Source organism: Mesoplodon bidens, assembly GCF_964165515.1.
Source record: "Mesoplodon bidens genome assembly, chromosome: 14".
Taxonomy (NCBI): Eukaryota; Metazoa; Chordata; class Mammalia; order Artiodactyla; family Ziphiidae; genus Mesoplodon; species Mesoplodon bidens.
In genome coordinates this window covers 40,688,560-40,976,917 of record NC_138170.1, presented here as the reverse complement: position 1 = coordinate 40,976,917, position 288,358 = coordinate 40,688,560, and the positions used below count along the sequence as shown (strand labels likewise).

Here is a 288,358-nt window from a genome sequence, read left to right as displayed (position 1 = left end):
AAGTAACTGTGTTCTATAGACTAAAAGAACACTGGGTAAGGTAACAGCAACAAGTTTATTCTAAGTCTGATAAAAAGACATAGAAGGATATTATATTTATTTAAACTATATTTTCTGCTCTGAAGAAAATGTGATCAGAGAAAGGACTGATAGAGCTTTAATCATGAAGAAATATTTTATAATACCTTTCTCTCAGAAATTATCAGATCAAATAGATATATAAATTTAATTAATCATAAATGACTACCTCGATTAATATATTGATAATTCTGTAAGCAACTAACATAGAATACATGTGCTTCTCAAATTTCCATGGGATATTTTTAATCAACTTTCTATAAATTAAGACCTATAGCAAAATCCCATTAAATTGGGGCTTCCCTGGTGGCACAGTTGTTGAGAGTCCGCCTGCCGATGCAGGGGAACACGGGTTCGTTCCCTGGTCCGGGAAGATCCCACATGCCGCGGAGCAGCTGGGCCCGTGAGCCATGGCCGCTGAGCCTGCACGTCTGGAGCCTGTGCTCCGCAACAGGAGAGGCCAAAACAGTGGGAGGCCCACGTACTGCAAAACAAAAACAAAAACAAAATCCCATTAAATTGAAAAAACAGATGCGTCATATTTTCTTACTACATTTCAAAGGACAAGGAATTTAATAAAAAGTACAAATCAGATCTCTTAGAAATAGAAAAGAATTTCTTATAAAAATCAGCTAAAAGCACAGACTCTGTAGAATTCAAGGAAAAATGAGCATATCATATTAACTTGTGGGATAAAGGCAAAATCACCTTAGAGAAAATTCATGGCTCTATATTCTTTATTATTAAATAATAATAATGAAAGTTTTTAAGTAAACAGTCATCTATGAAACGTACACTGCTACCAAGAAATTAATAACAAAGTTATATATTTTTAAACCAAGGCATTCTACATAAGATCAGTAGCTGAGCTGAATCTTTGACTCATTCCCAAAATTAACCATGCTCCAAACACATAAAAGCGGTAAACAAAATCAGAATGACAGTAAACTTCTTAGGAGCAATTGTAAGTGCAGGAAGATAATGAAGTAATGCCTTTTGTGCTAAGATTAAAAAAAAAAAAGGTCAAGTTAGGTTTTTATATACTCTGTATACTAGTTTTCTATTGTTGCCATAACACGTTGCCACAACAAGTTGCCACAAACTTTGAGTCTTAAACCAATACAGATTTATTATTTTGGCTCGTGATGCCCTTCCTGCATCTTTAAAGCCAGCAATATTGCACCTCTTTAACCTTTCTGTCATGGTTACTTCTTCGTTTAACCACATTGTAAGGACTCGTTTGATTAGATTGAGTCCACCTGGATAATCCAGGACACGTTTCCTATCTCAAGATCTTGAGCCTTAATCACATCTGCAAAGTCCGTTTTTCCACATAATATATTCATAAATTTCAGGGATTGGGACATTGACATCTTTGGAAAGCCATTATGCTGACCACCACACATGTTGCCAAACTATCATATAAGTATAAAGAAAATAAAAAAAATAGAAGAAAACTATTAATAACATAGGATTCTAAATTGACAGTATTTGTCTCCTTTTAATACTTTCTGTCTTGGCATTTCTTGCTGCTACTGAAAAGTTTACTGTCAAGAGGGAAGTAGACACAACAAGGTCCTACCGTATAGCACAGGGAACTATATTCAATATCCTGTGATAAACCATAATAGAAAAGAATATGAAAAAGAATGTATATATGTATAACTGAGTCACTTTTCTGTACATCAGTAATTAACACAACATTGTAATTCAGTTATACTTCAATAAAAATTAAATTAAATAAAAAAGAGGGAAGTAGAACCTGGAAAGGAGGGTATATGCATTGCTATACGAAAACATGTTGGTCATTCAAAAAAGTCTTGACTGAACTAATAATTATTATGATAATAACCATCATAATGAAAATTTGGAAGCTTAAACACAGTGACACTAACTGTGATAATAATATTAAAGAAGAAAAAATTTGTAGAAAAAGTTAGTGTTCTAAAGTTCTGGTTGTCTGGAATATGTTAAATCCTATCTTCCTCCACTAGATGGTAGTCGAGGTAATAATCATTAGCCCCTTACTTCTCTGATCATAAGGTAATATAAAATCAGCCAAGCAAAGATAAAGTCATCTAATATAACAGCATGGATGGAGCTGGATTAATTAGGAGATGGGGAACTGAAGGGTGTTAAAAATAAACTAAAGTCTATTTAAAACTTTAAGAGTTTATTGGAGCAAAACTCTATTCAAATGGGGCAGCACCAAGTGGGAAGTTGGTTTGGAGCATTCCGCTGACAGGAGCTATAGGGGAAAGAGTATAGAGAAGGTGTGGAAACAGACAGAGGAAATTATTTGATTGACTGCGGCTTAAAGCCTAAGTGGCTGTTTGTGATTGGTCGTCCTTAGCGTTTAGATTTCTTCTGGAACCTTGAGGCATTTACAGCCTTAGATTTTGGTTTGCTTACAAAGGCCTCCATAGGATTAGAGCCACCTCCGTCTAATAGCCTCCTTGTTTAATTAATTTAACAGGGAACATCAGAAGAGATCGCTGGGTGGCCACGGGACTCCTGCTTGGATGGTCCTCTAAGGTAGGAGCTAGCAAACTTTTTCTTTAAAGGGCCAGGTTGTAAATATTATCCACACTGTCCATACTGTCTCGGGCACAACTATTCATTCTGTTGCTGTAGCACTAAAGCAACTAGAGACCAGGTGCCAGTGTATTATCTAAATGTGTTTTTCAGACCCTAATACTGTTGCAGGAAGGGGGACCCCTTCCAGGGCCCAAAGTGGGCTCTTGTTTAAAACTCAGAAATGAATTGTCTGAGGAGACACACGTGCTGACAAAACAAGAGACCTTATTGGGAAGGGGCACCTGGGTAGAGAGCAGGAGGGTAAGGGAACCCAGAAGAACTACTCTGCCTCATGGCTCACAGTCTTAGGTTTTGTGGTAATGGGGTTAGTTTCTGGGTTTCTCTGGCCAATCATTCTGACTCAAGGTCCTTCCTGGTGGCATACGCATCGCTCAGCCAAGATGGATTTCAGCAAGAATGATTCTGGGAGGTCGTTAGGACATATGGACTGGCATCTCCTCTCTCCTTTTGACCTTTCCCAAATTCTTCCGGTTGGTGGTAGCTTGTTAGTTCTGCATTCCTTACCAAGACCTCCTGTTGTAAGTTAACTCATATAGGTAGTTACTATCGGGCCTGGCCAGGGTGAGAGGTTTTGGTCAGTGGTTCCCCTAACAATGCTAAAAGTGCAAATGAACGTAATTGTTCCATATGTACAGTTGAAGAGTAGGGAGGACTCTCTAGGCTACATACCTATATACATAAAAGCAAGAACAACTTGATATCACAACCTAACAAAAAGAACATTAAACAAATCTACAGTACAGCCCTATATATCATTGTAAATGCAAAACAAAACAAAGCTTTCCTAAATAAAATGCTAACAAAGTGTTTTAAGTGTATTATGAGAAAAATACTCAGTGACCAAGTAGGTCATTTCTAGAATACAAGAATGGGAAATATGGCAATATAATTTATCTCTGCTAAGAGGATGAGAATCATATAATTTTGTTGTTAAGCGCTAAAAGGCATTATGTTAATAGTTAACTATGCCAAGCATTTTTTAAAGTTTGGTAAAACCTTCTTACTAAACTAGAAAAGGAAGGAAAGGATCCTTGTTTAACATAATAAAACTATCTCGACCCAATATACCCCATGAGAGACACACTGAATTAAATCCCTTTAATGTCAGGGAGAAAACAGATGGCTCAGGACAATATTTAACACTGTCCTTGAAGTTACAATCAATCCAACTAGAGGAGGACAATAATGACACATACATTTTGAAAAGAAGGAAATAATTTTATTTTTTTAGTTAATATAACTATTTGTCATAAAAACCCCAAGAAAAGCAATTAAAAAGTATTAATATTATTAAAAGGGATCATTATAAAATAAACATCTAAAATTCAATAGCTATTTTACCTATCAACAAAAGCAAGCTGGAAGATATATTTGAAAGATTGCATTTTATTAAAAAATTTATTTATTTTATTTATTTTTGGTTGTGTTGAGTCTTTGTTGCTGTGCACGGGCTTTCTCTGGTGTGGTGAGCAGTGGCTACTCTTCTGTGCGGTGTATAGGCTTTCTCTGGTTGCGGTGCGCGGGCTTCCCATTGTGGTGGCTTCTCTTGTTGCAGAGCATGGGCTCTAGGCACTCGGGCTTTAGTAGTTGTGGCTTCAGGGCTCTAGAGTGCAGGCTCAGTCATTGTGGCGCACGGGCTTAGTTGCTCCGCCGCATGTGGGATCTTCCTGGACCAGGGCTCGAACCCGTGTCCCCTGCATTGGCAGGTGTATTTTTAACCACTGCGCCACCAGGGAAGCCCCGAAAGTTTGCATTTTAAAAGCAGCAAAACGACATAGCATTTAGGAACAAACATTTTTAAAAGATAAAAATATATGGAACATACATAAAGAAAACTAAAACATTAAATATTTCACAAAATTAAAGTAATCAAAAAGTCATTAAAAAGTCATCAAGTCATATGTCTGTTTGTTATCTTATGTTCTAATTTTCTGTACATTTGAAGCACATCATTAAAAAATCTCTTGCTGTATAGCTAGCTAGCTAGGCAAGACTGGGCAAAACTATACCTCTATAGAACACTTAATAACATAGAAATAGTATGGAAAAATATAGTAATATCTCCTTTATTACTTACATAATCAGGAAAAAAACCCAATAAATTTTCATTAGAAAATGTGTTAATGAAAAAAAGGTGATTTAGTCAGCCAGTAGTATTGGATCAATTGCTTGACTATTTTCAAAAAATCAATTTAAAAATTTCACTTTATATCTCACTTTAAGATAAATTGTATATTCAACAAATTATAAAATCTAGGGAGTGAAACTATAATGAAAGTTTTGAAAATATGTAAATACTTATTAGAAAGGAAAGGACTGTATAAGCTTGAAGATGACAAAATAATCACAGAAAAAAAAAGAACAAATTTGACTATGTAAAATATTTTAACTATAACATAACAAAAATAAAAACTGGAAAAACCATGCAGTACACATAACAAAGGATTAATGACTTTGTTATATAAAGAAATTATACAATTGTTAATTAACTGTATAATTAATTAACTGCTTAACCCTTTATTAAAGGATTAATTAATTGATTAATCCTGCTTAATCCTTTATTAAAGGCAACAAGTAGAAAATTCACAAAAATTGAGTCAACTAATAAATATATGAAAATGATCAACTCATTTTCAATTAAGCAAATGAAAATTTAAATAGTAAAAATATAGTTTATTAAATTATCAAAGATAGTTCTCAAATACTAATATACTGTGTCAGCAATTGTATAATGAAGTTCATAATATCAATCATTTGAGAAAGACACATAAATTAGATATTTTCAGTTAGAAAGCTATTTGGATGTACAAATACAGTTTTAAGACTATTCAAACCTTAGAGCCAATAAATCCACTTTTGAGACGTAACTGAGGCAGTACTCCTGAATGCAGAAAACACATAAAAAAACATATATGTTTATTTCAGAGTTAGTTACAAAACACTAGAAGGAGCCCAAATATCAACTAAAATCACAGTACCAGACAATCTGGCAGGACTTGAAATGTAGGCCTGATTTTTAAAAAGAAAAAAAAAAGTTGAAATTATGTATCAAAACACAGTGTTGCCTCTTATCTAAATTCCAGTGTAGTAAAGAAGCATGTAATGACAGTGATTTATGCTGCAGTGATAGCAAATAGACATAGCAAATAAAAAAGGGGGACTTAATTACTCTTGTATTCCCCATCTTAATCCTGGAAGAATTGGTGGAAAGAGAAATTTAATTGATGCGTGACAGACCCCCAAATTGTCACATTTAAGAGTTAAATTTTGATTTGTATTTAAAAAGTTGGATTTCTGCAATTCAATTATGTAACCCAGAAGGTTTGGGGTTAATGGAATTTTTATTAAGATAGCCATACATTGCAGCCAGAATTTCTTTCTTTATGATATATTTCAAATATCCAGAAAAGGAGAGAGAGTAATATTACAAACATATAAACTCAGCACCTGGAATGAATAAACATATTTTGACACATTTTCTACTGATATTTTTAAAAGAAAATATTATAGGCACAGTTGGAATCCCATAATATTCTTCAATTTCGTTCCCCCTCCCCAGAGTCAACTACTATCCCGGTGTTGTTTTCTTTCCAAACATGTTGTGATACTTTCCTATATATCTAGTATATCATATAACCATGAACTTTGAAAAGATTTTTAGATTTGGCTAATTAAGTTCCACAAAATAGGGTTTTAGAGGTCTTATTTAAATTATGTTGAATTTATTACTTACTTGGAGAAAAGCTAGTATTTTTCCATTTTTAATCTTTCCATTCATAGACATGTTCTACTTATTCATTAATCTGTCTCCTTTTATGTACTTTAAAATAATTTGGTATCCTTTTATAATTTTCACCATAATAATAATAGATATTTTTATTACATTTAGTGTTAGGTCACTTTTGGGTTTCCTCTTATTATGAAACTGCTTTTTCTTAGTAACATTTTCCAGTTGCCTTGTTACTGGTTCATGGTATAATTTTAATGTTTTCATAATTGGTCTTGTAAACAGTTACCTGGCTGATCTTTCTCACTAGTTTAACTGGTTTGTCTGTAGATCCTCTTAGATTTTGTCTTACTAGAAGTAATACCACATTTCTTTTTCTTCTATTTCAATGCTCAAAACCTCCAGTAAAACAGTGAATAGAAGAGGTAAAAATAGGTACATTAGTGAGAATTTAAGTTCAACAGCTATTACAGTGATTTTTTTTTTTTAAATCAGTGGTTTGAATAAAATAGAATACTTCCCAGGACTGGTAAAGTGACTTCATGGTGTCAGAGACCAAAGTGGCTGTATCTGGTTGCTCTGCCATTTTTAGGATGTTGTCCTCATCCACATGTTCCAGGATGATTCATAGCTGTGTGTCCAGCTGAGTAGGCAAGAAAGCCGAGGTGTTAAAAATGGGATGTGCTCCCTTCCTTTAAAGATGCATCCTAAAATTTATACACATTGCTTCCAAAACACTTCCAAAATGACAAAGTTATATCCAATTATCAGAGAGGCTGGGCCATATAGGCAGCTATGGGCCCACTTTAAAAATCAGTGTTATATTACTGCAGAAGGAGAGAACAGATATTGGAAGCATCCTTGTTCTGTGGGTTTCAAAGAGACTGCTTCTAATATTTTACCTTCTTAATTATGTTTGAAGACATTATCTCCTACAACTAGTTATTTTAGTCTTCTTATCATGAGTAAATGCTCTGCTGTATCTGTTGAGATATCACATTTTTTACAACTTGCTAATGTGGGATATTTCATTAATAAATATAATGTTAATTATTACTTGCATTCCTATAATACACCATACTTAGCCAAAGTGAATTATTTAAAAATATTCCTCGATTTGATTTGCAAGCATTTTGTTTATGATTTAGCTTCCATTTTGTATTAATCTTTAATTTTATTTTTGTGTATTGCCCATATCTGGTTTTGGTGTCAAGCTAATACTAATATCAAACTAGGTTGGATAGCTTTGTCTCTTTTAATTTGTTTTCTGAAACTCTATGAGATAAGCATTACAGGTTCCTTGAAAGTTTAACAAAATTCATAGAACAATTTCAGCTTGGTTCCTTTGGACCTAGGTGGTAGGAGGTGAGGACTTTTTTTTACCAATTCAATTTCTTGTTTTCTGTTGTTCCTTAAGAAAAATTGGAATTTATATTTTTTTCTAAAGCATTCTCTATTTATTTTAGATTTTAAAATTTATTGGGCGTAAAGTTGTTCTAGTATTTCCGTATGCTTTTCTTCAATTCTATAAAACCTGTTTATGCTGCTTTTTCATTCTGTGCAATTTATTTGTACCTTCTCTCTTTTTTTTGATCAATTTTGTCAGTATTTTTCTATTTTATTATTGTTTTAAGAAACCAATGATTTGTTTTTATTGCTAATTTATGTTGTTTGTTTTTTGCATAATTAATTTCTGGTTGTTTCTATTATTTCCACTTTTTATTTGGAAAGAAGGGAAATGTAATTGTAGTCTAGCTTCTTGAAATAAACACAACTCAATCTTCCTTATTTTCTAAAATATCTATTTAACATGATAAATTACCCTCCAGGTACATCATGCAAGTATAATACAGGGTGATTTTATTGTTGTTTGCTTCTAAGTATTTATAAGGTAAATTATAATAAGATGTTTAGCTTATGAATTATTTAGAAGTACATTTTTTGGTTTGTTTTCAATCATAAGCTTTTGGATATCTCTTTATATTTGACTTGTAATTACATTGCATTAAGATTAGGCCGGGGCTTCCCTGGTGGCGCAGTGGTTGAGAGTCCGCCTGCCGATGCAGGGGACGCGGGTTCGTGCCCCGGGCCAGGAAGATCCCACATGCAGCGGAGCGGCTAGGCCCGTGAGCCATGGCCGCTGAGCCTGCGGGTCTGGAGCCTGCGCTCCGCAGCGGGAGAAGCCACAACAGTGAGAGGCCCGCGTACCGCAAAAAAACAAAACAAAAAACAAACAAACAAGCAAAAAAGATTAAGCCATGTGATTCATATGGTATCATGTCTGTGGAAGTTACTGAGGCTTTTTAGTAGCCTAATATATTGCCAATATTTGTACTTTTTAATGTGCATTTGAATAGAGTGTACCTCCTTTTAGGGGGCAGTATCTATATACGTCTACCAGCTTGAAATTTTAATATTTTAAAATTCTTCTATACTTAAATTTTTTTAGATTTCTGTTCTCTAACAGTTTCTTAGATAGGAGTGTCAAAAATATCCTCTGTAATAGTGAAGAATCTTAGCAGACTTCTCAAAGTCAACATCATTTGTGACTAAACATATCATGTATCTCCTGATATGATGCACTGAGAAGAACACAAGATCATTTCTGTGGTGTTCTTGCCAAAAATGTATAACCTCAATCTAATCATGAGAAAACATCAGACAAACCCAAATTGAGAGATATTCTACATATCAGTATTCTTCAAAAATGTCAAGCTAATGAAAGACAAAGAAAGACTGAAGAACTATCTTAGACTGGAGGAGACCAAGACAGAAAACTGAACATACCATGGGATCTTTGATTGGATCCTGGACCAGAAAATGGACATTAGTGGGATAACTGAAAAAATTTGAATAAGATCTATATATTAATTAATAGTATTTATCATTGCTAATTACCAGTTTGATCATCGTACTATGGTTAGGTAATGTGTAAACATTTGACGAAAACAGAGTATGTGGGAACTCTGTGAAATATTTTTGCAACTTTTTAAAAATCTAGAATTACTTCAACATAAAAAGTTTACAATCTTTTCACTACAATTATGGATTTTTGCTTCTTACCTCATGACTATTTAGGGCTTTTCTTTATGTATCTTCAGATAGTATTGTTAACTAAATACAGAATATTGACATATCTTTCAGGTGGATAATCACTGCATAAGTCTGTTTATTTTTATTCTATTCTGATCTGTATAGTCAGGATGCCATCAGGAAGGAAAAATCACACTATACAGAAAATTTTTTGCACAAATGTTGGAGGGTTGAAAGAATTTGAGGTCACTCAGAGATAATAACTGTGAGAAGCAGTTACTATCTCTAGAACTGAGGATGAGAAAGGGAAGGAGTGGACTTCCTAGAACCTATAAGCTATGTACATGTTTACCAAAACAAAAATGCTCACTCTTCTTTCATACTGTCTTACCCAAGCTTTATGTTTTTCTTCTTTCTGTTGTGTCTTTTACATTTTTGACATATTTATATTAAAATCTCTTCATGTTGTTTATGATTTCTACCTCGAGATATTTTATTTCAGCAATGGCTCAACATTTTTCTTAATAATTTAACCTGTGGTTCTACCTCCTAATGTAGTCAATGTGAATATGGACCCCAGAGTTATTCAAAGCACAGGTTGGGATTGTATATTCTAGCTCTTGACTTTTCCTACCTATGGCACTAGAAAATGCTGGTTTCTTATTGCTTCCAAGCCAGCAGATAGTTTGTTCCTATTCTCAGTTTCCTGAACATAGCAACTCTCTCTAGCTCAGTTTCAGCATCCCGATTTGAACAGATTTAATTTCTTATCACATGTCCACATAGATATTAAAACCCAGGCATCAAGGTCCTGAGATTCCCCCACGAGACATTCAAGTTCAGTAACAGCTCACTATGCTACCTAATTTCAGTCTTTGTTTCTGGCAGCTAAGTTTTCCATTTCTTGGATTCACATTCAAATATGCTTTTAAATTATTTTTTTTCCCCTAACATACTCTGTGCTTGGATCCAGAAAGTGATTGGGTGGAATTTTGCATCACTTAAGGCTGCCATCTTGACTGAAAGTCTCTCAGCAATATTCCCTAACTTACAATTCTGACATCACTTGTTTTTTTTTTTTTTATATACACAAAAAGTGAGTTGGAACATTAAGTTAATTGTGCATTTTGGAAAAGAAATGTTCACCTTGATTTTAGATATTTTATATTTTAACTACCTGTTATATGACCTGAATTTTCTACTAAATATTTCATGTTTTAGTAAAAGTTTTGTTGTTGTTTACATAGTGAGCGTATATTATCTTTAATATATTAGTAATTCATTTAGGTAGATTCATGATTAAACCAATTAGGCAGCACTGACTTAATCAACAAACAACTCAGACTTCCTTGTAACACAGCCTCAGAGTTCAAGAAAACCTGAAAGTTGAGATGTATGAAGTATCCACATAATGAATACATTCTTATTTCTTTCAGAGAATTCAGATTTGTAAATAAAATTATTCAATTTTAAATAGAAAGTAGTTTAAAAGAGTAGTTCTATCCCGTTTGTTTTTCTGTTTTAAGAAAAATATATTTCTGAAATAATTTATAAAGCTGCCAAAGGATAGATAAGTTAATAATACTGTGTAATGGATCACTAGATTTAGAACATCTAACTGGAAAAGCTGGAAATGAGAAGTTTAAAGTTCAAGGAGGTCTGAAATCTAACAAGCTTAATCAAAGGAAAAGATGTGAAATGTTCACAAAAAGGAGTCTGCAAAGCCACACACACAGAAAGACTCTGCCAGTGTGGGAAAAGAATGGCAACTTTTTCCTATTAAGAAAAAATAAAAATAGGTCACATTGTTGACCTTGGCCATCCTCTGGCATAGTCATGTCACAGTCATAACACAGAGCATCACATAAATGGCCAAGGGGCTCACAACATGTGAGAACAATTTCTGAAAAGGGGGTAGGGAAATCAATTCATACTAATTTTAACTTCCTCTTGTTTCTGCCAAAGCCTCATCTTGATTTCTTGGTGAACTTTAACACTCTCAGACTCCTTGACCCAGTTCAGTTTTCATACAGTTCCCTTTAGACTACAAAAGAGATCACTGGACCATAGACAGTGCAACAGATAAACACGACCTATCTTGTACTAAAAATGAGTATGTCATACTGAGCTGAAAGAAGAGAATTAGACAGGTAAACGTGGTCCAGATGATAGGACCAGATCACAGGCAGAAGTGCATTCAGATTTACCTTTCAAAATGGCACAGCAATTTTTATATACTCATCATCAAAAACTTCATTAGAAGACAGCACTAAGTCTAAAATTAAACTTCACTCCAATATCACTGTCCAGTGTTGCTCACACATCAACCAACCACTCAATCAAAGAAAAACACTCATTACATATAAACTTTTATCCATATTTTACTGAGCATTATTGTGAAGATAAGAGATGTCTAAGAATAGCTTACATTTCAATACTACTTTGTTATTTATAAAATACTTTGCTGTTAGCATGGGAAAAGGGTCACAATATCTAATACATTCCTCTCATTTTCTGATTATAACAAATACGCAAACACACGCACACACACACACGACAAATTAAATAAAAGAGAAGTTGAGAACACAAACCATATGTTAAGTGTATGAAGAGGGGAGAGTTGGAAAGAGGAATTTTATGAATTTTCCTGTCCATAGGGATGGGTGGAAAAAAATACATGCTTGAATATCCCTAAATCCACTCCCCTAAACAGAATGACACAGATCACTTCCAAAAAGACGTTAATCTACTCCTATTCTCAGGCTCTAACATATAGATTCAGAGTCTGTATTTAACAGTAAACTGGTGAGCATTTGTCAACTGCAAGAAGCATACCTTCTGAGTTCGACAAATTTCACCCGTGCCTCTGTTTACACACACATTTAGGTACTAAAGTTTTTAAATACTCACCATGGTTCTGTATTTTGATTGTAGCGGTAATTACATGACTATATGCATTTGCCAAACATAGAACTACTCTTTTTTAAAAGGGTGAATTTTAATCTATGTAAATTATATCTCAGCAAAAAAAAAAAAAAAAGTTAAAATAGGTACAATATGATACAAAGTGATGGGAGGTCGGGGCGCTGTTTTGTAGAACTTGGATATACTTACCTAAGAAGAAGGAAGCATTGCAAGTAAGTGTCATGCCGGATTGAGGCTAGCAGGCCCACAAAGTCTACAGGAAGCAGACTTTATTTATTCCATAGCATTTACCAAAGTAGCATCCAGAGATGGTGAATAGACATAAATATAACATTTTCTTTGAAAATAACTTTAACAAAATTTTTTAAAGAATGATTAATGAGCTTCTTCTTTTAAATTGAAGTATAGTTGATTTACAATGTTGTGTTGATTTCTGCTGTACAGCAAAGTGATTCGGTTATACATACATACATTATTTTTTTAATATTCTTTTCTATTATGGTTTATCATAGGATATTGAATATAGTTCCCTGTGCTGTACAGTAGGACCTTGTTGTTTATCCATTCTATATATAATAGCTTACATCTGCTAACTCCAACCTCCCACTCCATCCCTTCCTCAATCCTCTCCCCCTTGGCAACCACAAGTCTGTTCTCTATGTCTGTGAGTCTGTTTCTGATTCATAGATAAGTTCATTTGTGTCATATTTTAAATTCCACACATAAGTGATATCATATGGTATTTGTCTTTCTCTTTCTGACTTACTTCATTTAGTATGGTAATCTGTATTGCATCCATGTTGCTGCAAATGCCATTATGTCATTCTTTTTTATGGCTGAGTAGTATTCCATTGTATATATGTACCACATCTTCTTTATCCATTTATCTGTTGATGGACATTTAGGTTGTTTCCATGTCTTGGCTATTGTGAATAGTGTTGCTATGAACATAGGGGTGCATGTAACTTTTTGAATTATAGTGTTGTTGGATATATGCCCAGGAATGGGATTGCTGGATCATATGGTTCTATTTTTGAGTTTTCTGAGGAACCTTCATACTGTTTTCCATAGTAGCTGTATCAACTCACATTCCCACCAACAGTGTAGGAGGGTTCCCTTTTCTTCACACCCTCCCCAACCTTTTGTTATTTGTAGAGTTTTTAACGATGGCCATTCTGACCGGTGTGAGGTGGTACCTCGTTGTAGTTTTTAACAAGCTTCTTTGGTACAGGACTTCTCCAGGTGCTTCATAGTGCATTTCCAAAAGTGGGAAGTAGCACATTGTATTTCCCAAATTTATTTGACCGTTGAACACTTTTCTCCTAACACATAATATGAAATTTTCTGGCAATCTAATGGCAACCAGAGATTAATCTGATCCTCCAGAATGGTTAAGGCCCTGAAATTAAAACTGCTGTGCAGCACAGACTGGTCTGGAGACCATAAAATACTGACTTTCGAATCATGGACATATCTAGGTGCAAATTTTCTCAGAGCTAAAATATACAGTTAAGAGGACTAAAGATATAGCTGTGTGTAGGCATGTAGCACCTGTCCAGATGTCCCTGAGTGCAAGGATAGATAAACAAATACATATATAAATACATGTTACATTAAAACACATAAATATGTAATATAAATATGTAAAAATTTCTGAAAGAAAAAAACTTGGAATAAAAGCATATTACTGAAACTGCTTCCTATGCAAAACATAAAAATACCATGTTAAACATTTATTTGGTGTAGCAAAAATATCTAAAAGATAAGTTCTATGAAGCAGAAGCAGGGAGTCATGAGAGGGCCATATTATGAGAGGGAACAGTACAAAGAAATGAAGCTGGCTACAAAATAGTCAAAGAAACAAGTAACTTTTAAAAGTAACAACAGAATAAAAATTAATAATTGCACCTGGAGAACCCAAAATTGTCATTAGAGAAAACCAAACCAGTAAAATGAGGACAAACTCAAAAGGTTCTCCTAGAGTTAGAAGAAATGGATAATGAGAATACAATCCAAATGCATTGGCGTAGCTTCCAAAATTCATTACCAGCTGGCCTCTGCCTGACTCTTCATTTTATCACCATCTCAACCCTTCACTTAGCACAGCCCACACTTTAGCCTTAAGTAATTACTTACAACTCCTTGAATATGATGCTACTCTTTCATTACTCTAATTTAAAAGCATCAACTATGGAGTGAAAATGCCAATTCAAATTTCAATTCTTCCAATAACTAGCCTTACGATCTTGAAAAATTACTTTACTTTTCTATGCCTCGGGTACTCCAACTGTAAAATAGGGATCATTCCTCAGCTTTTAATGTTTTTCCTCCTCTTTTCAAAATACCTAAATCCTACTCTCTCTTTAAATCTCATCTCAGGGTTTACTGTCATTCCCTGGTCTTCTAGTCTACATTAGACATCTTAAAAGCATCTGTTTTTTTAAAACAAGGTCTGTGTCTTTTTTATTTTATCTTCTAGCATCTATGAGAGTTTACATTAAAAAACTCCAATAAATATTGATTCAAAGTGCAAATATACGAATAAATGATAGAGTTAATGAAAACAGCTGAACAATGCTAAATTTCATTCAAAGAATAAGATATTAATTAGTCTAGCTTAAGACGGTAAGAATTACTAGCTAAATAGAAGTTTATGAAGAGAAGATACTGGGTGTCCTGTAAAAGCATGTTTTTAATCAAAAGCTAATGGTCTTAGAGTTGTTCAGTAATTTCTAGGTTTGGATAGAAATTGTACTAGAAATCCCCTATATTCCATTGCAACTCTTAAATTTTGGGAGCCTCTGGTTTTTAACAGATGTAGTTTTATGGAGAAAATGAAATTTGAAATGAGCTTTAAAGAATGTGTTGCATTTGACTAGTAAAAAGAGGAAGGGCATTCCATATTAGGGAATAACATGTACCAAGGCAGGAATATTTCAGTGTCTTACAGTGAAAGGGAAATGAATCAGTAAAGTTAAATACAAGAAATAATGAAAATTCCATAAGCTGCTAACAGAATTCACTACTGTTTATTTTCAATCACACTATATTTTGACTACCTGGAGAGGAATCATAGCGTGAGAGTTAAATTCATGTTCTCTGAAGCCAGTCTGCCTGCTTTCTGATCTCATTTCTGACACATAAATACTCTTGGACAAAGTTTTAAGACTCTCAGTTCCTCGATTTACTCATCTATAAAAAGGCTTCAGTACAATAAAAGTACTGCCCTCACAAAGTGGTTCTAGTGGTTAAATAATTTAATACATGCAAGTCACTAAGTGACTAGCACATTTAAATGCTCAATAAATATTATCATTTAATTTAAGACACCAGACATTCCCATGAAGGTTAGATATACGTCTTTCAACATTTAGAATAATTAAACTCAGTCTTTTCTAACTCGGAATTATAGTGACTCACTGCCACTTTAAGACAGGTTCCAGTACTAACAACACAATCCTATTTAGGGTAGCATGTTACTTAACATCATGAAGGTCAAAGGAGACTAATTCCTCTGAGAACACCCCATTCATTCTCATTGATGGCATTCAAAAATCCCAAATACAGTTGCATTAGAATGAGATTGTGTTAATCAATGGGTTATTCTTGAAAGCAATAAATCCCTAGAAAAAATTAGAAGGAAGGAAGGAAGGGAGGGAGGGAGGGAGGGATGCAAGGAAGGGTGGATGAGGAAAAAGAAAACAAAAAGAAAGAGGAGGAGTTTACACTTTGTCCCTACTCAGCCTGGAAAAAAAATGTAGCAGAAACTGTTTCAACACTCTAAAAACTTCTTTCTAAATCACACTGCACATGAGCCATTGGTTTTGTTTGTTGCCCTGCACCAGACTCATTCAAAGAAGTTACTGAAATATTAATCTGATCTGTGATTTGGAAAATGTCTCTCAATAAAAATATTCAAAAGCCTGACTGCTTCTCAGCTCTCAGATGAATTAAGATTTAACTCTGACATGAATTGAACCTCTCTCTGGGGATGCTTCTCTTTACGGGGGCTGAGATCACAGAGTTCATCCTTCTGGCACTAGCAGCTCTTTGATTTTTGTCAGGGAGGCCTGCCACTAGAGCGCAATGCATAGCAACGTGAGGGTTTGTCTCCCATGTTCCCTAATGAAAAGCTAGCCTGGAGAGTGGGGGTAGGTTGGAGGGTAAATTTCAAAGAGGGGAAAGGTCAGTTCTTGGTCAAAGTATGAAGAGCTTATGGAAGAAAGAAAACTTCGAAAATAAAGCATTAACATAAATTACTGCGCACAGGCTTTCAAGTTCTATAGAAAGAGATGAAGCAATGCTACCACGATAAAGGCTCCCCTTTTTAAAGGATGTGTCCATCTTTGTCCTCTTCTTATTGCTTCAGAAAATTATCAGAAATGTCGGTAGATGATTCTACTTGAGTTTCTTAAAGAAAACTTTACAGGCATTGAAATTTAAAGAGATCCCACCTCTTTAAATCAGAAAGGTGTTAAGGTCATGGTTAGCTTTCTGGGAAGAAAATAAAATCTAACTTTCCCAGGAGAACAGCCTTTATTAATTGAGGGGGAAATGGTTAAGCTGACATAACATAACATAAACTGCATCAGTTCAAAGACATAGGGACATGAGTCAGTGTCAATAATATGGTAAATTTAATAATCTATAAGTAAACTAGGTAATTATTTTCCCAAAGTATAGATTGGAGTGGGTGGGCTGTTTGAAGCAATAAAATAACTGGCCAGTTTTCTACTACTGTCCCACTAGGATGAGTGATAGAAGGACAGCAATACTCAAAAGGAACCAGAAACAAAAACTCAGCAGAAAGACTATGTATGGCAAATACTTCAGTTCTTTGCAGGCAAGAAGTCAAGAGTAGTGGCTTTTGGCTCAGGACCCCTTTTGAAGACCCCCCCAAAGACCATTTGTATATGGATTATATATTTCAATATTTGCTCTTTTAGAAATTAAACCTGAAAAAGGTTTATATATTCATTTTAAAATAATAACAATAAAGTTATTCTCTGTTAACATAAATAAAATGTATTTTTACCAAAAATCTCTATGTTTTCCCAAACAAAGAAAATTATTGAGAAGAGTGACATTATCTTACACTTTTGCAAATCTCTTTTAATATCTGGCTTAATAAAGACAGCTGAATTTTCTCTGCTTCTGTATTCCATCTGTTGTGAAGTCTTAATTTTAATTAAAAATATCAAGAAAATCTGGTCTCACACAGAAACATAGTAGGAAAAGGAAGAAACTTTTTTTTTTTTTTTTTTTTTTTTTTTTGCGGTACACGGCCCTCTCACTGCCGTGGCCTCTCCCGTTGCAGAGCACAGGCTCCGGACGCGCAGGCTCAGCGGCCATGGCTCACGGGCCCAGCCGCTCCGCGGCATGTGGGATCTTCCCAGACCGGGGCACGAACCCGTGTTGCCTGCATCGGCAGGAGGACTCTCAACCACTGCGCCACCAGGGAGGACCCGGAAGAAACATTTTAACAGCCTTTTCAGATAAATTTGGGTACTCTTCTCTGATACTACACTAATATCTGACAAGTGATAGCTTCTCAAAGGTTAGTTGCAGTATAGAATCTGAAACCACACCAATGGTCTTTCCATACTCTGTTACAGTGAAATGCATTGGTCAATAGGATATCTTGAATTGATCTTTCATCTATGCATGATTTGTAACATTATGTATTTGTCATTTGCAAAAAATAATAGTTTGCTGAGTTACATAGATGTTCTATTACAAAATATATTTTAAAAATCACATTCATTGGGCTTCCCTGGTGGCACAGTGGTTGAGAATCTGCCTGCTAATGCAGGAGACATGGGTTCGAGCCCTGGTCTGGGAGGATCCCACATGCCGCGGAGCAACTAGGCCCCCACAACTACTGAGCCTGCGCATCTGGAGCCTGTGCTCCTCAACAAGAGAGGCCGCGATAGTGAGAGGCCCACGCACCGCGATGAAGAGTGGCCCCCGCTTGCCACAACTAGAGAAAGCCCTCGCACAGAAACGAAGACCCAACACAGCAAATAAATAAATTAATAAATTAATAAACTCCTATCCCCAACATCTTCTTTAAAAAAAAATTCACATTCATTAATAACATCACTAATCTCAGCAAGAAAAACATTTTAATTATTGAGAAGCTCTCAAGCTCACGGTAGTGGATAGAGATTTTACAAAAACTTAATTTTTGCCTGAAAGCTTAAATTTTATTCTTGGTGATAAATACTGTAAGTGGTTTCCTTAAAGTGATTGTTTCACTCCATTCATTATCAAGAAAATATTATCAATCTACATAATCATAGTTCTTCTGTCAGTCATCCTTTCAAATAAAAATGTTTCATGGAAAAAAAGTGTCTAGTTCAGCTCACTTCTCAGATAATCACATAAGTTCTTTTGCCCAAGACAGTTACTGTGTTCCAGTATGCAGCAAAAATGTTTTATGCATACTTCCTGCCTTGTCACACAGTATTAAAAAGACATGTACTCAAGGGTCAAGATTTAATACAGTTATAAGTTTTATTTTTCATCAAGAACATTATCTGTGAAATTAGCTTTTTTAAAAAACTGTGAGTCCAGTTTGGTACTACTGACTGGATTCATGCTAAGGCACCAGCAGTTTTATCCACCACCTTTGCTTTTGCATCAACAGTGCAAATGCCAATACAGAGAAACAATGTCTTAATGTTATCATAAAATATTTTCTTTCATTATAGAAGTTTCAGGTATAGAGCATTGTAATTCGATATCCGTATACACTACACAATGATCACCAGCACAAGTCTAGTTGCCGTCCATCACCTTACAGCTGACCCCCTTCACGAATCTTGTCCACCCCCCTGACCCCCTCCTCTCTGGCAACCATTAAACTTGTTCTGTGTATCTATGAGTTTGTTTTTGTTTTATTTGCTTGTTTGGTTGGTTTTTTAGGTGCCACATATGGGTGAAATCATAAGATATTTGTCATTCTCTGCTGACTCATTTCACTTAGCATAATGACCATCAAGGTCCATGTATGTTGTCCCAAATGAAAGATTTCATTATTTTTTATGGCTGAGTAGTATTTGTGTGTGTGTGTGTGTGTGTGTGTGTATACAGATGGACACTTAGGTTTCTTCCATGTCTTGGCTATTATCTCACAAACCACCTAAAATGTCTTGTGGACTCTCAAAGGTCTATAAATCATACCTTGAAAACTGATGAAATAGAGAAAAGTTGGCTAAAGCCCAAGGAATAAACAAGTACTATGAGAGGCTGTAATAAGAGCAGAGGGAAAAGCTCCTGACTTTTTGATTTTTATACTGATCAATTAGGGAGGGAATTTGGGGGACAATAGGTGTTCGTCATATCCTGAAAGAAGGCAAACATGCACAACTAACCTTTTTCAAAACATATGTCTTGAGTGGGAAGAAGGAGAACTGGCTACAGTTGATTGGATATAACTGTATCCACAAGGCCTAGGAAGAATTTCAGCCCAAATTAGAATAGGAAATCTCTGAACTCTAGGAAGAATGTCTTCCAAAAAAGAGAAATGCTAAGCAACAGACAGAATGAGGAACAGGCTAGTGATATGATAAAGATGGCTAACATGTTCCCTGTCTCAATAAGAAAGATGACTCCAGGTCTAAAAGAAAACCAAAAACTATACAAGAAAGCTTGATCCAAATAAGATGCAAACAAAGTATGGTACGATTTGAGCAATCGATGGAAGGAAAGATGAGAGAATCCTTTTTATTGATGCCAGGAAAATTTTCTTTTGAGTTGCTCAGAGATTTTGACTTTGGATTGGTAGAGAAGGAAATATTTGCATAGCTTATAATAATATAAATACTATTTACTCTCTCTATATATAACTATATACAATTTTAGGTTAACTATATATATTTCAGTTAAATATATATGTTATTTACATATATATTTAGTCATATATATAACCAAAAGATAAATTACAGATTTCAGTATGGTTGTAGAACATGTAAATGTTATCAGTATTATAGATGGAGGGCAGAAGAGATGTAGAGGGAATGGTAGAAGCCCTAAGAATATCCTCAGTAATGGAGAGTCAAGGGATGCAATTGACAGTTGACAGAATAAGAAAGTATTATTCAACATTATAAAGTTAAAGCTAAGAGATTTAGAAAACCATACAACTATCGCAAATAGGGAAAAGTAGGGGAGATAGGTTTTGTAAATGAACTAAATTTTCTTTGACAGTGCTGACTCAAGAGATAATGTTTAACTATGATAAATCCAAAAAGTAGGATATAAATTATATTATTTAGACAGCCTTAATATTAAAAATATTTGATAACTATTATGGCACTGACACATAATGATCAGACCAGAAGTCTATATATTCAGAATGGAGGTGTCTCAGTCAACCTCTGGGAGACACTGGGACACACTGGCTATATATCAACTCTGTTTTTAAAACAGAATTAGGGATGTAACAACTACAAGAAATAAAGATAAGAGCAGGCCAAAAGGTAGTCAGGGCTGAGGTAAGAAACTATTGCTTTTTATTAAAAGCCTTTCTGTGTTATTTTAATGTTTACTATATGTATGTATTACTTTGAAGAGAAATAATATTAATATATAAGAGGGATTTTTCATGCTATTAGTTGTTAGGACTATTTAAATATTGTGCTATCATTCTCTTTAAAGTCTATAAGCAATTGATGTCCAGTAGAAATAAATTTAATAAAATATTTCTTTGGTAAATATTTCCTTGGTTTAGTAGCAGACCTTTTAATGTGTCCTCATATATATTCTCAAGGATATATAATGGAATTACTTCAAGTTTTAATTTAGGAGATAATTCATAATTTTATTTCTTTCTCATGATGACAGGGAAGCAATGGAAAGTATCCTAAAGCATATAGCTTATCTCTAGGGAACATTCCTTTAAAAGTTATCAATGCTTTTAAATAGTAGGAGATTCTCCTTACCAAAATTAAAGATGATGTTGGAGATTTTATTTTACTTTAATGAATAGGCCCCAAAGACCCATAACTTATATCTATATGGCACAGTTAACTATCCTTTCTGTTCTTTAGATCACCACAGAGAACAGGAGGCCTACAATAATTACTAGAAGATGTATTTCGAGGACATTGCTTTACTTTAATTTATGAGTAGTACAATTAGTCACAGATATTGTTGGCTACAAGAAATAAGTCCACGAAAAATAGTCTCGCAAATAACATAGAGCCTGTGCTAAGAATTATTTGCATGTTGGACTAATTCATTCTGAATGTATATGAAGTCAGTAAAGGAAATTATATTAGCAACAGTTATCAAAACATAAAACTTACTTGCGACTTTCATATATGTTTCAAAACCTAGAATTTTGTAAACTTTTGTGTACATTTATAGATAGGAAAAAATTGTTTATATTGTTGGATAGTTGTTATTTTAGAGAGTATAGAGGTATGGGAAGTAGCAAGTCAAGGTACCAGAATGCTTGGGTTCATTTGGAGGAGGACTTGACACAGAACAGATTTGAAGTTACAGTCCATTTAAACCAACACCTCCATCTTGAGTCAGCTTCCTCACTGTGTTATATAACAGTTTCTTTGTGTAGTATTTTGGCTCTCCAGGGTCAAATAAAATAGCATTTCAGGCCACATGGCATTCTTCTTTTGTATGTTTCACCATTCAAGTTGTAGTTCCTTCTTTACTTATGTTTATTAATTTTTATAGGTTGGATGCAATATAAATATAATATTTATACATAGTTTAGTAATACATATCAAAAAAGAGTGGAATTTCTACATGTAGGCACATAATACAACTATTAGAAATGGAAATGAAGTCTTATTATAGTGAGCAATATTGAATTATTCAAATCGAATAGCTTTCTGCCTGTACACGTAAGTCTGCAACAGCCTAATCAACAACAAAGTAGAAAGTTAATAATTCAAAGCTTTGGTTATCTTTAATCAAATAGGTGGACTTTTGAGGCTATAGAAATCATGTATACATAAATAAATAAAGTATATAAATATATAAAAAGTCTGAAAGAATATTACTAGAGGCCTGTATGTTCTTTAAAGTACTGATTAAGGCTTGTGTCATATGTTAAAACCATGAGTTCTAGCAAACATCTGTAGGAAGATACCAAAATTAGTCTTAGAGTTAGTATACGTTTATCAGCTAAAGCAACAAGGTTACATATGTTGTATGTACTAAAGCGTTTTTGTCCTGTAGTATAAAGTATTTGAAGCAGAGTTCTTAAGGGTCTTAGGACATAATAAATGAACGTGTATTAAAAACTGTTTTAAAACACATTATTTCTACCTAAGAAAGCAAATTTAATGCACCAGCTTCTTCCTCATTCATTCAATTATTTATTCATCATTCATCTCATAAATATTTATTGAGCTCCCAGCTCTTGCACTACTGTAAGAAAGGCAGAGGCATAAAGCATACAGCCATAATACTGTGTGATAAGTGCACTGGGTTATATACCAAGTTAGGCCACTCATGAGAACAAATAAGTTAATTACAAAAAGTCCCTCAAAAATGTTACTTCCAAAGTAACTGGGTTTAAAAATAAAAAGTTGCCTACATTAGGCTTCATTATACTATAAAAGAACTGGCAAGTGGAAAACTCTAGAATTATTATATTTACATTAAGGAAAATTAGGCAAGATGCCTATCTTCTTAACTCTATATTCATTTAATGGACACCCATTCTTCATCTTTTCTCTTCAGTTATAGAAATACATAAAAGGCATTATAACAGGTTCATTTTAATAAGAGAGAGGATAATCATACAGAAAATGACTAAATTATTCTCAGTTTAGGGTTTCACTGTTTATTTATTTATTTATTTATTTTTGCCTCAGGCTTTTGGGACATTAAGGCCATGTTATAAATCCTGGTCACTGCTTTTTCTAAAGAGCAAAAATGAGAGTTTATTAGCATCTCAGTGGTTGCCTCAATAATGACAAAACAGTTGCTCATTACTGCTCATTAGTTTCATATTAGATTCATTTGCAATAGCAATACATCTTCTATTCATACTCGATTGCAAAACACCCAATATGATTTGACACCTGCTGTACAATAGAATTCATTAGATAGTAATAATACAAATAGACAATCAGGAGCTAGACTTCTATTTGCCTCTCTGATGACTCTGTACAGGAAAAGGCCTCTGAAATCATCTAGGCTAGAAAAAGATAAATATACACAGCAGATAATCAAGGTTTTCAAATACTGAATTCTCTGTTTTTCTGTCTACAACAATATTCTATACACACAATGCAATATTTTAATGAGTGGCATAATTTCCAAAATAATAAAGCACTTCCTACTACACAGATGAAATGAAATGTTCATCTAAATAACCATATTGAATAAAAAACAAGTCTGAGGTCTTTTTTTAACCTCAAGATAGACTAAATTTGTTTTCATACATTTCATATTTTTCATACATTTATGCCTTAATCCATGGGGAGGACTCAGATTTCAAAATGTACCTAATCATTTCTTCTGATATTCAATTATGTTTGTTTACTTGAACTCCTTGTGGCTATTGCTACATGTCACTGCATATAATAAAAGAAGAGACTTTCAAATGTTATTCTTTTGTTTAGATTCATGTCACCTAAATCACCTAAATGCAATGCGCAAATTCAAAATGAAATGACTGCTCCTGCTTACCAGAAATGTTTTAGGGAAATCTAAAGTGCTTTGCTTCAGGTAAGAAATTCAATTGTTAACTTCTGCTATACTTCCATAGAAAATAAAGAAAAAGCTACATTAATCAATTCCTAAAATATATGACTCACGAGAGACCTTATTCTGTTCCGTTTCACAACCAGTTTCTAGGTATTCACAGTATCCCAGGGTAAGTTATGAGGCCATGATATTCATACTTTTTGCAACTAGTATTTAACAACGCTTTGCCATTTCCATCAGATTATAAACTCCAAAGAACCTCAATAGTTATTGAATTCCTACCACATGGCGTAAGCATAGGACATGGTGGGAACCCAATAATATTTGTTGAATGAATTAATAAATGAATACTGTGAGAAATATAACAGAGGACAACAATATCTGTCCCTTAATTGCCTATAATTCTGGTGGAAAAGTGAGTCTTAAGAGATAATTTTAAAGTAAAATAAATCAGTAATTTATAAGGTGTGAGAATGGGTAATGGAGACCACACCTACTTTGAGAATACAGAAAAATGAGAAATCAACATAAGTTGATATTGCAGGGGAATTTTTTTGTTAGTTGGTTTTATCTTCCAAGCTCTGAAGGAGGAGCTGAATTTGGATAGGTGGAAGCTGGGAAGCAAATATTTTAGGCAGGGAAAAGAACTGGCCTAAGTTTAGAGGTAAAAATGAGTATACAAAATATTGATGATGTCTTCAATAGCTATTTTACAATATATTTAAAGTTTGTAAGTAAGGTATTTTCACATCTACACTACCTATTTTCAGACATCAGAATACAGTGGTCCCCCTTATTCAAGGTTTTGCTTTCCACAATATTAGTTACCTGTTGTCAACCATGGTCTGAAAATATTAAATGGAAAATTTCAAAATAAACAATTCATAAGTCTTAAATTGCATGCCATTCTGAGGAGCATGATGAAATCTCACACTGTCCCACTCCATCCAGCCCAGGCTGTGAATCATACCTTTGTCCAGCCCAGCGTATTCCACCAGTTAGTCACTTAGTAGCTGCCTGGAATATCAGATCAACTGTCAAAGTATTGCAGTGTTTGTATTCAAGTCACCCGTATTTTACTAAATAATGGCCACAAAGTGCAAGAGTAGTAATACTGGCAATTCGGATATGCCAAAGAGAAGCCAGAAAGTGCTTCCTTTAAGTGAAAAGGTGAAGGTTCTTGACTTAATAAGGAAAGAAGAAATTGTATGCTGAGATGGCTAAGAACTACAGTTAAAAATGAATCTTCTAGGGAGGGTGGGAGGGAGATGCAAGAGGGAGGCGACATGGGGATAAATGTATATGTATAGCTGATTCACTTTATTATACAGCATAAACTAACACAACATTATAAAGCAACTATACTCCAATAAAGATGTTAAAAAAAAAACCCCAAAAACACAAAAAAACGAATCTTCTGTCAATGAAATTGTAAGAAGGAAAAAGAAATTTGTGTTAGTTTTGCTATAGCATCTCAAAATGCAAAAGTTATAGCCACAGTGTATGATAAATGTCAAAGGCATTGAATTTGTAAAAGAAGATATTTTGAGAGAGAGAGAGACCACATTCACATAACTCTTATCACAGTATATTGTCATAATTGTTCTATTTTATTGTTAGTTATTGTGTTAATCTCTTACTGTGCCTAATTTATAAATTAAACTTTATCATAGGTATGTATGTATAGAAAAAATATAGTATATTTTGGGTTCAGTACTATCTGTGGTTTCAGGAATCCACAGGGGTTCTTGGAATGTACCCCCTGTGGATAAGGGGTTCTACTGTAATGTTGTTTCAGTTGTTGAAACATGATTTACTTTGTACCCTGAAATAAATCTAGTAGAATCACAAAATAGGTGTTTTTCAAGCAGACCTGTAGGAAGAAAGCCAAGTCTAAGATGATGCAAGTAAACTCATGCCACTGAAATACAACCGCATTAGAGATTAAGTAAATTAGAATATAGAAAATGAGTTAATAATCATGGTATTAGTATGTACAACACAATTTAGGTAAATGAACTCAAATTCCAACAAGTATATTCTCCAAGACTAATAGTTCTCATAACATTTTTACAATTTTACATAACAAATATATGTAAAATGAGTTTTACAATAATTAAAGCCTTGAGTAAATGTTACTTCCTGTAAGAGATAATATAATTGTTTTATAATAAAAAGCAGTAGATCACAGAAAAGCTCAGTAAAAAACAAAATCTACACAGAAATTCAACTTTATCATGACAAAATACAGACTGTGTATAAATACTAGTTATAAAACCTGACTGTCTAATACTATTTATATCTTGGGTCTTAATAATTACTGATTAGAAACTATATTTCAACATTTTTTCTTATCTGGCCTTTATACCACCTTTTTATTTTTTTAAAATTCATACATATCTTTCAATATACTCTATTATTCTTTATAATACTAGTTAATGCCTAATATAGGATTTTGAGATTTAGCAAATAAAAATATAGGATGCCCACTTGAATTTGAATATCAGATAAACAACAAATAATTTTTAACATAACTACAATTTGGTGTAAGTACAACAACAATTTTATAGTGTAAGTATGTCCCAAATATTGCATGGGACATTCTTTTGCTAAAAATTATTTGTTGGTGGTCTGAAATTCAAATTTAGCTGAATGGCGTGTATTTTACCTAGTGATGCTAGTCTAAAACAGTGCATCACGGGGACTTCCCTGGCAGTCCAGTGGTTAAGACTCTGCACTCCCAATGCCGGGGTTGGGGTGGGGTGGGGTGGGGTGGGGGGGTTGGGGGGGTTGGGGGGAATGGGTTCAATCCTTGGTCAGGGAACTAAGATCCTACATGCTGCACGGCACATCCAGAAAAACCAAAACAAACAAACAAAAAAACCAGTGCCTCACATTATCAAAATCGATTGTTTCAGCAACCTTTTTTTCTTCTCATCAAATGTTGTCTTGTGGTCTATGATTTCAGCTATAATTCTAATCTAGGCTAAATCAATGCAAGTGAGATTTATACATTTCTATTTGCTCAAAGTTATGCTACATAATAAATTGTTCACTTTAACTTGTTAGATCATATTACTAAGGCCTTCTTGTAGATTAGATTTTTAGAGCTACCTTTATCTTTGCCCTATATAGACCAGATATACAACATTCCTAATTGTATACTGCCATCTTTTACTCATGTGAAAAGACATTTTCTCTCCATATTACTTTAAAGATTAAAAGCTTTTGTAATTTAGTCAGAAGTGTATGTTTAATAGTCATAGAATCGTCTCTCTTTTCTTCCTGTTCATTTTCAATCTCTCTTTCTTTCTCTTTGTCTCTCTCTCTCTCTTTTTCTTTCACACACACACACACACACACACACACACACACACACACACATATATCTCCTGACCCACCACATACCTATGGGATTATAATAAACTTGAAATTATTTCACCTGTGATAGTGTTTGAAACCATAGAAGTATTAAGTTTCTCTGTATATTATCTGAAGATGTGATATGATTTTTATAAATTGTATGATTTAAAATGTTTTTTATTACTCAGTGGATCAATGGAAAAATGAGTTAATCTATTTCTTTTAAGATTTGCAAATGAACCCTTTACCAAGGACTTTTTTATTTGAATGGCAATTGACTATTTTCTAACTTGGAATTATAAAGATTTTAGCCTGTGAAACAAATCTGAAATAGTGAGTGACATTTGAAATAAGGAAGTTTGAACATGAGCTTCATAAACAACCAGAGAAATATATCCTTGGATAGCCATGTGTCATTTGTTTTGGATTTTATTAATAAAAGGACATTTTATTCCTTTATTATTCCTCAGTAATGACAACATAGGTACGTACTAACTTTTTTTTTCCTAAGTTGAGTAGTATTTAGATATGCTTTGCCCATTGTGTTTAGGTCCATGTTGACTTATACTATATGAGATAATATTTTCATTGATTCCTCATGTTGATTTTTTTTCTGGATTACTCATTCTTTAATGAGGAGCAACCAGTATATCCAGGCCTACACGTTGTAAGTTGACAATGTGAACACAGATTCCAAACTTTCTCCTACTCAGTGTCCACCAGGATGCTACCAAAATTCTCCTCTCATACCTGAATCTGGAGAACAATAGATGTGTACTCCCAAATTTGTGGTTTCTAGCAAATGCTTATTTGGTGCAACTGAGACAGGGCTATTTTATTTAACTCCACTACCTGGTTCCTTTACAATGAGAGGCAGTCTGGTATATTGTTTCAAAGCATACTATCTCAAATCATATTGCGTGGGTTCAAACCCAGCTCTACAACCTATTAGAGGTGTGATCTTGGGCAAATCACTTAACTTGTCTCTACCTTAGTTAGCATATCTCTAAAATAGAGATGATAATCTTTACCTCACAGTGTTGTTATAATTCTATGGCAAATAGTGTGACTGCTTATTAACTTATGTTTGGATCTACTTTTTGCTAAAAATGCCAGATGAAAACAAAAATCTCTAGACAGTACTAATTCCCTATGTTTTTCCTATTTCTTCTCTCACTTACAGCTGATTTAATATCCAGGCATTATGGGGTCTACCTGTCCCTATTCACCTCTGGTTAGTTTATATACTGTGACTTTTGGACACTCAATGGATAAAGGAATTTAGTGTGTTGGTCAATTTTGCTTGCCCCAACAGGGGAATAATCACCGCTCTTTGGTTGAACACTGGCCTCCATTTCTGCTATAGGGATAGGGAATAGAGGTACGCAGGGACTCTCTCCCATCTCCTACCTGCCTGTCCGTGCAATACTCTCAGAGGCCCAGACATGAGTGGCATCCTTTCTCAATCTGATACTTTTACAAAATTAATACTTTCAGAGTTTGGCAATTCCGTGTATCCCTCCCACTCCAGAACTCCTTATCTTCTAATGTATTATGTGTATACTGTCTGCCTCTACCCTACCTAGAATGATATCTCTAAAAAGACAGGGAATTGTCTCTGTATGTTTACCTAAAACAGTGCCTGGCCCAGAATAGGCCCTCAAATAATATTTAACACATTATTCACTTTACCTTATAGTACAATTGTAACTCTACAAGTGTTCCTGTGTTTTCAGAGGCTTTTCAGTGGGAAACTCTATCAGCAAAGCTTAGCTGACCACCATAACTTGGAAGTCAAGTGCATTATTTTAAGAGCCAATCATCTGGACTTTCTCCAATGCATATCAGTTTTTTAAAAATATATATTTAACAGCCCAGGGCATCTTTTCTTTGGTAATGTCAGAGAAGACAATTGAAGTCACTGAATTTGCATTAAGAGCAGCAACTTTCCCTCAAACAATAGCTGCCTTAGGGCAAGGGCAAACCTTCAGCACTGTTGGCTAGACAGGGATGAAAAACCTGATTGGTCACAGGCACTGCTCTACATATATCATCCAATGAAATTGGTTTTGGTTAGTAATACTCATGGCATTCCTTTTTTGGGTTTCTTCCAATTCTTTTCAGTTCTAAAGTTCTGCCTCTATTTATGATGATTCCAACTGCCAGTCAAAAAGCTTCTATCCAAAGCTGCTAGCTGAGAAGATACTTGAACTGGAATTTCTATTAATAAGTATTGTAAACACTGATTTAGTGTCCTTTATCTAATAAGTCATATTAAATCATGGAAGAAATACACAAGTTCTGTCTGGTGTGCTTTTCCTCTTGATGGATTCTTTTCTTCCAAATAATAGTCCTTAAATTGCTAAGATGGTTAAGAGGTGTAATCATGGTATTTACTCCTACTGACATTGCATTTTTGGGTCCTGTTAATATACTGGGAGATTAAAACCAGTTCAACAAAATGAAATTGTAATAGTTGAAATTCTGAGGTTCTCATTGTTACACCACAGATTCAAATTCATAATGTCATTTGCTATTACATAAATGCTATTATCTGAACTAAATATCACTTACTCTATGCAGAGCAATATCTGCATAGGTCATTTTCCAACAATTCTCTAACTCTCTGATACCAGCTGGGTGTCCTACAATTCATTTATATTCTGACACTAACTATCCAGAGCTAGCATCAGACTTCATAGATTGAAGGGCTCAGTCACATAAGACTGCACTCACTTCAGACACCAGTCACAATTCCTGGGTCCTGCACTCTGTCAGACTTGACTAAAAGTCAGGAGCTCCCACAACCCACCCTCACCCTCAGCTTCAATAATTATTAGAACGATTCATTATTAGAACTCAGGAAATCACTGTTCTTGGATTACTAGCTTATTATAAAGGGTACAAATCAGCCAAATGGATAAGATGCTCAGGGCATGGTCTTAGGAGGAAGAAGCAGAGCTTTCATGCCTTCTCTAGGAGTATCACACTCCCAGCACGTTGATGCATTTACCAACACAAAGCTCCCTGAATCTTGTTTGTGAGTTTTTTAAGGTCTTATTCTTTAGACCCGTGTGATTAAATCATTGGTCACTGGCGATTAAACTCTATTTCCAGCCACTCTTCCCTCCAGTGAGTGTGGCCAGTCTCTCCCTTCAAACTATCTAAGGGGCCACCTTGAGTCACTTCATTAGCATAAACTCATAGTGAAAAAAAGCTCATTATTATGAATAACAAAAGACACTCCAGTCAGGAAATTCCAAGGGTTTTAGGAGCTCTGTGCCAGGAACCACAAATAAAAACCAATTTTTTTTCATTATACAGCACTGGGTAAATCATATTTACTGACAAAGATATTTTGCATATTATATCTAAATAATACTAAATATTTTAACTACTATTATGTAACCAGGTACTTTGAATTTTTTTTGAGTGAAAAAAATAAGATGTAAATCTTCCAGTGTGTTTTTTTTTTTTTTTTTTTCTTTTTTTTTTGCGGTATGCGGGCCTCTCACTCCTGTGGCCTCTCCCGTTGCGGAGCACAGGCTCCGGATGCGCAGGCCCAGCGGCCATGGCTCACGGGCCCAGCCGCTCCGCGGCATATGGGATCCTCCCAGACCGGGGCACGAACCCGTATCCCCTGCATCGGCAGGCGGACTCTCAACCACTGCGCCACCAGGGAGGCCCTTCCAGTGTGTTTTAAAGTGGCAAAAACTTTGTTAAACATTCCGGTATCTGAAAATTCAAACTATGCAAGGTTTTTAAATCATTACTACGAGGAAGTAGGCTTATGGAGAAGAATAATATTTCAAAAAAAAAGCAAAATTTTAACTTTAAATGTATTCCATTTTGTATTTTTAAAAATAAATGATTTTAATTCCAGTTTTAGATGAATAAAATTAAACCAAAAAAAATCAAGAAGCAAAAAAATAAAATTAGAGTCTCTGTTCTTTAAATGCCAACGCATTTTAATGGTGAAATATGAAAATAGACATAGTATAAAAACATCTTTAAATATTATCAAAGTTTGATCATCACCAAAAGATAACCTGTATAAGTGTACTTGCAGAAGGCATTTATGTAACTTCCAGCCACATTTACTTGTATCTGTTCTTTACACATTTACTAAGGCCATCAAAAATGCATACTGAGAGAGCAGTGGCAGAATATTTGCTCTAGATAATATATTTACATATTCTGGTTGCTAATACACTATGTGATGCTGAAAGAAATAAATAAATTAAAATGTTCTTCCAGTGGTAACCTTGTAAAGAATTTAATTTCAATTATCTAAAAACTTTTGAATATGTAATTACCTTCCTATATTTTTAAAATAAGTAATAGTTGCTAAAGAGTTTTGTAAAAAGAGACAGGTATAGTAACTTGCTTAATACAAACTGATTAAATTTCTCATATTATTTTTATATTGAACTGCAGTATTTTCTCAATTTACTCAAATTTTGCACATGTCATAGGTTAATCCTTTAATAATACTTTCGGAAGAAATATCACCTAAACAATAATGATATCACAATGTTTCTACTTTCTCATAGCAGGGATTTAATAACAGCTATTCTTAGCAGAGATAATTCTTTGCTAATTGGTTCATTTCATCAGTTTTTCAATTGATACATGTACTAAAAAATTTATGCACAAACTTGGGAATGTACTATGTTGTAATTTGCTCTATCTAGTGTCCTTTTCTGTCTTCCCAAAGAGATAAATCATCAAATCTATACAATGTACACTGGACAACAGCAGTGTAAATCATCAGTACTATATGGTCAAGGGTAATTCCAATTAATACAATGTCCTTTCTGCTACATTTAAGTACCTACTTCAATTCCTTTTATGAGGTTTTCTTCAATTATTGGTTTTCTGTTTACTCCTTTTTCTTTTTCTGGAATCAAGTCTGTGGGCTCTTGAGTTACATTGCCTAGGTCTACCACTTAACAAATCTTCGATCTTTGTGCAAGTTACTTAAATGTTCTGTGCCTCAGTTTCCTCATCTGTAAAATGGAGAGCATATTAGTATTCACCTTGTAATGTTGTTGTTGTGACGATAACATCTCTTATTGCATGTAAAGGATAAAAAAACTCTGGCACATAATAAGAGTTTAACAAACATTAATTATTATTGATAGTATTTTAATCATCATATTCCTATAAATCTTCTAATTTACAGATTCTCCACAAAATTAAAATTGTGTTTTAATTTTGAATAGAGTTTGCATCTAAATGCAATCTTTTTAAGACTTCTAAATTCCTGCATTTGTATAGATGCCACCTTTTCTAGACTCTTGTGGGGAACATGAACTAGAGAGTTTTGAAAATTTGCTCCTGTTTCTTGGAATGAACCTGTTTTATTTCCCCCAGAGTACATTTGCTTTATCTCTTCACAATAGTTTTCCTTCCCTGAACTACTAAATTTTCCATTTGCCTGGTTATTTTGTGTTTGTTCAGCTTTACAGAGTGAGACACTTGCTCAGTTGGGGAAGTTGTTGCTGAATCAGTCAGCAGTTACGTAGGTTTCATTTCTGCTTTAGTTACAGTTAAAGGAGAAAAGAAAATATCTTCATTTTCTATAGCTTTATTTTGCTGGATCTGAGAGTCGCAAGTGCTGGCAGTGAGCAGTGCAGGAGTTTCCAGGGGCAGGACTCACATGACGGAACGTTCTCTGCTTTGGTAAGTGGGTTTTCTTTCACAGTTGAACAACCCCAAGTTAGCTGATCTCCTGCCCCTGCCTTCTCCAATTAATATTATTAATCTCACTGTTGGTCTGTTGTGACACTGCTCACTCAGCCAGTAGTTCTATTGGTGCCGTCTCTTTGCCCTCCATTCACTACTGGAGCGGAGTCAATCCTCAGCCTCTGCTCAGAGATTGGATTATGTACAAGAGGTGTTAGGCAATCTTGTTTTCTTATTTCACAGGTGGACTTTTTTTTGTTGTAAGTGCCTTATCACAGTCTAATTTTTATGGCTCTCCATCTGCTCCCATCTGCAATAGTTTTGTAGGAACAATCCTCTACTATGGGCCTCTTAATGGCCTTTTTTCCTGTTATGCAACATTTTTCTAAAATTTCTCCCATTATTTATATTTCTTTGATCAATTTCTTGGAACAGTGTTAAATATATGAGCACACATTACTATCCTGAAATGCAAATCTCCTATTTTCTTTTTTTGGGGGGGAGATCCTTACTTTTCCAAAGCACTGATATTCGTGTATAACGAACCCATATTTCAAGTATGGGATTAAATATGTAATACAGCTCCTTGAAAAAGTCAGTTACCTTATTTCTTGTTAATTATAATAAAGGCACTTTTTTGGATTTGTTGTTGAATTTCTGTTAAACAAATAAATGAGCACAATAATGTGAATTTTTAAACAGCTACTTGATAACTATATGAAAATATTCATAGAATGTGTTGCAACATAATAGAGACAACAAATATGTAGAAGATAATCTCCCTTGAATATTAGAAAATATATTTTTAAAAACAAAAGCTTTAAATCCATTAAATTAAGTCTAGTTCTTTAATGAGAGAAAATTTTAACTTGGTTCATCTTACCTGTTAATTTTAAAAGATCTTTATTTTATGACTCATGTACATGAGTGTTTTCCTCCTTTCTAAAATTCATGTTCATTTGCAGCAATTATTTATTAAAGCCTTACATTCCTAAAATTTATGTTTCGAAAGGTATTTTTTCGTTTATAAACATAGTGTAATATTGTAATGTTGAATTATACTTTTTCAAATTACAGCACCCCTGAAGAAATTCTGATATGCCCTCCAGTCTACTTAATTATACATCTGACTTCTCCCTAATTCCTCTGAATAAAAATACTGGTCTAAAAAAAGATACTGATCTATGTGGAGAAACCACATTGAAATCTATGTTTGGTTTATTTATTTATTTATTTATTTATTTATTTATTTATTAGCATCTTTATTGGAGTATAATTGCTTTACCATGGTATGTTAGTTTCTTTTTTTTTTTGAATTTTATTTAATTTATTTTTTTCTACAGCAGGTCCTTATTAGTCATCAACTTTATACACATCACTGTATACATGTCAATCCCAATCGCCCAATTCATCACACACACACCCACCCCCTGCCGCTTTCCCCCCTTGGTGTCCATACGTTTGTTCTCTACACCTGTGTCTCCATTTCTGCCCTGCACACTGGTTCACCTGTACCATTTTTCTAGGTTCCAATTATATGCGTTAATATACGATATTTGTTTTTTCTCTTTCTGACTTACTTCACTCTGTATGACAGTCTCTAGATCCATCCACATCTCTACAAATGACCCAATTTCATTCCTTTTTATGTCTGGGTAATATTCCATTGTACATATGTACCACATCTTCTTTATCCATTCGTCTGTCGATGGGCATTTAGGTTGCTTCCATGACCTGGCTATTGTAAATAGTGCTGCAATGAACATTGGGGCGCATGTGTCTTTCTGAATTATGGTTTTCTCTGGGTATATGCCCAATAGTGGGATTGCTAGATCATATGGTAATTCTATTTTTAGTTTTTTACGAAACCTCCATACTGTTCTCCATAGTGGCTGTATCAGTTTACATTCCCACCAACAGTGCAAGAGGGTTCCGTTTTCTCCACACCCTCTCCAGCATTTGTTGTTTGTAGATTTTCTGATGATGGCCATTCTAACTGGTGTGAGGTGATACCTCATTGTAGTTTTGATTTGCATTTCTCTAATAACTAGTGATGTTGAGCAGCTTTTCATGTGCTTCTTAGCCATCTGTATGTCTTCTTTGGAGAAATGTCTATTTAGGTCTTCTGCCCATTTTTGGATTGGGTTGTTTGTTTTTTTAATATTGAGCTGCATGAGCTGTTTATATATTTTGGAGATTAATCCTTTGTCCATTGATTCATTTGAAAATATTTCCTCCCATTCTGAGGGTTGTCTTTTCATCTTGTTTATGGTTTCCTTTGCTGTGCAAAAAGCTTTGAAGTTTCATTAGTTCCCATTTGTTTATTTTTGTTTTTATTTCCATTACTCTAGGAGATGGATCAAAAAAGATCTTGCTGTGATTTATGTCAAAGAGTGCTCTTCCTATGTTTTCCTCTACGAGTTTTATAATGTCCGGTCTTACATTTAGGTCTCTAATCCATTTTGGGTTTATTTTTGTGTACAATATTAGGAAGTTTTCTAATTTCATTATTTTACATGTAGTTGTCCAGTTTTTCCAGCACTAATAATTGAAGAGACTCTCTTTTCTCCATTGTATATCCTTGCCTCCTTTGTCATAGATTAGTTGACCATAGGTGTGTGGGTTTATCTCCGGGCTTTCTATCTTGTTCCATCAATCTATGTTTCTATTTTTGTGCCAGTACAATATTGTCTTGATTACTGTAGCTTTGTAGTATAGTCTGAAGTCAGGGAGTCTGATTCCTCCAGCTCCGTTTTTTTCCCTCAAGACTGCTTGGGCTATTCAGGGTCTTTTGTGCCTCCATACAAATTTTAAGATTTTTTGTTCTAGTTCCGTAAAACGCCATTGCTAATTTGATAGGGATTGCATTGAATCTGTAGATTGCTTTGGGTAGTATAGTCATTTTCACAATATTGATTCTTCCAATCCAAGAACATGGTATATCTCTCCATCTCTTTGTATCATCTTTAATTTCTTTCATCAGTGTCTTATAGTTTTCTGCATACAGGTCTTTTGTCTCCCTAGGTAGATTTATTCCTAGGTATTTTATTCTTCTGGTTGCAGTCGTAAATGGGAGTGTTTCCTTAATTTCTCTTTCAGATTTTTCATCATTAGTGTATAGGAATGCAAGAGATTTCTGTGCATTAATTTTGTATCCTCAACTTCACCAAATTAATTGATTAGCTTTAGTAGTTTTCTGGTGGCATCTTTAGGATTCTCTATGTATAGTATCATGTCATCTGCAAACAGTAACAGTTTTACTTCTTCCTTTACAATTTGTATTCCTTTTATTTCTTTTTCTTCTCTGATTGCCGTGGCTAGGACTTTCAAAACTATGTTGAATAATAGTGGTGAGAGTGGACATCCTTGTCTTGTTCCTGATCTTAGAGGAAATGCTTTCAGTTTTTCACCATTGGGAATGATGTTTGCTGTGGGTTTGTCGTATATGGCCTTTATTATGTTGAGGTAGGTTCCCTCTATGCCCACTTTCTGGAGGGTTTTTATCATAAATGGGTGTTGAATTTTGTCAGTAGCTTTTTCTGCATCTATTGAAATGATCATATGGTTTTTATTCTTCAATTTGTTAATATGGTTTATCACATTGATTGATTTATGTATTTTGAAGAATCCTTGCATCCCTGGGATAAATCCCATGTGATCATGGTGTATGATCCTTTTAATGTGCTGTTGGATTCTGTTTGCTAGTATTTTGTTGAGGATTTTTGCATCTATATTCATCAGTAATATTGGTCTGTATTTTCTTTTTTTTTGTAGTATCTTTGTCTAGTTTTAGTATCAGGGTGATGTTGGCCTCATAGAATGAGTTTGGGAGTGTTCCTTCCTCTGCAATTTTTGGGAAGAGTTTGAGAAGGATGGGTGTTAGCTCTTCTCTAAATGTTTGATAGAATTCACCTGTGAAGCCATCTGGTCCTGGAGTTTTGTTTGTTGGACAATTTTTAATCACAGTTTCAATTTCATTACTTGTGTTTGGTCTGTTCATATTTTCTACTTCTTCCTGTTTCAGTCTTGGAAGGTTATACCTTTCTAAGAATTTGTTCATTTCTTCCAGGTTATCCATTTTATTGGCATAGAGTTGCTTGTAGTAGTGTATTCGGATGCTTTGTATTTCTGCGGTGTCTGTGGTTACTTCTCCTTTTTCATTTCTAATTTTAGTGATTTGACTCCTCTCCCTCTTTTTCTTGATGAATCTGGCTAATAGTTTATCAATTTTGTTTATCTTCTCAAAGAACCAGCTTTTAGTTTTATTGATCTTTGCTATTGTTTCTTTGTTTCTATTTCATTTATTTCTGCTCTGATCTTTATGATGTCTTTCCTTCTGCTAACTTTGGGTTTTGTTTGTTCTTCTTTCTCTAGTTCCTTTAGGTGTAAGGTTAGAGTGTTGAGATTTTTCTTGTTTCTTGAGGTAGGCTTTTATACCTATAAACTTCCCTCTTAGAACTGCTTTTGCTGCATTCCATAGGTTTTGGATTGTTGTGTTTTCACTGTCATTTGTCTCTAGGTATTTTTTGATTTCCTCTTTGATTTCTTCAGTGATCTCTTGGTTATTTAGTGTCGTATTGTTTAGCCTCCATGTGTTTGTGTTTTTTACTTTTTTTGCCTTGTAATTCATTTATAATCTCATAGCGTTGTGGTCAAAAAAGATGCTTGATGTGATTTCAATTTACTTAAATTTACTGAGGTTTGATTTGTGACCCAAAATGTGATCTATCCTGGAGAATGTTCCATCCGCACTTAAGTAGAAAGTGTAATCTGCTGTTTTTGGATGGAATGTCCTATAAATATCAATTAAATCAATCTGGTCTGTTGTTTCACTTAAAGCTTCTGCTTCCTTATTTATTTTCATTTTGGATGATCTGTCCATTGGTGTAAGTGAGGTGTTAAAGTTCCCCACTATTATTGTGTTACTGTCGATTTCCTCTTTTATAGGTGTGAGCAGTTGCCTTATGTATTGGGCTGCTCCTATGTTGGGTGCATATGTATTTATAATTGTTATATCTTCTTGGATTGATCCCTTGATCATTATGTAGTGTCCTTCCTTGTCTCTGGTAACATTTTTTATTTTAAAGTCTATTTTATCTGATATGAGTATTGCTACTCCAACTTTCTTTTGATTGCTTTTTGCATGGAATATATTTTTCCATCCCCTCACTTTCAGTCTGTATGTGTCCCTAGGTCTGAAATGGGTCTCTTGTAGACAGCATATAGATGGTCTTGTTTTTGTATCCATTCAGCAAACCTGTGTCTTTTGGTTGGAGCATTTAATCCATTCATGTTTAAGGTAATTATTGATCTGTATGTTCCTCTGACCATTTTCTTAATTGTTTTGGGTTTGTTTTTGTAGGTGCTTTCCTTGTCTTGTGTTTCTCACTTAGAGAAGTTCTTTTAGCATTTGTTGTAGAGCTGGTTTGGTGGTGCTGAATTCTCTTAGCTTTTGCTTATTTGTAAAGCTTTTGATTTCTCCATGGAATCTGAATGAGATCCTGCCAGATAGAGTAATCTTGGCTGTAGATTCTTCCCTTTCATCACTTTAAGTATATCATGCCACTCCCTTCTGGCTTGTAGAGTTTCTGCTGAGAAATCAGCTGTTAACCTTATGGGAGTTCCCTTGTATGTTATTTGTCATTTTTCCCTTGCTGCTTTCAATAATTTTTCTTTGTCTTTAATTTTTGCCAATTTGATTACTGTGTGTCTCGGCATGTTTCTCCTTGGGTTTATCCTGTATGGGACTCTCTGTGCTTCCTGGACTTGGGTCACTATTTCCTTTCCAATGTTAGGGAAGTTTTCAACTATAATCTCTTCAAATATTTTCTCGGGTCCTTTCTCTGTCTTCTCCTTCTGGCACCCCTATAATGCGAATGTTGTTGCGTTTAATGTTGTCCCAGAGGTCTCTTAGGCTGTTTTCATTTCTTTTCCTTCTTTTTTCTTTATTCTGTTCCGCAGCAGTGAATTCCACCATTCTGTCTTCCAGGTCACTTATCCATTCTTCTGCCTCAGTTATTCTGCTATTGATTCCTTCTAGTGCAGTTTTCATTTCAATTATTGTATTGTTAATCTCTGTTTGTTCTTTAATTCTTCTAGGTCTTTGTTAAACATTTCTTGCATCTTCTCGATATTTGCCTCCATTCTTTTTCTGGAGTTCCCAGATCATCTTCATTATCATTATTCTGCATTCTTCTTCTGCAAGGTTGCGTATCTCCACTTCATTTAGTTGTTTTTCTGGGGTTTCATCTTGTTCCTTCATCTGGCAGATAGCCCTCTGCCTTTTCATCTTGTCTACCTTTCTGTGAATGTGGTTTTTGTTCCACAGGCTGCAGGATTGTAGTTCTTCTTGCTCCTGCTGTCTGCCCTCTTGTGGATGAGTCTATCTAAGAGGATTGCACAGGTTTCCTGATGGGAGGGACTGGCGGTGGGTAGAGCTGACTGTTGCTCTGGTGCTCAGAGCTCAGTAAAACTTTAATCCGCTTGACTGCTGATGGGTGGGGCTGGGTTCCCTCCCTGTTGGTTGTTTGGCCTGAGGCGACCCAACACTGGAGCCTACCTGGGCTCTTTGGTGGGGCTAATGGCAGACTCTGGGTGGGCTCACACCAAGGAGGACTTCTCAGAACTTCTGCTGCCAGTGTCCTTGTCCCCATGGTGAGCCACAGCCACTGCCCGCCTCTGCAAGAGACCCTCCAACACTAGCAGGTAGGTCTGGTTCATTCTCCCCTGGGGTCACTGCTCCTTCCCCTGGGTCCCGATGCACACATTACTTTGTGTGTGCCCTCCAAGAGTGGACTCTCTGTTTTCCCCAGTCCTGTCGAAGTCCTGCAATCAAATCCCACTAGCCTTCAAAGTCTGATTCTCTAGGAATTCCTCCTCCTGTTGCCGGACCCCCAGGTTGGGAACCTGACATGGGGCTCAGAACCTGTAATCCAGTGGGTGGACTTCTGCGGTATAAGTGTTCTCCAGTCTATGAGTCACCCAACCAACAGTTATGGAATCTGATTTTACTGTGATTGTGGCCCTCCTACCATCTCACTGTGGCTTCTCCTTTGTCTTTGCATGTGGGATATCCTTTTTGGTGAGTTCCAGTGTCTTCATGTCAATGATTGTCCAGCAGCTAGTTGTGATTCTAGTGTTCTCACAAGAGGGAGTAAGAGCACGTCCTTCTACTCTGCCATCTTGGTTCCTAATCTGGTTTATTTATTTTTATAGTAGAGGTATGGTCTGACTAAGAACCAGACTCTGATTTTTCTTTTTAACTCTCCTCTGTATGATCAATGTATAGCTGACCACTTCCAAATATGAAGGTACAAATAACAGGTTCTCTCCATTCTGCTGGTTTTTTTCCATCTGCCTGAAACGCTTCTCCGGCCCCAGGGCTTCAACACTACCTAGTCTACACCCTCATCTCATCCAAATAACCTCTGCGTAACCATGGGTTATGTGCCCCCTTCTCTGGGAGTTTTCCTGAACAACCAAGCTTGGCTTATACTACCTGCATATGCTCATCAGTATTATAGTTCTTTTCACACAGTATTGAAAATACCACTCTAAATGCCTTTCCTCCCAAATAATTAAGCTTAGCAGGCAAGAACTATGCCTTCCTCAAATTTCTATTTACAGTACCAAGCATAGCATCCGCTCTCAAAAATATTTGTGGAACTAATTACTAAATAATGTTACCATGTTAAACATTAGAATGATAAAGAAAAAATTTGAACACTGCTATCACAGAGCTGGCAGCACTAAGAATATCAGTACTAGTACTTTAAGTGGGGGTACTATATGCTTGAAGACTAATTAATAAGTATCTCTGAGTTTATTTTGTGAAAATTTGGCAGTCATCATGTAAATGACAACATTATGTAATGTTGGCATAAGCTAAAATTTAGCCATGACTCATATTCATACCAGGTTTTCATAGCAAATGTGACAGAGAGAAATGAGACAATTATCCAGGAAATTGGGGTGTGTGATGGGAGTCGAAAGCTTTGACCTAAATGATGGTGAGTGTATAATTTAATTCAGCTTTGATTTTCAATTATGACAGAAAAGGGGGTAGCCTTCCAGTTAATTCAGGATCTTTCAGGCTTCTTAGCCTCCTGTTTCTAGTGCAGTCTTTCCTTCTAAACAAGTGCTTTTCATCAACATGACCTTGGGATTCTGTTCATAAAGCTACATTTCTGAGGAGGACGAGGGCTTCTAATGACTGCTCAGAAGTATACTAATCCCTTTAATGCTTAAAGAGTAAATATATATTATTTCAAAAAGAGAAAATTGAGTATATTATACAAAATTATAGTTATAGAGACATAACTAGAGGAAGTAGAAAAACTATACACTTCAACTCTTTAAACAATTCAAACATTTAGAAGGAAAATACAAATATACATGCAAGACAAAGAAACACAGGCCATTAGGGATGAATTAAAAAGAAGTATTAAAAATAAACCAAAAAAGATGTTTTAAAAAAAAACGAAAGAATATGAATGAAATGGTTAACACAGAACCTGGCATATAAGCTCTCAACATATAGTAAATATTAAAAATAAATAAATAAACAAAAAAAGCATAAAGCAAGGTAACATCACCAAGAGTAAACATATCAAAACATGTGGAAGATCTATACACAGAAAATATTAAACTGTACTTAGGGATATTGTTTGAAATAGTAAAATACTGAGTGCTAATTAAGTAGCAATCAACAAAGATCTGGTCAAATAAAGTGGGAGTACTTAGAATCAAATACTACCTAGCCACTAAAAATTAAAAATGTTCTTTTTTCTTTGTACAGATATGGAGCAATAGCCAAGATATACTGTTAAGTGACAAAGCTAAGGTATAGATTATTGTGTAAAGTATACTACTATTTGGGTAAAATGCAGACAAATTAATGTCCTATGTAAACATATGCATATACAATAGAATACAAATATATTACATATATGCTTAAATTTGAATCAAAAGCCTCATAGGAAATATTAGTTGCTTCTGGGGAGTAGTATTTGGGGTAAGAAAGAAACTTGCTTTTCATTGTATAATTTGTTGTACAACTGAAAGATGTGCATGAATTATCTTTTAAGTTTTTTTAAATAATAAGTAAAATCTCTGAAGTAATTCTAATACTTAGAGTTAAAAGCCACTGGTCTAGTATAAACCATTTAGACCTTAATAAAGCCACTGTGTAGCAGAGGTTCGTAAACTTACCTGTGCCATAGACCCCTTTGACAGTCCAGGAAAGCTTTTAGACTCACTCCTCATAAATCTTTGATGTTTTTTAAGTGGGTGAAATAAAATAAAATACTTAGGGTCATAAAGGAAATAAAATCTATTAAAATTAGTTATCAAAATATTTTTAAAACCTAGATCTGACAGTGGGTCAGATTTTTGTAATAGTGATGAACATAAATGATATTTTGAGCTCTATTATGATATGAAAACATATTCAATTTCTTTTGGTGGAAAAGTCATAAATAATGCTAATACTACATAGTTTGTTATATAATTACAGTATATGTTAATTTCCAGTTAAAATTAGTGAAAATAAAGATGTGATTTTTTTTCCCTCCCTTCCAAGTTCACAGGCCACTCCTAAGGTCTATCCAGGGATTCACTGAGTGTCTATGGGCTCCAAATTAAGAACATTTTCTTTATAAGAATTCTCCTGGCTTAAATTCTTTCAGATTAAAAAAAAATACAGATCTTTGTCATGAGGGTTTCAGATGAGTAGCTAATATGTTAACTAGAATTTTTCTTAATTCCCTCTTATAAATATGCTTGGGATATTAATTTTTTTTAAGATACCACAGTCAACAACTCAGTCAGATATATTGTGACAATTTTGAGTTTATACTAACCTATGAAATTAAAAATACATCAATCAGTTACCCAGTGACTCCTTTCTGTGTAGACAGCTGTTATTACTGATTCTAGCCCTTTTTTTTTTTTTTTGGTAATTAAACTTCCTCACTTTTCTCGAGCCCTAAAGTCAGTGAATTACAGCTTTTTACATTTTCTTTACTTTTTGCACAGGACTCAGCCTGTAACAACTCCCATACCTCTCCACACCATGACAGATTGCTACTAAAACCTACATCTTCATTTGATTTTATATAGCATCGTATTTTTTAGCCTCGGGTATATGATTGAAAGAAATTGCTCAAATTCCAATGCCCCTGCCTTTTAAACAATGCTTGCTTCTTCTTTTGTCTCAACAGTCAAAGCTGTTAATACTTTGAACCCTCTTTAAGTTGCAAAATGGCCACTTGAAAACCTTAATCAGTCAGAAAGTTGGTAAATTATACCTTCATGCTATCCATATTGAGTACCCATTACTCCTGGACATAGCACATTAACTGACTCATTAGCTATTGCAAACCATATGGAGTTGGGTTTGGGTGGGTCATTTTGATAATATCCTGAGGTGAGTTTCCTAATTATTGCAATTATGTGATCTCAATCATGAGGCCAAGCTCACAAAATAGTGTCAGTGCCTTTAGAATGAGTGTCAATGCACCCAGACAATGACTGAGATGAGCAACATGCTCTTTGGTTGTTATAAGTCCCTTGATACCCAAAAAGTAATTAGTTGAAAACTTCTGAGAAATGCCAGAAACAGTCTTGAGAATCAAGTAAGCATGGAGTGTTACAGTGCTTGACAATCATGAATAGATGGGCCAGAGCTGAAAGTGGGAAAACTTGAATATCTTACTGTTGATGCTTTTTAGACTTTATGTTTCTAATATAAATTTTGAATAGTATTTTAAGCAACAGGCAGATTTTTAAAAAAAAAAAAAAGGAGTGAGAAAAGAGCAAATGTAAAAATAATGTTGTCTATGAGAAATTCTGTGATAATATCACAAAACAAATGTGGGAGTTTAGAAGTTCACATATTTGGGGGGATGGGGAGCAAGAGTTGTTTTTTAAATAACTGAAAGTTTCATATTGTAAAATATACATGAAAGTTATCATTTTAAAGTGTACAGCTTTGTGGCATTAAGGGCATTCACAGTGTTGTTCAACCATCACCACCATCCATCTTCAGAACTTTTCATCTTGCAAAACTGAAACTGTACCCATTAAACAAGAAGTCCCCAGTCCCTCCTTCTCCTGGCCCCTGGTAACTACCAATCTACTTTCTGTTTCTATGAATTTGACTGCTCCGGGTACTTCATATAAGTTTAATCATACAATATTTATCCTTTTGTAACTGGCCTATGTCACTTAGCATATCTTTAATCGGTTCATCTCTGTTATAGCATGTATCAGAATTTCCCTCCTTTTTTAAGGATTAATAATATTCCTATATGTATATATGCATACATACACATACCATGTTGTTTATCCATTCATCTGTTCATGGACACTTGAGTTACTTCCACCTTTTAGCTATTGAAAATGAAACAGAGGAATTCCCTAAAGCTTACCAGTTCCTTTCATTTTTCTGGTTTCTTTACCTAACAGCCAAAGATAAACATTAGAAATCAAAAATTTCTGTTCTTAGGGCTCTAAGATATATATGAAAGGGTTAGCACAATCAGAGCTGCTGAAGTGGGTCATCCGGGGACAACACCTAAACACTATTGCAAGATCAATATGGAAGCTTTGGAGGGGAGTGGTCATGTTCAGGTTGATGTAAACAACCAAACTGTTGACATATGGAGGTTTTCTGGAAAAAGGAAAGAAGTCTGTAATCCCACAGTTGAATGATGAACAGATAACTAGCTAGGAAGAAATAGTTTAAATATTTAAAATCTAGAGATGGGGAGACACAGGAACAGCTTCTGAAATGAACGTATATTTAGGCTAGAAGTGTGGTCAGTGTGAGTAGGTCTCAGATTTGAAAAGCACCATTCACACTTGTGAATAGCTTTAGAGTTCTGGACAGATATTTCCAATTTAAAGGTTGAAATAACAGGCTTAGAAGTCAGAATAAATCAGGAATTAGTAGCAGTTTGTGTGTGTGTGCGTGTTTTATTTTTTCATTCTGTTAGAAGTATTAAAACACTTGATAGTGATATCACTTGTTAGTTGTAATATAAATTCAGTGGATGTATGATGTTCAACAGTTGGTCCATGGAGAAGACACTCCCATTGGCTTTAACAGTTCTAAGGTTATTTTTGGTCAGAAAGAGAATCATGGCCTTCTTGATATTTTATTTTGGAATTGTTTGTTCTTCTAAAATTGAACCTGTCCAAATTTATTCCTAGCTAGCCTATCCACTGATCCTGTTGAAGCAAATCTATTACCTAAATAAGGGCCAAATACCTTAAAGACATTTTATTTCAAGGTTTTCATGCTCTCATAAAGACCTGACTCATAAAATACTAAGCTCTTGGGCTTCCCTGGTGGCGCAGTGGTTGAGAGTCCGCCTGCCGATGCAGGGGACAGGGGTTCGTGCCCCGGTCCGGGAAGATCCCACATGCCGCAGAGCGGCTGGGCCCATGAGCCATGGCCGCTGAGCCTGCGCGCCCGGAGCCTGTGCTCCGCAATGGGAGAGGCCACAACAGTGGGAGGCCCGCGTACCGCAAAAAAAAAATAAAAAAATACTAAGCTCTTAAAGTGTTATGTAATATTTGAGTAACAGTGCATGCTGAGGGTGCTGAATTTAGTTGCTTAATGTGACAGCAACTTCATGAGAAGGATCAATAATTTTGGAAATAAGGTTATCTATAGAGCCTCAAAAATAAAGGAAAAAAACCTTCTCTAGAAACTAAATGAAAATGTGGGTGATGGACCTTGTTTTATCTGCTTAAGGGTTACTTTGTGGAATAAAGGCAGAAGGACTGAGTGGTAAGGCTTCTCTTCTGGGCAAAGGACACCTCATTTGGCCACTATTTAATTGAGTCATTCTGTCCTTAATCCCATGTTACACTGAACATTGTATGAAGTATAGCAGAGCGGTTAAGAGTACAGGTTCTGCAACTAGACTGTCCGGACTCATATTCTGTCTCTGCTTCTTCCCTGCTGTGTGATTGTAAGCAAGTAACTAAACTGCTCAGATCCTCAGGTTTATCTGCTATAAAATAGGGACAATAATATACATATTTCATTTTTCTTCTTTTTTTAACTGTTAAATGAGTTAATACCTAGAAAGCAATTAGAACAGGACCTGGGACATATTAATAGTTTAATATGTGGTAAGCCATTACCGTTGCTCTCACTGTGGTTTCCTTCTTTCATTTGGCTTTCTAACAAGAATTCAAAAACCAATTTTAGGGAAAGCCCAAATTGAGGAATCAGACAAAAGAAGAAAATCATAGGCTAATTTTTAAATTAAAATGTTTGCTATATCTTGACCATTTCTAAGTCTTTTATCTACCTCTATGTTCATTGCTCAGGGCTGTTAAGTGAATTCTGCTCATGCATACATCATGGTTTATCTTCTTACCTGTCTCAGAGCTGAGGGACAGCCAGGAATGTGGGCATGAACTTTTTTTTCAGGGACAGAATGATCTCTCTAGCTGGATTATGATCTCTCTAGCTGGATTAAAGATGCCCTTCTATTTTGGAATGCTTTAACCTGGTGTTTTTCAAGGCTGGTTCTGTTTACCAGAGAAAGGATGCCAGTTGGGTGGCTTTTCTAGAAAAGGTAAGCTTCTGTTAGAGATACTCAAAAACCTTTCACCTGACCTTTGCAGATCACTGGTTTCTGTATTAGCTTTTCCAAGTAGTGCCTCCTTTATCTAATTTTTGCTCCCGTACTTCTAGTCCCTTATCATCTAATTTACAAGGTGTGCAAAACATTCATCAGTTTGTAATGCTCCCTGTGATTTCAGCATAGATGACTACTCTTCATGCATTAAACAGTGTTCTGTAAAACTATGTGTAAATGAAATAAAATGTGACTCTGCTGGAGGATTTTAATACTTCAACTATTGCAAGTCTTCCCTCTTCCAGTGTACTCTGTCTTGCTTCTTCCATTACATCATGGAGATGTGCCTAGCACATTTTCCCTTCTGAGAGAATAATGGAAAATCTTTCCATTGCTGAGAATTATTGGAGAGTCTATTACCTAAGAGTGGGTGTTGCCAGTGAGACCAATGGCATGTGTGTGAAAGAGAAAAGGGTGGGAAGCGAGGGAGGGGGACAGTTTAATACGTAATTTATGTAATTAATTTCTGTAGCATGAAAACATTTTATATATTTAGCTAAGGGAAGTTGATATGACTCCTGAAGACAACAGATCCACAACACTCTTCCTATAAATATGAAACCATGAAAAGTAGGTTTTCAAATAATTTGGAGGTCATGAATTAAGCCTGTCAGTATTGACATGTGTAGCGTTTTAGCAGAGTGAATATGGTTCTGCATAATTTTTAGAATATATTGACCTTAATGGACTAAAAGACCATTTAATAATTTTTCTTATAGGCTGGTGGCAAAAGGGAAATCTTTCTTTGTTGACTGCTGAAGAAATATGAATCTACAAATTTTAGTGAGGTTTCTTTTGTTGTTGTTTTTTTTTTTTTGCAGTACGCGGGCCTCTCACTGTTGTGGCCTCTCCCGTTGCGGAGCACAGGCTCCGGACGTGCAGGCTCAGTGGCCATGGCTCCGGGCCCAGCCGCTCCACGGCATGTGGGATCCTCCCGGACCGGGGCACGAACCCGTGTCCCCTGCATCGGCAGGCGGACTCTCAACCACTGCACCACCAGGGAAGCCCTTTAGTGACTTTTAGCTAACCTACGGCTATATAGTTTTAAACTTCTATATAAAAAAGTAGCAATAAGTTAAATAATAGTACCATTTAATGCAAATTAAGGGTGCCCTTCCCTTTTTAATCTTTTCCCTTCCTAATCTTCTAGAACCTCTGTCCCATTATATTCCAAATTTAAGGACATCAATTCAGGATGCCCAGTGAGGCAGCAGAATGAGAAAAACCTCACTGGAGGCCAGTGAGAATCCAGGGTATCATGTAAAGACAAAACACCTCTCCATCCAAATCCGTGAACACAAATAAAATCCCACAGTATTCAAATTACATCCAGGGAAAGGCAACAGGAATGGGTAGTGGTGAGACAACTTTTATAGAGTGAGAACAACAGCTATGATGGATAGTATAACCTCTAAGATGACAGAGTATAAATCCAAAGGAGTCGCTTAAACAACAGGAGACATGGTTTCCCCTACTTAACAAAATTATGATTTTTGTTTGGATCACATGTTTGTGGTAGTGATGGAGGGAGTGGTGGAAAGAGTCTGAAAGGGATTGGTGGATTTGGTAGCCGCCTGTGTAAATGGGGGCTCAGAGTTTAAGAAAATAGTCAATTGTAGAGTTAGTCAACTGTATAAATAAAAATTACTTTTTGTATATCCAATTCAATATATATAAATAAATACTGAGTCTAATACAGATAGAATTATTGACAGAATATTTGTAAGTGTTTTAGACTAGAAAAATAATACTGGCTCCATCTACGAAATTTATAGAAGTATAAGTATCCAACATGGGAGGTCAGAGAGGATAATAGGAATGGTTACATAAATAAAGAGAAAAAGAATGCTGCCCTCTGAACAGAAATGTGCTTGTATTTCCATGATTTAAATATTTTAAAACAGAAGTCTTAAAAGAAGAATTTGATTTGGTTAAATGACATAGTTCTAGTAAAATGTAACAACACTGCAATATTCTTCTATCTGGTGGAGGAGCGAAATACCATGGCTGGGGCTTGCTTCAAATGAAGAATTGCCTGGTAAGGAAGACAGTGACTGTCTGTTGTTAAATAGAGTTCAAACAAGCTCTTAATCTACATCTTTAATCTAGATGGAGAATGTCTGACTACTGCACCTGGGCTCACCAGCTATTTTTAGGATTCAGGAAATTGTTTTCATCTTGGGACTTCTATTGATCCCAATTTAGTTCTTTGTACACCGAGAGAGAGGTGACACTTTAAGAGTGACAACCAGTAACATCATTTCCTGGTTTTGTCCATAGTTCCTGTTTACTATAGCTCTATAACAAGGGTTAGGAATATACAAAAAAGGAAGCAGTTTTTTCCAAAAAGTAATCCAATAGAATCGTTTCTGGGTTCTTGAAACTCTTGACAGTTACATTAAAACACTTAGCAATTTGATCTCTCTTGAAAAATACCTGTAGACATTCTGGAAGATGAAACATCTAATTGCAGTTTAGTCATCCAGTAACTCTAAAAAAGCTAGCTGAGAAGGCTATTTATAAATTCCTTTAAAGGCCTAAAGAGCTCTATGGAAGCTGATTAACTGTTTTCTATTTCTATTACAAACCAAATTGAGGGGAAAAAATAAAAGACAAACCTCCGGGCATGAAGTCATCTACATAATTTGCATCTCCAATTTTCTTCCACCTTCAATATCTTTTACCTGTTTGGCCAACTTCCACCATTATTTTGTCTTAGACCAATTTCCTCACAGGCACCATTGGACTTAAACTCTCAGAGGTCTGATTTCCCTCTCCAATGTTGTTTAGATGGGAACTTTTTGCTTTGCATCAATTCAAGTAGAAACTGACATTTACAAAAGAAACTTTTACTAACATTTAAGGTGAAAGTTAAGTGATTCTATACTAACCAAATGTAGACTTAACCAAGAGCTAGTAGTATGGCTGGCATAGTTTGCAAGATCTTCCCCTATTTTCTTTTCTTAGCCACAATCTTTTCTCATGACCAGATTAAATTATTCAGGTTGATAGGCTAAGGTATGCATAGGCTGCTTTCCTTGTCATATCGAGGTCCTTAGGAGTTTTTGTTTGTTTTTGTTTTTGTATCAGAATGGCCACTTTGGTCCCGGGCTCTGTTGAGCTTCTGGTCTACAGTTATCTTTGACTGTTGACTCTTATCTTTCATAGTCAATTGACTTTTCTTGAGTATCTGGATGAAGAAGGCACATTCCCATCTGGCTGCTAACAATGCTTTCTGTTGTTGTGAAAAAAACATCCCACACAGTACTTATCATTGTTGTTTGCCCTTTTTGAACATTATTTGAGCTCTAGAGTCATTGGTCTTGTTTTCTAGTCTAAACACCTGAGTGATCAAACCTTCAGATGGTGCTAGCCCTCAGGCTGCGAGTCACCCCCAGCCTGCAAATCATCCCAACAGGGGCAAGCCATCCTCTCTGTAACCTCTCTAAGCTCCTGACCCACAGAGTATGTGAGCTTAGTAAGATAGCCGTTGTTTTATGCCACTAAGTTTGGAGTGTTTGTCACTTCAAATGGTAATTGAAACAATTGAAAATATAAATTTTGGAGTCCACAACACATACATTGCATTAAAACTTTGGGACTAGATGGAATGAAAGATGATCAGTGTCTGTGCCCTGAATAGAGCCTGAGCTGAGACAGATTAAGCAAAGTAGATTTAGAAGGAATAGCCAGTGGGCTAGAAAGAGCACCGGGAGAATGTTGGAAGAGACCTGAGATTGGAAGGGATGCATTTTTTGGTGATGGGACCAAGGGCATGATTGCCAGTTTCCTCCCTTCCTTCAGAGTAACTGACTTCAGCAATTGACTTCAGTAGGAGTGGAGAAAAAAAATCATTGAAGTTAAGGGGTCAAATAAAGAAAACTTTAAAATAGATTTTAAAATGATATTTAAAATACTTATTTAGACTGCAGTTCATCAATGTTTACCACCAGTATCTTCCAACGGTAATTTCCATAATTTACATGCAATCCAGATGATAAATGGGTGCTTTCCAGTCTTTCAAGAGCTAGACAAAATGAACTCAAGGTTGTTTCCTAAAATTTCTATGGATTTTTAGGGGCTTGCATTCTCATGGCTACCTCTGGTCTATTGCTTCTTCATGTGCCATTTCAGATTTGAGTTACATTTGCTCAGATATGTACGTGGACTCTTCAATTTACACACTCAAACGCACTGAAGAAAAAATGGGGGGAAGGTAGAAGAGGAGTTGAAACCATAGCAACCAAAACAACTTTTGGGTGAAACAGTAGACATCATTCTTGAATGATCTTTTGTCAATCCTACAACCAGTGTCTCCACAGTGATCTCTTACCTCATCCAACATCCAGCTTCATACCATCTCTCTGGTTTTTATGTTCTGTCTTGCTTCCTTCTCTCTTACTCTTGGAAAAGTAAGAACTTCACATTTTTCTAAATTCTATAGAGCAATTTTCCCTTCAAGTTGTCCAGCAAATGAAATTCTCTTCCATTAGTGGTGGTATGTTTATGAATAGATAGAAAAGAAGCTCTCTTCTTACTTTTGACTTATTTTAATGTTTTATTTCCTCCAGGATTTTAGGCACTTTATTCAAGTAGGTTTGCTAGTATATGTTCTGACTTTTACATGTTTGAAGATATCTCTATTTTTGTCATCATGCATAAGAATAACTTGATTGTGTTTAGCATTCTTTTTTTTTTTTTTTTGCGGTACGCGGGCCTCTCACTGTTGTGGCCTCTCCTGTTGCAGAGCACAGGCTCCGGACGCGCAGGCTCAGCGGCCATGGCTCACGGGCCTAGCCGCTCCACGGCATGTGGGATCTTCCCAGACCGGGGCACGAACCCGTGTCCCCTGCATCGGCAGGCGGACTCTCAACCACTGCACCACCAGGGAAGCCCATGTTTAGCATTCTTAAGTCACAGTCATTTTATTTACAGCTCTGTGGTCGATTCTTTTTCTTCTTTTATTTAGTGTCTTAGAGAAGAATCTTTGAGACCCATTTAATTTTGCTGGTAAGTAGATTTTTGTCCTGCTATATTATGGATATTTTCCCTTATCTCTGAAGCTTATTATCCTTTCTTTTGAATTCTAAGAGATTTTTATAAGTTTATCTTCTACATAACTAATGTTGCCTTTTCAGATGTAACAAATTGGGTTACTTTCATCTTTTAATGAAAATAATTATGTTATTTGTTTTTTTCTCTTTGATCCAAGAGAATTTTTTTCTAGCATGCTTTGTGGTAGTCAGAATAATGACACACCACCGCTGAACACCCACCAAAGATGTCCATGTTCTGATCCCTGGAAACTATGAATGCTACTTTACGTGACAAAAGATACTTTGCAGATGTGATTATGTTAAGGATCTTGAGAAGGGAGCATCATCCTGGATTATCTGGGTGAGCTCAGATAATATATTATCAAGGGTCCTTATAAGAGAGATCAGGAGAGTAAGAGCCAGAGAGAAATACTGGAAGATGCTATACTGCTGGCTTTGAAGATAGAGCATGGGACCACAAGCCAAAGTGTGTAGGCAGCCTGTAGAAGCTAAAATGTCAAGGAAATGGATTCTCCCTTACAGTGTCCAGAGGAACACACCCTACTGTTGTCTTGATTTTAGAATTTCTAACCTCCAGCTCTGTGAGAGAATAAATTTATATGGTTTAAGTCATAATTTTGTGGTAATGTATTAAACGGTAAAAGAAAACTAATGCATACTCTCATTAGTTTCATAGTAAAAAAGTCTTCTTTAATTTTATTGCACATATGAATCAAAAAATGTTAGAATGCTTTTCTGTTTATTGTAGGAATTTTATTTTTTATAAAAGGTATTTTTGATTTTTTTAAAAAAAGAATGTAGTGTAAATTATAGGATTTTTCCTTGAGCATGGTAATTTTTCTCAGTTTGGTCATCCACAGAGGGCTATCTGTTCTTTCCTAGTCTTGTCTTATGGCTAAATCGAAATGGATATGATTTTCTCACTAGTATCTCTCCAGTCTAGATCAAGTGATAAATGGAAAAAGTTACAATCTAATAGTGTAACTCTGATGTCTTCCCAAATCTCAAGGTTTTTGAAATAACTCTTTCCTCTATCATAGAAATAAAGTAACTCAGGCTCCCATCTAATGCGAGTGAAGATAACGTAGTTGTTTCCCAAATAAGTTCTGAAGTCTAAGTAAGTGCTTACGAATTTTAACAACCACTTGCCATTTCCCACTATGAATCATTTAGAGAATGATTACTCAGTAGCAAGAGTAATCTTAAAATGTAGATAGTATCATGTCACTCCGTTGTTTAAATTCTTCAGTGGTTCCTCATTTCACTGCGGGAAAGACAAAAATCTTTAAGCTCACAAACTTCAGTGTTATCTGCCCTGTGCCTACCTCGCCAGGACATCTGCTGCTGTCATCTCTCACCATCATCCTTTTGAGGCCTTAAATACATCAAGTTTCTTCCTACCTCAGGACTTTGCATAAATCCTTTCCTCCACGAAATGTTTTTCCTCCCCACCCCTTCTGCCCCCTAACAGCTCTTCATCCTTCAGATTTCATTTTAAGTGTCATTCCCTCAAAGGTTTCCCATGACCTTGCCTGCCAGTTAAAATTAGTTCCTCCTGTTACAGCTTCTAATAGAATCCTATAAATTTTCTCAGTGATTATTTAATGTCTGTCCCCTCTAAAAAGCTATAAGTTTTAAGAAGGCAAAGACTATGTCTTTCGTTACAGTCTATCTCCAGAGCCAAGCTCAAGTAACATTTGAGTAAGTGAATGAACCTGAATTGCTGTTTCTGGCTTCTCCATGGTGATTTCTGGCCATTGCATTTCATCCTCTGTTCTATTTCATTAATCTGTCTTAGCTTCAGAGCATGACCATCACCTCTCATCTTTGTTTTTCAGTCCCCAAGTCTGTGTTAAATGAAGGCTCATGCCAGGTTGCAGGTTTAATTTTTAAACTTCATTTATTCATTCAAAATATTTGCACTGGGCACTATTCTAAACATTTAGTGATCCTTTCTTGGTGTGGGGAACAAGATGCAATGTTGCCAGCTCATTGCTCTATGAGGCCTTGTGGTGCCCTTGATATGGTCCAAATGTTTTGGTCCGTATATGTGAGGTTATGCTCCTAAGGATACAATGCCTGGATTTCAAGTTTAACCCTAATACTTCTGAATTTCAGAGGGTGGTGGTATTAATTCGCCAGTGTTTTCTCTACTGCATTATGAATATATTACCCTTTTAAAAGAGGATGTTTGACATTGGCACTGCATGCCTTCCTTCAAAACAATTCTATGTATATCTATATTATTGATACTTTTAAAAGAAATGCATCAAGGTTTCTTGCATATGGCCAGTATTCATCTTTACTTTCTGGTGCTAATGTGGAAATTTTTCCTCTTTCCCATTTAAAAAATATTTTATTAGGCATTGCAATCAGAATATGAAAGCAGGGAGATAAAAGTCTGCCCTTTTTATTATCTTGCCCAAAAGCTGCCAGTGATTTCTTCACCAAACTATGATCTCCTTACCCTCTATCTTGTCTGTTGTCTACTTATCAGTTTATTTTTGTTATGGGTAGGAACTGCATTCTAGGAAATTATTATGTATATTAAAAACTTACGAGTATCCATATAGCGTGAAATATCCTGTAATAGATTGTCCCGATAGCCTCAGAGGAAGAATTTCATGACTCTAGTAACATTTGCATTTCATAGTTGATTGAGTACCTTGTGAAATGAATGAGCACTATCATGAATACTTCACTCTGTTGGATCACTCCAGTATATTGGCATTTGAATGTTCATCACCACTATCAAATCAATTCAGCATTACTAACTTCACTTCTAGGGAATGGATTTTTGTAGCCTTCTTCTCCATAATTTGGAAGAAGAGAAAAGAGAAAGCTCCACGAGGTATGAAAGAGTGCTAGAATTCCTCCATTTTATAAGTGAATTCAAGTGGCATCAGATGAAACCCAACCACATATATGTGCGAATATGAAACACTAAGGTGTGGATAACATTCAGACATAAAATGAGATCATTATTCTCAAATAGAGTTGTTATTTTGAACGGTATTATTGGAGGATTATCTTGGAAAGAAGAACTTGTAAAACTAGTTGTGGCTGTAATCCATTAGAATGACTTCATAAGAGTGGCTTGTAAATATCCTCTTAAACATACTTGAATGAGAATAATTGTTCTCTTACGTGCTTGAGACAGCTAAATACAGCATGGTCTTTCCAGAAATGACACCAACACAATATATCATTAATTTTATCCAATTGCTTCCTGAAGTGGCCCCAATTATATGATTTTTTTTCATCTAATATAGTTCATTTACAGAAAGTGGAATATAAGCAACATTGTATTTTATTTTCCACTAAGAAAGGGAGTCTATTTGATATAATAATATTATTTTGGACCCTTTATATTGAGAAAAAGAATATACATCTTGTTAAACTACAAAGTATCCACATTCAACTGGGTACCTAATTATCTTCCCTGAGGACTTTTTTTTCAAGAACAAAGGTGATGAGGCAATGAGTATATCATTAGTTTCATTTTATAGAGATAATACTCATGCATTGTTCTTTGTCATAGTAAGTAAAACATTTCAGAGGTCTAAAATAAAATATTAATCTACTCCCACCTTTCCTATTCCACATCCTGAGAGAACCCAGTGTAATCAGTATCAGGATGATGTCTATCTTCCACATCATTTTCTATGTTTATACAAATAATACAATAATACAAAATATGTATTTTATACAATTAATACAAAATATGTATATATGATGTGAAAATATCCAAGACAATATACAAATAAATTCTATTTATTTAATTCTATTTATTTAATTCTATTCTATACTTCTATTATAAAACTACTATAATCAAAAGAATATGGTATTGGCTGAGGAGTAGACCTTTCACATACACACCCCTCTATGTTCTGTGTAGCTCTCACACATGAGCAGTTAGTGTCAGCCTCCTGCTCAAGCTTCCAGTGATCCTCCATTGTTTATAGTAGTTCTGTCCAACAAAACTTTCTATGGTCATGGAAATATTCTATAACCTGTTTTATCCATAGCTACATGTGGCTATTGGGCATTTGAAACATGGCTCATGGAACTAAGGTACTGAATTTTTAATTGGGCTTAATTTCAATTAATTGAAATGTAAATGGTCACAAGTGGTTTGTAGCTACTGTACTGGACAGCACAGATCTGTAATGTCAAACCCAAACTCCTTATCAAGCATTTAAGATCCTTCATAATTTTATCTCAGATGACCTGAGATCAAGGCCTATAGGACCTTAGAATAAAAACTGAAAGATAGTGGTGCTGCAAACACAGGGAAAAAAAGCCTAAAAGCATGGCCTACAGGACACATGGGAATACTGTTCTTACCTCTGCTTTGAATATATCATCAATTTTATTATTGAAAGCACAGCTTCTGCTTAAAAATCATTCAGCAAGTTTCCTTCCTCCTTTTCCAGTTCATAGTTTTGATTATTGCAGGCATGTTAGTTGGGGAGAAAGAGGATGTAAAGGGTGAATATAGTCTTATGATTAATTAACCTTTTATGATGCATGTATTAGGGGAATGGATACAGTAGGACTAGCACCACTTTTGACTAACCAATTTTAGGTTTTACCACATTCAATTGTTTGAGAGATAATTCAATACATATTTACTTACAGTTGTTTAGCAGCGGGGCTCTACTGAATAATATCTCTGGAAAATATTTTATGGAGTCGTTGACATACTGACAAATGACAAAGAAAGTTTTTTGTATTGTCTTTCATTTATATGGACAATCAAGAATTATGTCTTTTGGACAAACAAGTTCACACCTTGTAATGGTCTTGTACGTGAAGAATGCAAAGAGCATAGCTATTTGGTCTGATTGTTTATCTGATAGCTTTGAGATTCCATTTATCTGAATAATATTATTTTCAAAATTTCTGTGTCAGTAACTGCTTAGCTCTCCAGGGATTGCACATTTATGAGTGCAAATGGCCTCCCGATTTTTATAAAACAAAACTAGCTTCTTTGGCAGGCAAAATGTTTCCAGTGAAGTGATCTCCTTTTCTCACATTAAATAACAAAGATTGGATTTTTCTAAATGTTTTGTCTATGCAACATCTTTAACACTTTAATTGATTTGAAATGATCTTTGCCTTGTAAAGTATGTTCTCTAAATGGTTAGGTTTTTCTTCTTTCTTTGAACCAGTGTAAGCATTTCTACAGCACCTGGTTCTTTGAAAAGCAGAACCCATGCCATACCTACAAGTTGGAACACCTCCAAGAAAGTCCTTTTGTTTGTGTGTGTTTGTGGTGAATCATTCATAGTCTGTGAGATCTATCAAAATAGCGTTGTCTGAAAACCTTGTTTTCCTATTTTTTTCCTTCAGATGACTCATACTTCAGTGCTTTCATGCCTAGATTCTTTTTTCTTTCTTGTTTCTCATCATGTTCATTCAGAAGATGTTCTTTCACTAGTTCCAAAATTTGTATTTCTATATTCTGTCAGTTTTCATCTTGAAACATACACACAGCAATATGCTCAGAATTATAAAATTCTGCATTAAATCCCAACACTTAAAAAACCCCTCATCTTCTCAATACAGGTTTACCTGCACTTCTGTTCTCATTTTTATTTAGTACAAATTTATTAACATTTTAATTTCATTAGTGCTTGAAACTGTATTTTATCTGTTAGGAAGATTTTGGCTATGAGAAACATAAAAACCAATGCTAAGTGGCTTAAACAACAAGGGTACTTGATAACTCATGCATGAATATGAAAGGTATGGTGGCTTCAAGGTTAGCTGAATGAGTAATAATGGTCTCAAGGACTCAGGTTCTTTCTATCTTTCTCTTCAGTCATTCTTTTAAGTCAGTTTTATTGAAGCATAACTTACAAAAAAAATTCATGAATTTTAAGTGTACAATTAAATGAATTTTGGCAAATGTATAATCATATAATCACTACCACAATCAAGAAATTAAACGCCTCTATCATTCCAAAAAGTTCCGTTAGCCCCTTTGCAGTCAATCCCATCCTCCCAACCTAAGCCCTGCCAATTTCAATGGAATTATACAGCATGTACTCTTTTGCATCTTCTCTCCTTCACAAAGCATCATGTTTTTGAGATCCATCCAGGTTGTTGCTTATATCAATAGTTTGTTCCTTTTTATTGCTGAGTGATAGTCCATTGTGTAGGAGATATATTGCATACCACAATTTGTATACCCATTCACTAGTTGATGGGAATTTGAATTGTTTCCAGTTGTTGACTATTACATAGGAAGTTGTTATAAATGTTCACATACAAGTTGTTGTGTAGATAGAGGTTTACATTTCTCTTGAGTAAACACTTAGGAACATGAATGCTGGGTCATACGCTAATTATATGTTTAACATTACAAAAAACTGACAAACTGTTTTCCAAAATAGCTGTACTATTTTGGATCCCTACTACCAGTGTAAGAGAGTTCCAGTTACTCCACATACTTACTAAAACTGGGTATCTTAGTGCTTTGTGAAGAGCAAAATTTTTAATTTTTATTAAGTTAATTTATCAGTTTCTTCATATAGGTTTTCAGCTTCCCCCCCCCCCCGGGTACATTCTAATTACACAAATTCAAAGATTACAAAGATTTACCAAATCCAAGGTCATAAAATCTTTCTCCCAGGTTTTCTTCCAAAAGTTTTATAGTTTTAACTTTTGTATTTAGATTTAGGTTTATGATCAATTTCAAGTTAATTTTTATGTGGGGTATAAATTATGGGTTGAGGTTCTTTTCTTTTTTCCTCTCTTTCTTTCTATAATAGATGTGATAGATAAATAGATAGATAATAGATAGATGTTCTAAGTGTTCTAACCTCATTTGTTGAATGTTCTGCAATTTCTAGTGTGTTAGATTTGTACTTTGTTCTAAACTCATGGTCACAGATGACTGCAAAAATTCCAGGCATCACATTTGGAATGACATGCAGGAGAGACCATCTCTTCATAGAAGTGTACAGGAAACTTTTATTCATCTCTTATTACCTACACTTCATACATGCTTCCTGTCTAAATCAATCAGTGGAAAGAGGAATGGGACCACCATCACTCATTTATTCTTTTAACAAGAAAATGGCACGTTTTCTATATGCATTCTAGGGGCTAGGAGTACAGTAGTGATGAGAAGAGTAAAAATTGTTGCCTGCTTTTATGGAGCATACAATTTACTGAAGAATACTATTTGCCTATTTTCAAAATAAATAAGTAACCGGTATAATATGTTGTTGTACAGTATTAAGCACTGGGAGGGAAAAAGGAAAAGGGACTATGAAGTATTGTGGGTAGGTTGAAAGTTTAGATAGGTTAGTTAGGAAAGGGCTCACGGAGTTGACTTTTGTATAGGAGACCTGAAGAAGGTGATAAAGTAGGCCATACAGATATCAGATTGAAGAGTGGTCCAGACAGAATGAAAAGTGCAATAGTCCTGAGAACAGCAAGGAGGCCACAGTGGTTGCAGAAAGTAACAGGAAATGGGGGAGGTACAGAAACATGTAGATCATTGTAGGTAAGTCATTCTCAACCAGCAGCAATTTTGGCAAAATTTACAAATTTTTGTAATGTCTGGGGGACATTTTTGGTTGTCACAACCTGTAGTACTACAGAGGCCCAGGGTGTTGATAAGTAACCTACAATGCACAGGAGAATCCACTTTTGACTATCCTCCCCTTTGTCAACAAGGAATTATCTGGCCCAAATGTCAGTAGTACCAAGGTTGAAAAACACTGTTTTAGGTCATAGTGAGGACTGGCTGACAGTGACTGAATTAGAATGTCACTGAAGAGTTTTGAGCAGAGAAATGGTCTAAGCTTTTAAAAAGATCATGCGGCTGTTTGTTGTGAATAGACTGAGGGGTAGAAGGGTAAGAAATATGATAGCTTTTAGGAGGGTACTACCAGTATCCAGGAAGGACATGATGGTTTGGACCAGAAAGATAGAAATAGGAGTGGTAGGAAGTGATGGATTCTGGATATATTTTGAAGGCTGAGCTAACAGGATTTACGAACTGCTATGAACTAAATGTTTGTGTTCTCCTAAAATTTGTATGTTGAGACGTAATCCCCGAGGTGATGGTATTTGGAGGCAGGAGCCTTTGGGAGGTAACTGAGTCATGAACTTGGCCAGACTCAGGACTGTGAGGAATCATCTCTGTTGTTTACAAACCACCTAGTCTGTGGTATTCTATTATAGCAGTGGGAAAGGGCTATGAAACTAACATACTAGGTATATATAGGTATGAAACAGAGGAGCCATGTATGACCCCTTAAGAGTAATCTGTTGTGCCTGGTGCTGTTGTTGCATCTTCCCAAAGATCGTAACCTGGGCAGTGGGTAGAAACCTGAACAAATTTGGAATGGCAGATTTAATGCCCATATAAACGTTTGGGCAGGCAAACAATAGCATCTGTTACATATATATCTTATAGAAATAAGAATGGATGTTGTTAGACTAGTGAGTGACTATCTTAAAGGGCATGATTATTCTATGTATAGACTATTGAGTTTCTTTAAAAATGCTTTTTTATCCACATCAGAGATTTTTAAAAAGAGTCTTCTCATGCCATCTTTCATTTGGTGACAGTTTGATAGACGTAGGAAGTCTTAAAACCCTATTCCATCAAAGTCATTAAAGGATTTTGACTTCCAGTATTTGCATCCCAAGCAATTACTGACTTCCCATATAAGATGTTGATGTATTGTTTAAGAATTGCTTTCTGCGCATTTATTTTGCCTAACCTAAAATATTATAAGCTAACTATGAGTCCTTATTATATGTTAGAAAACTACTTATTTCTTTCACTTAATTATCATCATAATCTTATAACCGATAACCTGACAAACTCTACTTAGGCTTCTTGACCAAACTCTACTTAGGCTCCCCTGAACTCTTACTCAAATAGGCCTTGACTTTTGGACTTCCATTTTCTCTCTATACTGTCCAATTTTAGCAAACATCCTGCTAAGTTTAGCCAGAACCTCTCCATTCTCCATATCTAATCCAGTTCCTCATCCTCCACCACCCGCCCCCGATGATGTCTGATCACCTTGGCCTGTCTTCAGCAGGAATTCTGTTAGCACTATCTAACCAGAATCCTCTCCTCTCCCCTGATATTTCCTCTTAGTAATTTTCCATCCACTGACCCCCACCCAGGTCCTCGGCTATGAATTCCCGCTTTTCTTTGCTGTATTTGGAATTTAGCATAGCTCTTTCTCCTATTTCAAGAGTTTTGAATAGTCTTCCTTACCATTTTAAGAAATGTCGGAATAAGTTTTTCTTTAACAAACCTTCTTAACCTGAATAACTAGGGTTATTTCCATTTCACAGACCAAAAAAAAGAAAAAGAAAGTTTTGTAAAGTAATTACGTTTAGTCAAGATTATCCAACTAGTAAATGGATGTTGAGCCAATATGCCTCTGAGAACTTAAACACAGTGTTATAGACCTTCCTGCTCACACAGGCTTCTTGCTCTAGAGGCCTGGCCAGTGTGAGTGGCTGCCCGGGTAAATGCTCAGTAAGCACCGGCCCGTTGACTTGAAAACTCTAGGTACCGAGATCATGGTACAAGAGACCTGAAATTCCTTCTACACAAATGCACACCAAACTGATGTGATGGTGTAGACCCGCCGCCGCCTCTTCGTCTCTGCGTCCCCGAGCGCTGACAGGCCTCCTGAACGAGAACGCTGGCTGCGGCCTAAGCGAGGCTCCGTGGGCCCCGGGCCGGAGTCTCCGCCCAGAAGCGAGCTGTGTCGGGCGCGCGCTTCGCCGCGGGCCCAGGTGCAAGAAGTTAGTTTGGCCCCTTCCGCGGGCCGCGCCGGCTCCGGGCCCGCCTCCCCGCGGGATTGGAGGCCCGCGGCCCCGCCCGGCCCTGCTAGGCCGGCGGGAGGCGTCGCGCGGTTTGGCGGCGGGGACGCGGAGGGCCTGGTTAACCTCTTCTCGTCCCCGGTTCCTGGGGGTCGCGTCGGGACCCCACACTTCCGCGCCCCGCTCTCCGCCTGCCCGTCCCGCGTGGCGCCCCAGCCTGGGGAGGAGCTGCGGTCGGAGAGAGACGCCGGGGCCTCCGGGCCGCGCCCCAGCCCCGGACGGGCAGCGGTACCTGCTTTCGCGGTTGGTCCTGACTTTTTTCTAACTCAGTGCGTGAACCTGGCGCCCCTTCAACTCCCGTTCGCCCAGAGGGTGGGGCGGAGGAGTGAGGCGGGCAAGGAGATTGGGTTTCTCTTTTCGTCGGTCTAGAGGGAGGTTGAGTCGGGAAGTGAGTCTCCAGACGCCGGCGAGCTTCGGGTGGTTCGGGCAGGCCGGGCGTGGGGGTGTCCTGGGCCGACGAGCGGGCACAGGCGGGCGGTGGGCCGCGCTGCCCCGCCCCTGCCTCCGCTCTCACGGTCCTCCGCCATGGCCGCCCCAAGCCCAGTCTTGGCTCGGGTTCAGGCCTCTGGGTAGCGGTTTCTCCCCGGAAACTCGTGTTGAGCACTTTTCATCGCAGCCCTGGGAGGGGACCCCAAAGCAGCAGGGATGTCTGTGTCGGTACTGGCCTTGAGAGGAGGCTGGCACTTCCTCCTGTGAACTTGGACTCCGCATCCATGCCCAGAATGCGCATTGTATAGTCAGTCACCTTTCAGGTCTCAAGTTCTGATGCCACAGAGTTGCCCCCAAACTGTGTTTGTCTTCTTTATACTGATTGAGAATTTATGCCCTGCTGAAAAGTTGTTCTCTGTAGACTTTAGGTTTTAAATCAGCAAATAAATGTTGGGCCCCAGTACATAAAGTACTGGTCAGTATATATAAAGTACTGGTTAAAACTTTTCCTGTTTTGGGCATCGTTCATTTAAATTCCTGGCTTCCCTTGTGTTCGCGCTAGGAAGAGGACAGGTGAATATTGTTAAAGATTTCTGCTGTGTTCCTTTGCTCTACCTGGGGTGTTGCTGCTGAGTAAAAGATAGGGCGTTGATTAAAGTAAGTGAAGCAGGGAAAACCTACTAAAAGGAACAGAAACCTTCTCATTCCGAAGATGGATAGCGTATACAATGAAAACTTTACTTTTATTTCAAAAGCACTCACCAGTTTTAAAAAATTCTTTGGAAATACTTAGAGGATGGCAGTTACTTTCACAGTTAGTTTCAGGCCTGTATGCTGTGTGTGTGTGTTTTTCCCGAAGAACTTTTCTCTTCCGACTCAAAAATCTCTGGTGCAATTCACTAACCTGTGTACAATTAAAATTAATTGGGTAAAGTTGTATGGCTATACTATGGAGTCCATACTTTTGTTGTTGGCAGTACTGTATTAATTTCTAAGACAGGGCAGTTTTCACTGGTGAGGGTGGGGAAGGGACAGGATATAGAGGAACAGAAAGAAGCTGAAAGAGTAGTGTGCCAACCCTGAAACTGCACAGTGGCCTCGTGCTCTGCTTAGTTATACATCCATGAAAACCCAGTGCTTCGCTCATTTAACAGATATTTACTGAGTACCTACTCTGTGTCAGTTGCTGGGCTTGGTAATGATGTACATTACCGTCGTCCATGTTCTCCCGGTCAAAAGCTGTATTTTCTTTCCTAGTGACTGAAAACCTCATCTTTGACATTTAGCATTCTCAATGAAAGGACTATTTTCATATATATGAAATTTATTTTCTTTTTGTAATTGGAGATTGTTAACTCATTTCTTGAGGTGTATTCTGCACTGTTAATAGGTTTTTTTTGTTTTTTTTTTTTGCGGTACGTGGGCCTCTCACTGTTGTGGCCTCTCCCATTGCGGAGCACAGGCTCCGGACGTGCAGGCTCAGCGGCCATGGCTCACGGGCCCAGCCGCTCCACGGCATGTGGGATCTTCCCGGACCGGGGCACGAACCCGTGTCCCCTGCATCCGCAGGCGGACTCTCAACCACTGCGCCACCAGGGAAGCCCCTGTTAATAGATATTTTGACTGCCTAACTGAATTTCGGAAATGTTAAGTGAGGTTCAGCAGGTTTGTTTGTTTTTTAACATCAGTGCCTCTTAGATTTCAATATTGTAATGTTGGTGAATCTCCAATTTGAATAAAATGTGTGGGCTTTCCTAAGCCCAGTTGACTTCAGAATCCTAATTTCTGGGAACCTGGGAAAGTGCCCCATAGAAGACATTTTAAGAAATGTATTTTATCTGGAGTTTTCTTTGTTGTTGTTTTTATTTTTAATCACTATTTCACCCCTTCTGCCAACAGAAGTGATGCCACCAAGAAGAAAAGAGAAATACAGACTTCCTGTTCCACTTCCAGAAGGCAAGGTCCTGGATGATATGGAAGGAAAACAGTGGGTGCTGGGCAAGATGATTGGCTCTGGAGGATTTGGTTTGATATATTTAGGTAAAGTATAAATCACCAAATATTCTTATATATGTGACTATAACTGTGATTTCTTAATAGTATTTTGAAAATTGAAACTTTGAAATAAGATATAATCCATAAATGTACTTTTCTAAGTAGTATGAAGATAATGTTTAGTAAAATGTCTAGGTTCAAGACATGACTGACCCCAGTCCTTGTTGTCCATGTTTTTCTGAATGACTCTTAGAAGTCTTTTCAGAGCATAGTTACACAGTCTGCCAGACAAAATGTTAATGTTCTTTTTTGAGAGTGTTTTCCTGGAAACATTGCTTTTTACAGCTCAGAGAATACAACTGTATGAATACAAACACTTTCCATTTGTGAATCTTAATCATTAATATTTAAGTAGTACAGGGTTCTGGTCATTTCTTAACTAGGCCTCACTGGAGAACTGGGCCTTCATACCTCAAGGCATCTATTGCGTGGAATGAATTAACTTCTGTACATCTAGAATGGTACTAGTTACATGCCATCTTGGGATAATTGTTTTTTTTAATTAATTTATTTTTTATTTACTGTTTTTTATTTTTGGTTGCATTGGGTCTTTGTTGCTGTGCGCGGGCTTTCTCTAGTTGTGGCGAAGGGGGGCCACTCTTCGTTGCGGTGTGCAGGGTTCTCATTGCTGTGGCTTCTCGTTGTGGAGCATGGGCTCTAGGAGCGCGGGCTTCAGTAGTTGTGGCACTCGGGCTAATAGTTGTGGCTCGCGGGCTCTAGAGTGCAGGCTCAGTAGTTGTGGCGCACGGGCTTAGTTCCTCCGCGGCATGTGGGATCTTCCCAGACCAGGGCTTGAACCCATGTCCCCTGCATTGGCAGGCAGATTCTTAACCACTGTGCCTCCAGGGAAGCCCCTATCTTGGGATAATTAAGAAAATAGACACTCATTTAGTTTTTGTGTTCTTTGGTACAGGTAAGGAACCTGAGTTGAGTATACTTTTACACTACGTTTAAAAATTTAAAAATTACACTGACTTTAAAAGGATTATTCAGGGCTACCTTGTATCTGTAGTTTAATGATCAAGAAATATCCATTACAAGATGAGATTTAATGAATAAAATAAGATAAATATTAGTGATTAAAAATATGCTCTCAAGGAGCAGTTCTTCTAAATATATTGACTCATTATATGTGTGTCTGTAAGAATTTAAGAAGTTGGTAAAAAACCTTCTTTGGAGGAATCTTGGGTTCCTCATTAAACATTTCAAAGTGTAGGGAAGGAAGGACTTTCCCTCTACCCTCTTAAGCTTGATACCTGGGTTTATGAAATAAACTGACAACAGGCAGATTAACAGGAGAAAAGGTATACAAATTTATTAATTTTTTTAATGTTACTTGCACAGTAATATCAGGAAAAAAAGTGAATAAATACCCTAAAACACGGTGAGATTTGAGAGCTTACATACTGTCTTAATAAGGGAAGGGGAGATACAGGCCACTTAAGGAACAGTAAATGATTTTTAGGAAAGATTAATAGCCCTTAGAAGAGTAGATGGGGGCTATGATAGTTTATAACAAAGTTTGGGAGTGGTGTCAACTTCTCATCTCTTCTGTGATGAGTCAGTCTTTCCTGGTTGATGAAGCGCTCCTGGAGGGAATTTAAAACAGTGGAGTTTTTTTTTTTTTTTTTTTAGAGGCTCTGTCTTTAGGCAAATAAAGGGAGTTCAGAGGAAGCCTCTCCCTACATTTGCTATTTTTCAAATGCCTTTAGTTCAAAATAATCCTTATGCCAAAGAGGCATATTTTAGGGTGGCATATTCTGCCACCCTTCTCACACAAACATGTTTCATGGATCATGAAGGATAAAGCTTCTCTTCTGATAAAATTAAGATTGTAGTTTTGAACAAATGGATGAAATTCAGTCAGTAAGTAACTTAGTAATCACCTGAGTGTCTAATCTAGTTGGAAAGATAAGACCAACACAAAATTATTGCATGGGTTAAATAAAGAACAGCTTCCCCATTTAAAGGATTTGAACTTTCTTGAAAAATGCTATGATTCTAAGTACTAGATTGAGTGACATAGACAGCACTGTTCAACAGAAATGTAATACAAGCCATGTATGTAAAGTAAAATTTTCTAGGAGCCACATTAAAAAAAAAGTAAAAAGAAACAAGTGAAATTTAATTAAATAATATGTATTATTAAATACAATATATCTAAAGTATTATAATTCCAACATGTTATCAATATTAAAAAAAGGAAATATTTCACTTTTTTAGTTAAAGTCTTTAAAATCCAGGATGTGTCTAGTCATATTTCAGGTGGTCAATAGCTACGTATAGGTAGTGGCTACCACATTGGATGGTGCAGATAAAGACCCTGAGAGTACTTGGGTCTACACAGAATAGAATTCTTTGTAGAATAAGTGTTGGTTGAGACTCTGAACTAGTGAATGCTCTCGTATGTCAGAGAGTAAGGATCTCTAGTACATTGTCTTGACTCAAGGTCAGAGAAATGGAGTTGAATAAATTATTTCTGATGTGGCTGAGCTATAGCCTTGGATCGCACAGCTTATCAGTTACACTTTCAGTTTTCTAATGTTTGGATTATTTGAGTAATTTCAAAGAACTACAGAAAAGCATTGATTGTGATGGTCTTATTTCTTTTCTCTTTTTTTTTTTTTTTTTTTTTTTTTTTTGCGGTAGGCGGGCCTCTCACTGTTGTGGCCTCTCCCCTTGCAGAGCACAGGCTCCAGATGCGCAGGCCCAGCAGCCATGGCTCACGGGCCCAGCCGCTCTGCGGCATGTGGGATCTTCCCAGACCGGGGCACGAACCCGTGTCCCCTGCATCGGCAGGCGGACTCTCAACCACTGCGCCACCAGGGAAGCCCATCTCTTTTTTAGATGTACACATTATATGTGTTAATATGTATTTAAATTTAAGTGCATGTTTAAAGTTAAATTATATGTCTATACACATAATACATATATGTATGTGTACATATATGTGTATACATACTCACTACTTGTGTGGTTCCTGTTGTGAAAAAGGAATTTATTTGCTTAGGCATATGATTTATTTGTCCCTATTTAAATACAGAAAAATCTTTGCTTCTTTCAGTCCAAGTACTGCACATATTTTTTTACTTATTTTTTTCTCAGTAAGATTTACTTTGCAACAATTTTCAAGGTTTCATATGTTATGAAATACCCCCTACTATCTGAATTTCAGAACCTGGATCCTGGAAATATAAGCAAGTGCACACGTTGGGGGAAGGACTTTAAAGAAATGTTTAGCTGTTTTGAGGAAAAGTCTCCATACTTCAGAATATATAATAAAGCTGTGTGTTCCAAGTGTTGTTATTGTTCTATCAAAAGTGGCATTCATAAATCATAAGATCAGCTCTTCAGTGAGATGCCATCAGCAACAACTTCATTAAAATTAGCTTTTACTTATTTTCAAAGCTAAGCAAATCCATATGAAATTATATCATGTTTTTGCATTTTACCATGGTTCTCATCACTTCCTGTATATATAAATGAAGAAGTAGGTAAATTCAGGTTTCCTTAGTACCTTTGTGTCCAGTTTCTTTTTAAGCATCATATTTGCCAGATATACTCTTTCAGCAGACACTTCATCAGCATTTGTCACCAAAGGCTGAGAAGAAGCTAACCGCTGTGTCTAACCCATTGTGTGTGTACAGCTGTCCTCGAGCTTTGAGATCAATCTCCAAGGCCTTTTCAGTAGTCAGAAAGAAGGAAAGGGGAAGGGGCAGAAATATTTTATATTTACTCTTGACTTGGAGAAATAATGTGCCTGTAGCATTAATAGAAATAGTAATAAGAAGGAAAAGAAAAGTCTGAATACAAGACAAAGTTCTTTCTTTGTATATGAAAAGAGAGGAGGGGAAACGGGAGAATGGAAACTGGTTTAGGGGGTGGAAAAAATTGCTGTTATTTTGGGATCAAATAAGTGAAAAAAATTTCTAAAACTTCAGGAGAGAGAACTAAGAGTTTGAATTCTACTTTAGTGCTAGGTATAACATAGAACCAAGCAAACTAAGGGAGAATTGCACGAATAAAAGCATGGGCTTTGGTGTTAGGCAAATTTGGGTTGAATTTGACTGAGCCTTTTGCAAACTTGAGTGACTTTCACCTATTCACGAGTCTTTGTTTCTATTCTGTATGATAAGGGTAATAATAATAGTGATGATTAAATAGGATACGGTTTTTAAAGAACTTGGAACTCGATAAGCAATTCAATGTAATTTATTTATTTATTTAGAATTTCCCATTCTCAGTGATAGTTGAACTCTAAATTCAGTGTCTGTTACCGCAGGAGATTAGGATGGTGACAAAGACATCTACTGGAGAGTTTTTCCATTTGTCCTGCCATGGACTGTGATGGATTTAGCTACTGAATGTGGTAAAACTAAGAACATAAGAGAATGTCAGTAGAATGACATTTTACTTACCAACCTCTATCTATTTTTCCCACTAAAATTTACAATAGTAGCCATGATGACATAGTGAAAAGTTCTCATTTAAGCTGTTATCTTATGTTTCAGATATGAAAGATACCGTGTTTCAGAAATTAGTCAAAAATCTAGAAAAACAGAATTACAGGTAATAAACTTCAGCCAAATTCTTCAAGTACTCATGAAGTCTTCTTATATTAGTACAAATAGAAATGATTTATCTGTGTAAGTTTTAGTTTTTTGAATTTGAGCATAACCATGACAATTTAACATCTTTGGAACATCAAGCACAGACTAGATGTTCAACAGTTATTTGCCTGAGAGATGGAGATAGATTGGGCTGCTTAATCCACACAAGCCAGTTGCTTTATTCTCTTCCATAATTATAGATGTTACCCTTAACTCCAGCCTGTAATCTTAGAGATGTACTCTTAGTCACAAGAAAAACTGAGACAAATTAACTCTCATGATGTCATCTAAAAAAATCTCTATATAAAAATCTCTATATGTTTTATTGACAATAAATCAATAGCATTATCTTTTCTAAATAATATGTTATTATAACTAAAATTAGCTCTCTTGAAGCATTAAGATCAATCATTTATTTATGGATAAATGTTTAGACTTCAAGTGACTGCCATGCATTTTTTGGGTAATCCTCTCAGATCAGCTCAATTTTGCTCTTTAGAAACAGAAGAAATCTTTTTTTTTGGTGGGGGGGTGGTAGGACAGGGAGAAGAGGATAGGATGACTAGGAGTTTTAGAAATTATCAAAGTTTAACTCACGTATTTTATTGATGAAGAAACAGACTTCTTTTTATGAAGAAATAGAAAAGATTATTTATACATGTATGGTTTTTACTTATTGTACTTTCTAGTAAGCTGGAATGGATTGATTTTTAAGGTATGCAGAGTAGTGTTCAGAAGAGCCTAATGATAATGCTAGCAACAAAGTAGAGTTACTGAAACATATACTGCTTCATTATATATTGCTGTGTTAAATGTTATTTTGGCAGTGTTTTATAGAGAAGGCTTTGAGATAAGCAGTTACTCTTATCTGTTACAGTGCTTACTAGGAACCACAATTGTTACTAGGAAATTTTGCAGATGATACTGTGTGGGTGAAAAGAAGAAGGAAATAAATATGAAATAAGGATAACTTGTACTAGAAACTGTAGTATATAAGATAAATTAGTTCTCAGATGAAGGTGTAAGAGGTAATAGGTGATATAATCTCAACAGAAGAAGAGATCACTTGGGATTTTGTGAGTTTAATAAACTTGATATACCTTTCACAAGAATACTTAAAGTCCTTCGAAGTTGTATTTTAATTTTGTATGTGCTGTCCATCGGCTATTAATTTTGAATTTTAAAAGAGTGTTCATTTACTTATCAGTTAAGAAATCTAAGTATCTGCAAAAGTTTGGATTCTTTGTATAAAAAGAGAGTGTTCTTCTAAGGCTTACTTAGCCTTTTCTTATCTCTTTCATTTTTGTAAGTGTCTGATCTTCTTTTTAACATATTTTATATTGTGGGTCTTCAGTTTCAACATTTCTACTCTCAAACTCTTTTGCCTTAAGGGAAGATTTACAAACTGCTCTGTTCTTCAATGATTTATATATTATGTCTCTTCCACTGCACCTGTTACTATCTTATAACTTTACAATGGTCAAGGTTTTTAAATTTGAAACCTGTTTGCTATAGGGAAATGTCTTCTTCGTGAAATGAGTTCACCTCTATTGCCACACAATAAAAAAACTCCCAGCTTTCGGGAGCTTCTGGCTTCCTTATGAAATAAGGATAGACTTTTGCTTCTGAAGTGTTTTAGGGTTTTTTTTTTCCCTTTAGATATGGAAGAAGAGTAGGAAGTATGGTCCTTCTTTTAAGAAACAGGAATATCTATGTTTATAAAATAAATGAAAAGAAAATTAAGAAACTCTAAAGCTCTAAATGGGAGAATTCATTAGAAATTAGCTATTTGGATGATGAAAATTTGTCCACCATCCACATTTAACAATGATTCAACGTGTTTGTGGATCTTACACTGCTTACATAGTTTTGCAGTTAGTGGTCCTTCAGAAAGTTTGTCCCTTATAACTCCATTATGTGAACTGAGTACGCTATGCAGTATTCTATGTGAAAGTGTATTTTAGGAGGAAAGACACAAAACGCAGCAATTATTTCAAGAAAACTGTTGAAGATTTCCATTGTTTCTTTTAAAGAGGTGGACTTCATTTAGTCAGGTAGACTTTTCTTTAACATCTCCAATCAAGTAATACTTGAGGAAAAAGGTTCCGTAGAAAGACATCCATTGAAGGCCAGAAACATCTACAGATGCAATGTGATCTCAGGCAATGAAGCATGTGGCCCTTCATTGGCATTATATGATAACAGGAGGATCTTCTGGCAGAAGAGCTGACTTTTGCTGAGTTCTGCATGCTGCCCCTCCAAACCCATCTTTGATTGGCACCTATGCCCTATTGAAACTGGCATCACACCTTCTGAATGGGCACAGTGCCAGCCTAGCAGATGGGTATGGGCAAAAGCATGCCAGAAACCCAGTATGTGCATCAAGTTTAAGTATCAGGGGCCCAAACTCCCATCCAGGGATATAAAAACTGCAGTCTGTTGAGAGCTTTTTGTGCTTAAGGTTAAAGGACATGCCATTTCTACTCCAGCTTCGAGGTTGATTAATTTCGAAAGTCAAACAGGAGCTCCTGTGGCTGTGTCAGGCAAAATTCTGTCTTTGGTGAATGAGAATTACTACTTCATGTAGGGAAGAGAAAGTATTGTAATGAAGTGTCCAATGAGAGTTAGTCTCCCGCAAGGGCCTCCAGCACTTAAGCAGCATGCATTCAGTGGAGATGAATATTTCTGTTCTCCAGCAGAGCCAGGTGCATTCAAAGCCAGATCTTCAACCTGCTGCAGTAAAGAACCCTAAATTTAGAAAGGGCAGGTAAAGTTTGGAACTCCTTGGTGGCAGCTCTCACCCTGAGCTGATGAGGCTTCACAAAAGTGTATAAAGGAGATGAAGGAAAAACTAAATAAAAAACCTTCAGATTACTTCAGCCTGAAACAGACAGATCTTTAACAAACCAAGGGGAAAAGTTTAGTCCCTTCTCCTCAATGCAGAAATTCTTCTGAATTTTATATCAATAAAAAGTTAGTTTACCAAAATGTTAGAACCAACTTAATGCATAAGTAACAAAGCTTCCTATTCTAACATTTATTTCATTGCATGTCTATCATGTATATAAACTTCACTTCTTGAATAATGGATTTTGCATAAAATTGAGTTCTAAATATCATATTCCTTATGATCGTCTCACACCAGCTACAGAACTGGGCAAAAAAAAAAAAAAAAGGGCATCATTCCTGTGATCACTTTAATCGTATCCCCTAAATGCTCTTAAATTTACAAGAATGCCTGTAAGACCAGCTGTGGCCAAGAGAAGCTTTTTCATAATCACCTTATAGCCATTGCTTTTTCTTTTCCACTGTGTAAACTTTATCTATGGAGCAGATTCCATGAGACCATTGTGAATACTTCAACGTATTCAAAACATATAACTGCCACAAATTAAACTACTAAAACTAAAGCTGGTGCATTGTAACTGCCAAGTAAAACTGGCACGTCCCTCTGTCAGACTGCGGGAGAGTATGCCATACAGTCCTCAGAAAACACAATTCATCCAGAAGCACTCTTGTCACTTGCTCTGATATTAAACCAGAGAAAGTGACATTAATTAAAGAAGTGACGTGAGCCAACAAAGGCAATGAAATTCTAAGCTTTGGCTCATGTGCAGACCTTACTCCGACTTGCTCTGCTTAGGTATCGTGGCCATTTCTGAAGAGGAGTGTGGCTACTTCCCTTCTCCTCCTCCTTTCATCTTTCCATTCTGAAGCATCATTTTCAAGCAACTAAAATTTCATACCCAGGGTTGCACTAGCCAGTTGGTACACTGGTAGTCATTGCAGGGTTTCCCAGAATAGTCATGTGGTGGCATGTGATGCATTTACTGCACTTGGTAACTGCAGGAGATGAACAACAACTAGAGACAGAAGAGAGTTGGTCTTACAAAAAGGCAAGCAGCAGCCTAATCGAGTAGGGTACCTAGATTCGGTAGACCGGGAGCTAGGGGAGTCTGTTGCTAGTATCGCTGGTGGAAACGAATGATGGCTGGTAGGCCTTATGAAAATTCTAACGTGCTAACGAGCCGAGCAGGGGAGTAGCCACAACTTTTCTCATTCTCTCTTTGTTCCTTCCTGTAGTGTGCTCTTTCTCAGTGCTTATCTTGTTTCATATGATTGCCATTTGTATGCTGTTTACCGTCCATCAACACTAGATTATAAACTCCTTGCAGGTATTCTCTCAGAGTGTTTAGACCTTGCATACAATAGCTTAAAAAAATGATTGGTTAAATTAACTCTAAAACTAGTCTGTTCAGGAAAAACAATTTTCCCAACAATTAGGTGATCTGAGATGAAATTTTGTTCTCTATATACTATAACATGCAGCATGTGTGTAAGGCACTGTCCTTTTAGATTTAGAGACATTGTTTTGTATATTTTGGGGAATTCGAGGGGAAAGAAGTTTCTGTTCATTCTCTTTCCAAGTATGTTTTTTAAATACAAGAAGCCTTAATCCATAGATTATACGATTTATTGGGGAAAGTCTACTTTGCTAATGCCTAGTGCAGAGAGAGTTAAAAAAAAGAAAAGGACATTATATTAAGAGTAAATAGTTTTGTGTTTAGAATGAAACAATTTACTGAGTAGCACTTAATTGAAGTAGACCTAATAGCAAGTATAAACTTTTGTGGAGGAAATAGATGGGGTTTAATGTTAAATGGATTGACTTATAGGCATGTAACATGCATAAGAAATCCACTTTTCAAAGGATATAAAGACAACTTTAGCAGAAAATACATTATTGGAATTTCTTTTAATCCAAGTGAATGAAAGGTTTGATTAAGAGTTTTGTACATAGTCAGAAGCTTTTGTTACAGTTTCTGGGCATGGGTGTTTGAGATCAGGAATTTTCTATCTATGTAATTAGTCGCGAGGTTTAATGTACATTTTTCGTATCAGGCAGACAATGGCTTCAAAGAGACAGCAGCGCTGCAAAGGAGCAAGAAAAGAAGGCCAAGGTTGACATACACAGAGGCAAAACAGCGTAGGAAAAATCAACACGTTTTGCAAAATCAATCATTGAAAATGTGTCAGTGTTCAGGAGACTGTCTTTAATTTGCAATCCAAGTGAAAAAGAGTATTTAAATATGAGAGGCAGTATTATTGAGCCCAGCATGCCTGCTACCACTTGTTTGACTAGCTCAGAATAGAACACTGAGAGGCAAGGGCTCAAAGTTAAATGAACATTTATACATTTTAAAATCAAATGAAAGATGCAGAGTATATTCATGAATTAAATTTTGTTTCAGAACCCTAAATTTAATCAGCTGGAATTACTTTTAAAGTGTCATTCTATTCAACTTTTGGGAATGATGAATTTGCCTTTTAATAGGGATGCTGTATTTTATCATGAAGATGAAACAAACTGTCTTTTGTTAATTATTCCCCAGAGACACTGGCCATTTTTCTCTCCTATGCTTAGTGTGGAGTAAAGGCAGCTTCCCGCAAATTTATATCAAGCAAGAGCAATCAGAAGCTACAACATGTGTGAAAGAGGCTCATGGAGGGCATAGTGTCCATTGTAGGTGTTCTGAGTGCTACCTAACGAAGTTCTTAGAGGTAATGTTACCAAAGCCTCACTATGGAGGCTATGAACGTAGGACATCGAACAGTAAAAAGGAATGAAAGAAAGAATCTCTGGTAAAGTGTAGCAGATGAGTCAAGTGTGTCTGGGGCATACTGCTAGGGATGGTTCTTGAAATCTTTTTTAGACAATCATCATCATCATGATCAACTGCTGCTAAAATATTTTACTTAGTGTGTGCCATGCTCTGTGTTAAATGCTTTATATGCATTATTTCATTTAATCCTCTCAGCGGCTTGATAAGGGAGTTATTGAGGCCTAGGAATGGTAAGCAATTTGTCTCTATGCTATAGTTTTAATAATTGCCTCCATCTACATTTGAACTCAGGTTTCTTTGCTCTCCTGATTGATGTCCTTTGTCAAAGAACACTTTGAATTTATTACTAGCCAGAGAAAATAGTGGCAAATGACATGCTTGTGACATGCTCATTTCTAAAATAACAGTGAAATATCTAATTGATAGTATTGGCAGCTAATGTAAGAAATATGTTAGTGATGATGCTGATAATGGTGTCATTTTCATTCAGATTGACAACGTGAGGTGTAGATCATCCGTGATATGTTTTTAATATTAAGTTCACAAAATCTTTGAAAGACCATCTGATATTTATAGCAAATCTAATGTTAAGAACTAGAAAAAATACATACACCAAAAAATGTACTATACCTAGATCAAACAATATTTTTATGAAAAAGAAGTGAGAATAGTCAACAGTGCACACAAACTGATGATAAAGATTTGGTAGGTTTTTCTGCTTTTTAAAAAATGAGTAAATTTGTTTAGTTTATAGGGATTTTATGCATTTGTTTTAAGGCTAATAACCAACAGGAAGATCAGAAGAAGCCTCTAAATCCCTATGATACAGTTTTAATAAGCATCATGTAAAAATATTTTTACAGATATTGAATTATTTTTGACCATGTCTTTTTTCATTGGATAATAATTTTTTTAAATTAATTAATTAATTAATTAATTTTTTTGGCTGCATTGGGTCTTCATTGCTGCACGGGCTTTCTCTAGTCGTGGTGAGCGGGGACTACTCTGTTCCGGTGCGTGGGCTTCTCATTGCAGTGGCTTCTCTTGTTGCAGAGCATGGGCTCTAGGTGTGCGGGCTTCAGTAGTTGTGGCACACAGCCTCAGTAGTTGTGGCTCGCGGGCTCTAGAGCGCAGGCTCAGTAGCTGTGGTGCACGAGCTTAATTGCTCTGCGGCATGTGGGACCTTCCCGGACCAGGGTTCGAACCCATGTCCCCTGCCTTGGCAGGCGGATTCTTAGCCCCTGCGCCACCAGTGAAGTCCTGGATAATAATTTAAAGATACACTATTTAGAAAACTTGGTCTTTTTAAGAGTAAAATAAACAAAAATAAATACTTGGATAAGTGAAATCTTGATAAAGAATATGTTTCTTTATAGAATTTGTTCAGATGCCAAAATATTTTATATATAATAGAAGTTTAGTTTTTGAAAAAGTATTCAGTTTTGCCAAGATATTATTACACAATAGTAATTTATTATGTACCTATACATGATTTTATGAAAAAAAATTATAACATTTCATGAAAAGGCAAATCTTTAAGTGTTTTTAATGGAGATAGTTATTAGATATTGCAAAGCTAGTTTTTATGCTATGATACTTTTTTCTTGGGAGTATATACATAGCAAGGAAAAGAATGAACAAAATATATTACATTAGAATACATGTTATTGAGCACTTATGGTGATATACAGTTATTAATTTCAGTTTCTGGAGAATGTGAAGAAAAATGCTGTTCATTATACTTGATCTTGTTTCTATTAAAAGATCATGTGTTACAATTCTAACATATATCTCCAGTGTCATATGTGAGTATTACAATTGGGCCTGAAGTATTAGTTATGTAAACCTTCTGTCTTATAAAGTGTTAGGAGGGTGGTAGAAGGAAAAGTAGTAAAACCCACTAAAAAATCTCCACACAATACACTTCAAGACAAATGAAAAGAAAGCAAAACAAAGTGGCGTACCTAATAGACCATTTTTGCTGTGTGATGGAAAGGGGAAGAAAAACATTGTAAGACTTCTATAATATCAGAATTTCTACTTCAGCAGAAAGATTTTGACCAAGTACAGATGTTCTGAAGTTAACTAGTTTAATGTAAATGGAATGCATTATGGAATCTGTCTTAAAAATAAGAGGTTTTTATTCGGGGAAGGACTTTTAAGTCCTTTCTGACCCTGAAAATCTGTGAGATCCTGAAAGATGGTGAGAGATATTGAAACATGGATAGAGGCTTTAAGGACAGAATTGACCCAGCTAGCAAAGAATTAGCTATACTACTAATGAGCAAGCAAAATAAATCTAAGGCACAGAAAAATGATGTAAAGAGAACATCAAAAAGAAAAAGTAATGGTTCTGTTATCTTTTTATGTAGTATGTTTTTGGATAATAAGAACATTACATGAAAAGGTAAAGACTTTCAAAACAGAGACCATAATGAAAGATATAAGAAAGATTTCCCTTATTTGAAACCTAATTTCAGCATGAATATTAGGAAGTGTTTCAAAAAGAGTGAGTGTGGAGCCAAAGTTCTTACATAGTGGCTTTTTAAGCTTGAAATGCAGAATGTATAATATCATTTCAGGGAGGGAGTTCAGGAACTACTTCAGCCCTTAATTAATTCATAGACTAACAATAGGATAACTTCATAATAGCTAAGAGAAATATGGCTATCATTCCAGTACACTATCTGGCCAAACGGAATGCCTCTTAAGAGAGAAGGAAACATTTGAGGACTTAGGAAATCTGAAATCATTTTATAACAGATTACCACAAAGATAAAGTAGACTTGAAAATATATAAGTGAAAAAGACTTCCAAGAAATAAATGAATTACAAAAAGATTTGATGACACAAAGTAAAAAGTTTAGTAAAAACTGGACTTATGAATACAATTTTATAATGCAATTCACATTTCTAAAGTAGATTAAAGAACTGTGGTTAGGAAATATAGGGTTAAGAGTTAAACAGAAATGTTGGTACATATGAACTGTTTAAGCAAGCTCGAAATGTTTAGTTAATAATAATAATAATGAAAACATCTGAATTAGAGTATATCAGTGTGAAGAGTGTTTAAGAAATAGATAAATGGATTGAAAGATAGTCTATTATAAGATAAATATGTAATATGTACCACAACCAGTAAGTAATCGGTTAAGGAGAGCAAAAAAGAATAACAATAATATAAATTTACAGAGTGTTGTATTATAATTCAGTTGCCAATTACTACATTAGATAAAAACTGTCTGAAATCCCCTATTAAAGAATGTCATTGACAAAAACCCCATAATCACTTGCCAAAAGAGAAATACCTAATACAATAAAATATAAAGACACTAAAAGATCAAGTTTCTTCATGCATGTGTAAGCAAAGAGTAAGATAAGCATTTTTTAAATTGTTTTATATTCCATAGTAAAAATTATTAAGAGAACTAAACAAGGACATTATGTAATGGCAAAAGGTTAATAAAGCCAAGTGAAAATGTAATCATAGAATCCAATATGACCAGAATGCTACCGTTCGTTTTTCTTAGAGAAGAAAGAAAATCTAGCAGGTGTTCAATAAGAACATGTTACAAATATAACTAGAGGTATTATAAACAGTCGGGAAATGACAGATCAATCACCAGTAGGTCTTCATACTGGTCTTTATGGAACCCAGGTATACAGGTGAAAGGAGTAGGGGCTGTGGTTCACTCCACCCATGTTTCAACCTGAGCATTTCTGCTTTGATCTGTTCTGTGTATCAGGCTGCCAAGAAACATTCCATTACTAAAAAAGTGGAAGATAACTGATTATGCTACAATAATTAATAAGCTCCAGAGTTGAATATGCAGTTAATAAGAACTGATTTATACTTGGAGGGGACTTAACAGCATTATAGAGAATAAAATCTTTCTCCCCCAACTGTACAAGAACTCATTTTAAAAATTGTGCGTGGTGATTTATTAGTAGTAAATGTAAAGAAAAATCAGAATTTTTATATGTCATAGTCTTGGAACCCAAGGGTGGAAATAAATACCAATATTGTCTTGCTTGTTTTGTTTTTATGACCTGCATTCTATCTCAAGATTCTAGGTATTCAAATAGTGTTTAGTTTAAGTTCACCACCCCCTTGACGCCTACTGTTTTCCTTTTTGCATTTTCTGCCAAAGTTGTATATCGTGTGTTTGTTTTCAATAATATTTTTGCCTCTCTTTTGTCAGAGACAAAATTTTGGAGAATTGACATTTTTAATGTTGAGTCTTCAATCCGCAAGTAGAGTATCTCTCTCCATTTCTTTAGGTCCTTGATTTCTCTCATCAGCATTTTGGCTTCTGGCATATTGGTCCTGTACATGTACTTTTAGGTATATATGTAAGTTTTTCTCTTTTTCTTTTTAAAATTTTGATGCTATTAAAAATGGTGTTGCTTTTGTAATTTTGGTTTCCAATGGTACATTATTAGTATATAAAAATACAGTTGATTTTTGCTTGTTGACTATACGTCCCATCGTCTTGGTAAATTTACTTATTAGTCCTAGGATTTTTTTTTTCAGATTCTTTGGAATTTTCTATATAGATAATCTTGTCATCTGCAAGTAGGAATCACTTTATTTCTTCCTTTCGAATCTGTGTACTTTTTATTTGTTTCCTGACTCCTTGCACTGGCTAGGACTTCCAGCACTTTACCAGCACTTTATTGAGTAGAAATGGTGAGAGTGGACGTCCTTGACTGTTCCCAGTTTAAGGGAGAAAGCATTCAGCCTCTCATCACTTAGTATAATGTTAGCTATAGGTTGTTTGTAGTATTCTTTTTCAAATTGAGGAAGCACTCCTTACTATACTGAGAGTTTTTATCCTGAATGGGTGTCGAATTTTGTCAAATACTTTCTCTGTATCAATTGATAGGATCATTTGGTTTTTCTTTTTTAGATTCTTAATATGGTGGAGGACATTGATTTCTTTTTTTTTCTTTTGCATCAACATTATGAGGGGAGGATATTGGTCTATAGTTTTCTTTTTCTTGCTTTCTTTTTTTTCCCCCCTACCGTCTTTGTTTGGTTTTGGTTTTGGTTGTAGGGTAATGCTGGTTTCATAAAATGAGTTGTGAATTATTCCCTCCTTTTTTGCTTTCCGGAAGTGAATATATAGAATTGATGTTACTTGTTTTTCATGTGTTTTGTAGAATTCTACAGTGAAGCCATCTGGGATTAGAGATACCTTTTTCCAAAGGGTGTTTGTTTGTTTGTTTGTTTAGAACTTGATTTCACCTGGGACTTGTTTGGTTATTTGCTTCATATCAGGTAACTTTTAGTAGTTTGTGAATTTTAAGCAATTGTTCCATTCCATCTAAGTTGTCAAATTTCTATGTATAGAGTTGTTCATAGTATTAGTTTATTATACTTTTAATGTTAACAGTTTCTATAGTGATACTCCTTTTTCATTCCTGATATGGATCATTTGTCTCTTTTTTTGCTTTTCTTTTTTGTCAGTCTTGACATGGGTTTGTAAATTTTATTGATCATTTCAAAGAAACAGCTCTTGGTTTTGTGGATTTACTGTATTTTTCTGTTTTCAATCTCACCAATTTGTGTTTTTTTCTTTTTTGTCTCCTTCCTTCCATTTGTTTTGGGTTTAGTTTGCCCTTTTTTTCCCCTAATTCCCTTAGGTGGAAACTTACTTATTTGAATCTTTCTTCTTTTGTAGTATAAGTGTTCAATGCTAAATTTGTTTCTAAGTCCTCCTCTGACAGAATCCCACACATTCTGATATGTTTTAGTTGTCATATATTACATCTATATTAACTTAAATTCCCCCAGACCATATTATAATTTTTGCTTTAACCATCAAACACATTTTAACTGAAGGAAAGTGTAATCCATTACATTTTCCCAATATTTACCATTTTTTTCTCTTCTTTTATTCCTGATAGTTCACATTTCCTTGTATGATTTTCTTTTCTTTTCTGAATATCTTTCTTTAGCAATTCTTATATAGCAGATCTGCTGGCTATGGCTACTCTTAGTTATTCTTCACTTGAGAATGTCTTTATTTAGCTTTAATTCCAGAAGGATATTTTTGCTGGATATTGGATTGACTGTTCTTTTCAGCACTTCAAACATGTTGTGACTCTTCCCTCTGGTCTTCAGGGTTTCTGATGAGAAATCCACAGTGATTTGAGTCATTTTACCCTGTAGTTAATTTATTTTTTACTGTAGCGCCTTTCAAGATTTTTCTTTGTTTTCGCTTTCAGTAGTTTGATTATATGTGTCTGGGCATTGATTTCTTTGAGTTTATCCCCATGGGGATTCACTGAACTGTAGGTTCATGTATATATAAAATTTGGGACATTTCAGCCATTATTTATCAAATACTTTTTCAGCACCACACTCTTACCTCTCTACCTCTGGAACTCCAATATCATGAGTGTTAAATGTTTTGTTATTGCCTACAGGATCCTGAGACCCTGTTCAATTTTTCCATACTCTATCTTGCTGTTTTTCAGGTTGGATACATTTTTATTGATCCATCCTAAAGTTCAGTGACTCTTTCATGTATCATCTCTATAATCATATTGAGCCCAATCATGAATTAAAAAAATTTTTTTTTGTTCATTGTATTTTTCATTTCCAAAAGTGTCATTTAACTTTTTCTTTGTATATTCTATGTCTTTGATGCATTGTCTGTCTTTCCATTTGTTCCAAAAGTGTTTGCCTTTATTTGCTGGAACATTTTTATAATAGTTGCTTTGAAGTCTTTATCAGATAGTTCCAAAATCTGTATAATTTTGGCATTGATGTCTTGAATTAGTGTGGTGATTTTGTTACAATTTATTAACTAAAGTCCATAGTTTACATTAGGGTTCACTTATATAGTACAGTTTTATGGGTTTTGACCAATGCATGATGTCATGTATCCACCATTATAGTGTCATACAGAGTAGTTTCACTGCCCTAAGTTTCTCCTGTGTACCACCTATTTATCCCTCTGCCCCCTGTTCCAGAATGGCATACAGTTGGAATCATACATTATGGAGTCATTTCAAACAGGCTTTTGTTTCTTTTGGGTACACCCAGAAGTGGAATTGCTAGATCACATGGTAGTTCTAGTTTTAATTTCCTGAAGAACCTCCATATTGTTTTCCGTAGTGGTTATACCAGTTTATATTCCTACCAATAGTGTACAAAGCGTTTCCTTTTCTCCACATCCTCACCAGCATTTGTTACTTCTTGTCTATTTGATAATAGCCCTGCTAACAGGTGTGAGGTAATATTCACTGTGCTTTAATTTGCATTTCCCTGATGATTGGTGATGGTGAGCACTGTTTCATGCACCTGTTGGCCATTTGAACGTCTTCTTTGGAAAAAATCTGTAAGAGCCTTTGGCCATTTTAAAATTCGGTTATTTATTTATTTTTTGCTATTGAGTTGTATGATCCTAGTAAGTATATTTTGATATTGGATATGTGGTTTGCAAATATTTTCTCTCATTCCATAGGTTGCCTTCTCATTTTGTTGACGGTTTCCTTTGCTGTGCAGAAATTTTTAGTTTTTCAGTTAGTCCCACTTATGTATTTTTGCTTTTATTGCCTTTGTTTTTGGTGTTAAATCCAAAACAGTCATTACCAAGACAGATATGAAGGAGCCAACCCCCTGTATTTTCTTCTGGATCTTTTATGGTTTTAGGTCTTACACTCAAGTCTTCAAATCCATTCTGAGTTGATTTTTGTGTACAGTATAACATAAGGGTCCAGTTTAATTCTTTTGCATGTGGCTATCTAGTGTTCCCAGCACCATTTATTGAAGAGCCTGTCCTTTCTACATTGTATATTCTTGACTCCTTTGTCAAAAATTAATTGACCATGAATTATTTCTGGACTCTCTATACTGTACCATTGATTTACACTTCTGTTTTTATGCCAATACCATACTGTTTTGATTATTATAGCTTTGTAATACAGTTTGAAATCAGAGAGTGTGATGCCTCCAGCTTTGTTCTTCTTGCTCAGTATACTTTGCCTATTCAGGGTCTTTTGTAGTTCCATACAAATTTTAGGATTTTTAAGAAATTTCTGTGAAAAATGCCACTGGAATTTTGGTAGGAATTACATTGAATCTGTAGATTGCCCTGGGTAGTCTGAATGTTTTAACACTGTTGATTCTTCTGATCCATGAGCACATAATATCTTCCCATTTATTGTGTCCTCTGCATTTCTTTCATCAATGTTTTCAGGTCTCTGGTGTACAGATCTTTCTCATCCTTGGTTAAATTTATTCCTAAGTAATGGATTCTTTTTGATGGTACTATAAGTGGGATTGTTTTCTGAATTTTTCTTTCTGATACCTCATCGTTAGTGTATGGAAACACAGTTGATTCTTGTATATTGATTTTGTATCCTGGAGTCTTAAGGATTTTCTCTATAGAATGTCATCTACAAACAGAGATAATTTTACATTCTTTCTTCCCAATTCAGATGCCTTTTATTTCTTTTTATTGCCTGATTTCTCTGGCTAGGACTTCCAGTACTATGTTGAATAAAAGTGGTGAGAGTGGGCATCCTTGTCTTGTTCCTGATCTTAAAGGAAAAGCTTTCAGCTTTTCACTTTTGGGTGTGATGTTGGATGTGGGCTTTGCATAGTTAGCCTTTATTATGTTGAGGTATGTTCCTTCTATACCCAGTTTTTGAGAGTTTTTTGATCGTGACAGCATTTTGAATTTTGTCAAATGCTTTTTCCGTATCTATTGAGATGATCATATGATTTTTATCCTTCATTTTGTTAATGTAGTTTATCACGTTAATTGATTTGCATATGTTGAACCATCTTTGCATCCCAAAATAAATCCCACTTGATCGTGGTATATGATCCTTTAATGTACTGTTGAATTCAGTTTGCTAATTATTTGTTGAGTATTTTTGCATGTATCTTCATCAGGGATATTGGTCTGTAATTTTCTTTTCTAGTAGTGTCTTTGACTTGTTCTTTTCAATTGTCTTTCTAGTCTCTATTTATTTCCATTCTGATCTTTATTTCCTTTTTCTACTAATTTTGAGCCTCCTTTTTTCTTTTTCTAGTTCCTTGATATGTAAAGTTAGAATATATATTGGAGTTTTCTTTTTTCTTAGTGTAGATGTTTATTGTTATAAAATTCCTTCTTAAAACTGTTTTTGCTGTAACCCATAAGTAGTGATATGTTGTGTTTCCATTTTCATTTGTCTCAAGTTATTTCTTGATTTTTAAAAATTTCTTCTTTGATCCATTGGTTGTTCAAGAGTGTATTGTTCAATCTCCACAAATTTATGCATTTTCCAGGTTTTCTCTTGTAATTGATATCTAGTTTTGTACCATTGTGGTCAGAAAAGATACTTGATATGATTTCAGTTTCTTAAATTTGTTAGGACTTGCTTTGTCACCTAGTATGATTTATCCTAAAAAAACGTTCCATGTGTGCTTGGGAAGAATGTATTCTGCTGCTTTTGATGGACTATTCTATGTATATTAGGTCCCTCTTATGTAACGTGTAGTTTACATCCATTATTTCCTCACTGATTTTCTATCTGGATGGTCTGTCCATTGTTGAAAGCAGTGTATTGAAGCCCTGTACTATTATTCTATTGCAGACTATTTCCTCCTTCAGATCTATTAATATTTGCTTTATATATTTAGGTGCACCTATCTTGGGTCCATAGATATTTACAATTGTCATATCCTTTTGATGAACGGATCCCTTTATCATTATATAATGATCCTCATTGTCTTTTATTTATCTTTTTAAATGAATTTTTATTGTAGTAGAGTTGCTTTACAATGTTGCCTTAGTTTCTGCTGAACAGCAAAATGAATCGGCTATACGTATACATATATCCCCTCTTTTTTGGATTTCCTTCCATTTAGGTCACCACAGAGCATTGAGTAGAGTTCCCTGTGCCATACAGTAGGTTCTCATTAGTTATCTATTTTACACATAGTATCAATAGTGTATATATGTCAATCCCAGTCTCCCAATTCCTTCCACACCCTCCCTTTCCCCCTTGGTATCCATACATTTGTTCTCCATATGTCTGTGTCTCTATTTCTGCTTTGCAAATAAGATCATCTATACCATTTTTCTACATTCCAAATATATGCATTAATATACGATATTTTTCTCTTTCTGACTTACTTCACTCTGTGTGATAATCTCTAGGTCCATCCACCTCATTACAAATAACTCAATTTTGTTCCTTTTTATGGCTGAGTAATATTCCATTGTATATATGTGCCACATCTTCTTTATCCATTCATCTGTCGATGGACACTTAGGTTGCTTCCATGTCCTGGCTATTGTAAATAGTGCTGCAGTGAACATTGGGGTGCATGTGTCTTTTTGAATTATGGTTTTCACGATATATGCCCAGTAGTGGAATTGCTGGGTCATGTCTCTTGTTACAGTTTTTGGTTTAAAGTATATTTTATCTGAGATAAGTGTAGCTTTCCCTACTTTCTTTTGGTTTCCATTTACATAGGACATCTTTTTCCATCCCTTCACTTTCAATCTTGTGTGTCTTTGAAGCGGAAACCAATCTCTTTTAGATGTCATATAGTTGGGTCTTATTCTTTTTATCCATTTAACCACCCTGTCTTTTGGCAAATTTAGTCTATTTACATTTAAGTAATTGTTGATAGGTGTGAACATACTGTTGCCATTTTGGTAATTGTTTTCTGGTTGATTTGTAGTTCCTTTTTTTCTTTCTTTTTCTCTTGCTCTCCTCCTTTATGATTTGATGATTTTTTCATAATGATGTGCATTGATTTCTTTATCATTTGTTTATCTGAAGTTTTTGTTCTTGGAATTACCATAAAGCTTGCATGAAGCATCTTATGCTTGTAACAGGCTGTTTTAAGCTGATAACTTAACTTTGAGTACCTAAAAAGGTGTACATTTTTATGCTCCCCCTCCACACGTTTTATGTTTTTGTTGTCAAAATTTACATGTTTTTGTCCCATGTATTCATTAACAAATTATAATATAGTTTTTTCTAATACTTTTGTTTTTTAACCTTTATACTAGAGTTGTAAATGATTTACCCGCTACAATATTAGTATATTCTAAATTTAACTGTATTTGCCAGCTAGTTTTATACTTTTATATATTTTCATTTTAATAATTGGTATCCTTTTGTTTCAGCTTAAGGACTCCCTCGTTTAGCTAGTTTCTGCATCTCTTTCAGAGGGAGTCGCTGGGTTTGTGGCTGTATATTCGGTGGAGGGAAGTGCAGGAGCCTACTATGTCACCACTTTGGGTACTCCTCAGTTTTCTTAAAATGAAAATTTTAATGATATAAATTTCTTTCTGGATGCTACTTTCATTCATTAAATTATTCATCAAAATTTTAAAGAGTGCCCACTAGCCTTATAATAGGTGCTTGGGATACATCTAAATAAAACAAACTATTCTGTCTTTGTGAGGCTTACATTCTATCAGAGAGAAACAAGCAGTAAATTTGCACTTTAACTACATCCTAACTAGATTCAATATAATATTTTCAATATTATATAGTCCTGTGTATTTTCTAATTTTCATTGTGATTTCTTCTTTGGCCTAGGGACCAGGCATTATGGTCACAGAATGTAGCCTTAATAATCCTTGTTCTTTGATATTTGATGAAACCTGCTTTCTCGGTAAAAATATGGGCAGTTAAAAAAATGTTTCATGTTGGGTTAAAAAGAAAATATATTCTTCTGTTGTTTTTTATGTGGCCTTTAGATAAGCACTGTTAATTCTATTGTTTTAATTTGTTTTTGCTTATATATTATGGAATTGTATTAAAATCTTCCATGATCTTTTTCACTCTCAGTTTTTTTTCTTGGAATTCTGCTTGTTTTGGACATATGTTATGAAGGCACATTATCAGGTGCTTTCAAGTTCATAATTTTTGTCTTTCTGTTGACTCATTCCTTTTATGATTAGGGTGGACTAACTATGTCTAATAATTCTTCTTTCCTAAGACTTACATACTTTTGAAAATATATATTCCAGCTTTCTTTCAGCTAATTTTGGCTAATTAGTTTATTTTTTATCTTTTTATTTTGTTTCTCTGCACCACTAGGTTTTAGTATACATTTATTTATGTATTTTTTAACAACCTTACAGTTGCTGTCCTTAGAGGGTGAGCTTAGTCTATTCAAATTTATTATGATTACTTGCATCTTTTTTCAAATCTAAGATGTTATTGATTATAGCATACATCATTATTTTGTATATGTATGTTAAGTATCCATTAGATGCTTAAAAATTCATAATTATCTTCCTCTTGAATTGTTTGTTTTTTTGTGTTTATGTAAGACCTGCTTTATATGTAATACCTAATACTGCCCATTAAACTATGACACAATACCTTTAAAATAATCTTACATATGGAACACAGTTGTTGCAGTCTGTGTAAGTCTTTGGTTGCTAGTGTCAGAAATTCAAATGAATTTAAGCAAAAGGGGGATTTATTAACTCTTGTAAGTGAGAAGTACAGGGCTTTCCTCGCTTTAGGTATGGGTAACTCTAGGGCTTATGCAATGTCACTAAGACTCTCTCTCTCCCTGCCTTAACCCTACTTTCCTCAGTTCTGGATTTTATTATCAGGCTTTATTTTCCCTTTACCGAAGGAAAGTGATCACTGCTATTTCTAGGATTTTGGTGTCCTTAAAGCTTATGGTCTATCTTGTGTTATGCAGCATTTTAATGTCAAATGCTAGGGAAGACTTTTATACCTAGTTGGGGCACTTTGCTTTTTCTGAACTGGTTATGGTGGCCTGTGGGCTTGTACATTCCAAAGTGCTACACTTGGTCATGTGCTCAACTCTGGAATGTAAGGGAGGATACACTGTGATAGGCACCCCTACTAGGTCTACATGGATAGTGGGAGGTTTGGTTCTTCAAAGGAACAACCAGATGAGGTTACCAATGAATAGAAAAGAGATGCTAGAAAGGCAAATGTCATATAAATGTACAATGCATTCCTTATCATGTCATCAGACTTCTCATCAGAAATTTAAATGAGGATGTGAGACTACTATACTTTCAACACTATCACTGTCTATGATTGATCTTTCTTCTCAACTTCTAATAGATCAGTCAGCTGTAACGTACCAGACTAGATCCCTTTCCCTCCACGGTCAAGTCCTATCAGTTTCACTTTCTGAAATTTCTGGAATCTGCTCATTCTTTTAATCTGCCATTGATACTCTAATCCAATCTGTAGTTGTCTCTTCTCTAATCTCTCAATATTAAATCCTTACTAATCTATCTATATCTACTCTGGTTCCCTTTCAGTCTTTTCTCCACATTGTAGTGTAGTGATCTGTTCAAGATGTAAATCTCATTATGTGTTTCCTGCTCCTCAACTATACCTCAAACTTCTAATAAAATTTTTCATGGAGAGAAATTCTTAGCTAGATTTGCATCTGGCTCTTCATCATCTCTTCAGCTGTTTTTGCACAAGCATTCCCTTTTGTATAATTAAATTGTACATTCTCATCATACTGTCCACCTCTCCTTTTAACACTTGTGATAATTACAGTTTTACACCCCATATGAGTATTTGATGAATGTCTGATTTCTCCACTAGACTATGAAAGCAGATACCTTGTCTTTGTCTGTTTTCTGTCATTATTTAATTTCACTACCTAGAATGTGAAGGATTCTATTTGTTTTTAAGTAGGAAATAAATATTTATTTAATTAACTGATCGATTGCTGTAAAGAGACCTCCATGGTCACTAGGACAATTTATATGTTCAACATCCATCTCCAAGAGCTTTCTGGTCAATTGATTTTGGATTTAGGCCCTCTAATATAATCTGACTTGGAAGTTTATAGAGAATATTGTGTAGCTATCAAATGACAAGTGTGGGGATGTTTCAAGTATCTGTCAACACATTCATGTGAAATCATATGAAAGGAAGATTCAGATTATAAAGCAGTAAAGATACACTTTGAAATCAGCAAGGAGTAGAACATTGAACTGGTTGGATATCTTTTTTCCCCACTTGCAACATAATAAGTTACTTATCTAATTGAAACCCTCATTTTCCTTTTGTGCTTTTCTGTTTCTTACGTTCTGTTGGGTTTAAAGATGTATTTGGGGCTTCCCTGGTGGCGCAATGGTTGAGAGTCCGCCTGCTGATGCAGGGGACAAGGGTTCGTGCCCCGGTCCGGGAAGATCCCACATGCCGCGGAGCAGCTGGGCCCGTGAGCCATGGCCGCTGAGCCTGCGCGTCCGGAGCCTGTGCTCTGCAACGGGAGAGGCCACAACGGTGAGAGGCCCGCGTACCGCAAAACAAACAAACAAACCAAAAAACAGCAAGAAAATTTAGCTGGAAATTATTTAAGGTCACAGAACACAGTTTGGAGGATTAAGCATCCACATGGGTTTGCAAATTTGCTGTTCCACATCCCGAGCCAGAGGTGGACCTGTTTAATATTGTCAGGCGGGAGAAAAAGAGTAATAGAAAAAACACTGAAGTTTGGTTGATTTCAGAGCCTCACTTGTCTTAAAAAAATTAAACCTTGTCTAGTGAGTTCAAGAAAGATTTAAGAATATACACTGCATCATGTTTAAACAATCTGAGTGGATGAAAGAGAAAAGTGTCCTGGGGGTGGGTAGAGGGAGGGGAGGAAAGTGGGGAGGTGACACCTGCAGAGGGGAGGGGCCCTCAGAATGGGTCTTGAACTCGTGTGGGTCACAGACCCTCTGACAGCCTGATGGAAGCTTTCTCAGAAAAATGATACGTGATTTTGCATATAGTCTCTGAAACACATCCTCATTCACAAGCTGCAGATGATAAACCCCTGGGTTTGGTGGGAAGTACCTACCAGCATCAGGAGACCAGTGTTTGTGGACAATCCTTTGGAATCCTTACAACTTTTAAAACTGTGGTAAAATGTACACAACATAAAATCCATCATTTCAAGCATTTTTAGATGTATAGTTCAGTGGGTCTGTAAACATCTCTTCATGTCCCCACGTTCAATTCTTTTGTAGATATACCCAGAAGTGGAATTATTAGATCATATGCTAACTGTTTAATTTTTCGAGGAATCACCACACATGTTTTCCACATCAGTTGTACTACTTTACATTTTAATATAACATAGGGTTGTAATAGGGAAGAACATTTTGTATTCTCAATCACTAAAGGGATGTTGCCTATAAGCTTAAATTGCACACAGTGGCCCATCTCGGACTCCTGCCTCCAAGATTAAGGTAAATGAGCATTCAGCTAAAATACCTGTGTTTAGCTCCCAGGAAACCTCCTGAGCAGGCCCACCTGTGAGTGACTGCACGAGGGAGAAATTAACACCTCCCCTCCGGAGGCTGACAGGAAGTGCTTGGTTTTACGCCCTCCCCTTTTAGTGTAAAAGGAGCGTGAATTCTGACTCAGCAAGATGGTTCTTTGGGCGTCCAGCCCGTCATCTTGCTCTGCTGCCTTCCCAGATAAAGTCACTCTTCTTTGCCCCAGCAACTCGCCTCTCAATTTATTAGCCTGTCGTGTGGCGAGCAGTACAAGCTTGGACTTGGTAACAAATTTTGAAGAAGCCACCCAGGAGCCTTGCTGCTCGTGGCCTGCCAGCCCTGGTTGGGGAATTCTGGGGTAAGACCTTAGCAGCTGCCGGGACCCCGTGTCCTGAGGGTCTGCCCTTCAGAGTTCTCTGAAGCAGCACCGGCCACCCCAGCGCTTGGCAGTGGAAGGAAGGAATCCACGTTTGGGAGCCGACGGCCTCCGTACGGTAGGGTAAGTGGCTCTGGTGTGTACAGCCAGGAAATTGATTCCTCTCCGTTTGGGGCTTTTTCTCTGGAATAAGCCAGTTTGTTTCGTATTGGAGTGGGGTGTACCCTGTTGGAGAGAGGAAAGAGTTGTTGGACTTTTACCCGATTTGTGAACTGGTTCGTTTGCTTCTCTGAAGGCTAGCACTTGTATGCGCTGTTTGTGTTTTATCTTGAATTTCTGTCTCCAGAAATGGGGAATGTTTACCACCAACTAAAGATTCTAAAGAATATTCATTGCCCCCGTTCAGTAGGAAATAGCCAGGGCAGTCTTTGTCCCTTTTCCCACAAGATTGTGGACTGGACGTTGACAGTGGGTTATGGTAATGGGGAAGAACCTCTGTATCCTGTTACTAGTTAATCACTAAAGCGATGCTGCCTAGAAGCTTAAATTCTTCATAACGGCCCATCTCTGGGACCCCGGCCTCTCGGGTAATGAGTATTCAGCTAAAATACCTGTGTTTAGCTCCCAGGAAACCTCCTGAGCAGGCCCACCTGTGAATGACTGCAGGAGGGAGAAATTAACACCTCCCCTCCGGAGCCTGAGGGGAACCAGGAAGTGCTTGGCTTTAGTCCCGCCCCTTTCAGGGTAAAAGGAGCCTGAATTCTGACTCAGTCAGGCAAGACGGTACTCTGGGGGCACGAGCCCACCATCTTGTGGGTTTGGGGGCTCTCTGAAGGAAGTCGTTATTCTTTGCCCAGCAACTCGTCTCTTGATTATTGGCCTGTCCTGTGGCGAGAAGTATGAGCTTGAGTAACAGAGTTCCATTAAAACTTTTGTTTTGGGGCTTCCCTGGTGGCGCAGTGGTTGAGAGTCCGCCTGCTGATGCAGGGGACAAGGGTTCGTGCCCCGGTCTGGGAAGATCCCACATGCCGTGGAGCGGCTGGGCCCGTGAGCCATGGCCGCTGAGCCTGCGCGTCCGGATGCTCCGCAACGTGAGAGGCCACAACAGTGAGAGGCCGGCGTATCGCAAAAAAAAAAAAAAAAAAAAAAAAAAAAGATGTATTTGCTGTTTTGGACACTTGCTTTGAGAAAAGAAGCAGGGAGTTTCTACTGCCTTCCTCCTCAGGAAGCAAAGACCATTGCCTAGATTCAATATTGTACTCAGTGGACCAGGGTTAGGGCAGGACTATTTCTCTCCAGCCTTGGGTACCATAGTGGTAAAAATAGTTTGCCATGGGGTGGGAGGACGGGCTTTTCTCATCCTTTCTTCTACACTAGGACTGGACCCCTTCTTTTTATACTTTCTTTAGTTTTTTCCTTCCTAGGTATGGATAATCCACTCCCCCTGCGGTTCCCGTGGGACTGCTGCGTGGGTGAAAATGAAATGACTATATGAATAAACAGGAAAAGAAAATTTTAATTAATATAAATAAGTTAGTTTCTTTTTTACCGTAAAGAGGTCTGGGTTCACAGTTTATATCTAATATCAACCAAAATTGAAGTATCAATAATTTCTTTGACTAATAGCATTGCTAACATCAAAGTTTTTGGAGATTACTTAAGAAAATTGTGCATGAGTTGGCTTAGCTGTGAAGTAGAATTTATATAGTTTAGTAAATTTATAACATACATCTATTAAGTGAATTAATAGAGAAAAGACAAGTTGATAGAGTTAGGAGCAAAGGAAAAATGTTAGGAGTAGTAATGAGAGGACATAGCGTTTTGGTAAATATACTGAAAATATACCTGAAGAATTTGATCATAATCTAACTGACAGTTTTCAATATTAGTTTGACCTTTTCTCCCTTCACTTTCCTTTTTTTTAAAAAAAAAATTTATTGGAGTATAGTTGCCTTACAATGTTGTGTTAGTTTCTGCTGTACAGTGAAGTGAATCAGCTATATGTATACATATATCCCCTCTTTTTTGGATTTCCTTCCCATTTTGGTCACCACAGAGCACTGAGTAGAGTTCCCTGTGCTATATAGCAGGTTCTCATTAGTTATCTATTTTATGCCCAGTAGTGTATATATGTCAATTACAATCTTCCAGTTCACCCCACCCCCCGCTTCCCCCTTGGTGACCATACATTTGTTCTCTTGCTCTGTATCTCTATTTCTGCTTTGCAAATAGGTTAATCTGTACCATTTTTCTAGATCCCACACATATGCATTAATATATATTTGTTTTTCTCCTTCTGACTTACTTCACTCTGTATGACAGTCTCTATGTCCATCCATGTCTCTACAAATGACCTAGTTTTGTTCCTTTTTATGGCTGATAGTCCACTGTATATATCTTCTTTATCCATTCATCTGTCAATGGACATTCAGGATGCTTCCATGTCCTGGCTATTGTAAATAGTGCTGCAGTGAACATTGGAGTGCATGTGTCTTTTTGAATTATGATTTTCTCTGGGTATATATATGCCCAGTTGTGGGATTGCTGGGTCATCTGGTAGTTCTGTCTTTAGTTTTTTAAGGAACCTCCATACTGTTCTCCATAGTGGCTGTGTCAGTTTACATTCCCACCAACAGTGCAAGAGAGTTCCCTTTTCTCCAGACCCTTTCCAGCATTTATTGTTTGTAGATTTTTTGACGATGGCCATTCTGACCGTTGTGAGGTGATACCTCATTGTAGCTTTGATTTGTATTTCTCTAATAATTAATGATGTTGAGCATCTTTTCATGTGTTTGTTGGCCATCTGTATGTTTTCTTTGGAGAAATGTCTATTTAGGGCTTTCACCCATTTTTTGATTGGGCTTTTTGTTTTTTTGATATTGAACTCCATGAGCTGTTTGTATATTTTGGAGACTAATCCCTTCCTAATCCCTTAACTAATCCCTTCTCAGTTGCTTCGTTTGAAAATATTTTCTCCCATTGTAAGGGTTGTCTTTTCATCTTGTTTATGGTTTCCTTTGCTGTGCAAAAGCTTTTAAGTTTCACTAGGTCCCATTTGTTTATTTTTGTTTTTATTTTCATTGCTCTAGGAGGTGGGTCAAAAAAGATCTTGCTGTGATTTGTCATAGAGTGTTCTTATGTTTATCTCTAAGAGTTTTATAGTGTCCATTCTTTCATTTAGGTCTCTAATCCAATTTGAGTTTATTTTTGCGTATTGTGTTGATTTCATTCTTTTACAGGTGGCTGTCCAGTTTTCCCAGCATCACTTACTGAAGAGACTGTCTTTTCTCCATTGTGTATCCTTGTCTCCTTTATCGTAGATTAGTTGAGCATAGGTGCATGGGTTTATCTCCAGGCTTTCTATTCTGTTCCATTGATCTGTATTTCTGTCTTTGTGCCAGTACCATACTGTCTGGATTACTGTAGCTTTGTAGTATAGTCTGAAGTCAGGGAGTCTGATTCCTCCAGCTCCGTTTTTCTTTCTCAAGATTGTTTTGGCTATTTGGGGTCTTCTGTGTTTCCATACAAGTTGTAAAATTTTTTGTTTTAATTCTGTGAAAAATGCCATTGGTAATTTGATAGGGATTGCATTGAATCTGTCAATTGCTTTGGGTAGTATAGTCATTTTCACAATATTGATTCTTCCAATCCAAGAATATGGTATATCTCTCCATTTGTTTACATCATCTTTGATTTCTTTCATCAGTGTCTTATAGTTTGCTGAGTACAGGTCTTTTACCACCTTATGTAGGTTTATTCATAGGTATTTTATTGTTTTTGTTGCTATGCTAAATGGGGGTGTTTCCTTAATTTCTCTTTCTGATCTTCCATGTTAGTGTACAGGAAGGAATGCAAGAGATTTTTGTGTATTAATTTTGTATTCTGCAACTTTACCAAATTAATTGATTAGCTCTAGTAGTTTTCTGGTGGCATCTTTAGGATTTTCTATGTATAGTATCATGTCATCTGCAAACAGTAACAGTTTTACTTCTTCTTTTCCAATTTCTATTCCTTTTATTTCTTTTTCTTCTCTGATTGCCGTGGCTAGGACTTCCAAAACTATGTTGAATAATAGTGGTGAGAGTGGACATCCTTGTCTTTTTCCTGATTTTAGAGGAAATGCTTTCAGTTTTTCACCATTGAGAATGATGTTTGCTGTGGGTTTGTCGTATATGGCCTTTATTATGTTGAGGTAGTTTCCCTCTATGCCCACTTTCTGGAGAGTTTTTATCATAAATGGGTGTTGAATTTTGTTGAAAGCTTTTTCTGCATCTATTGAGATGATCATATAGTTTTCTTTAATTTGTTAATATGGTGTATCACATTGATTAAGTTGTGTATATTGAAGAATCCTTGCCTCTCTGGGATAAATCCCACTTGATCATGGTGTATGATCCTTTTAATGTGTTGTTGGATTCTGTTTGCTAGTATTTTGTTGAGGATTTTTGTGTCCATGTTCATCAGTGATATTGGTCTTTAATTTTCTTTTTTTGTGATATCTTTGTCTGGTTTTGGTATCAGGGTGATGGTGGCCTCGTAGAATGAGCATGCGAGTGTTCTTTCCTCTGCAATTTTTTGGAAGAGTTTGAGAAGGATGGGTGTTAGCTCTTCTCTAAATGTTTGATAGAATTCACCTGTGAAGCCATCTGGTCCTGGACTTTTGTTTGTTGGAAGATTTTTTATTGCAGTTTCAATTTCATTACTTGTGATTAGTCTGTTTATATTTTCTATTTCTTCCTGGTTCAGTCTTACAAGTTTGTACCTTTCTAAGAATTTGTCCATTTCTTCCAGGTTGTCCATTTTATTGGCATAGAGTTGCTTGTAGTAGTCTCTTAGGATGCTTTGTATTTCTACAGTGTCAGTTGTAATTTCTCCTTTTTCATTTCTAACTTCATTGATTTGAGTCCTCTCCCTTTTTTTCTTGACGAGTCTCGCTAAAGGTTTACCAGTTATGTTTATCTTCTCAAAGAAACAGCTTTTATTTTCATTGATTTATGCTATTGTTTTCTTCATTTCTATTTCATTTATTTCTGCTCTGATCTTTATGATTTCTTTCCTCTACTAACTTTGGGTTTTGTTTGTTCTTCTTTCTCTAGTTGCTTAGGTGTAAGGTTAGGTTGTTTATTTGAGATTTTTCTTGTTTCTTGAGGTTGGAATGTATTGTTATAAACTTCCCTCTTAGAACTGCTTTTGCTGCATTCCATAGGTTTTGGGATGTCATGTTTTCATTGCCCTTTGTTTCTATGTATTTTTTGATTTCCTCTTCGGTGTCCTCAGTGATCTTTTGGTTATTTAGCAGTGTATTGTCTAGCCTCCATGTGGTTGTGTTTTTTACAGGTTTTTTTTTTCCTGTAATTGATTTCTAATCTCATAGTGTTGTAGCATTGTGGTTGGAAAAGATGCTTGATATGATTTAAATTTTCTTAAATTTACTGAGGCTTGATTTGTGACCCAAGAAGTGATCTGTCCTGGAGAGTGTTCCATGTGTGCTTGAGAAGAAAATGTATTCTGCTGCTTTCGGGTGGAATGTCCTATAAATATCAATCATGTCTATCTGATCTATTGTGTCATTTAAAGCTGTGTTTCCTTATTAGTTTTCTGTCTGGATGATCTGTCCATTGGTGTAAATAGGGTGTTAAAGTTCCCCACTATTACTGTGTTACTGTCGATTTCCCCTTTTATGGCTGTTAGGATTTTCCTATGTATTGAGGAGCTCCTATGTTGGGTGCATAAATATTTACAATTATTATAGCTTCTTGGATTGATCCCTGGATCATTGTGTAGTGTCCTTTCTTGTCTCTTGTAACAGTCTTTATTTTAAAGTCTAATTTATCTGATATGAGTATTGCTACTCCAGCTTTCTTTTGATTTCTGTTTGCATGGAATATCTTTTTCCATCCCCTCACTTTCAGTCTGTATGTGTCCCTAGGTCTGAAATGGGTCTCTTGTAGACAGCATATATATGGGTCTTGTTTTTGTATCCATTCAGCCAGCCTGTGTCTTTTGGTTGGAGCATTTAATCCATTTACATTTAAGGTAGTTATCGATATGTATGTTCCTATTACCATTTTCTTAATTGTTTTGCATTTGTTTTTGTAGGTCTTTTTCTTCTCTTGTGTTTCCTGCCTAGAGAAGTTCCTTTAGCATTTGCTGTAAAGCTAGTTTGGTGGTGCTGAATTCTCCTAGCTTTTGCTTAACTGTAAAGCTTTTGATTTCTCCATCAGCCTGAATGAGATCCTTGCTGGGTAGAGTAATCTTGGTTGTAGGTGTTTTCCTTTTAGCACTTTAAATATATCCTGCCCCTCACTCCTGGCCTGCAGAGTTTCTGCTGATAAATCAGCTGATAACCTTATGGGGATTCACTTGTATGTTCTTTGTTGTTTTTCCCTTGCTGCTTTTAATATTTTTTCTTTGAATTTAATTTTTGTTAGTTTGATTAATAGGTATCTTGGCATGTTTCTCCTTGGGTTCATCCTGTATGGGACTCTCTGTGCTTCCTGTACTTGGGTGGCTATTTCCTTTCGCATATTAGGGAAGTTTTTGACGATAATCTCTTCAAATAGTTTCTCAGATCCTTTCTCTTTCTCTTCTTCTTCTGGGACCCCTATAATTTGAATGTTGGTATATTTAATGTTGTCTGCAAGGTCTCTTAGACAGTCCTCATTTCTTTTCATTCTTTTATCTTCATTCTGCGCCTTAGCAAATATTTCCACCATTGTATCATCCAGCTCACTTATTCGTTCTTCTGCCTCAGTTATTCTGCTATTGGTTCCTTCTAGTGTAGTTTTCATTTCAGTTATTGTGTTGTTCATCTCTGTTTGTTTGTTCTTTAATTCTTCTAGGTCCTTGTTAAACATTTCTTGTATTTTCTCGATCCGTGCCTCCATTCTATTTCCCAGATTTTGGATCATCTTTACTATCATTACTCTGAATTCTTTTTTACGGAGCTTGCCTATTTCCTCTTCATTTATTTTGTCTTATAGGTTTTTACCTTACTCCTTCATCTGTAACATATTTTTTTGTCACCTCATTTTTTTTTGATGAGTATGGCTGTGTTCCTGTCTTGCTGGTTGTTTGGCCTGAGATGTCCAGCACTGGAGTTTGCAGGCAGTTGGGTGGTGCCAGGTCTTGGTCCCGAGATGAGGATCTCTGGGAGATCTCACACTGGTTAATATTCCCTGGGGCCTGAAGTTCTCTGTTAGTTCAGCAGCTTGAACTTGGCGCTCCCATCACAGGAGCTCAGGCCCAACCCCTGGCCTGGTCATACAGGGATACCTCCCATCCCCTTAGGTGTCAGTGGTCCCCCACTAGCGCCCAGTAGTTGCTCTGTGAGAATTGCTCCAATGCATTCTTGTGTACTTGTGAGGAGATGCGAACTCCATGTTCTTCTACTCCGTCATCTTGACTCCGTTCCCCCTGGGCCATCCTGGAGAAGAGGGATTGAAGCCAGGGGAAAGCTAGAGCATGGGAGACCTGTCAGAAGGCTTGTTTGATGAAATTGGGTAAAGGATGGCGACATTCTGTACCCGGGCTTTACCCGCGGTGGGGCAGTGGGCACTGTGGGCAGCCAAGGTGCGCTTCCACCTCTCACTGATTGTTGATTATCCTTCCTGTAAGCACCTGGACATTTCTGCAGCATCGGCTCCTCAGACCAGCCAGATAGCTTCCATCAGCTCTTTCAAAGCTGGGGGAGGAACAGGTTGTGCAGGCTCTGGGTTCAGCTTGGCTAGTCTATCCCAAAAGGAATAGCATGTGTTTTTGCGAACACAAAGGGATGCTTTTCTCTTTCATAGTTACGACACTATGGTTATAAGGGACTTCATATGTCTTCTACAATAGCAAAGAGAGGAACACACTGTTTTCTTTCATTTCCAATATGCTAATTGGTACAAACTGCTCTCAAAGGCATCTGCATGCCAAATCCAGAAATTCTATCTGCATATTCCACTGAAGATTAAGTAGCCTGTCACAGTTCTTTATTTCTTTGATGGTTGTTGAGCTGCACCCCACTGACCTACAAGGCCTCTACTTGCCCAGCTTCAAGACTGAAGATAGAGCTCGGAGTTAGTGACAGAGACATTAGTGTTTAATGGATGGGGGAGCATACATGTCTGAATCAAGGTCCTGGAGCAACACTCCAAGGTTTGTGGTGGACAGTGGACAGGATGTGGTGGCCGACTTTGCTGGGGGGGTGGGGGGAATCCTTTCAGTTTCCTTTAAACATCATCCTGACAAACAACACAGTGCCTTGCCTATTCTAGCTTCTTGATAAATAAATATTGGTTAGTTGAATGAATAAAGGAATAAATGAATGAAGAGTAAATAGTTGAATGACAACATTCTAGACCTTCACAATATGAATAAATATACATGTCAACTTCTCTTATCAAGATTTGAATACAAAGTAATCTTTTAATAATTTAGATAATGTAGATGAAATGATTGATTTGATTTAAGAATTTGAACAGTGGAATTTTCATAAGTTGGATTACTGTATCTAAAAATGCAAATGGTAAGTAATAAAATGAAGTAAGATAACTTGAAATTGAAATGAGCTTATGTTATGAGATACATACTCTTTAATTTAGGAATAGTTGATTGCTAGGCTCAGGAGATGATTTTTTAAAGACTTTATTCTCTTTCTAACTTGATTTATTTTAGAATTTTGCCAAATAGAAGTTGTTTTGAACTTTCTACTTAAAATGAATCAGTGTTCACTTCTGAATTATCATAGATTTTAATTTAGCAAAATTCAGTCAATGGATTATACTATATATCATTTATTGGGTTTAACGCTATATATCTAGAAAATAGGTTCCCCTACATTTGGATCTATGTGACTGATATAATCTGTTGGTTTCCGTGTTTGAATGTTTGAGTATGGTTTATGGTAAAGAGTGTGGGCTGTGGTGTCAGATTTGAGTTTCAATCCCCAATCTGCTGCTACTTAGTGAACAAATTATTCAACTTGTTAAACCTTAGAAGCATCTTGTATAAAATGGAGGTGATACTTACCATAAGAGGTTCTTAGTCCAGTGTCTGGGATATAGTAGGCATTCAGTAATTGGGAACAACTATTGTTTTCCTCACTGTCTTTTGTTCTGCAGCTTTCCCCATAAATAACCCAGATAAAGATGCAAGACATGTAATAAAAGTGGTAAGTATTGCTCTTAAATTTGTGTTTCACATATATTTGACATTTTTATCTTCTGCTTTATTCATTTCATTTTTGTAAAAATGTTTCTCACCTTAGTTTTCATAATTTTAATTAACAATACATCTAATATTATAATGTTCACATTATTAAAATGTAAAGACTGGAGAATTTTGTTCTTCTGCATTGACATTTATCATCCTTGTATCTTATCTAGCTCTCTATCTTCTGCCTTTCTTTTCCTCTCTGCTCTAGATGATAAAGTCCTTAAAGGCAGGAATGAGGTTTTATTTTTGCTTGTATCCCCTGTGGCTGGTACTATGAACAAAATATTGTAGACACTCAGTAAAGGTTCATGTATGAATGAACCACCAGGGTAGTTTGCAGTGTACCCACCCTGTTATACATGTTAGTACACATTGAGTGTCTGTGTACGTGTACAGTTCTCAGTGTTTTTAGTAAGTTCTTTCCATAAGAAGACTACTTTCATGTCTAAGACTGTATAGAGATAGCATTACAAAATGTTAAAAATGAGGTTCTTTGTTTATTTAGTGCTTTTCTGAGATTTTTGTGATTCAAGTACTATTATATATTACATATGTATACTCATTTTCACAGTTGAAATACTAATTCCATCTTTAATTTTTTTCTAATTAACTGTTCTTTTCTTTTATAGGAATATCAAGAAAATGGCCCATTATTTTCAGAACTTAAATTTTATCAAAGAGCAGCCAAAAAAGACTGTAGTAAGTAAAATTAGCAAAGTAAGCTACTTCCATATGTATGTTTGCTAAAGTGGCTGTTAATATTTTTGTCTTTTTCTGGACTTATGGAAAATTCTTTTCAATTAGGAATTTTTATTGTAAAATGATACAGTTATTGTTACATAAAAACAAAACACATGGTATACAAATCTTGATATTATATACATAATTGGTTATATATTTCAAGTCAAAGTTATTTCTGTTACTTTACAGAAAATGTTGGATTGTTGATCTAAGCTACCAAGAGTTCTCTAGGTATAAAAGATAGTAAAATGAAATTGTTTCTTTCACAAAAAACCATCTGGATAAAAAGGATATAAGAAAAAGACAATAAAATGGGCAGTAGATTATAAAGAAAAGGAATGACCATAGAATAGATTCGGGCATAGTGTATGGAAATGATTAAACATTAAGATGATTTAGAAAATACGTTTAAAATGTTAAATATTTGTACGTTGAGTAATTAATTGGAGCTGGATATCAGATGTAAGAACTATCAGAGGATTGGAATATGAAATAAATATGAGCAGAGCTAAGAAGGAAAAAAAACATGTTATAAATACTGTATGATATAGATGGACTAGTAAAGCTTAAAGGAAATTGATATGAGTATAATTAAGGTCCTTTACATTATGTTTAGGAAAGAGAATGATGAGTCTAACCTCAATAGTTAACTTTGTTTTGTTTAACGAAACCTTCTGATCATTAAGACTATAGTCTTTACTAACTGCTTAAACTATGTCAGAGTGACAAACAGAATCCATTAAACTTCATTGCTTATCAGTAGAGCTGTCTTAAACATTAGGCATATATGGTAGAAAAATGAAAAATTAAATAAGCTGCCTGATTATTTAAGTGGATTTGATTTTTTTAAACAAAATTTAATCAAAACAGTTTCAGTACAACAGTTTCAGAGTAAGATGATTTTTCTGCCTAACTTTTATTTATTTATTTATTTTGACTACTGTGGCTTTAGACTTTTAGTAATACAGAAGAAAAAGCTGTCTTTCTACTGATCCTTTGGTGGTTAACATTTTGTATTTAAAAATGTAACAAACATAAAAGGGAATTAATTTTTTTAATGAATAGAAACATTTGTGTAAATGATATCAATGCATTTTATGACTGCTATTTTTGTTTTTGTTTTTTATTGCATATTTTATTTTTTGTATTAAAAAAATTTTTTTGTAGTATAGTGGATTTACAGTGTTGTGTTAGTTTTTGCTATACAGCAAAGTGAATCATATATACATATATATATTATATATATATCCACTCTTTTTTAGATTCTTTTCCCATATAGGTCATTACAGAGTATTGAGTAGAGTGACTACGACTATTTTTGTTTTGGTTATAACTGATTTAAAATTTTAAAATGTTAGAAATCTGTGTATGTTTTTATGTTAATTATAGTGATAAATAGAATTTGCAACTATGAGCTAGATATATTTGATTTTTAAAAAATGTTTTTAGGAAGGTCTAATTTCTATTTAAGTTAGCTAAATAAGTTTAAGCATCTACGCAAAAGTAAGAAATACCTTTCTAAAAAAGTATACCTTTTTTCCTGTGAAATTTGTCTTTGCAGTCAAAAAATGGATAGAACTCAAACAGCTTGATTATTTAGGAATTCCTCAGTTTTATGGATCTGGTATTACTGAATTCAAGGGAAAAAGGTAAAATGGAATTATTATAATCAAATATTGTCCTGTAACTATTTCTCATGTGGTCTATTAGTTATTTATTGCTATATAACTAATGACATAAAATGTGGTGGCTTATAATGACAAACTAATATTATCTTAGTTTCTGTGGGTCAGTTATCTATGTATAAATGGCTTCCCTAGATGGTTCTTGCTCAGGACTTCTCATGAGGATATAGTCAGATGTCTTTTGGGCTGTAGTCTTCTCAAGGCTCGACTGGGGAAGGATCTGCTTTCAAAATCACTCATGTGGCTATTGGCAGGCCTAAGAGGATCAGCTTTTAAATTCTCTCACGTGATTGTCGGCAGGCCTCACTTCCTCACCATGTAGGTCTCTCCAGAGGGTGCCTGAGTGTCATAAAGGCATGGCAGCTGGCTTGCAGTAATTGAAAGAGAGAGAGAAGGAGAAAGAGCACACACAAGAGCATGCATCCAAAAAGAAAGTCACAGTCCTTTTATAATCTAATTTTAGACATGATAGCCCATCATTTCTATTGTATTCTCTCTGCTAGAAGCAAGTCATTAAGTCTACCCCATATTCAAGAGAGGAGATCTAATTAAACTCCATCTCTTGAGGAGAGGCACAACCAAAAATTTGTAGAAATATTTTTAAACTCACCAAACATGGCTAGTCATCACATATAAATATTTTAAAAAAATTTTAAAAAATTTTTTTAAAATGTCATTTGTTAGGTACCCATTTTGTTCTTTCAGTAGCCTTTTAAGATAGGTGATAATATTTCTTTTCCTAGGTGAGAAAATAGGCTCAGAGGTCAGTGCTTTGCCTAAATGGTCTTTAAATGCTATAAATTTAAAAAAAAAGAACAGTAATCTTGAAACAAAGTCAAGGGCTACCTATAGGGGAGTGAATGGCTGAGTAAACCATGGTACATCTATATCATGTAATGCTATGCAGCCCATTAAAGGAATCAGTTAGAGCTCTACCAGTTGATTTGGAAGGATTTCAATGAGATATTATTGAAAAATGTATGATGCAGAAAAGTTCATATAATTAGATTGCATTTTGTCAAAAAAATTCCTATATGTATTTGTGTGTGTGTATACATAGATAGATATAGAATAGGGGCAGATATGAAGGGAAGAAAAGGGGCGGGGAGAGGTCCCAAACAGAAGAGAAAAGGAAGACGTACATTTAGGAAAACACATGTTTATAAATATATAGAGAAAGTAAATATGATTTTATAAGGTCAAGAAACAAATATAAATAAAATTTTCTGTATGGAAAAATAATTGCTCCAGGCCATATGGCAAGAAGGTGATGGAGTCAAAATGAATTAAGTTCAAGACTAGTTTGGAAAGACTTCTCTTTTCCTGTTCTAAGACAGTGTGAGTGGTTCAGCACAGTGCTCTTCTACTCAAAAACTAACTGCAAAGTAAATACTTAGTATGTTTCTGGAAAAGAATGGCAATATAACGTACATTCATTCTCTAATGGTTCAGATTGCATCATTCTTTACTGTTAAGTTGGGGGTATTTTTCCATTGTTTCAAATTCATAAATAGACAGTTTCGGCATTGCTATTTTAACATCTCCTTTTGACTTCTCCTTCTTATAGTTACAGATTTATGGTAATGGAAAGACTGGGAATAGATTTGCAGAAGATCTCAGACCAGAATGGTACTTTTAAAAAGTCAACTGTCCTGCAGCTAGGTATCCGAATGGTAAGAAAGAATGACTTATTTCCCATGCTCCATTTTCAGATTATTTACTTGTTACAACATACAAATTGTTGCCCTTTGTGGAATTATCAGAGAATGAAGGATTATTGCCCTAGAAATGTCAGTTATTGAGCGTAGATACTATTTTGGTGAAATTGATAACAGTGGGCTCTGTAAGTGACAGAATGTGCTGTGTTTGGCACTACAAACTCAATTAGGCTTTGGTTCTACAGTCTGAATTTTTTTTTTTCTCACAGCTTTGTTTTACATATCAGAACAAGCTTGCATTGCTATAAGAATAACCTCTCTTTTGTCAGTTATATTTATAACAATGCAAAGTATGGCAAAATATTTTATTTTCCATACTACACATGTGGTGGTAAGGGGGTGCTATAAAGTTTTTATTATGAGTTTGGGATGGTGGCAGTAATTAGTGTGGCAATGAATAATATATACTTCGCCAAATAAGAAGCAATGAAATCTTAATAGCACCCATGCACACATTTTGTTTATACCACGTATTCGTCTTATCTTGTTTGTGTTTGGTTTGCCTAAGCTCCATTTTATTTTTTCCACTTTAGATAGAATGCGACTACTCATGCCAGGTTGGGATGTGGCAAACAGAACTCATTAATTTTCCCATCCATCCTCTAGCCAGCCAACAAATGTTTATTGAGCACTAGGCGTAGGTAACATGCAAGTCTCAAGGGTTTCAGAGATGAAGCATAGGTGTTTTCTGTTACTCTACAGAGGGAGAATGCCTTTCTCTGTGATCATGGACGTGGGATTTTGTTCTGGGAGCCCCCAAACCTTCTTTATAATTATTGCTTGGGCGAGGGATTGTTGAGTGGGCGTCATGATTATTTCACTTTAGGTCTCTGATTTTATCATAATTTTCCTCTTTGCACAGTGTGATTTGGGCACCTTGCTGTCAGGAACATAGGCATTGTTGAGTCTTGGCTTCCTCTCTATCAGAGGTGCATTTAAAACACTTGATATTTGAGGATCCTTTTATTCACCTTTTTCCCAGGATGAGCGACCAGCACATGTGATAATTTTAGAATAGATAAATGCATAATTGTGAAATACATCATTTTGTCATTGTTAATGTGAAAAAAAATACATGTTATTCTCTATTCACAATGTTCAGGTTGATCTGGAGTTCTAAATAGACATCAGTATAACCTTATATATTTCTTTTCACAGTTGGATGTACTGGAATATATACATGAAAATGAATATGTTCATGCTGATATAAAAGCAGCGAATCTACTTTTGGGTTACAGAAATCCACATCAGGTAAATACAGTATTAAGCTTGTGCCTTCAGTAAGGATCCTCAAAGTACCATACTGAGACATTCAAAAAACAAACTCCTAACAGGCAAAAGTTTGCAAATGAGGACTTAACATGATGAGTGTTGTAATTTATCCTATCTTGCTTATCTAATTTAATGCACTAAACTGATAAGTGATTAGGATGAGGAAGCTGAGACTGGGGGCGGGGGGGTAAATAATTTATTAATGGACATATAATGGCTGAGCAGGGATTTGAACTTCTGAGCAAATATAAACAAAAACCATCAAAATGCAATGAGAGGGCTTCCCTGGTGGCGCAGTGGTTGAGAGTCCACCTGCTGATGCAGGGGACACGGGTTCGTGCCCCGGTCCAGGAAGATCCCACATGCCGCGGGGCGGCTAGGTCCGTGAGCCGTGGCTGCTGAGCCTGCGCGTCCAGAGCCTGTGCTCCGCAACAGGAGAGGCCACAACAGTGAGAGGCCCGTGTACCGCAAAAAAAAAAAAAAAAAAAAAAAAATGCAATGAGAGAAGGGATGGATTTATGCAGAGAAAAAACAAAAAGGCTGTCACCTTAGTTCTTCCACTGTATAAACAATTAAGTTTTAAACAGAGCAGCATTGCCGATACAACTTTTTGTGATGATGGAAATGTCCTGTATGTTACTGTCCAGTATGGGAGCCATTAGCCACATGTGGCTGTTAAGCACTGGCCATGTGGATAGTACAATACCAAATGCTGGTGAAGATATGGAGCAACAGGAACTCTCATTCATTGCTGGTGATATGGCCACTGTGGAAGACAGTTTGGCAGTTTCTTACAAAACTGAACATACTCTAACATATGATCTGGCAGTTAAATTCCTTGGTATTTACCCAAAGGAGTTGAAAACTTATATCCACAGAAGTACCTACACACAGATGTTTATAGCAGCTTTATTCATAGTTGCCAAAACTTGAATAAAGATATCCTTTAATCGTTAAATAAACTGTGGTTCATCTGAACAACGCAATAGTACTCTACATTAAAAAGAAATGAGCAGTTAAGACATGAAAAGACATGAAGGAAGCTACATGCATATTACTAACTGAAAATCTGTATAATTCTAATTAAATAACTTTTGGAACAGGCAAAAATATGAAGGTGCTAAAAACATCAGTGATTGCCAAGAGTTAGAGAGAAGGGAGGGGTGAATCGGCAGAGTAAAGAGGACTTTGAGGGAAGTGTGTCAAAAGCCATAGAATGTTTAACACCACAAGTGGACCCTAACGTAATCTGTTGACTTTTGGTGATAATGACGTATTGGTGTAGGTTCATCTGTTGTAACAGATGTAATACCGTGGTGTGGGATGTTGACAGTGTGCGAGGCTATATTTGGGAGGAGGGGAGAGTGGTGTATGAGAACTTACTGTACCTTCCACTCAGTTTTACCTAAATTGCTCTACATTTAGTAAAATTGAATTTGAAACTGCTCTAAAAAATAGTCTTAAACAATGAGACTTGTGTGACCTAAGAACTGAATTTTAAATTTAACTTAATTCTAATTAATATTTTTTTCATCTTACTTTCTTCCCCAGCTTTATTGAGGTTTAGTTGACAAAAATTGCATATGTTTAGGTTGTACAACATGATTTATTTAAGGTATACAAAATGATGATTTATTATCCTATATATTGTGAAGTGATTAATCAAGTTAACACATTGATCACTTCACATAGTTACCTTCTGTTTTGTTTTGTGGTGAGAACACTTAAGACCTACTCTTAGCAAATTTGAAGTTTACAGCATTATTAACTATAGTCACCATATTGGGCATTAGATCCCCAGAACTTATTCATCTTCTAACTAAAAGTTTGTACCCTTTGACCAGCATCTCCCCATTTCTTCCACACCCCAGCCCCTGGTACCACTGTTCTATACTCTGATTTATAAGTTTCACTTTTGTATATGCCACATATAACTGAGATCATACAGTATTTGTCTTTCAGTGTGTCTTGGTTTATTTCACTCAGCATAATATCCTCTAGCATAATGTCCTCTAGGTTCACCCATGTTGCAAGTGGCATATTTCTTTCTTTTTTATGACTGAATAATACTCCATGGCATATATATACCACATTTTCTTTATCCATTTATCCATCAGCAGACACTAAGGTCATTTATGTATCTTGGCTATTTTTAATAATGCTGCAGTAACATGGGAATACAGATATCTCTTCAAGATAATGATTTCTTTTCCATTAGATATATACCCAGAAGTGGATTGCTGGATCATATGGTAGTTCAATTTTTAATGTTTTTTTTTTTTTTTGAGGAACCTCCATACAGTTTTCCATAATGACTGTACCAACTTACATTCCCACCAACAGCGTACAAGGGCTCCCTTTTCTCCCATACCCTCACCAACACTTGTTATCTCTAATAGCCATTCTAACAGTTGTGAGGTGTTGTTTCATTGTGGTTTTAATTTTTCATTTCCCTGATGATTAATAATGTTGAGCACTTTTTCATATATTAGTTGGCCATTTGTATGTCTTCTTTGGAAAAGTGTCTCTCTAGGTTCTTTGCCCATTTTTGAATTGGGTTATTTTGTCTTGCAAGTGAGTTATATGAGTTCTTATGTATTTCAGATATTAACCCCTTATCAGATATGTAGTCTGCAAGTATTTTCTCCCATCCCATAGGTTGCCTTTTCATTTTGTTGATGGTTTCCTTGGTTGTGCAGAATCATTTTAGTTTGATGTAGTCCTACTTGTTTATTTTTGGTTTTGTTACCCATGCTTTTGGTTTCAATTGCAAAAAATCATTGCCAAGGCCGGTGCTCAAGGATTAGAAGAATTAACATTATTAAAATGTCTGTACTACCCAAAGCAATCTACAGATTCAATGGAATTCCTACCAAAATTCCAATGGCATTTTTCACAGAAATAAAAAACCAATCCTAAAATGTGTATGGAACCACAAAAGACCCTGAATAGCCAAAGCAATCTTGAGAAAGAACAAAGCTGGAGGCATTACACATCCTGAATCAAACTATATTACAATGCTATAGTAATCAAAGCAGTATGCTATTGGCATAAAAACAGACATAGCCCAGTGGAACAGAATAGAGAGCCATGCATATACAATCAACTAATTTTTGACAGGGGTGCCAAGAATATTCAATGGGGCAAAGATAGTTTCATCAGTAAATGGTGGTGGGAAACTGGGATATACGCATGCAAAAGAATGAAATTGGACTCTTATACCATACACAAAAATAAACTCAAAATGGATTAAAGACTTAAATGGAAGACCTGAAACCATACAACTAGAAGAAACCTAGGAAAAAAGCTTAATTTTTGGCTTCCCTGGTGGCTCAGTGGTTGAGAATCTGCCTGCTAATGCAGGGGACATGGGTTCGAGCCCTGGTCTGGGAGGATCCCACATGCCGCAGAGCAACTAGGCCTGTGAGCCACAACTACTGAGCCTGCGCGTCTGGAGCCTGTGCTCTGCAACAAGAGAGGCAGCAATAGCGAGAGGCCCACGCACCGCGATGAAGAGTGGCCCCCGCTTGCCACAACTAGAGAAAGCCCTTGCACAGAAATGAAGACCCAACACAGCAAAAATAAATAAATAAATAAATAAACTCCTACCCCCAATATCTTCTTTTAAAAAAAAAAGCTTAATTTTAATTGGTTTACATTTACAAAACCACATGTGGCTGGTAGCCACTGTATCAACAGAGATTTAAAGAGTTAAAAAATTGAGTCTATAAATAATTAGAAAACATTTAACTGAATATTTAACTGAACTGTACATGAGGAAAGAAATTTCTAAATAAAAATACCCCCAAAATCTTAGAAAATATTGTGAAATTTCAAATTTTAAGATATCTGTATATTAAAAAAATTGAAAAATGAAAGGCAAGTGAAAATCTGGGAAGTATATTTATAACAAATATTTTAGGATATATAGCAACTTTAAGAAAATTAATATGAAAAACACCAAGTAATTTCTTAAAACTGATTAAAAAGAATGAGCAGAAAAGAAATACGACTACCTGAGAAATAAATGAAAAAAAGTTCACCATCACTAAAAACTAAGAGATATGCAGATCAAAACAGGCAACATTTTAAAAGAACTTATCAAATAGGAAAAGTCTAAAATAAAAATCTGATGATATTGAGGCTGATGAGGGTGCAGACACTTGTAGAATGCCAGTGGGAATGTAAATTAAATGGGAGTAGTAGAAGAAATTAAGTTAATGGAAGGGCAATTTGGAAATATATATTAAAAGCCTTTAAATGTCTGCATACTTTTTTAAGGTTAGGTTTATTGACATATAATTTACAAACAGTAAAATTCGTCCTTTTGATGTGTTTTGACACATATATATCGTATAACCTCTACTATAATCAAGACAGAGCATTTCTATCATCCTCAGAAATTCTCTCAGTCAGTCCCCTTTTCTCACCCTGAGGAAATGATTTCTGCCCCTGTTTTTTTTTTTTTTTTTTTTTTGCATTTTTAGGGATGTCATATAAATGGAATTATAGGTTTTTACTCTTTGTGTCTGGCTTCCTTTACTTAGCATAATATTTCTGAGATTTATCCATGCTGTAGTTCATTCCTCTTTAATGATAGGTAGTAGTCCATTGGAAACTACTGCAGTTACTTTATCTGTTTACCTCTGGATAGATATTTGTGTTGTTTCCAGTTTTTGACCATTATGAATGAAGATGTATAAACATTCACGTACAGGCTTTTGTATAGGTATATATTTTAACTTCTTCCAGGCAAATAACTAGGAGTGGAATTTCCGGATTGTGTGGAAGTGTATGTTTAACTTTAAAAGAAACAGCCACACTGTTTTCCAGAGTGATTGTACCATTATACCTTCCCTCCAGCAACGTGGATAATTCCAGTTGCCCCATATCTTGCCACCACTTGGTTTCATTAGTTTTAAACATATAAGCCATTATAGTAGATGTGTAGTTATATCTAGTAGTAGGTTTTTTAAAAGTTGTTTTATTTAACCCACATGAAGTGGGAGCATAAATCCAGGCGTTGTATTCCCTCATTGCTGTAAGTAAAAAGGGTCAGTTTTTAAATTTTATTTATTTATTGTGAATTGTCTGCTCATGTCTTTTGCCCATTTTTCTAACTTTTTTTTGTTTTTATTCCTTGATTTTGAAGAGTTCTTTAGATATGAATTATATTAGCCATTAATCTATTACATATTTTGCAGATATTTTCTCCCAATTTGACTTTTCTTCTTTGATTATACTTGTGTTGTTTTATTGTCTTGTAGAAGATGAATTAAAAAATTTTTAATGTCAAATTTATCAGTCTTTCATTTACTATGGATATTGAGTCATGGTTAGTAACCTTGTTCTACAGACAGGTGTATGAATTTTATTATATGATTTCATTCTTTACATTTAAATCTCTTTTTCACTTAGTTTATTCTTTTACATGACAGGAGATATCAACCAAATTTTATCTTTTCCTAAATGATTTTCCAAGTTTTCAACAATATTTATTAAAAATAAAAAACTTTGCTTCAGTGATATTAGATGCCACCTTTATTATATACTAAATTTCTGTACATACTTGAATTTATTCATGTACTTTCCATTGAATCCTTCTGGTTTGACTGCCTATTTATGCTTCATTGCCATACTAGTACATTAATTTCTGAGGCTTTGTAGTGTATTTTAATATCTGGTAGGGCTGGTAGTGCCTCATAGATTTTCTTTTTCAGTGAAATTCTAGCTACTCATATTTTTCTATATTTTGTTGGGTAGCATTTTCATTGGAATTTTGTTAAGTTAGGGAAAACCTGACATCTTTATGATTATAGATGTTCTATTCAACAACAGGGAATGGTTTTGAATTTCACCAGTTTTTACTTTTGTATCTTCTGAGGTATTTTAAAGCTTTCCTCATATTAGTTTTACACATTTCTTGTTACACTTATTCCTAAATATTAAACCATTTTTGTTTGTACTGTCAGTGCAGTTTTAGTCTACCATTTTATCTTCTAAGTGATTATTGTTTGTGTATATGAAAGTTATTGATTTTTATGCATTCATTTTATATCCTGTTAATTTATTGAATTTGGGGTAGTTTTAGTAATGATTCTCTAGGGTTTTCTTAGGAAACTGTATATCATATACAAGGAGATAATAGTTTTCCTTCTTTTCCACTTCTTATTATTTCCGATTTGTTTTCCCTAATATGCATCCAGTATATAGTAAATTGTAGTGAAGTTTGTGACCATCCTTTCCTCTTCTTCATCTTATTGGAAATGCCTAAAGTAGTACCCCAATAAATGTGGTTGACTAAGGCATATCTGCGTATATATGAATATGTGTATGTGAGTGTGTGTGTGTCTTTATAGTTATATTAAGGAAATACTCACCAGTTCCTCTGTTCTTGAATGGATGTTTTGTTTGTATGGAATGGGTATTGAATTTTGTCCAGTGATTGTTTAGCATGTACGGAAATGATCACGTTTTTCTCAGGTCAATTAATATGGTATAATATATTGCTGTGCTTCTAATATTGAACCAACCGTACTTTCCAGGAATAAATCTCACTTTGTTATGGTATATTATTTACTTAATATGGTACTGAAGTGTGTTCAGTAATATTTTATGTAGTATTTTCTTATTGGTATTTGTAAGTGATATTGGCCTGTAATTATCTGTTTTTGTACTATTTTTTTAATCAGATTCAGGTATCAACATTCAACTTGATTCATAAAAAGAATTTGAGGTTTACCTTCATTTTCTGTGTTCCAGAACTATTTCTACTATATTGGCACCATTTTTTTTTTTTTTAACATGAAATTCTCTGGTTCTGCTGAGAACATTCCTTGTAACTCGATTGTTTCCCATGGAAATTGATTGTTAAGCTCTTTAATCTCTAGTTGGGTCAATTTTAGTAGTTAGCAGTTTTGTCTAGTTTCTCAAATTTATTTGTGTGGTGGTCTGCATTGTACTCTCTTAGGACTTTTAAATTTCTTCTCCTTCAATGATTGTTTCCTTCTAGTTATTTTTTATTTTATTTTTGCTTTTTTCTTCTTCTTTTTTTTTTACCTTGATGAAAGTAGCTAGTTTGTCCATTATGTTAATTTTTCAGCAAACTTGGATTTTGATTTATTAATGAGATATATTGTTTTTTCTTTTCTATTTCATCAATTTCTGATTTTGCCATTGTTATATCTTTTCTTGTGCTCTTTTAATTTGACCCTTTTGTTCTTTTTTCTTGGTTTCAATTTGGGATCTAATTCATTTATATTCATTAAAAAATTTTTTACTTCTGTAGGTGTTTAAGGCCATGATTTTTCCTCTGGTCACTGCTTTATATTGTACTTCATGGATTTTGATATGTAGTGTTTTTATTATCTGTATTTTTTAGAAGGTTTGTATTTCTTCACCAAAAAGCAGTGCAGTAGAAGGTTTTTAAGTTTTCATGTAGAAAGACCTCTTAAAAATTTTTGGTTATTAAAATCTAGACTTGTGACAAGATGGTCAGAGTATTGTTTATAATAATTTTATTTGGAATGCACTGAAGCTTTTATCATGACTTAGAAGAGGATCAGTTTTTGTCAGTCTTCTGTGTTTTCTTGAGGAAAAGATAGTCTTTATTTTCATAGTGTAAAGTTTAATATCTTTCCAGAAGATCTACCTTATTGACTGTATTATTTATGCCATCTATATCTTCATTTAGTTTTTGTCCACTTGATCTATTTTGTACCGAGAGTGGTATTTAAGCCTTCAGTGGTTAATGTGTTTCTGTTGGTCTCCTTGATCCTGCTGTAGTTTCTGTTTTATAAAGATCATTGCTGTGCCATTTGGTAAATATTCATAATTATGTTTGTTGTGTTTCTTATGTGTTTTCTTTGATCTTATATTCTTTTACATTTTTTTGTGGGGGAAGAGTCTGTTTATGAAAGTTTATATTTTTGTTGTAGTGATAATCTTGGTATTTACACCTTTTAAAGATGCTTTGAGCCCACTCTTCTGTGTTTAACTTTTTAGTACTACTATGACAGTCCTTTGTGGTATTTTTTTTTTTACCACAACTTTAATAAGTTCACTATCAGTGCGTTTATTTTACTTTCCTCCTTTCCTTACTGTTGTCTTGAAGCCTTACTACTTTGTCAGAATATATATCATTTGTATATTCTTCATTTATCCCTAGCCTTGTTTTTTTAGTGTTAGAGATAATTATATTAAATGCTCACCCTTCTGTCCTTTTGCTGAAGTTACTCATCTTTTGATTGTTTGAAACTAATCTTCTAGTAGATTGTTCAAGAAGTACCCATGGGTATAGCATTCCCTTGCATGTATAAAACTTTTGCAATAGCATTGATGCCTGAAGGATAGCTTGGATGGATTTAAAATATTTAGTTCATACTTTTTTTCCTTGAGTTTCTTGAAAAGGCTGATCTATTTTTGCCTTGTTTGCAGTTTGCTTTTAATAAGTCGGCTGCCAGTTTAATACTTACTATTGCATGTTATTTGTCCTTTTTGCCATGCTCTCTTTAGGATTTTTTCCTTTATTAATAGTGTCTAATCATTTTACCAGGATATGTTTTAGAGTAGATCATTGTGTATCAGTTTTCCCAGATGGGCCCTTTTGATATATAAAATAAGCCTTTTACTTCCAGAAAGTTTTCTTGGTTTATTGTTTTAAACGTTAGTTCTCTCTTCATGTGTGTTTTGAATTTAAACTATGGAGAAAGGAACTTCAGCAGGAAGCTATTTAATGAACAAAAGAAAAACAAGTGGAAAAAAAAGATTCAAAATTAGAGAGGGAAGATGTTTTTGAATGATTTGGCAAGAGAAAAAGGCAAGAAAAGTTGACATTTGTACAGCCTTTGTCAAAGCAATAGGGTTGTTAGGATTGAGGTAAAATTGGGAAGTAGAGTCAAAGAAGTATTGGATAAAAACAGCAGCCTTCTTAGTTACGGTGGAATGGAAAAGTTCTGACAAGGATAATAATCAAAAGTCATGTCCTGGGGCTTCCCTGGTGGCGCAGTGGTTGAGAGTCTGCCTGCCGATGCAGGGGACACGGGTTTGTGCCCCGGTCCGGGAGGATCCCACATGCCGCGGAGCGGCTGGGCCCGTGAGCCATGGCTGCTGAGCCTGCGCGTCTGGAGCCTGTGCTCCACAACGGGAGAGGCCACAACAGTGAGAGGCCCATGTACCGGAAAAAAAAAAAAAAAAAAAGTCATGTCCTGGATAGCCAATTGGGGGCACAGTTGATGTTCTGGAATGTTTTTATTTTGTTGGGTTTTTGGGGAAAACTTTCCCAAAATAATATTCATAGTGGGATCAAGCAAAGATTTTCTTTAAAATAGCCCCATTGAGAGTCTGAATGGCCTATTGTAGATTATTTTGATTCTTCTCATCACTTTCCCTCTTTTTAATAGCATTTTGGCCATTTCTTGATAATTCATCTGAAACTATCCAAATATAGAATTTTGAAGATTCTTGAAATGTACACCCTTTACCTTCTTTCTTTCATGCTTTTCAACATTTTTATTGAAAGAAAAACAATCCCAACTTCATCTGTGGAAAAATCCCATTTTTTAAAAATCTGGGATTTTTTAGGTACTTCTTTACATCATCTCTGTTTTAGTAAGATATTTTTTAAGATCTTTATTTTAGACAAAAGATTAAAGAAAATGTTTTAGTGCTAATATTGTACTTTGTACAAGAAATAGAAATCAAATGTACTGGTTTGGTTAAAAAATTCTTTAAATTAAAATAGTATTACCAGAAATGATACTGAGTGGTGGTTTTGCCAGTGAGTAGTACCATTCATTTGGCTGCATCTCCCAGTGTCACTAGTGAAGGAAGTTGAAGCACTTTAACTAAAATCAGGGTTTGTACCCTTCTTTTTATTTATGGAAGGCAACCCCTTTGTTGATCAGAAGCATGTTGTTTTTTCACACAAAGCCTACATCCCTGCTCTTACCTGAAGCCTTTCTTGATGATTCTGATCTGCACTAATCTCTGTTTCTAATTTCCTTTAGCTTCTAATGTGTATTTTACACACATGAGCACTCAAGTCTCACTTGTCTTGTGTTGTCTTATACTCTGAACTAGAAAGAACTCCTTGAGACTTATAGGAAGGTATACTTCTCTTCCTTCTTTTGTATTCCTCAGAGGAATACACTAGGTTAGTGTTCCTTTTGTAATAACCCTTCAAGAAATACTTTACTGACTTCTCAGGACACGAGGCCAGTACCTCTCACTTAGTACCAAGACTAAGTGGTACTTGATTGTTCAGCTCCTTGACCCCATCATGCGCCATGTGTTTCTGCCCCAAAGCTCCTGCTAAGTCGAAGGTGATGGCCCTCACAGATAGAGAAAAACAGTTCTTCATGTCAACATCTGGAGTGATAAGTATACCATTGGAAACCTGTGATTTTTACAAACACTTGTTTGATTACTGGGACTTGTGCTAGACTGAAAGTCAGGAAACCAGGTTCTGGTCCCAGCTCTGACACTGAACAGAATTACAGCTTTCAGAAAATCATTTAACTTATGTGGATTTTGGCTATTTACTGTATAAAATGTGGGACTCTGACTAAGTGATCTCAAAAGTTCCTTCTTGCTGGAAAAGTCTGTTATTCTCTGAAAACATGTTTTCCAAGTACTTAATGCTTATTGCTGAAAGTAATGTTTCTTATACTGTTTCCAAAGTGTCTTCATTTTTGTTGCATAGCTAAAGAAGTTAAAAAGTTTAAATTTAGAAAAAAATTTAATTATCTGGGAGCAGGAATTGTAGCACCTGACCTGTATCTGGTGACAAAATACTCACTTTCAGATTCCCTAGGATATCCATAGGGTAGGGTCATAAGACTCATTAAAGCTGCTTGTTCACTGTTTGCTACAGGAAATTCTAACATAATCCATTGATCAATCACAGTTACTTATAAGATGGAGTGTGAATTTGTGTTTGTAAGAATTTTGCATGGTATGTGCAGATAATATGGTTACCATTTAGAGAGAGTATTTCCTTTGTTGAACGTATATAGTCCTGGTAACATACCTCTGTATCTTATTATTTCCAGAGTAGCATTATATGGTCTTATCTTGATGATACCATAATATTGCTAGATGGTACAGGTGGCAAGGCTACTTTCAAATATTTTGATATCACATGTATAGGGTTATACTGTAGATTAAATAACATGGTGGTGTTTACAGTCACTTAAAGTGTACAGTAACATGCATGTTATTTTCTTTCTTCCTAGTGAGGTTCTGCTATATTTTTTCAGTTGAGTAAAAAGACTTTGAAAATTGTTCCTATGATTTTAGTTGTTTGAACTTTTTTTTTTTTTTTTTTTTCAGTACGCGGGCCTCTCACCGTTGTGGCCTCTCCCGTTGCGGAGCACAGGCTCCGGACGCGCAGGCTCAGCGGCCATGGCCCACGGGCTTAGTTGCTCCGCAGCATGTGGGATCTTCCCAGACTGGGGCACGAACCCGTGTCCCCTGCATTGGCAGGTGGACTCTCAACCACTGTGCCACCAGGGAAGCCCCTGTTTGAACTTTTAAAATTAATATTTTATGAGTTTTATATTAATAGAATTATTTTAAAAATATGCACTTTCACTGAAATTTTTATCTCAGTATAATTCTTTGTCATATGAATTTGTTGTTTTTGAGATTTAATAGGTTGTATGTATCTGGTATTCATAGATCAGTTCTACAAACTTACTGTTTGGGGATTCTTTCAGAATGATTTGTCAAATAAAAATAAAGTCAGCTCCAAATTTTATTTCCATCTAACATTCTATAATGTGTTAATACTACTATGTTTTACTATGCTCCAACTTGTTACTTTAAAATTGTTTAAGTAATCAAATGTATTTCTACCTCTGTTATCTGATACTTAATAGTGTTCCTGTCGTTAAAATTTATTCTTAACATGCGTATATTAAGATGTCTGATTTTGAATCAGATTAGTTCCATATAAAAATTCTTATTTCAAAATACTATGCAAATGACAGCTATATGAATATGGACTACTGGAGTCATATTATTGGAGGGTCATGTTGGGTGGAAAAATGCTGAAGAGAACATCATAATAATTATAATTTAGAAGCCATGGTCTCCATATTTAAAACTAATATTTTGTGAACCTTATTTCCCAATGCAGAGACTCTGAGAACCTGTTAAGTATATAATTTTGCCTTTAGGAAGACAGTTTTTTTAACCTTTTATTTAAAAAATTTCAAACAACAAATTTCAGTACTAAAAAAGAGGGAACTCTGTATCTTCATCACCTTGACTTAAAAATTAACATTTTGAAAATTTGTTTTATATATTTTTTGGGCTGAAATGTTTTGAAATAAATTATAGCTATCATGGCATTTTGCCTCTAAATACTTAAGTATGTATGCATTGCATATGTATGCAGTAAGGACAATTCACCGTATTATCACAATGCTTTTATCACACTTAACAAAATTAACAATCATTCCTTAATATCAGGTATAGTTTTATTTCTTCCACTTTCTTCTTTTTCCTAAAGTTCAAGAGAAAATGGGAATACAGACATTTTTTATTCCATTTGTCCTTGAACTCTTTGTTTCTCTATCTCTTGCAGTAGGCTTCTCTGTGGCACAGCCTCCCTTTCTGTAAAGTGGATCATATGATCCACTTTTTTTAGATCATATGATCGCTTTGGTCCCTTTTAGTTCTCATAGCCTCTTACTTCCTGGATAGAACTGGTTGTTAGCTACAAATCTGACTTAGGAAAGTACTATCACAGAAGCAAGTGAGCGTTTCTTTCAGTTAAATATCCATCAGGAGAGCAAGTTTGTAGTCTTGTAAATAGGAAAACAGGAATTATGTTTTATTCACTGATGTGCATCCAGCAGCTAGCACAAAGTATGGCATATAATAAGCACTCAGTAAATAAGTGATGAGTGAACAATGAGTAATTGAATAGGTTAATGCATAAATGAATTGATTAATTAGTCATTTCAGTGTTCAGGAGTAACAGGTAAAGCCAACTAAGTAGAGCTGGATATAGTTTAACAAAGTACAGTAACTAAGCTATTTGTACATTTCTTAAATTCTTTTTTTTTTAATTAATTTATTTATTTTTGCTGTGTTGGGTCTTCGTTTCTGTGCGAGGGCTTTCTCTAGTTGTGGCAAGTGGGGGCCACTCTTCATCGCGGTGCACAGGCCTCACTATTGCGGCCTCTCTTGTTGCAGGAGCACAGGCTCCAGACACGCAGGCTCAGTAGTTGTGGCTCACGGGCCTAGTTGCTCCGCAGCATGTGGGATCCTCCCAGACCAGGGCTCGAACCCGTGTCCCCTGCATTAGCAGGCAGATTCTCAACCACTGCGCCACCAGGGAAGCCCATTTCTTAAATTCTTATTGGGAGAAGTCTAACCACTGTGTCAAGAGATCTTTACTACTTAATATAGCCATGAGGAGTGTTTTCTTATAGATGGAGCTCTGTCAGCATATTCACAAAGAGAAATGAGAACAAGGGCTGCTATGGGTTGAATTGTGTCCCTTCAAAGGATGTTAAAGTTGCAACCCTCCAGTACTGTGAATGTGATCTTATTGGGAAATAGGATCTTTGCAGGTGATCAAATTAAGATGAGGTCATTAGGGAGGGCCCCAATCCAATATGATTGGTGTTCTTATAAAAGGGGAAATTTGGACATAGAGACAGACATGCATAGAGGAAAGATGATTAGATGATAGGGAGAATGCCTTCTAGAAGCCAAGGAACACCTGAGACTACCAGAAGTTAGGAGAGAAGCATGAAACAGTTTATTTCTCACAGCCCTCAGAAGGAACCAACCCTGCTGACACCTTGATTTCAGACTTCTAGCCTCCAGAACTGTGAGACAATAAATTTCTATTGTTGAACCCATCCAGTCTGTGGTACGTTGTTATAGCAGCCATGGAGAATTAATACAGGGGCCTAACATAAATCTTTGAGTGGAGGTTGAGATAATAAATTTTCCAAATAATTTTTTTTAACTTTAAACAATTTTTATTACACAAAGGTTGTCACATAATTGGATATTGCTCTACTCTGTACACAATTCTTACTCTCCACAGAAAGGCTGCTTCTTAACTTCTCATCTGTTGATGGCAATCACTAAAATCCTGATTTTAACAGAATAGTAGTAAAAATGCCTCAGTGATTTAAGTTGAAAGCAGTACATTGGTGCATGGCTCTTATACTCATTTACCAGGAATGTACAAATGTCTTTATTCAAAAATACAAAATAAATTATCTGTAGGCATGGACAATGACAGCAGTAAACCATTCTGTGTTGTCAACTGAAACCAGTAACTGATGGTTATAGTGATTTTCTTAAACGTCAGCCAGCCTTTTCTTCAGTCATCTCCTTCAACTGACCTCTCAAAGTTATTGGTGAGGAACGCTACCTCGAGCATCCTCTCGCAGCTCATTAATGATGGTAAAGCCCTATTCTAGGAATTAGAACATGCCACCTCCCATCCCACCCATTCCACGCATTCCAGGATCCTTCTTTTCTTTAGGAATTTCTGTGACTACAACTTCTGCTGTAGTTAACAGAGAGGCCACTCCAGCAGCATCCAGTAATGCAGTTCTTACAACCTTAGTTGGATCAATGATTCCTTTTTCCACCATATTCACAAAATCTCCAAGCATAGCATCATAACCAACTTCTGAAGAACTTTGCAAAATTTTCTCAACTATCAATGATCCTTCGACACCTGCATTCTTAGCAATGGTCATTGCAGGAATTTTGAGTGTTTTTTTAATAATTTCTATACCAATTTTTTGATCTTCATTAGCTGGAGTTATTGAATCCAAGTCTGGAAGGCACCGAAGCAGGGCACAGCCCCCTCCCAAAACAATGCCTTCTTCAACAGCAGCTCATGTAGCATTAAGGGCATCTGTAACTCTGTCTTTCTTTTCATTCACTTCAACATCACTTGTCCCACCAACCTTTAGCACAGCAACACCATCTGAGAGTTTTGCCAGACGTTCATTCAATTTTTCCTTTTCACATTCACTAGTTGTAATATCTAACTGCTCGATGATTTCTTGAATACACTTTTCAATTTGAGCCTTATCACCTTTTCCTTTCAAGAGCATGGCATCATCTTTGGTCACAATGACCTCTCCAACTTTTCCTAAGTCATGAGGCTGAACATCTTCAAGATTTAGAGTTAGTCCTTCTTCTCCAAATACTGCACCATCAGTAGCAATAGCCATGTCTTTAAGCTGGTTCTTTTTGTTGTCACCAAAACCTGGAGCTTTGACTGCTACAGCCTGAAGACCAACTTTCAGCCTATTCAAAACGAGTGTACTTAGAGCTTCTCCATGGACGTCTTCAGCAATTATGACCAAGGGCTTACGGTGAGCATTGGCAATTTCAAGAGCAGGAACAATGGACTGGACACTAGAAATTTTCTTTTCACTTAACAGAACATAGGCATCTTGGAATTCACATTTCTGACCTTTTGATGTATTAATAAAGTATGGAGAGATATACCCTCTATCAAACTTCATGCCTTCAATAATTTCTAATTCGTCATTCAGTGTTTTTCCATCCTTTACTGTGATAACGCCCTTTCTTCTAACCTTTTTCGTCGCATCAGAAATAATGTTGCCACTTTGCCTCCATTTGCAGAAATCGTAGCAACCTGGGCGATCTCTTCCGGGGTTGTCACAGGTTTAGACTCCTTCTTAAGTTCAGCAATTATAGCATCAACAGCTAACATCACACCTCTCCTGATTTCCACTGGATTAGCACCTTTGCTAATCTTCTCAAAGCCTTCCTTGGCAATGGAGCTTGCCAGTACAGTAGCAGTAGTGGTGCCATCCCCAGCCTCTTCGTTTGTGTTATTGGCAACATCTTGAACGAGTTTCGCACCAATATTTTTATATTTATCTTTTAAGTCAATGGACTTTGCAACAGTCACACCATCTTTTGTCACTTTGGGACTTCCCCAACTCTGTTCAGTAATCACCGTCCTTCCCTTTGGCCCCATGGTAATGGCTACAGCATCAGCTAAAAGGTCTACACCTTGAAGCATTAAGGCTCGGGCATCTGCACCAAATTTTACATCTTTGGCATAAGCCCGAGTGAGATGAGGAGCCAGTGCCCTGGACACTGGCCTAATCTGGCGAAGGACTGCGGGCAATCGAAGCATTTCTGGGGCAGCGGCACGGTTAGTGAGCAACGAGACAGGCTGTCAGCGGCGAGTCCCAAATAATTTTAATGAAAAGCTCAAGATAATGTTCTGTTCCACGTAAGCTGTTAACACCTTGGCATGAATATCAGTGTATTTTGGCCATATATGAGCTTTGGATACAAGGATAAGGAAAGAAAAAGGAAAGGGGTAAAAATAAGAACAGAAAGCCCTTTTATTTTGCCTAGGGACCCTCCAGGCAAATTGGTCAAATTGGTCAAATTGGTCAGTATGTCTCACAAGATTTGTTCTTACACATAGGATCTCCAAGCAGTTAGTTCCTGAACAGTCTGCTTGTTTATTCTGGAGCTAAATGTCCTTGTTCTGAATCAGAAAGAAGATATAAAAAGAGGGGTGTTTACCTTCTCCTAATCCCAGGCAAAAAGTTGGTTAGAAGAAGCTTGAGACTCTTTGCATAACTCTGTATTATGTTGGCGATTCAGTGTAGAATCGTGAAGGGTGTGAGCTCTGGAATCAGACTCCTCGGGTTTGAGTTCTGGCTTTATCTCTTCTTAGTTCTGTATTCTTAGCCACAGTATTTTACCTCTCTGTGCTTCAATTTCTCCCTCTAAAAATAAGGATAATATTACCTCACTCAAAGAGGGATTGTAAGGATCAGATGATTTAGACATGTGAAAGACTTAGACCAATATCAGGCACATAGTAAGCCCTCAGTAAGTAAGAGCTAGAAAAACATTTTTTAAAGCTATTTTTTAAGCTTATGACAAAAGAACCCCTTATCTTATTTTTGCTCCCCCAGAATTGTTTAGATTTATGAAAAAGGACATTTGATGTTCTGGTTAGATGTTAAGAAAATGGTAATGAGTTGATTTAATAAGTGTAGTTCTCCCAGGCAGGTAGTTTGATGATAGGTGTCCCTTAAAAGTTGTAAGGAACAGAATGTTCAGGGTCTGTTTTCTATAAAAGGGAAAAAGAATTCACATTTTAGGAATGTATATGCTGTGTAAGTATAGGATGGTCCGTTTAACGAATCACCTATCCCCAAGAATATAGTTCCCAAGAGAGTTAATGCTATTGAAAAATTAGTGTTTGTTCATAATCAATACATGTTTGTTGATGCCTACTGGGTCCCACTGGTCATATTATTTAAATTTCTGAAGACCAGATGTATACATGACCAAACAATTGTTTATGACCAAAATATTTGAGCATCCTAATTCACAAAGGGCTATATATGTTGTTGTTGTTTTTTCCAGTTAATATGGGAAGTGGCATTTCTGAATTCTGAGTCAACTCACTGAGCTGTATAAATTGGTTGGATTAAGAGGTATGCCTGTTGTGGGACTGTTAAAAACTATGGACCCCCAAGGGGATGTGCATGTAAGAATGGCATGATTGCTGGCAACCTCAACACTGTCTTTGAAATCAGTAGAATTTGTAGTTAATGTAGAGCAAGGAGATGCTTTTGAATGTTAGATAGCTGTGTGTTATGTAGACACAGCTTACATGTAGTGAAACTTTTTATAATGTATCTGACAGTCAAATTATATCAGCTAACATTTTGTATCTGCTGTTAACAGATAGACCAAGCTCTGATAATGCTTACCAGCATATTGCAAAGTCTTAAGCTCAGATTTGATTTAGGCAAAGAGGAAGCCTGTGAATTGGATGCAATTCAGATTATCCTCTTCCATTGCCTATTTATTTTGTTAAAGGACAGACACAAGTGAAGCGGTTTCATATCATCTTGGAAATGAGAAAGAGAAGGTATTGTAGGTTTCTTTATATAATCTTTGAGAACGTGTGTCAAAAGGAAAAATTGGAAATTGACTGTAATTGGAAAAGTTTTGTTTTGTAGGTGAAGGTATTGTTAGTAAAGAAGCAATTGCTAGCCTATGTATTATTGAGGGAATTTCCCCCCAAAGCCTGGAAAGAATAGTAAGTCACAGCCCAGCTGTCTTGGATTAAATAGGCTTTCACATAGGTTGAAATAGAAGGGCAGGTAATAGGGTCAAAATGCTAGTATCATTAAGAATACTGCTAAATATAACTCAGTATTTTGTTATGAATGCTTGAATTTATGGCGCCATTTAAGAGAGTCATAGACTTGGGTCTGATGGAGCAGTAGATGGAGTGAAGAGGTAGTGATATGGCACAGCTTTCTGCTTTTTCTTCATATGATGACTTCATGGATGTGTCTTTAAATCTCTCACTCTCAATGAGTATTAAATATAAAGGGGAAAAAGGGTAAAATTCCAGTAGGTAGTTGTGAGATCTAGGAGGAAGAAAAAAACCCCAACATATAAAGCACATGTAAAACAATATATAAGATCAAACTGTATTTTTGAAAAATATATCTTCATGTTTATTCTAATAAACATCCTGTTTGAAAAGTAACCTGGCAGCTTTTAAAAGTCATATTCTTTTGTGTAGGCTGACTAGTGATAATGCACATGTGTCATCTGCGGCATTGTGTTACTGGCAAAAAGAAGGTAGGGAAGTTGAGGAGAAACAAAAAAAGTACTGTATAATAAAAGAATAAAAAGCACACATTTATATCAAAATGTAGTAGCAGCCATGAAGCTACATATAGGTTTGTAGTAGATATGAATGACTTTCGTGAACATAAACATGCTGCTTATTCATTTCATGCTTCATTCCCCTTTTGGCATGTAGTGGTTTCCATTAGTCAGTAAGCATTTAGTTTATTGTGAAGATTTTCACATTATAGTATCTTGTTGAAAGAATAGGAAAATATTATGTGCTATTCAAATAAGATAAATGCTGGCCTTTTTTTTATAAAAGCTTTTAAAGTTGCTGAATAAGTCTGTATATTTTTCCTAGAGTTTTGAAAGTGTTTTCTAAATTGCCACTAAACAAAGTCACGAATAATGACTATCTCCCTCCATTGTATAATTTCCATCAGTCTCTGATGAGAGTTTAAGACACATTTCTTGCTACAACAGGGTGTGCTAATTAAAAGGGTTTAATTGTATAAAATAGTCTAAATTATGATAAGGTGATTAGATTTTACAACAGGAAAATTTTAAGTTCTTGAAAAGTGAATCACATCTTGGAGTGTATGTGCATCTCTTCTCTAATGTGAATCTGCAAAGTGGCGGTAAAGGAGTAATGTGATTTAGTGGGTTGGTCGCGTCTCAGTGGGCAATGAGATCTGTCCAGATTAGCATCTTTTTTCTCTTCCAGCTCCATAATCTCTTGCAGCCCTTCTCCAGCTCACATTTTCCTGTCCAGCGTATCAAGTGTTGAGAAATGCTTCCATGTGAGCCATTCTGGCTGTTTGATACTTAGTTCCTGGTTGATTGAGGAACAGGAAGGCGGCAGATTTGACTCTTGATGGGAAGGAGGTCCTTTATTTTTTCCATCAACTATGAGTCTATCACTCAGTTCTGCATAAACTGAGAGAACCAGGAACTGGTTGGATTAGAGTGTTAGCCATCAATCAACCAGTTTGCTTTTGGTACAAAAATGAGTAAATCATTTTCTTTCCAAATCTTCTCTTCTTCCTCCTATTCTCTTTTTGTCTATTCATTGAATCCTCATATACCCAGCTAGCCACATTATTTTCAGTTATCTTTGACTCTATCTCTCAACCCTCTTATGGCTCTGTTCTTTGTCTCCCTTCTTTGTTCACCAGTGCCCTAGTCCAGCCTCCCACTGTCTCTTGCCTGGACTAATGTCATATTCTCCTAAATGGACTCTCTGCTTTCATTTCCCCATTACGATGCTGCCAGTGCTGATGATATTATTCCTTGCCAAAAACCTTTGGTGACTTCTTTTTGCATACAAAAATTGTGTCCCGGCTTCTTAGCATGGTTTTCAAAGCTTCCTGTAAACTCATGCTAACCAGTTTTTTTTCCGGCTTGTGTTGTGTTTCCAATAACCTCTTCACTCCCAGCACACACTGACCCAGCCCTGGTTTTCCTTGTTTTATCTCTTCTTCCCTATCTCCATTTGTGGAAATCTTAGATATTTTTCAGGGCCCAAATCAATGTCATTTTGTTCTTTGAGTTCCCCAATTAAGAAGTAACCTCCCCCTACTCTAAAATATTATTACATTTAAATCTGTTATACTTTTGTTGGAGTAGATGTTACCTCTAGATGTGCTTGTGTCATCTCTCCTTCCTCTGTGTGGGACGTATGGAAAAATCTGTCTTCTGGTTAGGCTGATTTAGGTTTGGATCTCAGCCTTGCCAATTACTATAAGTTTAGTTGTTTTGCACAGAGCACCTAAACTCACTCGTGTTTTCTCATCCTCAAGGTATCTTAAAATAACTTGCTCTTAGTGTCATGAGGGTTAAATAATTTGACTTCTGTAAAGCACATAATGCCTTCGCATAGCAAGTATTCAATAATACGCATTCATTTTTGTTTTTCTTTCCTTTTTAGAATGTATGATTCTTGATATTTTATCATGCTTGGCGTCTATTGAAAGGAATTTACTTCTATTTGTCCAATTATTACCATCAAGTCAAATCAGTGAAATTTTATTTAAGCCTACTATGCAGAAGACCTCAGAATAGGTGCTGTCATGGATACAAAAATGTATATATCATTATCCTGGCCCCTTGTCCCATAGGATTTTACAGCCTATAAATGTGGATCCAAGGCATAAATAAAAGCTAAATACTTTGTACATTTTTAAAAGGTAAATCCATCTGAACACAAATGAAAACCCAATGAATTGCCTTGAGGTTAAAAGGATCTACATACCAGAATAGAATTCAGGTATGAGTGGTGGATCTCGGAAGTGTGAGATGTGAATCCAGGAGGTGTGGTAGGAGGTGGAGAAGAGCACTTGGGGTATCCGTGCTGAATTGAAGACAAAGGCCCTTCCAGTGCAGGTCACTGCAAGGAAGAGTTCTCACAGGGGGCTCTTTAACCATTCCTTTCACCCATCCATTTGGAAAAACAAAGTGATGTAAGACCTTACAAGCATCAGAAAGCAAGGAGAGGGAGGTAAAGGTTTAATTAAATGCATAACTTGAGAATGTGGCATATATGGTTGCAAATCTGGCTAGGTAAAATAGGAAGTTGATTTTTGAGGCAGATCTGTTTGGTATAGGAAAGTTGTGATTTTCATGGTCATCAAAGGCTAATTTGTTTTTCATCTTTATTAGTTTAGTGCTTCAAATTAAGGCTATGATTTACTGACTACCTGTGTCAAATTTGTTTTTCAGAGAGGCAGATGCTGAGACAGCATTAGGAGTGCAAGGGCTTTATTGAGGGAAGGGAGTATAGTACCTATATAATAGAAAGATAAAAGGAGAGGAAACAGGTTTGGACAAGGAAAGCTTTCAGAGTAGGATGTTGCAATGACACCTGTGAAAGGAAAGGAGACGAGAAGGATTGAGCAGGGAGAGCTCAGACTATGATACAGTTCTGAGAAAGTCTCAGCCAACCCATTAGGGAGCACCAGAGCAAAAGGATTCCATTAGGAGAGTCTCCAATTGGGTAGAAATAGCCACACAGCATTCCCACCATGATCATTCTTTAGTAGGAACTGCCTGGGAAGAGTGTCACCTTGGCTCACATGCTGTGGTGGTTCCTAATGGCCCTGCCTCTGGAAGTTGTCAGATTATTGCCCTCCTCACAGGTGAAAGGCCATTTCTTTCTTGATGGGATTGTACCTCAGTGGCTATTACACTACCTTTTCAATAATAAAGTATTAAAATTGAAAGTCCTTGAAAGCATTAGTGAAGATTAGATGTTTTTTGAGGGGGAGGGGACAGCTGAGAAATTCACTAAACAATAAAATTTTTTGTAGAAGCTGAATTTAGTGACTGACTGTTGGATGACTTGCATTATTTGGGTGTATCACATTATTTTTCATCTGTTAAATGTGTATAATGACACATCTCCCCTACCTGCCTCACAAAGTTGTAAAAAACCAAACAAAACTAAACCATAGTACATATCTAAGAGGGATGAGAGAAAAATGAGAGTAGCATGTGGAAATGTGAGAGGCAGTACAGTATGATCGAAAGATCTATGATTAAAATAAAGAGAAGTGGTCAAGGCTGTTCTTCTATTCATGGAGAAAGGAAATGGTTACTAAATTTAGAAAAGTTGCATAAGAAGAAAATCATTTAAAATGCGTTAGGGATCTAGATATTTAAATTTTCCTAGGTCTAGTCTTATTATAATACAAATAATAACCCCCTACCTGATCTTGATGATCTTGAGATTCCTACTATAGGCTTGTCTAAAACTAGGGTTATTATATGTATTTATCCTTAAAGTGAAAAATATTAATGAGTTGTTATTTTTTATTTCACAGAAAAAAGGTGATAATATAAAAAAAGTTAACTGAAACTAAGTCTTAGCTCAAGGACATACAAAAAATAGGACCGAGACTGCAAACCCTACTGTAGATTGGGTTTTCTGCTTAAACTTATTTTTGACTTCAACAAAATTTCAGAAATGGACAGAACCACAAATTCTATACTGTATTAAAAAAAAATAGACAACACCAACAGTGAAAAGTCTAATATCAAGAACAAGACAAATATGCCCACTCTCGCCATTTTTATTCAATATAGTACTGGAAGTCCTAGCCAGAGTAATTAGGCAAGAAAAAGAGATAAAAGACATCTAAATTAGAAAGGAAGAAGTAAAATGGTCTCTGTCAATGACATTATATTATATAGAGAAAACCCTGAAGACTCCACCAAAAAATTGTTTGAATAAATGAATTCAGTAAAGTTGCAGGATACAAAATCAATTGACAAAAATCAGTTGCATTTCTATACCCTAACAACGAGCTATTGGAAAGAGAAATTAAAACAATTCCATTTACAATAGCATCAAAAAGAATAAAATATTTAGCAATAAATTTAGCCAAGAACATGAAAGATCTGTACACTAAACTCCACAAAACATTGATGAAAGAAGTTCAAGAAGACACAAATAAATGGCAAGATACCCCATGCTCATGGATTAAAAGAATATTGTTAAACTGTCCATACTACCCAAAGCAATCTAAAGATTCAGTTCAGTCCCTTTCAAATTCCAATGGCATTTTTCACAGAAATAGAAAAACTATCCAAAAATTTCTGTGAACCATAAAGGGCCCCAAGTAGCCAAAGCAATTCTGCAAAGAACAAAACCACCAGAGGCATCACACTTTTTGATTTCAAACTATATTACAAAGCTATAGTAATCAAAACAGTATGTTACTGACATAAAAAAAGACACAGACCAATTGAACAGATTAGAGACCCTGGAAATAAACACACGCATATATGGTCAATTTTTGACAAAGGAGCCAAGAATATACACGGGGCAGGGTTAGTCTCTTAAATAAATGGTGTTGGGAAAACTGGACATGCACATGGCAAAGAATAAAATTGGACACCCCTTTGTCTTACACCTTACACAAAAATTAACTAAAAATGGATTAAAGCCTTGAACATAAAGCTTGAAACCATAAAGCTCCTAGAAGGAAACATAGGCAGTATGCTTTTTGACATTGGTCTTAGCAGTGTCTTTCTACATATGTCTTGTCAGGCAAGGGGAACAAAGCAAAAATAAACAAATGGGATGACATCAAACTTAAAAGCTTCTGCACAGCAAGGAAACCATCAACAAAATGAAAAGACAACCTACTGAATGGGATAAGATATTTGCAAATTATATATTTGATAAAGGGTTAATATCCAAAATATATAAAGAAGTCATACTACCCAATTAGCAAAACAAAATAAGACAATTTAAAAAAATGGGCAGAGGACCTGAACATTTTTCCAAAGAAGAGATCCAAATGGCTGACAGGTACATTAAAAGGTGTTCAACATCACTAATTATAAAGGAAATGCAAATCAAAACCATAATGAGATATCAACTCACACCTGTGAGCAAGGCTATTATCAAAAAGACAAAAAATAATAATTGCTGTGAGGTTGTGGAGAAAAGGGAACCTTTGTTTACTGTTGGTGGAAATGTAAACTGGTACAGCTACTGTGGAAAACAATATGGAGGTTGCTCAAAAAATTAAAAATAGAACTACCGTATGATCCATCAGTCTAACTTCTTGGTATATTTCCACAGGAAACAAAATCATTATCTCAAAGAGATCTGTACTCCCATGTTCACTGCAGCATTATTCAAATGAGTTAGTGTATTCTGAGTCAGATGGTTAGTGCATGTTTCCTTTACTGTATTGTTAGCTTCTTGTCTTTATATTAAATGTAGATCCTGCATTGCCCTTCAGAGTTTGAGTAATGCAGCACTACCTTGAGGCCCATAGCTCAGTGATGACCAAGAGGGCCTTAAAGTTCCCCTCAGCTTGACTAAACTTTAGATAGGTTTCCTCCTGACCGTAAGCTCCTGTCCTCCCTTTTCTTACAGCATTTACTTAAGAAACTTTGAAATTATAAATTCTTTCTCTGCTCCTTTGAGATGGGAATCTTTTCCCAGCCTCTTGCCAGTTTTACAACCCAGGAATGTCTTTCTCAAGGACCTCCAGGACCTGGTAGTCATCCCTTTAAAATGTAGTCTTTGTTAAAGAGTGTTCTCCTATCTCTACAGTCTTTGAGGTGGGGATAGGAGCCTAAGCACCAATTAGCAAACGTAGATAACCCAGTCATGTTGACCTGTATCCCCTTAGTGTTCTCCAGTACTCTTCACTAGCTCAGCCTCAGCTCTTAAAAACTTTCCCAACTTTTGTTTCAGTGGAGTTGAGATCAGTCACTCTTCCCTATAACAGTAGTCTTGAATACTTTCTTATCTGTTTAACTTGTCTAGTGCCTTTGAGTTTGATTGTGATTGAGATGAAGTTTCTGGAGTCAGACTCTGGCTCCATTTTACTACACAAGTCACAATGTCACTGACTGAGCTTCAGTTTGCTTACAAGTAAAATGGAGATAATGGTACCTTCCTACAGGATATCTGTTCATCAGTCGATGAACATTCAGCTCTTATGCTCTCTGGTATCGATACGTATGAGGCATAATCCATATTTTAGCCATAAAACATCCATAAATTTTAGGTCTTTTTTTTTGGTTAATCTACATGGAAGACATCTTGATAGTTTTTTTTAATAGTAAACTGTTGTAGTGTATTTAAAATATGTTTCCGTTTGCTATCAATGTGTACATTCTCAGGATATCTACTTTGCAAAGTGAAGTCTATTTAGTTTTCAAAATAAATAAAGATAAAAATGCATCATAAGTAGTGAAAGCAAGCAACCAGTTATACATCTGATCCTGAAGTGTCATTACTTTGGGCAGTTACTCCTGAGGCCATCTTGAGAAATAGCATCTGTGAGTGAGAGACAAAACTGAAATATCATGTTTTCAGACATTCCAGCAAGCTATGTTCTCCAACAAGTGAAGGAAGCTGTGCTGTTTATATTTTGAAATTCAAAATATCTCCTACTTAGGCTATCCTGAAACCAAAAACTTAAAGTAAAATTTAATTTTCTTTAATAGATATCTTTTAAAATACCAGTTGTAATATTCTGTTGTCTTAAAGCTGCATCGTGAAATGTTGCCTTATTCTCTAAATTTTAAAGAAACACACATGAAACAACACATTTTAAAAGTTGAAACTGCTTTCTTTTCCAGGGGGTGGGGGGAGGAGCATGGTAACATATAACAGGGAAGTACGATATTCTGACTACATGTCAGAATAAATGTCTATTTGTAACTGTTCCCGATTCAGTGTATGCTCTATCTGTAAAACTACCTCTCCCCTCCCTTCTCTCTCTCCAAAAGTAATCTGAGAAAAATTCACTTGAATTGCTATCTGACTTTTAACAATCTATATTCTGTTTGGAAACCCAGCTTGCGATTCTGACTGACTTACAAAGATAACAGTGATGATATGGATCCGTCTGAAAGGCCAAAAGTACTGCATTGATATTCCATTCTTAAATACGGACAACATGATGGTGTTTTTTTTTTTTTTTTTAAGAGTCGTTACCTCTTACAGTCTGTTCATTATTTTTAAACTTCTTGTTAATGGAGACTCCTGTAACATTAGGTTAAGATCTTTAGATTGTTTGCTCTCATCTCCCCTCCCTGCTTGAAACAGTTTTGTTTACAGGAAGGGGATACAAAAAAGGCAGAGCCTCATACGCTGTATGAATACAGATAAAAAGACATATTGTGGTTTATGACGTCTACATGCCCACCTGGAGGGAAGGGAATTTAAGAGCAAAATAAAAAGACTGAAAATCTAAGTCAACTCAGAAACAAGACTTGCCTATGATGAAGACAGGATTTAAGTTAGAAAGTTCATTGTTATGGCCCCCAGTTGTATATATTTTATCCTAAGGCACCATTTGGTTTAATAAAATGTAGATCTGAGGCTTTCTTAACCTATCAGTTTCTTAAGACTTAATTATAAAGGTTATATTTTCAGAGGACAAAAACATTATTCATTTGTCTGTTCATGTCTTCCAGGTTTATCTTGCAGATTATGGACTTTCCTACAGATATTGTCCCAATGGGAACCACAAACAGTATCAGGAAAATCCTAGAAAAAGCCATAATGGGACAATAGAGTTTACCAGCTTGGATGCCCACAAGGGAGTAGGTAGGTTTCTTTTTTTCTTATTTTTATTTCAGAAGAATAATTAGAACGAAGAGCCTTAAGGCTCCATGAAATGACCTTTGCATAGTCAGTTTGAAGAATGAGAACATTGGTGAGATGTTTATCAAAAGTAGTGAGTTCCTATATGCCAATGAATATTCTAACAGAGGGAGGAGATACAGACTTCGACAAGTGAAAAAGGAATAAAAGGTGTCAGGTAAGCAAAACTTGATGCTCATTTGGGATAGGAAAGTACTAGTTGGTTTAGGTTAAGCTTGGAGGTCAGCAGCTGAATTTTTATGCTGTAGTGACAATTACAGATTTGGTACAGGTACACATGTGAAGAATTATTCCTGTTTTTCATTGTGCCCTTATCAGAGCTTTAGAAGATACCATCTCAACAATAAGGAAATCTTTTCTGAATCTATGAAGTGTTAACTTGTGGAAATCTCTCCTAGTCGCCTTTCATATATCTTACTTATTTAAACTCACTTTGATGGTATTGGAAACACATTTGCAGGTAAATTACATACATAGTCCTTTTATTGGACATTGATTGTACTGCCTTGCATTCCAAGGGAGACTTAATTCAACAATTCCCTAATTAGTTAAAGTCATAACCTATGTCTTGTATTCATTTACCATTAATTAAACCTTAGCTGTTTATTACACTGCAGTCTAAATCCAATAGCCGAGCCAGAAAGCCATGGAAAAGGAAGTAGGAGGTCAATATTGAAAATATATGGTGCGGAGTCCCACTGATGGTTGCTTTGTTCACAATCAATATGGTCAATGCAACTGTACTTTCTTAGTTGCTCTGTCAGCAAGACAAAAAGTCAATTCTAATGTTATGCTAGTAAAAAAAAAAAAAATGGTGATTATTGAAAAACTTTGTCTTTCAAAATTATATTCTTCATAAACTTTGTTTATAAACGTATTTTCAAATATGCTAAACCAAATAAATACAAATAATTTTTAAACTGCTTCGAAAGGATCACATTTTCACTAAAAGGCAGTTAGACATTTGCACTTGTTAATGGCTGTTGAACTGTTACCCTAAACTGATACTTTCTAACGAGTTTTAGTTGGTGCAAACAACTGTATATTATTGCCTTTTCTATTAAAAGGACCATTGACCATGTAATGTAGAGGGTCTTGATCATTTTCCAGAGCAATTAAAACCCACAGTAGTTTAAGGTAGGCCAATGAACAAGTAAAACAAGTGTGTCGGTTGTATACCTTCTTCCTTTCAAGAAGAATCATAGGTTAAATTTTCTGGAATAGAAATTACCTTTTATACTCCTGATCACAATAAAACAAATCACTACATTTTTTTTTCAAGGATAGTTTGATTAGAAAAGTAGTGATTTGCCAGATACATTAGTATGAAAGAATATTTAGAAACCTGAGAGTACTTTTTGATAGTGGTATAAACTGGAAATTCATCATACAGATTCTTAAGCTTTGGTCCAATTATGTTAATGATGATATTAACTTATGGTTGGGCCACTTAGTTCAACCCATAGCTCTAATACTGATCCTATTAGATTTTGACTATTAAAAAAACATCTAGGGGCTTCCCTGGTGGCACAGTGGTTGAGAGTCTGCCTGCCGATGCAGGGGACACGGGTTCGTGCCGCGGTCTGGGAAGATCCCACATGCCGCGGAGCAGCTAGGCCCATGAGCCATGGCCGCTGAGCCTGTGCGTCCGGAGCCTGTGCTCCGCAACGGGAGAGGCCACAACAGTGAGAGGCCCGCGTACCCCAAAAAAAAAAAAAAAAAATCTAGGAAGCCACTGTGATTGTGGAATGGGAAAGTAGAGTTGTCGTATGTTGGTCTGGTCAGTGTTTGGACTGTGGTAATTCTGCAAGTCCTCCTCAGTTATTCCATAGTTTAGGGAAGTATTTTCATTGTGCCATCTTCATGAAAGATTTGAACAAAATTTTATTCCATAGTGCATTTAAGTTTTTGCTCCCTAAATAATAATACATGTTGATGAGTTGGGTAGATTTCACGATGCTAGGTCTTTGGAGAGAAGATTGAACTGAGAATGATGGGAGAAAGATATTATCTCTTTGGGAAGACTACTCAGGGGAGAGCCTATATTACGTAATTTTGGTATTTGAAAGTTATGAGCTGGAGTGAGTATTCATTTTTATCATGGGTTTCACAAGATTTCTATAAAAATTAGATTCCCTTAATGCATTTAAAATAGAATGTACACTAAACTTTTCACCATATCTGTATTTACATGTAGACATACATATATATGCATATATATACACATATATGCATGTATATACACATGTATATATACATAGATACATAGATGTAGACATACACACATATATATATATTTGCTGAAATTTTAACATGCAGTTTTAGTCTAGCATAAAAAAAAGAAAGGTTTGATATTCTCAAATATTTGAATACTATTCACTCCTCATGTTTTACATTTAATTTTCCAAAATAAAACATTTCACTTTAGGATTTTATTAGAAATGAAGTAATCATTTAGTCATATCTAGAAACTAGAATTAAACAAGGCCATAAATCCTTGTAGGTAAATGCAGAATGTCAGATTCATAAATATTCATGTGTTTACTTTCAGTACACACTATGTAGTTTAATCTCAGAAAAATCTTTTCTATACCAGTCCAGCTATGAGATCAAATAAATACTGAGGAAGATAATGCAAAGGAAAACATAAAGAGCAAAACAAGTTATCACTAGGAAATATAACCTCTAGTTATCAAAGCATTTGTTATGTTTTAGGTTTATCTGTGCTTGATCAGGCCCTGGGAAATATTCAGCCTGCAATGTAAAAGTGATTTACGGATTAGCAATTTAACAGATATATTGTTAACCTGATCAAACTATCTGGTCTCCGCTACCTTTGTAGTGGTTATTCAGAAACAGAAGCTAACTCTCATGTTTCTGTGGATTAGTTGGGTTTTTATAATGAAGGAGCTTGTATAAGGTGCCAGTCAGCAGTTTCACCTAAGCATTTTCTAGTTCAACTGTGTAAAAGGAGGGTAGCTTGTATTATTATAAGCCAAAAAATATGAATAGAGATATATAGAGGTGAATGGACAGATGGATGAGTGGATAGATAACTGTTCTTGAACTATTGTGCATCTATATATCTGTGTTTTTTTAATTGCAGTTATTCTTCCAAACTCAGTTCTCATATATGACCTAAAAGTGTTTTCTGAGTGGCTGAAGTGCTTCATTTAGTGTAAAATTTGAGTAATATATTTTGGGCTTATCTCATCTGTTATTAATTTTTTATTCTTCATAAAAACCAACACGTATAAACATTGACATATTTTGGGCTTGTTGCCTGATAATTACAGAGAATTATATCTGTGTCAAATATACTATTTTAAAATTTGTTACATTCTTAGTAATGTTAAAAAGCAATATTTGGATCAATGTGTGGTATAGATTTTTGTAGATTTTTCTGCTCACTGAGGCATGCAGTCAATACCTAATTTCTCTAGAGATATACTGCATTTAACATACTGAGCTTTTTTAAATACTTCAGACTTGTGCACTGAGTGTATAATACCTGTTTTAATTTGACATCATTGATGACCATAAAATATATCTAAATTGCATTTTAAATGTCCATTTGTTTATATAATATGTTCAGTATCAAGGAAAGAAATATATTACATACTTTTTAAATTTTTTGCCAATTGCTACAGCATATAAAATCCAAGTCTTGTGTTATTTCTTGCACGGCTTCATTTCACTCTAATCTAGCACTCCAGCTTACAAAATATATGTGAAATAAACTGAGAATGTGTTTTCATGCTACCAAACTTGGGGAAATGACATGGTTTATACAATATTTATCTTCTTAAACAATAATTCAAAAAAGGGAACCCATTTTTCAATTATAAGATATTAAGGTAAACCATCAAGTTATTGATATGCTCTATTGAATCTATTAGTAGTCAGAAAAACACAATGTTGATTTTTATTTTTAAGTAAATTTCACTGCTATAAATAGTCTTTGGTTGATGTATAAATAAATTTTAATGAAGACACTATTCTTTCTATATGACATAACCCAATTTTGACATTTAGACATGACTTTCAAAGTCTTGGCATAGGTCTTAAACTATTTGGTTGAGTTAAGAATACACATTGGTCAAATGTAAGATACCTTTGCTCTGTTGAATAACTTTTCCTAAGCCTCACACGTGTTTCATAAAAAACTAAGGCTTAGAATTTAAAATGTACTGAAGAAATAAAAACGACCTGTGTTTATTATTTTATTTGAAATGTGACACATTGTATTCTACTTTCCTAATATCCTTTTTGAAATTGCAATAAATTGTGGCCACCATAAAATTTCCTAGCTCTTTATACATCTGAATTGACAAACTACTGAATAACATAGGTTACTAGTTAGAAAAATAAGAATAAACTTTAAATTTATTCTGCAGATAGTCACCATTCACTTCTCAGATGAACGTCTTACTCAGATGTTTTCTGCTTTCTTATTGTCATTTCTGAGTATATAAACTAGTATTTTGAGCATTTAGACTCTGTCTGCTTAAGGCAAAAGTTTTCAAGTTCACTATTATTTCCTAGCAAATCTTGTTTTTCTTCCTACTTGATAATGTTACTCTATGTAAGAAAAAAACTCAACAGGAAACACTTTAGGCAAATAATCAGAGCCATTTTGGGATTAACACTGATACTTTTCTTTTTCTCCCAGTTCTTTCATTCCATTTGGTGAATTGCACCCAGATAATTTTACTCCAGTTTGTCATTAGAATAAGGACCAGTCCTCCAATGTGATTTCTTTGTTGTTCTCATTTCAGCTTGGAAGGACCGTTTAACACTTTATAAATTAATGTTTTAATTAGACATTCTTCTTCATCAGAATGAAGTAGTTTTACAGAAATAGTGTCATGTAAGGATAGTTGCATGAAAAATTTTGTTAGTGTTACAGCTTAGACCTCAGGATCTGCTTATTTCTTCCTTGCCAATACAACTGTCTTTGGTCAGTATGTCCTTTGGTGTTTTAAGTTAAAACGCCTGCTTCAAATACTTCCCTAACTGTAGAAGGGTATATGTAATGTTGTCTAAATGGTGCAAAACTAACAATGGAGGCAAAGTAATTGGTAGATAGAGTGGAGTGTTGGCTCTGGAGTCTGAAAGATTTGGATTTCAATACAGAGCTCTGTGACTTTGCTGTGCGATACTGAGCAAGTTATTTAACCTCTCTGAGCCTCTATTTTCTTATTTGTCAACAGGGTTAATGATACCTCATATTGTTAGGATGATTAAATAAGATAATATAAAAGCAGTAGAGTGTCTGGCATGGTAGCAGCTTCATAAATCACATTGATCGTTTTTATTTTAATTATGTATTCTAGTGTCAGCTGTTTCTGGAATCTGCTTTCTAGTGAAATCGAATTCAAGTCCCACCCCACCTGTGCCTTTTTTTTTTTTTGGTTAGTCTTGGCAATACTTTATCATTTAGAAATGTTGAGCAACTGAGAACACCACAGGCTTTCAGTGAAAAGATTCATTTACATTGCTCCATATTAATAAGCGAAATAAAAATTAGATGCTAAATTATATTTAGAAAGTGACAAGAGAATATTGATAACTAAATCTTCCTATATTTCTATTTTATTTGTAAGTAAAAGTGTGACTTTAGGAAATCTATATGAAAATATGCTGCTAATGATTATATTAATTATCAAATGCAACTAAAAAACCTTATGTATTACAATAAATTATACAGAAATACAAATTATACAAAAACAAAATAATCCATAATATATGTTTCAACTTTCAAATTAAAAAATATTTTCATTGTTAGATGTTAATTAGTAGTCTTCCTCAACTATGATCAATTCTTTTTTTTTAATTTTCAGCATTTTATTTAATTGTTTTCAAATATACAGGAAATAGTAGAATAATATAGTAAATATCCAAATATTCAATTCCTAGATTCAACAGTTATCATTATCATATCATCTATATTTTGATGATGTACTTTATTTAAACTTAAAGATATATGATCAGTTCATTGTGTTAATTACATACCCATTCATAGATGCTAATATTGTCATCCAAAATATTTTAATTAATTTAACCAGTGTTAAAATTACTCTTCTGTATGTAGTAGATGGAGAGAAGACATAATCGCTGGTACAGTCTTAGAGTTTAACTTCTCAAAAACACATCACACTTTGCAGTTTGTTTCCCTGAGAGGGAATTTCAGGGAAAGGTGTGTACTTGGAAACATTTTTAATCCTTTCATCTCTCTGTTTAATGGTGGGAAAGGGTGACTATAGAATTTTTTTTTTTAACATTACATGTATGTCTGCAGAACTTATTGGAAACAGTGAGTGGTAAAACATTTACCTAACAATAATTATTAATGTATATATGCAGTAAAAGAAAAAAGTTTGAAAAATGTGGTGCTGTATTTTAATTAGGTAAAACTGAACTATGATAGTGAAGTAAGTTAACTCTCGAAGGGCTATTTCAAATGAAGACCAGTTTATGAAATATTGGCTTCAGAAATCTAAATGACTTGTCATTACTTACAGCTTCATATCAATTAATCCCTCAGTTGGGGGGTTGGGGGAAGTGGCTGGGAGGGTTCATTCCATTTTAATTCTGATTGTTTTTCCTCAAAGGGCCTCTTATGTGTAGCCTATGTCGTCCAAACAGGTGCCAGAATATAATTTTTCGAAAATTAGAGGATGTGAATTTTTTTAAGTGGTGGTGATCAGGAATTGGCATAATGGAAAAGGGATTTGTGAACACATCTGTACAAATGGAACCATTCCATTATTAATGGGAGATTTATTACTGAAGAAATCACTACAAAACAGTGTGGTAGAGATTGTGTTTTTATTTTAATAGGGGAGCCAAGTCTTGCATTAGGACATTGTTGAAGCTTGTGCAGAAAGTAAACAGTACCCATGGGACTGTCGCATTCTGCTTGATTGAAGGGCCTTTAATAAAATCCAGTACTCTAATAGCAGTTAAGAGAGAGTATGTGTAAGAGCTGATCTTGTCTTCTGCCTTTATAGTAACTTACGTATGGTGACCAAAAGTAGTTATGATGTGCTAGCAGCGTTGCTCTTTGTAGATGACGTTTTAAATTAAACTAAGTTTACTGAGTGACTTTTCAAAATGTATGTAATGAAAGATAATAAAACCAGGATACCTGTTTACAGCAGGTTTAACAGCCATGTATTGCACTTAGGAGATTTTATATCCCTACACAGATGGACATTCAAGTAATGGCAGAAACGTAAGCCAGCCTATTGTTTTATAACAATTTGGAATGGTTATAAAAATGAGTTTATTTTGTGGGATTTTGTTAATGTTTTAATCATTATTTCAGTAATATTTGTTATATTTGACATGTTTCTTAGTTTTTGTCCTTCTTTTGAAATCAGTTACTTTTAAAAAAATACAGAAAATTATCATGAAATTAGTCTATGGCACTAGTCTGTAGTTTTATATAAATGATATTTACAGTGGCCTCAAAATGTTCTTTTACTGTATTTTTTATGAAAAGCCATCTTATATTAGATTATGGAAACCTCTCTTTGGCTTTAAAATTTACTTCTCACCACCTGCACCCCACCCCTCATGCACACTATTTCTTTACCTTTATATTTTTTATTCAGGAGATTTGATCAGAAGTTTGCTTTAGCACTGCTTATATCTAAAATAATCTTTGTAAAATTTTAGATCCGTGTACCCAAAACAGGCATATTTATCCTGTATTTTCATTTAATTGAAAAATCTTAAGACCTGTTTTTTAATACTGTACACTAGATGGCAGTTTTGTCATATCCTTCCGATTTCCAATGCTGCTAGTATAAGTGGAACAGGAAAGGCCATCAGTGTTTAGTCTGCACTTGAAGGGTCTCTGCATGACCAATGCAGACCCCATGGACTTCCTGGAACATATGTTAGCAATTTAGCTGCAGACATTTATTTCTTTGTTTTACTGCTTGGCTCTTTGAGAAAGTGTTGGTGCCAGGTTATGGGTTGTCTGGATCATGTCAGAGGCCATGGAGATCAAGTTCATGTGACAGGCCAGACTAAGGAAGGATGAAGTTGGAGGAGGTGAGGAAACTGACCCTTACTTTCAACAGCAAGAAGTCACTGCCTTTCTGTGGACTGGGGCCAAACGCCTGGGCGTTTAAGCTTTACTCCAGCTGAACAAACAAAACACATCGCCCATTTGGCTTTTTCATATTTCATCGGTGGTAGTTCATTCAGTGATTTCTCTATTTCTCAAAAATGACTTATCCCTCATCTTTCTCTCTTAATGCTTATTCCTATAGCCCTGTCCAGACGAAGTGACCTTGAAATCCTCGGCTACTGCCTGCTGCGGTGGTTATGTGGGAGACTGCCCTGGGAGCAGAACCTGGAGGACCCTGCGGCTGTCCAGACGGCTAAAACAAAGTACAGATTTTCAAGTATTCCGTTATGTACAGCACCAGGTCTGAAGGGATACCTTAAAGCGAGTTAATATCTCAGAGAAGACTGCCGTTCAACCTATTCATTCATTCAATCTGTTCATTCAGTAGGATAGCCAAGGCACATTTCTTAAATTTGAAAAATATTTTAAAAAACCCAAACAGCTTACAGACATAAAATCCATTAAGCTAACACCTATGAGATCATATGTATGAGCGTTGTAATACAAAATAAAAAGTGAAATATTTGTTCCTTCACACGGTGTTTTCCAAAGCTTAGATTCTAGGTGGTGGTATTTTCAAGGAAGAGTATTTTCAGATTAGCATTGTATAAGTATATGGAGTTAGTGTGAGCTTGGTGTGATTGATATTAACTGTGCAAAGCAACAAAGTGAAATGGGACAAACAGGGCTTATATTTTTCAAGTGAGGGCAATGTACATTGTTTTTAATCCTGTTCTTGGGGGGAGTGTATGTTTCTTAAGGAAGAAACAAACAAAATTTGTATATGAGGTGTTTATGTAAGAAATCATTTTGCAGCCACATAAACATTTTAATATTCCACAATTTTTATCACCTAAACTCTATTAGGATGAGAATTAGGTTAGACTGAGAATGGAGTAGGTTACTATTTTACTGTTTTTCTCACTGATCAGGCCTAACAAAAAGTCACTTGCATGTAGCACAGCATAGCCAGTTTTTCATTATGCACCAAGATATTCTCAACAGTAGTTATCCACAGATATAATATCACAATTGGGAAAAGCAGCTGTATTTTAATAGGGCAAGTCACAACAGAAGTTTACAAAAGTGGTAGCTAGCTGATCCATAGAAATCAGTCTTTCTAATTCAGTGTGGCATCAATTCTTAATAGAGAGGAAAGCTAGCCTGCAGATACAGAATAATGCAGATTACATTTGTAAATACTGACATATATTGTATGAAATATTTCTCCACTTGGAATCTTGATCGTCCTAGTCCCTTTCCCAAAACTAACACAACTATATGTCAGTATTAGAACTATATAATCAGTTACTTATTGCAGTGATTGATGTGTCCATATAACCCTCAGGTAACTAACGGTTTTCAATATATGGGTCAAGTCAAAGGACAGTAATGGGCATATATAAAGTCTTGGTTTCCAATTTTCTACCTCAGTTTACCTAATTTGAATAAAATACTTTATTTAAAAGACTAACATTTTAATTCCAACGATCCTATATGTGTTTTTCTTTTAATAAGACTTGATAATATTATTTGTTTTAGTCTTTTATCAATATGCATATATAGATGCCTTCATTGTATATATCTCTAATGAATATACCTACATGTATATATTTGAATATAATAGGGTATTACATAAATAATAAAATATAATGCTAATAAACATAATCTCCATTTGTATTTTGGGGCCCTTTGCATATATTAATATATTCATTTTGACCTGATTACTAATATAAACCTATTGACCAACAAAGCTAATATTGTATTATGAAGTTTATAATTAAGACATATATATATAATTAAGATACGTACATATATATATCTTATATATATATGACATGTTCAAACTTTTTATATAGTACATAATCATAATTTATTCAACTTGCTGAGAAGGCATAACGCTGAATTACCCTATAAGGGCAGGCTTGTATATTTAACCATAATACTGTATCCCATATGCCCTTTATTTTCCTAACATAGGGTAATATTAGATCAGTGCATTTATCGTTGCAATTCTGCCTGTGCCTGAGTTTGTGAATCAGACATTCATATCAGTAACTTTAGTTGAATGTTTATATATTTGTGGCTGAAGCAACTTAAGAGATTTGTATTTGTTCAGTCTAAAACACTGGAAAGTGTTAGAATAATGGGTTTTTTGTTTTGTTTTTTGGATATTTCTTGTTAACCTGTTTAATCATGGCATAGCATAAAGCAACTGCCCAATTGAGAACAATATACATAAAATATTAAATAATTTGCCCCTTCCCAGTGCTGAGTACCTGAGGAAAAATATCCTGAAACTCCAGATAAAATTTTTCTATGTATTTTTTTCTTGAGGTTTTTTTAAAAAAAATAATGTATCCCTACTTCTACATTTCTACATGTACAGACCTTGTATTAAAGCATTTATACTGTAGTTCTACATTTAGTTTCTAGGTGATTGATATAAAATCGATCAATGAGATTTGAGGGATCTCCCCCATCCACTTACCCTCTTACAACCATTACAGGTGGGTGAAAAAAAAAAGTATGGAAAGTCACATTAGTGGTGACCCATAGAGTTTTGTTTTCTAATCAAAACAGTAAATCACAGGATTGCAAACAAATTCACTGTGCGTTACTCTGTTTTGTTTTAGTCTGTTGGATGAGCTGCCTGAGTCGGTGCTTAAATGGGCTCCTTCTGGAAGCAGTTGCTGTAAGTCAGGTGATAACTTCTGCCTTCTCCTACGTGATTTACAGCTCACCACATTTGTCACTCTTGTTTTGTAGCTTTTGCTGCACCCAGTCCCATTCCCATAGTGGTGGGAAGAAACTCTCCAGGGTTACAGATACGTTGCTAGAGAAGAGACTGTTTAGATCCTCTTTTCATTAGGACACAAGAATGCTGCAAGAACAAATGCAGGCAGCGTTCTGGGCTCTGCTGATGGCATTGCTTTCTTTTAGATGTATATTTTGGGAATCATGCACAGGTTTAATGGTCAACTGTATCTGGTATTTCCAGAGTGGACTTTCTGTTTTTTGTTCTTATGTGTGTTGCTGAAAGAAGAGAAAGTTGATCTAAGGAAAGACTACTTTCAATTAATAATTAAAAAAACCAAACCATTAAACACTTGAATGCTGTTTAGACTTGGGTTATAGTCTGACTAAACAGCCAGAAAAAAATTTTTGGATTGGCAAGGCATATGACCTTGGGATTCGGAGTATATTTCATTAAACAGGTTTCTCTTTCATGTTAGTATAGACCATTTCGGAATTCTTAAATTGGTAGTACTATCAGTAAAAATAGTAAGGCAATTCAGAATTACCCAAGTGCCTGCCGCATGGCACATTGTTCAGCACCGAGTTAACCACCGAGTTAGACTGCCTCACAGAGCAGAGCCTGCTTCTGCTGTCCGGCTTGCTTTCTCTCCGAGACGATAAGCAGAGTGAATCTTGATCTCTGTTTCTACCGGGCAACTTCGAAGTTAGCTTTTAGCTGACTTATGAAAGTAAATATGTACGCTGAGTGTCTAGATAAGGTCAAATAGTATCAGTTTCCACATGAGAGTTTAAAAGTAGAGTTAAATCATCTTAAACTTACATTTACAGCCCTTCTTGGACCAGAAACCAAAATTTTCATTTCCTTAGGAAATGAACAGACCAGTTCTGTTTTCCTACCTCCATTTCCCAAATCCCACAAGTCTGCCCAAAGTGAGTCTTCTGCTTCCCACTCTCTGTTGTCGCTTTCCTTCTGATGGAGGGAGGCAAACGGGAGAGTAATATTCTCATTTGGGGGGATGGGTTGAAAGATGAAAACTTTTCATTTATGTAACTGCACTGAGTAACTCAGTCAATATGCCAGTATTCCTTTTTGGCTAATATTCTTATTGGCATTTTTACCAAGTCACACAGCTTTCATTTTACTCAACAGGACAGCAAAAAGATGAGGAGATGTTAAAAAAAATTTTTAATTGTTTATCTCTTTTCTTGACTCATGCAGAAAAGGTAACTGTTCAGTTTAGGATTAGGAAAGAAAGCCCATGTGCCCTGGATCGTACACGGTAAATGCTTATGGACCAGTGTATATTCTGGGATACTGCTATTGCTAAATATAATATCTGAGTGGTACGAGCAATGGTGGGAGGAGTGCCAGGCTCCTCTTTTTCAGTACAAACCATTTGTTTGGGTCTATACTATTCTTTTATAAAATGAAGATTTCTATTTCTAAAGCACAAAATGTTGAAACTTTATTATTAACTGAAGGTCTCTTAAGTTAGTTGGTTATGCTTAGGAGAGTGGGTATTGCTAGCATGAGAATTAATCCGATTTTACAAAAGGTTTATTACTAAGACATTTTATGAAATAAAACAGCTGAGAAGTTTGCGACATGCATGTCCAATTCAGTGTAATAATATCAATAATAGTTTCAAAAGTTTCTGTCTCTTGAAATGATAGTAATGATACTTAATATTTCACTAGCTTAAAAAGCAAATGATTCAAGAATATCATAATTTCATACTACTCAAAGCATTTGTTTTATAACTCTGGAAATACGCTAGTAAATTAAAAGGTGTACTTAATATAATAAATCCAGATCTTGAAAGGCTAACAGTACTATATCACAATCATCTAAGCGTCAGGTTTATAATATATTCATAACAGAGGTGGCTCTTTTCTTTTTCTCCCTCTCCTACCTCACTGGTACCTCATTTTTTCAAACCCCAGACCCATGAAGGCTTTGCAGCACAGCTACTATCAGCTGGTGGAGTGCCAGGAGTCTTCCATTGTCTTCTATCAGTGATTTGTGAAAAGTGTCCCCAACATATTCAGCTCTCTTCTTCATTTGGGATATTCTGGTTAATAGAATTGTAATATATACCAAACTGGGCTTACCAATCTTGAACAAAGAACAACAGAATATTCATATTAAAATGGTAGTGGATGTACTTTAATCTTTTTTCTTTTGGATCATCTCTTCAAGAATTGAATGCCCCCATAAAGGGCTTCTGGAAACATGAGTTATAAATGTGATGAAGCTGCAGCACTTCCTAGTTACAGAGATCTGGTTGAGCGAGTGCTAGATAACAGAATTTGACATCTTATACATTAGAGAGGAAAAAAGGGAGGTTGCAGAATTGCCACAGTATCCAAAAAACCAAAAAAACTCTGGAGCCAAGAGTTTTCATTTTAGCCGCAATAGCCTTATGTTCCTGGAAAATAGTTGTGGACAATACAGTGTAAAATGGTCACTCTCTGATTTTCCTTGTCGGGGAGAGATGATGACTATTCCTTTTGGAATTTTTCCCTGTAGGGAGTGAAACCCAGTGTCTCTGCAATTCCCCACTTGAAAGGAGGTAGACCTGGAAGGGAGCAAAGATTTAGGAAGTCAGTTCTGCCAAGCCACGAAGCTTCCCCAATTTCCCCACCATAGGATATAAACAACTTTGTGAGAAAGTAAGAGGTACTTGTGTCTGGGTCAGTAATAAGTTTTTGAAGAGGAAAGTCTTGAAAAACTAGTTTATGGAGTATAAACATCTCTGTTAACAAATGAAAATAGGCCAGTTTTTAAACAGTGTATGGTATTATCACTTATACCTCAGATTCAACCTCCACCTGAAACAAAAATGCAAACTACATTTGTTGTAAAGTGGCTATATTTCTAATTTTTGGTTACTGACTCTACCTGTACTGTATTTAAAAGTTTGTAGTTCATAACCTTTTTTTGTGGGGAGGTTACTATACCATTCTAGGGAAGAGAAAAATTAAAAGGTGGCAACTTCTCATCCTTGTGCTCTAAATCAGAAAGGCTATGCATGATTGCACTGGGCTAGCTAGGTATGCAGGACTTGAGCGAGGTTCGGCAAATTCTAAAGTCAGTCATGGCTAAAACTGTAGAATTCAAGGTCATTTCTAAATGAACTGTTGTAATCTCAAAATCAAAGCCTTAATTACAATTTGCAATGATTTCTTCCTTTAAAGTAAGGACGTTTATAGTATTTTTTGTTTGTTTGTTTTTGTTTGGTTTTTTTGTTTATAGTATTTTTAACTGAATTTTTAAAATTTCAAAAAATTTATTTATTTATTTATTTATTTTTTTTTTTTCTTTTTGCGGTATGCGGGCCTCTCACCGCTGTGGCCTCTCCCGCTGCGGAGCACAGGCTCCGGACGCGCAGGCCCAGCGGCCATGGCTCACGGGCCCAGCCGCTCCGCGGCACACGGGATCCTCCCAGACCGGGGCACGAACCCGCATCCCCTGCATCGGCAGGCGGACTCCCAACCACTGCGCCACCAGGGAGGCCCCAAAAAATTTATTTTTAACTGAGTTTTTAAAATTTCAGAAAAAAAGTGTGAAGTATGGCTGGTCTGTTATATTATTCATGTAGTTCTTAGTAGTTGCACCCTATAAATCAAAATCACTAACTATAATTTTTAAAATTTGCTTCTTTTGATGAGTGAATTGTAAACATATCAACAAAGATATGTTAAAAAAAAAAAAACACTAGTTTCTCCCATCTTGTCCAATCTGTAGGTCACTAGATTTCAGTCATTTTTGGATATCATTTAAAGAGTACTTTCCTGTTAAACTATTCATTCTTAGTTTCTTCAAGGGGGGTGTATGTGTGTGCATGTACTTGCTTGTGTAAGAGAAAAACAACAGAGATTTTGAGAATATTAGAGTTTTGAAATTTTTTCCCATTATGAATGACATTTAAAAAATTTAATACTTCACAGGTGAAATAGCCCAGTATTTGGTATGTGCTCATAATTTAGCATATGATGAAAAGCCAAACTATCAAATGCTCAAGAAAATTCTGAACCCAAGTGGAATACCTTTAGGACCACTGGAATTTTCCCCTGAAGGAGAGAGCTTAAATGTGCGTACTCCAAATAATCAAAAGGTAAGTAACAGTCCCTGGAATCCAGTTATGACCTTCTGTGAAGCTTATGTACCAAATGAAGTTGTTTTAGGTGTCAAAATGAGTCTGACAGTCCTGTTTCTTACTTATATCTAATTCTTATATCCCCTGAGCTCTGAAAAATTTTATTGAAGGTTCCTTTGACTTGTTGTCTTTAAGAGAAAAATAGTAGGATCTGTGGCCTGTTGTGTATTATTAAAGAAATAAAGCAGTCACTGATGTCATAGAGATAGGACTAGGGTAAGATATGAAAGGCGAAACCAGCTTTATTCATGGAAACCTTTTTTTTGCTGCTTTGCTTCAGATTTTCTTTAGTCATCCCTCTGTTTTTGCTTACTCTTGGCCATAATTTGTTGGTGGTAATAATATTCTTAAATTTTACCAGCATATTTGTACATGCTGATATTTCAATCTATAGAAACAATCCTTTTTTGCAAAAAGTTATTTTTTAAAGTTATACCTTCCACTTTATCTTCCAACTAACTCCCTCACAGCAACATTAAAAAAAAATTAGAACTGGAAACAACACAAAAGAATTAGAACTTGAAACATTTTTTAAGAAGGTGGGAGAAGCCTGAGACTGCTATCAACAACATTACTGAACAGGCAACTAAATGTCTAATCCTGCCTTGACACTGCCCATATGCAAAAAAAAAAAAAAAAAAAAAAAAGGAGGGCTTTGTTTCCTGATGCATGTACATTAAGGTAGGGTCAGGATGTCATTCATTTTTAATATTTCTTGTGAACTTTGGATCATCACAAGTATTCATGAGCCAAGAATGCAGGATGCAAACTAATGTGACTGATAGGCTGCTAGATGAATGGTGAGTCAAGTATCAGTGCACAGATGGTTCTGATTTGCTGAATTTTGTAGCTGCTGCAACTGAAGACATAAAATATCCTTCTAGTCATAAATTAGCTCTTTGGAAGCAAAACCTTGGCACCAGAGCTTTACAACCTTCAATTAGTAGGGAAAGAAGTATTTGAATGACTGTGGTATTGACATCTGTAGGCCTGCATAGTAATCATTCCTAATAGAAGAGAATATCTGTTTGAGGAGGTTTTGCATGGCTAATTAACTACCAGTGAGAATATGTAATTTTTTCATGATCTCCTGATTGTCACCTTTCTCTCATGATACAATTACATTTTATTGTAGCAAGTGCCTCACAAACCAATTGTCAGCACTATTTACGTATTGCAGAAGGCAGAACAAAAGTTCATGTTTAATAAAAAGCCACTGGATTTTGATCTTGGTAATTACTGAGACTTATTTTAACAGTTTTATTGACTTTTGTGTTTTTACCACTTTTGCAACAAAACAAAGAGCCATTTCCTTGACATAGTATTTCCCTTGCAATAATAGCCAGCACTTAATCTACACTAATTTAAGTAGATTTTTTCCTTTTTTGTAGTTTTTCAGTTTCATAAACTTAATTGAAATATAAAAGAAGCCATTTAAAAAACTGATAGCTATATCCTCTGATATAAAATTCTAATTATTACCCGCCAGAATTTTCATTTTCATCAAATTCAAAGGATGTTTATTGCGAAACCATTTTTATATGCAGAGATAGAACATAAAACATTTTTTTCCAGTGAGCCTCAATCAAAAATATTTTATTTCACTTTGTTATAAAGCAGAAACTAATTAAAAAAATAAATAAATAAACTTAATAAAAAAAAAAAAAAAAAAAAATATTTTATTCTTCCCTTTTGATTAGAGCACTTTGATTATGAGTAAAAAGAAAACACTAAGAATAATATGCATTCTTAAGACTTTAGCTAATTACTGTTAACAATATGATCAGCCTCAGTATATAGACATTAAGATGAATCAGAGATATATTTCATAGCAGATCAATATTTACTGAATAATGACTTTATTTCTGTAGTATTTTGAGTACACTAATATATTTGATAATTATATAGGTTCACCATATGTGACCACACCTTAAATTTCTTTTTATTTTTAAATTAAGTTGACAGATTTTGAAATGCTGCAAAAACCAAACTTGAAAATGATCAAATGCACAGTATGATAATATAAACTGTCCTGAACTCAGTTTTCCTAAATGATCAAGGATAGTTTCCACAGTTGATTGCTTCCATAACAAAAATCATTTTTAAGTCCAGAATGAATATCAATCACATGGCCCCAAATTTCTCTCTTTTTAGACAGAATCCCCTCATTAGTAGCTAAAGATATTTCTTGTTACTCTATACATGGATCTAATTATTTAACAATAAATAATGAACTCTGGACCTGTACTTTTTGGATAAAGATACTTAAAAAGAAGTCAGTGGACCAGGAAACATGCATAGTTAGATAAATAAAATGTTTCTATGATTCAGTATTCAAAGGAAAGTTATGAATGTTTAATTTTTTAAGCGTTATTTCCCTCAGTATAAGTGGTTTGTGCCTTTTAAATTTAGTAGTTATAACAAAAATATGTTTTGGTTAGGTATTATAAAATAGCACATCACCATAAGAATCTCAGCAAACTTACAGCATCTTTTTGCAAAAAAAAAAAAAAAAACAGAGGGATTTATCCAATACTGGGTTTTACTAGGCATCGTAAACTGTTCCCTATAAACTGAACCTTCTTCTTGAAGTCCCCAAATACTGTTACTGGAGTTCAATTGGAAATGAACTTTTTGTCAAGGTAGTAGAGATGTTGATATTTTTTCCTGAAATGCAGATCTTTTGGGACATTTGCCTTAATCAAAATGATACTATGTATAGCTGATATTACTCTCTAGTAGTTCTGAAGGCTCTGGCATTGTCATATTAGAAGAATCTTATCATCAGGGCTACCTCAGTCTGTTTATGCCATCCACTGGGATGTAATGTCCAAAATTCACTGAAGGAAACCATATTCAGTAAGAATGCTTATTGAGGTGAGCTAAAGCTCCAGAATTCCTGGATGAGAATGCTAAAGCCAAGCTAGAAACCAGCATTACTGGAGGCCTCAATTCAACCCTTGAATAAGCCATTTCCTCAAGAGCCAGTAGTGGATCCTTTTATCAGTTTACCAGTATCTCCCTCCTTATTCTGATGCGTGAATCCATTTTGTAATGTTATAGACACCTGAGCACAGTGAGCCGCTCATCCTTCCTGAACACTTTACTAAGGCAGAGGAGTAGCTGTAGGTCATAGTTAAAATGTTCAAGCTATCCTACCTTTCAGACAAGAAAAAGTTTGTTTCTTCATTCACCCTGAATCTGAGGTTCGTATAGCAAATCCAGGGGTGAATCGATTATTACTGGTAGTAGTAATCTTTGTATTGAACTTAAAAGCTTACAGGATTCTTACTTGAGCTTTAATTCTCAAAATAATTCTATTAAAGTTGTCTTCATATTTCTTTTCTGTATGAGAAAAAGAATATAAATTCTTAGTTATAAGCACATTTTTGCTTATTGAATTTTAGGAGTCCAAAAGTATTCCTTATTTTGTAAAACAGTATGAAGTGCCAATGAAGAATTAAATAAAAATTACCTTATTTGAATAGCCACTTTCTGGAAAGTGACACACATTTGGATAGTATCCTTCTATTTGATTATGTGGGATACCCAGAGTGTCTTCTATATTTACTTTTTTATCTTTGATAAAAAGTTTTACTCTGTTCACAATTAAGGGTTAAACTTCATGATCCCACTTCACTCTTACCATTTTAGAAGTTTCCCTAGAAATAGAAATTTTCCATAAATTGGATATCATTTTGTTTATTAGCTAGAAGTGCTCATGGCAGCACAACTTAACCATCCAGCCAACTGACAGCAAATCCAGGAGGCATTGTCTCTTCCAGGAGGCCTCAGAGAGGACTGAATACATTAGACCGAATTTTGTTTGTACATCAGAGGCTCCCAGACCAAAAACTGTTATACCTAAAGTGCCTAGCATATAGGAGGCACTAAAATTCTCAATATCTCAACTAATCCTTTCTGTCACAGAACACATTTCATAATGATTGGCAAGCCAACGTTTTATTAAGATAGAACTATGTACAGTAGCCTTGGGAAACACTTTGTTTCACACTAGTGGTATGATGGGCATTTATTACCAAGATAACTTCAATGGAAAACTGGCTCAGAAGGTGGTTACACATGAATTTTCCTAGGAGTTGGGGAGAGTTGAGTGGTAGAAATAAAGAACCCCTGAGTGACGAGAAAGCATTTCCAATTTTCAGGTTACTAAGAAGCAATGGCTTTGCTATCCTTTGAGAAGCTGGGATCCAGGAGGAGGGGTGAATAAAGAATGGTGTTGTGACAGCTTAAACCTAGCCACAAAACACCAGCATATTTTAAAGGGAAGGAGTGAACACACTTGGCAATAGAAGCTAAAAGTTGAGAGACTACAAATTAAGGCTCTGCTTGCCCAGCCAATGTAATTCATTCTCTAGTCTGGCACTGGCTACTCCATTATTTCCCCTTGTACTGTTCCTATCTTCTGCCCCCTATTTAACCCATGAAAAAAGGTGACGGCACTTTGAGCTGCTGTAAACATGAAGCTGCTGAACAAATACTTCACATAAGGATCTTCACTGTGGCTTTCAATCTTCCAACTGTACTGTGGGATCTGCCCTTCTATTTCTGTGTCTACTTCAAGGTTATTGAGAGTCAGTCATCCCCCAGATAACAGCATGGTGTGAAAAAGAAACCTTAGAGACAGCAAGCTTGTTGTAGAATTTAACCTCTGATACTGGTACACAGTATTAGATGACATGGACTGTTATTCATCTGCTCAAAGGTTAAATTACCTGTATAAAAAAGTAAGCAACATCATAAGCTCCTTTTGTATGTTCACATTAATTAGGCTCACTTCGGAAAACTAAGATTCTAATTAATAAGAATTTAAACTAAAAAGATGTCCTGGATCCACTCCCAGCAAAGGTTAATAATGAATTCATGTGCAGTTTTCAAATGTGACAGTTTTCTGTAAAAATGCTGTTTTCAATAAGCAAGTTATCTATAGAGATAATTTCTAAAGAGTGCACGACAGTGACACTAATTTTTATTGGTCTTGTCCTATTGAGGAGAAGAGGCCTGGATCTTGCCAACTACTTACTTTTCTATAATTTCCATTTGTTGGTTTCCTCTTTATTTCTTCCTTTTTCAAAGCTTGGCAAGTATAAAATTTTCAAGAATCTGGACATGAATGCATTTTTTTTTTTACAAGTGTCAGAAGTTTTCCTTATATATTATTACTTACTCTGTATCAACAGGTTGATTCACGAAAGGCTGCAACAAAGCAAGTCAGTCAGATGCAAACTAGGTTACTAGAAAAAAAAGGCCACAGTGAGAAAAGTGCTGAGTCCTGTGCAACGTGGAGAAAAGTGCAAGAGGAGGAGAAGCTGATTGGGTTGTTTAACAGTGAAACAGCGCAGGTGAGAGGCGTTTTGTTGTTGTTTCCCTTAATACTATATTAGAATATGCCCTTTGGGAATAAAGACTTTTATTTTCTCCTGAGGGCCAAGGTTGTACAGTTTTGTTAAATGAGAAAGGACAGAAAATATCCTATCCAGTGGATAAAATCAAAGCAGCCAAAACCAGTTATCATAGAAACAGAATGACAGTGAGCACATTTTTGCATGCAGATCTGATTTCTTTCTTTAGCCCGAGAATCTAACGAAGTGCACTTGAATTTGTTATGCCATCTACGATCCATGAGGGACTCACCGTATTCCATACTGTTACGTTGGCTCCTCCAGTCTAACTCATAAACAGATGTGAGAGGGTCCCTGTCACTGTGGTTGTATTTCAAAAATGACGTACTTTTATATCATCCGATCATTTGTTTGGTTAGTGACTCACCTTTAGCAGATGCCTCATTCAAGCAACAGCAAAAGTCTTTCCTAATTTAACCTTTTTTGACGAGAAGCATACAGGGTATTTCTATCTGCAGTGAAAAAACATTTTTCTCAAAATGGCTAACGTTTTATATGATTTCAACATCGCTTTCTCCAAATGGTTTCAGGTAGTTTACAATATGGAACAAGATAATGCCCCCATCTTCTATCTCCCCCCACGCCCCCCCCAAAAAAAAACAACTGGTTAATCAGGCAGCTGGGATGTTAATCATGAAACTGAGCACTGAATTTGGCTCTGAACTTCCTGGCAGCCAAGGCAAAAATTAGAAGCCTACAAGTTAGGCATTTCTCATCTAACTAGCAAGCATACAAGTTTATCTAGAGAGAAAAATGCTTTTTTTTAGTACTAATAGGAATCTTTTGCATTTATTCTGTTATAAAACCATAGTAGCATCATTTCCTTTTTGTTTTATTTTCAAATTGATACAAAGGAATCTACTTCAAGAGGACACATTTTATAGTTCCCATTTATAAAATTAAAGACAAATATTGCTTGGTGACAAAATTTAGATATTCTTGAGTGCTCTTTTTCAACCTTCCATTGTATAACTACATCATAATTTGCATATCCATTCTCCTATTAGTGGGTACCTGGGCTGCCCGTGTCTCCAGCCACCATGAATATAGTTGCTCTGAATATTCTGACACAAGTCCTTTTATGGATATGTTTTGTTTGTCCTGAGAAGTGGAATTGCTGGGTCATGGGGCAGATATATGTTAAACATATAAAAAGCTGACAAATACTTCCCACTTTATACTCCCATCAGTAACGTATGTGAGTTCCAGTTATTCCACCTCCTCCCCACTATTTGGTGTTTGTCAGTCTTAATTTTAGTCAACGTGTGTATATTAGTTTCTCGTGGTGATTCCAGTTATCTTTATCTGATGACCAATAATTGTGAGCACCTTTTCCTGTGCTGACTGCCCATGCATATACCTTCTTTTGTGAGGTGTCTCTTCAAGTTTTATCCATTTTTATTTGAATGATTGTCTTTCTATTATTAAGTTGTAGGAATTCTCTATATATTCCACATATGTCTCCTGTCCCATGTCTATATTGTGGATATGTTCTCCTAGTGTGCAGCCTGCCTATTCATTTACTTAACAGTGTCTTTGATGAGCAGGAAGTATTTGTTTTTATTTGAAATTCAACTGATCAATTTATTATTTTTTTCTGTAAAGAAATCTTTGCCTACCTCAAGGTCACAAAGTTATTTTGCTATATATTTTTTAGAAGGCTTATAGTTTTAGCTTTCATATTTGGGTCTATGAGCCATCTCAAATCAGTTGGGTATGGTGTGAGATAGGGGTTGAGGTTCCTTCCATATTGAAAGCCAGTTACCCCAGTACCATTTCTTAAAAAGATTTTCCTTTTCCTAATTAAATTTCTTTGGAGCCTTTTTCAAAAGTCAGCTGACTATATAAGCATGGGTCTATTTCTGGACTCTCTTTTCTATCAATCTATTCCACACTGTATCAATTACTGTAGATTTATAGCAAGTTCTGAAATTAGGTAGTTTAAGTCCTTCAGCCCCTTTCTTTTCTTCAAAGATGCCGTGGCCATTTTAGTTCCTGGTCCCCTCCATAAAATTTAAGAATCACCTTGCCAGTTCCCACTAAACAGCACAATGGGATTTTAATTGGGACTACACTAAATCTAAAGATCAGTTTAAAGGGAAATGAAATCCCAACAACATTGAGTTCTCCAATGCATAAACCTGATACTTCTCTCCATTTGTTTCTTTCAACAATGTTTTGTAGTTTTTAGTGTAGATAACCTATACATCTTCTATTAAAAGTATTTCTCAATATTTTGGTTTTTAATCCTATTGTATATGTCATTTTTTCAAAAATTTTATATTCCAGTTATTTGTTCCTGGTATATAGAAATAAAACTGATTTTGTATATTGACCTTGTGTCTTGGGATCTTCCTAAAATTCACTGATTAGTTCTAGTAGTTCTTTTGTATTTTTAGGATTTTCTACATCATCAATCATGTTGTCTGTAAATAGAGTCTTCTTCCTTTCCAACATGTATGCCTTTCATTTATTCCTTTCATGTCTTATTACACCTGCTGGGACCTCTAATACTATACTAATATATACTAATATCCTAATATATACTGACTACTCAATATAGTAATGAGAGTGGGCATCCTTGTTCCTGATCTTAGGGGGAAAAGCATTCATTCTTTCACCATTAAGTATGATGTCAGCTGTAGGTTTTTCCTAAATGCCCTTTATCAGGCCGAGGAAATTTCGTTGTATTTATAGTTTGTTGAAGAATAAATTTTAGTCGTGAATGGGTATTAAGTTGTTTTGGGGGATGTGTTGAGATGATCATATGATTTTTCACCTTTACTAGTATAATGAATTGCATTGATTTTTGAATGTTAACATTTTATTTCTGGAATAAATTCCATTTAGTCGTGATGTTTTGTCATACTGAATTCAATTTGCTATTTTTCCATTACGGATTTTTATATTTACATTGATAAGAGATAGTGGTCAGTAAGTTTTCTTTTCTCTCAACTTCCTTGTATGGTTTTGTTTTCCAGTCATTATATGTTACATTAGAGGGAAGTGTCTATTTTCAGAAAATGTCTCAGTAAGATTTGCCTTTCATAAAAATGACAGTTTAGAAAGAAGACTATCTAGGTCTAGAGTTTTGTTGTAGTAAAATTTCAAATTATGAATTTACCCTCTATCACAGATAATAGTGATTATTAGATTTTCTTTTTCTTCTTGTGTCAGTTTTGGTAATTTGATCTTTCAAGGAATTTGTCCATTTCATTTAACTTGTCAAATTTTCAGCACTATGTAGTTCATGATATTCTCTTGTTATACTTTTAATGTCTTCTTTATCCATTCCTGATAATGGTAACTTTATTCATTTTGCTTTATAGTGACACTGTCTCCCCAGTCCTAAACCATGGAAAGCATTGGTCTTTTCTGCATCACTATAGTTTTGTCATTTTGAGCATGTCAGTATAAATCAGATTCTACACTATGTAACTTGTTGAGATTGGCTTTATTTCTTTTACCGTAACACCCGTGAGATCCATGCAAATTTTGCATCTATTGATATTTCATTCCTTTTTATTGCTAGGTAGTATTCTGAGGTATGGATGTAGTGTTGAAGAACATATGAGTTTCTTCCAGTTTTTTGCCTTTCACTATTTAGTATGATGTTAGCTGTAGATATTTGGTAGATGTTCTTTATCAAGTTGAAGTTCCCCTCCATTTCTAGTGTATTGAGAGTTATTATGAATGGGTGTTGAATATTGTCAAATGCTTTTTTATATCTATTAATATGATCATATGATTTTTCACCTTTATACTGTTACTATGGTGGATGACATTGATTGATGTGTGAATACTGAAACACTTTTACATCTCTTGAATCAACCCCACTTGGTCATGGCGTATTATTCTTTTCATTTGTCATTGGATTCAGTTTGTTAGTATTTTGTCGATGACTTTTACATCTCTAATGAAGACTGTTGGTCTGTAGTTTTCTTTTTATTTTATTGTCTTTTTCTGGTTTTGGAATCAGGTAATGCTTGCTTCATAAAATGAGTTGATACATCTTCTAATTTCTGGAAGGGACTGAATAGAATTAGTGTTTCTTTTTAAATGTTTTAGAGAATTCTCCAGTGAAACCGTCTGGGCCTAGAGATTTCTTTTCCTTTTTTAACTATGAATTCAAGTTCTTTACTAAGACTATTCAGATTATCTATTTCAAGAGTGGACAGACTTTCCTATAAAGAGCCAGACAGTAAATATTTAGGTTTTACAAGTCATATGGTCTCTCTTGTTCAACTATGCATTGTAGTGCAAAAGCATCATATACAAATAGGTAAACAAATGAGTATAGCTGAGTTCCAGCAGAACATTTATGGCACTGAAATTTGAATTCCATGTAATTTTCAAGTGTCACAAAGTATTTTTTCCAGCCACTTGAAAATGTAAAAACCATTCTTAGGTGGCAGGTTCTACAGAACAGGTGTTGAGCTGGATTTGGCCTGCAGACCACAGTTTACCACCCCCTAATCTATTTCATCTTGAGTTATTTTTGATAATTTGTGCTTTTCTAAGAATTGGTCTATTTCATCCAAGCTGTTATATTTTTATTTGTAGAACTGTTCATAGTATTCCTTTATTTAAATTCTCTAAATGGAATGAAGCCTATAGTAATATTTCTTTCCAAATATCAGTAATTTGTTTTCCCTCTTTTTTGGTCAGGTTTATCAATTTTATTGGTCACAGAGCCAGCTTTTGAGTTTTCTCTATTTTTGTTTTGTCAATTCCATTGATTTCTGCTTTTATTTGTATTTCCTTCGTTCTGCTATGTATTTCTCTTTTTCTAGTTGCTTGAGGTAGAAACAAGCCTCAGTTATTGAATTGAGACTTTTTTTTTTTTTTCGGTACGCGGGCCTCTCACTGTTGTGGCCTCTCCCGTTGCGGAGCACAGGCTCCGGACGCGCAGACTCAGCGGCCATGGCTCACGGGCCCAACCGCTCCGCGGCATGTGGGATCTTCCCAGACTGGGGCACGAACCCGTGTCCCCTGCATCGGCAGGCAGACTCTCAACCACTGCGCCACCTGGGAAGCCCGAGACTTCTTTTTTAATATAAGTATTTAGTATTAGAGATTTTCCTTCTAACAGTTAGCCATGTCCCATATATTTTGATACATTTTGATTTTCATTCAGTTCAATATATTTTTAAGTTTCTCTTGGGTCTCTGACCCATTCAGGAGTTTTTTAAAATTTTCAAATGTTTGAAGATTTTCCTGTTCTTTCTTTCCTTCAGCTTGATTTAGGTGTATTTTCCTTTTCTTTTTCTATTTCAGGTGGAAGATTAGGCTACTGATTTGAAACCTCTATTTTTTCTAATATAAGCATTGAATGCTATAATGACCTACTAAGTCCCATTTTAACTGCATCCCATAAATCCTTATATATTGTATTTTAATTTTGTACTTTCTCATGAGACTTCTTTTGATGTCTTGGTTATTAGAAATGTGTTGTCTAATTTCCAAATGTTTAAAGATTTTCTGTTACTGATTTCTAATTTATATTATTATCTGAGAACATGCTTTGTATAATTTTGTATTTGTTAAGGTTTATTTCATAACCCCCAGGATATGGTCTATCTTGGTGAATATTCCAATTGCGATCGAAAAGAACATGTACTCTTCTGTTTTGGGCGTTGTTTTGGGGTGGAGTGCCCTATAGATATCAGTTAGATCCCATTGGTTTGTGTGATCTAACCTTGCTGTTTTTGTCTAGTAGTTCTCTGTTGATTACTAAGACTGATGTTTTCTAGTAAGGAGGATGTGAGCTGCTGCCTCTTTGCTGTCCCTTGCTTAGTGCAAGGCAATGGTCATCAGTAGGGCTATGTACCAGTAAAACTTTACTCACAAACAGGCAGCTAGCCAATGAGCCACAGTTTTCCAACCCTGGCCAGACTGTCTCTCCCCATCAGAGCTCTCAGTAAACTGAAGACAGCTGGTGGTTAAATCCTTTGATGAGTGCCTTCCCATTTGACATCATTTGTTGTTGCTTAAAGAGAGATAAGGTATTTAGGTCACACAAGAGATGATTCTGTCTTGAAATTTTAGTAGTTTGACTTCTATTCTTACCTAGACGGGGATTAACTAGATCATCCACTTCTACATGTAACATATGTAAATGCAGCATAGGTTAGCTTGCCTGTGGCTCTCAGCCTTTAGAAATATGATTTGATGGTGTATTTCTTTTTCCTTGTGCAAGAACAATGCTTTATGGGCCTACTGGAGTAACCGTTAACTCATTTTGCCTTTAGTGAATTAAGCTGACAAAACTTTAGGAAAATTGCATTCATGTGACTTTGTTAGCTCTCACGCAGTAAAGAGTAGTTTATAGATTTCTTTTTAATGGAAAAGCTAAAGAGCCTTCAAGACATCTCTTTTGACACAGTGAAACTGTAATTTGTATAAACTGCTTGATTCCCTTTTGCTTAGGAGATTAGGGTGAGCATCTTTTCTTAGATAAGCTTCTGGACAAATAAAGATTTTTACCAGCTGTCTTCTCCAGGTCTGTTATGGGAAGATGTGAATCTCTGGTGCTCTGGCAGGAGGCTACAGGGGGCAGGCCACTGGCTAAGGCCAGTCTGTGGGTGCACAGCACCACCATCTTGCTCCAGTGCTTCTAGTATCTTTAATTATTACCGACCAAAAAGCCTTCTAATTATTACTGTCTTATCCCCCATAAGATTAAGCCTTTTTCTTTTTCTTGCCAAAAAACTCATTTTTTCATATTCTACCCTATTTTTAGATTATAAATTATTTAAGAAATAGCCTACTTCTTGGTTTAAAAGAACCAATCAATCAAATTAATTAACCAGATTTGGTCATTTGATGCTGGTAAGTACTTTATAAATGCTTTAAATCAAGAACCTAAAAATAACTTCTCAGGAAAAATAAAAAGTACACAAAAACTTGATCTTGTGTAACAAATTTTATTTAGTATTCTTATAGAGTACACAAAATAAACACTTGGATAACTCAAACTTAACAAACACATATGTATTTTCTCATAGGAAAGCACAAGGAGAAGACAAAAATACTGTGAGTCTCAAGAATTTCTGAATGGAGTAAAAAGTTCTCCACAAAAATCCAGCTGTATACAGTTCCCCAGTTCATTTTATGAACCGCATCAAGATTTTACCAGTCCAGATATGTTCAACAAGTCAAGCTCTCCATCTTGGTACAGGTACACTGCTTCAACTGGTATGGAGGTCACAGAATTAGACAGTTCTACAGGATTTTGGCTTACAATTTCCCAGTTTACTCTTAGTGAAGAGATAAAGGCAGATGTATATTATTATGGCTTCACCATTCTTCTTCTTTTGATATTAGTATGTCTTGCTTTATATTTTCTCTAAAGATACCAAATAAAATCCTTTTGATAATTCAAGTTTCCAGTTCTTCACAGAAATGTTGTCTTCTTATTTCAGGCTTTTTCTCCCAGACATTTTCAAGGTAAGTGGCTTATAAAAAGAGGAATGCTTTATATTAGAGATGGTGTAATGATAGAGTTTGGAAAATACTTTTTAAGGTTTAGATCACCTAGGAAATCTAGAAAAGGGGTTAACTTTTTTTTGATCAAAGGAGAACTCTGAAAATTAAAAGGTTAATAGGGACAATTTATCTTAGAAAAAATTTTAAGTACATTGACAGATGTTTCCAAAAATTTTATATAAGCTGATATACTATACAGTTATCTTCTAAAACATATTACTAAAAGCTAGACACATTTTATGAAATGTGATTAATAATTTGCTTACCTTACTACAATATGGACATTCACCAAATATGACGTTAAAACTCTGTCTACTAGTCGGTAGTCCTCTCAACCACTGAAGATTTTAAAAAGAGAAGAAAGGGAGCAGTGTCAACATGATTACATATTACAGGTACTCCAAATAAATTTTTCTTTTTGAGTGCATTATATTTTTATGCCAGATGATTTGCCTTCTTAATTTTCTTTTGTAAGAGGAACATCTCCTGAGCCAATACCAAACTACTAAAATGCTGAATAACAAGGGGAAACCAGTATGGATTTCAAGGTCTATACCACTGATTTATAAGCAAATTATAGGCCCCTTTAAGAATCTGATAAAAAGTATGCACCTTCTCTACCCCAAAACAGATGTATACAAAAATAACTCCATGGGGTTCACAGACCCTCCCTAAATCCATTAATCACAAATTAAGAACTCCTGCTATAAAAGATATCCTAGGCTCTTTAAAATTTAGGTCTTAATTCTGATCTTAATCACCAATAGTAGGGTTAATTCTCAATCCATTAATTACAAGCAGGAGGCAATCCATTTTTAAAAATTAAATGAATTTTCATTATTACAAAAGAAAGCACATGTTCCCTTAAGAGTATCTCTATAATTAGACCTAGTATTTTATGATTTTATATAAGGTAAATTGACATCTCTACCTAAATTCTCCACTGTTAAACTGCAGCTAGCACCAGCTGCTATCTCTAATCACAAAAATCAGGAGGTAATATTAAGGAAGTTTTTAAAAACCGAAAGCACTATACAACTGCAAGTCATTTTGTATATAGATGCACATACAGTTAGTCATATGTCCATTGTGCCCTAAGATGAATGCTCGAGAGCAAGTGACTGCAGACAGGAGGGAAAGCAGACTTCTCATGTATTATATATACAGTAAATAAAGTGTCATTGACTAAGAGTGTTGTGAGTTATTTAGATCATAAAATGCATTCTTCTCAATATCAAAAGTAGGATTATTACATTTATTCTACACTTAAATATAGCCTGAAAAAGTAATAGGTACAGTACTAGCTCCCTTTCACCTTATTGCCACCATTACTCCTACTTAACAGAGTTTGCATTGTGGTTACATGAGATATTTACGGAAAGATTCCAATATTCCATCAGTTTAATTTGTTATGCATCAATAAACAGTCCATGAGTATATTCTAGATACATTTTCCCACTTCTTGGATACTTTAGGACATTTATAAATTCATTAGTAACCACTGAAGAAATGAAATACACATTTGGAATTAACTTGAGATAATGGCAATAAAAGATCACTATTGACTAAACAGATTGTTTAGATTTCAAATATGCATATTTCCTATGCTGTTAGTCTTACTGATATTTTCATTTTTACCTCATATAAACATATTTGATGGAAAGGCTGTCCACACTGTGAATTATCACACACTTGATCAGGAATGGCACCATCAAGTTGATAGGCATAACAAATTCCACAATCCATAGAAAAATCCTTCAAAAGAAAAATATTGGGGGATGGGGTGGTGGGAAAAAAGAAATATTTATAAGAATACACAAGGTGAAATAAAAAAGTGAATAATATGGTATTAGATACTATTAAATTTTTATAAAATTTTTATAAAGGTAACTATATTGCTATGTTACAGAAAATACAGTCACATCACTATTGAACACCTTAGAAAATTTTTCATCCAATAAATAATATACATATACTAAAAAACAGATTCTACTTTTGGCTCACAAGATGTTTCAGGCTCAAGTAATATTCCCACTATGTACATCAGTATAATGCCACTGTAGTATGCAAAGACAGGAACTGACATTAGCTGGTGATTATACTAAACTTCAAAATTCTGCAACTAAAGGAAAAAGACAAAAACATCCCCACCACTTTAGTAGTCTACATTCTTAGCAGCTTTGTCAAAAATCAATTCTTTTAGTTTATTTTTGCAGTGTCATAGTGTCTATTCAATTTTGAAAAACTATGCTGCCAACCTTCACAAACACTTGTTTCAAGCTAATTAGAACTTTATTTCAGTCATCCATAAGCAGATAGTATAGAAAATCCAAACATCTCATTAGCTACATTAGACCTTTCCCCTATTTTTAATAATGAAGATGTCATTAATCACTTTACTGCTACAATGACCATGGAAAAAGTACACTTATAACCACCAATCAAAGGTTAACAAGTTCTTTGATGCAACTGCTGCTTGCAGTTCAGAAGTCCGTTATAATATTCTTCCAGTTCCTTCCCTTTCAGCCTCATTTTTCTCTGGTGCTTAAAAGAACATTTGACTTTCATTATGCAACACTATTTGGAATATCAAAGCACTGATAAGGCTTACAGATTTTTCCAGGATAGCACGAGCTGGAAAATCAATTTCTAAAACATCTTTCAAATTTTGTAACAGGCTATTTTCTGGATCCCTGAAAACATGAAAAAAAACTGTTATTAAATTTGTAAAATCATAGAAAAGTAACAATTATATTGCAAAGATACCTACCACAAATGTATGTTTCTGCTCAGCCTAATTCCCAGGGGTTTTACCACTTCAAATATTAAAAAAAAAAAAAAAAAGTTTAATAATTTAGGGTTTGCTGCTCTCATTTTGTAAAGTCACATTTGGGCACAGAATATGTCTCTTTTTATTGAGCTATAACTGATAACACTATTACAGATTTAGGTGTACAACATAGTCATTTGGTATGTGTATATACTGCAAAACGATTACAAGTTTAATTAACATCTATCATCATGCAATTACAGTTTTTTACTCTTGATGAAAACTTTTAAGATCTAATCTATTAGCAACTTTGAAATATACATAATATTTGTTAATTACAGGATTTGTTTCCTAAGTACATGATTAGAAAATCTAAATCATATATATTATATATTAAAAAAACATAAGTACAGTTCACAATGAGACATTTTCATTTAAGATGTTTACCATTAATATATTAATATGTTAGAATAATATTTAATTACAGTGGTAGACAAGTATTTTATAATTGTGTTAAAAACATTTAAACCTGAGATCTCGTACCATGGTCAGCTCCAAGAAAACAGCACTCAGGAAGCATAGTAGGATGCCTGGGGTCTACCTCTATATTTATCGAAGCATTATTCCCTAGAATAAAGGAATATTAAAGCTTTTAGAAGTAGAACAGATAATGAAACAAAAAATAAAGGAGTATTTGTCTGGGTACTTTTTTCATTGTATACCCAAAGAAAGATTAACTAATTGTATTATATATAGTTTTTTATAAAGGTAAATATACTACTAATTCATAATTTAACAAAAAGAAGTAATTTGAAAAGTTTGATCATGACTAAAGATTTGGGGATCCGAAGTTTCAAAAAACAGAGCCAATCCATAAGTTAATATAATTAATTTAGATTCGAATCCTGGTCAGAATTCCATTTAAGTTTGAATAAAAATTTTCTATGGAGTGATAAAAATCTTTAATATATAAAAATTACAAGTCACAAGTTTAAGAAATAATCTAAACGATATCATAATATTCTTGAAAAGTAATAGAACAAACATAAAAGACTAAAAATACAATAAATGGTAAAAATAAATGTTTAAGATTTGAGTTTTATAAAAACATTTTCTGAAATCTTTATCTCCCTGTGAAGCTTTCCTGGATAAGTTAACAAAGGGGTCAATTCATATTAAATTTTTGGAAACTGTTCATTTAATAACAAAAGCAACTAACAGTTTACAGAATCTAAAGAAAAGCTATTTCTACTTGGCACTAAATTCTTTTATAACTGTACTAGAGTATGTACAAATTTCAGAAATTTTATTGCTTTTTTTGAAGGTACATAGTGTGGTTGTTTAAGGTTAATTTCGATTTCATTTTTATGGTAAAAATGTCTTGATAAATTCTATATACTATAGCATAATCCTCTGGCTAAGGTTGGCAACAATATAAATACAATTATTACAGATCTAGCAAAAAGAGGTAATCAAGTAAAATAAAAAAGTAAGTCCAGGTAATTCAATAAGAAAAACAAAATTACAAAGTTAATTTATAATTTCATTGGTTAATGCATTTTTTACATGAACACATATTTCAGGTTAGCCTTTAGCAATGTCACCTAATGGCTCCAGAAAGTATTTTCACTTAACAACAATGGTTGTATTAACTAATCTTTTGATTAATTTGCTGAAAACCTGGTCCTAAAAGGGCAAATCAATGCCTGAAGAAAAAAAAAGGAGCTAAAAGGTAAATATAGGGAGAGTGAATAAATACCAGGTTGTTTATGCTGAACAATGAGAAATAAGAAGTATATTTAATCATAACCTAAGAGAAATAATTATTTTAATGGGGCCATTAAGATAATAAATTACTACACTTCTTTGAAGAAAATATTTTCATTTTAGTATCTACTTGTTCACAAATATACCATAACTTGGTTAACTATTCCAAATTAAATATTGTTAAGACTTTTTCAAACTTGATAAGTAACAGTACTGTCTGTAGAATTGCTGCGCAGTTATACTTTCCTCTTCTCATAGTAACGTGTCACTTTTCCCCCCAGATAAATCTATTATGCCTGGGTAGAAACTACTAATTCGGATATGATTCACATCAAAATATCAAAATATCCTTCATAACTATATAGTATTTACTGTGAACTCAAATATAGTTTAAAACATCTAAAATCTTGAGAGGTTGAGCTTTAAAATTGACTTCATGTATTGCTTGCTCATAATGAGAATACATAAAACAATCATCTCATAGTAAAGAGAATATGGTAATATTTCCAGGATGATATTTATGGTTATTCCACATCTTATTAATTTCATATATTTATAGTAAATTAAATACTTAAAATATATTCAATTATTATTTTGTAAGGCTCTCTTTTTACTCTTCATTGGCATGCACGGCCCACTTCAGGTTCTTTTACCCTCCTCTATATTCCTGTCAGAAAATACTCCCAAACTTGTTCATACTTGTCTAGTTTCACAAATGAAGACTTCATTACTTCTAACACAGTTTTTTTTCTAAGTAATGGAAGTTTTGAAAAATCTACTCCACAATTTCTGTGATAATTGAAAGCTAATTAAACACTATTTCTGAATGCTACTTCCATGGATTAGATCATCACCTTTTGTAATGAAACACCTCAGTACTTGCCCTTTCTACTTGAAATATTTACATTTAAATACATAGTAATAAAAGAAATCATAGTTCCTCTCCCAAAGTTTTAATAGTTGACTTCATACAAAAAGTCACCTAAGAGTCCAATGTCATCTTAGATTCATTTTCCTAAGAAATACAAAATACAATCAAACACCTTTAAAAAAAAACCTCCTTAATCCTCTTTTACTCTACCTAATACAATTCTGCGTGCTGTAGCACTCCTTGTAGGTTTTTCCGGCTCAAGTACCCAAGTCTTCTCATCAATTTCATCCAGAACATCCCAGAATGCCTTCAGTGATTCCAGTGCTGCCAAAAACTGACTATGAATGCTTATTAAGGAGCTCTGTGAAAAGACAGACGAAAGCTGAATAAGCTGTATGACACTATCAATAGTGGATTATCTTAGGATACAACTCAGTTTACATGTTTTTTTTTTTTTTTTTTTTTTTGCGGTATACGGGCCTCTCACTGTTGTGGCCTCTCCCGTTGCGGAGCCCAGGCTCCGGATGCGCAGGCTCAGCGGCCATGGCTCACGGGCCCAGCCGCTCCGCGGCATATGGGATCCTCCCGGACCGGGGCACGAACCCGTATCCCCTGCATCGGCAGGCGGACTCTCAACCACTGCGCCACCAGGGAGGCCCCAGTTTACATGTTTTAAGCTCTGTTTCATTTCAGCTAAAACTAGACTCTAGTAAACAAGTCAACTCTCCCTGCTTCATTATCTCTTCACCACTATTAGTATTAACAGAATTCTTTTTTGATTGTCACTGGACTGTGCCCTTATCAAGAAAAAATTGCTTTTTAAAAACCATATTTATTATGATGCATTTTGTACATATGTATGGAAAGGCATACCTTGTATTAATAATTACTGTTATTAATGTATACAATATATATTTAGCATAGTGTCTATACAATTTTAGTATGAAAATATTTTTATTTTCGCTCAGTTATCAAGTTAAATGCAGTGCTATTTGTAACTTGATTAAATTACTTTTACACACTGTTAATAAATAACTTTGCAGACTTAATTAGACAAAGAGTATGAAAAGGTTTTACACACTTTTAAAGAATTCAACAGAAATTACAAACAGGATTTCTTTTGATGTTAAATTTTTAGCCAATCTCTGAATTCAGTATTTCAGGCATTAATCCTTTATGGGAATTATATACATTTTCACTAAATGACAAGAACTAAAGCCATCACTGATTTTAAAAATCAATTCATAAAGTCAAGAGTTTCTTATAAAATAATGTGGTATGGTTAAAAGATACAACTATTTACTAAATATTTTATATAAAAAGCCATCAAAACTAAAACAGTTTTAAAAAGAATTAAGGATTTTATTTACTGTTTCAAATAAGCAAGACATATAAAAAAGTCACTGAAAAACTGTTGGCTCGTATCAGATGTATTCATCCAAAATAGTTACTGATACAAGCCAACAATTCAAGAATATGATACACCCTGAGTAAGATGAAAAGAAAGAACTCACTTCCTTAAACATGTATTTTGTACTTATGTACTTAAGGAAAACCCATTTCATCTCATCACTTCAGTCAGGGTATACACATAGATGGATTCATAGCTCAGATTCACCAAAGCAGTTTCAACTCTTCTATACACAGAAAAAAGTTAAGAGTAGGAACTAGAGCTTAATGTGTAAAAATAACCTTTTATTACAAGTATATTGAGGGTAGAATATTCTCTTCTAGTATACCATACTTATCCACAAGTTTAGATGCCAGAATCCAGAAATCAGAAACCTAAATACCCAAGTGTTTCTTTTTTGTTTAACTGAGCTGCACTTTATTTCCTCTTTCACTGAATGCACCACCATTCTTTACATACCCAAATAAGAAAGCAGCTTTGGTCCTTGTAGATTTCCTCTGATACCTAATAAATTCTGTAAGTTAACATAAGACTTAAGTCCATATTTAACATATTTCTTGATAACTCTATTAATCCTAGTATTATTATATATTATTAAAATAATCCCCTATTCTTATTTCCATATTCAGACTTGCCATCCTTGACTTAAACAACCTTCCGGCAGAGTACCCAATTTAAAATATAAACCTGAACAGATCAGTCCCTCTCTTAAAACCATTCAAACCAACATCCTAACTGGATTTTTTTCCCCTCTAGTCATATTCCCCTAAAGCCCATTATTTACATTGTGATTAAGCTGATTTTTGTATTCTACAAACCTGATACTATAATTTCCTGGTTTACAATAAACTGTTTTAAGTACAGTTCTTCTCAAAGTGATGTTTTGTCTTTGTGATACTACCACGTAATAAAAGCAACACAAGTTCCAAGAGCTGTTCAATAAATATTTAAGTAAATTGAACTATTTGACATAAGAAAATAATCACTGATGACCACCATTCTATTTGGTCACCATTATTTACAAGTACCTTGCAAATTATGTTTTATGTTATCGTTAGTGATTAAAACCACAGTTCTTTATTGTGGCTTAAAATTAATATTGTTTAATATGTATACATAGATATGTTTACATAAAGTAAATTGAAATGCTTTCTGTGGGTTTATTTACTACTACAAGCTTCAGTAACCATGTTCCCTATGATCATTCCCAAATCTTTTTAAGCCAGATGGAGAACTCCAAAACTACTCAGCCATTTCTATATAGATAACATCTATATGGCTGTCTAAGACGCACACCATAATTGGATGGTTCCAAACTGATCTCATCATCTTCCCAAAGAAAAATTCCCTTCCCGCTGTTTTTTTTATTAGTGAAAGGGGCTACTACTTGCCCTATTGCCCAAGCCAGGAATCTAAGCATAGATTTAAATAGATTACTAAAACAACCTTCTAACTGAATTTTCTTCCTTTAGACATAGCCCCCTATTGTAACTAAACTGACTTTTGTACCATGTAAGTCTAATACAGTAATTTCTTTGCTTACAATAAAAGTCACTAATCACTAGATGCAAACATAATAAACCAACTGGTGGACAGTATGTTGGCATTTTTAACAGCTTTACTGAGGTATAATTGGTATACGAAGAACTGCACATATTTAATGTGCAAGTTGATGAGTTTGGGCATATGCATATACCCATAATACCATCACCATAATCAAGGTAATAGATATAGCCAACACTTAACACGAGATCTCTAACATGAGATCCCTAAAAACACTTAACATGAGATCTACCCTCTCAACAAATTGTGAAGTGCACACTACAGCATTGTTAACTGTATTGTACAACAGATCTCTAGAACTTATTCATCTAGCACTCTGTACCCACTGAACACCAACTCCTCATTTCACCCACCCGCCAGCCACTGGCAACCACTACTGTACTCTCTGTATCTATGAGTTTGACTTAGATATTTCATATAAGTAGAATCATGGCAGTATTTGTCCTTTTGTGACTAGTTTATTTCACTTAGAATATCCTCCAGTTCATCCATATTGTTGCAAATGGCAAGATTTTCTTCTTTTTTAAAGCTGTCTTGTATATACTACATTTTCTTTGCCCATTCATCTGTTTATGACAGATAAACAGATGGACAGTTGGATTTTTTCATATCTTTGCTATTATGAGTAACACGACAATGAACATAGAGGTGCAGGTATCTCTTCAAGACTCTGATTTCAGTTCTTTTGGAATATACCCAGAAGTGGGATTGCTGCATCATATGGTTGTTAATATTTTTTACTTTTTTGAGGATGCTCCATACTGTTTTCCATAGTTGCTGCACCATTCTACTCTCTCACCAACAGTGTACAAGGGTTCCAATTCTTCCACATCCTTGCCAATACTTGCTATTTTGTGGGAGTGTTTGTTGGTTTGTTTTTGATAATAGCCAACCTAACAGATCAAAACTATGACATGATACCACGTTTTAGTTTTGATTTTTATTTCCCTGATAATTAATGATGTTCAGCATCTTTTTATATAGTGGTTGGCCATTTGTATGTCTTCTTTGGAGAAACGTATGTTCAAGTTCTTTGCCCATTTTTTAATCAGGTTATTTGTTTTTTTGCTGTTGAGTTGCAGGAGTTCCTTGTATATTTTGGATATTAACCCTTTATCAGACAGTTTGAAAATACTTTCTCTCATTTCATAGGCTGCTTCTTCATTCTGTTGATTGTTTCCTTTACTGTGCAGAAGCCTTTTAAAGGTATGATGTAGTTCCACTTGTCTATTTTTGCTTTGTTGCCTGTACTTTCAGTGTCATATTTAAGAGATCACTGTCAAAACCAATATCAAGAAGCTTTTCCCCTATGTTTTCATCTAGTAGTTTTACAGTTTCAGGTCTCATGTTCAAGTTTTTAATTAGTTTTGAGTTGATTTTTGTATACAGTATGAGGTAGGCATCTAATTTCATTTTTTTGCATATGGATATCCAATTTTCCCAACACTTTGTTGAAGAGACAACTCTTTAAAAATCAGTATAGTAGTGTCCCTCTCCTTTCGCTCTCTCCATCTATATCTATATTTTAAAATCTATAATTACCTATTTCATTGAAAATCCAAGGAAAAGTTAACCAAAAAAAGTCATAAAATGCTGTCACATGGTATCTTTCATTTGAAAGTAAGTACCCCCAAACACATTGTCCATTTCTTGTATGCTTGAATGTAAATAAAATCCTAAACATAGCTCTGCTTAAAATGCTAACTCTGTATTTTAAACAGAAAAGGTATGTTTTTTAAAAAGAAAATGACAGCAAAATAAAAACAAACAAAAAACCCATGAAACAGCCACCCTGAAACTAGAAGTCAGTTGATAATTACAGAAAAAGTGAATTTCAAATCCTAAAAGTCATCATCAGTCTCCCAAGGCAACAGAAATAAAAGCAAAAATAAACAAATGGGACCTAATCAAACTTACAAGCTTTTGTACAGCAAAGGAAACCATAAACAAAACAAAAAGACAACCTACAGAGTCAGAGAAAATATTTGCAAGTGATTTGACCAACAAGGACTTCATTTCCAAAATATACAAACAGCTCATATAACTCAATATCAAAAAATCAACAATGCAATCAAAAAATGAGCAGAAGACTTAAACAGACATTTCTCCAAAGAAGACATACAGATAGGCAACATGAAAAGATGTTCAACATCGCTAATTATTAGGGAAATGCAAATCAAAACTACAATGAGGTGAACCACCTCACACCAGTCAGAATGGCCATGATTAAAAAATTGACAAACAATAAATGCCAGAGAGGGTGAGAAGAAAAGGGGACCCTCCTACACTGCTGGTGGGAATGTAAGTTGGTGCAGCCACTATGGAACAGTATGGAGGTTCCTCATAAAACTAAAAATAGATTTGCCATATGATCCTGCAATCCCACTCCTGGGATTATATTATATATCTGGAGAAAACTATAATTCGAAAAGATACATGCACCCCAGTGTTCATTACAGCACGTTTTACAATAGTCAAGACACAGAAACCACCTTAATGTCCATTGACAGATGAATGGATAAAGATGTGGTATAAATATACAATGGAATACTACTCAGCCATAAAAAAGAATGAAATAATGCCATTTGCAGCAACATGGATGGACCTACAGATTATCATACCAAGTGAGGAATGTCAGAAAAAGAAAGACAAATACCAAATAATATCACTTATATGTGGGACCTAAAATATGACACAAATGAACTTATCTATGAAACAGACTCACAGACATAGAGAATAGACTTGTGGTTGCCAAGGGGGAAGCGGGGTGGGAGAGGGATGGATTGGGAGTTTGGGATTAGCAGATGCAAACTATTATGCATAGAATGGATAAACAACAAGGTCCTAGTATATAGCACAGGGAACTATATTCAATATCCTGTGATAAACCATAATGGAAAAGAATATGAAAAAGAATATATATCTGCTGTACTGCAGAAATTAACACAACATTGTAAATTAGCTATGCTTCAAAAAAATAAATTTTTTAAAAAGTCATAATCAAATTTTACACAGTATTTTTATGCTCCAAATAAAGAAAGTCTGAAAAGGTGAAAATTGAGACAGAAGCATTTCTCTTAGCAATTTTAATGAAGTGGACATTAAAACTATTGTATCAGTAAGCTCTCTGAAAAAAAATTTTTCTACAACTGCTTATTTTATCTGTTAAATCATTCACAAGCTCTTAATTTTCAATTGATTTCCCTACTGAAAATGGGGGGAAAAAGTCTAAATGTTAACAGTACAATTAAATATTCTATATACATCACCATAAATGCCAAGGAAGTACCCTGTGACCAAATTTGATACCAAAGTTCAGTAAGTATTTTGCAAGGAGAAAAGTTCTCAAATTTTTTTTTCAAAAATAAAAATTGCCAAGTCCTCATTTTTTAATATAAGCAGTCTCACATCACACCAAAACTACTGTGCAACTGTCTTAAGTTTTCTTTCTTTCTTTAGGGGGTGGGGGGGAGACAATATGCAATGTAAAATAACATGTGAATCAGATAAAAACTCTGATAAAAGGTGAGAAAGCTTAATATTAAGAGATAACAATAAAAATACAAAATGTTGGTAAGGATGTAAATCAACATGAACTCTCACATTCTGTGGGTGAGTATATAAAATGGCACAACCATTTTTGAAAAGATTTGGCAATTTCTTTAAAAACTAAATATATCCTTACTTGTAACTTAGCTGTCCATAAAAAGACTTATGTAAGAATGTTCATAGCAGTTTATTCATAAATGTCAAAAATTGGTATAAGTCCAGATGTCCATCAACAGGAGAAATGATAAACTCTAGTATATTCATGCAATGGAATACTACTCAGGTATAAAAAGAGCAAGCTACTATACTAATACATGTCACAACATGGAAATTTCAAAACTATGTTGAGTCAAAGAAGCCTACGTACAAAAAGAGTACATACTATATGCTTCTGTTGATATGAAGTCTGGAACAGGCATAGCTAAGGTATGGTTGGGAAAAAAACAATGGATATTTACTGGGAAGAGAGAGGAGACTGAATGATGGTCATGTTCTGCATCTTGAGTATGGGCTGCACCAGTATATTCATTTACTGAAACTTATGATACACTTAGGATTTATGCATTATTCCCCAATTTTACAGAGAACTGAACTCTAGTTAAAGGTATGCATACTGAAGTATTTGGGGGAAAGATCTGATACGTGCAAATTACTTTGAAAGCCCTCAAAAATCAGATGGATTTATGGACGGAACGAGGTACAAATGGAAATATAAGTGTTAAAGCAAGTACAGTGTTAACTATAGAATCTGGGTGGTGTATATATGAATATTCACCATAAACCTTTTCAATGTTTATGTTTGAAATTTTATAATATTGGGAGGAATTATATAACTTATATGAGTTATTTATTATAACTAAGAAAATTAATTAAAACTATATTTTCTGGATTAGGTTATAGACTAATTTTTTTCAAATATTTAACAACTGATCTCTTTACATAAATCTTTAAATCTATATATTTAAAACCATCTCTAAAACAAAACATAAATATGCCTTCTGAGAAAAGCGGCTCACTGTATGTGGCAAGTTATAATCTTTGAAATGTCTGTAACAGGTGTTCTTAACCAGAGAATCATAAGGTTGGGTTAAAAAAATGCATTTTATATTCTCTAAGTAAAATTTAGCATTTCACTCAACTATGGACATAGATAACAAACCACACAAACAGTATCACTACCTGTAACTTTCTCTACAATAAAAATCACACTGCAATCACTTAGGGAACTTAAACACTAATAGCTAGATTCCATTCTCAGCCATTCCTTTTTAATTGCTCTTGTTACAATGCAGCCTTAGCACTAGGAATTTCAAAAGTTCCCCAAATGATTCTAATGTGCAAAGTTGAGAACCACAGGTGGAACAATGAAGAACAGCCATCCCTGTTATAGTCTAAATGTTACCAGACATATTTCTAAAAGATTCAAGCTCATGAGGGAAAAGAGGGGCATCCTTCTGAACATTTACATGATAACTTTAATTTCACTCTTTTCTCACTGTTGACATTTAATATTTTATTTTTGCAACCAATTTTGGGATTTAGGGAAGCATACAATGAATTTGTAAAAATGGAACACAGTTTATAAAATTAGACTTATGGAGAAAAGTTTTAACTTTAACTTAAAATAGTCAATTTGTAGCCATATACAACAAACTATCTGGGTCAAGAATCAAAGAATCCATGTCCTCATTTATAGTATACCAAGTTATACAAAATTAAGTAATACTACAAAATGAATTATGTCTTAATACAATTCAATACAGCAAATGTGTATAATGTATAAGTGTTATGCTCTACAGTAAATACTGGTTGATATAAGATACAATAGAGTATGTTAGTTAAGATCATAGACTTGTAGTCAAATATTTAGTCTCATTCCTAGTTCCACTACTTAAAACTAGTTGCATCTTTCTCAGCAAATTACTTAATCTCACTTAGCTTCTGCAATATGGAAATACTGTTAATCCTTACAAGATTTGAGTGAGATGATGTATATAAAATGCCAAGTGCTCAGGATACAGTACATGCTTAAAATTGATAGCCACTATAATTAAAAGACATATGGTCCCTGACCTAGAGAAATTCTATCAAATCAAAAAATATTTGTACCCTATTAGACAAAGGATTAACACCCTTAATATAAAAAGTTATTGAAAATCAATTTAAAAAATACATATGTATTAAAGAAAATAGGGGATTAAAGACAGTTTCCCAGAGAAAAAATTCACATAATCACATAAAAAATACTCAACTTCATAAGTTTAGACATTATTTCTAATTGCAAAATTTCAGGTAAGAGAAAGAGAAGAGATGAGCAAAGCCTCAGAGTGAGAGGATGGTGAGAATAATGAGGTATACGGGATGGGGGGTCTGCTTTCCCAGAATAACTTTTCCTTTAATAACTGAGGTAGCTCAATTCCATGGTATGGCTTCTTTCTTACAGCACTCCCATTACTAGTCACTGCTTTATTACAGAACATCACTGAAGAGGTGAGCATTCTATAGGTCCTATGGGACCATGGTACATGCCCTTAATCCATTCCAGAATAATCAAGAGTGGTTTTGTTCTAATTCAGCACCAATGATTCTGTTCCAAGGCTTCACCTGTCCCTGGGTAATGTGGTTTTAAAAATAACCCACTTTATATAAAAATTCTTATTTTCTTCTTTGTACTTTTCCATACTTCCTACAATAACATTTATTATTTGTATAATCATAAAGGAGCATATGTAGAACTAGAAATAAATGGTCTGTCAGCTATCCTTGCATTTCATGAATGTGTATAGTGAAAAACATACTAAACTCAATTCACTGAAACTAATATTTCAACCATGTGTCAGGACTGTTAGGATCTCCAATACAAAGATAAAAGAACCCAGTACACAAAGAGGTCACCATTCTAATCTTGATGGGTAACAAAGTATCTGATATCAAGACATACCCAGCCTCTCAAAGACTTAATATTACATCTATAAATGTGAGTGTGTGGTAGATAACTTCTAAGGTGACTTCCAGCTCTAAAAGTCAAGAACTCTAAATATAACTTTGAAAATCCATGAAGTAGCTGATTCTGTCCACTTAAAAGTAGGTATACTTCCTTTCAAGATGCCAATTACTATAACATACTCCCATTTATTTCCAAATTGTGTTTATAAACATATTTTCTCATTCAAATTATATATAAATTATAAATAACTTATATGATTCACTGTAGAACAATCATTTCCTCTTTAATCAAAAGAACTTTTATACCAGAATCAAAATATTTGGGTTACACTTCATATCCCCATGTATTTAAGGGGAGAAGTCAAACATGCATTATACAACTACTATTTTTTTCTAAAATATAGGGACAAAATTTCAGTCTTCTAAAACTTCTGAGTTTGGGAATAGGTTTGAAACCACAAATTTCTAGCAGGAATAGAAAAGCAACTACACAGCTCAAATATGATGAAAATCCAAAAATTACACCCAGAACACTGCAACTGGTTAATTCATTAATCAAAGGAAAATGTCAACCTTTTTAGCACATATACATAATTAAAAGAAATAAAATAGAGGGAAAAAACTGTAGAAGGAAGACAAAAGAAATTATCAGCAAAACCAAAAAAATAAAAATTTTAAAACCCCAAAAGCAGGGACTTCCCTGGTGGCGCAGTGGTTAAGAATCCACCTGCCAATGCAGGAGATACGGGTTCAAGCCCTGGTCCGGGAAGATCCCACATGCCGCAGAGCAACTAAGCCCACGCGCCACAACGACTGAGCCTGTGCTCTAGAGCCCACGAGCCACAACTACTGAGCCTGTGTGCCACAACTACTGAAGCCCACACGCCTAGAGCCCATGATCTGCAACAAGAGAAGCCACTGCAATGAGAAGCCTGCGCACTGCAACAGAGAGTAGCTCCCACTTGCTGCAAGTAGAGAAAGCCCGCACGCAGCAACAAAGACCCAATGCAGCTAAAAATAAATAAAATAAATAAATTAAATAAAAACAAACACAGAAAAGGCTTAGTGTCCCCAAAGCAATAAACTATCCTACAGAGAAGAAAAGTATCCCAGTAACCAAGATAACAGTGTAGGAGCCTCTCACCGAAGCCTTGCTATGGGAAGGGAGAGGATGTGATGCTAAACCACCTCTTGTCCTTAAAGCGCCAAAAAAAATTTTTTAAAAGGAGAAATACTGAGAAAGTTAGAAAACATAAAACAAGGACAAAAGAGTATATTCTATATTCCACTCTACCTACTCCAAAGATTTTGCAGCATACCATGTTGAAGGCATAACAACCACAACATTCATTATTTTATCTATGTATCTTTCAGTCTATTTTTATGTGGGGTAGGGCAATCACTAAAAAAAAAAAAGGCACAGACTAACCACCAGACATTGGAAAACTGTATCTGTAACATTCCATGCACTGGGAGCACAAGAGCTAGGTTTAACAGGGAAGATATTCCCTGATATGGAGTCCAATCTTCCTGTGTGAAAAGCAAAGGTCAGAAGATTAAAAAGAATGTATTAATCTTGAGGGAAAAAAAACAGACATCTCGACATGATTTGAAAAGAGCAGGCATAAAGATATTAATAAGAGATCAATTTAATATTAGGTTCACCTAAGGCATTTAATGAAATTCTCTGCACTGAAATCAGGATACCTGGACTGTTCTGTATATAGACTTCTCGGTGAGAAGATCTGTATGTGAGATCTCTGTGTTGATGCACTGAAAATTTCTGAATAATCACAATGCTGAACAGTCTGTTTGGTATGATAGATTTGGCATTTAAACCTTTAGATCATGAACCATTAGAAAGTTCATCTGGTCAAATGTCACCAATCATGACCTTTCCAAAAAAATTAAAAGGCATATTCTATCTCCTGACTAGTTTTATATTACTGAAACACAGTCTATTTTGGAAATGCTTGCCAATTTTTATTGCTGGCAAGTGTGATGAATCAAGTACCCCAATATTTGACCAGAGGGAAGGTCAAGTTGGTTATTCTTGTTTATATTTAATAAATAAATAAACCATCAGAAAACTAGGTTATATCAGTATTCTATAAAAATCTTGAAGGGTATCACATTTTCTCATAATACATAGCCAATAAATAGAGAAGGAGATGAAAATGTTCTTATTAACTCCATGGCTAAAGGATATATATTTAGTGAAAGAAATCAGTGCTCTGGTTTCCATTGTCACCATCCACTGATGAATTGCTTATATGCTTAAGTCTAAACTCTTTTCAAAACATGCTAGTCCTGATTACTTAAATGTTAATAATTTTTTTTTATATTCGACAAAGAAACTGGGTAACAAGTACAAGCTATGAAGTTAGTGGCTGTGACCCATTATTATATAGAAGTTGCATAAAATTTTTCAAATGGTGGTGACAAGCCAAAGGAAGCTGATAGTAACTGTAAAGAAAGTTCTGTAGGGGTAAGGACATCATTTGAGAGAAGACTAGTACACTCTTTGAATTATAAATAGAGTTTTAAAAAGGCCTGTCAAGTTATATTGCTTAGAAGGTCACCTATAGCTGCAAAGGTTTTGTTCAGTCTTGAAAAACAAATCAAACAAGCAGAAGGCAACCATCAGGATTTTTTTAAGGAAGGTAAATTTCTGCACCATAAGTATAACTGGTATATTTGGACCCTTGTCCTACATCATCTTTATTTGTAGCTATAACATTAAGTGATATATGCAATGATAATTTGAGCTTGGGATCTCCCCCAAAAAGCAAAGCCTGAGGCCAGGGCTTGTGTACAGATAGATTATTGGAAGTAATCTCAGGGATTGAGAGGGAGTAGGGACTGGAAACAGTATAAGCGAGGAGAGAAAGCTAAAATAAGGGTGTACTTTCAAGATGGTTACTGTGGTCAATGGCAGCTCTGTGAGAAGTTCTAGAGAAAGCTCCTCAGAACTGCCACCCAAGAAACAGAATTCAGGAGCATTTATTCACTGTCTTCTATTCCTGACTGGTCGAGTTGCCCTAAGGAGGGTTATGAATTCTCTCACATTTCCATCTGCATACATATGTATGCCTAATGGCTCCCATAAACATCACTGGTCCCAGCATTAGAAGAGCTGTGGGGCAAAGAGAGAAGCGGTAGAGCTTAGGTGAGGTGTTTTGTCAAGATACACAATCATGAAACAAACTGAAGCAATATGGCTGAGTAAAAAGTGAGTGCAAAGGAAGTGAAGTATGGAGCAAGAATTATCTGATTCCTAGCCATTTGCCAAAAAGGGAAGTGACATATGGTCAATTCTCCAAGAGTTAAATAAACCTATTTTGAAAAAACTTTCCTCATGAAATTAATTTATATAAAGCTTTAATAGTAATAAAAGGGATATATTTGAAATACCCAAAATATATATCTATATAAAATATTCTGCCTATTTTGTGTTGTTGCCTTATTATTGAGCTTTCAGAGCTCTTTATATATATTCTAAGCACAAGTCCATTATCAGATACATAATTTGCAAATACTTTCTCCTAGTCTTTTCACTCTTTTAACAGTATTTTTTCAAGAGCAAAAAGTTTTAATTTTGATTAAGTCCAATTTCTCAACTTGTTCTTATAAGGATCTTGTTTTCTGTATTGTGTTAAGAAAGCTTTGCCTATCCCAAAGCTTTTCCTTGTTTTTTCCAGAAGTTTCATTGTTTTAGGTTTTACATTAAGTTTATGATTCATTTTGAGTTAATTTTTACATATGGATTGAAGTTCATCTGTTTTGTATATATATAGCAAATTATTTGTCCCATTTATTGAAAAGACTGTCTTTCTTCCACTGAATTATCTTTGCACCTTCACTGGAAACAGCTGTATGCATACACAGTTATATGGGTATATTTCTAAATTCTCTATTCCAGTGATCTTTTTGTCATACTTTGTATTAATACTACATTGTCTTGATAGATAGGTTTGTCTTAAAGGTAAATTTATAAGTCTTGAAATCAGGTGGTATTAGTCCTCCAATTTTGTTCTTTTTCAGTTTTTTGGACTATTCTAAGTTCTTTGCATTTCCATATGAATTTTAGAATCATTTTGTCAATTAAAAAATCTACTGGGATTTTGATTGAGATTGCATTGAATCTATAGATCAATTTGGAGAGAACTAACAAGTTAACAGTACTGAGTCTTCTAACTCATGAATATAGTTTATCTCTCCATTAATTCAGGTCTTTACACAAAAGATTTGTAGATGCTTCACCAAAGAAGATATATGATGACAAGCATTTAGTACGTTCAACATCACTGGTCATTAAGGAAACGCAAATTAAAATCACAAGGAGCTACCACTACACACCTATTATTAGAATGGCTAAAATGAAAATGACTGGACATACCCAATGTCAGTAAGGATGCAGAGAAACCAGAAGCGTCAAACACTATTGTTAGGAATGTAAAATAGCACAACTGCTTAAAAAAAAACTGTTCAGCAGTTTCTTAAAAAGTTAAATACACACCACCTAGATGATCTAGCCATTCTAACCCTAGGTATTTGCCAAAGAGAAATGAAAGCATATCTTCATATAATGACATTCACATAATGTTCACAGTAGCTTTATCTGTAACAGCCACATTCTGGAAACAACCCATCCTATCCATCAACAGGTAAATGAACAATATATGGTTACATTCATACAAAGGAATACTACACAGCCTAAAAACAATGAAATATTATTACATGCTACAACATTGATAAGTCTCTAATTATGCTGAGGAAAGAAACCTGACATAGAAAAGTATATAGAACTATATAAAACTCTAGAAAGGAGAGCAGCAGTTTTCTGGGGATCAGGAGGAAGGACACGAGGAACAGAAGGGAGAGATTAAAAAGGCAAAGGGGGAAACTTGGTTGTTGTGGAAATGTTTATTATCTTGATTGTGGGGTTAATCTCACGGGTGTAAACATTTGTCAATGCTCACCAGATCATACACTTTAAATATGTTTAGTTTATTGTATATCAATTATACCTCAAAAAAGCTGTTTAAAAAAACACTCATTCTGATTTCTGGACAGTAATGAATCTATACATTAGTACCTTCTTTGCAGTAGATCTGCAGTAGACTTCTCAACATTTAGGACCTAAAAAATTTACAAAACAGCTATATTTCTAACAGCAAAGACAAAGGCAGAAGAGTGTTCATAAACCCACCACTTAGATAATAAAAGCTTATCACTTTTATATGTATATATTGGGCAAGGAAGGAGAAAGGATATACGTGGGAACAAAGATGTTAGCTGTTATTAGATTATGTTAAACTAGGAAAGCACTTAAGCAGAAAAGTGTGAACACTGCCAATCTCAAAATGTAACGCTTATTATCTTTAAAAGCATTTTGTTACTTTTATAATACCTGAAGTGATATAATAATGTCAGTCACTTAACCAGATCTTAGAGTATAATATCTTCATCTTAAGTACTATTATTTCCAGTATTTTCATAATTTTCTCACAGTCCCAGAATGTGATCTTTTGTGCTCTGATGACACTTAAATTAATAGCATAATTTTCTGGTACTTGCAACAGTTGCTTTCCATTCTGATTTTTTTATACTTTCCTATAATATGTGCACATAAATCCTCTAATAATCATTTTTGTCTTTTTCTCTGAGGGATTCAAAAGGCTTGATTCAAATATCAAGAGATTAAACTTCTAAAGAAATTTAATTTTAACATTAATTGCAATATTCCCAATCAGATATCTTTAAAGAGATAAATCTCTTAAATATTCAGTTCATTTGATCTTACTTGCAAGCTTCATTAATTCTCTCAACTCTTTCTGTAGGTATAACTAAATCTATTAAATCAAATGCTATTCTCTGTCACACAATCCATAAAGAATGCATCACCTCTTCTTACAGTTTATTTTTACTATAACTGACCACTGATGATTTAAAAGATTTGCTACTATTCTTAAGTCATGTGGAAAGTATATATGCCCACAAAGTTAAATGAAACACATTCACTCCATGTGTGGCCATTACAGAATGACTGCAGCAACTCTGTTAATAAAAAAGATAAGGAAGAGAGAGAGGGAGGGAAAAGTAAATAAATGTCTGTCAGGTGTATGTTGAAAATGAGTAGGCACTTCCAACATGGTCCTAAGCTATCCTATATTATAGACCATTAAAAAAAGAAAAGAAAACATGTCAGGCCAATTAGGTGAGGATTCTGGGTAGATGACTGAGTAGGAAGCACCAGGAATCTGTCTCCCCACCTAGACAGTAAATGCACTGACAGACACTGTTCTGGAACTCTTGAGTCTACAGAAGACTTGCAACTTTGGTTAATTTCAGCTCTTAGCTACCCATCACCCTGCCCCACAGCTCCCTGACAGGCAGCCCTGCACACACTTCAGGAGCACCCTGCACACAGCTTAGAGGAGCCAGGGTGGGAGAAAAGGATCTGTCTTCCAAATATCAGGTATCTGTGCTCTGATGGCTGACTGCTGCTTCTAATCTCAGAGGAATACACAAATAGGCAGTAGGATATTGCTGTTGTACTTCCTCCCACTGTTTCAAGTCCTTCACTCTCCTGCAGAAGTGACCTGCAGCGTACTTAAGGAGCCACTGACCCTCCCCCCCCTTCATTTTTCTATTTTTCCCCTTTTGAGTGTCAGACTTTAAAGATTAGAACATTCAAAAGCAACTCAATGAGTGAAAAAGCAACTGGGATGAGTGAAATAGGTGAGGAAAATTAAGAGGTACAAACTTCCAATTACAAAATAAATGAGTCACGGGGGTGAAATGTATGGGGAATATAGTCAATAATATTGTAATATCTTTATATGTTGACAGATCATACACTAGACTTATAATGGTGGTGATTTTTAAATGTATAGAAATATCGAATCACTATATTGTGCACTAGAAACTAACAGTGTTGTAGGTCAATTAAACTTCAAACAAGCTCATAGAAAAAGAGATCATATTTGTGGTTACTAGAGGGGAGGGGTGGGGGAGGAGGAATTGGATGAAGGTGGTCAAAAGGTACAAACTTCCAGTTACAAGAAAAATGAGTGCTAGGGATGTAATGTACATGATTGATATAATTAACACTGTTGTATGTTATATATGAAGTTAAGAGTAAATCCTAAGAGTTCTCATCACAAGAAAAAATAACTTTTGCTTTTTCTTTTAATTTGTATCTATATGAGATGGATAGTCACTAAACTTATTGTGGTATTCATTTCATGATGCATATAAGTCAAATCAATATGCTGCAGAGCTCACACTTATATAGTGCAGTATGCCAACTGTATCCCAATAAAACTGGGGAAAAAAAGGCAACTGCCTTTATAGGAAAATTTTGGAAGTCACTCCGCATGCCCAGGGAAAGGCTCAAAAAAGACCAAAAAAGACCCTAAGAGTACACCTCAGGCTGATCCTTGATGCAGAGACAGCCTGCAACAATCAAGAACACAAAAACATAGAGAAAAAAAAAACAGGGAAATTTTGATCTTTCCTCTCTGGGGAGAGGGGAGAATCCAATTTCTAAAGTTACCACAGTATATGACTAAAATTTCCAGTTTTCAACAACAACAACAAAATCACAGGGCACTAAAAACAAAATAAAGTGTAGCCCTGATTCAAAGGAAAAAAATTAACAGGTTCCAAACACAGACCTGAGAGTATCTCTACTAGACAGAAAATTTGAAACAACTGATACATAAGCTTTAAAGTAAGATGTAGAGCAAGTCAAGAAACCAATGTATGAACAAAATGGAAATATCAACAAAGAGAAAGAAGACTTTCAAAAAAGAACATAAAAAGAAATTCTGGAGCCAAAAATTACAATAACTAAAATGAAAAATTCACTAGAGAATCCAAAGGTGAATTTGAACAGGCAAAAAAATCTGTGAACATGAAGATAGGATGTTAGTTATTATGTCTGAGAAGCAGGAAGAAAAAAGATTGAAGAAAAGTGCATGAGTCTAAGGGAACTGTATGACACCATCAAGTTGACCAATGTATGGACTGTGGGGTCCCAAAAGAAGAAAGAAAATGGCAGAGAGAATATCTGTATAATGTCTGACAAATTCCCAAATTCGCTGAAATACACAAATATACACATCCAAGAAGCTCAATGAACTCTAAGTAAGATGAACCAAAGAGATCCACACCAAGGCACATTATAATCAAGCTTTCAAAAGACAAAGACAAAAAGAGAATCTTGAAAGAAGTTGAGAAGTGACTCATCACACACAAGGGAACCTCAAAAACTATTAGCAGATTTCTCATCAGAAACTTTGATGACCAGAAAACTGTGGGCTGATATATTCAAACTGCTAAAGGAAAAAAAAAATGTCAACCAAAAATCCTATAGCTGGCAAAATTATCCTTCATCAGCGTAGGAGAAAAGAAGACATTCCCAGACAAACAAAAGAAGTCTGCTAACATTAGGCCTGCCCTGCAAAAAATGTTAAAGAAAGTCCTGTAGGTTGAAATAAAAGGACACTAGACAGTAGCATGAAGCCCTATGAAGAAATAAAGATCTCAGTTAAGGTAAATACATGGAGCAATTATAAAAGCTAGCACTATTATAAAAATAGTTTTTAACTCCACTCCTTGTTTTCTACATGATTTAAGAGACTAAGGTTATTTTTTTAAACTAAGAATTATTCAACTCAAAGCCAGTGTTACAGTAACTTTGGTTTGTAACTTCACATTTTGTTTTCTACATAATTTAAGAGACAAAGGCATTTAAAAGAATTATTAGTTTACGGTTTGGTGCATACACTGTGTAAATATATAACTTTGTGACAACAACAACTGAGAAGGGTAGGTACAGAGCTGTAAAGGACCAGAGTTTGTATGTTACTGAAGTTAAGCTGGTATAAATTAGAGGGTTATAACTTCAGGATGTTAAATGTAATTCTGATGGCAACCACAGAGAAAATAGCTATAGAATATATACAAAAATAAATAACAAAGGAATTTAAATGTTTAACTCCAAAAAAAAAATCAACTGAACTCTAAATAAAGCAGTAATGCAGAAAATAAGGGACAAAATAACTATAAGGCATATAGAAACAGTAGCAAAATGACAGATTAAGTCCCTCCTTATCAGTAATAACTATAAATGTAAATAGGCTAAACTCTCTAATCAAAAAACAGAAATTGGCAGGATGGATAAAAACACATGATCCAACTATATGCTGTCTACAAGAATATCACTTTAGATCCACAGACACAAACAGTATTAAAGTGAAAGAATGGAAAAAGATATTCCATGCAAATAATCACCAAAAGAGAGCAGGAGTAGCTATACTAGTATCAGACAAAGCAGACTTTAAATCAAAATAGGTTACAAGAGACAAAGAAGGACATAATATATTAATAAAAGGTTCAATACAGCAAGAAGATATATAACAATTATAAGCATTTATGCAGCTAATAACAGACTATCAAAACATGAAACAAAAATTAATAGTACTGAAGAGAAATAGTTGTATAATATAATAATATTTGGGAGACATCAATACCCCACTCGCAATAATAGACAGAACAATCAGACATAAAATAAGGAAACAGAGGACTTGAACAACACAACAAACCAACAAGATCTAATAGACGTATATTGAACACTCTACACAATAACAAAAGAGTACACATATTTCCCAAATGCACATGGAATATTTTCCAGGACACATCATGTTTTAGGCTACAAAATACATACAAAATAAATTTTAAAAGATAGCTATCATATAAAGTATCTTTTCCCACCATAACAGGATGTAGTTAGAAATCAATAAAAGAAAGAAAACTGGAAAATCCACAAATTTGTGGAAATTGAACAACATACTCTTAAACAATCAATGGATCAAATAAGAAATCAGTGTAATTAGAAAATACTTAGAGACAAAAAAGAAAACACAGCATACAAAAACTTATAGAATGCAGCAAAAGTACTAAAGAGGATATTTATAGCTATAAATGCATACATTAAAAAAACAAGAAAAATCTCACCATCAACAACTTAACTTTACAACTAAAGGACCAAACTAAACCCAAAGCCAGCAGAAGGAAATAAAGATTAGAGAAGAGATAAGTAAGGTAGAGAATAGAAAGACAATAGAGAAAATCAATGAAACTAAAGGTTGATTCTTTGAAAAGTTCAACAAGTTGACAAATTTTAAATAAATGGGACTAAGAAAAAAAGAGAATTCATACTACCAAAATTGGTTATAAAAGTGGGGACATTATTACCATTTACATAAACAAGAATTGTAAGAGAGAACTATGAAAAACTGTATGTATGGCAACAAATTGGATAACCTAGATGAAATGAACAAATTCCTAGAGACACAAAACGTTCCAAGACTAAACCACAAATAAATAGAAAATCTGAACAGAATAATAAGGAGTAAGGAGACTGAATCACTAATCAAAAGATCTCGACAGAAAAAGTCCTGGAAGTGTCACTGGTGAATTATACCAAACATTTTAAAGAAGAACTATCACCAATCCTTCTCAAACTTTTCCAAAAAATTGAAGAGGGGAAAATACTTCCTAATTCATTTTATGAGGCCATCTTTACCCTGATACTAAAACCCCAAGAAAACTTAAAAACCATGATCCCTTATGAATATTGATTAAAAAATCCTCAACAAAATACTAGCAAACCAAATTTAGCAGCCTATTAAAAAGATTACACACGGAGATCAGGTGGGATTTATTCCTGGAATGCAAGGATGGCTCAACATATGCAAATCAATAAAATGTAATACACTATACTAACAGAATGAAGAAATCCATATGATCATCTCAACTGACACAGAAAAAGCATTTGACAATATTTAACACCCTCTCATGATAAAAACACTCAACAAACTAGGATCAAAGAAAATTACTGCAACATAATAAAAGCCGTATTATGAAAAACTGCAGCAAACATCACACTCAATGTTGAAAGACTGAAAGCTTTTCCTTTAAGATCAGGAACAAGGCAAGGATACCCACTTTCATCACTTCTATTCAACACAGTACTGGAAGTTCTAGTCAGATCAATTAGGCAAGAAAAAGAAATTAAAAGCATCCAAACTAGAAAGGAAGAAGTAAAATTATCCCTGCTTGCAGATAATATAATCTTACAGGTAAAAAACCTATATTCCCCCCCTCAAAATTGTTAGAACTAAGAAATTAATTCAGTAAAGTGGCCACTTTGACCACCAGCAAAGTCAATATACAAAAATTAGTTGTATTCTGAACAGCAACAATGAACAATCCAAAAAGGAAATTAGGAAAACAATTTCATTTACAATAACATCAAAAAGAATAAAATACTTAGAAATTAACCAAGATGGTTAAGGAATTATAAAATGAAAACAAAAAAACACTCCTGAAAAAAATTAAAGAAGACATCAAAAAAAAGGAATCTCAAACCAGATTCATGAACTGAAAGACAATGCAATCCTTTTCAAAATCCCAATGATATGTTTTTGGGCAGAAACAGAAAATCCTATCTTAAAATTCATATAGAATCTTAAGAGACCCTGTATAGCCATACAATCTTGAAAAAGAACAACAAAGCTGGAGGAAAAAAGTGGAAAGGACAAAGTGGAAATCACATTTTCTGATTTCAAAACTTACTACAAAGCTACAGTAATCAAAACAGTGTGGTAATAGCATATGACAGTCTATATACAGACAAATGGAACAGAAGAGAGAGCCTAGAAATAAACCCTCATATACATGATCACATGATTTTTGACAAGGTTACCAAGAATATTCAATGAGAAAAGAACAATCTTTTCAACAAATGGTGCTAGGAAAACTGGCTATCAATATACAAAATAATTAAGCTGGCTCCTTATCTAGCAGTGTATATAAAAAGTAACTTAAAATGGATCAAAGACCTAGATGTAAGAGCTGTAAGTATAACATTCTCAGAAAAAGACACAGGGCAAAAAGGCTTCATGACATTGGATTGGGCAATGACTTCTTCAATAAAGCACCGAAGGCACTGGCAACAATAGAAAAAATAAGTTGGACTTCATGAAAATTAAAAAATTTTGTGCATCAGGGGACTTCCCTGGTGGCAGAGTGGTTAAGAATCCACCTGCCAATGCAGGGGACACGGGTGCAACCCCTCGTCTGGGAAGATCCCACATGCCGCGGAGCAACTAAGCCCGTGCACCACAGCTACTGAGCCTGCACTCTAGAGCCCATGAGCCACAACTACTGAAGCCCGTGCGCCTAGAGCCCATGTTCCACAACAAAGAGAAGCCACCGCAATGAGAAACCACTGCACTGCAACAAAGAGTAGCCCCTGCTTGCCGCAACTAGAGAAAGCCTGCACATAGCAATAAAGGCCCAAAGCAGCCAAAAATAAATAAAATAAAATAAATTTATTTTAAAAAAAATTTGTGCATCAGAAGACAATAGCAACAGAGTAAAAAGGCAACACAAGGAATGGGAGAAAATATTTGCAAATCATATATCTGATAAAGGATTAATACCTAGAATATGTAGAGAACTCTTAAAACTCAACAACAAAAATAACCTAATTTAAAAATGGGCAAAGGAACGGAATAAAACATTTATCCAAAGAAGATATACAAACGGTCAATAAGTACATGAAAAGATATTTAGTATCACTTAAGGAAATGCAAGTCAAAACTATAATAAATACTACTTCATTCACACCCATTAACAGAAAGTAAGTTTTTGGTAGGATGTGGAGAAACTGGAACTGTTGTGCACTGTTGGTGGAAATGTAAAATGGTACAGCAGCTCTGGAAAACAGTATGGCAGTTTCTCAAAAAATTAAAGACAGAATCACCATATGATCCAGCAACTGAAAATGGGGACTCAAAGAGCTATAATGCACATCAATGTTCACTGCAGCACTACTCCCAAGAGCTAAAATGTGGAAGCAATTCAAGTCCATCAATGGAGGAACAGATAAACAAAATGTGGTATATACATGCAATGGCGTATTTTCAGTCTTAAAAAGGAAGAAAACTCTGACATATGCTACAACTTGTATGAACCTTGAGGGTATTATGCTAAGTGAAGTAAGCCAGTCAAAAAAGACAAATACTGTATGATTCCACTTATGTGAGGTACTTAGAATAGTAAAAACCAGAGAGTCGGAAAGTAGAATGGTGGTTACTAGAGGCTGGTGGAAGAGGAGAATAGGGAATTATTGTTTAATGGGTATTTCAGTTTTACAAGATTTGAAAAGAGTTCTGGAGATGGATGGTGGTAATGGTAGCAACAACATTATGAATGTATTAATACCACTGAACTGCACCTTTAAAAATGATTAAGATAGTAAATTTTGTGTATCTTACCACAATTTAAAAAAATAATAAAGTAAGATGCTAAGAATGCCAGGAGAGGGCTTAGATATTGTAGCAGCTTGACCCCTGACTGATAAACAAACCCCTGTGGTTGTTTTTCCATTCTTCTTTATCTCTCACATGTTAATTCTGAGAAAAATCATGTCTTGTACATTGCTACTTAAGACCCTTAGTATTTAGTTCAAGTACATTTCTAATATGCTATGTTAATCGTTTAATACAAAATACACTTCCTTTATTTTGTATTAAAATAAAGTTTTACATAATTAAAAAAAATCAAGCCAATCAGTAAAAAGCTCGTCTTCTAGCTTTTTGTTCCAGGTAAGTCATACCAAAAAAAGGTGCTACTCCCCTCATCAAAAAAGTTGACTATATCTAATTTTTATTACTAAATAAAAAAATAAAAAATAAATAAAATAAAAAATTATTACACTAAAAACAACAAAATAAGGAAATAAATGGTCACAAAAATCTTTGCTTTCAGATAAGGTCAAGATTAATGACTGAATATGTGTGTTGCTAGCTACCAATGTTACCTTCACAGCCAGAGCCAGGGAACTACCTACCAGCAGTGACATCATTTAAAAAAAAAATACTGTCCCATTGCTTCTGCTATCTACCAACTCCAAAATTCTGGTTTGCTTCATTATATCCACCTGCTAAATTAGTTTGGCTTCTAATATTCAACTTTTTAGCACAAAAAGAGGGTGAAAGTAAGTATATTTCATAGCTGAAAGTATTAATCAGTGAGTCTAGCAGATCATATTTGAATTAACATGTCTTTCATATCTGAATTATCATTTGTCTTCAATCTACTGGATCTTTATTTTCAATATGGGCATCTATTTTTTCCAAAAGGATGGTTTAAAACACACACACACACACACACACACACACACAAAGTATATGAATACTCACATATTTTAAACTATCCCTTGGATTAAAAAAAAGTACAAATAGACACAGTGCACATCAATTTGCCAGACAGGGTCCCTGACAGGGACAAAACATAAGGTAGAGAATGTTAACAAGCTGTGTTTGTGTTGAAGAAAAATTGCTTTACTGGTATTAGCTAAGACAATCTTTTTTACCCAAAAGTGTTTAAAGTATAAATCACAACATTAAGAAGCCATTTAGAGACTGATATTTATATATTTTCTTTTACGTGGGACACTTGCTATGTAAGAATATTTTATTGGTTTCCTCCAAACTATAGCCCAAACAATATTTCTCTCAACACCTCTCATCTATGTTACTTATGGTACGATGTATGTAGAGTCATCTACCACAACCAGATAGCCTGGTGAGACTGACAGTCATTTTGCATTTATCATCCCTATTTCATTTTTCAACACCAGAATACGTCTTGATTGTTGCATATAAATGGAAACATTGTCTTTAGAGCACATGTAGTTCAACATACAAAGAGAGAGATACCAATTACATGTTGTTATATATAAATGTGGGTGTGTTTATATATACAATTATACAATATAAATGTATATTGAGAGATATCATTTCTTTGCCCATATTAAGTCTTGCTATTTTAAAAGCTAACCAATTTGCAAATTGTGTTACCTCCCTATATCATTTTGTACACCTATACAGCACTTTACAATTCAAAAGCACTACCAAATAACTCAATTTACTCTTACAAAGTCATGCAATCTATGACTTAAACATTCCTTCCCTCTTTTTATAAAGTTAAATGATTTACCCAAGGTCATGCACTGTAGGGATAAAGCTAGAATTTAACCCAGACTTTAAGACTCTGTGTTCTCTTTTTACTATGTTACAAGTGATCCAGCAGAATTAGCTCTGAAGCCTACCATGAAGGTTTGCAACAAAGTCAGATTTATTAACATCAGCAAGTAAATTACTTAATGTACCTTAAATTGGTACTGAAGTCATCTGATAAAAAAAAACCTGTTCCATGCTACTAGTCTCATTGGGTCTTTAAATTCATGGAAGAATTTTACCATACCATAAAAGTATCTCATGTGCTCACAAAGCACATATCTCAAATCTTCTAACTTTGATAACCTTAGCAATCAACTGAAATTATACTGATCTTCCTTTATCTGGCAAGTAACTGACTGTATGAGATTCAAAGCTGTATCTCCAACTGCCCACTAAACACATTTATTTAGACATACCATAGGCATGCCAAACTCATCAAATCCCAAACTGAATCTGCCTCTAAACCTCTTCTTACTGCATTCTCTACCTCACTTGGCAGTACCACAATCTATGTAATCTAGTTACCCCCACCAGAAGCAGTGGCAGTAATCCATGGGATCTCATGCCCAATCCATCACCAAGTTCTATCAATATAATCTGTGGAATTTTCCCAAACAATCCCCTTTCATCCTTCCCTGCAACCATTAACCTAGAACAGACCCTAATTACTGCCTGCATGGGTATGTACACAGCTGCCCCTCAGTCTTCTTCACTATAGTCTTGCCATTCTCATTTAGAACCTTCCTCTACACAGAGTGACCTATTAAAAAAAAAACTTGTTTTGCTGAAAACTAATCTACGGAGGTGCTCTGAGAGGAAGGAAACAAAAAGTCATGCCAGAGATTTATAATACATCTTGGCACACCAAGAAAGATGAGAAATCCTAAAGCAAGAAATAGCAGAACTTAAATCTAGAATTTCATAAGTGTATTAGATCAGAGTCCTTTCTCCACCTTAATCCTATTAATAGCCTAAAACAAAACAAAAAAAACACTTTGAGAAATGCTATTATAAAACAGAAACTGTGACCATGCCACCTTTCTTCCTTATAACCCCATCACTTTGGGATAAAGTCCAAGATCATCAGAATTGGTGTAGCAGACCCTGCCTAACTCTAAGCAAAAGCTCCAGTCTTATCTCTGACTACAGAGTTCCAAATGATGTGTAATGCATGTATTATCTCCTACAATGTTATGCCTTTGTTCTTTGCCTACAGCAGTTCTCTCCTAAAGGTATCATGTGTCCTCCCAAGCCTAATTTCTCAGTTCTCAAGACTCACTGAACTCAAGTAACACTTTATCCAGAAAACTTGCTTGACACATAAGGTTAAATTATGTACCTCTTCTCCATCTTATCAAAATGGCTCACCATACACATCACTCAACACATTTTACTGAAACTATCTTTTTAAGTACCTCTCTCCTTATCAAGACTGAAAGTTACTCCTGAAAGCCTACCTTAGGATGTTAGAACCTGGTTAACTCACCTTAAATTCCTTAGGATCCAGCTCAGTGCTACACATACAGTACACATCTTCCTCAACTTATGATGGGGTTATGTCCAGTTAAATGGTTGAAAATGCATTTAATACACCAAACCTATGGGACATCATAGCTTAGTGGAGCCTACCTTAAACATACTCAGAACACTTACATTAGCCTACAGTTGGGCAAAATAATCTAACACAAGCCTATTTTATAATAAAGTGTTGAATATCTCATGTAATTTACTGAATACTGTGAAAGTGAAAAACAGAATCACTGTATGGGTACAGAATGGTTCTAAGTGTATCGGTTGTTTACCCTTGTGACAGAGTGGCTGACGGGGAGCTGTGGCTGGCTGCTGTTGTCCTGCATCATGCAGAGTATCATTTGGCCTATCACCAACCAGGAAAAAGATCAAAATTCAAAATAAAGTTTCTACTGAATGTGTATCACTTTTGCACCATTGTAAAGTTGAAAAATCTTAAGTCAAATTAGGTCAGGGACCATCTGTAGATATTAAATGTCTGTTGCATTTAAACTATTTCCCATTGAAAAAAATGTTGCATCTTGATTTTCTGTTTATGTACTTTTTCAAGGTAACCTGAAAAGAGAAGAAAGACTTGACCATGACAGAATCACAATTTCATCTAATGAAGCACTAAAAATAGGATATAACTTCCCTACTAGATCTTTGTGAGTCAGCTCTCTTACTTACCTTACCTAAGTTCTATGAATGTCCAAAGAACCCCAAACTTCCCACACTAATCCCCACCAAATTATACAAGAAGGCAGGAAAATAAGTCAGAAGATTTATTTCTTTCATCACTTGCCTCTAGTTTGAAATGTCAAACCCCATTCATATTTAGCATACTTATTTAAAACTTTTAATACTGCACTTCAGCTAGCAGCCCACGGGTGAAAGCAATGAAAAGGATTTTAACATTATGTTCACAACTAGTTTATACATTAGAATTCAAATAAAGTAAAAACTACACATTTAAAATCAGGCAAAAAGAGGGTTACAGCTACTAGGTAAGGAAGGTGGACTGAACACACAGATCTAATTTTACCCCCACCCCCAAACTTACTATATTGTTGTTGTTTTTTCCTTTAAGGCATAATCTCACAAAAACAAGGAGAACTAAAGAGGCAATAAAACCAAATTTTGGAAGCAGGAAAACAAAGGAATTGCTCTTATGAGCATAGATGCAAAAGAAACAGAATGTGGAAATATATAATATATACTGGAAATTGTATATGTGTATACAAACATATATACATGTGTGTATCTACTGACCAATCAATTGATTGATCAACATATAGATTTAAAATACTCCATAACCTAACTGGGTTTATTTCAAGAGGGCAAGATTCATTTAACATTAGGAATGGAAAAATATAATTCACCACATAAACAGAATAAAGGAGAAAAACCATTTGATTATCTAACATATAGAGAGAATATACTTGAAAAAATTCGACTTTCATTTATAACAAAACTCTTAGCACACCAGAAACAGAAACAAATTCCATTAATTATTGGTAAAGGATTTCAGTACAAGAACTATAGAGCAAAAATCTACCTTATGATGAAAACAAAGTTTTCCCTTTGAGATCAGGAACAAAACATGAATGCTTGTGTTTACTATTCAGGTTTCACAGTTTATTAGATATCCTAGCCAGAACAGTTAAGGCAAAATAAATAAATAAATAAATAAATAAAACCAGAAAGGCATAAAGATGGCAAAGGAGGAAATAAAACTATCATTTACAAATGATATGATTATGTTCATAGAAAATTCAATGAAACTACTGATTATTAGATAAGAGAGTTTAACAAAGCCACTGGATAAAAAATCATCTAAAAAATCTACTTGTAGACATCAGCAAGAAACAATAAAACTGAAAATTACTGCTACACAGAACTAAGAATGGCCAAAATTTAGAAGTCTGAAAATACCATGGGATAGCTAGGATATCATTTTTTGCCCCTCAACTCCAAATCTACTCTATCTGCCTTGTGATAATGGAGGTTCACGCTGTAAGCATTTCTCTTTTACAGCTGCATGGTGTTCAGCCCTATCAGTAGAGGATGCCAGAGGGTTAACTGTTACTAATTCAGACTGCTGTTTCCTGCCCAACAGTGTTGCTCCACTCTCGCCTCAAGGGGGCGTTTTCTGCTTGCTCAGTGACTTCTAGGCAGAAGGCTGGAAGAGTCTTCTCCAAGAAATCTGACCAATTAATCAAAAAGACCTGAAATATTGACACTTGGGGTTCCCCATTATGAGATCTACTCAGGTGACTCTACAATGAAGTTCACAGTTGACAAGCCCCACTCGCACTCAGAGCTTTCAAATGGCTTTTTTTTTTTTTTTTTTTTTTGCGGTACGCTGGCCTCTCACTGTTGTGGCCTCTCCTATTGCGGAGCACAGGCTCCGGACGCGCAGGCTCCCGACGCGCAGGCTCAGCGGCCATGGCTCACGGGCCCAGCCGCTCTGCGGCATGTGGGATCTCCCCGGACCGGGGCACGAACCCGTGTCCCCTGCATTGGCAGGCGGACACTCAACCACTGCGCCACCAGGGAAGCCCTCAAATAGCTTTTAATAGCTGACTTTTAATCACGAGCAGGTAACCAAAGACGATAAGCCTAGAAAAAGAGCAACTCAAGGAAATAGAAACTACTCAGGTGGAAAAAAAGACATATTATTAGTATCTCTGGGGACAAAAGAAGATTTATCAATTAAGTAAACTCTTAGAAATGAACATGATAGTATAAGCAAAAAAAACTCAACAGGAAGGCTATTAGGAAAAGCTGATGAAATTTACCAGAAAGTAAAGCTAATAGAAAACCCAGCGTAGATGATTAAGAGCAGATTTAGACAACTGATGGAAAACTGTGGGTTGAATGAGTTTTAAGTACACAGAAAACTAAGGAAATGAAAAAGTAAGACAACTGTTAACTCTAGGTGGTAACAAAAACTGGGGCAACGAAAGAAAAATAATAAGTATATGGCTTATCTCTGCATAGTATACATATATGTTCAAAATAATAATGTAAACACTGAATATTGACATAATCAAAATTACAAGATAACTATCTGGGAAGGATAGGAGGTATACGTGTGTGTGGAGTGGGGAAAGGTAGAAGAAACAGCAAATTCCCCACTATCTACAGTGGAAAGTTAACAGATAATGCCTAAACCAAACCAACGAACAAAAGGTAGTATAATTACAAAAGCATGTAATAATATAAATTATATTATAACACCAAAAGAATCAGCTAACAATTAAAAGTAGTTGACCCTGGAGAGGGAGAAAAAGATGAGAAGGAGGCTAGGACATGCCGTTTTGTCTAAATAGAAAACAAACAACAAAAACCCTTGTAAACCTAACTCTTTAAACTATGTTCATATACAACTTTTATTAAAGTATAACCTTGGGCTTCTCTGGTGGTGCAGTGGTTGAGAGTCCACTTGCCGATGCAGGGGACACGGGTTCGTGCCCCGGTCTGGGAAGATCCCACATGCCGCGGAGCGGCTGGGCCCGTGAGCCATGGCCGCTGAGCCTGCGCGTCCGGAGCCTGTGCTCCGCAATGGGAGAGGCCACAACAGTGAGAGGCCCACGTACCACAAAAAAGAAACCAAAAAAAAAAAAGTATAACCTTAAAAAAATTAATAGCTTGCCCACATTATAAAAATAAACTAGAAAATACGATTTAAAAAGAAAGATCACATTCACAATAGCAAAAAAAAACCTTCATACTTAGGAATAAACTCAACAAAAATGTACAAGATGTGGATTAAGAAACTACTGCTATTTAACTGGGGGACCTAAATAAATGTAGAGATAACCAGTTCCTAGACTGTGAACATATCAGTTCTTAATTGGATGGATAAATGTAAACCCAATTATAACTAAAAACTAAATTATTCTAAGGATTACCTGGAATAATAAATGCACAGCATTATCAAAAATGTTTCAAAAAATATTTTGTTAAGTGATAAGCATAGGTTCAGAACTATTATCCAGTGAGATCCCAATGCTAATAAATGAAGGCATTAAGGGTGGTTTTATATTTTCTTAATTTTGCTTATTTGTATTTTCTCTCTTTTTTAAAATCAATGTAGGAGTACTTTTAAAATAAATTATGTTATTAAAAAAAAGGCAGTTAATAGGTTATTGAGTCCAATAGGTCAGACCATATCACACAGGTCTACCATATCACATAATCTCAATAATGAACTAAGTTTCTTTGTTTTGACTGCATTGATGTCATTTTATCCATACCATTATAGCAATAATAAGATGGCCAAGAAGGCAAAAGTATATTTAATTAACCAATTTAAGGGTGAACAAAAATCCAGTACTATGAGTTCTCCAACAAGGACAGCAGAGAGAAAAATGGAAAGAAAGATAATCCAGTAGGTCAAAAAGGAGAACTTCCTCAGGATCCATACAGTGTGATATTGAGAGTTTTCTTCCCCTAGCATTCTGTTTGTTCTAAACCAAATATATTTTAAGATCTCTGTGAAAAAGTTTATTATTTCCATATACATATGAACTGAGGCAAAGAGCAGTCATGTGACTTGTTTGAAATTATACAATTAAGTCAATGGCTGAACTGTAAACAGAACCCAGGGATACCCAACTGCTAGTCTGATGCTCTAACTAATGGATCATGCTCCCTGCTATGTAATAGGACTGTTTCCTTTAATTACAATTTCTTCATTCACCATCAGATTATCAGCCAGAAGCCTTATCATTGGTTTTGCTCTTTCTTGTATTCATGGCATTAATCCAAGAATATGAGATTCACATGATAAAAAATATAAAGACCACTGTTTATGTATCATACCAAATCTGAAAATTCCAACCAGTGTGACGTAGACAGTTCACAAGCCTGCACTTAATGGCATATTTATAGGTAAAACTGCAATTTTAGCATCCATTTTGGGGTTGGTCAGTGACCTGGAGAAAATTAGTTTTGTTTTTATAGAATCACTAATGTCAGTGCACTTAAAATCTTACATTAGAGCATTCTATGTCTCATCAGTCAACAATATTCACAAATATGACCTATATATAGAAGTCGAAAGGGTAGCCGATGTTAGAGCATTTGTGATGTTGGGAAGTAGAATAAGATAAAAATCATGACATGCTCTTACATTCTATGCTGAAATCTATAAAAGAAAATTGACTGGGTAAACAAGTAAGTATCTGAGAAGAGGTGTGCAGTCACTTGTCTTTGAGAAGCACTTTGTGTTTCTTTGGCACATATCACGGCAGCAGTAGTAGCAGCAGCCTTGCCCTTGGTGCTGATTTCTTACTACTCTAAATGCCTCCTCTGAGCCAGAATACACTGGCTGTTGCTGATCATGCTGTGAGACACCTGCACTGGCTACTAGGCTTGTCATGACGCACAAAACCCTACCATCTTCAGCTTGACATTGTGCAAGTTATAATTATTCATCCAAATGAATATGTCAGAGCAGCAGCAGCAGACCTCTCATCAGAGCAAAAGAAAAATACATCAAAACATTATCAACCCAGCAGGAAGACAGGGACCATAAGGAAAATTACCCATTTTTAATATGGATGCCACAAAGCCATGCCTATTATTTTACAAAAAGAAAGGAAAATAAAGATCTTCCAAGTTTAAAGTCCAGAAACACTGAATCCAAAGAGGAAATGTACAAAAAGCAGACAAGGAATTTTTTTAAATCAATTATCTGGAAGCTATTTACAATCTTTTAAATATGTTTGCTATTAGACTACAATAGTAACATTTATTTCGCTTAAGAACCACATCTGTTTAAAAATTGTTTAAAAAGAAAAAAGACTGGAACTCCCACAAGCAGAATTGTGTCCAATAGGTCAATGATAAAAGATACACAGCAAAGAAGTTTGATGTTGCTTCATATTTCCAAAATGTAAACTAACATTACCAACACTTTTATCACATCTAAAAAGACTCAAGATTTCATACTTGCTGGCAGTATCACCAAAATGCTTACGATGTACAGCTAGACTCTAACAACAGGCAAATAGTATATTTTGAAAAATTTCTGAATTTTAGTGGTTTATGTAAAAGAAAAACTGAAATCACCACAGACTGCCACAAATGAAGATAAATCCAAATTCTGTGAGCATATATAAAATAGGCAAGTGTAAATACAATTCCTATCTCATACTTAAATATGAAAAAAAGTATAACTTTTATAACAGACTTTAGGAGAATATCTTTTCAGAACAAGATATGGAAGATTTTCTCATTCAATACACAAAAAGCAGAAATCACGAAGAGAGTGATAAATGTGACCACACTAAAACGTTAAACTTCTGATTGAAAAAATATATCATATACAAAGTTAAAAAACATGCCACAGGGAGAAGATACTTATATCCCATATAACCAATAAATAACTAGTATTCAAAATATATAAGAAATGCTTATAATAAAACACAAAAATTTAAGTAGGCAAAGATTATAAACACAATAATAATGAGTATCAGTTTTTGATAAGAATTAAGGTCACACTAAAATCAGACAAAGACTTAGAAAGGATTTGGGAAAGTAGGAATTACTATGCATTGCTGGGTAGGAGTATAAAGTTATGCAACCGATTTTAGAAGATAACTTGGCAATATTTTGTAATCTCAAAGAGATGCGTTCCCTACAATACAGCATTTTCACCTTTAGGCATAAACCACACTAAAAGTCTCACATGTGTAAAAGGAAACACAGAAGGATGTTCACTGCAGCACTGTTTAAGAAAGAAATTGTGAACAACCATACAAGTAGGGCAATGAATAAATTAACTGGTGGATTCATATAATGAAACGATATAAAGCATTTAAAATGATATAAGATCACGGGTAAATCTCAGAAACAGTGTTGTATAAAAAAGGTCAGACTGCAAAGGTATTACAGAATATGGCATAAACAAGTGTAGCAAAAAAGTATGCATGGATAGCATACACACCAATTCCAGTCAAGTGGTTTACCTCTAGAAAGGGAAAGAAGGAAAGAAAGAGGAAAGGACAGAAGCAAAAGAGGGGTAAAGTTTTAGGTCCCAGAACATTTTATTCCTGAGAGAGACAGAAAGAGAGATATCTGAAGCAAATGTGACAAAATATTAAACATGTCAAATTTGAGTTGTGGTTAAAATGGTATCCAAATTTTTATCTGTACTATACTAAGAATTTTAGTATGTTCTTTTAATTTTAAAAAAGAATTTATGACATTCCAGTTACTACTAATTAATTCTGTATTCTTAGAACTAATACAAAATAGAAAACTTGATATATGACCCAATTAAATCTAAATCTGAATTTTAATTAATATTATAAACACTTATTCCATACTTATATGTGCAAGGCACTGAGCTGGTGGTGTTAAGTAGGGATAGAAAATTTAGAAGAAATTGCCCTCTAAGATTTTCTAGTGTTAGAGTCACAAACTAATTTTGCTAAATGGCGGGATAAGGTAAGTGCTGAACAGTCTTTTTGTGGAGATGCAAACTTTTTCACAGATTAAAGTCTGGGGAAAACTTTTATGATTATCTAAATTAAAAAAACTAGGAAATTCATCAAAAACATATTCCCAAGGTTGAACCTTGGGATTTTAATAAATATTAAATTATAATTTAGAGATAGCATATCTGGAAAGAGTAATACAATCTAGGTACAAAGTTATACCATGACCTCACATAATACATAAAGATAAAGTTTATAGAGCCAAATAGAAAATGTATATTCATGTTTTTTAAAAAGTATGCAATTTATGTATAATTCCAATTCTTTAAAAAACAATCAAAACAGTATTTCTTATACATTTATAACACATATCAGAATACCAAAAGCAAATCACAGGGTTTTTCCTCCCCTTTATTTGGCTGTGTTTTCTTGATTTCCATTGGAAGGAGGGAGACTTTTGTTTTTAAAGAAGAAAACAAGAAAAATATTTTTTAAATATATATGGTATGATTAAAATTTGACCCTTCACAAGACCATTTAAATCCTGTTAGGCTTTTTTTTTAAAAAAAAAAACTAACTTCATACACAAGACAATTATTACTTTACTCTATATATTATAATTTAAAATGTAAGTATATATTTTCACTTGAACCTACCAAAACTTCATAACAAAAATAAGGGTAGTCTCTATTTAGAGAACATTTGTAAAACTTCACTAGGAATTTTTGTTTCGCTTTGCATAAGAATAGAAAGGTTCTCTTCATTTTGGTATCAGTTTACTTGGTGAGACAAGGACTATGCCTGTCATCATTAGATTGTTCTTTGAATCTAACCTCCATTCTGCCAGATCTTTAAACATCACACACGTGAATGTTGATGATGGAACTGTTGATAATCATACCATATTTTAGCCACACAATGGTACAATTTACAATGCATTCCTAAATACATTAACTTGTTAAATATCAGCAATGCACTGAGAAATTGACAGGAGTAGAAGAATCTCCTATATTCTTTACTCAAAGTAAGAATGTTCCAAAGCACTTACAAAAACAATATAGTTTTTGTAGGATGAACTAAGGACAAACACTTTAAAAAATAAAAACTGAATAGAAATGGCAGGGTTTATATTTTCAGTCATAACTCATTCTCCTCTGAAAAAGATTCTCTGATATTATGTCTGAAAAATGTCACCCAGTTTTTAACCTACTGCTCACTGCTTTATAAAGAGTTCCTTAGGATTTAAATTTAAAGTAAAATTTCTGTCAATAGAGCTTCTTCAAGTTTAACACTCTCAAAGTCCTGTTTATAAATAAATGCTTAAAGAAAACTGAAAAAAATCACTTGTAATCTATAATGGCCACTTATAAGTAAACAGAACGTGCTTTTTAGCTACTTAAAATAAATTTAAGAATTTACCTGTGGTGTCCAGGAAACAGAAAACTGAACAGGAAAATCCACAATACAATCTGGTGATTCTGCAGGGTACTATAAAAAAGCATAAAGTTAGGTCATTTTTGCTTCGGTGTGACAATTTCACATAAAATATTTTAGAAAAACAATATATTAGAAAAAGTATTATTATAAATGAAAGTGTATTATATATCAATATTTCAATTCTATTATTATAGAGATATTAAGAGCTGATTAACAGTCAAGTTAAGCTCAAAAGGTACAAAGTTTGGTGATTTGGGGTGCCAAACCAATCGGTTTTGAAAAAAAGAGTAATGAATTAAGTCAGTGTCAGGTCAGCTGCTAATGTGATTTGAGGGGTAAACCACACTGAATCTCAGTTTCTTTATCTTTAAAGTGAGAGATCAAAATGGTTGATATTTAATTTCCTTTCAGTCTAAAATTTAACCTCAAATAGCCTCAGTCACTTGTTAAAAGAGGCAATATTTGTTAAAAGAATCAAGAAATGCACAAAAGTGAACAAATATAATTATCAAGAAGTATTTTCCACAACAAAGCATTTAAATTTAGCAGAAGATAAATAAAAAGAAACAATGAAAGGTCTCTGGCTTATTAAGGAAAAACAAAATAATAGTTTTAAGAAAAATCTTTTCATGGTTGATAAATAGAAAATTAATTTACTCAATAGTTTTATACAAAAAGTGATAGTCATAGGACTAACTAGGTTTCTAAGTTAAGAAAGACAAAAAGTAGTTTTTCTTAAAATCAGTTTTGTTATTAGAGAATTGTATTACATGATTTCTCTAAGATTCAGTCTGGATTCTTGAAAGTCACACGTAATTTTTAAAGTGCTCATTTCTTTCCAATACAAAGCTAAATTTACTAACATGAAAATTAGTTTTAGGAAAACTCCTTTCTCTCATTTGACAAAATGTTTAAAATAAGTTTTAGACTTTCACTTTTTTCAACCTCTTATTTTTAACTACTTTGTTGCATAGCAAAAGGGCACAAAAAATTATCACTATAGTTATTTGTTACAAACATCAGCCCATTTGAAATCAATGCTTTGAAAAGAATTAACATTTAGTTACAATGATAGTCTGGTTAAAAATAAACCTATCAATGTATACTCTGAATAATGGTATCTAGCTATGCAGAAGTGATAACACAAAGGTAAATATACAGGAAACCATATAGAAATATAACAGTGCTCTAATTTAGAGGGAAAAAAGAAAGAAAGGTCTGGCTGGGATTACAGAAGAAACCCTATTTCAGACAATTCAAACTATTAGATGATGTACATCAGATTATAACTGCTGCAATCACTGGAAAAACAATTTTTACACTATTTTTTATAAGTCATGTGATTATCTCAAAGTAAATGCAGGCAGAGATCTTAGCTTTCTCTGGTTTCTAGTGCTGCTAACTAACTTGTGAACTTGGATAAGTCATTTAACTTCTCTGGCTGTTTTATATGTAAAAATGATGGAACTCAACTAAAAGCACTGCTGTAAAATCTCTTTTCCCTCTAAAAAATGTTAATATTCTGCAAAAATAATGATGCACACTTAAAACCTCCTTGGGTCAAAAATGGAATATTTAGTTCACCTTGAGTTGCTGCTATTTATCGTCTACTGAGCTGACAATGAACAATATCAACTCTCTAACTTAAACAATCATCAACCCAGTTAAGAGTATGAACTTAATGTTTACTGTATACAGAGTAGATAAACCAAGTAAAGTATCTTAACTTTGGAAGTCATTAAGTACGTAAGGCACATTATGTTAAAAGAGAAGATGGGGCTTCCCTGGTGGTGCAGTGGTTGAGAGTCCGCCTGCCGATGCAGGGGACATGGGTTCGTGCCCTGGTCCGGGAAGATCCCACGTGCCGCAGAGCGGCTGGGCCCGTGAGCCATGGCCGCTGAGCCTGCGCGTCCAGAGCCTTTGCTCCGCAAGGGGAGAGGCCACAACAGTGAGAGGCCCGCATACCGCAAAAAAAAAAAAAAAATATGATCCTACATTCAAATAGGACTCAGGGTAGTAAATGGCACGTATGTTCTGATAAAGAAAGAGATCCACAAGGAGTTAAACAAAAAGCAGGTTATAATAAATATAATATGATGCCACATATCTGAGATAACATTCAAATATATCTTTTAGGTGTAATTATGCAAACATACAAATATGTATATAATAAATGAGACTGATCCATATGTATGTGGCTTTACTGAGTTAAATGTATATATATTGTGTTAATTATATTCACTTCCAAGATCAATTTTGTTTATATAATAAATGCTACATAACTGTATTGAACCTAAAAAGCACAAATTTATACACTTCTGGATGATTTAACATGAATTATGCAGTAGCATCCTAGATACTCATTTTTGGAGTTGTTTGTATTGTAGTACTAACTACAACATCAATAACTGAATACAATATTGTAAAATGACTGTCCAAATTCAGATTATTTTTCAACAGTAAGTTATAGGTATATACAAAGCCACTAGAGACTAACTGCCAAAAGCTTTACTTTAGAAATCCAGTTGACAAGAACAAAAGCTCCACATAAAGAAATTAATTGAAAAATAGAGTAATTTATAATTTTTCATTATAGTTTTTCAAGTCTCACTTGAAACAATTCAATCAAATCAATAACTATAAGAGAAAATAATTATTATATAATATTAAGTATATATTTTTGTCACAAACATTTTTTAGACTCTATGGTATACTTTTCTATGGAAAAATTTAACCCAACCTGAACTGTGATTGGACCCCCCCAGCAAAAGAATACATACAAATTGCAGCAGATTACAAAAACAGCCATCAGAGACAGAGTGCACAGCCTCTGAAACATATCTATGATTCGTTTTTCAAGTAGTTCTGATCTTGGCCAAAGCTAAGGAAGCCCTAGGCTACTTCTTTTTTAAAGGAAAGACAAAAATTTCATCTCATGGTTTAGGATGAACTGTAAATACTGCATAAAAATACACCTATAAAAATGACAAAATTCAACTGCTTCTCATTATATTTCTTTTTGATTTATATACTTACTTTTAATGGGGGATGTCTAGACAAAATTGATATTGTTTTCTTTGTGGGTTTTTGGAGACAGTGAGGTAGAGTGGCAGAATTGAGAGAGTATGTATTCAAGAATAAAAACAAATGCATTTCTTTACTACGTATCAAAAAATATCAGATAAAAGAAATAGAGGTTTGTGTATTTACAAAAATAAGCATGTTGTAAGGTTTGTCAAAAAAAAAAAAAAAAAAAGAGCCTGACCCTTTAAAATTCAGTTTGGATTAAGATTTTGCATTATGTACTCTTAACATGTAAGTTTTAGCTTTCACTGTTTTTAACTGACAATCCCAAATATTCCTAAGAAAGAAATGACCACATCTAAAAGACAACTTTAGTCTCTATGAAAACCAAACTAAATAGACAATTAAAGACTCTAATAAATCATACCAACACAAGATTCATTTAGTTTCAGCCTGTCTTTTTTTTTCTTTTTTTTTTAAACGCAAATTTTTTTCTTACTAACTCAAATAAAGCTTTCTCTTCTCTCTTGCCAGGGCATCCATAATAGTGCTTCCCAGCTATCGATGCTGCAAAAACTGACACTTGAAAATATTCTCTAGAGAAATATTAAAAGTGTCACCTTATCTACCTTGAAAAGTTATAAGAAAAAGCAGACAGAATGGACCATACTAGTGGCTACACATCCTCCCTCTCAATACTACCAATAATGTCATTAATCAGAATTAATAATAAAATCTTGTAGGTGTAGTGACAGGCAATGTAGACTTAAATCATTATCTCTTAGTAAGTAGAAAAGATTGCAAAAATGAGGCTTTTAAAAAAAAGAATTGGGATAGGATGTATTTTAAATTTTTCATTTTGGTCTTCATAGCAGCAAAGCAACTTTTATCAATGTACAAAATATAAACAAATAAAACTGAAGAAAATGACAGAACCCTTGCCACTGGCAGTATATGACCTTACGAAGGATAAAGGCAGATTTCTCCTTGATCTTAAAAAAACACACCTTTAAAAATTAAAAAAGAAAATAAAAACTTTTTCATTTTCATTTAATAAAAATATTCATGTAACTTATTTTACAAAGAAGATTTCTATCCCACTAATTTTTTCTCAAAACTTATCACATATAAATCTTGAAATTATACATAAACATTGTGTGTAAGAAAAAGAGAGAATGAGTCATTTCTCAATTTGTCTGATAGAGGCACTATAAGATACCAACTTTTCTGTGTCACCCAGTACCGCTTTATATATTAATTTTCTCTCATGAAAAGCTTAAATGCCAGACACATTTTTTAAAAGGACAAACACAACTGATCTTTTCATCACTACAATCTCATGAAACAGAGTTGATTGATGACTCCTAGGGACAATTAAAAAAAAGTTAGATGACCTGGTTTTCTCAAAGTCTAATGTTTCCCCAGTGATTACTAAGTAAATGATTAATATCCTGAACTTGCTTATTCCACTTATTTCTCAAAATTCACAATCTATAATTTAAAAATAAAGACAAAACAGCTATGTTTTGTGCCAATAAAATTAGTGAGTAGCTATAGACCACTAGCCTGTAAGGGCTCTATAGAGCTGTATAGAGCTGTATATACACCTCTATAGAGGTGTATAACCTTTGCAAAATTTTTAAACAGAGAAGTAAAAAAATTTCAGCCAAGATAACAGAAAAAAGTATGCATATGTGTGTGTCTGTATTTGAGGGGTCGGGGGAAGTCAGAAATAAGAACAACAAAGGAAATTCATAGTAGGAGTTGAAGACAAAAGACTTTCTTCAGTAGAACTTTACTTGGAATAGTGGATACTTCCAACTCTTTTCTACATAGGACGTTACAAAAATAACATTATGGTACTTTGAGGCTGCCAAACCTTATTTGTAGTATTTCTTTACTATAAAGTCTATATTTTGAGCAAATTTGAATTAAAACAGTGACATGAAATTATAGCTAGGCTTTGGGAAACTTAGTGAATAAATTTTTTGAGGCATTCCCAAATAATTTTTTTATTTGGTCGTGCCGCACGGCATGTGGGATCTTAGTTTCCTGACCAGGGATCAATTCTGCACCCCCTGCTTTGGAAGCGCAGAGTCTTAACCATTGGACTGCCAGGGAAGTCCCCCAAAATAAATTTTAAGTGTCATTTTTTTAGAAGCAACTAGCACTCGTTTACATTGAAAACATTCACAGGGTTCATTTCCCAAAGTATTTCCTGGCCACAGTAACAGTTTAACAAAGCACATACCTTCGCCTTCAACTTGACAGTGATGAGATGCTCTCTACCAGAAGCATCTTCGGCTTTTAACTTGATGGTACTAAAGCAAGTATCCACATACACAAGCCTGGTGAGTAGAAGAGAATAAAAAACGATCACAATAGAGAGGGTGGGGCTGGGGGGAAGGGGAGGTTGGAGGATGGCAGGATTTGAAATGAAAATATTTGCTATATTCCTATTAATCCCTTACAAAAATTAATCAGAGGAATTTGTGTATGCTATCCCATTATGCTGCTATAGATTTACTGCCGTTAATACACCAGCCCAGTGCTTAATGCAGTCATAGATCTCTGGATTATTTACAACGTGTGTCAAGGCTCATGCTGTGGTCAGTGAGCACTATGTTTCGGTTTTCCATCACCGGAACCTTTGGCACACACAGCATGTTCCTGTCAGACTCTACTTATGTACACATTAAACTTCCTGTCAAACTCTTTGATCCATTTCTGTAGTTTCATACAATATGAGACTTTTATGCTTCCTTTATTTGTTTTTCTCCTCAATGAACTTCTCCTTTATTATAAATAATGTTACTGTACAAAAGCCTGGCTAGTATTAGTTCATATACTCAAATTGATCCTCTAAGGAAAATGCTGTATAAGCACAGGTACAACCTGGTCTCCTAACAATAAATTTTCTTTTTGTGCAATATATAGCTTCTGACACTTAACCTGGGCATGTATTCAAGATGACTAATATTTTAAACACATACCACAAGCACAATTGTTTTGGCTTTAAGTTGCTCTAAATGCATGAATTTTTTACAATAGAAACCAATACCCTTTGAAATATATCATTCTGTAAAAATATGGTCCCTTGAGAAGCATAAGCTACTGCCAAAAAGGTTCAAATTTAGCAGTATATTTACTAGTGAACTGGGCATGTGGATATTTTTTTTGACATTTTTACAATATCATTCTCTTGTAAAGATAAAAAGTAGCCTAACAGTATTGCACAACTTATCACCCAGACTGATAGTAAAACCTGTTAAGAGTTCAAAACTAACATTAGCCTCCTAACCTAGGGAATATTTTTTTAACAACACTATATGCTGTTTAGTCACTGGCCAGATATAATGGTAAAATGGGTCAGTTTCAAGAAGTGCTGGGCAATAAAGTTGTGGAACTCTATTTGTAATGAAAAACAGATCTAAATCTGAAGATACATATCTTCAATAATAGAATAAAAAGTAAAACAGAACAAGCTTTATCAACAGAAAAAAATTTTTATCATAATCTATAAAAAGTCTAGAGTCTTAGAAAACAAAAGAAACTTATTCTAGAAATGTTTATTTACAAAAAAAATCAATGACTCTATATAGTTAATCATTATTTTCTTTCAGCTTTATTTGTAAATGTCTCATATCCCCCTCCCCTCAAAAATTTACAACATGAGACTTTATCACAAGTTTTATCAGTATGACTCTAAGGGTTAGATACATGGGAATCTGACTCTTTGAAAACATCAACACTTCAGATTCAAGATGTTGAGATGAGCATATGCATTTATATCCTCTCTCTACTCACACACAGAAAAAAGGAATTTTAAAAAGATATGCATAATCCCACAGTTATAAAAAGCACAAGGAATAGCATCAACCAAAGCAAATTTTCAACAAACTTTATAAAGATGTAAAGTGGTCAGAAGAGCACTGAGTAACGAAACAGATTAGAGGAGAGAGAAAGAGGGCTCCAGGAGGGAGACAGCTGGCAAAAAAAGAAAGTCTGCAGAACAGAGGGTATTACTTATATGTGGGGAGAAATTAAGGAAAATTTTAAAAAATACGAGAAACAAAAATGGGAAGAGGAAATTTTAAACTAAATCATAAACAATAAAGCTATGTTAAAAATGGTAATTGCTCTACCATTAGCTTTTCAGTGAAAAATATTTATGTAGTCATAAAAAATTGAACTGCTTACTAATTACAATTTTTAGAATTCAGCAATAGACAAAGCTAGCAGACTTAATTATAGTTACAGAAACTAATGTAAATATATTTGATCATTGCAATTTAAAACAGAGACAACAAAAATTGAGAAGGAGAAAGGAGAAAGATATGAGGAGGGAAGATAAAAAACATTAAATTTTATAATTGCTAATTTGAGAGTAAGAGATACCATCTTTAATTGAACAGACATGAAAGAAGTTTAAGAAATATTAAAGCGAACAGAAGAATAAAAGAATAGTGATGAAGGGAGAGAGAAGGCAGTATATGAACTAAATCCATTTTTATTATAGTAGTTAATCAGTATGTAATTCTGATCAATCAAGCAATGCTGAATATAGGCATATTTTTTAGAAATACAGAAGTTACTTGTAAACATGAACATTTCAGAGTGTTTGTCTCAAAGTATAAGACCAGGAATAGGATATGGTATGGAAAAAGCCTGCTGCTTTTCATTATAAGCCCTAAATAGTTTAGAAGCATGATGAATACATACAGAGAGAGAGAGCAAGAAGGAATAGGGAGAGAGAAGGAACAACTAAATCACCAACTAGTACTTTTCATACTTCTCATTGCTGCTTGGCATCAACATGTTCAAAATCACTACGGAACATCTATAAAATAAGACAGAAATAAACTAAAGTTCTAGTCTTTTGTTTGCAATCACACGGACAAAGTTTAAGATGTAGAAATAATACATTAGAGAAAAACAGGCTTATGCTCAAAATACTGCCCTGCAGTCAAAAGGATCATAAGGTTAATTTTGTTAAGCTTTAAGACAAAATTCAAACTTTTAAAAATTTATAATTTCAGGTTAATCTCAGCATGGTCATTTAAAATTAAACATTTTACCCATGTTGATTCCTGCCTACTTTGTTTAGGGAAGGAGAAAAGTAATTGTGATTACTACCACGTTTAGTACATGTGACTGAGATTGGCAAATGTGCTCTAGTATTTATTCTCAGCTGCTTCCTTTTGGTAATAGGATCCCAGCTACTGTAGCACTCCACCTAAACCGAGTTTTAGCTGGGTACACTCTATCCAGCTAGCAACCCTTCCAGCTGTCCTTGGGTATCAGCGTATCACTAAATTTTGGCCAATGTACTGCAAGCAGAAGTGATATGTGCACCTTTTGGATCACTTATAACAAAATCGTGGCTACCCCTCCCCCAATCCCTCCCATTCTCCCTTCCTGTAGAGTGGAACTTAGGCCAATATGACCCAGCAGAGACCATGCCAACAAGAACAACCTCTTAGTGCAGCTCTGACCAACAGAACTTTCTGCGATGATGGAGGTATTCTATATCTGCACTGTCCAAAACAGTAGCCACTCATCATATGTAGCTACGGAGGACTTAAAATGTAGCTAGTATGAATATTAAATTTTTAATTTGAGTTAATTTAAATGTAAGTATCAATAGTCACATGTGGCTAGTAGCTACTATGCTGAACAATGCAGCCAGTGGATGCTTGAAAAGCAAAAGAAACCTGGGCTCTTGGATGACCCTGTGAAACAAAGCCACCAACTCACTCTTGACCACCTGCCTACCTGTGAACTGTTAAATGAGAGATGAATAAAATTCTCTTTTGTTTGAAACACTGAGGATTTGGAGTTCTCTTTGTTAAAAGCAGCTCAGCCTGTACTTTAACTAGATAATCAATATTTGTATCTATTCACGACAGAAAGGAATATCTTAATGTTTGGTCTACAGAAGAGATATTAAAGGGGAAAAAAACAGCAATAAGCTCTTACAAGTAATATTAAAATCAGTTTGTCTTTTAAAAAAGGCTATATCGAATGTTCTCTTTTATTGGTAAGTTGGATATCTCAATTTAAACAACATGAAATAAATAATTTCTACTCATTTAAATAATACATTTGGGCAACTTTCATTATTGGAAAGCTCAAATTTTTGAAAAGTTATAAACACATTTAAAACTTATAAGTTTAGGTATTTACTACTTAGCTAGACATATTCCAAAATTGACTAAGAAATTATAAAAACATAAATATAAAAATCTAAAGAAATAAAACACTATACTTTTTGCACTTTACTTTGCATTTATCATTTGCTGCATTTCTTTATAAGTTACTGCTTGCAATAACTAAAATGGCACTAAACTTAGAGTTAAGGTTTTTTAAATTTTTATTTATTTATTTATTGGCTGCATTGGGTCTTCATTGCTGCACACTGGCTTTCTCTACCTGTGGTGAGTGGGGGCTACTCTTCGTTGTGGGGCATGGGCTTCTCATTGCGGTGGCTTCTCTTGTCATGGAGCACGGGCTCTAGGCGCCTGGGCTTCAGTAGTTGTGGCTCGCGGGTTCTAGAGCACAGGCTCAGTAGTTGTGGCACACGGGCTTAGCTGCTCCGCAGCATGTGGGATCTTCCTGGACCAGGGCTTGAACCCGTGTCCCCTGCATTGGCAGGCGGATTCTCAACCATTGCGCCACCAGGGAAGCCCAAGAGTTAAGTTTTTTAAACATTTGAAAGGGATATTAATACTTAAGCTTCAGAGAGGTTTTTGTTGTTCTTCTTAATAGGTGAATGTTATCAGTATAGAAAAACAGAATGAATGTGCTTTATATCTCTTGAAATACTATACTTACTCCGACCAAAAGCTTAAGTTATACAGTTCTTTTCATTAAATATCTAGATGCATTTATGTACTAATAACATCAAAAGGCAGACTTCATGTTTTAATGAGGACCTTCATGTTTTAATAAAACACTAAAGTTTCCATTTCCACTCTCAACGTTAAGCATTAACTACTTCAAAAAACAACCTCCCTAGTTAACATTTTTCCTCCCTGTGTTTTCTGTACACCAGTCTATCCTGCCTTCCATTAACCAGATTAATCTTCCTAAATATCTTTTTAATCATATCAACCACTTGCTCAAAAATACTCAGTGAATCCCCATCACCTGCATATAAAGAATCCTTAGCCTAACAGTCAAGACCTTTCAGTTCGGCCCTAATATTAATCCTCTTATGTGAGCAACTGATCCACTCCAAAGTCCAAAAATGAACTGCACATTTCCATCACTACAAAGTTGCCTCCCCCATTCCTACCCTTTTAAGGCTTTCTATATTCCTCCCAAGCTTTCCCAACATCTACTTCCTCTCAGAACCTTCCTAAATTATCCGTAGCACAAAAGAACTTCACCTTTCTCTAAACTCTCATACTGCTGCTTTTTGTGTTAAGTTTTGCCTCCCAATCAAATAAGCTTTTTTTTAATAAGCAATATGAAAGTTTTATTTTTCTATGTATGTGTCAACGCTCTATATATTATATGAACATAAACAAGCTGCTGTCAGACTGGTTCATATTTACTGATTCGCATGTAAGTTTTAAACAACTAAATGCAAATTCTGTTTAACTAGATACTTTAAACATATTACCAATGTTCTGAAGGACAATTTTTTCACTATCACATAATTTGCATTCAGTGATTTGGATATATGTACGAGGTAAAAGCACTCTATTTATAAAGGTCATTTAGAATGAAATTCGTACTTTTAACATCTATATTCTTATGCGTTATACAACAAAATTATCATTATGATTATAATTAAATCATAACACTAATTATATGTTGTAAAACTCATATATAGTCGGACCTTTTGGTGAACTAGTGTCTCAACAACTTTATATTTACTTTACACAAGGTATTATTTGAGTCACATAACTTATGTTTCTTTTCAACCCTTATTACTAAGCATCATTGGTTTCATTTAAAAAATGAAGAGTATGTGGCTCTGAGAGGTTATGTGACTTGCCCAAGGTCACACAGCTGATAAGCCAGAATTAAAGCCCTTGTCTCATTACTGGAATTAATTTAGTATTAACAAGTATCTCCATTTCTCCCAATATGTTATATAATTCTTTGAAATGCACTGAGAATTATAGAGGATATCACCATCAATGAATTAAGTCCATTTCAAAAATATTGGACTTAATTAAAAATCTAATTTAATACATGTTGACAATCTTTCAGCAGCACAACAAATTTAGTAAAAACTCAGCTCTTTCCCAAAATAAATTTAAAAGGCCAAATAGTTTAATTCTACTCACTCTAAGCAATAAATAATATGCTACATTAAAAAGGACAAAACCATCAGGTCACTACCCCCTGTTTGAATCATTTAAGCTCTGAATTCTCTAGGACCATGTGATTACTAAAACAAACATAAGATATCCTATAAATAAAGTGACTATGCATTTTTTTGAACTGGGACACTTTTGAGACTAAAAGGGGCCACGATAAAAGGCATAAGTTAGGACTATCCTAAGTAAAGTGGGATATAAATCAGCCATTCTATAAAGCAAACAAAGCTTTCAACTTCAGGACATTCTTAATACCAAACAGAAAATCCTATTAAACCCCAAGAATTCTGTTTAATTCTTACTGTTTTAATGAGCCATTCTGTAACATAACACAAGCAGAAGTTAACAGAAACCCATCAAGACACTTTTTTGCATCACCCACCTTTCTGAGCCAGTATAACACCCAAAATCATCCAAACTTCATCATACCCTTAGGACAACTTGCTGTTTTTAGTGTGTTTTTAAAGAAGTTGAAACAAGTATAGAAATTACAATAATAGCAATCAAACTTAAGATCAGCTACTAATTCTCAATGTCATTTCTATTAAAAAAAAAGTATACGAATATAGAGGAAAAAGGAAAGATTTCAATCATATTTTACACATTTCTTTTTCTAACTTAATTTTTTATAAAGCTTGATACTATAGAACTAATTAGATATGTCAAGTATGTAATTTTAAAACACAGCAAGATTTTCCTTACCTTAAAAAAAATCCTTCTTTTATTATCAGATTTTACTATTCCACTAACAAATCTACAAGATTATTATTTAGAGTGTAAGTAAAATATAGATATTTTATTTGGTCTAGGAATCATGAAGATTCTGAAAATCCATTTAAATCAATTTGTCATGCAAATCATTATGTGTGTTATTTTAAAAGATGTTTTAAATTAAGAAGCTAGACAGCTGCTCAGGCAGCACCTCACAAGGTAACAATTCTAGCATGGGGACAGCACAGTTCAGGTCTCATTTGTAGCTCTGAGGGTCCTGAAACCCAGTATTATCAGTGTGCCAAGTATACCAGGCCTGATTTAAGAATTAAGTCACAAAAATAAAACTGAAAGGAGATGTTCTTACTTCGCCAGACAGTGCTGGATTAATACGGACAAAATCATACTATTTGGCTTCTCACAATCAATCCATGAAGACAACTTCTCTTCTGCTAACACACTGTTTATTTGTAAAGACTATGCAACTAATGATCAGGTAACAGCAGGTATATTCTAATTCAATCATGCATCCTAGTCACTATAATTAAACTATGAGCTTTCATAAATCTAAGCAACAGATTTCAAAACTATCATTTTGCACATGGCCAATTTTATCCGTGGTGCGACAGGTCACACTTTGAGGCTGAAAACTAATAAAAACTATGCCCAAGTACTTGAGGGCACTTTACTAAAGGCTCCATACCAGAGCTATCCCCACAGCACAACTCCAGGGAGCCATCATTCACGCCAAAGCCTGAGCACTGTTATGCAGCCAGCCTTGGCAACATACACTCATCTTATATACAAAGCTGGGGATGAAAATATGTATCTTGAAACTTATTCTGAGAATTAAACAAGAACTCTATAAGGTAGCTAGCAGGACCTTAAAAATGGAAGTTCCTATATATAATAATCTAAGGGGGAGACAAACATTTATATTGTGATGAATGCTATGGTAGAGGCATTCATATCCTTACCCTTGGCTTTCATCTATTATCTAAGTTAGAGACCTGTTCCTTTTTCTCCGCTATCAGAACAATGTATATAAAGCAAAGTAAAGGCAGTACTCCCTATTTATCTATAAAAATTTATTCCATAAAATATTTTATATACTTGCACTATTTCTCTTATAACTTTGTTGCTAACAGCTCTCAAAAATCCTGTAAGTATATACCATAGTACCTATCTGAGTTAGAATTAAGTACTACTGGGATCCATCTACTTAAATTCTGACTCTTCCACTAGATGTAAGTTCCATGAGGAATCTTAAGTCTTGCTTGTGTATCTTCGCTGCCTTACATTATAGGCATTCAAAAAATAATAGGTGGAAAAAAATGAACAATTCAGAAATCTGATATTTGCATACTCAATGCTTCAACTGATTTTCATTACTGGAGTTCTCCCAATAATGTCACATCTGCTTAGAAAACTGCCTCAAACTGACTATATCAAAATAACAGAAATAAAACTAGAAGAACATTTCTTCTTCCCATTCCAAACCTTCCTCCATTCCTAACTATCCTCTAAACACTAAGATCTTAACATTTAAGCACCAGAAAATAAGTCAAAATAATTTTTCTCTTTTCTATCACTTTAAATCCCAAGAATGATCAGGTCCATGACATCAACGCCTCAAGAAAAATCTTCATAACTTCAGCAGAATTGTCAAGAGTGCATCTCAATTCATCACTTGTCTTCTGTCTCTTCCCTCCATTGTTCTGCTAAATTTTCTAAAAAAGGTTTCATCCATCCCAAATCCTATTCAGGAATGATACCTTATCAAATAAAACGTAATTTCATGAATACGCATTAACCAGTCCTCAATATCACCATAATAGTACATTTAAAATTATATGTAACATCCATTTCTGGCTAAAATGGAGTACCTTACTTAAGACCAAAACTTCCACTGAGAACAACTAAAGTAGCCTGATGAAAGGGAAAAGAAAAAAAAAGTTTGAAGGTGTCAAAAATATTGCTAAAGCAACCAGGACTTGAAGGACCAAGGTCCTGAAGAAGGGGGAACAGAGGAGAAGTAAGCCAACACTTCAGCCATTTTTCCTTCAGGGTATTTAGCAATTCTGGGCATAGGGCAAGAAAAGGAGGATCTGGGTAAATGGCTCAGGCAGAGAGCTACTAGTAAGTGGCAAAAAAAAAAAAAAAAATGAACAAAAAAAACCCCCAACAACAAAAAAACAAAACAAAAAACCTAACAGCACTTCTGACAATCTCATGAGGATAGAGAAATAAAAATAACAGACTTAAAGGGCCAGAATCTGGTGAAAAGGTAGGGTCAGAGACTGCGGCCATATATTCTGGCAATTTTCCATCAAAACTTTTAATAAACTGCAAGGGATAAGAGGATAAAAAGCCAAGCAGTAAGCCAATGAAAAACAAAGGATAATACTTAGAAATCTCATAATGCTGAGGAGAAATTTATTAGAATTTAGAACCTACCAGTGGGAAAAAGTCCCAGTGAACATCCCTAAGCTCTCAGTGGGAACCCTTGGAGGGTTACCGGTAAAAGCAAAGTAAACAAGAGGTATATGAAGCACTGCCCAAAATGCAACCTAGACTCTAATGGGCTAAAGGTAAACTAGCCTAATGAAGACAAAGATTAGAGTTTAGGATCTACCAAGGGAGAAATCCAAATGAGCACACTTGGCTCTTGCTTAAAAGCTCTGGAGGTTTATAGCCTGGGAGAGGGAGAGGAGCAATAAGAGCCCTGCAAAAAACGACAACCCACCCTGAACCATTTCAGTCTCTATGGCAACCTGCCCCCACTTTATTTTCCTAGCAAAGAAAAAAGTAAACCCTTTGTAGAAGAAACTATCATCTGGAGCTTCCAAACTTTTTAATACACAATTTCCAACACTCAACAAATATTACTAGGCATAGCACTGCAGCCTGAATGGCCAAGGGCAAGTACAGAAGAACAGCCAAGACAGTGGAAAAAGGTGCATTAACTAGAATGCCTACAAATTAAGCCAGTTTCCTCATTTCTCCCCTTTTGCCATTTTGGGGTTTTGTTTTTTTCTTCCCCCAAAGAAAAAGCAATCATGTTATTGAGAAGAGACACAGAGATTTAAGGTTTTTACATATTTTTTTGTTATACGGTATTCAATTTTGTACTGATTCAATTGTGAAAGTAAAGAAAAACCCTTACTCTTTGCTGTTAAAAAAAAGTCTAGGCCTTGGTATTCACCCAACAAAGTTGAAAAATAACGTACACATGAAAAACCTGCACATAGCTGTTTACAGCAGCTTTATTCATACTGCCAAAATTTGGAAGCAACCAAGATGTCCTTCAGTAGGTGAATAAACTGTGGTTCACCCAGACAATGAACTATTACTCAGTGCTAAAAACTAAAGAGCCAAGAAAAGACTGAGAGGAAATTTAAATATGTATTACTAAATGAAATAAGCCAATCTGAAAAGGCTTCATAATGTATGATTCCAACCATATGATGTTCTGGAAAAGGCAAAACTATGGAGACAGTAAAACAAACAGTGGTTGTCAAGGGTCAGGGGAGAGGGAGGGATGAATAGGTAGAGCATAAAGCATTTTCAGGGCAATGAAACTACTTTGTACAATATTATAATGACAGATACACGTCTTTATACATTTGTCCAAAACCATAAAATGTACATCACTACAAGTAAATCCTAATATACACTATGGTTTTGGGGTGATAACCATGGTGATAACAATGTGTCAATGTAGGTTCATCTATTGTAACCAATGTACCACTCCGATGGGGGATGCTGATAATGGTGGAGTCTATGCGTGTATTTGGGGGCAGAAAGTATATGGGCAATCTCTGTACCCTCCTAATTTTGTGATGACCCTAAAACCACTCTAAAAAAATTAAGTCTATTAACAAAAGTTAATAAAAGCGCTAGGAATGCCAAGATCCAGGACTGTATGACAGAAAACCACAAGAAAAAAAAATAAAAAAATAAAAAGAGACTCAAGGGGATCTAGCTTATGGGAGTAGGTAGAAAAATTTTAAAACAACAATTAAAAAAAATAGAGAAAAAGATGGAGAATTTCAACAGAGCATTAAAATCTAGTAGAGTTATACTAATATCTAACAAAGTAGACATTAAGGCAAGAAATATTGCTAGATATGAAAAGAAACATTTAACGATGAGGGAAAATCCACAAGGAAGATGCAGCAATTATAAATGTATATGCACTCTAAATTAAAAACAGAACTTCAATATGATCCAGCAATTCCACTTGTGGGTATATGTCCAAAGGAAACAAAATCACAATGTCAAAGAGATATCTGCACACCCATGTTCACTACAGCATTATTTACAATAGCCAAAACATGGAAACAACCCAAGTGTCCACTGACAGATGAACAGATAAATAAAATGTGGTGTATATATATATACACAATGGAATACTTTTCAGCCATAAAAAAGGACTTCCTGCCATTTGCAACAACCTGAATGACCTATAATGGGCATTATGCTAAGTGAAATAAGTCAGACAGAAAAAGACAAATACTGTATGATCTCACTTATAATGTGGCATCTAAAAACATACCCTACGGCTTCCCTGGTGGCGCAGTGGTTGAGAGTCTGCCTGCCGATGCAGGGGATGCGGGTTCGTGCCCCGGTCTGGGAGGATCCCACATGTCGCGGAGCAGCTGGGCCCATGAGCCATGGCCGCTGAGCCTGCGCGTCCGGAGCCTATGCTCCGCAACGGGAGAGGCCACAACAGTGAGAGGCCCGCGTACCACAAAAAAAAAAAAAAAAAAAAAACTAAAAAACTAAAAAACTGAATTCATAAATACAGAGAAAAGATTAGGGGTTGCCAGAGATGGGTGTGGAGGGTGGGTGAAATGAGTGAAAGAGGTCAACAGGCACAAACTTCCAGTTAGAAAATAATTAGTGGGAGTGTAATGTACAGCATGGTGACTAAAGCTAATAATATTGAACAGCTGACCTGAACATGGCAGTTAGGTACACCAACCCCCAACTCAGTCGAAAATCCACCTATAACTTCACAGTTGACCCTCCATATCTGCAGTTCCACATCCACACATTAAACCAACAGCAGATTGGATAGTACTGTAGTACATATTTATTGAAAAAAATCTGCATATAAGACCCCATGACACTCAAGGGTCAACTGGATTGTATATGTGAAAGCTGCTAAGAGAATAAATCTTCAACGTTCTCATCACAAGAAAAAAATATGTAACTGTGTACTTATGCATGTTAACTAGACTTCTTGTGGTGATTATTTCATAATACATACATATATTGAATCAGTATGTTGTACATCTGAAACTAATATAATGTTCTGTGTCAATTTTATCTCAATAAACAAACATTAAAGGGAATTCTTCAGTCAGGAGGAAAATTACTCTAGACAGGATAGAAATGCAGTAAGGAAGGAATGAAGAACACTGGGAGAAATAATTGTGTGTGTATGTATAAAAATACTGACTTTAAAAACAACAATAATAACGTTGGTCAAATTTAAATATAGAATTAAAATGCATTATAACAACAACACAACAAAGCGGAGAAAATTCATTAAAGAGTTTTAGATCCTCACAATATAAGAAAATTGGTAAAGATAACAATGTATTTTTTGCTATGTGTATGTTGTAATCTCTGAGGTAACCTCTAAAATAATAAAAAAAGTATACCTAACAAGTTAATAGAAAGAAAAATATAATAAAAATTGTGATTAATTCAAATAGAGGCAGATGAAGAAAAAAACACAAAATACATGAGACAAATAGAAAACATACAGCAAGATAATAGACATAAAACTAAATATATTGGGTGATGTCAGTGAAAATGGCAGTCAGAAGTTCCTAAAATTCTCCCCTCCATATAATAGAAACAAGAAAACCAACACAAAAAACCTGTCAGATAAAAAGGCAAATATGTAAGGTGATGAATGTTAATTAATACAATTGTGACAATCCTTTCACAATGTATAGGTATATCAAATCATCACACTGTACACTTTAAGTATGTAAAAATTTTGTCTATTATATCTCACTAAAACTAAAAGAAAAAAGAAAATAACGTTATATGTTCAGTGAAAATATGGTAACATCTTAATTTACTGTGTACATAAAAATGTTATTTTTTTCCAAATTATATTTAGAATTTTACCTTGTAGGTCAATTTTTTTAGGATAATATACCTTTAATTCACAGCCACAATAAGAATCAGATACTCTAACTACATGACACTTTTGACTAAAAACAGTACAAAATAAATTGCTAAAACTGCAAATATATTAAATTGAAATGCGTAAGAGAAAGGCATTTCTAAAACATTTTAAAATAGACATACTTATCCCAACCAAGAGTTCCTATCTCTTCGATAAGGCTTGAGTAGAACTGGGGAGGAGGAGGTAGTACATACAGCTCTTTTTTATTCTTTAAAGCAACTTCCTGTTTAAAAGAAAAAACTTGAATCAGCTTAGGAATGCTACACAATGAATTATTAGTACCTGATTATGAAACACAATTCTGTAATCTTTGCACCTAACTAAATTATCCATTATTTTTATGGAAAATCCAGCTGAATGATTCCCCTTCTCATAAAAAAAGACATGAAAAGGGTAAAAGACTGTACTGAAGGTCATGTAAAACTGTCAATTATTATACCATACAAACTTAAGACTCTCATGTTCTCCTAGACTATTATTCCTATCAGAGATGAAAAAAATTCACACACACACACATACACAAAACCCCCTCATTCTCAAGGCTTCACTATTTTTCTACTCCTGTTGATATAAAGAAACATGTACCTTTAAAGAAAAGCCTGAACTCTATGTACATTGCCTAGACTGACACGTTTGCACACCTTTGTGAATCACATTCTTACAAAAACCCTTCATTATCACAATAAATATATACCTGTTAATTTCTTTCACTGACTTACATGCTGTATTACCCCCAGACCAGCTAAGTGTTTTGTCATCTATCTGGCTAGATCACAGCTCCTTTCCCTGCTAAGCCCACCTATGATATCTTTAAGATGGTTTATGTTCCCCCAAACAAAACTAAAATTTACATTTTTACAAGCAATACAAACATCACTAGAGTTGCTGAGGCTGAAAATTACCAGTTATTTCAAAGGTGCTAACCTAGACGAATATTTTATTTGGAAAATAAAAATAAATGTATCTATACAGATGTTCATATGGTCTGGATTATCAAAAGGTTATTATAAAAAGAAATAATAAAACCAGAAATTAATAAAAACCAATAAAGAAATTAAAAACCAGATATAATAAATAACAAAACCAGATGGGAAGGAGTATAAAAATTATAAATACTTCTGGTAACCCTAATAATAAGTATAAATTTTTATTTAAGTATATATTTATTAGTCCTTATCCTTTTTTTTTTTTTAACAAGCATAGGAGACAATAAAATTGAGGTAACACTAGAAAGAATAGATTTTTACAAAACAGCATTTCAAAATCAGGACTGTTTACTGAAACTACTTTAATAGAGTTCTAAATCTGCTTTAGGATAAAAACAAGCAAACAAACCAAACTGTGAAAGCAGGTTTGTAAAGCCCAGAATGTCTATGTGAATTAGAAGGGAAGCTCCCAGAAGACAAAAAGTATACTGCTTTTTTATAAACTAAATACCTAATGCTGTATATAGATAGCCTGATGGTCCACAGAAATAAATTTGTACTATTAAGATTATCCTGTTACTAATACTACTACTAATAATGTCAATATCATTCCTGGACTTACAGATGTAATAGCTATACAGTATTTATTTGGAAATTTTTTTAAATTCAAAAATATTAATTACTACTATTCATGTATACTGAAGGTTAAAAATAAACTTGGATAATAATAAAAAATGTACTTTATCTAGGTTTATGACATTTGTAAACTCTGCCTTCTACCTTGGGTGAGACAAGTTATTCCTATTCTAGAACTGTTACAGAGAAAAGGGCAAAGGCAGAGAAGCAAAGTGTTCTTTGTGGACAAGGAAGCAAAGGTACATGGAAGAAAGAAAACAGGCTTTATAAACAGGTTTAAATTCCTAATTTTAAACATTTCCAAGTTTTGAGGCCTTAGGCACTCAGTGACTCAGCCATAAAAAAGGAATAAAATAATTTACCCTGTTGAGTTCTTTTAAAACAACTGTTCAGGGCTTCCCTGGTGGCGCAGTGGTTTAGAGTCCGCCTGCCCATGCAGGGGACATGGATTCGTGCCCCGGTCCGGGAAGATCCCACATGCCGCGGAGTGGCTGGGCCCATGAGCCATGGCCGCTGAGAATGTGCGTCCGGAGCCTGTGCTCCACAACGGGAGAGGCCACAACAGTGACAGGCCCGCGTACCGCAAAGAAACAACTGTTCATTTATCAGATATGTACAAGCTCCTACTATACGCCTAGTTATTACTAGGAAACTCCAGGAGAGATTTAACAAAATTTCCTGAAATAAGATCAACACCTACTGATTTCATTTGGGCAACATTCTCAATACTTTCACCAGTGATTATATTAAATGAACCCTATTACTAACAATACAACCCAATAAACTACAAATTCTTACATTTTTAGGTACAGTGCCATAAATGTGCAATAGTATCACCAACTCTGTCCACAATTGCTTTAGAAAGCTAAAGTATAGGGTCTCATTTTACTCAGAAATGCAATAACAAATGTACTAAATAGAATATTGTGAATTGGAGATCAATCTCCAATTATTTTAAACTAATGAGTAGTTCTTCAAAATTAAATGACCGATAGAGCTTAAAGTTAGTTTCAGTAGTAACAAGCCACAGTATATACAGTTTTTACTCTGGTTCCCTTACTCCAGGGATCCCCAACCCCCAGGCCATGGACTGGTCTCAGGCCTGTTAGGAACAGGGCCACACAGCAGGAGGTGATGCACAGCAGGAGGTGAGCAGCAGGTGAAATGAGCAAGGCTTCATCTGCCGCTCCCCATGGCTCGCATTACCGCCTGAACCATCCCCTCATCTCCCCCACCCCGCCACCCCCCAGCTTCGTGGAAAAATTGTCCTCCACAAGACCAGTCCCTGGTGCCAAAAAGGTTGGGGATCACTGCCTTCGTCCTATTTGTACAGGTTATCAAAATTATGATAAAAAGACGAAAGGAACTTTTCAAACTTTTGTTCAGTGTCAAGGAGATGTAAACCAAAATACGCTTCGCTTCTTCACCTTACATTTTTTAAGGTTATCCTGTTGTGGCCTTTGACGAAATTGATAATGAATGTTGATAATCCTTATTAATTAGGGTTTACAAATTTATTAGTCAAAATTTAAACTTTAGAATCTGATTTTTTTTATACTCTTTATTTTGATCCCAAACTTTTCACCAAAGCTCCACCTCAGCGGGTTGTTATGAGGATTAAAAAAAGGACTCAAGACAAATCTAGCAAGTAAATAAGCTCTGAATACGTGGCAGCTGCTCCTAACAATAAGAAGGCCTCAAAAAGAACCACAAAGAAATATCAAACTGCTTTCAGCTGTTAGTAGCTATATATTGGTATTGTAATTTTGTAAAACAAATATAAAGAAATATTTTATAGATATGGGAAAAGCATAAGTAAAACATACGAGTAAAAACATTAAAATAACTATATTAATATTTGAAATGAAAATTTTCAGATTTAAAAGAGATATAAGCATAAAGTCAAAGACGTAAAATCCCTAAGCCAAATTTGAAATGAAAATTTTGAAATGAACTCATGATTGTTTTCTTTCTAAAAAGCATTTTTTTCAGGCTTTGTCCACTGAAAAGGCCTAGAATTAATACCAATGAACACTCCAGTTTTGAGACTGTGGCATCCAAATACCATTTCCTACAAAAAAAACCACAGCTCTTCAGAAAAATAGGATGAGTTAATGAAACTGGGGCAAATGGTGTCATAAAGCAAAGCTTGGATTGTGTTAAAAGAACTCAGGAGCCAACATGAAGGGGCTTACACTGACCAAAAATGGTACAGTTTAAGCACTGAATAATGACTGCAATGGACTAAAGTTAATCAAATATTAAAAAACTCATGGGTTCATAATAATATTTTTTTTAAAAAGCATTAGTTTCGAGTTGCTAGGCACCAACTCATTATTCTAAAAATTGACTTTTTTAAAAAAGGAAAAAGAAACAAGCATTTATCCTATCTCTCCAGTATAAGCTATGCCTCAAATTAACCAAATAACTGATGAAGGGAAATTCTTCTCTGTAAAAGATTTTCAGCTAATAAATGTAGATGATGGATTTTTAAAAATCACCATTTGCAATCCCTAATGAAATAGTGGATGTAGTCAATGACTGTCATTGGAAGCTAAAATCAGTAGGTGATAGGCTGATGGGAAACTTTACATTAGATGGATCTAAACCTATTGATCAATCTTAACTCCTCTAAACGAGGAACTATCAGCCACCATGTACCTCCTGATGCAGGGTAAGTAGTACAGAGCACAAAGTATTCTTACCAGAACAAATGAACCCAATCCTGTTGAGACCCTTAGATCTAACTGCCAGATTACAAAAAATGTAGAAGAATATGTTAAAAGACACCATGAATATCTAATAAACCAAATCCAGAATGCAGGAAATTTTATAGGACACATAATCTGGCTTTTCAATGAGTAGATGGCACGAGAAGAAGAAAAAAAAAAACGATGAAGGGAAGAGGAGATGCTGCTATAGGAAGTAATTAAGAAACTTAAGAGACATATCAACTAAATATAATGTGTGGACCGTGTTTGCCTACTGATACAAACAAAGCAACTACAAAGAATTAGCACTAACTTTATTGGGATTATAACAGCATATTTTAAAATAGACAAAAAAACACTTAAGTGTTAGACGTATAATCTGACATATTATGGAGAAATGGATACAACGTCCAGGGTCCAGGGTTTCTTTTAAAATGCTCCAGTCCCTTTCTCCTAAAAGAGTAGGGGAAGAAATATGATTGGCAAAACTTTGAAGTTAGGTCATGGGCCCATGGGTATTCCCTGTAGTCTTCCCTCTTCTGTTAATCAAGTATTTTATGTATAGTTAACTGAATAATCAATTATCATATGTAACTGTATATATGGAATGAAGCCTAACACATTTTTCAGAAATCTGTAGTTGTATACAAAATTATTTATACATTGTATTATATCTTTATGTGTGCCTTTTTTTTTTTTTTTTTTTTTTTTTTTTTTTTTTTGCGGTACGCGGGCCTCTCACTGTTGTGGCCTCTCCCGTTGCGGAGCACAGGCTCCGGACACGCAGGCTCAGCGGCCATGGCTCACGGGCCTAACATGCTCCGCGGCATGTGGGATCTTCCCGCACCGGGGCACGAACCCGTGTTCTCTGCATCGGCAGGCGGACTCTCAACCACTGCGCCACCAGGGAAGCCCTATGTGTGCCTTTTTAATCTCTCCGTAGATGTTACATTCTCTAACAGACCAGAAGTACATTTTATTTCTTCACCACCTGTCCAAGACTAGTGTCAAGTGTGCCCAGTTTAGGATACAATCAAATTGGTTCTTACACATAGTTCTACTCCTCATGCAGTTTCAGAAAAGTACCATCCACATTTATGCACAGAGTAAAATAAGACATTAATGATTGGGAGTTGAGAAGCTTTAAGTTCTAATCATTTGGTTTTTAAAGGAATTACAAAAACATTCAAGATTTACAGAATATGGTGACAGTGTTAGAAAACAAATTCTTACCAAAACCATCTTCAACTCCACTAGAAAGCTCATTAGATCAGGAGAGTGCTGCATTCTCTAGATCAAAACAACATTTCCAATTAATTTCATGTGTACAATGAATATTCCACGTGCTGAAATGGAAATAAAATCCAAGCCCATGTGAATATGGAAAAAAAAGTACTAGCTATATCTATATCTTAAAAGTATAAGAATTAAAGTATTGGTCATCAACCCTATTATTCCTACCAATTTCATTCTGAAAGACTAATTAAAGCCCTCAAATCTATTTTGGTGAGATATACTGAATTATGTAAGAATGTCACTTAAAATCGCACACATTCCTCTATTTCTTCAGCACTGACTACTGTCAAGTTTAGCAATCTAGCAAACCACAGCACTATTTACCAAAAAAAAAAAAAAAAAGTATGAATGGAGTGTCAAGAGGAACATAAAATATAAAAATCAGGAAATCGGGCCTCCCTGGTGGCGCAGTGGTTGAGAGTCCGCCTGCCGATGCAGGGGATACGGGTTCGTGCCCCGGTCTGGGAGGATCCCATATGCCGCGGAGCGGCTGGGCCCGTGAGCCATGGCCGCTGAGCCTGCGCGTCCGGAGCCTGTGCTCCGCAGCGGGAGAGGCCACAACAGTGAGAGGCCCGCGTACCGCAAAAAAAAAAAAAAAAAAAAAAAAAAAAAAAAAATCAGGAAATCTATACAATTAAAAGAATCTAGTCAGAGCAATGCATTAACTAATCAATAAAACTGTCTATTTTAATTTTTTTCCTTCACCTTAAAGACTACCTATAATTGTTAATTTTGTCCTTTCACAACTAACCTGTATTAATTCAAAAAGTCAATCTTTCAATAAGGTAGAACAGTTACAATAAAATGGCAAAAACGAAATAACTTCTGAAGTATAATGAATTAAAGTGTCATGGCTCCATTTCCTAGAAATCTTTGATTCTTAAAAGAAATTATAGAATAAAAGAAAGCAAAAAAATTCTCATTTAAAATTGCTTTCTTAGACAAATCTCTACATCATTTCTCTGCTTAAAATCAAAATGTTATTTTTGTTACTTTTTCTGATGCACTGCACTACCACCACACAGTTCTGAAGTGGATACGTAAATTTGTCTTTACATGAGAAAAATAGTAATCAAAGGTATTTCAACAATACGTGAGACATATGATTCACATCTTAACACAGCTTTGTGTGGGCACATGTTTGTAGAACACGTCTTTGACCTTCCCTTCTTCTATACAATATTTCCCCTGTAGTTTACTAGAGAGGAATAATAAATTATACCAGAGTGTGCAAACTACAGCTCAGAGGCTAAATCCAGCCCAATGGCTGTTTTTGTAAACAGAGTCATAATGAAGTGCAGCCACACCTATTCATTTACCTCTTGTCGAGGCTGCTTCGGTGCTACAAGGGCACAGTAGAGTAGTTATGACAGAGATCTTAAGGTTCCACAAAACCTGAAAAATTTACTATCCAGTCCTTTACAGAAAATAATTGCTGACCCTCCCAACGCATATTTACTAAAGTTAGAAATGATACAAGGCAAGAATAGTAACATTCAACTAGACTTTGGAATAAAACAAAGACTGAAACTAATACTGGGTTCTACATGACCAACTGGAGGGCAGGGAGGAGATAAGTAATTGGAACTTTTTCTAGGAATTCTCTTGGTGAATTGGTGGAGAAAAACTGTTATAGAATTTATTATGATTCTTAGTCTTCATTAACAGTTTTTCTTCAAGCTATTTAGATATCTCATTAGATTCATTTCTTAAAATTTAGTATACAGGGCTTCCCAGGTGGTGCAGTGGTTGAGAGTCCGCCTGCCGATGCAGGGGACACGGGTTCGTGCCCCGGTCCGGGAAGATACCACATGCCGCGGAGCGGCTGGGCCCGTGAGCCATGGCCGCTGAGCCTGCGCATCCGGAGCCTGTGCTCCGCAACGGGAGAGGCCACAATAGTGAGAGGCCCACATACCGCAAAAAAAAATAATAAATAAATAAATAAATAAAATTTAGTATACAATATAGTCTCAGTGGATGGGGAAGGGGTGGTGAAGAGAAAACAGAGAGAAATAACTTAAACATCCCCTTAAAAATCTGCTATAATTATACTGCCAGCAGTGACAGCCTACATTCTACAAATCAAATAGTTTATTTCCTATATTTCTTTGTGGTTCAGTACTGCCTTAAGTGAGAGTAACTGTCATTGTCAATTTCATAGATAATAACCTGCTTTACGAGAGAAAGTATAGGAAATCAGGAAAAACACACAAATGAATAAAGCATTAAAAGAAAGGCAGTTCTACTTCCATTTATTTTCCTACAAGAGGCATTTCATTATTTTCAGTTGCTTCAGTAACTGATTAGAGAAACAAACAACAAAAATCTTTAAAGGAATTTTCAGGTAGAGGAAACTAAACATTAAGAATAACTGAACTGGGATGGAGAGGTGGATGGTGGGTGAAGGATGTCAAAAGTACAAACTTACAGTTATAAATTTTTTTTAAAATAAAGAGTAACTAAATAAATCCTGCCTATATCTCACCTATGCCACCTTTGCCTTTACATCTACTCTCATTACATATGCATGCATGATCCTAAGTGATTTCCACTTCACCTTTTCTGTTGCTAATCTTGAACTACAATCGCATTTTTGCCACAGATATCTTTCAACTCCTAAATGGGTTCTGGGATTTTTTGGTACCACCACTATTCAGGTGGATAAGGGTGTATGCATTTGAAGACCCTAAAGTCTCAAGGATGGAAATAAAGTTTCGACACAAATGCTGGCTGGAGATGTGCTGAGGATTCTGAGACAGGAAATATGTTATATAAAATATGGATCCTTAAAATATTTGCTAGATAGAGATGAAACCTACAGAATTCAGCAACTACTAAACCAGTTGTAACACTCTGCAAAATAGGTCTTTAAAATAGAGTATATTTAGTAACTTCTTACCCTCGCTTAAAACAAACCTTTTAAAGGACTTACCTGTTGCACTACATGATGATATCCGTTAAGTATTGCTTTCAGCTGCCAACTACATAGTAATCTAAAATTTTAATGGAACAACATCATTTATTCATTGTTCAGAATTAAAAGGAAAAAACTTATTTGTATGCTAACTCAAACATGTACATACATAGAAAAGAATGACATAAAGATAATGCTGACAAGTTAATAATATTTTTATCATGGGTACTGTTGAAAATGATGTCTTCCAACTGTTGGTACTAATTTTATTCAAAATATAAATAACGGCAATCAGCAAACAACATGCAAACAAAACAGTACTTTTTAAAAAAAATTTTAACATATCCAAAGCAAAGTTTTCTTGAATTGGATTCTTCTCCAAGAGAGGTTAAATAAAACCAACAGTTTTGATCATAATATACAGAACTTGTATTTGCAAAAGCATATGTAGCCATCTATTCTTCTTTCAATTCCAGATTAAGGACATACTTTTAATTGTGTAAGTAGTGATAAGTTAATGTTCATCTATCTACTGGCTCCCCTCAGTTGCACTCTCAATGTTACTAGGTAAGTAACTCTTCTAGGAATTGCTTTTACTTACCTAGAAGTAGAAAGCCCCTCAGAGTTTTCCCAACCATGAGCTTTTCAAACCATCATGACCCTCCATTCTTGGTCTGCTAACCCTCATTTCCACTGCTATCTCCTATCATAGAGGCAGAGTAGTTCATTCAACAGCCCACGGGAAACCCCTTCACCAAATGTGCTTTCCACTCCTTCCCACCAATTCAATCACATCAATCCACTAATTATCCCTTTACCGTGGTATCCTTAACTTATTTTCTGCTCGTTTTTTTTTTCCTCCGTAATATTAACTTGTTCAAGCAAATCTTATTTTTTTTAAAAAAAACACATAATTGTAACTCCTCCTTGACTACACACACTTCTCTGGCCACTCCTGTTCTTCAGAGTAGTTTATACTGTTTACATTTCCTTTCTACCCATTTACCCACTCCCAAAACCCCAATAAAAGCTGGCTTCAACCACTACATGAAACCTATGCAATCTAACCTGATCCCTTTGCAACAGTCAGCACTGTTAACCATTCCCCTTCTAAGCCTCTCTTTCTTTGGCTTCAGAGACAACTGTCGAGATTTTCCTGTTACTTCTCTGGTCAATCCTCTGTCTTCTTCCAAAGTCCTCTTTATTTACCAGTCCTTTAAACACTGTCATGCCCTCAAGATTCTGTCACTGGCTTTCTCTTCTCACTCTATCCATGCAGGCACTAGAAAGTCTATCCATACTAATGGCCCCAAATCCTACGCCTACTGTGACTTCTACATACGTCTCCATTCCAAGTTTCATGCTCAAGTTCCACACCAAACCACTACTACCTACTAAAAATCTCCTCTTGATATTTAACATCTGATATGTCTTAAAACAATTCCTCTTCTACTTCTTCCATCTGTGATCTCTTCTCTAGCTTAGTGATCTGAGTTAGGAACTTGAAAAGAATCCTCCACTCCTCTGTCTTACCTGCCACTTCTAACCAGTCACAAAATCCTGTCAGTTCTACTGTAACTGTCTCTGGATTCTTCCTCCCTTCCTACCCTCAGATATTCTGGAGCAGAAAAGAGATTTTAGGCGCTACCTAAATCCTAAATTTCTAATCTTGTCTCTTGACATTCCTTGAAGGGCTGTCCATACCAACAGCCCATGTTGACACCTAATTTCTATCAGGACTGAACTGATAACGTGGGTCTTCCCACGACTGAACATACACATAATTAACATCAGTCAAAAGTTAGAAACAAAGTTTTCTAATTCTTTTGTATTCTCCAAATATTCTCACTTGTTGTTTACTGCTTTAACTAAAAAATAAGTAAATTAGAGAATGTGTTACCATTGAAAAACACTTCAACACCAGGGAAAATCATTTACAAAGCACACTGATTTGGAAAAATCAGAAAAGCTTCTGGTTAACTGATTAATAAGCATTTTAGGCAGAACTCTGATGACTAGAATCAGCTTATACCAGATTAACGACTGCTCATCCCACCAAGATGCATGTACAGTATATAACAAAACAACACATCACCTTGCATTCTTCAGTTGTAAATCTTTGGGCAGCAATATTCTAAGATGGAAATCTCTTCCCTGTGGGAAACATTAAGAAGGTTCACTCAAAAAAGAAGGTTCATTTCATCTTTCACTTAAAGAGAAGTCAAACACAATCACATAAATAAGGCAACATTTTCCTTTATTTTCTAAAAGGTATCAACTTTATCCAAATACTTGCTAAAATATAAGCAACAGAATAGTGCATTTGAGGGAAAATAACTCAAAAATGTCTGTCAGAAACTTTGTGATTGTTGGGTAATCAAAACACTAAGATAGGATTTTGTTTTTAAAGAAAAAGTTACTCACATAAATAAGAAATACTAAGAAATTGTTAATGTAGACATAAAGAAGAAATTTAAATGTTATTTCTTAGGAAATAAAGAAAGAGGAAATTCCTTCAAATTGCTTTGAATACAGAAGAAAAAATCATAATGTAAAGTCATATATAATAATTATAGGTTTCATATTTGTAATTTTCCAGAGTTTAATAAAGTGAAAATATATTTAAATAATCTAAATATATAGACAGAAATATTTTCATAAATCAGAGTATGTTTAATTCTCCCACACTTGCACAACTTTAATAAAACCCCTAAAATATTAAGTTATTTAATTTAAATATTCACTAACTATACATTTGAAAAGACCAAATTTTACTCAAGAATCTTTCCAAGGAAAGAAGGACAGTTCTCTGAGAAATATATTCAGTTTTACTTTCTTGAGAAAGTGAATGGGTAAGCAGCTTAAACTTTGTACCTTAAATAGGATAATACACATGAAATCTGAGCAAAGGTAAGCAGAAAAAGACAAACAGAAATATAATCTTTTACTCCAACAGTATAAAATGAAAAAGAGTAATAAAATTCTTGAAAAACAATTACCACGAGAATTTTAGCAGTCTCCCTCAAAGCAGTTTCAAAAATAGAGGAACACAATTAAATGTACCCCATAACCTTTACTTTCATGGTAATATTGCAGTTCTGACTTTCATTACATTCAAATGTCCTTTGAAAAAATGAAACAAAATGTACTACTGACCTTTTCAAAAGGTCAAGTAACAATAATTCACTATTTCATTAAAGCGCTAAAAGGTATTATGTAACAACTTTAACCTAACTTTACAGACATCCCACACATAGGGGTAAGAACAATCTGGAATGCAAAATTTACATGAAAAATAGTAAAACTACTCTACTGATCTGTTATGTGAAAGAATAAAATTCCAAAGTCCCTTATTTGCAAAATCCAACCATTTTAAAAGGGCAAATGCCATGTCACATGCCATAATACTTTTCTGATTCAAGAAAATGTCCAAAATTATCTTTTTTTAGTTAAACCATAGAAAAAATGTTAATTGCTCTCATGAAGCAGATTTTCCAGACCTACAGGGAACAAAAGTACTGACAGTTGCCTAAATCTGAATCTCTCTACATATCATTCCAAAAAACTATATACATCAAAATTAAGAACAAATAGAACCACAAAAATCCCATGTCTTCGGCAGAATCAGAAGAAAGAGAATACCATAAACTTCAAAATTACCTCTAAGAAGAAAAATTTAAACCACTTTCCAGTGCCTTCCACCCTGGGGCTCTAGTGGTTTCCACCCTGGGGCTCCCACATCAAGTCCTTTTAGAGAGCTAGGGGATTCAGAAAAAAAAAAAAAAAAACATGGAAGACAGAAGAGGGGACTGGACTATGTGCAAAAAATAATAATAAAGATTTCTGGTAAATCAGAGCACTAATTACAGGGAGGGGACTTATTATCAACACAAAAGTCAAGGATCTCATCTTGGATAAGAAATGTAGGAGAAGAAGATGGTAAAAGAGATATCCTTTGGAAACTGGGTGTTAGGAGGAAAAAGTACCAACTATGGTAGACTTAGGATCTTCTGTAACAAAATAAAAACACTCAACTCCTCCTTCGACACCACCAAAATAACTCATCCATAAAGTAAACTACACTTTGCAGACAAAAGAGGGTATTCTTGAATGAGGAATTTAATAAACTATTGCAATGCTTCACAGACACAAAGATAATGTCTCCATCAATACTAAGCTACTGGGACTTCCCTGGTGGTACAGTGGTTAAGAATCCAGCTGCCAATGCAGGGGACACGGGTTCGATCCTGGTCTGGAAAGATGCCACATGCCACGGAGCAACTAAGCCCGTGCACCACAACTACTGAGCCTGTGCTCTAGAGTCCGTGGGCCACAATTACTGAGCCCATGTGCCACAACTCCTGAAACAAAGATAAAAAGCAGAGATTTCTCATACATAATAATGTAAGACAGCGAAGCAACATTGCTAAAGCACTAAAATAAAAAGTCAACCTAGAACTTTATACCCAGTGAAAGTATCTTTCAAAAGGCCAAATCAACAATTTTTTGAGACAGAAAACAACTGAAAGAATTCATCACTAGCAGACATGCACTACAAGAAATGTTAAAGGATGAACTTCAGGAAGAAAGTAAATGAAACAAGGTGAAAAATCTGGATATACAAGAGTATCAGAAACAGTAAATATACAGGTAAATATAAAAGACCTTTTTTCTTATTTTTTAAAATCTCTTTAAAGGATAACTGACTGTGCCAAAGCTGGAATAACTTGAGCAACAAATAAAGTAGTATTGGAATATAACTCAAAATGTAAAATATCCATACGTCCATACTGATATGATTGAATTAATGGAGAAATTAATCTCCCATACAGAAGAATTCCAGATAAATTAAGTTGACCCTTGAACAACATGGGTTTGAACTGTGCAGTTCCACTTATACATGGATTTTTTTTTTTTTTTTTTTACAATAAATACATACTGTAGTACTATACGACCTGCAGTTGGCTGAATCCACAGATGCAGAACCATGGATACAGAGAGTGGACTGTAAAGTTATATGTCGATTTTCGAGCACATGAGGGTTGGCACCCCAACCCTTGCATTGTTCAAGGGTCAACTGTACATAGATACTCCACCTGAAAGAGGGGGAGCATAATTCCCCACTCCTTAGTGAGGGCTGCTCATAGTGACTTCCTTCCAAAGAGTACAGTATGGAAAGCGGGGAAAAAAGAGTAACTTCCCAGTAAAGAAACCTGACAAACCCAACTTCAGCCAAGTGATCAAGGTTAACATCAACAGTCATAAATCATATTGACAATGTGTACCCTTAATATGATGTGATGAAATGGTACTTAACATCTGTAATGTTCCTCTCAAAAACACATAATCCCAGCCTATTCATGAGAAAAACATCAGACAAATCCTAGTACAGTATATACTTGACTAGTATTCCTCAATTAAGAGGGTCATTTCATAATCATAAAGAAGTCAGAGTCATCAAAAATAAGGAAAGTCTAAGAAACCATGACAGCTAAGAGAAGCCTAAAGAGACATAATAACATGGTATCTTGGATGGGAACCCAGAACAGAAAAAAGTTATTAGGTAAAAGCAAAGGAAATATGAATAAAGTACAGACCTGAGTTAACAATAATGTACCAATATTGGTTCATTCATTGTAACAATGTACCATACTAATATGTTAATAATAGGACAAACTGTGTTTGTGTGGGGAAGGAGATGGTACATGGGAACTCTCCTTACCATCTGTTCAATTTTTCTGTAACTCTAAACTGTTCTTAAAAAATAAAAGTCTACTAATTTTTTTAAAAAAGGCTAATCAGCTGCTTAAAAGAGAATTAATACTGTATTGTGAAGGTTATAAGATAAACAGAAATAAAATATATGGCAACAACAGCACAAAACCAGGAGATTAGAAATACAAGTAAACTACTCTAAGATTCTTACATTATAAGGGAAGAGGTATACTTGAAAGTAGATTATGATAAATTCAAGATGCATATTGTAAACCCTAGGGCAAACACCAGAAAAGAGAGACAAAATATAGCAACTACTTAAGGAAAAAAAAAAAAAAGAAAGAAACAGGTAATAAGCTGACAGAGGAGATAAAACAAAATTATAAAACTCAATTAATGTAAAATGCAGAAAATAGGGAAAATATAAAAAATAAATAAAAGAACACATAGAACACATACAAAACAAATAGTTAGATACTAGATTTAAGCCCAACCATATCAACAGTCACATTAAATGTAAAGGGTTAATTAAACAACCCCAAGTAAAAAGCAATGATTATCAGATTGGATAAAAAAGCAAGGCCCAGAAGAAATCCACTTTAAATATGAAGACACAAATAAGCATAAAATAAAGAATGGCAGAAGATAAACCATGCCACACTAATCAAAAAAAAAAGCTGGAGTCACTACATTAGTATCAAAAAATATAACTTCCAAGATTCCAAAGATTATTACCAAGGATAAAAAGGATCATTTCAGAATCATGAAGGAGTCAGTTCAGCAAGAGTGCTTACAATCCTAAAAGTTTATGTACCTAAAGAACTTCAAAATATATGAAGGAAGAACTGACAGAAATGAAAGTAGAAATTGAAAAAAAAATTATAAAGTGGCCCCCCCTTATCCACAGTTTCACTTTCTGCAGTTTCAGTCACTTGTGGTCAACTGAAAATATTAGTTGAAAAATTCCAGAAACAAACAATTTTTAAGTTGTAAATTGGGCACCATTCTGAGTAGTGTGATGGAATCTCACACTGCTACACTCCATCCCACCCAGGATGTGAATCACTCTGTCCAGGGTATCGGCCTGTTAGTCACTTAATAGCTGTCTCAGTTATAAGATCCACTGTCCTACTATCTGAGTGCTTGTATTCAAGTAATCCTTCTTTTAGTTAATAATGACCCCAAAACGCAAGAGTAGTGACACTGGCAATTTAGATATTCTTTTACTGTGCCTAATTTATAAATTGAACTTTATCATAGGTATGAATATATAGGAAAAAACATAGTACATATAGGATTTGGTACTATCCACAGTTTCAGGCATCTACTGGGGGCCTTGGAATAATATATCCCCTGCAGATAAAGGGGGACTAATGTAGGTGGAAATTTCAACACCCCCTTTCATTAACTGAACAAATAGAAAATCAGTTAAGTATATAGAAAACTTGAATAGCATTATGAACCAATTTGACCTGACATTTATAGAACACTCTACCCAAGAGCAGCATAATATACATTCTTTTCAAGTATGCACAGAACATTTACCAAAATAGACCATACTCTAGGCCATAAAATAAGTTCCAATAAATTTGAAAGAATTCAAATCATACGAATTATACTGGGACTAAATCATAAATCAATATCAAAAAGATATCTGGAAAATCCTCAAATATTTAGAGATATATTGTTCTTCTAAGTAACCTATAGGTCAAAGAAGAAATTAATAAGTATTTTGAACTGTAAAAAAAAAAAAAAGAAAATATACCAAAATTTGTGATACAGCTAAAGCAATGTTTGAAAGAAAACATATAGCACTGAACATCTACATTGTAAAAGAAAAAGGTCTCATTATCAATGACCTAATCTTCCACCCAAACAAATTAGGAAATTTAAGATCAGGAATCACTGAAACAGAAACAGAAAAATAATAGAGAAAAATCAATGAAATCAAAGTAGGTTCTCTGAAGATATCAATAAACTTATAGGTCTCTATCCAGATGCATCAGGGAAAAAAAAGACACAAAATACCAATATCAGGAATGGGCACAGGAGATATCTATAAAATATATTCTTAATTTCTTTGAGACTTCTACCTTTAAGTGTTGGTGCCTCATCTCCTTTTGAATATGGGCTGGATTTGAAACTTGCTTCTAATAAATGGCATAAAACAGAAGTAAATGTGTAACTTTAGAGGCTGGGGGAGAAAAAGCACTGTGCAGCTTTCTGCTTGATCTCTGTTTTATCACTTACTCAGGGAAAGCTAGCTGCCATGCTGTAATGACAGTCAAACAACACTATGGAGGTCCATGTGGTGAGGAACTGAGGACTCTATCAACAGAAGTAAAAAACTGAGGCCTGAAGTCAATAGCTATGTGAATGAGCAATCTTGGCAGCAAATTTTCCAGCTCTAGTCAAGTCTTTATATAATAGACATCCTGGCCAACATCTTCACTGCAAGTTCAGGAGAAACACTTATCCAGGATCATCCAGCTAAGTCACATCCAAATTCCTGATCCATAAAAAAGGTGAGATAATGAATGTTTGTTGTTTTAAGCCACTAAGGTGTAGAATACAGCAAAAGGTAACCAATATAGGGAGCATCATTACAGATCCTAAAGCCATTAAAAGGATAATGAGAATATTAAAAACAACTTTTAAACCAATAAATTCAAAAACTCAGATGAAATGAAAAGTCCTTGAAGGAAACAAACTACCAAAGCTCACTCAAGAGAAAAGAAAGAACCCGATAATAGAGAAAACACTTTTAATCACACAGATCGCTAACAAATTGAAGGATCAATTAAGTTACAAAGAGTTGAAGTTTTACAAACATCACTGTCTAATCATGATGCAATAAAACTAGAAATAACAAAATTAAAATGAAAAAAGACCTTCCATGAGCAAAAATTTTAATCTTCTATTAAATAACTCCCAGGTGCAGGGCAACTACAAATTAAAATTAAGTTCTAAAAAATGATGATAAAACACTACATGTCAGTATCTACAGGACACTTTTAAAACAGTGATGATAGGAAAATGCAAATCGTTAAAAACATATCAATAAAAATGTGCTCTCACTGGCCAAATCTGGGACAATTTGAACATCAAATAGGGAAGTAAGGACTATAATCCATTAGATAAATTATTTTTTTTAATTATTTTAAAATCCATGAGCCTGATATAAATGGTAAAGGGAAAGCCACTCTTTATCACAGAATGCCAATTAATAAATATAGAAGAAATGACAGAGTTAGAAAATCATCATTGGCAAACATCAATTAACTGACTCAAACAAGAGTCAATGGCTGCTACAACAGGGTGGGGGAGGAGGGAGTTTGAGGCCTCACAGTAGCTTCCTATAAGTACTTAATAATTACAAAAGGAAAATCTGGCAGATGCCACCTTAAACAGGTGATCAGAGATAACATCATCAATAATGAGACCTGCTGACATCTTGTGCCCTAAAAAGGACACAATATTCTTTCTGTGATGTATCTGTCAAAATTGCATAACCTGAATTTAATGATGAAGAAACATTAGACAAATCTAAATTGAGGGACATTCTACCTAATGACCAACATGTACTCAAAAAATGTCAAGTTCATGAAAAACAAAGAAAGACTAAGGAACTATTCCAGATTAAAGAGACACGACAACTAAATGTAATGTGAGATTTTTACATCAGATAGTTAGGGGCTGGGAAGGGGTATACAAAATGCATAATTGCAACATTAACAAAATTTGAATTTGGACTCCAGATTAGGTAATGGTATTATATGATGATTAAATTTCCTGATTTTCACAATTGTGGTTATGTATGGTTATGTCCTTGTTCTCATGAAATATACACTTAAGTATTCAGGAATAAAGGAACACTATGTCTGCAACTTAATCTGAAACTGTTCAAGGAAATAATGTGTGTACACATCCAGCCACACACACAGACTCAGAATAACAAATCAAAAGGGGCGAATGTAAAATGGTGAACCCCCTTAAAGAGTATACTCAAATTCTTCCTACATCCTTGCTATTTTTCTGTAAATCTGAAACTACATACATTTTTAGACAAAACCAGCTCCACCAAAACAAAGTTAAATAAGATCTTTAGGTTAGGATTTCAACAAGCTGCTTAAAGCAAGTACAAATGAGATTTGTAGCTATAGTCAGGATAAAATAATTTCATCTAATCTGAATTTTGATGGCTACACATGTTTTCTAAGAGGCTTTAGCAGATACAGACATATAATACAAAATACTTTCCTTAAAATGCCTAAAATTAGATATAACATGGTTCTGATAGAAATGGAACTTAGTAACATCTCTTCAATTTTTCTAAATGCTGTGAAAGTTTCCAACTAGGTAATTCAAGATCAATACTTCCAATTGGGGAAGGAAAACGTGGATTAACTTTATTCCAGAACTTTCTGTGAGAGTCACAGTGAATTTGAAAACAAATGAAGAAGTCCAAGTGTACGGTCTTTAACCTTTCCTTAATCAGTGTATTAGGATTAGTTCCACACTTAATATTCTTAGGGGTAGGTAAAATTTTCATTTAACATGTGAATTTAATAATTCACTCAATATTTTTGAGAGATTACTATGTGTCTTGAGGAAACTTCAAAACGCATGTTAATTCCTAGCATATGGCCCCTATTCTCAAAAAATATGTGCGTTGTTCAGGGAGAGGGCACAATGTTGAATGTAATGGCCAGGAAGCAAAGCCTATACTCAAAATTCTCACCTAAGGTAGCTTGATGCAGTGTAGAGGGGGAAAACCCAGGAGTGGAATCAGATAGCCTGAGTTTAAGGGAGTCCGTTGCGATCATGGACAAGTAACAATCTCTCCGCTTTCCCATGCCTTGATTTACTCAACTATAAAACGAGAATAATGACTTTTTTAAAAAATTTTCTGCCTCCGAGGCCTGAGGATTAAGTGAGATATTGTACTTGGAAAGCGCTTTGTAAACTTCAAAGCCCTACACGTGTTTACTATGGGTAATAAACTCCACAAGGGAGGCCACTTAGAATCAGCAAAGGTAATTAATTCGGTTGTCAAGATTTCCTACAAAACATCGCCACCTGGATGAGACCCGGTACCCAGGACTTGGCAGGGAACCAAAATCAGGTTTTCCTCCAAAACGTTTTTTCTGCAGGAAACACGAATATTATGAGGGAGCGCAGACTCCCCTCTGAATGACCTCCAACCTTCGGGGGGGTGGGGCATGTTTGAATAAAGACAAGCAAAAAACTGACCAGTTAAAACAAGAGTTCAAACGTGGGACAGTTAGGAGCGAGGCAAAACTCCGTGAGGGACGGGGACGAGGGGGCGTGGCCCTCCGCCCCGTCCTCTCCCCGCCCGGGCGCGCGCGCGGGCCTCCCAGCGTCCTGTCCCGGGCAGCGACCCCGGCCCAGGCGTGGAGGTGACAGCCAGGAACGGGTTTCCAGCAACGGCCCACGGTTCTCAAACTTCTAGTCTCCTAGGAGTCCTTACTGGCCGCCCCTCTCAATCCCCACAAACCCAAGCCCCTAACCCCTCCGGTCACAGACTTCAGGGCCGGGGCTGCGCCGCCAGAGGGAGGCTCTCCTAGCGAAAGAGCAACACCCGGGCGAGTACCTGAGCTGAAATGAATCCTTCATACACGGTTTTCGCCCGGTTCTGGGGTAGAAGCAGCGGGAACTGGCGCAGCAAGCTCGCTTCCGTCTCCGCCATGGCTCTCGGTCCGCGGAGACGCCGGGGAACCAGCGGACGCCGGGCCCCGCCCATGCGCAGTCCTGCCTGCGCCTAGGGCGCAGGGAGGCGGAAACCCGTGCCTTTGGCGGGAAGAAACTTCGAGGCTTCCGCGGGCAGTAATGAAGGTCTGAGGCTACTCAGGACACCTGAGCTCAGGGTCAGCCAGAATAGATGCGGCTTGGCGGGAGGCAACATTGGTGCCAACGGGAGGCAGGAGGGAAGCTTGTTTTCAGGTTCACAGGTCTGACCGATCAAGCTCATACTAGCCTTGATTGTCCCAAGAACCCTTTTGGATATGTATATTAATCCAGACTCAAGTCAACACCAGACTTAGTTCTGCTGCACTGCACTCACAAATATCTAAGGCAAAACAGGAGGGAAAATTGCTGATGGACTTGATGAAACCGAAGTTAATTTTTCTTTAACAACACTTCCTGAACATATTTCTAACTCAGGAATGGTAATTATCCATTCCCTTTTACTAAGGGGTGGTTAAATAAGGAACTTAATATTTACTGCACAGTTATTTGATTCCAGTCATACTCAGTGCATTACATTTTTGAACCCCAGTATTTGCAAAACATCATTATAAGGCGCTGCAGGCTGTGCAAAAATGAGTAAGACATACACCCTACCATTTTTATTGCCCTCAGAATGGGGTTAGACTTCTTGAAGATTCTTTAAGTTTGACAAGAATTATAAGAGTATTCTGGATGCTTAGGGGAAAACAAGAATGTTGCCTCAGTGGTTAAATATAAATTACAGTAATGCAGTGGTTTTCAGAATGTGATCCTGGAACCATTAGCATCACATGGGAACTTTAAGAAAGGCAAATTTTCACGCCTCTGTCTCAGACCAAGGGAATCCCAAATTCTGGGAGTGAGGCCCAACCATCTGTGTTACAACAGCCCTCCAGGTGTTATGATGCACGGGCTAAAGTTTGAGAACCTCCTCAGAGGCATGACATACCATCCACTCAATTATGCAATTCATTTATTAAGGATGACAGGCTACGAGTTTTGTGATGGGCATAAAGTCAAGGTTGTACAACAACAGAACCAACACAAAGATTATTAGGACATACAGTCACTGCCCTCAAGGACTTTATAAATTTTCTGCAAGTTAAGACATTTGCTGTTTCCAGTATTTCAAACTTACCACCACCATATTCCCCACGGAACCTCTACCCTTCCTTCAAAGAGCTTCTCAATGGCTACCTTTTTTAGGAAAACTTTCTTATCTGCTGAAAATTATTGCTCTCCCTAATCACTTGGTATATTTCTTGGTACAGTGTAGGTATTCATTAACTATTTACTAAAATAAATATCCACTAGTCCTATAGGCAAATTACAAATAGGTATTACAAGAATTCAGAGGAATGAAGGAATTTTTCATAAGATATTTGAATTGGTTTCCATTTACAATATCATAATAATCAGACTATAGCACTATTATAGACTTTATAAGATTTATTTAAATTATAATACAACAACATGTTCCACAACAACACTTCCACATTTTATTTTATTTAGTCTTGATGGCAGTGTTCTTTAGGTATGTATTTTTTATAATGTTTATTTTGTATGCAATTAAATTGAGATTCAGGGATATTAAATAAGTTGCTCAAGATAGTGACTTAGTGACTTGTACAATGAAGATTAAACTCAAGTCTTCTAAATTTTAGATTCAATAATCTTTCCATTAAGTCATGGCAGAGATGGACTTACCATCATGAAACTCAGGAGAAGTTAATCTAAAGTTGTTAATGACTCATGCTAACAGTGGGGTTTCAAGAATTTGATTTTGATAGTTTGATAATAGATTTACCAAAATATATTTCTTCTGAATATAATCATAACATTTTCTACCTAATTCACATATTGTGAGGAAAGAGGCTAAGAACATTTTGCCCAATAGGTTCCTCAGGAGCTAAAGTTTTTCCATGAAAGCAACCTTGGCAATTTTATATTCCAGCATCCTCATTACATACATTAGGGAAATTAAGTCCAGAAAACTTACTGTCCTAATTTACTACACTGAGCTTTTGGTTAACAGCCTAAATGTCTTTGGCCTCCTGATATCACATATTCAAAAAGGACTTTCTGGACTTATAATCTTCTGGAGACTTCCTATATATCAGTTGAGTCTTCCATGAATAGACATGCACCCTTGTCCAGACAAACCATCTTTATTACACTCACTCCCCCTACCATCGATACACTGGACTGTGTAGTTAACAGCCAAACAGTTGGTTTCTTGCCTCTGAATCCTCATAACTAACTTATAGATTTAGAAATTTTCACAAAATTTATTGCTAGATATCATCTTGGTCCCTAAGGAAAAGATATTCAAATTCAACTACTGATTCATGGTAGTTGAATTTGTAATTGAGCATTCCACATTGATAAAGTCTGTAATAAGGAAACCAACCATCAAAGAGCAAGGAGAGATATTTATAAGGTCTTCTTAATTCAATGAGTCAATCATTCTCCTCAGGTGTTCAAGACTGAGTGATGGATCGCACTGTCATCAACTCATGTGTGGTATGCTGGGACCACTGTTTACATGTAGCCCAGTCTAAGACAGCCACTCTCAAATTCACAGAGAATACGCAATATGTTTAAAACTCAGAAAGCCAATGAACTATTACCACCATCAGCATTGTTTTAATTTTGGAATTACTCTGACAAACTTCACACAGACCCTCACAAAAGTTCAAGCTCTTCAAGGCATCCTAGGCATGACTTATTTTATATATTCTGCTGCAAAAATTAGTAGTATTTAAATGTTATTTCTTAAGGGAGAACTATACGTTCTAACATGGAAAAATCTCAAAACATTTTCATGAATGAAAAACACAAGTTCCAGAATGGTATGTTTACTAATATACCATTTATGTTTAAATAAAGAAATAAACTCACAATATATTACTAGCAGTAGCTACTTTTGGGGCGGAAGATAGGGGACAAGGAATGGGGGTAATGGCCTGAGGAGACTTTCACCTTATCTGTTATGTTAAAAAAAAATTTAAAGGAGATTATTAGCCTTAAAATTTTAAATACTTATACCATTCCAATTAGCATCTATCACTATGTTATTGCCTAAATTTTCAACTTTGTCCCAGGTGTTTCTTCTCCCAGTTCCCATCAGTATGGAAGAAAATAGGATGCCAGGCATTAACATTAATGAGAATAATAAGGGAGAGGTTGCTTGAGAGTACTGAAAACATATGGGAAGAATGTTGGGAAATGCCAGCATTAAGGAAGAATGGAGTAGGAACAGCCATTTAAGAGTCCTCTAGGTTGACGGCAAAGATGGTGGAGTAGAAAGACCCTGAGCTCATATCCTCCCATGGACACACAAAAATTACAACTATTTACAGAGCAATTATCTATGAGAACAATGTGAAGACTAGCAGAAAAGATTTTCCACAACTAAAGATGTAAAGAAGGAACCACAATGAGACAAGTAGGAGGGATATATCCATGTGTCAGTACACACACTCCTGGGTAGATATCAACCACAAATGGGAAGATAATCACAATTGCAGAGGTTCTCTGCAAGGAACAAGGGGTCCAAGCCCCATATTGAGCCCCCCAGCCCAGGGGTCCTGCACTGGGAAGATGAAACCCCAGAACGTCTGGCATTGAAAGCCAGCAGGGCATGCATATTAAAGCACCAGAGGTGTGTAGGAAATGGAGACTCTGCTCTTAAAGGGTGCACACAAAATCTCACATGCTCTAAGTTCCCACACAGAGACAGTAATTTGAAAGAATCCTGGTCAGACCCACTTGCTAACCTTGGAGAGCCTCTCAGAGAGGCAACAGGCAACTGGGACTTGCTCTGGGGAAAATGATGCTGGTGGCAGCCATTTTGGGGAACATGTTCTACCACAAGGATGCTGGTGTTGGCAAGCACCACCTTGGAGTCCTCCCTCTAGCCTGTTAGTGCAGGAACTTATGCATCCACCAGTGGGCCAGCACCAGTCCTCACACGCCCTGGGCCAAGCAGTCAGCAGTGTAGAGACCCAGCCCTGACCACCAGTGGGCCAGCAGCTACCACACAAGGCAGGCACTGGCAGCCAAGCAGGCCTAAGGCCAGCCCTGCTTACCATTGTGCCCATGGTAGTCATCCCCATCACAACAGAGTGGTCCACACAGCCCACATAGGGGGCACCCCTGGAACATATAGCTCTGGTAAACAGAGGGGAGTGAGCTTTTGGGCTCCATAAAACATCTCCGACATAAGTCCTCTCCAAGAGCAGGAGAAATAAACACAGAAAATTGGGTAAAATGAGGAGAGATAGGAATATGTTTTGAACAAAGAAACAAGACAGAACCTCAGAAGAAGAACTAAGTGAAGTGGAGATAAGCAATCTACGCAATAAGTTCAAGGGAATGATTATAAAGATGCTCAATGAACTGGGGAGAAGATTAAACAAAAAGTTAGATAATATAAAAAGGAACTAAACAGAACTGAAGAATATAGCAGCTGAAATTAAAAAATACACTAGAAGGACTCAACAGTAGATTAGATGATACAAAGGAATGGATCAGTCAGTAAACTAGAAGATAGAGCGGTGGAAATCACCCCAGCTGAATAGAAAAAAGGAAAAAAGAATTTTTAAAAATGAGTATAGTTTAAGAGACCTCTGGGATTGTTGCAATCTATAGATTCAATGCAATCCCTATTAAATATACCAATGGCATTTTTCACAGAACTAGAACAAATAATTTTAAAATTTGCATGGAAACATAAAAGACCCCGAATAGCCAAAACAATCTTGAGAAAGAAGAACAAATCTGGAGGTGTAATGCTCCCTGATTTCAAACTGTACTACAAAGCTACAGTAATCAAAACAGTATAGTGCTGGCACAAAACAGACACATAGATCAATGGAACAGAATAGACAGCCTGAAATAAACTCACACACATATGGTCAATTAATCCATGACAAAGGAGGCAAGAAAGTGCAGTGGGGAAAAGACAGCCTCTTCAATAAATGGTGTGGGGAAAACTAGACAGCTACATGAAAAAGTATCAAACTGTACTACTCTCTCACACCATGCACAGAAATAAATTCAAAATGGATTAAAGACTTAAATGTGAGACCTGAAGCTATAAAACTCCTAGAGGGAAATATAAACTCTTTGACACTGGTCTTAGCAACATTTTTTTGATATGTCTCCTCAGGCAAGGGAAACAAAAGCAAAAATAAACAAATGGGACTACATCAAACTAAAAAGCTTTTGCACAGTGAAGAAAACTATCAACAAAATTATTAAGCCACCTAGAGAATGGGAGAAGGTATTTGCAAACAATACAACCAATAAGGGCTTAACATCCAAAGTATACAAAGAACTCATACAACTCAACATCAGAAAAGCAAACAACCCAATTAAAAAATGGACAGAGGACCTGAACTGACATTTTCCCAAAGAAAACAAACAGATGGCCAACAGACCATGAAATAATACTCAATATCGCTAATCATCAGGGAAATGCATATCAAAATTACAATGAGGTATCACCTCACACCTGTCAGAATGGCTATTATAAAAAGGACAGCAAATAACAATTGTTGATGAGGATGTGGAGAAAAGGGTACCCTGGTGCACTCTTAGTGGGAAAGTAAATTGGCATAGCCACTATGGAAAGCAGAATGGAGAAACAGAAGTTTTAAATTAAAAAAAATTTTAATTTAAAAACAGAATTTTTAAAATTAAAAATATAACTACCATACAATTTAGCAGTTCCACTACTAGGTATTTCCACACACACACACACACACACACACACACACAAAACCCAAAACACTAATTTGAAAAGACACATGCATCACTATGTTCACTATTGTTTATAATAGTTAAGATATGGAAGCAACTTAAGTGTCCATTGATAGATGAACGGATAAAGAAGATGTGGTATATACACACAATGGAATATTATCCAGTCATAAAAAATAATGAAATCTTGCCATCTGTAACAAGATGGAAGGACCTTGAGGGTATTATTCTAAGTGAAATAAGTTAGAGAATGACAAATACCATATGATTCATGTGTGAAATCTAAAAAGCAACAATAAAGAAACATAACAAAACAGAAAGAAACTTACAGGCACAGAGAAGAAACTGGTGGTTGCCAGAGGGGAGGAGTGTGGGGAAATTGATGAAATAGGGGAAGGGGATTAAGAGGTACAAATTCCAGTCATGAAATAAATAAGTTGTGGGGATGTAATGTATAGCATAGGGATTATAGTCAACAATATTGTAATAACTTTGTGTGGGTAGAGATGGTTGCTAGATTTATTGCGGTGATCATTTCATAATGTATAAATGTCGAGCCACTGTGTTATACATCAGAAACTAATATAATATTGTGTGTCAACTATACTTTATTAAAATAAAAAGGAAACTGGAAAAAATATAAACTTCAGCTTAACGAATTAAAAGAAAAAAAGACTAAGGCATGGTCAGCAGTCTGGAATGCTACACAAAGACTGAAAAAGTTGAGAATTATGGGGAGGCCTTTGGATTAGAAAAAGCACTGATAAACTTTAAAGAGCAGTTTGCTCTTGCCTATTTTTCTATCCAGACATGCAGAAGCAGCTCATAAATGGTGATGTAGTGAATAATTTTGGCATTACTTTTAAGTGTAAAGCTTTGAGAAGACCATGTTCATGATAAATAAACCATAAAGACTTCGTTATGTGACCAGAGTTTGGTAGGTGATATATGGCAGGGATATCCTAGCTCCTACAACCCTATCCGAACTCTCTGGAAGCAAATTCCCTTGTTAGGTAGGTTTGCCTAGATCCATGGGCGGTCCAGAATAATAATTTCCGCTTCAATCCAGGCAGTAAAGTTGAGGAGCAATGACACCCACAACCCAACCTCAGGTCAAAAAAGGAGCATTGAAGGGCTAAATCTGCTAAAAATGTTAACGGGTTACAGGGGTGGGCTAGAATCAGGAGAAAATTTATGAGGTCATCATCTAAAGAAGGATAGGAAGTAAATGGATTATTCAAAAAAAGTCTCTGAAGGCTCCTGAATTCTTGTGAAAAAAGGAGAATCCAGGTTATTAGACAACCCTCTTCTTCAGCAAAGTACAATGAGAGCCTCTTCCTTGGAAACATTTTCCCCACACCAAAGCCACTGATAGAGAGATTAACAGCCCATATATTTTGGTGAACAACTGGAAGAAATGTCCTCAAATAGCTAACACCTAACAAAGATTGCAACTCAGGTAATGAGTGTTGCAGTTAAGGCTGGGAGAATAGATGAGAACTACTCACAGGGGGTGCAAACTTAGGCCACAGAGTCGAGGCTGTGGAAGGAAGAGACTAATAAATACATAGGGCTAGGAAAGAGTAGCTGTTAAGAGGAGCATGAAGGGTGCAGATAGAAAACCTGAAGGGAAAAATGACTGTTTATTTCAAAATTTGACCTACAGCTAGTCAATGCCATTTACCCTAAGAAACCGAAAGGAAAGCAATAGAAAAGTGCATACACAGAGAAGATAAAAAAGCTCTCACTTTTATTCTGGAAAACTGAAGCTGAGAAATAAAAGCGGGTGAGAGAGAACAGTTGTAATCTTACCAGTTCTCAATTATGGGTTTCTGATCCTGCTTTGAACCATCATAATCATGTTAAACTGTTATAATACACAGGTGTCCAGGTTGTATCCTCGACTAGTGTTTCTCAAAGTGTGGTCCTTGGACCAGCAGCATTGGCATCACCTGAGAACATGTCATCCCAGACCTGCCCGAATCTCTTAATTTTGGGAGACGAGCTCAACAAATCCATGTTTTAACAAGCATATGATTAACAAATCTATGTTTTAACAAGGGATTCTGATACAAGCTAAAGTTTGAAACCATTACCTTAGACTTAGTAAGTCTACATTTTTACATGTGATTCTGTTGTGCAGCCAGTTGAAGTCACTGCACTAATAAAATGGATAATTGTTCAGACAGATGTCTTACAGTTCCAGGCTCAGAGTTAGCTGGCCACATATTTAAGGCTCAGAGGATATTAGCTAAAGGAATAAACATATTTTATTAGTGTCAAGCCTATATTTAAATGACCCGCAATACAGATCATTTTAATTATAAAAAGAGAAATAAATATATATTTTTAAAGCTGAAAGATTAATCCCAGTTGGGTCTGATACTAGGGAGCTGAAAGTTTCTTGCCTTTTCTCTCATAGTCCCAAGATCATTGCTGGAGCTCTAGCCATCATCAGATGGAAGGGCAATGATAGCTTTCCCAGAGGCTCATTTGAACAAGTCTTATGTCAGATTGGCCATGCCATATGCAAAAGGTCTGGGAAATGCAGTTTTTCAGCTAAATACATTGCCTAGAATTCTGTTAGAATAAAGAAGAGAATGGTTGAGATGGGTCATTTTCAATTCCTGCAACACTGTGAACCCTCATCCCCCAGCAACAAAAAAGATTTGAACCTTATTGGTATCGCATTATTAATGAAATGCATACTTTATATGACACATTTTCAGACTAAAGATCTATTATAAATATGTGTATTTCCAAAGATATAATAGTATGTTTTCCTGTATCTTCTATCATGATAATATTTCCTTTCAAAGAATTCAAAAATTAATTTATATTTTATTGTCTAACTGAATATCATCTATAAAAGTAATAAGGATTAGAAATCAGATGAATAGGTAACATTTTAAGAAGGAATAAAGAACCAATTTCACATTTTGGAAATTTGTGTGTGATTTATATAGTAATGAGATATGCTACAAATAGAATGAGGAAGCCATTATAAGTATATTTTCCATCAGAAAATGTCTTTCAGCTTTGAAAAATAAATAATATATGGTTGTGCTTTGTGCCATTCCTTTAAAGAATCCTTTGCTGATAGGATAGAATTTATTAAAATTGTAATTTGGTTTCTATTTAATGTTGCTTGTTTTATCAATACACAAAGCAAGTAAAATAACACGAATTGTCTATAATGTGAAAATAGCTGATTTTACAAAATTTTGAGAAATAACTAAATAAAAATAAATTAAAATCACTCTAAAATTCAGAAGCGATTTTATACATTTCATTTCAAAATAAAACCATTTCAAATATCTTAATAAGGAATAGTAACACTCTTTATTCTTCAAAATCTTAATTATATACCATCAATGTTAGCAGGTCTATGGGGAAACAGATATAATCATCCATTGCTGTTATTATGTGTAATTTGTAAAATGTTTCTAAAAAGCAATCTACTTATACATAGCAGGAACCATAAAACTTATTTTCTTTTGAGAAAGTACCACTTATGGGAGTATATCCCAAAAAGTAATTTTAAAAAGTTTATGGAACCAAGAGATGACCTAATGTCCAGTAAGTTGGAAATAGTCAAGTTATATAACATGATAGGATGTCTAAAAGCCATTAAAATTACAGAGATACATATGTATGTGTGTATAAAATATTGGTGTATAAAAAATGTGTATGAAATCCCAGTATATGAAAAGAGCAAATCAATGTCAAGAGAAAGAGAAGAAACTTGCATAATTAGTTAATATTTTAAAGGTAAAGGATTCTTTATTTTTCTTTGTAAAGCCGGTTACTTAATAGTACCACGAATTTTTAAAAAGAAGGCATTAACAAAGGTTTTTATAAAAGTAAATGCTGTCAGATTTTAAATCATCTATTGAGTTGGAGGAAACGCAGTATAATGAAAAGAGAGTTAAGAAACTTCAGTTCAAATGCTTGACTTTGTATAAGTCACCTAATGATCTCTAAGGTCCTTTGCAATTCTAAAAGTGGATTTGTAAGAAATTTTGGGTTCAAAAACAAAAACTACACACAATTAAGTTTGGATTATCTGAATAATAAACCTGAAATAAGCTTACTTTGAAAATCTTATTCATATTGTCAGTTATCTCCCTAATAAGAATGTTTGTGAAATCTAAAGTGGAATAGTGAAATTGGATGTTTTTACTGTTTTGTCAACAATTAGGAAGTTAATTTTGTATACTTTTAGGTAGACAATAAATGCTTTCAGGAAATGATGGAAAGTTATGAACCAATTATCGCAGCAGGAGATGAAGTCCGTGTTCAGTCTATGGTGAGCAGCAACAAAGAGTTGCAGCAAAACAACTTTACATAAGTATTATTTTGCTTGATGAATTAAGAATTCCCCAAATCCTTAAGATGCTCGTGTTCAAATTATGGGCTATAAACCTTATCGATCCAGATGTAGATAATCTCCCTTCTGTAGGTGCTTATCATTCAGAAATGATTATATAGCATCATTCCAAAATTCAAGGTAAGTTTATATACATATATATAGCTATTTCAAAATGACAAAAACATTTTAAGTAACTACAGAAAATTAGCAGGACTTTAAAAATATATTTCAAAACCTTCTTAAGTATATAAAATTGTTTCTTGTAAAATAGTTATAATCTTCAAATAGTCTATCTGAGGAAGATTCATTTTAATCTCATTTTCCTTTATAGACTATAAAAGGTACAAAGGAAAAGACACTGTGAAAGGAAAAAGGCACAGAAGAAAAGGTGTCATATGTCGAGGTTGGCTAGTCAAAGTTTTATAGCTGGGACTTCATTTGAAAACCTGACTGACAAAGATAAAAGGTGAAATCATACAAGTTTGTAGGACTCTTTAGAGTATTATCATCCACTAGACTTATACATTAATATAAATATACTTATAGTTTTGTACTAGTATGTTTCATATAAATTGTAATAGTGTAGAAGTATTTTCTATATTTAAAATTTGTTCAATTCTTTGAAAAAGAGTATCTTCCCTCACCGTAGTATACATGATTTGGTAAGAGTCACAACCTAAATTTTACTCTCTTCCTCAACTGTCCTGAGACTCTGAAAAATAGATGTAAACTCAGAAGAATATAAAAATTGAATAGTCTCATTGGATAAGCAAACAAGTTCACCCAACAAAGGTAAAGCCCCACAGATAACCCCTCTGCCAAATAGTCTTAGCTATGCTTTATTTAATTAAATTTCAACTAACCTCATTTTAGTCAAATACAACTTCATATACTGTATAGGACATATTGAGCTAAAACCCATAGTCCTTAGGCCATTTAAATGAAGCCATACCCATGTGAGATGTGACTATAGGTGAAAATGGATAAAAATGAACCTGTAGAGCCAGAGGCCACAGAGAACAATGGAATTCTTCATGAAAAGCAGAATCAAAACCCAATCAAGAAATGTGTTCTGCTGCCAGGGTAGGGCTCCTTACAGTACCTACCCTGCAAGATTTCCTAACCTTTACGAACACAGTAACTGATCTTATTTTCTACTCCTTTTCCCAGATGGGTAAACTTATTATATTTATCCTGTCTGGGCTCCACCATTGTAGTGTGTGTCTGTGCATGTGTGTGTGTGTGTGTGTGTGTGTGTGTGTGTGTGTTGAAGTGGGAAGGGGTGGTGACAGTGACCAGAGGAATCTAAATCCAGATTCTAAGAGAGAGGATGTGTACCACTGAGAAATCCTGGAATTTGAGACCAGTGCAATGACAGATGAAACTTTGGCTTGTCCACTTGGGGGAGGTGGTGAGTATGTTTTTTGTTTGAGAAGAAGAAGGACATTTGACGATCAGAAGAGCAAACTACAGTAGATACTACTGTGTGTGCTCACCAAACCCATTTCCTCTTTCTCCTGGGTCTATAACTATACATTTCCAGCCTCTTTTGCTGTTTGATGTGGCCAAGTGACTGAGTTGTAGTCAATGGAACCTTCAATGCATGATTCAACATTCTCTTTTCCTGTCTACTGGCTTGAATCAAAGGATTCTGAAGCCCTCAGGAATGATGGAGGCATGAGGCAGAAATAAGCTGTCTGAAATGTCTTCCAATTGACTTCATATGGAAGAGAAATAAACTTTATTATAGTTAAGGCACTGAAATTGTGGGGCTCATTTGTTACACTAGCATGTAGCACGCATTATTCTAACTAATACAGTAGGTAGCAAATTGCTATGGTATTTAGATTCCATTTCATCATTTAAAAGAGTGACGTATAAGTTTTATTGTAGAAAGTCCAATATTTACAATATACCAAATTTTATCCTTTGGAACTAATTAAACTTAAAATGAAAAATTTTAGATGTCAACAGAAATCTGTCCAATTAAAAATTTTAATCTGGGGGATAGTTGAGTTGAAAATATGAAGACCACTTCTCTGAGGCTCCACTATTCTTCTTCACTGTACATCTGTGATAAAGCCCAGGTGATACTATGCAGATTAAGAATCTGCACATAAACACATTCAACAAATCTGAAACATCTACCCTGGGATAAACAATTATAACTCATTTAATCTATTTATCAAAGTTTCTTTTTCTGCCAAACTTCTGTTTGCAGACATTTTATCAGCTTCTTCTTACTGAGTAGTAATAAAATTGAATGCCTTTAAAAATAGCTGGTACTACAGACTAGTAACAAATCCATACTGAATTTCAATAACATTTTATTGTACATAAATGCGTTCTTACCTTTCTTTCTCTTATTTCTAAGGCCAATAATTCTGGATATTTAAAAATATCAGAAGGAGGGGGCTTCCCTGGTGGCGCAGTGGTTGAGAGTCCGCCTGCCGATGCAGGGGACACGGGTTCGTGCCCCGGTCTGGGAAGATCCCACATGCCGCGGAGCGGCTGGGCCCGTGAGCCATGGCCGTTGGGCCTGCGCGTCCGGAGCCTATGCTCCGCAACGGGAAAGGCCACAACAGTGAGAGGCCCACATACCGCAAAAAATAAATAAATAAATAAATAAATAATACAATTAAAAATATCAGAAGGAAAGGAAGTCATTAAAAAGTGAAAAGTTTTTCAAGAGTTAAGTTTTTAAGCTTTGGGGGAAAAAATAAATTTTAAACCAACTTTTTAAATCTTTCAAATAGCAGTTACAATGTATGATTCCAATGGACAAAAATGTCAGCATATTTTCACTGTGTAAGAAGTCTGGAAAAAGACTTCGTGTCAAAAGTAAATTAATCTTTCTCATGATATAATCAAACAAATTTCCATGGGCCTTGCTGTATTTGGTTCATTATCAAAATATTTTTGAAATCTGCATTGTTTTGCTGTTCTAATGATTTTAAAGTTTATTCTGTGTACAATGTTTTAACATCAAAGTAACTTAATGGCAGTAAAATATAAATATGCACTTGATGTAATCAATAATTCCTCTGTCCTAAACCTTCCTAATAAACTTATTCCATGAAAAGAAATTCTTCTTTTAGCAACCGAAATGATCTAATGATTACATTTAGATATTTTTACTGCTTACCTTCTCAGTCGTACTGATTACCAAAATCTTTCTATTAGAAATTGTCAATTATGGACATAGCTGAATTATCTTAGTCATTGAAGCAAAGAGAAAAGTGTGGGTTTTTTTCTCAATTAAATAACCAGAGCAAAAACACCACCACTGGCCTGATTTATCCAAACTGGAGATCTTTTGGTAGATTGTACCCATTGACTACCAACTCTCCAATAACCAATACCAATACCAATAACTCTGTCCTTGTTGGGGTACTATGCTGTGCTAGCCAAATTTCCCTGCAGGACTGACTGACATCCCTCGGCCTGTTGAGAAGGCTGGCCATCTCTCAGCTGTCAGCCCTTTCTCTGAATTGCCCTCTGCTGAACAGTGAGCTGACTGGCCCAAGGTAGTGACTTACTTTAAACCGACCCATCTAATGATTGCTAACATAGGGGTCCAAAGTCTTCTCTCTCTCTCTCTCCCCACAGTGAGGGACACTCAAGGGCTAGCTCAGCTTCAGAGCTCCTCCTGCAATCAGCTGAGGCCTTCTTGTGCCCGAATTACATTCCTACTTCTCCCTCTACCCAAGGCGGCTTCCTTCCATCCCCATAAGTGTTGATCCCCAGACAACTCCCTAATAAACTTCCTCCTAGGGCTTCCCTGGTGGCGCAGTGGTTGAGAGTCCGCCTGCCGATGCAGGGGACGCGGGTTCGTGCCCCGGTCTGGGAAGATCCCACATGCCGCGGAGCGGCTGGACCCGTGAGCCATAGCCGCTGAGCCTGCGCGTCTGGAGCCTGTGCTCCGCAACGGGAAAGGCCACAGCAGTGAGAGGCCCGCGTACCGCAAAAAAAAAAAAAAAGAAAGAAAAAGAATATGTAGTAACTTCCTAGTCATCCTGGCAGTACGAAATTCAACACCATAAACATATTCAGGTTTTTTCAAGCTCCTGTGAAAACTCTGTGATGTTAGTTCTATCATTTCCATTATGCGGCTGAGGAAACTGATGCTTAGGAAGCTAAAATAATTTCCCCAAGGCTACAAAACTCAGGCTGCCCTAATTCCAAAATCCATACTCTTCACCTCTGCACTAGGCCTCTCTGATAAATAAAGAAGATAGATGAATGAGACATGGATCCTCCTCTTAAGGATTCACTATCTAGTATAGGAAGATGCTGTAATACTTGATTATATTTTATAACAGCTTTATTGAGATACAATTCACATATAACTCACCAATTTGAATTGTGCAATTCCATACCTATTAGCAGTTACTACTCATTTCTCTCACTCCCAACTCTAGTCCTGGGAAACCACTAACCCACTTTCTGTCTCTTATCTATTTACCTATTCTGGACATTTCATACAAATGGAATCATATGTGGTCTTTTGTAGCCAGCTTCTTTCACTTAACCTAATTTTTCAAGGTTTATCCATGCTGTAGCATCCATGAGTACTTCAATTAGGGCTGAACTTTTTTTTAAACTTTCTTTTATTGCAGTATAACAGAAATACATGCAGTTTGGGAAAAGAATTGTTCATTTGTAATTTTTGTTAAATTAATGATGTAAATACTCTCTTAATGGTTAATTTTAAGTTACCAACAGTTTGACACTTGACTCACAAAATACTGTTTAACAATTGGCCCTCATGAACTAGGGTGAACCAGCTTTAAGGGCTGAATATTATTCCATGGTATGGATATGCTATATTTTGTTTATTTACCCAATCATCAGTTGATAGGCACTTGGGTTATTTCCATTTTTGACTATCAAGCATAGTGCTGCTATGAACATACATGTATAAGATTTTATGTAGATATATGTTCTCGTTTCTCTCAGGCATATACCCAAGTGGAATTGCTGAGACATATGGCAATTCTAGAGATATTTAACCTTTTAAAGAGCTACCAGCCTATTTTCTAAAATGCACCATTTTACATTCTCACCAGCAGTGTATAAGGGTTCCAACTTCTCCACATTCTCCCCAACACTTGTTATTATATTCCTATTCACTATAGTCCTCTTAGTGGGTGTGAAGTGGCATCTCATTGTGGTATATTTGCATTTCCTCTGTGGTTAATGATATTGAGCATCTTTTCATGTGCTTATTGGTCATTTGTATACCTTTTTTTTCATTTTCTGGTTCCCAGCATGGGACCTCCACACCACAAGCAAGCTGGGGTGAAGGTGATCAGGGGCCAATATCCTGGGCCATGCTGAGCCTAAGGTACAACCTCCACCCTATGAGTGGGGGCTGGATGGAAGAAGGGAGCTTGTGACTTCTCAGCTACACTTGCCAGAATTTAGCCTCTGCAGCTCAGAGCTGGCGGGAGTAAGAAATGCTGGTAGCCTGCCCCTCCCAGTGAAATATCGTATCCCTTGACTGTGAGCTGAGGGGAAAAGGAGCCCCATCTTCTTGGTAACACCTGTCCAAACTAGAGATTCCATCATGCTGAGCTAGGAAGCTGGGACAGAGAGAGCAAGCAAATCATGGCTCAAGTAGATTTTTCTGAATAACTCTTTCTTCCTTTAATGTATTCCCTTAGGACAATTCCCAGAGACATTAAATGCTTTTATTTTTTTATAATTTTCACCAGCTGTGATTGTTTCCCTGGGGAAGGGTCTCCAATGGGTCTTCCTGACTCTTTTCTAGAAATGAAACTCTCACTTGATTACATTTTCAATGTAAGTAGTTAAGAGCAGGGCATCTTTAAGAGTCAATCAAACAGAATGAATTTAAGTCCAGACTTTAAAAGTTGTCTGTGTACAGTAAACTTTGGGCAAGTTACATAACTCCACTGTGTTTCTATTTCTTTAGCTAGAAAATATGGAATAAAAAATATCTCCCTTTACAATTGTCGTGAGGATTAATGAGATTTGAGTAACATGGCTTAGAACATAGTTCTCAATAGATGTTAGCAATTATTAGTAATAATAATGTTAAAAATAATTGTTGTCATTAGGATGTTCCACCAAAAATTAAACTTGTATGGCTTTTTTTCTCTCCCTTTCCTAGTGACAGAGATTTCCATAGAGGACAAGTTACTCTGATGCACTGAAGTTCCCTTCCCAAAGGGAAGTGTGTAGCTTCTCCAGAGTCCCATCATGTCAGCTGGGCCAAACAGAGCTTGGTACATCCATTGTCCCAGAAAGGGCATATATAAATTATACTGATATATTTTTTCAGGATCAAAAGGTGATAGCTACCCCACCCCTGATGGTACTGATGTCCAAGGATAGTAGATCCAAGATCACAGGAAGCAGACATCTGAACCAGCTGTGTTTCTGGGGTTGTCACAGGGAGGTGTTTTGAGTCTTGTGGTCTTGTAAGAGCCAAAACTTAAAAATTATGACTTTGGGAACCCATCAAAGACACACTAGCAAAATTCAGCTCTGACCAAGTTACATTTCTCTCTCAAAGCCACAGCAGCCTGAGTAAAAAGTTGCATCAAAAGCAGATGTAGGGCTTCCCTGGTAGCGCAGTAGTTGAGAATCTGTCTGCTAATGCAGGGGACATGGGTTCGAGCCCTGGTCTGGGAGGATCCCACATGCCGCAGAGCAACTAGGCCCGTGAGCCACAACTACTGAGCCTGCACATCTGGAGCCTGTGCTCCGCAACAAGAGAGGCCGCGATAGTGAGAGGCCCGCACACTGCGATGAAGAGTGGCCCCAGCTTGCCACAACTAGAGAAAGCCCTCGCACAGAAATGAAGACCCAACACAGCAAAAATAAATTAATTAATTAATAAACTCCTACCCCCAACATCTAAAAAAAAAAAAAAAAAGCAAATGTACATTGTCTAAAGCAGTGGTTTTCCATGGGGAACAGTGTTGACCCCCAGGGCATGTTTGGCAATGCTTGGAGACATTTTGATTGTTACAACTTGGGGTGGCAGGTACCACTGGCACCTAGTAGGTGGAAGCCAGGGATGTTATTAAACATCTCACATTACATAGGATGGCCTCCTTCAACAAAGATTTTCCAGACCAAAATGTCAAATATGCCAAAGGTGAAAAACTCTCTTCGATAGGAATGTGTAGTAAGACTCTTCAGCATCTAGGCTTGGTTGCCAGTCTTACTTACTAGAATTACCAGACTCTCCACTCTCCCTGCTTAGTGTATATGTCCGTCTGAATGGCTATATTATTCCCTGGAACAAATAATTCCAAAATCTCAATGGCTGAATACAAAAAAAGTTTATTTCTTATTCATGTTACATCCCATCACAGGTTGAAATGCTTATCACACCAGGGACCCAGGCTGATGAAGACCATTGCAACGCATGCTTGCACAATCACTGCAGCAGAGGGAAAGTAAGGACAAATAACAGACCTTAAAGGCTCCTACAAGGAGTGAAACGTGTCATTTCACATTTCATTGGCTAAAGCAAATAAAGTGGACACTTCTTTCTTCAAGAGAACAGAAAAGTGTATGCCAGTATACTACATCAGGGGTCCCCAAACTCCAGGCTGCAGGCCTGTAGCAGTCTGTTAGGAACCGGGCTGCACAGCAGGAGGTGAACAGCGGGCGAGTGAGCCAAACTTCGTCCTCCGCTCCCCATCACTCACATTACCGCCTGAACCATTCTTCCTCCCAATGCCCCCCACCCGTCAGTGGAAAAATTGTCTTCCATGAAACCGGTCCCTGGTGCCAAAAAGTAGGGGAGCGTTGCACTACATGTTTAGAAGAACAGGATTTTTTTGAACAGCTCTAATGACTGTCACATAGTGAATATCCTCCTGATTATTCTTTTTAGGTTATGTAAACCTGTACAACCTTGGAAAATTTGAGGGAGTGATCAAAGAGGGAAATGTTTTTTTATCCCTAGTATGGCATTTAAGGTCTACTTTATGTAATTAACTGGAAATAAAATGTGATCATATTTGTGCTCAGTTTGTGGAGTAGTGAATTAAGGTCACATTTTGAGACACACACACACACACACACACACACACACACACACACACTACAGTGGGGGCAGAATAATTGTTGTCAATTCTACCTCACGGGTCAGGAAAGGTTTAATAAGTGAGTTACCTTTAGCTCAGTCCTAAACTATGAGTTAGGTGTTCACCGAGTGAAATAAATTATCCAACAAAGAAGCTGAATAAAAGTTACAGAAACATTAAAGAGCTTAGAATGTTTGGGGAACTGCCATGAGGTTCTTACAGGTAAGGGATGGGGAGTGGTAAGATGTAAGGCTGAGCAGGTAGGAAAGAAAAATGTCAGAAAGAATCTCAGTATACATTTGGACTTTATCCTAAAGACAAAGTAGAGCTATTAAAGGATTTTAATCTGGAAACTAATCTGATAGATTTAACTTTTAGAAAAGTTTATCAGAGAGCTCTGTGGAACATGAATTAGAAGAGGCAAAGCTAGAGGCGGTGAGATCATGTAGGAGTTAATTACCATAGTCCAGGGAAAATGCTGAGGGAAAAGTTATGAGAATTGATATTAAAGAAGTAGATCCTCCCTCTCAGCTCTCTTTTAGCTCCTTCCCTTCATCCAATTGTAATAGTTGGGGTGACTCATTGCTCACTACTGGACCCTCTTCTCCATCTACTCTCTTCCCTTAGTGATCCCATCTAGCCTATGGATATATACTGATGACTTCTAAATTTATCTTTCTCACCCCAGCCTTCAGACTTGCACACCTAACTACCACATGACATATGACATATCCACTTTAGATGTCTGTCATCACAAATTGTTGTATCAAAAATGGACCTCCAGAAAATGACCATTTATAACTCTTAAATAAATAATTGACTGAGGCTATAAGATCAATAGATGCTTAAACCATTATGTGAAAAGTTATAATTAAGTAGATATTCACATGATGCAAAAATTATCAACTTGATAATGGTGGAATCAGGCCATCACCACCTGAGACCTCTTTAGCTAAAAGCCATAGTCCATACATTATGTGTTGACTGAGGTGTTACAATATGAAGTACAGCACCAAAAGTGTTGGATACAAATCTAATCAAGCTTTTGGATGTAACTTTTACATGTTTACTGGTAAAACAGAGATAGAGGAACAAGCTGAATGAGATTGGAAGGAAACAATCAGGCAAATCCAGAATGTCAAGTATACCATAGGACAACTGAACCAAGTTGTTCGCCCAGGCAAAGGCATGGGGGAAAAAAAGGCAAGAGGGGAAAGGATGGTTCAGTTTTAAAAAGAGACTTAGAAACTAACACTTAAGAGCAATTTGAAACTTTGTTTGAACAGTGATTTAAATGAACCAATTGTAATGGCCCTGGAAAAGAGATTTCTGGACTGGTGAAGTCTTGATAATGGTACAAATAACCAAGTCTAAGAACAATAAAGAGAAAATTAGTATATTTAGTATATAACATGCTAAAAATGTAAGTTCTTGTGAGACTTTTATGTAGAAATGACCAGAGACCAATAGTTCTCAACCAAGCAGTTAACTGTACTTTTAACAGTTTTTCTGGGTTTGCTAAAGTGAATAGGAACCCACTGTTGGCCTCTTTTGGTAAGATAAAAGACTGGAAAGTCCTGGGCACAACATAGAGGAAAGAATTTAAAGACTCTGGGAGATAAGAAAGTAGATTAAATGGATCTTGTGTCTCACCCCTATATCCTGACAGGGTCCTGAAGACTCCTCTTCCTTGCCAATAAAAATACAGTGATAAAGAAAATACCCAAATATTTAAAAGTGCTTTGCTGGCTCTTTTTTTTTTTTTTTTTTTTCTGGGCTGGGAATACTGTGGAAGGAGCTACAATAAAAATGGTATTCCTGATCTCAGGGGGGATGTGAGAAGCCAGCTGAGGCCTGGCCCAGGTGCTGACTGTTAACAGTCTGAAGCAAAGTGGGTATTGTTTTAATAGGCAGATGCTACACTCAGGGATCAGGGAATGGCCTCAGTAACAGAAATCTCTGGCTGTGGCTAATTAATCATGGGGTCCCCAGGAATGAAACAGACAGACAGCAATTAAGGTGTGTCTTGATTTATTTAACCAAAGCTATTCTAGGTCTGGTGAACAGAGGCCTCACTGGAGCCTAAGTGCTAGAGAATTTTGGGTTCACAGACCCAGCATCACCCAGTGAAAGAGAGGCTAGTACCTGTGAGGAAAGATCCTGCTGTGACACTACACAGGCATACTGTCAACCTTCTGCCTTGTCTTTCCTAGTGGGGCTGGCAGTTGTTAACTTGAATACTTGTACATTAAGGAAAGGGAAATACCTAAACTTGGGAAATATTGGATATTGGCTCAAAGTTATCACTGATTCTTGGGGACTTGTAATTCCACTGTAGTTAGCTGGTTAGAGTTGGGGATCATTATGGAGCCAGGTGATAAATTGAATTCTGACCTGAGTTTATTTCATGGTTGGCTGAGTGGGACTCCCAAAACTATCCTGGGGTCATTTTCTCAGATCCTGAGTGAATTGTGGGAAAGGATATTTTAGGAAAGTGGCAGATCCCACACGGTTTCTTACTTACCCCTATAAAGTCAGGACTATTATTTTAGGAAGGGCCATTTAGTACTCTCTTTCCCTGCCAAAATAAGGAATGAACAGGAGCACTACAACCCTGAAGGTTGCTTCCTGAAAGGTGTAGATTTGGTGATTAATAGGCTGGTGTGGCTTTTGCAGTCTCATAGGTCTTGGAGAATGACAGTGGATTATTGGAAATAAAATCAGTAGAGGCTCCAGTTGTGGCTGCCATGGCAGGTTTTTTCTCCTTACTAGAATAAATGAATGTATCTGTTAGCATTTATGGTGCAGTTACTGATCTTGTCAAAATATTTTTTATGTATTTTGGTTGATAGGCACCATCAGAAGTTTGTCTTCATTGACATAAACACCAATAAATCTTTATTGTCCTGCCTCAGGGATACACAAGCTTTCTGGCTCTGTGCTACAGTCTAGTTTGCTGGGTCCTTGACCAAGGTCCCGTTTTGACCCAATATGCATAAAACATCATGCTGATAGGGCATGACGATCAGAAAGTGGAAATGCTCCCAGATGCTTCTGTAAGTCATACATGTGAATGTGAAATTGTGTAAGAATAAAGAGCTCTGATGTGACAGTAAAGGACCTGGGTGTTTGAGGACCTGTGGCATTCCAGGCTACTCCTTTCAAAATGAGTATCTAAATTTTAGATGCAGCATTTTTTACCTCTTACTCTGACCATTAACAAGATGATCTCAATTTTATCCATCCGTAACTGGGGTCCATAGTGAAAGAAAGCTTAGTGCCTGGTCCAGGGTTTCAGTGCAAGTAACTGCCAACTGGTCCTCATGACCTGGAAGTTCTCATGGTCCTTGAATTTCCTCCAGCAGACTGAGATACTGAATGGACTTGCTAACTCTAGGAAAAAGATACAGAGAGAAAGATTCTCAAGTTTGGACAAAGGCCATGCCCTCTTCCGTAACTACATTTTGCAGAAAAGTTCTTGACTTAAATTTAGCTCTGGAGGCGACTGCCTATGGGATTTCATCTGGCTCAAGCTTCCAGTAATGAACTGTGTGCTATTCAGTCAACCCAGCCATAAAGTTTGTGGTGCCCAGTAATTTAATAACTGAACAGGTCCTACATTCCTATGCCTTCTGCAAACTGCCACACTTGTTTCAACTCACATCTATAGTCCAGAGGGAGTTTCCTATAAGCAATTGACTGATGATGTAAAAGTTGGTTTTACATCCTAATTTAAGTAGTGTAGGTATTGGAGCATCTTGGTTTAAGAATGCCTCCATCAAGAAATCAAAGAGGAAATTAAAAAATACCTAGAAACAAATGACAATGGAGACATGACGACCCAAAACCTATGGGACGCAGCAAAAGCAGTTCTAAGGGGGAAGTTTATAGCAATACAATCCCACCTTAAGAAACAGGAAGCATTTCGAGTAAACAACCTGACCCTGCACCTAAAGCAATTAGAGAAAGAAGAACAAAAATACCCCAAAGCTAGCAGAAGGAAAGAAATCATAAAGATCAGATCAGAAATAAATGAAAAAGAAATGAAGGAAACGATAGCAAAGATCAACCAAACTAAAAGCTGGTTCTTTGAGAAGATAAACAAAATTGACAAACCATTAGCCAGACTCATCAAGAAAAAAAGGGAGAAGACTCAAATCAATAGAATTAGAAATGAAAAAGGAGAAGTAACAACTGACACTGCAGAAATACAAAAGATTATGAGAGATTACTATAAGCAACTCTATTCCAATAAAATGGACAACCTGGAAGAAATGGACACATTCTTAGAAATGCACAACCTGCCAAGACTGACTCAGGAAGAAATAGAAAATATGAATAGACCAATCACAAGCACTGAAATTGAAACTGTGATTAAAAATCTTCCATCAAACAAAAGCCCAGGACCAGATGGCTTCACAGGTGAATTCTATCAAACATTTAGAGAAGAGCTAACACCTATCCTTCTCAAACTCTTCCAAAATATAGCAGAGGGAGGAACACTCCCAAACTCATTCTACGAGGCCGACATCACCTTGATACCAAAACCAGGCAAGGATGTCACAAAGAAAGAAAACTACAGGCCAATATCACTGATGAACATAGATGCAAAAATCCTCAACAAAATACTAGCAAACAGAATCCAACAGCACATTAAAAGGATCATACACCATGATCAAGTGGGGTTTATCCCAGGAATGCAAGGATTCTTCAATATACGCAAATCAATCAATGTAATACACCATATTAACAAGTTGAAGGAGAAAAACCATATGATCATCTCAATAGATGCAGAGAAAGCTTTCGACAAAATTCAACACCCATTTATGATAAAAACCCTGCAGAAAGTAGGTATAGAGGGATCTTTCCTCAACATAATAAAGGCCATATATGACAAACCCACAGCCAACATTGTCCTCAATGGTGAAAAACTGAAACCATTTCCACTAAGATCAGGAACAAGACAAGGCTGCCCACTCTCACCACTCTTATTCAACATACTTTTGGAAGTTTTAGCCACAGCAATCAGAGAAGAAAAGGAAATAAAAGGAATCCAAATTGGAAAAGAAGAAGTAAAGCTGTCACTGTTTGCAGATGACATGATACTATACATAGAGAATCCTAAAGATGCTACCGAAAAACTACTAGAGCTAATCAATGAATTTGGTAAAGTAGCAGGATATAAAATTAATGTACAGAAATCTCTGGCATTCCTGTACACTAATGATGAAAAATCTGAAAATGAAATCAAGAAAACACTCCCATTTACCATCGCAACAAAAAGAATAAAATATCTAGGAATAAACCTACCTAAGGAGACAAAAGACCTGTATGCAGAAAACTATAAGACACTGATGAAAGAAATTAAAGATGATACAAATAGATGGAGAGATATACCATGCTCCTGGATTGGAAGAATCAATATTGTGAAAATGACTCTACTACCGAAAGCAATCTACAGATTCAATGCAATCCCTATCAAACTACCAATGGCATTTTTCACAGAACTAGAACAAAAAATTTCAAAATTTGTTTGGAAAAACAAAAGGCCCCGAATAGCTAAAGCAATCTTGAGAACGAAAAACGGAGCTGGAGGAATCAGGCTCCCTGACTTCAGACTATACTACAAAGCTACAGTAATTAAGACAGTCTGGTACTGGCATAAAAACAGAAAGATAGATCAGTGGATCAGGATAGAAAGCCCAGAGATAAACCCACGCACATATGGCCAACTTATCTTTGATAAAGGAGGCAGGAATGTACAGTGGAGAAAGGACAGCCTCTTCAATAAGTGGTGCTGGGAAAACTGGACAGGGACATGTAAAAGTTTGAGATTAGATCATTCCCTAGCACCATACACAAAAATAAGCTCAAAATGGATTAAAGACTTAAATGTAAGGCCAGAAACTATCAAACTCTTAGAGGAAAACATAGGTAGAACACTCTATGACATAAATCACAGCAAGATCCTTTTGGACCCACCTCCTAGAGAAATGGAAATAAAAACAAAGATAAACAAATGGGACCTAATGAAACTTCAAAACTTTTGCACAGCAAAGGAAACCATAAAGAAGACCAAAAGACAACCCTCAGAATGGGAGAAAATATTTGCAAATGAAGCAACTGACAAAGGATTAATCTCCAAAATTTATAAACAGCTCATGCAGCTCAATAGCAAAAAAACAGACAACCCAATCCAAAAATGGGCAGAAGACTTAAATAGGCATTTCTCCAAAGAAGATATACAGACTGCCAACAAACACATGAAAGAATGCTCAACATCATTAATCATTAGAGAAATGCAAATCAAAACTACAATGAGATATCATCTCACACCAGTCAGAATGGCCATCATCAAGAAATCTAGAAACAATAAATGCTGGAGAGGGTGTGGAGAAAAGGGAACACTCTTGCACTGCTGGTGGGAATGTGAATTGGTACAGCCACTATGGAGAACGGTATGGAGGTTCCTTAAAAAACTACAAATAGAACTACCATATGACCCAGCAATCCCACTACTGGGCATATACCCTGAGAAAACCATAATTCAAAAAGAGACATGTACCAAAATGTTCATTGCAGCTCTATTCACAATAGCCCGGAGCTGGAAACAACCTAAGTGTCCATCATCGGATGAATGGATAAAGAAGATGTGGCACATATATACAATGGAATATTACTCAGCCATAAAAAGAAACGAAACTGAGCTATTTGTAATGAGGTGGATAGACCTAGAGTCTGTCATACAGAGTGAAGTTAGTCAGAAAGAGAAAGACAAATACCGTATGCTAACACATATATACGGAATTTAAAAAAAAAAATGTCATGAAGAACCTAGGGGCAAAACGGGAATGAAGACGCAGACCTACTTGAGAATGGACTTGAGGATATGGGGAGGGGGAAGGGTGGGCTGTGACAAGGCGAAAGAGAGGCATGGACGTGTATACACTACCAAACGTAAGGTAGATAGATAGTGGGAAGCAGCCGCAGAGCACAGGGAGATCAGCTCGGTGCTTTGTGACCGCCTGGAGGGGTGGGATGGGGAGGGTGGGAGGGAGGGAGATGCATGAGGGAAGGGATGTGGGAACAGATGTATATGTATGACTGATTCACTTTGTTGTAAAGCAGAAACTAATTTAAAAAATAAATAAATAAACTTAAAAAAAAAAACAAAACTGAAAATAAAAAAAAAAAAAAAAAAAAAAAAGAATGCCTCCATGTAATATTCCTATACCAGATGGAAGAAGACTGTTGGCTCTTAGGATGTTGAAGAATAGAAATCGCTTAATAGGCAGAACTTGTGTTTCCATGTTAGACTCTTTTCATGGAAGAAAATCTGGCCTGAGGTAGAGATATATATTGATCCTGGGCAGGGGCTAATGGTATGAATTTTCTAGGATTTGGAAGGAACAAGATCAAAGGATTGGTCAAAAGCAAGTTGAAGGAATGGGTATATGCATGGGATGGATCTCTTCAAAGAGTCCCAGAGCCTGGAAATGTTCATGCCTCAAGCAAATACTCAACAGAAGGCCCACAATGAAGAAAAAGCTCCTTAACAATCAAATCAACAGGGTAATCTTGCTCAGTAGTTGATGTGTGATTTCATCAACAATGTGTTGTTGGGGCAGGAGATCTGAGGAGGGCAGTGAGAAGGGAGAGATGGAAAATGGAAAAGGACATCGCAAAAGAAGTAGAATTTTTGCCAAATGGCTCTGAAAGCCCAGATGAAGCCAGAGATGATGGATCTATAGCTGCAACATGAGCAGGTATGAGTTTTTCTTCAACATCCTGGATTTAAGAACAGAAAAGCTAAATTGATCCAAATTTGGGGATTTACCAGTGGCTATAACTAGAAGTACAGCTTGTAGTGGGTGTTGGATAGGGAGTAAAGGAACTGCTGCTCTTCCTGAGAAAATTCTCTGCTTTCCAACACTGGTAACTTTTCCAAAATTTTTTTTTACCGAGGTAACAGTTTGACAAGAAAGTTTTTTAAGATTATGATGAAAAGACGAAAGAGGAAGCAGTGTGAGAACAGGACTGTGAGTCACATTAGAAAGATTATTAGATTTGACCACCCTTGTTCAATTCACTAGCAGCCACTGCACAGGCCTGACTACAAAGCTTGTTCCCCTGATTTCTGAGACTAACCATTCCCTTGGGGGTAATAGCAAAAAACAGGATCTAAGGCATTGAGTGTTCTGGCCACAAATGGTTGCCATGATATACCAGGGAGTCTATCCTGAGTAGACAGAGAAGTGGTGAGTGATGGACTGAAAGAAAGGGGATTAAAAGATTAAGGGAGTGCCTGGGTCTAAAGTGATCCATTCTTGCAATCCACCTTGGCTCCAACCATTAGGATTTTCTTGGCCCATTTTATAATTGCTCCTTTCCATGTCTGTGCCCTATTCTTCTCACTGGAAATCCTTGCCTCCACCTGCCCATTCCTATATTACAACTTTTTCAAATCCTTGTTCAAAACTTATCTCTGAAAAGTGTCTTTTGAATCACCCTAATTACACCTTAATTTTAATCTCTTAATCTACATCTCAGCTTTGTGCTATTTGAAGACCCTGCATTATAGTAATATGCACTTGTTGATGTTTCTCTGAAAGTATTTTCACTTATTTCATGTGCATTTGTTCTGTTTCCCTACCCAAACTAAAAAATTGCTAGCAAGTACTCTGTCTTTTCTTCTGTACTCTGACATGGTGGGTTTACCAGTGAACTCATTGATTTAAAGAGATTTTAAAAGAGTTAAATATGTTTATTTTGATTTCACTCATATAGATAGGTTCTGAATTCTTAAATCCAAGATTTTACTAGTCTAAATCTAAATTTTATATTTTCACTGGCGATGAAAAGTAAAAGTTTGAATTTTGATTTTGTATTTCTGTTTTATGAAAACATAAACTAAATCATACTGCAAAGGCATTTTTTGCCAGGAGGCAAAAACAGTGGACTTTAAAACCCAGAAGCATTGGAACCAATAAAATACACCTTTAGAATGCTTTACTTTAACTTGGAATTCAGCAAAGGAGCATGAAAAATATACAATTAAGATTATACTATAGAAGGAGGAACAGTAATCATTTTTTAGAGAAAATTTCATCCATAATTGAAAATTATATAGAAAAAGGTTGAAATTATCACTAAAGTGGAGAATGTAAATTAATCTATGGTGCTGAAGAGATAGTTCTTGCACCATAATTTCTTTTATTCTTTTAATACCAACAATGTTAGTTAATTTACTACTAGTTTTTTTTCATGGGGTCCTCTTACAAACTGAACCCTTGAGTTCAAATAGATAGATTTCATTTTGACAAACACTGCTTTATAATGTCCCAGAAAATATTTCCCCTAGAAAAAACACTTTGTTTACTCCATTCATAAAAGATTCTGGCAGGGTTTGATAAACTCTATTTTTTAAAGCAACCCTCAAAATAACACGCTATTTGCTTTAGGCTTATATATCTTATGGGATGTGTCAAAGATTCTGAGCCTCACATTTTAAAAGACTTGTTCACTGGCAACACATGAATCTGAAAATGATCTGGCATTCAGGAAACTGGTCCATTTTAACCTGTTCCAAGTAAGAGCATATAAGTCTGATTTAGCATAATAGTTTTAAAAAATTATTTAATATAATTTAAATGGCCACTTACAGATTGTGGATGGATTATTCATTTGTGATGGGTTATATAGAGGGAACTCTCCATTAAGGGGAAGATTGGCCAAGACAGACAATTCTTCTGATCCCTTTGTTTTTTGAGTCTATAAATGAATGAGACAAAACACCAGGAGAGGAATCATGATACTCAGGTTAGGCTATGATCTTCCATGTGTATATGTATATGCACATATAAAATATGTATTTGTATATATACATATATATGTGGCACATGCATTGATTTTTGTGACATGGTTTGGTGCTTATTATGAAATTTTTTATCATAACAAATTCTAAAAATGAGATTAACAAATCACTTTAACCATAGACCACCGAGAAAAGCTTAGAAATTTTCAATATTTGGCTTCTATTAAAATTGACTTTTATATCAAATTTAAGCTCTTCTAAGTTATTTGGGGACTTAAGTTTTAAGTCTAGAAATTCAGGATAAATTGGTTCAGGTTGCTACTTTAGGTTGTTAATATAGACCCTGTTTATTTTTTGTTTTACCCTTAAGAAAATATCCCAAAGAGCATTTCTAATCTCACCTGCTAGCAACAGAAACTCTTTAACTGCTGTGTCTTTTATTTTGCAAGAGCAATCTATATCTACACTGAAGGTCAATTTCTGTTGCCACATATAATGATTAATTAGGCATAAAATCTGGTGAGATTATTTCTTGAAACACAATCTGATTGTAGTAACATTTAAATATAAAATTTAGGGAACAAGACTATATCAGATCATAAATATATAGTATGTTATCATAAGTTAGGTAGTAAATTTGATTCTCTATATAAAAATTATACTTATTCCATTATAATCATATCTCATGAAAATACATTATAAGTAAGTTCCTTAAAGCTAGGAACATGTATATTTCTTTCTATGCCCTAAATCAACTGATTATGCATTAACTATGTGGTACAATTTTAGGAATTAAGGAAATAACTGTGCAATGAATTAATGAATATCATAGGTTTCCAGATTATCCGAAGCACATGGTGAGATAAAGGGCAGGGACTTCCCTGGTGGTCCAGTGGTTAAGAATCCATCTTGCAATGCAGGGGATGCCAGTTCCATCCCTGGTCAGGGGACTAAGATCCCACATGCTGCCAGGCAACTAAGCCCGCGTGCCACAACTAGAGAACATGTGTGCCGCAATTACAGAGCCCACATGCCACAACTACTGAGTCCACGTGCTCTGGAGCCCACGCGCCACACTAGAGAGAAGCCCACACAACGAAAGATCCCGCGTGCTACAGCTAAGACCCGGCCCAGCCAAAAAATAAAAAAAATAAATATATACATATATATTTTTTAAAAGTGCAGATAGCTTTTCTGCACTCCACAAAATACAACTAGATCCTTTGTTATCCAGCAGTGTCCTATTTTTCTCTGCCAAAGAAACTGCCCTTAACATTTCTCAGGTTCCACAAGGAAACTCTACCACTTTTAGAAAGGAAAGAGTAGTTATGTTGAGCCTGTATAATTTATTTTTAATGCATCTCTGCCAGGTCCATTACTGTATGAAAACTGAAACTTAAAATTCAAAACTTTAACATAGCTCATTTAGAATTATCACTGAAGACATATAATAGCCTAGTTAGGAAGTTAGTACAAATAGTTCTCTAACTAGTCCCCAAACGGATCCCTGCTTCCATCCTTGGCCCTCTACTGCCAACACAGAAACCTTTAAGATTCTTTTTAAATGGAAATCCTATCATGTCACTGTAAGGCTCAAATCCCTCCAATATCTTCCCATTTCAATCAAGTAAAAGCCAAAGTCCTCAACATGGTTTACAAGGCCCTATAGGATCTCTCCTGCCACCTCCTTTTCATCTCTGATCCCATCCCCTACTATTTTCCTTGCTCACTGCTCCAGCCACATTAAACTTGCTGTTCCTTGAACAACCAGGTATCCTCCTGTTTCAGAGTTTTGTACTGGTATTCCTGCTGCCTGGAATGTTTATTTCCCACATGGGCTTCTCCCCCTCTCCCCATCTTCAAATCTTTGCCCAAACATCATCTTTTCAGTAAGACTTCTTGGTCAACTCTATTTAAAATTGTAGCCTACCACCACAACATCCTATATCCCTTAGCCTGATTTATTTTTTTCCCTTAGACTTATTATCTTCTAAAAACTGTAAATTTAACTTGTTTATTTTGCTTATTGTCTGTCTCCCCCTCTCAAGAGTGTATATAGACTCCAAGAAACAGGATATTTTTTCTGTTTTATTTTCTGTCATATCTACAGCACTTAGACTAGTCCCTTGAACATAATATAAACTCAAATAACTATATGTTGAATGAACTATTACATATACAAATTTTACCTTAATTTTATCAGTTTTCAGTCATGTTAGAGTCATAGAGTTACTAATGAAATAAGCTAATGAATAAATAAGCTATATAGATTGAAATCTGAAAATGATCTGATACAAATGTCATACTTTATAAACGATATACATTTACAAGTGAAATACAAATGATACAAATGAATATCACATTTTCCTATAAATTATAATATATTGAGATCTTGAACATATTTGAGGAATATATGAACAGAATGAATCATACAAGCACCCATTCTGAGCAGGACCTATGGCCCTGCGGGGATAGGAGAAAGTCAGTTCTATCCCCACACTGCCCCAAACTGCAGCTGAAGTGGAAATTTTTCTAACTATAAGATGAACCTCCAGATCCAGACAAATATGAGTTTAAAAGACCTAAGTTAGTTTGGTGGATCAGGTAGGCCTAATGGCTACTAACTGAACCCAGGTCATCACTCATGGGGCAGAATGCTGGATGAAGGTGACGACTGCTGAGGACTTTATCACTTCACCTCTTGTAGGCTTAGGACATTTCCTAGCCTTACCTTTCTTGAGTCATGGGTGATGAGTTGGAGCAAAAGGCATTTATCAGTCAGATATAGTTAGTCATGAAGTATTCTAAGCAAATACTGGCAATTGGACCTAATGTACTAACTTGATAAAGTACTAACTAACCATATTACTTGTTACACCATATTACACTACCATATTACACCACCTCAGAGTCTGCCATTACATGGACTTACAAACGGGTCCTGGCCACATGCACTTCTATTTATCCCAGATGCCAGAATCCAGTGATGCCCATAGCTTTAAGTAGAGTTCACATAGAGCAGTAGAGGAGAAGAATGACATTAGGCCACATCAGTCAAATCAACCTTGGTGATTAGTGGGTTGACATAGGTCAAAGCAATCTCATCCTGTTAGATTCTGCATCCCTAGCACCTGGCATACTCATTCATTCCTTCCATACTTTATTTCTTTGCTCAGAAATATTTATTGAGAACCCACTTGTATAAGGCACTGCTAGAGCTAAAATAGTGAACAAGAACCAACACAGTCCTTGCCAGGATGGAGCATACATTTAGTTGGGGGGCAGATATAGCATAATACAATTATGATATCTATTACACAGGAGAAGTAGAAGTTGATAAGAAAGCATACAGCCTAGAACTGACCTAGTTTGAGGTATAAGCTATAAAGTCTCATAGGAAGTGATTAATCTGAGATCTGAAGGATGGATAGGAGTTTATTAGGCAAAAGAGAAGAGGCCAATATGTACAGAGGTACCAGTCTGAGGTAGGAAGGTGCATGGTACTTTCAAGAAACTGTAGTATAAAGAATAGGAGTGTGGAGAGGACTAACATGACTCATGTATGAGGCAGGAGACAGTTCTTAGAATGCCTTAACGTCAATGTAAGCAATTTTATATTTTATCATAAAGGCAATAGGAAGAGTTTGTGGGATTTTAAGGAGTCTGACATGATTAGACATAATTAGAATCTGGTTTTTAGGGAAGACATTACCCTGAGTAATGTAACATTACTTGGAATTTAAATTTAGTGGCTGTAGTGCTGTTGATAACAGAAGGGTGAAAGCAGGGATCACATAAGAGGCTGTTGTATAACTGCTTTTGCTAACTTCTAACTAGGCCATTGACTGTCTGTAGTGATAATCTGAAGTGAGATTTCCTAGCGCTATCTTTTAAATCATGCTTTTCATATATTAGTGTAGATAGGGAAAGATCAGTTGAGAGGCTGTTGAAGTAACGTGGGTAAGCTATGAGGATGCTTGGACCAGCGTGGTGGTGATGGACATGGGAAGAATGGCAGGATTCTAAAGACAGAAAAGAGAATCAATAAGGCTTGCTGATTAATTGGCTATGAGGTAAGATGGGCTTAACTGGAAGCATAGTTGAGTTTTTACTAGGCTCATGGACAGATAAAGAACTGACTAGTGATGAAGAATTGTAGGTTCAGTGTTGAATGTACTGAGATTGAGATATCTGTGAGACATCCAAGTGATGGGCAAAATGGGCATGAGATATATGGGTTTAAAGCATGGAGGAAAGATCTGAGCTATAGATATAGATGGGAGTAGTCTGCACATCGATGGTAATTGAAGCCATTGGAATGGACAGAGCATGGAAGTCTAGACATTACATCAAGTGAGATAAGAGGAGGTTGCCTTGAGGAGCTCAAACATTTCAAGGTTGGATAGAGGGAAAAGGGCCATCAAGAGATATTGAAAATAAGTTATCAGAGAGGTGGGATGAAAACCAGTCAGCATCAGCCTACATGTTTATGGAATGGATGAATGCAGGAGAGTTCTGAGGAGATAGTACTAGATTCCTCTCTTTATCAGCAGAACACAGAGATCCCTGGCAGTGCTGAGAGCATTCATCCTGGGCTGTAGAAAGCAGAAGTACACTATCCCAAACCCCCAAGTATATATCCTCATTGTCCTTGTGTTTAGTCTTGTGTGTGACCAGCTCACTCTGGTCTCTTATCTAGGAGGCAGGCACTGATAGTGACAAACTGTCTCTTAGTTGACCTACCATCACCACCACCTAGCTGCCATTCTAGCCGGCTTATCAGGAATGAAGGCTGGTCATGGGCAGTGACATCCTAGGCTAGATCCTATGCTGACAAGGCATGAAAGCCAATCCCTTCCTTTCCTACCTTAGACATTATATGTGCACCACTCGTGGGTGGGGCTTGAAGGAGTGCAGAGGGGCAAAGAAGGAGCATCATAGACTTAGAGTTCTTAGAGGCGACTGCCTCAAAGAGTACTTCTCAACTTTAATGTGCACATAAATAACCCAGGGCTCTGCTAAGATGAAGATTCTGATTCAGTACATCTGCTTTGCTGCCTAAGATTCTGTATTTTCAACGAGCTCCCAGGATATGGGAATGCTGCTGCCCACACTTTTAGTAGTTTAACTTATACACACAGGCTAGCAATCCAGAAAATGAAATAGCCACCTAAGCAGCTAGAGCAGAACCTGATCACGAGAGGGATGGGATGCTAACCTAAAGCCCACATCTGACCTCAAGCTTTAGGGACAAGTCCTCCAACAATGTGTATGGATGGTGGTACCTGATTAATGTGCATTAAATCTGATTACTTAAAGGGCTCCACGATTATGGGCTTCATGCTCCTTGGGTGCTTTTTCATTTCCTGGGTCCCCAAACATTTATTCCAGGAGAGTTTGAAGCATAATATATTTGTAAACACAGATACAAAGCAAAATTTCCATAGATTGGCAGTATCTTTAGCTGTGATTTTGCTTGGCAATATAAAGAATATTCCTGGTGGTAAAGGCAATGAAGAAATATTTCTGGTAAAAAAAATTGAATCCACTGAAAGAGTAATTTTATAAGGCATATATTATGTAACAAGTAATTAGTCCTTTGTGTATGAGGCAGCCTCAAAAAGTTGTATTTGGATCAGCAGTTAAATTCTAAAATCAAATAATATAACCTCTATACCTATACAACTTTGCCTTCTGTAAGGTATGTTCAGAGTAAAAGAAAAAGCTGAACGAATATGGCATAAAGAGACACAGAGAAAAAAGTACTGAAGAATATATAATATAAAGAGAAGCAGATAAGGAAAATTAAAAGGAGGATTTTTACAGGGGAAAAACAATTTTATTTTACTGTAAAGACCTAAATGAATAAAAGAAGACTTTGAATGTGAAGATGATTAAAAAGACAAAATCATTAGCTAAAGATATTTACAAGTTTAGACTCTTTCATTTTGATTGTAATTTTAGTTAGCTGGACACTGGTGGGGGGTGGAGAAAATGAAAGCCTACATCATCTACTTACTCTTTGAATTGCATTCCACCTTAATTTTCTGCTCTTCAGTTCTTAATTTTCTCTATTTTTGTTCTAAGTAATCCGGTTATCAGGCTAAAGTGATTTTCCCTCAGCCAGGTCTAGCATTCAGTATTTGCATCTGTGAACCAAAAGTTCACCCCATTGTTTTAGTATTTATTCTTTCAATAGCAAAAACTCTCTGCAGGTAACTTTTTTCTAGTCCTTTGTCTATACAGCAGGCTGCTTTGTATACTTATGACAGTTAGATGACTAATAACAAAGGCTTCTATTTTTAAAATAATTATGCTCTATTTATACAGTTTTCCACAAAATTTACTCATAAAATTTAGGAGGCAGCAAAGCTTTAAAATCTGTAGTTTCACTGTTCATTAAAACCATTTTTTTGTGTGCAAGAAAGTTGCTTGTTTCTGTTTTTCTGATAAAATACAAGCCAAAAAAATCAGTATTAGTTAATCACGTCAAGGATTTATGTCTGTGTGAATAAATTTTTCAAAAATGACATTGATATAGAAAAAGCACATCTGTTTAGAATAACCTACTTTAAACTTTTTTTTCTTTAAATTTTATTTATTTATTTATTTATGGCTGTGTTGGCTCTTCGTTTCTGTACGAGGGCTTTCTCTAGTTGTGGCAAGTGGGGGCCACTCCTCATCGCGGTGCGCAGGCCTCTCACTATCGCGGCCTCTCTTGTTGCAGAGCACAGGCTCTAGACGCGCAGGCTCAGTAATTGTGGCTCACGGGGCTAGTTGCTCCGCGGCATGTGGGATCTTCCCAGACCAGGGCTCGAACCCATGTTCCCTGCATTGGCAGGCAGATTCTCAACCACTGCGCCACCAGGGAAGCCCTAGAATAACCTACTTTAGAAAGGGTTTATCTTCAAGATATTATCTGCCTCTTTAGCAGGCTATTTATTTTGCATTTGTTAAAGAAAACAAAATTAGCATAACTAACCATGTATTATGTGTCTCTCAGTTTGCCCTGCCTTCCAAAAGGAATTCATTCAAATAATGTGAAGTAACAACGCTGGAGTGTCTTGAGGTATGAGGATGAAAGCACTACTTAAGTGGTGACAACTATTATTATTCTGCCACAGATAAAGAGTAACAATTGACTTTTAAAACCATTGTGGATAATTTCATCTTGCTTCCCATACCTCAGAGCCTAGAGTGCTCAGCACATGTTATACACTCAAACTAGGATAACACATATACAGTGATGGGGAATATAAAATTAATTATCCTAGTAATTAGACACCCCAAATAAACACTCATTATAATCATGAGAAAATGTTATCATGGGATGCTACAGAGTTCTCTTACCTGCAAATCTTTTACAATAGGATACTTGGGTCTTTCTGGCATGGTTTATGAGTACCACTGAACAGAAGGTGATGACATTGATTAATTGTCCTGTCTATGATAAACCTCTTTGAAATGCATCACACCTGAAAGACCTTCTTCTTTAATGCACTATCGGAATGATGTACCAATTTGTTTAAAGTTTGGATATGCTGCAGCAGCACTGAGATTTTATTCCATCATTTCTTGTCTTGCCCATTTCTCCTGAGACTTGCTGCAAAACGTCTTCAGACTCTTGCATGAAAGTCAAGTGGAGTGCTTTCGAACTATATAGATCCCTGAGGCCCTGTCCTTCTTTGGGGTCAAATAAACCCAATTTGTGAATCTGAAGACACCTGCTAAGATGAGGAGGGGATGTTTGAGGAGTTAGAGAGTGGCAAGGCATGGTATTCTCCAATAAGGTGATATTTCTGTCACCAGCTGCAGCTCCCCACCAGATGCTTTCCCAGCCTGCGTTGGATGTACATCCTCTGACTCCATACCCCACCCCCTGACTCCTATTGTAACACTTAATAGCACTATGTTGTAATTGTTTAAGTGGGAAGCCCCTTCTTGCCTCTCAAGTCTGTGAAATAGGACCTTGTGTTTCTTGCCTACTCTTTAGACTCCAGAATCTAGTACAGTTCCTGGAACATGGCAAGTACTCAAAAAATACTTGCTGAAGAAAAGAAAAAAATTAATGAATACACTTCTTAAAGGAGAGCAGCTTGAGTCAATTAAGTACATTTTTAAAAAAGAAAAGGAATTTAGCTTTCCAGCAAAACGAAACAGAGAAACAATAACAATGGTTAACAACTAACAACGATTAAATTCTTGCTGTGTATTAGAAATAGTTCTAAATGCTTTAATGGTAGTATTTAATTCATACAACCCTGTAAGTGAAATACTACTAGCAGTGTTACTATATTTCAAAATAAAGGAAGGTCCAGCAACTTGTCCAAAGTCACATATCTAGAAAGGACTGGGCCTGAAATCAAGGCAGCTGGACTCCAGAGCCCATGATCCAAGCTATTACTCTGAGTAGTACCGCGATGATAAGGGGGCTGTGTTAGGAGGAGGCAGGGGAAGTGCTAAGAATAGGGTCCTGCTTTCAAGGGAGCTTGTCTGAATAACTTGCTCCCTCTTTTTCTCTGAAATTTAAGAGAAGCAGAGAGAGGGAGAGAGGAGAGGAAAGGGCAAAGTGGGTGGGGTTGGTGGGAAACAACTAGTTCTTCATCAGCAGGTCTGTGACCCATTTTATACTTGTTTGATTCTGTTCCAGACAAGCAATACTGAGTGAAAAATTCTCAAACCAACACTTAATTCATATTTTTTAATCATTCTTTGAGTATTAAAAAATATGAGAATTATTCTTTATTAGAAAAAGAAATCTTTGAAATTTTTTTTTGCTGTCAAAGTAACCAACATATTCTTTACATATATGTATGTTTCTCTCTATATACATTTATATATATGTAAATGTTGTCTTAGACCTTTAATTTCACGCTACCAATTTCAATACTACCACCATAGTGTTTACGTATATTCCAAAACTATCCAATGATGTGATAAAACAGCTAATTCATTTTTACTGATGATCATGCAACCTTAGAAGGATTTAGGTTTATCAAGTCTCTAAACAAAAATTACAAAAATAATATAAGGTAAAAAGAAAGAAATAACTTGATTTGTTAGGGAACAGGGTTCAGGTGCAGGAGGAAGCATATCAAAGGCATATGAAATATTATTACTTTGAAAAGAAATAAAAGAATAACAAGTTTAGAACATTAAGTATCAAATTACATTTTTTTAAGAGGGGCAGTTAAAATGTTGATGAACAAATATAAGATGATGACTCAGGGGCACTAAAAGTACGAAATGTGTGGGTTCTACTAGATAATACAATAAGTACTGGAAGTTCCACCTTATAACCCATTGTGATTAAACAGCATATTGCTGAAAATGCAGATGTGATACTACCATAGGAAAGCCAGTCTTTTTAAAGATGTTCCTAATTAAATCATGAAAAATCAAAAAGAAAATGTTGAGAGAAGCCATTTTGGGTTTTTTTGTTTGTTTGTTTGTTTGTTTGTTTTTGCGGTATGCGGGCCTCTCACTGTTGTGGTTTCTCCCGTTGCGGAGCACAGGCTCCAGACGCGCAGGCTCAGTGGCCATGGCTCACGGGCCCAGCTGCTCCGTGGCATGTAGGATCTTTCCGGACCGGGGCACGAACCCGTGTCTCCTGCATCAGCAGGTGGACTCTCAACCACTGCACCACCAGGGAAGCCCGAGAGGAGCCATTTTGAAGATTTTATTAATGACGCATTCATAGAGAAGGCTTTATTAGATTTGAACTAGCAAATGCTAATGTTAGTCCACAAAATGATAGATAAGCATTTTTTCCCCTAAAACATACTTTCAGGGCAAAGAGATTTTTGTAATCCAAATAGCTTTAGATTCAGTTAAGTTGTAGTAATGATAGATTTTGATATTTGAGTTAATAATGCTCTAATTAATTCATATCTGTCTATGACAGATATATTGATTTCTACCATTTCTCACACGGCATTCTACCACTAAACAGAGGATTCCTTCTAATATTCAAATAGTTTTTCTAGGAGGGCCAGAGGGTAATGACTTTACTTGGAAATTGATATCAAAATATCAAGTGTAAATTGTTCCATTGCAGAAGCTCTTGTTAAACGTTTGCTGAGAAAACCCAGGGAAGACCCAATTTAGGATTAATCTATGAAATGTATTAATAATTTCAGAAAGTGACAAGTACATTTCTTGTTATTTTAAACACTATTACATCCTCATTCACTGGCTAATTGCTCACTATCCTTTAAAACTCAGCTTAAGAATCATTCTAGCCAGGGATTCCCTGGTGGCGCAGTGGTTGCGAGTCCGCTTGTCAATGTAGGAGACACGGGTTCGTGCCCTGGTGCGGGAAGATCCCACATGCCGTGGAGCGGCTGGACCTGTGAGCCATGGCTACTGAGCCTGTGCGTCTGGAGCCTGTTCTCTGCAACGGGAGAGGCCACAACGGTGAGAGGCCCGTGCATTGCAAACAAAACAAAACAAAAAGAATCACCATAACTGAGAAACTTTTCCTTATTCCTCTCTTTTTTGGCTCCTAGGTGATCCCCTATCAACCTGTGGACAGCCTGCTCTTTACAGAACTATAATCACTTATCTGCAATTATAAAATCTAAAAGTCTCTGAAAAACAAAAGACTTTTGTGTTTGATGCAAATCCATTTGAGGACAAGTCCTGACCTAGGAAGTCCTCTGCAGAAATAGTACCCTGTTTGTTGATTATGGGCGTGCTTCCCCAAACCACATTAGGGGGTTGGCATGATTTATGGCATATGTATAATGCTGCTTTTTCTAGAATCCAAGGAATATTTTGAAATACATCTTGCCCTGGAGTGGGGTGATCCTGATTGGCCTGGGACTAAAGGGCTTCCTGGGATGCATGACTTTCAGTGCTAACACCAGATGAACCCTGGGCACACAGGGACATTTGATTCTCAGGCCTTAGCACAACATTGAGTGTATATAAGATATTCAAAACATGCTTGTTGAGTGAATGAACAAATGAAGGAATGAACAAATGAATGAATAAACTGCCTTTAGATGTTCTCTGTTCAGTATAAAAAGTCTGAAAATATTCCACATAAATGACAAATTCACCAAAGTCAATTTAGACCACTCCCTACCAGAAATGATGCCATTAACGTGTTAATTTTAAATGTTCTAACATATCCCTTTTAATTAATTCTTATAATTTTCTCAGCTATTCATTTAGTTAAAACCCAAAACATACAACCCAAGGTGAACCAAAAGTCCTTGTTGGTGGAGGCTGAAAATTACTCATATTTATTTTGATACCCACAGTAACTCTAACACCTAAATGGAGATGTTTGAATATGAAAATAAATTTGTTGAAAAGAATTTTTTTTTGGTCTGGGGTAAATAATAAAGTGATACATACTTGATGAACATCAGAGAGTTGTTCCTCTAAATTATAAATTGTTATTCTCTAACTAATACTAGTTAATCTATTTACTATAGCCTGAAAATGGTATATTTTAATCCCTGCATGCTATATTAATATAAGGTACTTCTATACTTATAATTGATGATGGACTTTAAAAAAAAAAACCTCTGCAAACTATTTTTTTCTTAGAATGATAGTAATACAAACCCACTTTAGATAAAGGCCCACTCTTACTATACCTGCTCTTTGATTTGATAAAAATCCCTTGACTGATCAATTTCTCCCTAATCTATTAGCCCCCCATCTGGCCTAATTTATACACGGGGCCTAGACTACATGGTTCATCATCTGAACTTTATTCTCTCCAAGTTATTCAACCACTGTTCTAGCACATTCACTCAGCAACATCTTACCTTGGCCAAGCTAACAGACCACTTGCTCTGCTACACTTGGGATGCTGAGAATAGCTAGAGAAAAACCTCAAGACCATACAGGCACTACTACACATTTATGGTTTCCAATCTTGGGGCCTCAATGCCATTCCACAGTCCTTATACCCTGTCAGCTCGCTTTCCCATTTGAACTCAGTGATGCTTCAATTTTGCAATATTCTTCAGTTTCCTTAACCAGCTGAGCTTGCCTCCTACTCCACAAAAAAATTAAGTCTATGAAGTTTGAGACCTCAGCTTATTCCCTGTTCTCTCCACCTCCACTCCCCACCCCCTTCCACACACACTAGTTTATCTATACCTACATTCATACGTACTTGCTTTTCTCAAGTCTCAAAGGTTAAGATCTACGTCTTCCTGTTTAAGGCCCCCTCTTTCTGTGCTTTCGATTTCAGTGCTTGCTGTCTCCTCCAAGACTACACTCTCTTCTGTTATTTTCATGCTTTATTTTCTCTGGCTTGTTCTTCTTATCCTAGAGATATGTTCATGGGTCTTGCATTCTTAAATGAACAAAGCAATAACACTAGCCACTGCCCCCCACCTACATTCCCTATACTCTTCCCTACTCTCCTTTTTTGCTCAGTCAGCTGCCTCTGAAGAGGAGGTGACTCTTGCTTCCTATAACTCTTCAACACTCAAACTTCTTGCACTTAGGTTCTGCAGATATTAGTTTTGGGGAAAAATATTACCCACAACTTTTAGGTAACCAAGTCCAATGATCATGTTTTGCTTCCTATCCTAATAAGTCCCCCTGTTCCGTTGAACTCTACTGACATTTTCTTGCAGCTCTCTAGTCCAATGCCGTTTCACTCTCCTCTCCCACCTCTGTCCACTCATTTTTCATTTCCCGGTAGATTCTTTCTCCTTGTCTGCTTCTTTTATATTGTGCCCCACAGAGTTCCAGTTTTCACTCACCGGTGCTTCTTTTTTCTTTTAAACACTCTCTTACACAATCTCATCATTTTCATTGTTTTAGCTCCCATTTATAATGCTAATGATGTCAAAAAAATGTGTCTTCAGCCCTGCCCTCTCCCTTCCCCTTTGTATTTATATATCCAATGGCCAACTAGACAGACATATCCCTTTAGATGTCTGATAATAACCATATATGTAACACATCCTAAACTGAACCCATCATCTCCCACCATGCCCTCTACTCCCCATTTATTTCTACCATATTTCTAGTGTAATACAGTGACTTATAATAAGAATTATATATTTGGTCTGGTAGAGCTCCTAAAACCATTGGAATTTCCTAAGTGATACGTGCAAAGAGAGTCTACTGTCATTCATAACAAACCCCTTTCTACCATACCTGAGTTTAGGTTAATGAGGTGACTATTGGAAAGTCCCTAAGAATGGGTATCTTGCTGCCAAGGGAACCAACAATGCGATTAGAGGGTTGGAACTTTTAGCCTCACCTCCCCACCTCCAGAGAGCGGAGAGGGGCTGGAAGTTGAGTTAATCACCGATGGCCAATTATTTAATCAATTGTGCCTATATAATAAAGCTTCCATAAAAGACCCTTACTAAAAGGGGTTTGGAGAGTTTCTGGATTGGTGAACACATGGAGGTGCCAGGAGGGTGGCACACCTGGAGGGCAAGGAAGCTCCCTGCCCCTTTCTTCATACTTTGCACTACGCTTCTCCTTCTTACTGTCCCTAAATTATATCCTTTCATAATAAACTGGTGATCTAGTAAGTAAACTGTTTTCCTGACTTCTGTGAGTCATACTTACAAATTACTGAACCTGAGGAGGGGACATGGGAACCCCCAATTCATAGCCAGTCTGTCAGAAGCACAAGTGACAACCTGGACTTAAAATTGGTGTCTGAAGTGGCCGGAGGGCAGTCTAGTGGGACTGAGCCCTTAGTCTGTGGAATCTGATGCTATCTCCAGGTAGACAGTGTCAGAATTAAGTTAAGTTGTAGGATACCTGATCAGTTCCCACTGGAGAGTCAAATTGCTTGGTGTGGGGAAAACCCTCACACATTTGGTACTGGGAAGTATTGAGTGTAGAGAGAGGAAACAGAGTTTTTCCTTTCAGGTAGCAATGGTGATGTATCAAAACACAATCTGCAGTTGTCACTCCTCTGCTTAAATCCTTTCATGGCTCTTCATTACCTAATGTCAAAACTTCTTAGTCTCATATATTATAAGGCTCTCTTTGACCTGGCACTCCCCTATTTCCCTGGTCTCATCTCTAACCACTCCCATATTAATGTTTTAAGCATTAGGAACTCCAAGCCGCTTATAGTTTTTCACGCACTTTATATTATTTTATGTTCTGCCTACTTGTTCATGCTTTTTCTGTGGCCTGAACTGCTATTCTTTTTTTTTTTTCTCTCTGTTAGCTCTTATTCATCTTTCAATACCTATCCCAGGCATTATTTCTTCTAGCAACAACTTTTATTAACCAGTAATTGTGAGAAGAAAAAAAGCCAAAACAATTTATTTCTAAGGGTAGCCTCTGCGAGGGTAGTGTTGGGTGAGAGTTTAGACATCCTCAATGCTCCTTGGTGGATATTTCAGAAGTACCTGCAGAATAGTGAGCGCTGGCTCGGGAGTATTTTCCTCTTCTAAATACCATTGTGATCATCTATTTGGGCACCTCGTTGTTTCTATATTTTGCTTCAATTTCCTTACATCTTTCAGAGGGAAACAAAACAAAATTACCAGGTCAAAAGTTAGTTTTCATGTCTCTTTCTATATACATATTGCCAAATTATTTTCAGTTTTTCAATTATATAATACCACAAGCAGAGTTTTACTACATCCTCCCCAGCATTGAGTATTTTTATATTAAAAGTTTCTTTTGCATTTGTTAATTTAATAATGAAACAAAGCAGGGCATTTGTGTGTCCATTTGCATAATTTGCATATTGTGATGCTGTTCATTTTCCCCTGTACTTGTTTACTAGTGGTAGTTCTTTGTTCAGCAATCCTATTTTTATTTCCATGAGTTTTTCTTGTTCTCTGATTGACCCTCTTTTAATAGCATCCTGTTCATACTTTATGGACACAGTATTGCATGAAATATTCGTGAGGTATTATCGGAGATTATTTTTCTTTATTTTCTTTAGTCTGAATTCTGTCTTTCTTTGATGGTCATTTCTGTTCTTACTTCGTGATCATTCTCCTTCATATTACAGGCTTCCCTCATTGCCAAGTAATCCTTTTTTACATGTTTATATGTAAGAATGCGACAATAAAAATAAATGACTATGTGCTCTTTGTCCAGGAGCAGAGTTTATCCACTGACATGCTTTGCTTTAGGGTGAGTAGGGTGGGAGCCAGCCATCAAGCTGGGAGACCCTAAAGCAAGGAAAGAAAGCTTTGCTATGGGGTAGCTTTGTCACACTCTTAAATTAATTCTCCCCCAGAGAAGTGGTTCGTTTTCTTTGGAAAAGGCAACTCTGATCTTCTTCCTTTTTTTTCTTTTTTTCTTTTTTTTTAACTTGGGCAATAAATGCTTGACTTCTGGGGATTCTGCATGTGTGTGCATGTGCATGCGTATGCGGGAGAGAATGAGACAGGGTGGAGAGAGACAACAGTGACTGAATTTTATGTACGTGTTGCTGATGAGCCCTTTCTTTCCGGCTCCAAGTCTCACTCCCTGATATTTCAGAGTCCAGCTGTGGGGCTCAGGAGGGCAGATCAGTCAGGTCCCCTGCTTTCTCCTCACTCTGTCACCAGTCAACATTCCTCTTCCAACCTTCCATTTTGCAAAAAATTGGTTGCTATTTCTCACCCACAGTCTCTTTATGGTTGTGATATTTATCAGGGTTTTCCCTTTTGGACATTGATGTCCAAATAATTTGCTTTTTTCTGAACTTAAGATCTTTCTATTTTTAATTCATTTATATAAAAGCTTTCTAAAATTAAGGAGTTAACACATTAAGCTCACATATGATACAAATATTTCCTTACCATCTTTTTACTTTGGTTTATTTTGATGTAAAGAAAGTTTATTTTTATCTAGTCATCTCTCCGTTTCTCCTATGTTTTTATTCTATTGCTTCTCCATTTGGAAAATTCTACTCATTTTAGATATTTACTATAGTGAATTATGTGTTCCTTTGGATTTTCAGTGTTTTTTCAGTGTTATTCATTTTCAGTGTTATTCTCAATAACATTTTATTCCTCTAAGTGTAGTTTGGTGTATGGCAAATTTTCAAACTTTTTGTTTTCTTTTTTTGGTGAAAAACTCTTTCTTCAAACAAAATCTTACATGGAAATTTAACTGATAAAAATGAGAAAATGGAATGGTTAGGTGAATTGGTGTTGGATGGTTGGGGTGGGGCAGGGGTTGATTCACTAAGTCCCATCTCTCTTTCCTGCTTTCATCGCTGGTCCTATGTTTGACAGGGTACTTCGTTTTTGACAAGTAAATTAAAAAGCACTGGTATATGGTGTGAAGTAAAAGTCAAAACTGATCCTTCCTAAGTTGCCAACCAATTATCTAAAAACTGTCATTGGTAAGACTTTTCTTCCCCATTGACTTATAAAACCTTTATGATATATTAATTTATTACACATAGTACACTCTATTTGGAGGCTCTCTTTCTGTTCCATTAACCTATCTCTTTTTACAGCAGAACTCTATTGTTTTAACTAGGATAGAAATATTTTCATTTGTAATAAAGCTGATACCCATTCATTGCACTTTTTCCCAGAATTAAAAAATACTCTTGCCAATGTATTATTCCAGAGGATCCTGAGAAAAGTTATATTGCCTTTGGGTGATATGATTCTCAATCCATAGGAATTCTAAGCTATTAATTTTTGTTTTGATTCTCTAAGATCTTATTTATTTTAGCCAAGTTGCCCTGTCCCAGACTGATAGCACTATGTTAAAATATCTTCAAATAATTGTATTTCTGTTCCTCTCTTTTTGGTTCGGAGACAGTTTATTTCCTTAGGTATTTTGTCATCCTGGCTCTGTTATTTGGCACTTAATCTCAGTCCCCATGTGATAACTAGCCTCAGGTAGGTCCAAATTCATCTGTGGGCCAGTCTACAGGATGCTCAGAAAGAGTACAATCAGCAGCTGAAGACCAGGAGGAAGATCTTTTGATGAGGAAAGAATGACACTGCTAACAGCCCTGGTAGATGCCAAGGCTGTTAGAACAAAAAGGGCTCAGTGTCAGATAGTCAAAGAGGAAGCTGGAGATGAAGTAGAAGGTCAAGGGGGGCATTCTGTATTCTGCTGTATACTTCAGTGATTTGCTAAGTAAACATCTGTTTTAAAATATACTACTTGCCTTAAAGCTAAACCTATATTTATCTTATTAGCAAAATTAAAATAATGAGTGATGACTTTTTGTTTTAGTGAAACAAGGGACTTAGTGTTTTCGCATTCTACTCTAAAACTCTTTTCCTTTTTACTAGTCCTGGCTCATTTAATCTGGAGTCACAAGTACCATCATTAAAAAATATTTCCTTTATCTGATTTTTAAATTCTATTTTTAACCATGCTGCCAATATAAACCTTTCCTGATTTCTTTTCTTTTCTCCACTCATTGCTATTTTCACTGATTTTGGTTCTCATTTCTTATCCCTATCTGACACAGTTTACCATTGATTCATTTTTTTAAGTGAGACGAGCATCTCTTAGTAGCCTTTCAGAAATTATACCTGGATGATATATTTTCTGTGGCTTTTGGTATCTGAGAATGTCTTCTGGTTATCACTGCACGTGAACAACAATTTAATTGATTTTAAAATTACTGGAACATTGACTTTTCTCTAAAAGTTCTATAGAAACTTCCCCAATTGTCTTGATACTTATTTTTGTGGATGCCAGTCTAATTTTCATTATTTACAAAAACAAATGTGTATGTGTGTGTATGTGCGTGCATGTTTGCACCAATTGCTTGCCAAGTTCCTGTGTCAGTCAGGAAATTTAAGGTTTTACCAGGCTATGTCTAGGTACTAATCTCTGTTCCTAATTTCTGCCTAGTCTTGGTTCTCTTATTAGATCTTTTTTTCTGTTATAACTTGCTTATTGTTTCTGATCCATTTACTCAGCTCTTTATAACTCTTCAGATTCTAATTCATATTTTCTCTCTTTATATAGTCACTTAGATGTCTGGGAACATTTCTCAAGTTTAGCCTCTGTGTCACTGATTTGATTCTTTGTAGTCTTAAGCCTTATTTTTTTCTGTTTCTAGTAAAGCTAACTCCATTTTGTTTAGTGTGTTTTTCATCTTATTCTACTTTCTACTCATCTTGTCCTGCTAATCTCAGGAGGGTAGCTTGGGGGAGTGTTGGACAACCAGGGAAGGGCAAAAGTTTAGGCTCGCCACCTGGTCTTTGCTGGAGGGGATGAGGGGTTTTTTCCTGTGGTGTTTGCTTTTATAGAGCAGTCACTGTCTAAAAAATTCTGTCCTACTAGGCTATCTCTTTCTGCTCCTTTGGCAAGACAGATCAGGCTTTTGCTGGGGCTTTAGGTCTGCACCCACTGGTGTTTTCTTTCATTTCTCTGCTCCCAGTCTGGAATACATGAGGCATAAAGAAAACCCAGAGAACTCATCACCACGTTGTTCCTTTGGTCCCCAGATCCCTAGCTGGTCTGATTTCTTGTCTCTACCTTTCAGAGTCGTCTTTGGTTTATGTGTAACATCCAGGGTTTTTAGCTGTACTTAGTAGGAGAAATAGGGAAAAGGGCAGTTAGTCCATATTTCAGGGAGCAGAAGTCTTTAGCTGAAAATTTAAAGATAAATAGGGAATAACGGGAGACAATGAATTGAATGCACTTTTTTCCATTCTCCAGTCAAATCATCATAATTTATATTTTCAAAGAATAGCCCTGGGTTCCTGGTTTGCTCTACCTGCCCTAGTCAGACACACAGGGAAAGCCAGGTCACCTCCACAAGTGTGGTCAACATGTACTGTCTTAGAACAGTTGATATTTTAATTTTACAGTTAATTTCAGAATCATTTTTACTGTTTTCCCTACATTACAGCATTTGACTCATTTGTCTTTCAAAGGACTAGTAAACCTTAATTTGCTTTAGCAGCTTTGAATGAATTTTTATTGTTTCTTACTATTGCCTTTCAACTCATGTAATTTGAAAACGAAATGCAAACTGTAAAACTCAATCAATCTGGTAGTATTCTTTAATATCAATTTTTATATAATTAACCCCCAAACTGTGTTCAGTTACTAACAATTAATCTTATGCACTTTGAGGGACAACACTAATTTCACACTTAGTAGCATTTAAAAGGAAGGTGGTGCAAATACTATGGGGAAAAATCCCTCCCTAAGGAGTTATGCTTTATTATCACTGACTGGAGAATAAAAGTTCTTTTTCATTACAATCCACTGTAGGTTCCCACATTTCTTTAACTCTATACCAGTAGAATTGTGTAACAAACACACAAGCAGAATTACTCATACTTTAATTACAGTGAGACCATCAGCCTTTTCAAAAAAGATCCCAAATTTTCTGTGTTCTTTTGACAATTTTTTTGAGTTGGTATTCCTATCAATGCTATATGGTTAACTGCTCCATTGATACTGACTGTCAGATGTCAAACAATGGAAACGTAACAGGAGAAAGAATGAGAACAACAACAGCTGAAGATAGAAAATTATGGAAATTTTCTTATACAGGAAATGTCCATAGAAATCAAGAACTCCCCAAATCACAATGTATTTCATCAGTGCTTAATACATGTTATATTGCTATATGACTCTTTTTATATATTACTGGCTTTTTAAAAAAATTGTACTGATTCTTAATTGAAGGATTACATTATATCTTATTAATGACTTATATGTTCATAAGTATTTTCCCTTAATACTTGGTGTCTAAAGATGATATCAAGTCTGAATCATACTAAAATAATTTTTAGAGTACCATTTTAATTTCTTCTAATAATTCACAGTCAACTATCGATGCTATGAATAAACCAAGGTTTGAACTATCTCCTAGTATCAGAAAAAATAAGGAATACATATTGCATTGTATGCACGGTGTTTAGCAAAAGGTGCACACATATCATTTACTTTGGCCTTTCATGACTTTGACCTTTTAGGTGCTTCTTGTTAGTAACTGAGTGATGAAGAGTTGTAGCCAATTTTAATGTTTGTAATTCATACTCAGATATGCAAACTGATGAGCACATTATAAATTTTTAAAATTATAGGGACAATTTATAGTGCAAAGTGACATAGCTCCAGGGGCTGAGCACTGGCCTGGGAACTCAGAGCTGTGCATTTTAATTTTGATTAACTCTCAGTGAGACCACAGGCACAGTATCTTAATCTCCCTATATCTTGGATTAATCATCTATAATATGTGTGTAACAATTTCCTTCCTGTAGGTGAGGTGAGGAATAACTATGAAACAGAGTTTTAAAACAAAAGATCTATATCTATATCACATAAAAGACCAATATGAGGCAAAAGATTTTATGGGTTTAATAAACATCATATTGTATCATGCACACAAAGCTAAGACAAACAGACCATTGTCATGAGAAGATAGAAATCATCATATCCTGATCTAGAAATTTTATTAAAATGCATGTAACATAAGAAATAAAAATTTCATAATAGCTTTCAGACACTTATGTGGACATTCATTATTAAATGAGCTTTATTCCTTATTTCCTGTTTCCTACAATGCTATATACATCTTCCAAATGTATAATAATGCATTTTTAAATGCTTTATTAGGTATACTCTGTAAAGGCAACCTTTTTTTCCCCCTCTCCCTAACAATACCTAGGTTTTCATTAAGCACTTAAACTTTACACCAGGAAAACAAAAATCATACAAAAGAATTCAACTTAAAAGTAGGACATTACAAAATAACACTCAAATTCACAGTAATTTACAGCAAAGAGTAAATCTCTATTTTTAAACTCACCTAGTTGTCCTACCTGTTAAATGATATACTATGTCCTGAGAGCCACATAATACATAGGTGCAAATGGTGAGTTGATGTTGGAATTTGAGTCTCTTTAATTTCCATATATTGAAATATCCATCTTTTTGGCTTAATAAATGGCTCTGCAACATTGAATTTCAGCAGGGAGGCCATTCTCCAGTTGTGGAGCAATACAGTTTTGAGTCCTTGTGTCTTCCAAAGCTTCCCTTGCATTGTGAAGCTGATATTTAGAAAGCTCTAGCAAACTAACACCTGCTAAACATAAATCACATACAGAAATCTACAACTGGACAAGCTCAGGAAGATATAATAGATCATATCCATGAAGAACCTCACAATGAATTAAGAAAACCTTAAACTTAATCCTATAACCTGACAGCAGACTGACTTATGGAGAGCTGTAATGTGGGAATTAGACTGAATGCCAGATGGCTTCTAGAAGTCAAACTAAAAAAAAAAAAAAAAAAGAAAACAAGAATAAACTTCAGTCAATGATAAGCACAGGTAGGGAGCCTGAGGAGGACAAAGGATGAACTACTACTTTACACTATATTCTCTTTCTTTGTTTCTCCCAGTCAGCTTGATGGAAAGTAGTAATGTTTGACTAGTTACAAGCCTAATACCAGATGTCAGTTTGAACAGGTGCAAAAACAAAGAATAGAACAATTCCATTTGGAACATCATCAATTTTCCTCTTTATGGAGTCCCTGATATGTTTTGTGGGAACCCACCTAGTAGGTTTCTTATTGTTATTCCCCTGCTTGTGAGAAATTCTATTCGATGAATACACAGCATGTTCCCTTAGTCAGTGGAAAGGGTTAAATAGAGGAAGGGCCAGTTAATTTATCTGCGACCTGGTCTAGTTCCAATAGGTCAACATTGTGAGAGGATACAGAGCTGGAACTTTGAGATCACCCTAAGTGGAAATATGCCTATTACCTGTTACCATCACCACATAACTGTAAAGTGCTATGACATATTTCTACCAGTGAAAGATGGTGGAAACTGGCACTGCCCATTAACAATGTTAAATGCGTGGTCAGTACTAGGGCCTCATACAAACAGGCAGCTGGTTCTACACAGCCAGTTGGTAAGTTGGATGCAGGCAGACAGAGGAAGACCATATCCCTCCTCCGTAGGTGGTCTCTGTTTCATTAGGATTCCAATTGATGTGGCTGCACGATAATCCAAAAATGTGTGATGGGAACATCACTTTTATTTTTCATTAACACTCCTTCACAAATGTATCAGAGGCAGGTAACAAAACAGAGATTTTTGCCTGGCTTACTTTTATCCTTTTGGAGACTATTGCATATCCAACATCACTGCTGGGTGCTTAGTTTCTACTCTTTTAGATTCATAGTTTGATATGATAAACTTCTTTAAGGAAGTTGTGGAAATAGTAGAAGAGCTGCTAATCTTTAAAAGACAAATTTGGGAGTTTGGGATTAGCAGATGCAAACTATTATATGGAGAATGGATAAACAACAAGGTCCTACTCTATAGCACAGGGAACTATATTCAATATCCTGTGATACACCATAATGGAAAAGAATATGAAAAAGAATATATATATGTGTAACCAAGTCACTTTGCTGTACAGCAGAAAATAACACAA

The 288,358-nt window shown here is 35.5% G+C and overlaps 2 protein-coding genes and 1 pseudogene across 4 annotated transcripts; 1 reads left to right on the top strand and 2 right to left on the bottom strand.

Moving 5' to 3' along the window:
- Positions 1-61,614: 61,614 nt before the first annotated feature.
- VRK2 (VRK serine/threonine kinase 2) lies at positions 61,615-159,282 on the top strand. Of its 2 annotated transcripts, none has more exons than XM_081254626.1 (13): positions 61,615-61,928; positions 64,014-64,154; positions 99,132-99,181; positions 99,855-99,924; positions 101,528-101,615; positions 103,219-103,324; positions 104,528-104,620; positions 131,228-131,360; positions 139,703-139,823; positions 142,197-142,255; positions 146,272-146,438; positions 151,682-151,843; positions 158,911-159,282. In XM_081254626.1, exons 2-13 carry the CDS (start codon positions 64,019-64,021, stop codon positions 159,253-159,255), a joined length of 1,530 nt encoding a protein of 509 aa, XP_081110752.1. In that variant the 5' UTR covers positions 61,615-61,928; positions 64,014-64,018; the 3' UTR covers positions 159,256-159,282. The 2 variants fall into 2 exon arrangements, with proteins under 2 accessions (XP_081110752.1, XP_081110751.1); XM_081254625.1 differs by having other exon boundaries at positions 142,197-142,264.
- On the bottom strand, positions 119,095-120,868 carry LOC308627913 (60 kDa heat shock protein, mitochondrial-like; annotated as a pseudogene). Its single transcript has one exon. The product of its transcript is annotated as a 60 kDa heat shock protein, mitochondrial-like (transcript).
- FANCL (FA complementation group L) lies at positions 159,232-238,048 on the bottom strand. The gene is made up of 14 exons (XM_081254628.1): positions 237,861-238,048; positions 228,627-228,685; positions 226,550-226,610; positions 223,555-223,611; positions 218,171-218,271; positions 205,045-205,141; positions 199,752-199,820; positions 165,010-165,160; positions 162,705-162,788; positions 162,162-162,207; positions 162,003-162,084; positions 161,030-161,146; positions 159,658-159,729; positions 159,232-159,360 (listed from the first exon to the last, which is right to left on the bottom strand). Exons 1-14 carry the CDS (start codon positions 238,008-238,010, stop codon positions 159,319-159,321), a joined length of 1,188 nt encoding a protein of 395 aa, XP_081110754.1. The 5' UTR covers positions 238,011-238,048; the 3' UTR covers positions 159,232-159,318.
- Between the last annotated feature and the right edge of the window lie 50,310 nt (positions 238,049-288,358).

What these genes read in the sequence shown, in the direction of transcription:
- VRK2 (XM_081254625.1), top strand. Translation starts at nt 64,019, where the DNA reads ATGCCACCAAGAAGAAAAGAGAAATACAGACTTCCTGTTCCACTTCCA. An exon ending in ATTTGGTTTGATATATTTAG is followed by an intron (nt 64,155 to 99,131) that starts GTAAAGTATAAA and finishes TTTGTTCTGCAG; the next exon opens with CTTTCCCCATAAATAACCCA. An exon ending in TTAACAGTGAAACAGCGCAG is followed by an intron (nt 151,844 to 158,910) that starts GTGAGAGGCGTT and finishes ATTTTCTCATAG; the next exon opens with GAAAGCACAAGGAGAAGACA.
- FANCL (XM_081254628.1), bottom strand. Translation starts at nt 238,010, where the DNA reads ATGGGCGGGGCCCGGCGTCCGCTGGTTCCCCGGCGTCTCCGCGGACCG. An exon ending in GGAACTCTTGGTTGGGATAA is followed by an intron (nt 205,142 to 218,170) that starts GTATGTCTATTT and finishes TCTACTCACCAG; the next exon opens with GCTTGTGTATGTGGATACTT. An exon ending in AGCACGCAGAATTGTATTAG is followed by an intron (nt 162,789 to 165,009) that starts GTAGAGTAAAAG and finishes CCTTTATTCTAG; the next exon opens with GGAATAATGCTTCGATAAAT.